Raw genomic sequence first — 288,358 nt, forward strand, 5'->3', positions numbered from 1 at the left:
AAATTTGACCCAGTAAGATTTATTTACCCTATTAGGAGTGAACTTGTTAGAGTACTTTGGATCACTCCATTAGAATGCCACCTTGATTAAAGGATTTACAAAATGAATGTTTGGTCAATATTGATTAAAGGATTTTGACTATCACAATGGTTAGAATGAAAAAATAGGTTTGATTTGTAAAACACAAATAACTTTGCAAATTTAGATCTCCATTCACTCGTCTTTTGGTTCATTGACTAGCCTCCATTATCATATCCATCATTGACCATGTTGGCATCCCTTCAAGCAATCATAATTCATTGATCTCTTCACACTTCTCTTCTACTACTCTATTTCTTATAACTTCTCCTTAAGATTTCCAATTAAGAATGAACCAACCTTTAAAAACATCTCATTGTAGATCTTAGGGTTAGGTTAGATTCATTGAATCCGTCCATCATTTTTTTGTCCTTCTCTTTTACTGATACTTCTAGAAAATTGTGATCAAATCCTTGCCTTTGACCATATAAAAAACTCCCTTCATGCATTAAGTACTCAAGCTCATCAATCCTTATCATTCACGCACTTTGACTCATCCAAAAATCAACTGTGTTGACCTCAAACTTTATTCTTTTACAATGTGTAACTTTTGTTGTCACTCAACAATCACTATGTTCTTCTGCTTGGTCATTACTGTGTAGGTTGATATACACTGTTCTATTTCTCTCGACATCTATTGGCTTACTCGACCATTACTACGCTTGGTCACTACTAACCTTCCTTCATCAACTTGCTCAAAAATAACTATCACTCAGCTTAAACTATTTACTCAACTTCCACTTAGGTTCCTAAATCTTCTATTTCGGCTCCTTCATTGACCGACCAACATAGATACACAGTCAAGCTTAGAGTTTAACTCAACTCTTCTCATTTCACTTATACACCAATTTCACTTGTCTTCTTCACTTCATGTAATGATTAAACAACACATTATCTTGCCAATGACTAACTTATCAAGTGCCCATTTTATTTTCATGATACTTAACTCCTCTCTTCTCAACAATATCACTAGCTCACCTTGCTATCTCTTCTTTTCAAATCCTCTTCATTAATCAACAAATATGACACTCTATACTATTAGTCAATGTCTCTCTAATAGGTTAGATAATGTCGTACTAGTAGGTTTGAAATCAATGACAACATAACAATTGTTCCAATTGTAGTTTCCAATAGTATTCATCTTTGGCATTGATGGAAACACCTCTAGTTACCATGCAAACCAAAATCTTCATTATGACTTCTTCTGAACTTTTACTGACAACTCCCTATGTGTTTTTTCTCTATTTCTTAGTTTCATTTTAATTCTCATTCAACGCAATCTCTGGATGCTCTCTCTTTCATTTCATCATTTCAGCACATACTCTTTCTTTTTCATGTCTTCCTCTTACTAATAACTTCAACATCTCTAGAAACATATGTCTCCCTCATTATATGAATGGTAATTGAATATATCTCCCTCTTTGACAACATTGCCAAAGACATCAACCATTCACATGCATCTCTTTTCTTTTCTCTCGCATACATAACATATTCATGTCACTGTTCTGACTAATATAGAAATGTCATTCTATTATCTTGCTTCATAACTCCTTGTAGCTTCATCTACTCATAGTTTAATGTATTTCATTTCACACCCTTAGGAAGCTCCTAAAGTGTGACCTCCTACATCAATCCATAAGATATTTTGATCATAACAATTGATGCAATGTAGCATCTCTTCTTAGTTTTCTTCAAGTAAGGGAATGACCTCTAAATGTCCTCTTAGATACTCAAAATCATCCTTAGGTAGTGCATTTGTGAATATGTCAACTTTTTTTTTTTTTGTTCACATATTTCAATCTCACTTATTTGTCTTCTACCAACTCTCCCAAAAGATGATACTTGATCTCAATATTTTTAGTCTTTGTATGCATCTTAGGGTTCTTTGATTTGTTTATAGCACTTGTAGTATCACAATATATCACATCAAGTTCGGTGATATTTTCCATCATACCTTTCAACAATGATTTGATCCACACAATGTTTGAACAATTTACTGCTACAACAACATACTAAACCTTTGTTGTGGATTGTGAAATACAGCTTTGCTTCTTCCTTATCCAAGAAATTAGACTCTTGCCTAAAATGAAGAACCTCCACTTGTACTCTTTCTATCATCAACATTTCTAGCCCAATCTGCATCAATGAAAACCTTTAATTCAAACTTATCACTTTTCTTGTACTATAATCCATAGTCTTTTGTTCCTTTCAAATATTTCAGTATCCTTTTTACTTCCATCATGTGATTTTGTCTAGGATTAACAAAGGATATAAAAACAATACCAACTGTTAATGCAATATCAATTTTACTATGTACATTATATTGTAGTTTTCTAATCATCGACATGTATAATGTTTGATTCTCCTCAGTAGAATCATCATTCTTGGACAACTTATGTCTAGTTTTCATAGGTGTTCAAACTAGTCTTGAGTCTTCCATTCCAAAAGTCTTCAACATCTGATCGGAATACTTAGATAGTGTAATGTATATTCCACCTTTCATTTGATAAACTTGCAATCCAACAAAGAATTTGATCTCTCAAAACATTGACATCTCAAATTCCTTCTTCATTTGATCAGAAAATGACTTACACAATGAATCTTTTCCTCCAAATATAATATCATCAACAAAAGTTGCAGCTAGCAATATGTTACTTTCGTATTCAATTTTTAGATACAAATTGATATTGTCATTAGTTCTTGCAAAACCATTTTTTACGAAATAATTGTGTAACCTTTCATATCATGCTCTAGGTGCTTGCTTCAAACCATATAAATCTTTGTGTAGCTTACATACCATATCTATCTTGCTTGTATCAACAAATCCTTCAGGTTGTTCAATGTAGACTTCTTCCTCTAAGATTCCATTTAGAAATGTAGATTTGACATCCATTTGATATACTTTGAATCTTTTGTAAGCATCATATGCAAGTAAAGTTCTTACTCCTTCCAACCTTACAACTGGAGAAAAAGTATCACTATAGTCAACTCCTTCTTTTTGTGCATATCCCTTGCAAACTACTCTTTCCTTGTTCCTTGTGACTTCACCTTTCTCTTCAATTGTTTCTAAAAACTCACTTAATTCCAATCACATTCTTGTCCTTTGGTCTGGGTACTAATGTCCATGTCTTTTTCTTCTCAATTTCTTCATTTATTTCTCTTTTCCAATCTTTATTTTCCAAAGTATCTTTAACATATTTAGGCTCAAACTCACATAATAAGCATGTATCATTATTTAGTCTTCTTGTCATGAATCCTAAATTTGTGTCTCTAATGATTTGATCTGGTGCATGATGTATTCCTACATACTTTTCCAAAATAGGTTTAGTTCTTATTTATCCTTTTTGTGGTTCATGGATTCAACATGCTCTTCTTCTTCAGGTATTTTTGGTTGCAACTCATATTCCTTTGTATGATGGTTGGCAGTGTTTGTCTGTGACTTGACTCCTATATCCTGGTGCCGATGCTCAACAACCATCTTTTTTGGTTTACGTAATGTGCTAGGCTCATCTTCATAAATATAAACAAAATCTTTGTAGTATTGATGTTCTTTCTTGCATTCTTCTTCATTCTTTTATGTAAATTTATCAAATCTAACATTTGCACTTTCCACAATTTTTTAGTGGTAGAATTCAAACTCTTGTAGGCCTTTCTTTTAGAGGAATAACCTAGAAATATGGCTTCATCACTTTTTGCATCAACATTACATTTTCTTGCATTTTTCAATATGTAACACTTTCTTCCAAAAAAATGAAATAATGTACATTCGGTGCATAGCCTTATCAAAGTTCAAAAGGTGTTTTGTTTGTAACTTCACTAGTACATTTAACCCCAAATTTCTACCTTAAATTTTGACCAATCAAATATAAATTGCTTGGTTGGTCACATTATAAAGGAAACTCTTCTTCTTCTTTTTATACATGCCTATGTTGGTCACAATTGCGACCAATGTTTATATTTTGTTTTGGTCTCAATAGCGACCAACACAGCAACATAAAGATTAAAAAAAAAGAAGCAAATTAGTTGAGCATTTCACTTGAGCGCCATATCAATTGAGCATTTCACTTTTCCATCATTCTGCATCCTTTGAGCATTTAACATTGGAGCATTTCAAAACCTTGTGAGCAACGTAACTCTAGAAATCCTTTAGGCACCATTTCTGGGAATCCTACCACAAAAATCAAGCAAATCAGGTAAGCATTCAAAATAGAAAAGAAAGGATTTTGTTTTGAATGAAGATACATTCTGTGAAGTACTCCAATCTTGATATTCTTTATTCGTATTTTCAGTTTTCTTATCAACTTACGACTGACGTCCTTGGAGAAAAATAAAACCCTTAATCTTAGGGTTTTATGAACCAATCTTCCTCATGTCCATCAAAACTGTGCACTGGATTAATGCTTTCTGAAGAAAAGTCGATGATTTTGACTTGAGAGCGGTGATCAAGGTAGGGATTTAGTGGAATTCAAAAATAACAGTAATGCTTGTCTTCACAACTGGAATTTTATGCAACTTTGGGGTTTGGAATTTACAAATTAAAAACATGTGAAACTCCTTTGAAAAGCTTACTATTTTCGGGACAAAGCCGGATATTTTTGCTCCAAATACTTCAATCAAACAACTCTCAAATTTTCATATTTTCTATAGGCTAACACGTGCTCTTTAATTTATGCAAATTTGCAAGCTCCAAAATGTAGTATAACAACACAATCAGCGTGGAATGAAATTTAAAACATTTTAGCCAGAAATCTTCCATGATACAAAATATATTATAGAATTAGCAGCCTAAGTCAAAAGGAAAATCTATGAAAATAGCCAATCGAACACCATCAAACCATATTTAGTTCGAATCAATTATAATTGCACTATTAATCACAATACTCTAGCTTCACAAAAAATGATGATTCTATCTCATGAAATCACACTCTCATGTACAATAAATCTGAAACCTCACAATAAAAAATGATACATGGTTAGAGTTGCCCAGACATACATCTAGTATTCGCACATCAAAAATTCTCACCTACATTTGGTGACATAGCATTAGCTTGGAGACCTGAAATTTTAGAATCCTAGAGAAATCCCAAACACATCACAGTTTCAAATTTGATTTGAAGATTTTTTGGAAGAATTTTAAGTTATTTTTCAAAAACTTGATATGTAGGCCTAATTGAATTGGGTATGTTTTTAGGTAGGATTAATAGTTCTTCTTGTGGGGTTTTGAAATGAATCTTGTAATCTTGAATTTGAGCGATTCTATGTTGGTTTAGTTTCTTAAAGCCTTTGGTATGCTTAGTGGGTGCCTTGAAGGTGTTGGTATTGAAAGGTCCTAAGGGGGTGCTAGTGAGTGATAGAAAGGTGAAGAGTCATCTTGAAGTTTGGTGAATCTTTGTGCGTGGGAGTAGAAGTAGGTGATTGTGTTGCTTGGTAGATTTGTGAGCACCATTACCCTTCTACCTACTTGCTTGGCCCATTGGAAAATTGGAAACTCACCTTGTATTAGCTTACTTTGAACAATTGTGGACTTCCCTTGCCTTCATTAGTCCTACTTGCATCAAAGAGACAAAGATAAAAAGGAGGGAAGGAAAGAGAGATAAATATAAAGATAAAGAAATGAGAGATGAGAGATATAGATGGATCAAGGGAGAGATATTTAGACATTTATACTAGGAGAAATAGAGGGGAGAGAGAGAGATGTGGTGAAAAAGATAGAGATTGGGAAGAGAGATCAAGAGGAAGCTATAGTTGAAAATGGAGAGGGAGAGATATGGGTAGATAAAATATTTTTATTATATCTAAATATAAAATTATATTGATTATCTTACAATAACTAAAATTTTAGCAAGATTTCCTTCCATGAGGTTATAGTGGATGCCATTTTTTTGGAGAGCTCCCTTATTGACACAATTAAGGAAAAAGTATGTAAAGGTTTTTGAGACTAACTTTCTACATGTTTATTGCATGTGTTTGAAAGTTTCTCAGAATATTAATAATTTTTTTTTGCATATTCTATGGTCACTAAATAAACCAAATTAATTAAATTTATCTTTATATCTCTCTCACACACCCGCTTGTGTGCGTGCGCGCATGCATGCATGCGTGTGCACGAATTCTTATATCTATCTTCAACTTTATATCTCTCCCTCTCTTGTTCTTTACTTATGTCACCTCTATAAATATTTATCACTTCCATATCTATCTTCCCCTTTCTCATTTCTCTTTATCTACCCCTTTTTTTTGCTTCACATGCTGCATATTTATATATCTTCATCTCTATCAATCTTCCATCACTTTTACCTATTACAGTCTATGATGTCTCCCATTTTTACATTGTTTTTCTTACTTGACCATTTTATTTTCCAACTCACAATCAATTCCATGGTGTACAATTTTAATTCCTTTTTCTTGATGTCACAATTTACAAAGGGAAATATGGAGGGAGGAGTTAACGCATAAGGCTCTATCATAGCCACACAAATGCCAATTTCTTGTTGTTCTGCATATCACATTACTCAAAATTCACAATTCAACATACTCCCAGCTCATTACATTAAAATAAACTACACTCTCATTGTCTAATTGCAAAAGTGGAGTTAATGAAAAGGCAAGGAACCCAAATGATGGGATGGAATTTAATTGGCATTTTCTATTGCAAGTATTCATGTGGCTTGATGATTTGAGCTTGGGTAGAGCCTCATCTTGGCATGAGCTAGGAGTCCAAGAAGATTTATGGTAATAAATCTACAAGTGAAATAGACTTCCTTAGAATCAAATGCATGATCATGTGTATTAAAGAAAGTGAGAAATGATGGAAATCCAAACAAGCGACCCACCATAGACCCAAAAAATGATCCTTGACATGAGCATTGAGCTCTAATGGCTGCAAAGTATATGATCCTTCAACTCAGTTCTCTCTTCAACCTATGCTCCAACCCCCTATACTTCACCAATTTGCACAAACACCACCTCAAACTTCCAAATTCCCTCAATTTGCAATATAAATCATCTCTGATAATTCATCCACCCATACACAAACCAAACAACACTATGGGACAATTTTAGAACATACATCATAGCTCTTCCCTCCCTCAAAATCCAAAATAACTTTACCCTTTCCCAAAACACTTGGTAAAGTAAAAGCATTTTCAAATACCCTTTTCCAAATACCTTAACATAACCAGACCTTACTATAGACTTCTTTGGACTAGGTCTGACTATCTGCATAATGTGACCCTTAAGTAGCATAAAATCCCATCAATTAATAGAGCATCCTCACTCTTCTCTCATCCTTATCACTCCAAACTCTTAGCAGAGTCATATAATGGCTAAATATGACTAAATCCAAAAGGGTTAAGACTCTAATGCAGAGTATGCAACAAAAGCACCAAAATGCTCTTCCAAACTTCAAACAACAGCTTAACTTGCTTTCAAGGATATTGACTAATCCAATGGGCTTCTAACATAGGTAGACTCTACCCTGCAAGTGGACTCCATTGTACAAGCCCAACCCTCAAACCTAAGGCATTCAAACAACTTAGATCAATCACAACTACTAGGATCTCCCTATCACCAATAGGCCTAAAATGGAAAATACTTCTTAGATTGATTAGGACTCAACTTCTCTATTATAAAATGGTTTCTATAGACTCAACTCAATAAGAAACTCCAACCTTGAACTTCTTCTCCTACCCAACAACAAATTTGCAAAGATTGTTACCACCATTCTACTAGGACAAATTCTAGTTTCCATGATCAAACTCCCAAACCATACAAAGGATCACCCAATGTTTTTACACCTTTAAACACCATTCAACCACTCCTAAGAGATTCCAAAAGATCAAGCACAAACTCTGCTCCAACATCAACTTATGCCCACTTTGTGTCATAATCCTAATTGACCAGATTAGGCTAGGTTACAAGGAAAACATAAAAAAATGGGTTCATATACTTGGTTCAACCCCTTGGATCTCTTCTACACATTCAATTTTTCCTTCTACACCCTCCACCTAGGTCAAATCAATCAACTTGGGAGCTTGATCCTTCTTTTTCCTTCAAAACTAGACTAGACATAAGACTATGGTATGTCTAGGGTTTGCTGGTAAAAATAGGTACCCTACTCCTACAACCCTTAAAATTTTCCATCTCAAATAACCCTCTCCTAACTTGCATTCCACAAAGTAGCATTGAAATCCCATGGTGGATTTGCAAGCTAGGAGGCCATCTTGCTGAAACCCTCATATTTAGTCTAAATCTAAGTGACCTTCACAAAAACTACAATAACTTTTGTTCTAAATAAGATAAAGCCTTAAAACCAATTGCAATAGAGCCTCAAGTCAATCCTCTATCCAACCATATGAAACTTGTACCACTACCAATCTGTATAGGCTGTATAAAATTGAAAAAATAGAGAAAAAGGCAAAAATTTTGATTTTTATTCACTAAATGCTATTCACCCATCCATACAATGACCTTCTCCACTTGTGGAGACCTTAAATAAATGCCTTCCAATGGTTACAACTACTATTTGAATTTTTGGAATACTGTACAACCCCTTTTTCAGTTTGACAACCAAAATTGCAAAAAATTGCTATTTAGCAACTTTTTGCATTTTGCAACTTTCTTGCACTTTTTGCAATTTTTTACAAACCCTTAATCCAATGGTGTCTTAATGATTCAAAACTCTATAAACACACTTATACCCACCTAAAACATCCTAAAAACATCAAAATACTCAAAATCACATAAATTAAGACTCTTTGGTTACATATGGTCACTTGGTTTATAACCACACCAATGTGCCAATGTACCTTACAAGTGAGTCTTTATTATAAGTATGGACCAAACCTCTTTCCTAGTGATTCTAATTTTTCAAACAACCTTGAGACCATGCCTTGGAGACTTAGGTGCCCTGCACTAGACTCAATCCATTGGAAACCCCCAAAACCCCAATTTATGACTTCCAAACCCTCAATCCAAGGGTTTCTCAAATCCACTGTATCCGATCAATTCCAAGAACAACTGATAGTTGTTTCTCCTTTAGATGATCATACTAAGATGGTTCAAACCATAAAATAGGTTCCTCCTTCAAACCAAAACTCTACTGCTGCTCTGTACCCATGAATTTCTTTTAGGAAACCTACACTGTTTCATAATAGTCAACCAATCTTGCATTCTCCTATGCAATTAAAAGGTTAGAAGACAATTCTACATGTTAGAAATGCACATCCCGTGAAGTCTGGGCCCTTAGAATTCATGGGATGGCCATAAAGTAATAGGTCTTAGGATTGGTTACAAGATAACTAACAGAATCAACACTTGTTTACTTGCACCAGGCGTACAAACTTCTCAAAACAAAGTGAAGTTCATTCAACAATGATTAAATTGGAATTAGTAAGCCTTACTAATTCATAGATATGTAAATCCAAAAAATGAAGAGTTCAAAAAATCAATGAAACAACAAAAGGAGATTTTATTGCTCACTATTTTTATCAATCCGTACAGCTAGATCTTTGTCATACAATAGATGCATTTATGCTTTAATAGACTTCCCAAACTATCACAACCAACTCTTACTGGTTGGAGGCTTAGTTTAAGCCTAAAGACACCCTAAACACTAATTCCCTCCAAATACCTTTATAGTCATTTGTTTTTTAAATATTTGAATTTTAAATAACAAAATTGGTTTTAAATTTATATTCAACCCTGATTCTAATACCTAGACCTATCCCCTGCCCATTCTAAACTTCTTGTAACCATAACTTAGGTTTGGACAACATTAGTCCAACGCAAACAAATTCTTGGTCCTTTAAGGATATTACAAGTATGACTTTTAGTCCTTTTAGGACATTACAAAATAAACTCATCTGATTACATTGTTTGCTTATGAAAACCATTATAGCTTTTAATTCTAGTCCATTTGTAATGCTTGGATATCTCCTTGTCCTACTCACTCCTCTAGTCTTCATGGTATGTTTTGGTGTCTTCATAGGATGATCTTGATGCCCCTACACCACTAACTAGGCCTCCAAATTTTCCATTTTGAAAATATTCCAAAAAAAACTCAAGAAGATACCAATTAAGTTATGGTTTTAGAGAGCTTGAATATTTTCAAGGTTTTAGTTTTTCAACCCCTCCATAAAACTCATTCCTATAAAATAGCCTACTTACAAGGGTTTTAAGACTTTACTTGTTGACAGGCCTTACAAAGATTCAAAAGGAACACAAAAAGATTCAAATCATTCTTAGTTCTTGGAAACTATACCTTTAGATATTTCCATACATACTCCAATCCTTGATTGGCACAAACCAATCAAACTACTACTCTATCCAAACCCTATAACCATCAAGTCACCTTGTCCGGTATGCCTGAATCTACCTAGGGATTGATTCCAAAAATAGAAGACCATTTCATATTTACCTCAAGTTATTTATAGTTCCCTAATAGATTCCTAAAGGTTTTTGTGTTCCAACAATTAGAAATCAAATTAGATAAATTTCTATGATAACTATTGATGCAGAGGAAGGGTGGTTGGTATTAAATACACAATAAAAGTTGCAAACTTAAGAGACTTAGATACTTGTGCCTATCGACAACTTCAAATTCTTCAAGGAATTAACTTGTTTAAGTCTATCACAATATACCTAGATGCTGACTTGGTTTCTTAAACACTCAATTAACTAGCACAGGGATCTTTAAGACTCTAATACAATACCATACTTCTATAAATTTGGCTCAAATGCACAATACCCTACCTAGCAGTCCTGATGCATGCTTGGAATGGGGACAACTTTGGTTTTCCTAAAAAAAATTGACAATCTAAAGACACTTCCTAATACCCTTTTTAAAGAGTTTTATAACATAGCAAAGGATTGTATATGGTTACCATAGACCAATAGGATCGTATAAGGTTACCATAGACCAATATGTTTTCAATTTTAACCCTTGATTAATATTGGGTTCATGTAGCAATTAATATTCTTAAAATTAACAAATTATATTTTTTGTCATAGGTTGATAGGTGAGAATTTGTTACCACCATCAAACATTCTACCTTGCTCGTACTAAGAATTATCTGCCATCATAAAAGATATTGGAATGGAGTATCAAATAATACATGCATGTTCGAATGATCATATTATATATCATAAACAACATGCCCTATTTGTCATACTAGTAGATATCAATCAGATCGATTAACAAAAAGGTGTCTCGCAAGGTTCTTCGGCATATTCCCATTATTCCACGTCTGCAATGATTATTGAGGTGCAATAGCTTAGCACAATTTATGGATCACCACACACACAATAGAAGTCAAGATGACATTATGTGAATGCCTACAGATGGTTCAGCATTTAAGGAAATAGAGGGAAAATGGTCACACTTTAAAGAAGAACCTCATAATCTCAAGCTTTCATTGGCAGTAGATAGTGTCAATCCTTTTGGAGAGATGAGATCTATTTACTCGGTGTGGCCTATTTTTGTTATCAACAATAACATACCTCCTTGGTTGTCCATAAAGAGAGCACATAATGTTGACACTAATTGTTCTAGGTATTTTTTGATTTAATTGTCATCTAAATTAATTTATTTTTACTAATCCATCAAAATGGTCATAATAATTATGTAATATTTTTGTTCATTCAACTAGGTAAGTACCAAGTTTTAAAGATAACAATGTATATATTGAATCCCTTATCAACGAGTTGATGGTGTTATGGAATGGGGTTACTATGTATGACATCTGTAGACCAATAGGACAAAGAAAATTTCAATTTTATGCAATGCTTGTATGGACAATACATGATGCCCCTAGGCTAACACATTTTTGTGGTATATTCTCTTCTTAACACATATTTTTTGGTATGTTATAGTGACAACACAAAGTTAACACATTTAATCCAACTATACACGATCTTGTAGGTCTTCAAACAAAAAAAAATTTTGCATGTCTAGTTTGTGGTCCAAAGACGAAATCTCATCATTCAAAAAGTTTAAGAAAGCAGCTATTTGATGAGAATAGACACTTTCTGCAAAAAAATCATAAGTACTGAATTACCGAAAAACATATTTTCAATCAGAAAGAAGAGACTACGTCAAAGCCATAGAGAATGACACCTAGCCTATGGAAGTTGGCATACAATAAAATAAATCGTCGAGGTAATGGCATTCCATCTAATGATTTTTGTTTCAAATTTATATTTCAATATTGTGTTTTGTTTACTGATGATGTAATTGATGCTTGTGAAGGTTGTCAAGGCATAAATGACCAACTTCCAAAAGGACTAAAAATTTATCCTACGTAATTTACTGGATTGTCATACTACGAGCAACTCCTAATTGTGCATTTGTTTGATCCTATGCATATTGGAAACAATGTAATAGAGACATTAAGGAAAATCTTGGATGGAAGGTGTGACAAAGACAAAATTGTCAAAACTTGTAGTGATATTGAAGAATCCAACCATGCAATGAAAAATGGCATTCAATTAAATAACAATGGAGACTAGATTGATACAAGTGCCCTTAGTTGGTTATTGTTAGAGCAGCAGAGCAATGCTATAAAATAAGTCATAAAAAATACGATTTCCCACTTGCTGCGAACATAAACAATCTCATATCAAAGAAAAGTGAATTTGGGCCAAGGTTGAAAACACACGATTGGCATACATTTATTAAGTTAATTCATGTTATTTTGTATTCACTATATATTTGTATGTACTGCATGTAGTTTTAATTGCATTCTTTTATAAAATATTGACAAGATCATTTTACAAATATTGCAGTACGTTCTACCTCTATCTCTCCCACACCACTTCGCCAATAATATCAAACAAGTTATATATGATCTTGGAAAATACATGAGGTGGTTGTCATATAAAGAAATCAATTAAGAAGATATAAAATATTGGAAGAGAAAAATTCCTCTTCTTATGTGTGAAATGCAAAAGTGTCTACCTCCAAGTTTTTCCAATGCACAAGAAGACTACCTCATACATCAAGTTGAGAAGATTGAATTGTTGGACCTGTACCAACCAAGTCAATGTAGATGGTTGAGAGGCACTTAAAATTTTTGAAAGGCTTGGTTTGATAGAGAGCACATCTTGAGGGTTCTATGGTGGAGGGATATATGGTATACTAGACCATGGTGTACATTAGTGAATATCTTCTTAAGTTTGCAGCAAAGATCCATGTAGATTGTATTTGGGATCCCAACTCAATTAACAAATTTGAAAGGGAGTACTTGATGGGCAAAGGTAAATGTCATGTCCCCTTTTCAAATAATTAAAAATAATAATCTTTTCTAAGGCAGGCAGGCCCAAAAAGGTGAAGTTTCGGAAAAAGGGGATAATCTTTGGAAGCTAATGGACTAATAAATGAAAATTATTATTAAAATATTTTTTATTAACCCCTCTTGGTTGTGAGTTAGGGTTATGCCCTCTTTTAATGAGTTTGGAGGCATTTTGAGCTCATTCCAGAACTTGATTTTTGCTCATTTCTTTGTTATTCTTTAGAGGTTGCCAAACCTGTGGAGAAGGAGACCCAAGAACGGGAGTTTGCAGGTTTCCAGGGAGACCCAAGAATGCAAGTTTGCAGGTTTCTAGGAAGGCTAAGGATGGGAGTTTGAAGCCATTCCACATGCATGCTCATGCAGAGTTTGCCTTTGTGCTGAACAGTGCAGAATTGTGAATTTTCAGGTGTGTTTTTTGTAAGAGTTTGGTGTTTCCGGTTGAGTATTTCATATCAGTTTGGGTTGCTTTTGTATATCAGACTTTTAAATTTTAAAATAGAGCTGAATATATGTATTTGGATATGATTATACTTCTATGATAGATTATTAAGTTTTTGTGGTGATTCCGGGCTATTTTGTGCTATTTTCGTGAGCCCGATGAGCATTGTTTTTGTCTTCCGTTTGGAAGCTATTGTGTGCATGTTATACAGATCTGAAAATATCATTTTATAGGTTGTTATTCTGCTCAAATATCTATAAAAATGTCCACTTTTAGATTTATTAATAATAGGTGAAGCTGTGAAGCTTTTGGCACTATTTCTGGCATACCCGATTTGGGGTTTATTGAGAAATTTGGTGGATCTTTGTGATATTGGTTGTTTGATTTGAAAATCTGATTAGAGGCATGTAATATCATATAAAATCAGAAAAGGGACATTTCAGTGGTATCAGAGCCATGATCTTGCCAGCCTAAGAGTTTGTAGAAGTTTGCATGTCAGTTTTGACAACTACCCAGATCTTGCATGTCAGTTTTGACAACTACCCAGATCTTGCATGTCAGTTTTGACAACTACCAAGATCTTGCATGTCAGTTTTGATAACTACCCAAATCTTGCATGTCATAATTTATGGTTGCATGTTGCTTCCAATCAGCTGGATGTCAACATTTATGGTTGCATTCTACTTCTAATCATTTGCATGTTAGTTCTTGGTGAATTTGGTGGTTGCATGTTGTTTCTAATCAGCTGCATGTCAAAATTTATGGTTGCATGCAACTAAGTGAAAGAGAAAAGAGATATTTACAGCAAAAAAAGAATAAAGAAATTTTGATCAAACCTCCAGTTGAAAGTAAGAGTATAAAATCCAAGGAAGGAAAAAGTATGGCTAATCTAGATGAGATGGCAAAGAAATTCTTCCAAGACATCCAAAATACTCGAAAGCAAACAGTGGATAGTTTGGCAGAAACTAGAGAGGCTTTGCAAATATTAACAGAAAAATTGCAAGGAGTTGCATCTATTAATGAGAAAGGGAGCACTTCAAAGGAGTCAAGAAATCTGAAACTCACACCCTCTTAATCAACAAAAACTATTTTTCTGCATGCAGATGAGCCACCAGTGCCAAATCCAGCCCTTAATCCCATGGAAGAGGTTACAGGTAACTTGATTGCATTAAGAGCTACTTACAATGGTTTAGATGATGACTTTCGCAGTTTAGTTCCTTTTAAAGAATATGTGGATATGATGAACACTTTGATGCCCAAGAAAGAGTACAGAAGGGAGCATGACATAAGTGGAAGAGAGCTCAAAAATAAAATAAGCAAGTTTATAGCACCTACTTTTGATGGAACAAATAAAATTTCAGCTAGAGCATGGCTACAAAAATTACAGACCTTCTTCACACTTAACCCCATGAAGGAGAGTGATGCTGTTCAAATTGCAAGTCTACACTTGGAAGATGCAGCCTATGATTGGTGGTATCAAGGAATGATACTCAAGGTCATGATCAGGTAACTACATTTGATGATTTTAGTCAAAGAGTGATAGATAGATTTGACCTCAAGGATGATGATTATGAAGATGTTGTTGTGCATGATGGTGAGATACCTGGTAGAGATGAGCAGACATTGAGCATTCATGACTTTTCTGAGAGAGAGTACCAAGCACAGTTAGATGCTTCGTCACATGAGGTTGAGGCTAGTAGTACTTCACATGATTTATCCCGCCAGCTAAAGGTGAGTGAAGATAGTATTGTGACTACATTATCTCATCATGACAGGTATGTGGAGTTAGTTGGTATTGGTCATATTACTAAGGTGAGGAGTTTTCTTGAGTTACTAGTTGATTTTAGTTTACAAATATGGACTCGAGATTGTTATATTGGCATTTGGGATTTAGTTGATAGGAGATCTTTAACACTTTTTGGTAGCAGTGTTTGTTTGGGTGCTATCATGGATTTGATTACTAGATTGCACGATGTTGTCTTTTCTTGTGCTAGCAGCTTGTCCGATGTTGGTATTAGTTTTTATACATCGGTGTTGGGTTTTGTTCATATATCCATTCCACCATACTTTCTGGAATGTGTTAATGATCTTTAATATTTGGCAGTGTGTATAGATGAGTCCCAGGATCATATTGGCATTGATGACATCTGGGAGGATGCAATGGGCAGTTTTGAAGACTTAGTTTCTTTGGGTACAAAGGAGTTGGATAGCAGTGCTACAGTTTTTGATACTCTGTATGTTGATATGAGCTTTAGAGTTGATTCGCAGGTAATACTCTAGAGACTAGTAACTTTGAGGATACTCCTTTAGACAGTGTATCAGAGGAGGTTTGTAGGAGACAGTCAAGCCAATGTCATCATGTGTCTAATCAGTTGAGAGTTAGTGACCAAGACATTGTTATCACTTGCCAGCATTTTGATGTTGCTCGTCAGTTGTTAGCAGTTTATGGATGGGGTTCTCCTACTAGTGATGAGCAGGAAGGCAGTTATCTTTCCTTGACAGAGTTCCACTCTTTATGGGAGGCTATCCGAATTTTGAGATAGGATTATATGCAGTTGGTAGCTGATAGAGATTATCTTATGGAGTGGGGCAGTACAGCATACGATTCATTTTTGGCCAAGGAAGATGAGGTGAGTGAGCTTACTCAGCAGCTTGAGGTGACTTCTGAGATTCTTGAGAGTACACACTTGGCTTTCACGGAGTCACAGTTTCATTTGGCTAAGGTGACCATGGAGTTAGAGCGACTACAGTCTTTACCTGATTCTATACAGTTACAAGCTGTGGTGTTTGGTGATCCGAGGATGTCCATGGCCGAGATTGTCAGAGACAGTGGAGATGGGGATGCATCCATACTTGATACTAACATTGGCATATCAGGTTCATTCCCACTAGAGTCAAGTTTAGTTGAGTTGGGTGTTGTAGTAGATTGTTGTATGCCTGACATGGTGGTGGCCTCTAGTACTGATGGCACGGAGACTAGAAATGTATCAAAGATCATGTGTGATGTTGGTGAGTTGGCAGTTGGCATGGTTCCTGCTAGTAATACTACTCCCTTGGTGATGTCTTCAGAGGTAGTAGTCAGTTCCAACTTGGTTAGTGATTGATTGCAGTTAGTTACATCTAGATTGCAGTCTGAGCCACTGACTGATATTGGTGCATTCTATTGGCATTACATTGTGAGGTATGCTCATCAATTTACCTTTGATGACCATGTTAATGAGATGATGATACAGAGATGTACTTTGGTTCCCAATGCTTATCATCAGTTATGGGATAGTTTGACGCCTCAGGATGAGAGTTGTGATGGGCATGACATGGCGATAGGTTCTGCAGTTGATAGCTTGATAATACATGACTTAGAGCAGGAGTTTTGGAGTGATGCTTCTGCAGGAGTTGTTATTGATTCTACTCCTTTGGCTATGACATCACCTGACTTAGCTGGTGATCAGTCACAGTGGGTTGTATCACTTGTTCATGGTGAGATGTTGATTGAGGTTGGTTTTCTTTATCAAAATTATATTGCAAGGTATGTACACCAGTTAGCATTTGATCCTTGTGTTGAGGAGTTGATGGCAGGCAAATTTGGTTTGGGTTCCATTTCTTGTTATTTATCTTGTGATGGCTTTTCACCATCAGGGGTGCATGGGAGTTATGGTTATGAGACAGTGACTAGTGATCTATAGAGTTGCATTGACTGTAGGAGTTGTACAGTGTGTGGATTCTCCATACCTCATACAGTTTCATTCGAAAGCATTCACCATTGTTGCAGAGTTGGATTGTACATTCCATATAGGCCAGTGGGATGCGTTGATGGTATTTACTATGTTGGTAGTTTGATTTGTCCACTTTACTTAGGTTTTGATGTTCTAAGAGTTTGTGTCTCGTTGGTTTCTGACTGTGGAAGTTGTGACTTTGGAGTTTGGTTGAGCAGTAATTGTCAGTTTGATTATGGATTCCTCTTGGTTATATTGCAAGAGCCTCTGTTAATTGACAATAGTATAGTTCATGACTACATTTGGGATCCAGGTGGATTGATTGGTTTATTGTTCAGCCATTGCTTGAGGACAAGCAATATTTGGAAGGGGAGGACTTGTCATGTCCCCTTTTCAAATAATTAAAAATAATAATCTTTTCTAAGGTAGGCAGGCCCAAAAAGGTGAAGTTTCGAAAAAAGGGGATAATCTTTGGAAGCTAATGGACTAATAAATGAAAATTATTATTAAAATATATTTTATTAACCCCTCTTGGATGTGAGTTAGGGTTATGCCCTCTTTTAAGGAGTTTGGAGGCATTTTGGGCTCATTCCAGAACTTGATTTTTGCTCATTTCTTTGTTATTCTTCAAAGGCTGCCAAACCTGTGGAGAAGAAGACCCAAGAATGGGAGTTTGCAGGTTTCTAGGGAGACCCAAGAATGGGAGTTTGCAAGTTTCCAGAAAGGCTAAGGATGAAATTTTGAAGCCATTCCATGTGCATGCTCATGCAGAGTTTGCCTTTGTGCTGAACAGTGCAGATTTGTGAGTTTTCGGGTGTGTTTTTTATAAGAGTTTGGTGTTTCTGGTTGAGTATTTCATATCAGTTTGGGTTGCTGTTGTATATCAGACTTTTAAATGTTAAAATAGAGCTGAATATATGCATTTGGATATGATTATACTTCTATGATAGATTATTAAGTTTTTGTGGTGATTTCGGGCTATTTTGTGCTATTTTCGTGAGCCCGATGAGCATTGTTTTTGTCCTCCGTTTGGAAGCTATTGTGCGCATGTTATACAGATCTGGAAATATCATTTTATAGGCTGTTATGCTGCTCAAATCTCTGTAAAAATTTTCACTTTTAGATTTATTAATAATAGGTGAAGCTGTGAAGCTTTTGGCACTATTTCTGGCATACCCGATTTGGGGTTTATTGAGAAATTTGGTGGATCTTTGTGATATTGGTTGTTTGATTTGAAAATCTGATTAGAGGCATGTAATATCATATAAAATCAGAAAAGGGACATTTTAGTAAATCGAGGAAAGTGAGGTAAATCTAAGATGTTACTATAGTTAATTAATTCTTATAAATCTTCAATATAAGTTATTTATAATTGGTGTATTTTTTTTTATACAAGTGGTCGAGAGTGGGATGCAATACATTTGTATGTTGCGAAGAATCTTGATTGGATGACTGTATGGATTGAACGATGTCAACAAAATGGTTGCTCATTAACATGGGAAAGTGTTTCTTCATTGGTTACAGTAGCTCATCATAATGGAGATTCTAGTGTTACGCCGATAGTAGTTGATCTAGTAAAGGGTTTAAGAGGTGGAGAGGTATGTAGGAATTTATTAATGATCATAACTCGACATATGTTTCGTATCATCTCATGATGCAAATAATTTACACATGCTTCAAAAATTGCAGGTCATGCACCACAAAGCTATGTACCATCATGGCCACAAATTTTGCATTAAAAAGTTGGATGACACAAAGAAAACTTGTGATTCTGGGATAACTTCAGTTTTTGAGGTCACCAATATATCATCTAGAAATGATATACATCCTTAACAATCTCAAAATCAATACTATGGCATCTTGAATAATATAATTGAGTGTGACTTTAACTCTTTCAAAGTAGTTCTATTTGTCATCAAATGGTACAAGTTATGACTAAATCAAAATGATTCAGATAGAATGGTTATTCAACATGATAATAGATTTACAATGATTAATACAAGGTCATTTGAGCCAATTGGAGATGAGCCCTATGTTCTTCCAAGCCAATGTGAGCAAGTGTTTTACTCAAAGGTTCCACATAAACAGGGTTGGTCATTTGTTGTTAGACATGATCCAAGAGGAAGGTCGATAAAGTATAATGTTATGGAAGAAGAAGATATTGAGGATGATGAAGACACAAATGATGAAGAACAAGATGATGGCGATGACGATGATGGTGATGATGATTATAATGATGGTGATGATGATGATGATGGTGATGGTGATGATGGCGATGATGATGGCGATAATGGCGATGCTGATGGCAATGATGATGGTGATGATGGCAATGATGATGAGGATGATGAAGAAGAAGATAATCAATGACTACAGACATCATCACCCCTTCTGTTGATGATCTTGCATTCTATATATAAGGTAAATTTGTTCATGTTTACAATGTTTCATATTGTTCATGTTGTCTTCTAAGTTATTTGTAGCATATGCGTATTATGAATTTTTAGCTAACTTAAGATAAATGATTAACATATGTAGGAAATATGATTAGATATTTATTGTGTTCAATTCTAATGATTACAACATATGTTATTTATAATTACCATTATTTATATTGTGTTTGATTATCACCGTTTTTGCAAATAGTCAATTGACTACAAACATCATCACCCCTTTTGTTGACAATCTTGCATTCTATATATAAGGTAAATGTGTTCATGTTTATGATGTTGCATATTGTTCATGTTGTCTTCTAAGTTATTTGTAGCATACATGTATCATGTAATTTATAGCTAACTTAAGATAAATGATTAACATATATAGGAAATATGATTACATATTTATTGTGTTCAATTTTAATGATTACAACATATGTTATTTATAATTACCATTGTTTATATTGTGTATGATTATCACCCTTTTTGCAAATAGTCAATTGACTACAAACATCATCACCCCTTCTATTGATGATCTTGCATTCCATATATAAGGTAAATTTGTTCATGTTTACGATGTTGCATATTGTTCATGTTGTCTTCTAAGTTATTTGTAGCATACGCATATCATGTAATTTTTAGCTAACTTAAGATAAATGATTAACATATGCAAGAAATTTGATTACATATTTATTGTATTCAATTCTAATGATTACAACATATGTTATTTATAATTACCATTGTTTATATTGTGTCTGATTATCACCCTTTTTGCAAATAGTCAATTGACTATAGACATCGTCACCCCTTCTATTGACGATCTTGCATTCCATATATAAGGTAAATTTGTTCATGTTTACAATGTTGCATATTGTTCATGTTGTCTTCTAAGTTATTTTTAGCATACATGTATCATGTAATTTTTAGCTAACTCAAGATAAATGATTAACATATGCTGGAAATTTGACCCCTTTGGCGTGGATCGTGCACTGTGACATGGAACAGCAAGTATAAGTCAATAAATAGATATAATTTTCTTATATTCTTCTTGTTTATCATTGACCATGTATGTTATAAATAGACATATTATATAATCATATAATGTATATATAGACAAAGAAGGTCTGTATAGAAATATAATTGTATAATCACTTTCAACTTACTACATTTTATATCTCTCACGTATAGACAAGGAAGAACTTCACGTATGAGTCATGACTTGATTATTCTATATATATTATTTAAATATTATCAAATTTTCATTTGATAGATTGCAGGACCCACCAAATAGGTACTTTTTAGATCTATCTACACCGAATGAGGGAAATGAGGAAATGGTACATGTAAGCTCTACATGTAGTATGGCTAAAATAGGGAGATCAACTAGAGGTCAAAAGATTAGAAAAAAATTTGATAAACACATGTAATTTTTCCTTGCTAATTGGGGGTCATGTTCTTATAATGATGAGACCAAAGGTGACACAAGGTGCCCTTTCGTTAAACACACATTGAGAAAGAATGGGTACCTAATGAGTTACCTCCAATTAACACAGATTTTTGTGTTAATGAGAGGATATATCGCATTGCTCCATCATCATTACATGGTTTAGGCCTATTTTCCATGGATGGGATAAAGGTGTGTTACAACAAAGTTGTCAAATTGTTCAAGTATGTCGATCTATGTTACAATTACAATGATTGGATGTGGATTGTTTGATATAAAAAAAGTATGCGTAGGGATGCACTATCAGCTAATTATATACAATGGAAAGAAAATGATCAAAGTAAAATATTTGATATGTACATTGATGGGAGACCAAAAGCAACAGGTAATATTGTAGGTTTTATAAATAGTACGTGACCTTCCTCAACTAGTAAGCAACCCAACTGCATATTTGAGGTGCGTGAGGGGAATGAAGTTTTTGTTTGTGCAATAAAATCAATAAGTGCAGGGGAAGAATTGCTAATAGATTACCATTTAAATCGCATAGATACAAACAAAGTTACTATCATGAGGGTTGTAAGTACTATATACCATTTTGTTAATAAGTTTTTTTTTGTTTCTATTGCTTTCAGTTAGCTAAAGTTTTTATCTTTAATCTTTGTGACAAGACGATATGAATCTGACAGATGATAGAGGCCATGAAGATGCTCCTACCACCCATTCTTTAGCAAGGGTAAACCTTATTGAAATTGTACAAATTAGATAGTTGAAAAATGTTATCTTATTATGTTATTTTATTTATGGTTTTTGAGTTTTTATGATAGTTTTACTGATATTCCTCTCGCAGTCCAATGTCAGGATAAGGGGAAAACACCTACAGTAACTACAGAGCCACTAGTTACCCCTTCTGATGATGATATTGCAAAAACTCCCAATGTAACAATAATGTTGAAGAAAAAAATTTAAAAATTTAATTTAGAAATAATGAGAATTTCAAATGAAGCAAATATTCCATCCAAGGAGATAATGAAGAGGCTATCTGATTTGAGAGTGCAAGTTTGTCGTTATGAAGTAAGTAGTAATGAATCTTTAGTTATAACAAAAGTTCAATAAAGATTTATATTTTATAATCTTTTATGTTGTGAAGTAAAATATGTAATATGTGTTCTTGTTACAGGATTCTTTGGCAACTGATCCAGAACCTAGTCAAGGACAACGCGATGAGGCCAGTAGTAGCAGAGCTCCAAATGCCACTGGTAAAATAATCTTTTAGTTGACAAGTTACAAGGAATTTTTTATTTCGAACATTCAAAAACTTCTTAAGTTAACTCTTAATTTTATTATTTTAGAATGTCTTTGCTAACAATGTATTGTTCAGGTCATCAAGTGCAAGAGACTCCTAGGAGGTCGACGGATGTCCATACAAGATTGCTGATTGCAATGTCGACAACAAGGGGACGTCTAGCTAGTAAATACTTGTTTTGCTATATTTGGTTTTGTGTTAATTATGAGTTGATAATTTGTACTTTTATCTTGGGTGCATCACATAATGCATTTTTTTTTTGTGGTAGGAGATGCACCGTCTGCTGCACCACATACATATCATAGTCCATGTATTGGTGATAATTCACCATCATTTCCTGGAGCTACTTGTGTTTCTAGCACAGGAGCTATGCAGACGTTGTTTTTGATTGACAATGACGAATCGATGCCTTTAAAATGTCCTAAGATTCCAGGTACTTTAAGTAATTATTTTTTATATTGTAATATGCATTTACCTATTCATAAGAAGCTTTGGATTGATTATCTCATGACATTTTTTGCAAGAAACGATACATTTTATAAAAAGCTTTATGACCTCACACTGCAAATATCCAGGGCCACCATACGTACAAGGTGGAACATCATAAGTGAACTAATTTTATCCCACTATTTTTTTTTCATATCATTAATTGGTGCAACATTTTCCCTTTCATTTGGGTCTTTTCTTTTACTAGATATATCTAACAATTTTGTGTTTTTTCTTAAAAGAGGGAACTTTCAAGATAAAAAATTAAAAGATTAGCTCATCAAAGATTTTGAGAATGAGTTTGGTATTAATATTTTTGATCATAAGAAAATGTTACAAAAATCTTGCAAACATCTTAAGGTTGTGAGGGACTCATATAGAAAGAGTCTCGTCCTAAACCCAAAGTACTAGTGTCCTCCCTTTATTACTGTGAGGGAATGGAATGAGTTCATTTTGGATGCAAAGGAGAAAGGGGATGGTCAAAGAGAAATTACACCAACAAGTGTGAGAAGGTATGCAAGAGTATTAACTACTAGTACATTAATGTAATAATGCACTAATTAGTACTAATCTTTATATCTATATCATCTAACATATTTCAAACTTTTCATAGGTTGCAAGACACATCAATGGCAACAAAGGCTAGGTTGGAAAAGGTTGGGCAGCATAGACTTGGCTCTGGGGGTATTCTAAAATCAAAGCACGAGTTGTAAGTAGCAATAAATGAATTGTAGAGAAAAATTATTTATAAAATGCAAATAATTTTGTTAATTAATAAAAAAAATGCAGGGTGCTGATTTTAATCTGGAGGCCATGGAAGAACACAAAAGAATTACCTTCAAGCAAGGCTATGCAGTCGTGGCTGAATGCCTATGGAAAGCTTCCATTTCCCTAACCAAATAGTCTCATGCATCATGTGCATAGGTAAATATGCCAAAAATATATTAGAAATTGAATACTTGAGCAACAATCTATTTGATAATAATGTGCATAACATTGCAATGCAGCCTGTTAATCATGACACAAATCATACACCGCATCATGAAGCCCCTGATGTGCATCATACTATCCATGGATGTGCTCATTTTCTATTTAAAAATAATTATGTAATTATTAATACAATTTAACATCTTTAATTGAACTTGGTGTAACCTTTTTGTGTATATTTTAGAGGATATATAATCATGTTGTGTTGAACAAGTGCCAGAGGATGTTTAGACTGATCAGCAAGTAGCTCATGTCACACATTCAGGTAAAGAAAATATATGTTTTGTTGTTTTAAATTATATTTTTGATTTATAGTTCTTCTACTTAAATAAAAACTCATAATTCACTAATATAAAATGGTATGAATTTAACTCATGAAGTACTTGTTATTGCAGCAGACCCCCCTTTGGTGCAACGGCCTCATGTTCGTCAAGAGATGAGGAGGAGACATATGTTGCAATTAGAACCAGTAGAGGAGGGGGATGACGAGGACATTGATATTCCTCTTAGAAATTTCATGGAAAAAAAATAGCAAGAAAGCCAAAAAGAAATGATTGTTGTGTGCTAATGAATTTTATGTGTTAATGACTTATTCATGGATGTTGTGTGTTAATGAATTTTGTGTTAATGAATAATTCATGAACGACTTACTCATGAATGTTGCATGTTAATGAATTATTCATGAATGTTGTGTGTTAATGAATTTTATGTGTGTGATTATAATGATTGAATGTTATATTTCAAAAATGGATGAATGAATGAATGTTATAAATGTTAATGGGGAATTTAGAGTGATGTTGGTGGGGGGGAGGGGCCAAATGAGCTTCCACCTTCATGTGGTTGGCCTTGTTTAGTAGAGAATATGAAACTATTCTCGAAACCAAGTGAAGCTCAAACTTTAAAGATAAGCTTATCGTTAATAATGACAACCAATTAACAAGTCCAATGTCATGTTTTAATATTGTGTAGTTTTTTTCTTAATTCAAAGTATTCTTTTACTATAAGAACATAATTTATGACCATTTTAGTAACTATTCTAACATCACTTTATGACAAATCCTATTTTGGAAAAGATGGCGATAAGTGGTGTTGTCTATTCTTTGGGAGATTGGATTGCACAGTTCTATATCTCAAAATCATTTGCATGTGGTAGAAATGCATACTTACAACCATTTCATTCTACATTTAAAAACATTGATGACACTCTAGACACAAAATAATGCTAAGTATGGAGATAAGTATTCATAAACAAGATGGTGAGAAAGATAAGTATTCATAAACAAGGTGGTGAGAAAAATGGTGAGAAAGTGAGTATTTTGGGTGAGTAGTACTCTCTAATCACATGTTTTCTACTTCTTCAAAGATTGGGTTTTTATACTCCTATGGTCTAATTGGTATTTTTTTGTGTTTGTATGATGGAGAAAGTAGACATTAAATTTGCTAGTAGCCAATTCAAGATTGTGGGTACAATGTTGTGTGTGTCTAGAGCGATGGCCATGAGCTTCCTGTGTGGTCCTACTATAAGCCAGCTCTGGCCTTCATCAGACCCTCCCTCAAAAAACATCAATTCCTTAAGTTACTACATGAGGGGAATCCAGACAAAATTGTCACTAGATGCACTTACCTCTTAACAGTTGTGACAATCATGTCATTTTCCATGATTGTATAGGTGGAAGCTAAGATCAATTATTATTATGTTTCATGATTAATTGAGTTGAGAGGCTCACAATTCACAGATATGTTGTAGACTCTTGCCTTGGTTCTATTTGATTTTGTCATCCTCTTTTCCTAGTTTTTAGTCCTTTCTTACTATTATAGAAACATTGGTCTCATTCATGAAGTTCTTTTCTTATATAGTAGTTTTATTCTTGAGTTGTGACTAAAAATTGAGAGCATGCAATGCAGGTAGAGACAATGAAAAGCTTTCCAGCCCGATTATCCCTGTCAGCACTCACAACACTTTTGGGATCCACTAAAATTGTTGCTTTGATAGTGCTTTTGGACAAGGGTGTTGATAAATCATCATGGTCTTTGGAATTGGGTGGGGTTGTCATTGTTGTGCTTGGGGTGAGTGAAACAGATCTTATCATTTTATTGTTGTTAATGTTTTGAATCAAATTTCATCATTCATCATTTTAATTTGGGAATATTTTGATTTTTCTTTCTTTTCTTTTCTTTCATAGTTTGATATTTTGATGATGGATCATAGAATTGATCAAAAATATGAAAAAATCATCATAAACAATAGAAGTTTCAAATTATGAAATTTCCCCACAATTTTTCAATGTCCTAGCTAGGACTTAGTGGGCAATTCAAAAGCCTCACTTTCTCACCATCTTGTTTATGAATACAATTTTGTTTATGAATACTTATCTATTTGATAAGTATGGAGAGTATGGAGATAAGTATGGAGAGTATAATAAGTATTCATAAACATACTTATCTATTTGAAAATTGCTTAGCAACTTTTGAAAGTTGCATAGCAACTTTTTGTTGCATTTTGCAATTTTGAACATAATGAAGTCCCAAGACTCTTAAACCTTCCTAAGACCTATATAAACTTATTCTAAGGTATTTTCAAAAATTTTGGACTATATTCCTTATTCTAAGCCTATTTAGCCCTTATAGGTCTCTAAGGATTCATGGTTTATTGATACCCTGCCTTTTCAATCTTTGTTTGAGTCATCCAAGTTGCATCTTCATTGGGTGTGTCCTTCCACTTGACCAGGTAGGAATAATAGGTGTCTCTCTTGGTTTATTTTGTAACCTTCTTGTCCAAAATGCATTCAATCTAAGGTTTAGTGACCTTAGGTAACTAAGAAGCATCAACACTATCCTTATCACTTGTTCCTGCATCACAAACATTAGTAGGTGGCTTATATGCATAAAGATCAGAAATGTTAAAAATTGGAAAGAGGCCTATGTCTTATGGAAGATCAATCTTATATGCATTGTTTCTGCATTTCTTGAGGACTTATCTCCATACTCTAACATCAAGGACAAAGGGTGTCCTCTAAGACATTGTATGAACTTTGTGTTACCATACATTAACATGTAATATGAAAAGTCATATCTATAACTAGACCCACATATCCTTCTTTGCAATTCATGACTTCAATATTTACATTAGCACCTATTGTTTTGTACAGGTTACAAGACTGATATATACCAATTTTGGTGTTGCTCTTTTAGCATTGGCATCAAATGCAGTCCACAAACTATGGAAATGGCCATGGAATGAGTGGAATACATCTGGAAAGGTGATGCTCTTAATTTGGAAAGAATTTATGTGTGTTGCTTAGAAAATTGTCTATTAAGTGACTAAGACAGTGATCTTCTCTATAGTCTACTACCAATCTTCAACCACAAATGTGGTAGCTAGCTAGTGGGATTGTGATGACTAATGATATCAGTGCTACGAATCCAAAAGAATTTGATGCTTTCATAGCTTTTTCTAAGAATGATTCCTATGTAATGTCTACCTCTAGTGGAAAGGTCTCCTTGTTCAATATGATGACATTCAAGGTGTAATTTTCTTTTGGTGGCCTTTAAGCTTCATTTTTACCTTTATTGTACACCAAGAATGTAAGAGTGTTTGAATGGAGAAATGTTAGATGTGTTTTGATTTCTTTTTGGGAGGTTTCTAGATTTTGTTCTTGCAATCTATTAATATAGCTTTCTTCCTTTGTGATTTATTATTTTGATGCATCACAGAGTATGTTGTCAAAATTCTATGATCTATGTATCAAAATTTTCTTATCTAGCTCAGTACCTTCAATATAGATAATAATTCAAATATTTAAGGTCTTTAATGTAGATCTATAGAGTATGACTACCGAATTTATTTCAAATTTGAATGCTCTTGAAATTGTTTGCATATATTTTATCTGTGTCAACATTTTCTATGATCCATTATCACCTTGTCCTTTCTAGATCATTGTTTCAATAATGCATTATAGAGTATGATCCATTTTCTTACAATCCATCGTTAGGATTATTATTATTATTTTAATTCATTATATTGATGGGTGTTTGAACTATTAGAAAATCTTTATTATAGACCAAGAAAGTAAGACTGCCTAATTTTTTTTTAGATTCAATTATTTTTATCATTTTTTCCTATCAATATTTTAGATCATGTTCTATGATCTACCATCACAACTTTTGTGTTCTCTAACTTCCTATCTTGATCATGATAGATAATGGAGTATGCACCATTTCCATAATGTCTTGTTAATAACTCCTAAATATTAATGCAAAAGAGATTTATGAAGTCATATCAAAATCTTTGAAATTCATTAAATTCTAAGAAAAATAGTATACACTAAGTAAACTACTTATAAACAGAATCTTTATTCGCTCTGAATTTTCATTTTTTTGAGTTGATTGTGTATTTTTGCAAACTAATAATTAGAAATCATAGCTTTATCTATCATCATAACTTTTCTCTTTTCTAGCTCATTATCTTGTCTAATCCATTATAAACCTGACCACACTCATATGAAAAAGTCTTAATTTGTATCTTAAATTGGAAAGCTTGTAGACTTGATTGTAGGTATCTTTGAAATTATATTTATAATCTAGCATGACTTTTTGTTTCTTTTCAAGCTCACTATACTAAATGATACATCATGGCAGTTCTCTTTTTCACTAATTCACTATCTAGATTATAGATTCTAAAATATGAATTGCAAAGTCAATGCAAAAATGTTATACATGGTCAAAGTGAACTATCCTCATTCTATTCATTTTGTTTTGGTGTTTATTTTATAGGAAGAGTATTTGGGATCATTCAATATGATGACATTCTAACTTGTGTCTTTTCAAAACTTGTTTAAACTAACCAAGTAAAAATGAAAAGAAAATGATAGGCTTGGCAGTTTCACACACTTTGAATGTATTGGTATCTTCTAGGGCCAATGCCTAGGTTTGTCTTCATTTTGAATATCCATTGCCATCTCATTTTGTACATTCACATGTTTATAGATTCAAATTACTAAATGTTTGGCCAATGTTCTGGAAGCTCTATTTTTGGAGCATTGATAGATGAGAGAAACGAAAGTCAAAAATTTTACAAGTGCAGATAGGAAGATCATCACCACCAATTGGGGATACAAGAGTACAGTTCCATAATGATCAAGTTCACTTGTTGGTTGTTCACAAGAGCCAACTTGTTATTTATGATGCTTCTAAGTTTGACCATTTTCATTATGTAAGTCTTCGTTAGCAATTTAGAATTCAAATTTAGTAAGTTATAATGATATAAGCTACCTTCTCTATATGAGGGTAAACTGATATCACATTTGTTTGTACTGTAGTGGACACCTCATGATTCTCTATCTACTACCGTTTCAAGTGCAGTATATTCATGCAACAACCTTCTCATAGTTGCAGGCTACTATGATGGTTTCGTTGGAGTATTTGATGCAAAGAGCTTGAGGCCATGTTGTCGAATTGCACCTTCTACATATTTAGCTTTAAGCATGAATAGGTAAGTTGGCCCAAGGAGGAAAAAATTATGTTATGTATGGATAAATGGATCCCCAAGTATTTTATGATTTAAATAAAAATGTATCCTTTGATTATTCATGCAATGTCTATCCTCTAGTAATTGCATCACATCCATCTGACTCAAATCAATTCGCTCTTGAAATGATTGACGGAGGAGTTTATGTCATTGAGCCTTCAGAATTAGCAGGAAAGTGGGGTGTGGGACCTCCTCCAGATAATGGTACCATTTTATCAAATCCAACATTAAGTAATCAAGTTTTAGAACCAGCTCCAAGGTAGTTCCTCATATTAGAACATGGCAAATGGTGCCTTGTACTACCTTTTTATGTTTATCACTTACCTATCTGCAACTCCACAATCGATATCGATGACAGTCTTTTGCCCTCACCATGCTCCTTTTGATATATCAGTCTTGTAACCTATATATATATATCTTCAAGTGCATGGTGCTTCTTTGTGCATAATTTTGAGCTTTTAGAGAAAATAATTCACTTATGAACATTCCATCAAAGATTATGTATACTGAGGATATGGCTTTTCTAGCTATTAAGTGGAAGTTTCATATTTTTTGAACATTCAAATAACTATACTTTTATTGATGCAGCTGAACTACGAGTGCCTTTTGTGTTCTTGAAAAATGGTAAGCTTTCAACTTTTTTAAAGCCATTACAGATGCAAATGAACAACAACTGGTGAGGTGTCAATTTTAATACAATTTTTGTTTCTATAGTACAATTCAATTGCTAGAAATAGGCTCAGTGATTGATTGCACTTTAATATTATGTCCTAGATGCTCTTGCCAAGGAATTGATCAACAAGTAGCCAAATAAGGGGTTATAGTTATATATGCACTCTTATGATGATGTGATTGGGACTACAAAGTTTTTTTGTCACGTTTATCTGTTTGAAAAATAGAAATTAGTTAGTGTTATTGTCTTCCATTCATGATAAATAATTCTTTGCTAATTTTATTTTTTCCTGTAGTCTTCACAAGCAGTGGTGTCTCAAGAACCAAAATTTAGAAGAATTGTGCCAATTATTGCAAAGGCTTTGCTCTCATAGGAGCCTTTTAAAGTGCACAAAATTTGATTCTAAAGTGTAATTGCTCGGTGGAGACTCAGGATATCGTGCACATTTCTTCCTCCTTCCCATTGTTTTGTATGAAATAAATCATGTGATATGAATGAAACAATGGTGTGGAGGTAGAAATGTGCACAATACTCTAAGTCTTGTGCACCAAGAAATTATGCTTTAGAATCAAATTTTGTGCAGTTTAGAAGGCTCCTATGAGAACAAAGCTTTTGCAATAATTGGCACAGCCCATGTAAATTTCTACCAAGCGTTGGTCTCAATTTTGACCAACATGTCTTCCCTTTGTTGTCGAATGTATGGTACCGCCATAAAAAATTAAGGGGTCTTGGTTGCAATTTCGACGATGGTTGAAAGGGATCTTGGTTGCAATTTCAATGATGGTTGGACTTTTCTGCTATCAAACATTTGGCTTTACCATTGAAAAAGTCAAGGGGTGTATGTCAAAATTTTGACTAGAAATGGACGCAAATGAGGAAATAAGAGTTCAGGCTAGACTAAGGAAATTGAAGTCAAAATTTTGACACATAATTACTGTGACAAAAAATTGACTAGAAAAGATTGACGATAGGTTTAGTCATCTATTTGACCAACTCTAGTTGCAATTTCGACCTTTTCTCGTCAAAATTTAGAGCTAAATTTGCTAATGTTTTCTTCACTTGTACACTGCAGTACTTCCAACTTCTCTCCAATATTTCTATGAAACATTCTTCTCCATCATCAATGTCCTTGCATAGTCCATGATTGATTCGTTCCTTCTTTTAGCTATACCATTATGTGGTGGAGTCCTTGGTGCACTCATTTGTTTGTTGATTCCTTTGTTATTTTAGAATATGGTAAACTCATTTGATATGAATTCACTTTCTCTATCTAATCTCAAGCACTTCAGAATCTTTCTTGTTTCCTTTTCAAGTCTAGCCAAATACTGGTTAAACATTTGAAATGCATTAGATTTTTCTTTAAGAAACATTATAGTCATCATTCTAGAAAATTTATCAACAAACATAATAAAATATTTTTCACCATAACAACTTTGTACTCTAATAGTACCACATAACTATGTATGAACCTATTAGTTTGTGGTGACTGATTAGGAAAGTACTGTACATACTCCATAATTCCCCGATGGGGTTTAGAGCTATTTTATTGCTTTTTTTGAACTGGCATGTTTTAACTAATTTAAACCCTAAAGTAGCAAAAATACTTGTATAAAATGGCTTAGGGTTAGGGGATTTTTATAAGGCATGATGTAAACATTTTTTCTTGCGGTGATATTGAGTTGTAAGGGATTATAGATTGAAATCAGGTTGTAATCACTAGATAATAAAAATATTGGACTCATTGTTTGGTGGACATAGCCCAGGGATTACATGAACCACATTAAATCTTTGAGTCTTGTGTTCTCTTATGTGCAATTTACTACTTTCTAATATTGGGTATATTTGCATGTAACTGTTATTTTTGTTTGTGGTTATTCCTAACAAATGGTATCATAACGAGGTTGTTTTTCAATTATCCATTGCAGGAAAGTCTCACAGTTAAGTGGGAGTCTCATGCTTCAATGAGAGCGATGGTAGACAATGGTAAGCTAAAGGTTGATAAGTTTAATGGGTAGAACTTCCAGTTATGAAAAATCTAAATGCAAGACTATTTGTATCAAAAGGATTTATGGTAGCCATTGAAAGGAAAAGCCAAGAAATAGGGAAATTTGACAGATGTGGAGTAGGTAATTTTGGATAGAAAGACACTTGGAAGTATTTGATTATGCCAGGAACAATTCGTGACATTTAACATTACAAAAGAGAAGACAACATAAGAGTTGATACAAACCCTAACAAAACTATATGAAAATCCCTTCGTTTCAAACAATGTAGTTCTCATGAAACTTTTATTTAATATGAAGATGACAGAAGGTAGATCTATTGCAGGTCATTTAAATGAGTTTAATATGGTTACTAGTTAGTTATCATCTGTGAATGTTAATTTTGATGAAGAAATTAGGGCTCTTTTGATTTTTTTTTCTTTTCCTAAAAGTTGGAATGACTTGGCAATGGTTATAAGTAATTATTTTTATGGATCTAATACCCTAAAATGTGATGATGTGATTGGTGTTATTTTGAGTGAGGAAACTTGTAGGAAAACCTCAAGTGGATCTACATTAGGAAGTGATTTGAACACACAAAGAAGAGGCATGATGATTGAGAGAGGAAGTAGTTTTGGAAATCATGAGAAATAAAGAGGAAAATCAAAAGGGAAGAGGTCTCAATCTAGAGGACCAAGAGATTTTTGGTACTGTGGAAAACCTAGGCATAAGAAGAAAGATTGTTGGACTCGAAAGAATAATGAAGGAGATAAAATATAAGAGAACACAGATACAAATATTGTAAGTAACAAATATGAAGAGGATGTTTTGCTTCTTTCTTCAGAAAGTATTGATGATTCTTGGGTTTTAGATTCCAGGGCTTCATTTTACATTACACACTGTAGAGGTTATTTTATTGATTATGTCCAAGGGGATTTTGAGCTTGTTTATTTGGGGGATAATGAACTCTATCAAATTTTTGAAAAGGAAAAAGTTAAAATTGAGTTGCAGAATGGGATTCATTAGCTACTACATGACGTAAGTCATGTTCCAAGGTTGAGTAGGAATTTAATTTCAATAGGGCAACTAGGTGTTGAGAGTTGCATAATTATTTTTAATGATAAAAATTGGAAGGTTTCAAAAGGTTCCCTTGTAGTAGAAAAAAGGTGTGAAACTAGGAACTTTATATCTTTGTACAGGTTATATTGTTCCTTCTACTTTAATTGTCTCAAAGAAAAATGAATGTTTATGAACAATTGCTAAAGTTGAGCAATAAGAACAAACAGATGTTGTAGATTCTAATACAGTGCTATGACACAATGGACTTGGGCACATGAGTGAGAAAGGTATGAAATTACTTCATTCAAAGAAAGTTTTACCGAGTTTGAAATGTGTCAATATGGATTTTTGTAAAAGTTTTGTATATGGAAAACAAATGAGAGTGGGCTTTGTTAAGAGTGGGAAGGAAAAGAAAAATGATATATTAGAGCTTGTGCATACAAATGTATGGGGATTAGCTTAGGTATCTTCCCTTGGTGGCTGTCATTATTATGTTACATTTATTGATGATGCAACTAGAAAAGTATGGATTTATTTTCTTAGATAGAAATATGATGTATTTGTAACTTTTTTAGAAATAGAAATACTTGGTTGAAAAAAAGACTAGTAAAAAGCTAAAATATCTCAAAGCTGATAATGGTGGTGAGTATTATACAAATGTATTTGTAGATTATTTCTCTACTAATGGTATTTTTAAATAGAAAATTGTTCCAGGGACTCCACAAGAAAATTGAGTGGTTGAAGATATGAACAGAATAATAATGGAGCATACATAGAGAATTAGGTTGCATGTTGGGTTGCCCTTGAAATTTGAGTGGAGGCTATCAATAATGTTGTATATTTGATTAAGAGAAGTCCCTTTACTCCTTTAGGCTATGGTATTCTAGAGGAAACATAAACTGGTAAGAAGGTGAGTTATTCTTTTCTCAAAACCTTTGGTTGTGAAACATTTGCACATATAAATTCTAAAAATAGAACCAAGTTGGAAGCTAAGTCAAAGAAATTTGTCTTTGTTGGATATGTCATTGATGAATTTGGTTATAGGCTTTGGAATTTCGAAAATCATAAAATTGTAAGAAGCATGGATGTCATATTCAATGAGAAAGTATTGTACAAATATCTGTTGCAACAACTTGAGAAGAAAGAAAATAATTATATAGTGCCCAATGATACTCAAAAGAAAGATGTTCTAGTAGTTTGTCATGCTTTCCAACAACAAATACCACACACCATAGTGAATGTTAGATGGTCAAAAAGGCTAAGTAGACCTCTAGAAAGATTTTCTCCCTCTTTATACTCTATTTTACTAACTAATGCTAGTGAACTTAAAATTTATAGTGAAGCTAGGCAAGTGGATATTAAGATTTAGTGGCATTCTATGATGACAAAAGAAATGAACTGCTTGCTGAAAAATTAGACTTGGGATTTATGGAAGTTGTTTGTAGGTAAAAGGGCTTTACAAAATAATTGAGTTTACAAGTTGAAAGAAGAGGATGTAGGTAAGAAAAAACTTAAACAAAAGTTAGTTGTAAAAATATTTGCACAAAAAAAGGGCATTGATTTTGATGAGATATTCTCTCATGTTGTTAAAATAACTTCTATTCATATTGTTTTAAGTATTATGGCTACTAAAGATTTTCATTTGGAGCAACTTGATGTTAAAACAACCTTTCTTCATGGTGATTTAGATGAAGAGATATATATGGCATAGAAACAGGGATTTGAGGTCCAAGATAAGGAACATTTATTATACAGATTGAAGAAAAGTTTATATGGCTTGAAGCAAGCACCTCGGCAATGGTATCTAAATTTTGACAATTTTATGCATGAGCATAGTTATACTCGGTGTCATTTAGACCATTATGTTTATTTTAAGAATTTGGATGATGATAGCTACAATATTTCATATTTATAGGTTGATGATATGCTTATAGCTAGGTCTAACATGGATCACATTAAGGGGTTAAAACAATAGTTATCACATTCATTTGCTATGAAGGATTTGGAGACAAAAAAACAAATCTTTGGAATAAAAATTTGTAAAGATAGGAAGAACATAAAATTGACATTATCTTAGGCTAATTATATTGTGAAGGTGTTACAACGTTTCTCTATGGAGAATGCAAAAGTTGTCAGAACACCTTTACATAGTCATTTGAAGTTGACTAAGGAGATGTGTCCAAAGACACAAGAGGAGGAGGATAATATGTCCAAGGTACCTTGTGCTTCAGCTATAGGAAGCTTGATGTATGGTATGGTATGTACGAGGCCAAATATTGGCACATGCAATGGGAGTTGTTAGCAAGTATATGAATCATCTTGGAATTGAACTTTGGAATGTGGTCAAATAGATTCTTAGATATTTGAGAAGAACATATGTTGGAAATATAATCAAATAGATGTATTGAGAGTTTTCATTTATGGCAACATGTATTCAATATTTCATTTATGCATTTAGAGATAGAAAATTGTCTAAGTGTTAGACAATTTGCAGCAGCACAGAGACAGATGTAATTGGTATGGATGACTCATTGAGAGTTAGCTTATGCGCATTTGAGGAAAGTTCAATGATAGTGTCATGATGACATATACTAGTGTATAGATGTGTATGGATAATACAACACAAATTATGATTGAAATACTGGTACAAGTATTTGACATAATAGAATAGAGCATAATAGAGAATTGAATTGTACGACTTAAGGAATTATTTTCGTAACAAAATAATTACTAAGTCATGATGAGCCGACTATGTGGATATTGTTCCGTAAGTTATTTTATATTATGTCAAGCATGTGAAGACATGAAGGTCGACTGAGTAAAGATTTACTAATTTGTGAAGTATAAGTAGAGATCTTATGTTGTGTAGATAAGTGTGCAATATGTGGAAGTTATATGATATGTGAACTATTATATGGATAGCTTGAAAGATATATGAGCCTTATGTGATATGAGATCTGATGTGTGATCAAAGAAAGTATGAATTATAGCAGACAAAAAGTATTGTATGTATATCTATTCTTGTGAAGAACTAAATTGTATAATTGCATATTAGGGCAATGGGCTCTTCTTTCATACATTGTATTTGTTCTACCAACTCCTAATAGGGTTGAGGCTTCTAATAAGGCCTAATCCTCTAACGAAGACTCAAAAGACTATATGTACTTCATAGACTCCTAATAGGGTCAATATCCTTAACATGATCATTTTTTTTTAGTGAATCATCTTGTGGGTATCATCCCCACCAGGGTTTTCCCTTGGCCAGGGTTTCCCTAGTTAACAAATAATAGTGTTATGAGTTTACTATGTGTATGGTTATATTTATTGTTCAGTGTTGTTGGTTTACTTTCATATGCAAGTTATAAAGTAATTAACAATATTTAGTTGTGGGAAAAAGTTTGTAGAATGCTAATTCACACCCCCCACCCTCCCCCCCCCCCCCCCAGTATTATCTATTTCTAACAAGATCTAGTAATTGTTTAAAATTTAGGGGCTCTACTACTGCTTTACAAGGCTATGTTGACTCAAATTTGGTAGGGAATATTGATACCAATAAGAGTACTATAGGATATGTATTTACTATTGGTGAGACAATAGTGAGTTGGGTTTCTTGGTTACAGAAAGTGAATACTTTATCCGCTATAGAGGTAGAGTATGTTGTTACTATAGAGGTAGCCAAGGAGATGATATGGCTTCAATTCTTCTTAGAAGAATTGGGGCACCCATAGAAGGATAATTGTTTGTTTATAGATAGCCAAAGTGTCATTCATCTTGTAAAGAATTATGCTTTGTATTCAAAGACAAAATACATATAGTTGTGGCACCATTTCATTCGTTCAATTTTGGATGATGGACAGTTAAAGATGGACAAGATACACACATACGATAATCCAACATATATGTTTGCAAGTTTAGGGACAAGGGAGAAGCTAAACTCCTCTTCAACTTTGGTCAGTCTTTTCAACTGAACATAATAAAGGTACACCTGAGTCCAAAGTGGTTTGATCAAGTGGGAGCCTCATGAAGTAGCATCATTGATATAGGATTAGTCTCCAAGTGGGAGATTTTTTTCTAGTGTGGAGCCTAATCAGTCCCCACATGGGAGATTGCTAGTTTGCAGTGATTCATCAAGGAAGTATTATACATACTCCATAATTCCTTGGCAAGATTCAGGGCTATTTTATCATCATTTTCTAACTAATGTGGTGAAGTAATTTTCATCCTAAAGTAGAAAAAATACTTGTATAAAATGGATTAGGGTTAGGGTTTTTCATAAGGTGTGATGAAAAATTTACTTCTTGCAATAGTATTGAGTTGTAAGGGATTACAGATTGTAATCAAGTTGTAATCACTAGAGAATAAAAATATTGGACTGGTTGTTTGGTGGACATAGCCTAGGGATTGGGTGAACCACGTTAAATCTTTATGACTTATTTTCTCCTTCGTACGATTTTTTATTTTCTAATATTGGTTATATTTTCATGTAACTATTATTTCTGTCTATGGTTATTCCTAACAAAACTAGTTCCAAAATATCATCAGAATAATAGGTCTTGATCTTCAAACTATACTTTTTAATTTTACCCATTTGACATTATTTACACATCACCTTATCTAGTTTTCTCAATCTTGGTAAACCTCTAACTCTTTTCATCTTTATAATGCTTACCAAATTATCAATGTTCACATGAAATAGCCTCTTATGCCATAACCAAACATCCTCAACTTGTGCAAATAAACATGTATCTTTAGATAGGTCTAGATAGAACAAGTTACCTCTTGTTTACTATCCACTTCCAATTAGTTCACTAGTAGCATTGTATATATTTTCGTTCTTGTTTCATAATTCAACTCTGTAGCCTAAATTGATTAACCGTGTCACACTCAACAAGTTATATTTCAAACCATCAACCCAATATGCATTGTCACATTTGATCTTATCATTCAGTATAATTGATCCTTTACCTTTCACATAACATGGTGCATCATTACGAGGAGGATGGGGATGATATGGATACCGATGGCTAGGAGGATGTGCCTTCTAAGGTGGTGATGAGGAAGAAAACTATTGGGAAAGAAGGCATTAAAGATGACTAAGGTGAGTACTCCCCCATGGATCTAATTAAGAACCAGTATGGTGGTTCTCTATCCCTTGAGGATAAAGGTAACCCCCCACCATCTATTGAAAAGATATGCAAAGAAGACCTCAATCACAAGCCAAAGGAAGAAAATTTACCTAGAAAAACATGTCCTTAGACTCTGTGAAGTTGGGGATTGCAAGAGAAATAATAAACTTAAAGGTTGGTGAAACAGATTGAGTAAGGTGAAACTTCAAACCCTAATTGATCTGTCTTTGGTCATCCTTAGTGACAATAGTAAAGAGGAAGAAATAGACCTCCTAAAAAATGTGAGGAAAAACCTGCTTGATAAATTCACATCAATAAAATGGATGTTCCATCATAGTCTGGCTCTGAAGGACAGGATGTCGATGGTTGAGCAAAAGGTTGGTGACAACAAGGTGTAGGATGGAGACAACAATGACAACCACCCCCCCCCATTGGGTCCCTGATTGACTTGGCTACATTCTATAGGCTCGAAGCCCAGGTGATGACACTGGAAAACAAAGTCAATGATATTGAGAGTACCCTCCAGAGTATAGTTGAATAGAGCTCTAATATCCTCAAAGCCTTTAATGAACACAATAGAACACAACAAGATTTTGATTAATAAGTTTGAGGGAATTTCAAGGGAGAAAGCTATTGTTATTGTGATTGAGGATGTTGAACCAACTTCTAACAACAAGGAAGGAATGGGTAGAAGGACTAGGGCTACTTCTAAGAAGATAACGATTGAGGCTTCCTTTGAGATCAAACAAATCAAAGATGTCATTGAGAAGATGGATTTTCTATAGGAACTAACAATGAAAATGATCAGAAGAATGGGTTAATGCCCTACTAGCTCCTAGCTCTTTCTATATCTTTTTGGTTTTGTTGAATTTTTGGTGCCATCTTTTGTCTGTTGGCCTTTTTTTACTGGCTTTTTTGTTTGTGGGTTGTATTTTTTTGGAATATTATGTTTAATCTCTAGATCTTTTTTGTATAGGGATACATAATCAACTTCTTCATCATGATCATCAAAATCACTATCAAAACCATCTTCTTCAGCAATGTAGCAACATTTCTTACCTCTATCTTTATAGTCTTTGTTACCTCATTTGTCTCTATTAGCTCTCCTTCCTCTATACTTGAAATCTTCCATTTCTTCCTTCTCATCTTTGTCAAGACACCTTGCATCAATATGAACAACTTTGTTACATGTAAAATAAATTATAGGAAGTTTACCTTTGTATTTTTCTTTTCCTCTTGGTAGTCTTCTAGCCAATAATGCTTCAAGTTCAGCAAGATCATCATAAGATTCACTTTCAATTTCCACATAAAACACTAATTTATTTTTTTGGAAAGATAACTTAGGAAAACATATAAGGAACTACACATAGTCAAATAGGTTATCAAATGGTTAGGAGTTTGGAATACCTAACTGTTATGCTTAGGAGGTTGCAATATACTTCCAACTCCCTAACCAAGGTGACCCTTACTAGTTTGGTTGAAGGTTCATCTCAACTCAACATCTAAAGTTAATGGAGTTGGAAGTATGATGCAACCTTGTAAGCATAACAATTAGGTATTCTGAACTCCTAACCATGTGATAACCTATTTGACTAGGTATAGTTCCTTATATGTTTTCCTAAGTTATCTTTAAAAAAAAAATTGTCATGTTTTCCCTTGTAAATTTTGGGCATGGCATAGTCTTTGTTACCTCAGTTGTCTCTATTGTCTCTCCTTCCTCTGTACTTGAAATCTTTCATTTCTTCCTTCTCATCTTTACCAAGACACCTTGCAGCAATATGACCAACTTTATTACATGTAAAACAAATTGTAGGAAGTTTACCTTTGTATTTTCCTTTTCTTCTTGGTAGTCTTCGGGCCAATAATGCTTCAAGTTCATCAAGATCATCATCAGATTCACTTTCACTTTCCACATACTTTCTTTTCTTCTTTTTCTTGGATCCATCAAGGTTCAATTTAGCCTTAAAAGCATATTCAACACTATAAGAGGAATAATTATCAAAATTTGATAGTTCAAACGCAACAATTCTACCAACTAGACTATCCAAGGTTAGATAATTACTAGGTATGATGCCTCTAGCTCCTCTAATAGCATTCACCACCTCTTTGATTTGACCACATTATTGTGCAATGGCTTCACCTTCTTTCATTCTCATATCATCAATATTGCCTCTCAAGCTTTCTACATTAGATCTCAATACATTTTTTCCTCCTCCATGGATTTGTGCTAACTTGTCCCACATTTTCTTTGTAGTAGTGCATTCCTTCTAATCATTAAATTCAACATAACTTAGGGCTACTACAAGTTCAATCATCAGTTGGTTGTGCTCCTACTTCTCTTTCATTTCTTTAACAATCATGGGTCTAGGTATCTCAATGTATTCATTATCCAGCTAGTATGATGTAGAATCTCTGATACCAAATAAGTGCAATCTCATCAAGTTTTTCCATGTTAGGGAGTTCTCCTTGTTTAACTTGGGCATCTCTCTTGTACATCTTGGTATTTAACTTGAGTCCCTTCAAACTTTCCTTACAAGCATCAATGCTTTGATACCAATTGTTAGAATGATTTAGAATAACTAAGAGGGGGGGTCAATCATTATCCTCGAGTCTAGATGTACCAATTTAAACTTTCAACAACTTCAAACAATCTCATTAAACAACTTGGTCAATATAGAAAAATATCGACAATTTAACATTCTCTTTGTTCTATCTATATGTGTCTACTCTGACTAATAATAAAAATAAACAACTATAAAAATAGAATGCATAGAGTAACATCGACACATGTAAATAAAACTTTGACATGGGGATTTAATGTGAAAATCCAATTTGGGAAAAAACACCAAGTAACATGCTACCAATTTTTCACTCTTCTGAAGTGAGCTCAGTTAAGAGACAACCCTATTAAAGGTTATACAACACACTATTGAATGTGACCATGTTAAAGGATTTAATGACCCTATTAGGAGTGGCCTTGTTAGAGGACTTTGAATCATTCCATTAGAATGTCACCTTGATTGAAGGATTCACAAAATGACTGTAAGATCAACCTTTATTAAAGCATTTTGACTGCCACAATGGTTAGAATGTAACAAGAGATTTGATCTGTAAAACACAACTCACTTTGCAAATTCAGACATCTATTCACTCATATATGGGTTCATTGATTAGCCTTCATTCAAAAAGATGCACTCAAAGAATATGTTGAAGAATTCAAAGAGGTATTTGTGAAGGCAAAAGATCCATCAAGCTCACATGTGGTATTAGAAGAATAATATTTTGATGTACCTAATGAAAGATTGAAGTCAACAATTATATGTGATTTATCCTATTTGAATTAAGCATTTATCTATTGAAGATAGAGAACCAGAAAGATGGAACAAGAGTTAGAGATTGAATTAGAAGTTACAAAGTTGGAAAAAATGAAGAATAGATCATGAGGAAGCTCTAATTAAGAGTGCAAACAATTTAGAGATCGCATGAAGGTGTGTGAATAAAAATAAGTTTACTAGTTAACAAAGACAACTTTTTGTTGACAGAGTAATTATGCAATCAATGCGAAGTTCAATTTGATAGGATTTAAGGGATGTGGACAAGATTGTATGTACCATTTGACCATGTGAGATATTAAGGAGCAATTGTAAGTGATTTGACAGCAAGTTAAAGGCAAATTGAAATATTTTCGAGTGCAAAGTAAAGAAAGCGCTAGTTATGCATGAATTGAGTATTCTTTGAATTTACAGTTGAGCTTTTGAAGCTTATTTAATCAAAAGAAATAGAGAAACCTACTATGTGTGATGTTAATGAGAGGCTGAGATAAAAATTCTAGAAACAATTATTTGTATCTTTGGAAGATGATCCTTTGGGAGCATTTTTGTAAATTATGTTGAATATGTTACATGTAGAGGATGAAGGGCATACATTCACTACAAATTTGAGACTATTGGTGACAATGATATTCATAAGGACTTGAATGTGGTATGCAATAATAATCTGTCATTGAAGCAAGGTTTTAAGCATGTAGAAGAGTTAAACATTATCAGACATATATCTCATATAGAGTTTGATAATCATGAGTGGACCAGAATCATCTTGAGCCGAATTGATGAGGGGATGTGCTAGATAGGATAGGTTCCTATAATTGTTGATAATGACATGATTCACAAGATTATTTGATTGAGAAATGAAGGGAGCAATCCAATGAATGAAAAGAATGTCAAGAAAATAGTTGAAACTAACTTGAAGATTAAGTCAGATGGGAGAAACAAGAGAATTGACTTGATAAAGGAGGAGGAGGATGTGAGAATCATCAACAAAATTTTAGGGTATAAGATGAATTATAGTTCAAGAGTAAATTTTGTATCTATTGGATTCATCCATGTAGCACATCTGATGGCAATGGAGAAAGATAAAATCGATATGCGTGAAATTGTGAAGCAATAGTTGCTTGACAATATTGAGAGCTTAAAGAGGACAAATAACTCGGTGTTCAAATTTGAATCATCAATAACTCACATATTCTTTTGAGTTATCAGAAAGTTTATGGGCATGTCATAATATGAATGGAATGGAAACATATGCGCAATGAGCTTGATTACTCACCACTACAAAAGAAAACTAGAGGAAAGAATCACTAAGGGCATAACTTGAATGATGAATGATTTTTAGTCGAAAATGAAAAAGAGATTCAAAATTCCACCTTCACTAGTAGAGAAGTACAAAGAGAACATATGTTTCATGGTTGACACTGATGTCACTTGTATGGAAGCAATAGAACTTAGAGTTAAGTTCATAGACCCTATGGGCTATGAAATGAGAGAAGAACTAATAGAAGGTTATGTGGAGATCATCCTGGAGTCTGATAGAGATGAGGAATGCCCTAGATGGGGTACTTTTGAGGAAAAGATGAAAAAGATCATAGTGAACTATACAACAAGGATATTAAGAAGAATGTAGAGAAGAAGATTGAAGCAATCCTAAAAGAGAACTTCCTTGGAGAGGAAGGTAAGTGGTCAAAATGAAATTTTGATAGCTACAAGTATTGTAGTAGAAGGACCAGTAGAGGAAGTCATAGTGGTTGGACCCTCCAAACAAATTCCAAGTGCATCTTATGTAGAGGTGTTACAAGTGCAACCTACACCAATTCAGCCAATTGAGAATTATCACCCCTCCTAGAACTAGAAAGTTTGCAAGACTAACAAAAGTGAGAAAAGAGGAAATAGGGTCACCTTCTAAGAAAAGGACTAAGTAGTTGTCTACTGGACCAAGAAAGAGAAAAAAGACTCTACAAATGATAGAATCAAATGAGTCTAAAGAAGAAGAAGAGGTAGAGAATAGACCCATATATAAGATGACAACAAAAGTCAAAACTGCCCTGGGTAAGAAACCTTAGAAGCCAAAGGTAGAAAATCTTAATGTTCAAATTATTGACAATAAGAACTTTGTTCAATTGAATAAGTATTATCATTTTTATAACAACATGGATAGAATGCAACTAGAGAATGTGGTTGTTAAACACATAATTTTGGAAAAGAAATCATTTGAGAACATTTAGAAAGAATTATACAATAGGTTACTTAATGGAAGAAGGAGGATAGAGGAATAAGGGAGAATCAAATTAAGAAGCTTTGTGAAGTTAACAATGATGAAGACATGAGAAGATTATTGAGGGGAATTAAGCTCTTATTGAATAACAAAAGAAGAATAGTTACTGATGAGCAGTAATTATGAGGAAGTGAATGAGGAGACAAAGAAAGCTATTGTCAACTTCATGACATATATCCCTATAACTACAAAGAAGAGCATAGAGTTAGGGGAGAAGTACCTATGACTGTTGAACGAAGTGCACCAACACAAGCAATAATAGGAGTAAAGGACACACAGATACCATAAGTATCTCCACATATTACAATTGGTATTGAAACCATGCAAGTGGATAGTACTCAAATAATTATTGATGAACAAGATCCTTTTAAGGATCAGGGAACTAGTATTGTTGGCAATATTACTGCCTACTCTAGTTTAGATGAAAACAAAGATGAAGATGTCATGATCCCTAATAATGATACATAATAATGACTATAAGATCTATTCTTAGTCTAATAATATAATATATTAAAAATAATGTATTAAAAATATATAAACATTTTAATAAACAACATTTGGGATATTTTTCAATCATGGCCAATCCTTTTTCTCGATGCTCTCCTTGTGGGAATTTGGAAATGCACTCCAACATTAGTACTTTGGGCAATTTGGTGGGAAAGAAGTAAGAGGATCTTCATAAAAGAGTCCTCATCCTTGGACTAGGTGATTGAAGGCATTGAAAAATTGATATTAGAAGTTACTAATGCAAGCATGAGTAAATGTAAAATCAATCCACTTATCATTTCATGGGACAGAGGTATCAGTCATGAATGGAAGTCATTAGTTATTCCAATAGGAATTGGAATCAAGAGAAATCAAACAAAAATAGATAATTCAATTCTGTAGTGGCAGCCGCCACAATCAAGGTTTGTAAAGCTCAATTTTGATGGGGCATCCAAAGGCAATCCAAGTAAATCAAGTTTAGGTGCATGTTTAAGAGACTGCAATAGAAATATGCTCACAATTACAATGGCCCCTTTACCAGTAGGAGCTAACAACATAACAAAGGCTCGAGCTTTACTTTCTAGATTAATTCATGCAAAGAAAGGGGAATATCTTTTGATGCAGATTGAAGGTGATTCCCAAGTAATAGTAAATGCATGTATGAAGAGACAATCATCTTCATGGCAGCTTTTGTATGTTCTACAACAAATTTGGATTTTAATTGACCAATTTCCTGAAGTGACTATATCGAACACACTTAGAGAAGGGAATAAAGTTGCAAACTATCTTTCTAATTTGGGTTGTGATGAAATAACTACTTTCTCATTGCAACCAACATTAATCATAGAGTAGTACAAAGATCTACTTATGTTGGTTACACATGAGTTAGTCGATTGTTAGGGCTAATCATAAATTATTACTCCTATTCGGATTCATTACCAATGCATAGGATGAGGTGAAGGAATTTCATGACAATTTACTCTTAGTCGTCAAGCTTCGAAACATATAACATCAACTGGATAAGGAAAATACTTATATTGGGTGTGTGGTGTATCTTGCATGTTGTGAGATCAGTAAGGAGATCAGATATCTTCAACTATCACATGGAGTTTAGTCCTTTGAAGTTTATGAATGTATCTATAAGCATTGGATAATTATCATGCATGCATCGACATTATGAAGCCCTCTTTTAGATGTAATTACAATAGGCAATAAAGGCTAATGTTTTCATTCACTCATATGTTTGGGGTGAGCTTGGCTTTTCTGAAAATGTCAATGCATTTGGAGGCTTGCATCAAGTGTGACTCTTGCAACCAATTTCATAGGAGCCTGCTACCTAAAAACTATCAAATTTGGATCACTCCAAATGTGACTGAAGTTGTTCTACCTCTATGAATTGATGAAGTGGTAATGGATGCGATGTTTACTATTAATTCTCCTTCTATCCACCAGAGTATTCAATAGGTAATTAGGGAAGAAGTCTTATCCCCTTCAACTCAACATTTGTTGTTCCCTTCAAATGTAGGGTCTATCTTTCTTTTGAATGCCATGGATTTATTACAGTCAGTATTTCTGCTAGAAATCTTGTCAAGAAAGTTTGTCCACCCTCATATTTGGAATGAAAATAAACTAAGAAAGGCTATGCAACAACATGATTTATGGGTTGGACATGCTTTGGTTGGGGGGTTATTTTCAAAGTCTCAATTGCTATGGAGACATGAATTTATGGTTATGAATGATGCTCTTCAAAAGTATTTTCAGAAGCAGAGTCCTCGCATCATGAAATCAACTCTTCAAACCATGGCCAGAGCTCTAGGGTATCAGCTTGAAGATAGAGTTAAGCATACTGGCTATGCTATCTTAGATATGTTGAGTCTTTCTAATGTCAACTATGCATTAATGAACTTTGAGGGGTTGTCTTCAAGGGCTCCTCCATGGGGGTAGTTTTTGAGCCAGGGCTTGGTGCTTGGCATGCAAGATGCAAATGAGGATGTTGTTAGGGTGCTCGACGTCAAAGTGGCTAATGTACTAGGAATACCAGTAGTTGTTGCAAGAGGGATCCACTTGGGTGTGCAAACCCGTCATCAAGAATAGGAGGCTTCGGCTCAACCCTCTTCTAGAATGGGCCTAGACAATAGATCAAGGTGGGAGGCACTTCATCACAATCAACCACCCATTGGTTGGGGTTGTACATTTGGAGATCTGATGGCTCCACATGGGGAGGAATGGGAAGAAATGGAGGAATAACATTCGATGTGTAAACGCTTTGAGATTTTTTGAATTTTGATTATGTATTGTCAAAACCTAATGAACCTTGTTTCTAAATTGCTCAAAGTTTTGTAAATATGGGAGGAAGGATAATCCTCAAATTGTAAGGTTGAGCAATATATCATCGATATAAATAGTTGTAAATATAGATGACCTTTTTATGAGCGACAATGTCGGATTTTCTTATTGATTCTTTCCCGGTTGAGCTTTTTTTGAATTAATTTCTTTAAAAATATATTAATATATATAGTGGTTCATCCACCTCTCTCTCTCTCTCTCTCTCTCTCTCTCTCTCTCTCTCTCTCTCTCTCTCTCTCTCTCTCTATATATATATATATATATATATATATATATATATATATATATATATAATCTAAACCACTAATAATAAATAAGTATTAAGTTAGTAACAATTATTATATAAAAATCATTAAGTTAATATGAACTCTCATAAAAATAGAATAATAAACTATTTTCATTTAATTAAATAATAAGCAATAAACATAAAAAGTGTTAAATATAAAATTAATAATAATGATAAAACCTAATTATCTATGGATGCGGCTATCCTCCCTACAAATGTACAATTGACCAATTTTCAAAAAAATGAAAACATTATAGATTTTTCTTGAAAATTTCAGCATTTGATCTGTTGATCTCATATTGGTTTTGACAAGTGAGTGTCAACACACTTAAGTTATTTACTTAGTTCATGTTGAACTAGTAATGCATGTCGAGCACAACATGTAAATATTAGACCATGTCGAGTTAGAGTGAGTGCCAAGCCACTCATGTGTCAAGTCACTCAAGTGCCAAGCAAATAGACCATGTCGAGTGATTCAAGAGCTAAATAAATAGTGGATGCCAAGCAATACAAGTGCCAAGTCACAATAGAAAGATTAGTGTGTGTCGAGCATTAGAGACTTCTGATGTCAAGTAAGACTATTTTGACATATTTGTTTGTAATGGCACAAACAATTATGTAAACCATTTTTTATCCAACTTAAGGATGAATCTCAAATTGGATTCCCTATGCAATTACATGCAGCCAATCAAAAAATGGGTAGAATTAAATGGCAAAATGGATGAATTTCAGTCGTAGATTCATACCTAACCCCAAGCCACCAAAGTCTTCTTAAGGAGGATGAAACCCTAAACTCTTCATAATGAGTGTGTAAGGTATTGAAGGAGTGAAGAGGACAGTTTGCATGCACAAACAGAGCATCATGGTGACTTAGAAGTTATGAAGTGAAAGTACATTGCAAAATTAGTTAGAGCAGAATAGAGGTTAGAGAAAAGGATTCAACGAAGAGACATCTGATTGAGAAGGATCAAGAAGACATTGTTTAGAGGTGATATGTTATTAGGAAAGCAAGTGCCAACTATAGGATCTATGCTGAGACATTCTAACAAGTAATTTCAATCAAATCTCTTAACAAAGTAGTCCTAACAAGTTGTATGAAATCCTTTAATAGGGTGCTTAGTTGTAAGTTAAAGTCCTTTAACAAGGCACACTTTTAACAAGGTGTTGAAATCCTCTAACAAGATGAGACCTAACAATCTTTGTAAGCCTTTAAAAGGGTGGACCTTTCACAGGGTAGATCATGACTCATGATCAAAACATTGTAACCTTCATTGGATACACTTTATTGCTTCAGTAGTGAAGATTTGTGGGTGTCATCCCCACCCCAGTTTTACCTTCTCACTTGGAGGGTTTCTAGGTAATCATATCTGGTGTTATGTATGTGAATGCTTACATGTTTGCATGATTTAGATGTATATGCTTTACATATTATTTCAATTTACTCATTGAATGCATCAGATAGATGTGTGGTGAAAGTTTTATGGGTCCAAGTTTAAACTACTGATTCACACACCCCCCCCCCCCCCCACCCTTTAGAAGTTTACCTTTCCTATTGTAATTCCACCAATTGGTACCCGAGCTTTCTTCTTTGAAATAGAAGCTTTGTAGCTTTGAGGAAAGATCTTGAAATGGAAGTTTATAAGTTGGAAAAGACTATTGAGAACTTGGAGATTGAAATACATCTCATTCTACATCAACTGAATCAAGCAAGAGAAGACCTAAAGAATTCCTTGAAGAAAAGGAAGGAAAATGCTATTGTGGAGAATGACACAAATTACAAAGAGATAGACACTACTAAGCTATTTACAGATGGAGACTCAAACGAATTTGATGCAGCAGTTGTAGATCTAATGGAAAAGAATAGAGTCCAAGCTGAGGAAATTAGAAATCTCAAGTTAGAGCAAGAATCACAAGCCATACTGCTATGTGAGGTAACTGAAAAAAATAAGAAAGCTACGGAAGACAAAGCCATGATTGAAGAAGACAATAATTCTAGCCAACAGATTGGAAGAGAAGTCAACAGAGCTAACCAAGATTTCCAACATGCAACTAGACACTCTAAGTCAAATGATGAATGTCAACTATGAGTTAAATATTAAGGACATTGAGATAACTACACTAAGGTTGTAGAATGAACAATTGCAGAGTGACCTAAAGAGGGAAAAGGAATTTGTTGAAAGTTTCAACAAACCAAATGAAGCCATCAAATACTTTGAGCAATTATTGAGATCCCCTAGATCCAAGAATGATACATCAAAATTGGGTTACACAAGCACTAAAGAAGGAGAGTCATCCAAAAGTGCAAAAGAAAGGAACAACAAAGGTAAGAACTCTAAACCTACTTGTCATAATTGTGGTAAGAAAGGACATATTGCTAATGTGTGCAGAAGCAAGATTGTAAATCAAAATGTCAAGCCTAAGAACATAGTTCACTACCATAAGTGCAACAAGCAAGGTCATTAGGCACATGAACACAGAACCAAGACCATGCATACACAAAGATTTGAAGGATATTGTTATAACTATCAGAAGTATGGACATAGAGCTTTTGAATGCACATCCAAATCCATGTGGTCATCCAATAGGCAAACAAAGGTAAGGAACAATGATAACTCTTATAGTTGGGATTATAATACAAGATATAGTTGTCATTATTGTCAAGAATATGGACATATTCTTGAAAATTGTATAAGGACACACTTCAAAGGTAACTACCAAAGGTGGTTAAGTCAAACCACATGTTTCAACTATTTAAAGACTGGTCACATTAGTAGGTATTGTCCAACTAGGTAAAAAGCACCAAGTTGTGAATTTGATAAAGACAAAGGCAAGACAGATGTTGAATACATCAAAGATGAGATGAACAAGGCATGGAAGAGACAGGATGATTGTAGCACATCAAATGGAGAAGGGATCACTACCCAATGGGTCAAGTGATCACACGTCATCAAACTAGGCAATCAAAAGGTATGTGGGACTGATATTTAAAGGCTATATCATACATTAGTTCCAAAAGGAGATAGTACTGAAAAGATTACATTAGCATGAATAAGGATGCAAGATGTTGATAGGAATTCAAGATAAATATTTAAGTTTTTCATGTTGTTGTCGAGCATGAAATATTTCCTATGTATGCCAAGTGGAATGCTAGAAGATGTTGAGCTGGCAGTCTGGCTAAGTTGATGCCAAACTTGTAGTGGTTTTCAAGTGGTGGAAATGTCAATGGATGTCGAGTGAGCCTAAAATTGGTTGATGCCAAGCTTATAGCTGTGTAAGCACTTAGCATTTATTGCAAGGTTTTCAAAGGGTATTTGATCAATTTTAGCTCATTTTTCATCATTTCAAATTTGAGAAAGAGAGAGCAGAGTGGAAGGCAATCTGGGAATCCATTTCAAGTAGTTACAAAATATTTTAGTAGTGATTCTACACCAATTCATTAGATTTCACAAGGTATTTATCAAGAGCTGAGCTACGCAGTTTTAATTTTTGTAAACCCTAGTTTTGCATTATGGCATCGAGTTTAAAAAAGTTGAAGGAAAGGAAGTTTTAAATGTTCAATTAGTGAGTAATGAAGTTAAGAAACCCGTTTTCAAAGCTATTCCTGCCATTTCATATAAGAAAGACACTTCTAGCGCATTATTGATGATTTCGCTAAATGCAATAATGGTGCAAGATGTGAGAAAATGCTACAGCTATGAGATAGGAAGTATTGGGGATATGGAAATTTGGGAAGCATACAACAAACTTTGTGAAAATGGTGTTTTGAAGGAAGAGTTCAAAATCATTGAAAGGGATTAACACAAGCCCTAGATTTTCCAATGTGTTCAAGACAAAGTGGATAAGGATAGTGCTTAGCCGAATTCATGATAGTTCATTATGGCTGGACAATGGACCTATTAAAATTACTAAGAGAATAATCCATAGGGTTACTGGTTACCAAACCCTAGATCGGCCTAAGACACTGAGAAGTGATTCCAAGAAAGTGATTGAAAAGAATTATGGAGTTGTCTAGAATAAGAGAGGCATGCCAATAGACACAATCAATGATCCTCTCATAAACTTTGTTGTAAGGGTTATATCACACAAGTTCTATCAATCTAGTAGATTCAATAGTGTACCCTGTATAGCTGTGGATGTTTGATACAAGATTGTCAAGAAAGATCATACATATGATCTAGCAGAGCTACAATTACAATAACTGATGGAGAACCTTTGAGAAGTTAGGAAAACTAAGAGTGCATAGTGAAAATTTGGTTCAATTTTGATTTGTATATTCTTTTATGTGCAAAACACATTCCCCTCATTTGGCACTATGGGATGGAAAACAAATAGATCAATAGTTGTACAAATTGGTGAGTAAATTGAGCAATTAGGAGAGAATTTTGAATCTTTGATGACAAGCTATTTTGAAAATTTCAAGAAGCCAATGAAGGAAAGACTAAGAATACCAATATCCTTAGTTGAGAAACATTATAATGATGTGTGTTCTCTTGTGGATGTTGACTATACATTTCTGCAAGCTACTACACCAAGGGTAAGATGGTTGAGACCCTTAGGCTATGAGATAAATGTGGATGAAGCCTCTAGAGCTATAACATCTCTACTTATAGAAGAGGTAGACAAAACTATAATTTTTTTTGGAAACTGTGAGATGGTAAAGTCCAAAATTACCATGGATTTGAAGATTGCTTCAGCTCTGAAGAAAAAGGAAAAGATAGTGAAGAAGTTGAAAGCCAAATTTGGAGAGAGTGTCAAGGAGGAAGAAGGAGAAGAAGATGATGATGAAGAAGAAGAAGGAACCCAAATACAAGAACCTCTAGCATTAACTCAAGGCATGGGAGAAGATCAAGAAGAGGAGACTGAAGGTGCCAAGGGAGAAGAAGCTGATGAAGCACCTACTTTTTTCGAGCCAAAGAAGAGGAAGGCTAAGGCACAATTTGTGACAACGACTATGAAAATTGCCAAACCAAGTTATCTAAAGCCCATTGCACCTACAAAAAGAGCCAACACATGTGCAACTACACAAAAGGCCAAGGAAAAGACAAAGCAAGCAGAAAAAGGAGGTCAAGAGTAGAAGAAACCAAGAAGGAAGTATGTTGCACAACCAAATTCTGAAGAGGAGAAAACAAGGTTAGATGATGACAACCAATTTAAGGTGGTGAGTCACAACCCTCTTTTAGATCTTGAAAATTTATGTGAAAATGTTAAGAATAATGCAGATCTATCAAGATTCAGTCATGTTCATTTTGATAAATTGGGAAAAGAGGAGAAAAACCAATTGGAAGATGCCCTATATGCCATGTTGGCAAAATTCAAGACAACTCCACTAGAATTTTCCAACTCTATACCTAAGAGTCTTTATGACATAGTTGAGCAAAAATGGCATTATTGTCTAAATCTAGAAAGATAAATTAGGGAAATCACACTGGCCCAAGTGATACCTGAACTAAAAAAGTGACAAATTGCTAAGGTTGTAAAGAAGTATGCAGTTAGGTTCACACCTAAATATAGAGCCTTTAGCATTTTACAAAATAATATTAAGGATGTTGTCAAAAAGTCAACACAGATATGGAAACTCATTTATGGGTTAACTATAGTAAAGAAAGGAGAACTTGGACCTTGTGAGGTCAAGGATGATGAAGAAGAAGAAGATGACAAAGATAATACTATTGGAGGAGGAACATAAATGAAAGTAAATGACAAGGTAACAGTTGAGCCTAAGTAGCCAAAAAAATAGAATGTGCTTGACACACAATTGCCGAGTGTTAGTCCTCCACATGACACAACGGAGTCTACTAAAGTAGTAACTATCAAGGATGTTTCTGATCTATCATCTCAAAACATCAATCCCCTTACTAAAGAAGATTTGAAGAAGATATTAGATAAGTATACATTGCAAGCCAAACTCTATGGCAATCCTATTTTGGTAAGTGTAGATGAACTACAAAAGATAGTGACTGATGTTGCAAGGGAAAAGGTGAATCCACAAGAACCACCTTCTATCATCCCTTCAGTCACTAATGTACAACCTTTGGTCCAAATGCCAAAAGCTACATCTACCAAGGTCGATACAATTGTCAAGATTGATATTTCTGAGAAGGAGACAGCAGAAGAACAAGCCACCATAGCAAGACAACAAGAAATAGGTCACATAGACTTATATGCACCTACAACACAAGGGCAAGGTGCAAGTCAAGTCATAGTGGCAAAATAGGGCAAGCCTAAAGAGACAAAACTAACACCTGAAGTGAAGGAACAAGTTGTCATTCAAGCTCTGGTAGCTTTACCAACATCTAGCACTCCTTCTGCACAAACTCTTCAAAAGTTGAGCACGGAAGCTATTCCATTGCAAATCTTAGTGCCAAGTCCAAGTTCATCAAAGGCTGAAAAGGTAATTCAATATGGAGATGTAAGCCTTGATGAAGAAATTGTTCTACCCAAATATGACTATGACACAATGACATTAGAACAAATAGGCATATTATAGCAAGCCCTAGAAAGGAAGAAGCATCAAGAAATTCTTAGGAGAGAACATAGGCAGAAGCAGGCACTCTAAGACATTAAGGACATATGTCTAGATGCATTTAGTCTACCAACTCTTGAAGAGACCAAGCCACTAATGGAACAACTAGCAGATATAGTGAAAAAGGTCAGTAATAAAGACCTTAATACTAATGCCCAATTATTAGAATGGTTAGAAAATAAGTTTCAAAACAAAGTGAATGAGAAAATATCTGGTGACATAGCACTCACACAAGTTGCATTGGAAACTAAGGTTGAGGATGTGAAGAAGGTACTTGAGAATATGTTCTCACTGTACACTAAATGTGCAACCCATCACTCTTCACCCAAGAGACCAAAAGTCACATTCTAAGTCCAGAGAGCCAAATTTATGCATTAGGTGCAAGACTACCAACAAATCTAGCTTAGAGTGAGAAGCATTTCAAGATATTGCTTCACACATAGAGTCAATTAGCTATATTGATAGCAGATGAGGCTAACATAAGAGCCAAACTAACTAGCATCCAAGCAACCCTCACCCCCCATATGGAAATAATGCACAAGGAGTTAGGGTATGTTGAAACTCTACTAAAGAAAGACCCCACTCTTTCTACTTTAGATGGTTTAGTCCACTTTGTTGCCGAGCTTGCCATCCAAATCAAGTCATTGGATGTTGCATGTGATAACTAGGATGTAACCCTCAAGATAATATTGGATGTCCATAAATCTTGCAAACACATAATAAGTGTATAGCCCATTAACATAACTGTCAAAAAGGGGGAGAATAAGATAAAGGGGGAGATATACATTTTTGAGGGATAAATTGAGAACAATAGAGAAAAAGAGGAAAACATATTTTTGAGAATGAAACAAGCAAAATCAAATGAAAGAATATCAACAAAATAGAGCATGAAGTCAAAGTGTATCAGTAGAGACACATTTACTCAAAAGGAGTACATAATTTTTGTCACAAAACAAACATATCAACTCAGGGGGAGTTATCAAATTTTGAGGTATACAAGTTATTACAAAATTTTGATGTTTTGAAGTTTTGTATATAAGCCACGTTATTGACATGTTATGCTCATAAGATTAAGGATGATAATGTATACTCAAGTGTTTTTGACACTCATGTCAAAGGGGGAGATTGTTGATCTCATATTGGTTTTGACAAGTGAGTGTCAACACACTTAAGTTATTTACTTAGTTCATGTCAAACTAGTAATGCATGCTAAGCACAATATGTAAATATTAGACCATGCCGAATCACAGTGAGTGTCAGGCCAATCATGTGTCGAGTCACTCAAGTGCTGAGCAAATAGACCATGCTGAGTGATTCATGAGTCGAGTAAATAGTGGATGCCGAGCAATATAGGTTCCAAGTCATAGCAGAAAGATTAGTGTATGCCGAACATCAGAGACTTCAGATGCCGAGTAAGACAGTTTTGACTTATTTGTTTGTAATGGCACAAATAATTATGTAAACCATTTTTGAGCCTACTTAAGGATGAATTATGATATTTTGGAGATAAGGAAAAATCTCAAATTGGATTCCTTATGAAATTACATGTAGCCAATCAAAAAATGGGAAGGATTAAGTGGAAAAATGGATGAATCTCAGTCGTAGATTCATACCTAACCCTAAGCCACCAAACTCTTCTTGAGGAAAAAACCCTAAACTCTTCATAATGAGTGTGTAAGGTATTGAAGGAGCAAAGAGGATAATTTTCATGCACAAATAGAGCATTCATGGTGACTTAGAAGTTATGAAGTGAAAGAACATTGCAGAATCAGTTAGAGCAAAATAGAGGATAGAGAAAAGGATACAACAAAGAGACATCTAATTGAGAAGGATCAAAAAGATATTGTTTAGAGGTGATCTGTTATCAAGTAAGCAAGTGCCAACCGCAGGATCTATGTTGAGACATTCTAACAAGTGATTTCGCTCAAATCTCTTAACAAAGTAGTCCTAACAGGCTGTATGAAATCATTTAACAAGGTGCTTACTTAGTTTTAAGTTAAACTCCTCTAACAAGGCAAACTTTTAATAAGGTGTTGAAATCCTCTAACAAGATGAGACCTAACAGTCTTTGTAAGCCTTTAATAGGGTAGACCTTTCATAGGGTAGATCATGACTCGTGATCAAAACATTGTAAACTCCATTGGATACACTTTATTGTTGCAGTAGTGAAGATTTGTGGGTGTCATCCCCACCCCATTTTTACCTTCTCACTTGGAGGGTTTCTAGGTAATCATAAATGGTATTATGTGTGTGTGAATTTCTGCATGTTCACATGATTTAGATGTATATGCTTTACATGTTATTTTAGTTTACTCATTGAATGCATGAGATAGATGTGTGGTGAAAGTTTTATGGGTCCAAGTTTAAACTACTGATTCACACCACCACACACCCCCCCCCCCTCAGAAATTTACCTTTCCTATTGTAATTCCAACATGATCTTCATGATCTACATAGTTTGTAGTTGAAAACAACAACAAAAATTGGAACAAAATCACTATATTTTTATGAATTTGGAAAAAAAATGTTCCCTTATCTATGTTACATGCACTAAGTCACTTCTATGTAAGGAGGATTCCTTGATTGAAGTGATATTAAACCATTAACAAGATTGACATAATCATTAGCTTACAACATGAAAAATGGAAGCAATTAATAAGAAGGGGACTTTCAAAATCATATGGCCTCAGAGAAAATCAAGGAAGTATTTTAAAATGATACTGCATATGATACAAGGGAAATTAGACTTCGAGGAGGCATTCCTGATTAACAAAAGGAACAAAAACCAACACTAATTTATATGTATAATTTCCATTCTAAGCAAGGGAGAATACATAGAAATATAGGGGAGTTTCATGTTAAAAAGAGGGCACAAAAATATATGAGATAAGAGACATAAAAAGGAGTATTAATGCATTAGAAAGACTATTATAAGAGCACCAATATCATGATAAAGGAATGGCAAGGTAAAAAATGGGGGCCATCCAAAACAAGAGTTCTTTTGAGCTTGAGTCCCTACCTTCTAAAGAAATGAGGGGAGAGATGAAGTTGGAAAATATAAATAATAATAAGATTTGAAATTTTGAAATGTGTAATGAAATTAGATAAGGAAAAGAATAATTAAAATAGTTTCTATATTTTTAAGTAGTACTTAAACATGCCTGGAAGGTAGACTATAAAAATATTTTGAAATCAATTATATAAAAATGCAAATGTAACCATCTATTATATTATTAAATTCTATTATTTTAGAATTAAATGTTGAATAATAAATCTTCAAATTGATGTTAGCAATAAATTTTTAATTTAGTTTTTTTAAAAGAATAATATCTTACTTGTCTAAATCACTATAGATGATGTGAAGTCTCAAGTTTAAATTTAATGTTCCTTTGAAAAATAAAATGCATTTTTGTCCAATTTTTTTTTTTTAAAGCTTACACTTGTTTTGCAAAATATTGATTTATTTACATGTTCGGGTGAATCAATTTAGCATGGACAATTGAACAACACAATTACATGTAATAGAATTATAATAGGCATACCCAAAAGGAAAGAACATTTTTTTAAAGAAACTTAAAATCCCCTTCGAATAGTTGGTAAAATTAATCAGATGAAACAAAAATCTTAAAATCCCTCTCCAAATAGCTGACTTGGAGAAAATGCCCTTTGTATAAGTAACAAGCATGCTCAGCAAGACTGACATAATTTGAGGGTTATTATTATTATTTATTTGGAAATTATAAATGCTTTCTACATATTTCCTTGCACATTGTTGAATATTATTTTATTATGTATTTTGTGTACACATGCAAGTAGATCTAGTATGTAGAAGATAGAAGGTTTGTGTGTAAAAAACACTTGAAAGCTTACAAAATCAACATTCGGTGTCACTCGACTCTCTTTTTGGGTTAGGAGAAATTTAGTTTGGTTTCACAATTGGGCTCAACATGCTCTAAAGAATAGTGAGATTTAGTTGTGTCACAAAAGAAGAATGAAAATCATGCAGAAGCCTACATTAATTAGACTTGTTGAAGGATTATCTGGGTGTCAAAGAGCTCAAGCGTGAAATCGAGGGACAAATATTGAGCAAAAACGGTGAAGTTTGGCAATTCAAATGAAATCGCAACTCTTTATGCTAAATAACAACTGCAGCTCCATATAATGAATAGCAGCCATAAAAGAGTCTCTTGGAAAGATGGAAAATCCAAAATAAAAATTAAGTAAGAATAAAAAGAAACCCAACTTACTAAATAGAGGCAGCAAACTTTAATCTATTCACGCCATCTGTGCATCCACATTTAATCAAGGGTTTGCAAACTTTATAGTTTCAGACATATTTGGAATAATCTTGATCTAACAATGCAAATCCATCCACCCAAAATAGTGCTACGATGATCAAGAAAATAAAGGAGACGGTCTGGAAACTTCATTGGCTAAACTTTAATTACTTTATTATTTCTAATACATGCTACGCTAGCATTGCCTTTAAATTTTCTAATTTTTTACCAATGAAAATATAGATATTCTCCAAGAAAATATCTGCGAACCAATCAAAAAATCTAAATTAATAGATCATAAATAATTCTAAAAATCATACCTTAGAAAGTTTGAAAATAACATTAATTTTTGTCTGCAAAAATTAATATCGACTCGAGGGGGGGCCTAACAGGAACATTAGTTCCCTGCCTTTTAAAAGGCAGGGACCAATAATATATACAAGGCATGAACTCAATATTGTTTCCATTATTAAAGCTTTGCTATGCACATTAAATATGTTAATAATTAGGTGAATAATTACGTGATTAAGAATACTAAATTATAAAGAAGGTATTAAGTCATTCTTTTGAATTTATGTTCCTAAATATAAGACTTTTAAGAATAATATTATTAAGAACAAGTCATATATATATATATATATATATATATATATATATATATATATATATATATATATATATATATATATATATATATATATATATATATATATATATATATATATATATATATATATATAATTTTATTTTTTATTTTAAAATATATTTTTTTGCTCATTATACTTTATGAAATATTTTAATATTAGTGAATAAAAATAGATATTATATAGTTAATATAAAATAACTTAAATATACTAGTAAATTAATAAGTAATAAATATATAAATGTAATTAGTTATGAAATAAATATGTGCTTTGTTTGTGTATGTGTGTGTGGTGTAATGAACATATAAATATTTCATAATAATTATAGATTGACAAAAATATTGGTATTAAAGAAAATAAATTATATTTATTGAAACATGCAAATTCCATCTCTTGCTCTGTATTTAGATATTTTTGGATAAGGAGTTTGTGGAAGGGAAAGGAAGAGTAAATTTGGGCACATGACAAATTATACCAATACTAAGGTTAGGTCTTGAGGGACATTACATGTAGTATGCTTCATGTGCCCTTCACACAATAAATCTACCATATGAGAATGACCTTAGTAACTAGAGGAAGTAATGGGATTTCCATATAAGAAATTAAATTGTTTTTAATTTATTATAATAAAAATATGATAATGTATTTAATAATCCCATAATTCAAATAGCCGTAATTGACAATTATTATGACCTATAAAAATGGATCATTACAAAAGAAGAAGCGAGAACAAAAAAGAAAGAAAGGGAAAGAGAAAAGAAAGAAAAAGAGAAAAAGAAGAAAAAGAAAAGAAAAGAAAAGAAGATGAAGAGAAGAAGAAAGAACAAGTAGAGAAAAAGAAGAAACAAGACAAAGAAGATGAAGAAAGGAAGAAAAGACATGAAGAAGAAGAAAAAGAAAAGAAAAGAAAAGGAAGAAGAGGAGAAACGAAAAGAGGAAGAAGAAAGGAAGAAACATGAAGAATAGGAAAAGAGAAAGGAACAAGAAGAGGTGGAGAAAGAAAGGAAGAAAAAGGAAGAGGATAAAAGAAGAAAGGAAAAGGAAACTGAGGAGAAAATTAAGCATGGCTGGAAAATTGTGATGCAAGAATCTTCATTCAAGCCACAACTTAGACATGTGACTACAAAGGAGGACAAGGTAATCTTTCAACATGAAGTGAATATATTGCTAGCTACACCTGTGAAAGGTAAATCAACCTTGATCCCAATATTATCAGTAGGATCTGATGATAATGATGAGTAGAAAGGTATCATATCTTCTTTGAGCAAGCTATTAGAAAGGAACAAGATCATGAGAAGTCTAGAAAGAAATTTGGGAGAAGTCTTGAAAAGAATGCAGAACACGGTCACTTCAAAGATGATAAAACCATATTTGTAGCAGAAGCCCAAAGAAATGGTGAAACTCTTTGATGTGGAGTTTACTACTCTATCAAACAATGAATCAATCACGACAAAAATGAAGCATGATGCACACTTGTTTGATATAGTTTGCACAAATGTGTGCAATGATTTGCAGACATTGGATGTTTGTATAAAGGAGTTGAGGAGTTGTTTGGAAGAAGGAAATAATTTATATGGACAATGCACTATGTCCTATAACTATCAAAAATATATTAATGATGAATTCTCAGTATGAATGAATGAGCGCCAAGCACTCACAACTAGATTGTAGCAACCTGATACAAACATTGAGAATCTTGAGGCTGACATATCGAGAGTTCATGATGCTATTAGAATCAGTCAACTAAACAAGGAAAGGGTAACCAAAAGGTTCTTTATATTTAGAGAACATCTCTCACTGAAAATTAGTATGCTATAGAAGCAGTTGGAAGAATGTCTTATTGCTAAGACTTCTTATGAGAAATTTGTTTATATTGATTTTAATGTAGTTGAGGTAGCATTATATGCACTGTGTGCACTTTTGAGCACCACAAAGGTCATGAGGGACACCTAGAAGAAAAATCTTGATAGGCTGAAGACTAATTTTTTAGATTGCATATCAAGAATCTCAAGTTAAGCAAGACAAGGTAACACAAATTTTGACTTGTAAATAAGTTTTGACACCTTTGTCATTGATGTCAAAGGGGAAGTATATAGGAAAATTGTATGTTTTAGAAGAGTATATAGAAACGGGGAGTTTATCTATGTAAAATCAAAGATAATGATAGATGGTTATGAATCAAAATGATCCATAGTTTTGAATTTTGAAGTTTTGAAAATTTTGTTAAGGCCACAAGTTTTGTAAAGTTTATACAACATTTTGGGACTTAGCCAATTTTCTCATATGTTGCCATCAATGCCAAAGGGGGATATTGTTGGCAATATGGCTAAGTAAGACAAGTTAGTATAGTAATGGAGTTTTCATATATGACAACATATATCTTATGGTAAGAAGGTACTATGTACAGTTGAAAACTCCAAAGTTAGACATGGAAAATTGTCTAAGTGTCTGATAGTTATCCTGCAAAATAGGAATAGTTTTGTTGTGTATGGATGACTGAGTGATAATTGGCACATATGCGGTTAAGGAAAGGTAGTATAGTATGTCAGGATGATGTGACTAAGTGCACAAGTTTGTACAGACAATACATAAGGAGTTATGCAATAAACACCAGTAAAGGCAGTGAACATAGTAGAACATAGCATAATGGTAAAAGACCAATTAAAGGTTAGGAATTGTTTTGGTTTCAAAATAATTACTTAACTAATTAGGGACGACATCTTAGATGTTAACCCTGAGAGAGAAAAATTTAATTTTATATTTTGTTAAGTGTGTAAAGCAATGAAGGCTGACTGGACAAAGTTTTGTGAAATGTAAAGATATAAATGAAAGATCATATTATGCAAAGTAGTGTGTAATTTGTATATGATATGTGAAGTGTTATGTGAAATTTATGATTCAAATTCTGATCTAAGATGAGACGTATGCAAAGAGAAGTGAAAGTAAAGATCAAATATTGAAGATATCAATAGTAAGAGGTTTTTGTATCTATCTCTTTTTGTATAAGGAGTTGTATTGTATAATTGCATGCTTGGGCAGTGGGCTCATCTTGCATACATTCTATAATTGTATATACCAACTCTTAATAAGGTTGAAGTAACTCCTAATAGGGCTGAGGCTTTTAACAGGGCCTAGTTCTCTAATAAGGACCAAGATACTATATGTACTTAATAGAATCCTAACAGGGTCAACATCCTTTATATGATACTTTTGTTTAGTGTTTCATTTTGTGGGTACCATCCCCACCAGGATTTTCCCTTGGCCAAGGTTTCCCTAGTTAACAAAATATGGTGTTATGAGTTATCTTTCTATATGGTTAATATTACTATTCAACATTGTTATTACTTTCATGTGTATATTATACTACAATTAACAATATTGAGTCATGGGAAAAAGTTTTTAGAATACTGATTCACCCCCCTCCCCTCTCAGTATTACCTATTTCTAAAATTAATATCTCACTCATAAGAGTATTGAAAGTAGCTAGAGAATTTGTTAAGCCAAACAACATGACAAAGAGCTCATATGATCCATATTACATAGTGATCATTGTCTTTCCCTCATTATCAAGAGAGATTTAGATCTAATAGTATCCTTTTCAAAATTTAAGCCTTGCAAAGTACCTTGGCTCCATAAGTCTCTCAAAAGTGTTTGCAATCAAAGGTACTAGCTACTTGTTCTTAATCGTTAGCTTGGTTAGTGCATTTTAGTTGACATACAAATAAAGGGATTAATCTTTCTTCTACTAAAATAATATTAGGAAAACATAAGGAGATCTAAATGACTACAAGTAGTCTACTTCCATGAGTTCACTCAATTGCCTCTTCAACTTTTTCATCTTGGGTCTTGATAGGCAGCATAGGAGCTCATGTAGGTGGCCTTGCACAAACCTCTAACTTAATGTAATGATCAACATGTCACCACAAAGGTAGTAGTGTTGGTGGCTTATTCAACATCACATTAACAAACTTATACTCATTTTACTCAATGTGGACATTCTTGAGTTGAATGGCTAGGTTACCTATAAATAAAATAATTGTGGTCCTAGTTTGTCTTCTTATCCTTCACAAGAATATGATCATTTACCTTCTTAGGAGCATTACCCCTATTTTTTTTGGCCTTTCCTTTTCTATCACCATTCTTCTAATGTAGAACTTTGTTACAACAATTATTCTTAGGTTAGAACTATCTGTGACAATATGCATTATCATATTTGGCTCCACCAAATCCCTTAGTTGCATCACCCTTGTAATCTAGCAAACCTTCCACCACCATCACTGTCTCAACAAGTGTTTGCACCTTCTATCACCTCAACTCTTCAATTGCCCATGGTTGTAGGTTATCCATGAACAAGTATAACATATTGAAGTAATTCAACTTAGTACATTCCAAATCCAACACCTAGAAAGTATAGACATAGAAATGGATTTTTCCAATATGCTTCAACTCATCAAATATCTCTCGAATACCCAATCAAAGTTTCTAGGAAAAAATTGATCCTAGATAGCTTCCTTAAGATTTAACTAAGAATTATTCAATCTCACCTATTACTAGCTTGCTTATTTTTCAAATGAGTTTTCCATCATAGCTCTGCACTTCTTGTTAAACACACAACTACCTTCTTTACTTGTACCATGTCAGTCAACTTAGGAAAGCTAGACAAGCACTCCTCAACATCCCAAAAGAAGTTTTCCAAAGTCTTATCATTGTGATCCCCATAAGAAGAATCATTATGCAATGAACCTTTAGATCCTTGAGTTTTTCCTTGCAAAATTGCATGATGGAGTGACTGACCCTCCTTTAAGAACTTCACCTTCTTACATAGAGTGTTAAGAACCTCAATTGAATTTTCCATCTCATTATGGACAATAGTGTAACCTACTTTGCGACTAATGAGTCAATCCTCTAAATCAAAACTCTCTAATGCCACTAATCTCTACTCATGTTCCTACAATTAGTCACACATACACACAAATTTACAACCACTTTACACACCATCAATCCTAGCTTGCCTAGTTTGTTGCTCATGAACTTGTTCTTTTTTATCTATCATTGGATCAAGACAAAGTTTCTCTATTGCTGCCAAATTATCACTTTGATACCAATTTCCATGGGCTTTAGAGTGAAACTCATACAATACCAACAATTTGCTAAGTGCAAAGATGATTTGAGGTATACACCATTGAATCTCAAACTATGCCTAACACCAAATTGTGAATTAGATTCGACTAGGAAGCAATGTGAATTAAATAAAAGAAATCACAATGAATGCATAGCATAATGCAACACATATCTGAGGGGCCCAAGCATGATTCCTTTATGCTTTACAATCTGACATTAAAAATACAAAGCAAGTGTAAGGAAACTTGCAAGAAAGAATATAACCATTTCCACATGACCCATAATAGATCTAAAATAAATATACAATTGAAATCCACATGCAAGAGAATAGACAACATACCCAAAAAAATGTGACACAAGATATACCCTGGGAAACCCTCATTGAGGAAAAAACCCAACCTCCAAAAGCATCCATCACCATGTATTATTCAACAAAAACACCATTGTAATACAACCATGGAAGCCTTCAAAGCCATAGCTACAACCAAGCAATCCATGTGAACAAGCACGAATCCGCACATCCCATGCCATGCTTCCAACCTTCATAAATGCTCCCTTGGCTAACCTATTAAGCCTTGTCCCACTTGACTTTCCCTTTTTTCCTTCTCTCTTCTCTCATCAACAACTACCCTTGTGGCTCCTTATATAGTAGCAAGTCCCACAAAACCACTAAGTGGTATTACATAAACCCTATGCTAAAACCTTGTGCTACCTAACCCATTGACCCCACATTTAATATTGGAAATTTAATTTATTTTCCCCAATATTAAATAATTACATGAAATATTATCACAATGTTACAATGCAACTCATCAAGTATATCCCATGGGAATCTTTACATGTTGCACGTCCATCTAGGTGCAACATTACATAATAAAATAAAATAATACAATATAAAAATATTATGCAATGTGTGAAACACCCATAATCTCAACAATCTCCCACTTGTTGTATACATTGCATAGGGTCAATTTGTAGCCACATAAATGAAAAAGGGAACAACCCCTCCCAACACATCCACCATCATGGATCAGAGTACACGAAGTGCTCCATCCTAGTACCCACAACAAAATCAAAGTATCCAGCATCTCAAATATGAATGATGTCACCTCTTATTATGCCATTGCTACCGAACATACATAGAAGCCATCCAAAGAGAAAGCCACCCAACCTGTCACATTAGAAGATCATAAAATCTAGTACCAACTGAAATGCCAAGCATAAAAACTTAATCCAAAGGTAATCACATGTATCTGTAGTTGTCAAAATATCCATAACTGAAATAACACCCACAAGAAGTGCCAAACCAATCCAACTATCCATACCACCAAAGGTATACCAAATGAATCTCACATCACCTACATATCCAATCTGTAACCTGCAATCACAAGCCTCAAGAGCAATACCTACCACATATATACCAAGAAGCTCCCATTGCAAAAGATAATGTCAAATCTATAACCAATCCACTCACAACATCTCAAATATGTGAATCTATGTAGTTTCAAGGACATCCACAACACATAAACCAACAACTTACAAGAACAAATCTCATAACCAATCTCCAATGGTCTCCCAAGTTCTCCACAGCCAACAGAGGAAAGAGATAAAGGAATAACCATGTCATCTCTCACATGACATACATGAGCACAAACCAGTGATCACAATCTCTAACCAATCTCAAATCCAATGTGAGAAAAATCAAATATCCAAGAAGATAATCAAGACTAAAGAGAAACCATGCAAATCATAACATGTATCATGTGCTTCTACACACACCTCTAGATGTAAACTATGCAAGTATGATCTCCTCCATAAAACCCCAACAAGAAGCCACAACAACACCCAAACCATACCATATAACTAATCATGGATCTAAGACTCTCACAAGAAGATCAAACTCATAAACCATTCCTAAACTAAGGAATAATCATTCCTAATCCAAGGAATATGCCCAATATTAAACCATCTCCCAAACTCAACTAGCATAACAACATATGCAAATGGAGAAAACCAATGCTAAACCATCTCTCAAATGAACCCTCCAGAACTAACTCATGTACCATAGCTCAATATCCATATCCATGAAAGACAAGCATAAACATAATGCAACTGAGAGAAACAATGGGATATACCTCTCAAGTAGCAAACCACCAAGTAGACCAAGAGTGGAGAATGAGAATGCTCATCAAGATATCCAAGTCTTCAACCAAGACTCATCTAAGAAAAATCTCCTCTCAAGTCCATAGTAGGTGATTGCCCCTCGGACTCCCTGCTAAAACTATCAACCGTCCCAACAAATACTTCTCTAATCCAAGAGAAATCAGCATCACCACTATCTCTAAGTATCCATGAGCACCTGTAACCAATTAATCCATGCCAACTCCAAATGCAACATAGCAATATCATGAAGTATCCAAATTATGATCAATGTACTCAATACCAATAAACTAAACCAAGATCAATGTTAAAGTTCCAACCATGGCTTCAGGAACATAAACATGACAACATGATCTAAACCATCTCAACCAAAGACATAACATGCTCCATATGAACATAGTATAACATGTCAAAACTCTAAACATGCATCAAGGGTATATCATGACATAATAATGAAATCATCTTCATACCAAGGATAACATGTCAAATGAAAGCATAAACCACACCTTTACCAAGAACTCCAAAAGTCCTCAAAATGCAACCATCTCCACACACCATGAAGAAAACCATCTCCACATACCATGAAGAATCATCTCCACACACCATGAAGATAACCAAGAACCCCATAAGTCCTTAAGATCTAACCATCTTCAGACACTATGAAGATAACAAGTGCACCATGCAAATGTCAAAGGCACTTCTGTAGCAACTGGATCTAATACAAACCTCCAACATCTACAAACACTCAATAAATATATCAATGCCAAAAAACTCCCACTCAACCATGGTACTAAGTCATTCATGATATCATATAAATCCATCTCCTACACGAAGATCTCATAGGTCTACACTCACACAACCAAAGTGTGAATACCAAGTGAAACCAAGATCTCCAAACCAAGAAGATACAAACCAAACTATGGACTAATCCTACACTGTCACCCCATCATGGTCACAAGCTCTCACTAAACCATGTATCCAAGCTATCCATGACATCATGATAAAAAACCATCCTCTAACCATGAGAATCAACCAAGGCAACAAACCATCAAAGAACTCATAGTGCACATCATGAGCTCCTCAAAAGAAACCAAATAACCATGATCCTCAAAAATAACCAAATTAGAAATCCAAATCAATGAATATCAAGGATACATGTATATCCAATCATGTCATGCCAAAATCCATAGCACCTTGATCACATCCATGAACCGAGCATCTGACTCTCAATATGTCCAATCTGTCAGGATAAAATAGTCAACCACAATCCTCCACCATGACTATACCTTGTAACAACTTCTCATCCCTTCCACATAAAAATAAATCAGCAAATCATGTGAGTTAGGGCATAGAAAATCCAAATCCAAGCCACAATCTAAATATGCATCAATAATGAAAGATCAATGGGCAAAGACAACCCATAACTAAGTTATAAATGCAACTTGTAAGTATAGACCACTTACAACACTACACAAGTTGTAGACCCAACAAGTCATCATACATATCCAAACCAAACACTAATAACTATATCATCATGAGACCAATTTGAAATATGAATTGAGTATACAATGACATCAAATCTTAAATCTCTAAACACACAATGTCATAAACTCACAATGCTACCATAGTCAATATATATCATAAACTATTTAGATTAATGTATCATCAAATAAACCATGCCAAACTTGCACCAAATCTGAACCAATGTGTAGAGCTCCCCAAAAGCTTTATGTTGACTACTTGAAGTCCAAAGTCTAACTCTGTATGCCCAAGGTATGCCCTAATCTGTGCTCAAAATAAACAACATCTGAATTTTAGACTCTTAAAACCTGACAAAATATCAAAATCATAAAACCAAAGCTACACCAAGTTGTAGAGTTCTAAATTAGCTTTCCAATGCCTATAAGAAGTTTGAAATCCGATATCCTAAGAGAAAGTTATGGTTGTTTTACTAAGATAGTCTTTTTACCATTTTCACTACAATTTTTTTGTGATGAAAAATTTCGACGAGATTAAATTTGATGGCCATCATGGGCTGAAACTAAAACTCCTTTCATTTCCTTTGAACATGGCCAAACTAGGGCGTATTATATATCAAAATTTATGAAAACATCGACCTCGATCTAATGGTGAGGTCTATTTTTGCCTAGGAGCTCATTTTTGCAAGCTCCCCCTAAAACCCTCATTTAAATGAAACATCCGAAAAATCCATTTGTCCAACAATTTCACATGCCCAAAATTTGCCAATATCCCATCATAACAACAAACCCTCAGATCTACAATAAACAACTCATATATCTTGCCCTTTCTTTTATCCTCATGCATTCCCATGAATTCAATCTAGGGTTACAATAATAAAACCATAGCTCTGATACCACTTGTAAGGAAACTTGCAAGAAATAATATAACCATTTCCACATAACCCATAATAGATCTGAAATAAACATACAATTGAAATCCACATGCAAGAGAATAGACAACATACCCACAAAAATGTGACACACGATATACCCCTGGAAACCCTCATTAAGGGAAAAACCCAACCTCCAAAAGCATCCATCACCATGTATTATTCAACAAAAACACCATTGCAATACAACCATAGAAGCCTTCAAAGCCATAGCCACAACCAAGAAATCCATGTGAACACACATGAATCCACACATCTCATGTCATGCTTCCAACATCACAAATACTCCCTTAGCTAACCTGTCAAGCCTTGTCCTACTTGACTTTCCCTTTTTGCCTTCTCTCTTCTCTCATCAACAACTACTTTTGTGGCTGCTTATATAGTAGCAAATCCCACAAAACCACTAAGTGGTATTACATAAACCATGTGCTACCTAACCCATTGACCTCACATTTAATATTAGAAATTTAATTTCTTTTCCCCAATATTAAATAATTACATAAAATATTATCACAATGTTACAACACAACTCATCAAGTATATCCCATGGGAATCTTTACATGTTGCACGTTCATCTAGGTGCAACATTACCTAATAAAATAAAATAGTACAATATAAAAATATTATGCAATATGTGCAACACTCATAATCTCAACAACAAGTTGTGTCTATGTTTATAAACACATATTGTCCCAAGGATATCCAAGCTAACCAAAGACTTAAACTTAATTTATCACAGTATAAATATATGATCTTATTACCAAGCTTTGCATAACAACAATCTACAATGTAATCTCTTGCAACTTGCCTACTCGCTTTCTTTGCTCCTCAATCACACTCTAGATTGCCGACACTCGATGATCTCTAATATGATGAAATGAGCTAAGGAATCATCTCCTTATATAGGCATTGCATCAAATAATGGAACAAGTCAACACTATTAGATCATGATCCACATGATTGCATGACTTACAAAATTAAGCAAGAGCATAATCCACCAATAACACAATCTCCAATTATAACGTGCTATGCAAGCTAGATCCAAATGCATCATTTTAATGACAACATTGTTAGCCCCAATTGATAATGTAATTGGTAATGCCATGAATGCATGTCATATCAGTCATTATATTGTCATTGATGTCAAAGTCTTCGTTGGCTAGACATTATGCTAACTTAGTAGAGTGCCATATCATTTGATTGGTGAAAAGGATTTGAAGAAAGTATGATGAAGGCATAATTGATAAGTATGGTATTTAAAGGATACTTTAATGCATTGGACAATGATAATGTATTACTACTTTGATTGTTTTACAATCATATATTGTTGCAATGTATTGAAGAACACAAGCGTAACTGAGTTGCAAGGTTAATGAAGGGAGACTAGTGAGTGACTGCAGTATTGCCTAAGCAATTGGAAAAGCAAAAGAGAAATACAGTGTTGCCCAATCAAGTCTACTAAAAATCAAGTTCTATATTACTTGAGTAAATGTTATGTTTGTTGAGTAACAACTGGAAGAACAAGTTTGGAGAATTGAAATCTAAGGCCGACTTTTGATGAAAATTTGGAAAGTTCGAGATGGTGTAAGACACGAGTCAAAGTTTGTTACAAGATCAATGACTGGGAAAATTCAATAAGAATCTAATGATGGATATTGAAGAAGGATAAGGATGTGCACAAAGTTCTATGAAAGTTATATCTTTTGAGTGTTTAGATTCATTATATGAAGTTTTGAATCTGGAAATTTGGTATGAACCTAATATCAATGACTATGATTAAGTGGAAAAAGATGGAAGGATCTAGAAGCTTGGAGATGACTATTTAAGGAGGTGATTAAGACAGTTTTAGGCTACCAATGTTGCTTGTTCGAAGCTGATCATATTGTTGGAGTGTTAAGTTGTTGTGAATGTGAAGTTGAAGAAGGTGAAAGAAGATAGTTGATCCAGGAGAATTGAGCAGAGTTGGAGAAAGATAAGGTGTTAATCAACCAAGTCAAAAGTATAGAGTAGAAGGAGATCCAAGAGAGAGATCAAATAGAGAAAGAACAAGGAACAAAGATCTGGACAAGCAAAGGTAGTTTCTATTCTTAACAGATCATTTTACTATTACTTTTTCATTGTAGCAAAAAATGTCAAAAGTACTGAGTGGACCTAACAAGTCTGTGAAATCCTATATGGTAACATCGATTAGTGGTGTTTGTAAGTCCTTTAAATTAGGCCACTCTTTAGTCAAGGACAAGGAATGATAATTAAGGTTTAGATGATCTTTTTGTGAATCCTCTAACAAGGTCACATTAATGACGTGTATGCAACCTTTAGCAAGGTTGGCTCCTAGCAAAACTCACTTCAGAAGATGAATAGTTTTGAGTTACTGGTCCCAAGTGCTTTTTCCCTTCATAGGGTTTCCATGTTAAAGTCTTGGTGTTAAATGTGTGAATGTTATTTGTGTTGCAAGTTGTCTTACATGTTTTATAGTTTATTGCAACTCGGTAATAACTAAGTTTATAATTGGTAATCACTAAGCAATTTACTAATGCCTGGTAATGCAAAGAACAATAAGTTAATAGTTTCAAATAAATTGGTTGACAAAGTTAATTAATGATATCACTAAGTGATTGATGTTAACGTTTATGAAGTTTTGATGGCACTGAAATTGTTTGAAGGGACTGTATGACAACTAGACATAATTGATTCAGCCCCCCTCTCAGTGATCTAACAAACATTTGCACAATCACCAGACACTTCATAGAAGCATCAAAATTACAAATTGTGCTAGCTTTCCCTAGCCAAATCAAATGCCTCAAAACTTGTTCTACAATGATCCCCCATGAGACCTATCTAATGCCACTCATTCTCCAATGCAATCTACGCCAAATAGCTAGTTCCTACACTTCGCTGACATTGTCACCAAACCAGATATGCTAGCCAAATGTAGTGAATCGCCTCAAGCTCACCAACAAGAGCTAATTAACTAAAGCTGTTACTTCTATTACATATTTCATTGTCAATGACTAGATAATATTGATTTAAAATTTCTATAAGTATAGTGTTTATAAAAGCTCCAAAAATTCCTCTAACACATGTTGAAAATATTTTATTTAAGAAGTTCTATGCCACAAAATCATTGCTTAAATAAATAAAAATAATTGTTAATAAAATTTATAATTTCTTTTAAAAAAAATTCAATTTTCAAAACAAATTATAATTTTTAATGTAACAAATGTTTTCACGCTTACGAAAGTGTATCCTCAATTGCTTGGACGACATAAATATCTTCAGTCCTAGCCCCTAAAACCACTTAAAAACCCTCTGGCTCCTCGGTCGACCAAAATTCAGAGGCAAGAAGGACATCTCTCATCCTTTAAAGATGAAGTGCTCGACATCTCTATGGCAATGGCGGGACCTGTATTCCAACCAATATATACTTTCCATTCCTAAATCTCATACTCTCTTTGTTAAATCTCAGAAGTCCCCGGTTCCAGCCAAGGCAGCAATTGCCTGCAGATATATCAGCCTTTCAGTGAATAACAATCTTACCACAAACCAAGTGCTTACCTCAAATCTTGAAACGAAAAACAAAATAAATTATTCCCCTGCGAAAGACAGTAAATCTCAAGTCGCCAAGATATTATTGGGAAGATCAGAGGGTGAGCTTCGAGAACTTGCTAAAGAGCTTGGCCAGGTAAGTAACTAATCCGTTCTCCACTGTTCAGTAAATAGCTTGACCTTTAATCAACTAACCATGCAAAAAGAAACTTGTCGTCTATCTTCATATGGGAGAAATTACATTTTAGTCCTACGTGGTAAAATTTATCTTTTGACTTTGCTTAATTAATGTATAAGCTTACTTTCTTGCAGCAAACTTACAGAGGAAAACAGCTTCATGATTTGCTGTACAAAGTAAAAACCAAAAATCTCGATGAATGCAGTCAATGTAAGATTAGTTTCTTCACAGTTCTAGGGTGGTACTATTTGTATTTTTGGGTGGGTTAATTTTGATGTAGTTACGTTCCGCCTTTGAAGTTTTAACAAAATTGGTGCGACTTTTAATGTTATGTCGTTTAAGTCCTTGTTGGGCTTGAATGCAATTCACGTTTGGTGCTTCCATTGCGCTCCAATGTACCTTATATAAGCTCTCTTTGAGTTAGACTGTGCCCCATATTCGTTGCTTCTGTTGTGATTGAATACATTTCACGTTCGTTAGACTGCTTTTTAGCTCAAGTTAGTCGTAGGAGAGTACACATCACATCACAACCTTGTGGATAGTATTCGAGTATCCAATATTAGAATGACAAAGACAGTTACGGGAATCTCTTATCAGCTTGGTATTAATTTGGTTGCTCAATTTGAATATTTGTGACAATTTGGAATATACAAACGTCTAGACTTACAAAATGTTTCATTTTGATTTTTATATTCTTAATACCTTATATATGTATCGTATCCACATTCCATTCTTTTGTAGTAATTCCCATACAAGCGATGGCAAAGCTGTTATTTTAAGTTTTTGACCTTGTTTTCTAATTTTGTGGTCATTTTTTTTCAAATTTACATGTTCGTCAAATGTTGCAAGGCAACAACCGTGCAGTTTCTTTCTTATGGAATGATTTTAATGGAGCTTTATTCTTGAGAAGATACAAGTATGTTTGACTTCTTGACAAGAAACTAATGTCCAATTTTGTTGCCAATGTTGTGATAAGTACCTCTCAAGTTTCGAGAGGATCTTAAAAATGCAGGGTGGAAGGTTGGAAGATCCCCAATTCACCATGCTGTGACGGCTACAGATGGAACAATAAAGGTAACATTGTTGCTTCTGTATTACTATTTAATTTTTTTCCTGTTATAGAAAGGAAACCACAGTATGCAACTAGCGTGTCATGCAGTTAGCACATCACGTCCTTGACGACAAGATCAAACCTTTTTAATCCATAATTAGATTAACCCAATATAGACCTTCTTATTATACTGAAAGACCATTTGATTACAAAATTAATACATACTTGGTAATAGGTGTTTACCCTGGCTAATACATAGCAAGAATATATTCTGTTTTGTGGAAAACTAAGTCATGAGATTGGAACTTGGGTTTCATAATAATAAATGCTCGCTGTCCGCTACTCAACCGTAAGCTTGTGAACAATTTAACCAGCATGTCTGGAGTGTTGATCCCTGCATTTTCTTCATGTATATAACCTCTCCGCCCATGCATTTTGGTGTGCAGCAAGAAACAAAAGACACTCTGAAATTTTCAAACAATAAAATTTCACTCCAAATTGTAGAATTTATTTTATTAAACGCACGTACACTCCCGTCTTACAAGCTTACAGACTTAGAATATTTATATGAAACTTTGGAACTCCCTAATCCACAAAATCTGGAACTAATTACTAACTTTATATAATTACTAGTTATCTAAAATCTTACCAAACTAAAATTAAGATAAAAACAGTTCAAAAGAATTATCTTCTAGAACTCTATTCTTGGTGATTTGTTGATTCTGCGTCAGACTCCCAGGGAACAAAAGAATTGTTCATGGGCTCCTGTCCATGAGGTCCTCAATATTAATTCCATACTCGAATAGGTTTGATCCTGTCATCCATGTGGAATCTTCATTTGGGCGCCCTTTCCATTTGACCAATTATATTCATGATGACTTTCGTGTCCAAGATTGAGTCAGATTGCTTTGGCGTGGCTTTTGGCAACTGTTGCTCGCATTCAATGACCTGTTCTTCAACTATGTCAGGATCCTGGATTGCTTGTTCCACATCTTTACAAGGTTATAGGTCTGAAACATTAAATATTGGAGAAATCCCAATGTCATTCGGAAGCTCGATCACATATGCGTTGCTTGAGAACTTTTGTAGAATCCGACAAGGACCAATTTTCTTTGCTTTCTGCTTCTTATATTCTCCTCTTGGGAATCTTTCCTTTCTAAGCTGAGCTAGGACCAAATCCCCAACATTAAAATTGACTTCTTTCCTTTTCATATTTGCTCTCCTTTTCAGCACTCGTTGTCTCCATTTTACCTAGATTTCTTAGCTCATACCCTCGGCTAGGATGTATACCATACAAGATTTGAAAAGGACTCATACCTACACTTTATTAGGAGAATGTTATATGCAAATTCAGCTTGTGCAAGCACCGAGTCCCACTGTTTTGGTGATGCAGCCCACTGTTTTGGTGATGCAGGAGCATCCTGCGGTAGTCAGCAATCCTATATGCAGGATCATTGGGCTCAAATTTGTGGACATATGGTTCGCGTGGTTAGGGATGCATTTGAGGCATATTGGGGAACCTTTTCCTAAGTGTGCATAACGATTGGAGTTATCATGTTGGAGTTAGAGCCGTTTTGGTGGTTGTTGGTAGCGTGTTTCTGATTTTTCTAGTAGGCTTTGGAGATTGTCTGCGAGCTTTGATCCGTGGGAGTTATCTTGTGCGCTCTTGGATTTGGATCATTGGATGGCACATGGACCTATGCCTAAGGGCACACACTTTTATTTTGTCATATGAGTTAGTTATGCATTGTAAACTTGGGGCCTGTCCTAAGTGTTATTTAATTTAGTCTGTCAGGCAAACTTGTGGCTTGAAGGTGTATTTAATGCAAGTGTTTATTTAATGTAACTTGCTAGGCCAACCTCTAGCTTGGTTTAGTATAAGTAGAGAGTCTTGTGATGTCTAGAGTTAGTTAGTTCAACATGGAGTAGCTGAGAGGAGCGAAGTTTAGCAGAGCTAGTAGCTAAGTGTGGGCTTGGGAAACAAGAAGGTTACTTGGTGGCTTGCGAGCACAAGTTTAGATTCTTCTTGGGGTTTCTACCAAATTTTGGGCTTGGACTAGTTGGTGTTTGGATCTTGTGAGGTCTTGCACAATTGTTATTGTAATTGCTTTGTAATTTGGCCATAACCCCGAAGGCCTTACAGTCGAGCATGTTGGATGAAAATCTTATGATTCTATTATGAGAATTGGTGTTGTTTTGGATCTAAATCTTTGTGTTATTGTTATGTTAGAAGGTAAAGTCCACCAATATAACTGAGAGTTGGGGGGTGAATCAGTTATCCAACTATTATAGCAATTATCTGTTAATGTGTGATAGCTTCAGTTGGATAAACCTATGAGATATAGTTATATATGTGTTTATTATTATATGAGATAAATTAATATAATAATAATATATATAACTATGGTTATATATTAATTATAAATTAATATAATAATAAATAAAAATGGTTATATTTATTATAATATTAATTATTAATTAACAAATAGACATGTCCCTTAAAGGGACATGTCTGTTCATGTCTTACTCTTATTTAATTGAGGAAAGCTGCCTTTGGAAAACACATACCAATTATCACGACAGTGCTTAATATGTTTGCATTAGATCCTCTTGAAAAATTTAACATGGTACCAGAGCACGTTTCAATCCTCGGAGAAATTATATATAATTTAAGTTGTGAAGATTTCACTTGTTTTGGATAATCTAAGTTTGATATCATCAATGTCAAGCTAGTGGTTTGCGGATGAGAATAAGATGTTTATCGATCAAGAACCTTTTAGGATGGGTTAGACTTTTAGGATGGGTTAGACTTGGCATGTACAGAAATGTATCACTTCACTGTTGTATTTATTGCAAAGTACTGGTAATTCTGGTTCTAAATTGGTAGACAAGATGAGCCTCCATCATTGCAATTTTGGGGGTAGTACAATGGTTCTAATTATGTGAACTTGCCATTACACAATCACAAAAGGATATGAATTATGTATCTGATCTGAAGATATGGTTATGCCTCAGATGGAATTTGTATCTGAATATGTTTCTAAATACAAATGATGGTACAGTCCATGAGTTGAAACAAGGGGGATGGCTTCGAACAAACTATTCACTATATATCATTCTCATGAGAATCTAAACTGTTGGAAATCTGTATGTTGATCTTGAATGGTAGTTACTTGATGGTGTTGTATGGTCACCCGAACTATATAACAATATATCATTATGCAATGTTGGTATGATACGTTAAAAAGATTCACTTGTGATCCTTCATACATTCACTAGTTTTATGACCGCCTGTTCACAATGATGTAGAGATGCATCGCTTAATTGTTGGGTGTGAAGATCACTGAAGCCACGTATTTAATATCACAACAGTTCCAAACTGACTTGATCACCACATGTATCATTGAATGCTCGGGCATGTATGGGTTGCAGTTATTTCAAAGATGTTGAATGCCAACATGTCCTGATCTTTAGTGAATAGTACCACAATCTCATAAAGTTGATATGAAATTGTAGTAACATAATGCCACCCCAAGAGTGTAGACACCGATATAAATAGAACATCGACGCATTTTATGTGCCATAGATAGCAATAAATATGATCACCTTCTTATTGTAGAGTTGTCCCCTTGATATGTATGCAATCAAAATGTGGTAATCTTTGCGACCACTTGCAAGAATGCAATGATGGGATTATACTAGATATCGCATTGGTATGTAAGCAATATGATCTGCAAGAATGTCAATGGTGATAAGGATCAAGATCATTATTGGATGATGTGGGATTTGTGACTGTGCAACATAAGGACATACATTTAGTAAAGTACTAAGGTAATAGAAGTACTGGGTAGCGATTCTAAGGTAGATATAATATATTATTGTTTTGTATGTAAATGGAAATAGCAGGAATACATGAAATATATCTATGTGTAACATCTTTTAATTTAATAATTTGACATTATGAAATGTAAAAGAACTAGTTGATGTACATCAAGATGGTAATATAACCTCTTATAAATAGAAGTGAGTATAGATTAAAGTATATCTTTAAATTAGATATTTATCTATATTGAATTAGAATAATCTTATATTATACAAATTATTCTTATTTATATTATAAGAGTTATGTTCCTTGTTTTCTTTTCCTCTGAGAATGTTATTGCAGGAAAAGGAAGATTGAGATTCAAAGGGAGCCTGACATGTTACTAGAGGCAACCTTGAAAGAGAGGGAGAATATTGAGGATGTTATTAATCTTCAGTGATCTCGGTGTTATTGATTAAGAGGGAGTAAACCGTGATGAGATGGATTCTCTAGTGATCAATAAATTGCCATAGTCAAGAGGACCTAGATTTATACATCTTGACCATGTGATTTTAATGGGCTTACTCCCTGTGTATATCATGAGGAAGTGACGACTTTCAAATGACCATCACTTGTATTTGGAGAAGTTGTTGTAAGGTGATGATCTTACGATAATTTGTATTATGAGATCAAACAATTGAGTATATGGTGAATGTCTAGCATCTCAACATTATGGGAGGCCATTACTCAAAGAGTACTTGGTGAATATCATTGATATTCTGGGAGGCCAATACTCTTGGTATCAAATGTGATATCAAACCTTATTGAGTATTTGGTGAATATTGTTGATATTCTGGGAGGCCAATACTCCTGATATCAAATGCGATATCAAACCTTATTGAGTATTTGGTGAATGTCGTTGATATTTTGGGAGGCCAATACTCTTGATATCAGATATGATATCAAACTTTCTTTTAGTACTTGGTGGATATCTAATGTCAATATTCTGGGAGACCAAGACACATGATATCAAAATATTGAATATGTTTTGATCAAAGATATTTTTATATTGTGGTGATATATGATCTTATGTTTATCCTCCCTAGCTAAGAGGGAGTGTTAATGTGTGATAGCTTCAGTTGGATAAACCTATGAGATATAGTTATATGTGTTTATTATTATATGAGATAAATTAATATAATAATAATATATATAACTATGGTTATATATTAATTATAAATTAATATAATAATAAATAACAATGGTTATATTTATTGTAATATTAATTATTAATTAACAAATAGACATGTCCCTTAAAGGTACATGTTTATTCATGTCTTACTCTTATTTAATTGAGGAAAGCTGCCTTTGGAAAACACATACCAATTATCACGACAGTGCTTAATATGTTTGCAGTAGATCCTTTTGAAAAATTTAACATTATCAACCTTATTAATTCTTAACCATATGAGTAATATAATCAACAATCACAACAAAATACTCATACATAATAATGCCAGATATGTTAACTAGGGAAACCCTTGATCAGAGGGAAAACCTCGATGGGGATGGTACCCACAAAATGATGTACCAATATAAATATTCCTTGTTAGAGGATGGACCCGGTTATGAGTCAATAAAAGCATTCAGTACATATCAGTCCCTGTTAGGAGACTTTGCATCCCTGTTAGGAGATTCCAACCCTGTTAGGAGTTGTGCCAACCCTGTTAGGTGTTGTAGAAGGCAGATGGACCCACTGTCCAAACAGTTTCAGGGGCAAGACCATTGAACTCACTGTCCAACTGATCTTTGTATTATTCCTTGCAAAATAATAGAAATGAACTGTACTTGTACTTCCTCTTCCTCTTCCTCTATCCTGTCAACCAGACTGCTCTTCTTCTTCTGATCTCGATACCAGATCACCAACTTCGCATCCAATAATCCCTTGAATCGCTTACTTGCATTTACCAAATACTCTACTCTTGTTTGCACAATCCACACACTTGATACATTCAGATCCACGTTTACCAAAAGGAAAATGTCCTTCCTTTATACCATGTCCTCAAAAAAATTCCTTGAGTCGGCCTTGAGGCTTCCCCACTTGATTATAATAGGACCACATTAAGATAATTAATTATGTTACAATTACACAACATTGTTGGCTCACAATCTTTACAACTTCTCACACGTGCGACTCTAGACCTTGCAGACTCATTAACTTCATCATCAGACTGTTCTCTATCACTTTCCAACGTCACATATCACGATTCTATCTTAGTAAAGAGATACAAATCAATCATCAGAAACTGCTTCTTAGATACTTTGTCTGTATACTACTCTCTAATCAAATATATCTTCTGGATATCTTCTCCTTACTTGATGCGTACTTAACCTCATCATTAGGACACAATGTAGAACACGTCCTTAACTGCGCTTGACCTGACCATCAAACCTCTGTCTATATGACCTCGTTCTCTGTCTGCTACTTTGCCAGTCTTCACAAAATTATTGCTATGTTGACATCAATGACAAACACAGTCACAAATGCAACATGTCAATCATACTAACAATCTCCTACATGCTTTGGCAATGCTTATGATATTCCCCTAAAGGAATACCATCAACATTCATGCTAACAATCTCCCCCTTTGGCATTGATGGCAGCATAGATGAAAAACATTTAAATTCCAAGAATACCAAAACAACACTGTTGTAACTGCTGCTGTTCTCATCTTTTCAAATACTCTTCATCAATGAAATCTGAACCTCACTGGAACATTGCTCTGTTCTGCATCTCTTTCTTTAGGATTGGCATCAATTGTTCACACTAAACAACTCTCAATTTTTCCCCCATTCAATGTTACTCCCCATTGATATCAACAACTCAATCTTTACCTTATTCATACATAGGAGATCTCAATCTCTCCCCCATTAGAGGATCTTCTTCCCCATACATGATACTTCCTATTTATACTCTCCTCCATAATACCAAGGAGATGTTTTTCATGCATGCTCTCCCCCATTGACATCAATGAGAAAGGCTTCATTATGTCAATCATTTGCTCCAAGTCTTTAATCAGCTCAAGTGTCCAAAGACACTGCTCTAGACCAACTACCAAGAGTCCTAGATGACTTTGCTCATCTCTGATACTCCCCCATATAGGAAGCATCAACATTCAGTCCAATCAAATAATAGTGCTCTGTATCACTGGACTGACGCAATCTCTGCATCATCTATTCACAAGTAGGCATGGGCACAACCCCAAGCATACCTCGCAGGTACTCAAATGTATCTTTAGGTAAAGCTTTCGTAAAGATATCTGCAATCTGATCTTTTGCACTTACATATTCCAATCTGATTTCTTTATTTGCTACTTTCTCTCTCAAAACATGATACTTAATAGATATATGCTTAGTCCTAGAATGCAATACAAGATTCTTAGACATAATGTACTTGTGTTATCACAATATATGATAACAGGTCCTCAAAACTCTCTCCTAATATCCTTCAGCATCTGCTTCATCCACATGATCTGATTGCAATTGTTTGCTGCTGCCACATACTCTGCTTTTGTTATATTTTGTGAAATACAATATTGTTTCTTGCTTAGCTAAGAAACTAGTCTTCCTCCAAGGAAAAATGCTCCACCATTGGTGTTTTTTTTGTCATCCATACTGCCTACCCAGTCTGCATCAGTATAAGCACATAAAGTGAAATCACTTGATCTGTCATACCATAATCCATAATCAGGTGTACCCTTCAAATATTTGAATATCCTTTTTACTGCTGCATAATGAGATTCCTTAGGATTAGCTTGAAATCTTGCTACTATCCCAATTGCATTTGCTACATCTAGTCTGGTGTGAGTTAGATATTTCAAACCTCCAATCATTGATTTGTACTTTGTCTACTCAACCGTAGGTGTCTCATCTTTGCTAGATAACTTGTGACCAATTACCATTGGTAAACCAAATCTTTTCAACAAATCTTTCAAGTACTTAGCTTGTAATATTAATATACCATCACTGTTTTGCACAATCCATAAACCTTGGAAAAACTTCATTTCACCAATCATACTCATCTCAAATTCAGTCTTCATTTCTTCATCATTACCTCCAAAGATTATGTCATCAACAAATATCATAATAATCAACAAGCCATTTTCAATTTCTTTCAAATACAAGTTACTATCTATTGTACCTTTAGCAAATCCAAGTTTTGCCAAATACTTATCCAATCTCACATACCAGGTTCTGGGTGCTTGCTTTAGACCATATAGTGCTTTCTTCAATCTGCATACCATATCCTTTTCTTCTGTCAAAGGAAATCCTTCAGTCTGCTCAATGTAGACTTCTTCAAGTTTTGCATTCAGAAAGGCTGACTTGATGTTACACTTTAAATTTTCTATTTTTTGCATAAGCCAAGAACATTCTTACTGCTTCCATTTTGGTTATAGGGGCAAATGTTTCTTCATAATCTATACATTCTTGTTGTGAATATACTTTAGACACTGATCTGGGTTTGTTCCTCACAGCTTCACCTTGTTCATTCACCTTGTTTCTGAATACCCATTTAGTTCTTATAACATTCTTGTCTTTAGGCCTACGAACCAGTTCCCATGTCTCATTCTTCACAATTTGATTTAGTTCTTTCTTCATTGCTTGAATCCAATGATCATCCTTGCATGCCTCATTGGCACTCTTAGGTTCAACTTGAGAAATCAAACATAATTCCTCATGTACTTTTTGCTTCTTGTCATTACTCCTTTGTCTTTACTTCTAATAATTTGCTCTGCGGGGTGATTCTTTGCCAAATTCTTGTTAGGTGTAGGAGTTGCTATCTCAACTCTTATTTCTTCTCTTGGTTCAATTCTCTGTTCTCCTCTTTGCTCAACAATTCATACATCATTCTGCAAGTCATTGTTAGTCTCAAAGAAAACTTCATTATTTTCTCTTACAGATCTAGGATTATCTCCTCCCTCATCAGAATTATAATCCAAGATCCTTTCTTTAACTCCAAACTTTTCATCCACTTTCACATTTGCACATTTGCATGGTCAACAATTGTCTTAGTTCTATGATTAAAACATCTGTAAGGTTTGCTTTCAATGAATAACGAAGGAACATACCTTCATCCCCTCTTGGATCAAACTTACGAATATCATCATCTCTCTTTATGTAACACTTCCAAAAATCCTGAAATACTTCACTGAGGGTGTATGACCAAACATAATTCATAAAGAGTCTTGTTTGTACCTTTTTTGAACTACACTCTGTTCATGGTGTATACAGTTGTATTAATTGCTTCCCTCCAAAATATCTTGGATACATCATTCTCAAATATCATGGCTCTTTCTGCCTTTGATACAAATTTGTTCCTCCTTTTTGCTATCCCATTTTGCTCAAGGGTCTTGGGTGATTATAACTGTCTCTTAATTCCATTTTCTTCACAAAACATGTTAAACTCTCTAGAAGTAAACTCTCCACTCCTATTTGATCTCAAACACTTAATCTTTACACCGGATTCATTCTCAACTATATTATTAAATATCTTAAACTTCGCAAATGTCTGAATTTCTCTTTAAGAAATGCTACCCACATCATTCTAGTGAAATCATCAACAAAAATCATAAAGTACCTTTCTCCATAGAATCCTCTTGTTTTGGTACAACCACTCAAGTCTGTATGAACAATCTCCAACTTCTTTGTAGTAGTGAATTTCTTGTTGGGAAATGAAACCTTCTTCTACTTAGCAATGATACATTCCTTGCAAACAACATTAACGGGCTTCATAATTCTAGGAAAATCTCTACTGCAAATGTACTACTAGCCTTCACAATATTATCAAAGTTTATATGTCAAAACCTTCTATGCCACAACCAACTATTATCCACTTTTGCAACCAAACAAGTCATTTCAGTAGGATTGAATTGAAACACATCTTGTACCTGTTCCAATCAGCTTATCATCCTTATCTTTGATAATGCAAGTCTTCTCTGTGAACTACAATTGATAACCTTTGTCAATTAACTGTCTAACACTCAACAAGTTATGTTTCAAACCATCAACAAAATAAACATCATCTGTTTAAATCTTTCCATCAAGAGTAATAGATCCTATCCCTGTGATGTGACAAGCTGCATTGTACCAACTCTAACAATTCCTCCATCACGATCTCTAAATTTAACAAACTTGTTCATATCACCAGTCATATGATGTGAACATCCATTGTCTATAATCCAATCAGATTTCTTTTCAACTTGAGAAATTAAGGCTTTTTCTTCTCTAATTTCAATTTTAAAACTCTCTTCTTTTATAGCCACAAATCATAGCTCATCATCGCTTTCACTATGAACTCTTTCCTCAGATTCATCATCTTCATTTGCATACAAGCAATCTCTAGGTCTTCTAGGCTTGAAATTTCTCTTATATTTTTCCTCTCTTTTAGGGCACTTAGAAGCAAATTGACCAAATTCATTACAAGTCCAACATTTAAAGATTTTTTTACCATCTGGTTCTCTTCTCACAAGCAAGGCTATACCTTCTTCAATCTTTCCATTTTCTTCAGATCTGGATCTGTTGCTACTAGCATAGTCTCCGTGAGTGCTTGCACTTCTGGATAAGCAAGGACAGACACTTAATGCACTAAAAGCTGTCTCCACTCTTGTTAATTCTCTAGAGTACCTCAAACTTGATTTTGTTGCTTCCAATCTTCCAAGAAAAGTCTCCCTGGTGAACTTCTTAGTGCAAGGTATGAAAAGTTCATTCATCTATGTTGCTTGAATGGTGGTGTCAAAGTTTTCAAAATCTTCCATACAATTTCATCTTCTTCTTTAGATCCTTCACATGACTTAATTCTTGCAATAATCTCAGATATTCTACCAATATAGCTTCTTACAGATTCATCTTCCATCATTTTAGCATCTTGAAACAAACATATCCAATTTTGAAATCTCATTCTTTTAGCATGCTTATCTCCTTTAAAAGTAGATTCTAAAGCTTTCCAAATTTTATGAGAAGTCTCCAAAGATCTTACCTGACTGTATTCATTTTTAGGAAGAGCTGTCAACAATGCTTCTTTGGCTTGCATATTACACACAAACCGATCTCTTTCTTCTTTGATGCATTCTTCAAGCTTCCTTCCTTCCACAATTTTCTTGCTACCCTTTGTCAAAAGCCAATATCCTGGACCTATACATAGCAAATGAGTCTTCATCTTTTCCTTCTAGCTGTCATAGTTAACTCCATCAAACTTAGGATTTTCTTTTTTGAAGCGACTCACCATTGATCTCCCAAAGTTGTTAAGCTTTTTTTTCAAGGACCTGAAGCTCGGATACCAATTGTTAGAAAGTAAAGTCCACGAATATAGCTGAGAGAGGGGCGGGGGGTGAATTAGTTATCCAACTATTATAACAATTATCAATGTAAAAATCCCCAGCTGGTTACAACTTAAATAACATTGATTTCCTCCACTAATCAGAAATTTGGCATTTAATCAAACACTTGGTAGGCAGTGTCCATACTTTTGGATTGGACTCCCTAATATTGGAAAAGTTGTAATTTTCACAAACCCAAATTTCCACACTCAAGTAAACAGAGATAAGTTAATGATTTGATTTGACAAAGATAATGACCAACCATTATAATTGAAGTTCATCTCTCAGCTGATTTCAAATGGAATGCAATTAATTAATTGCTAAGAACAATTTGATTTGCCAATTAATAGTTCTTCAATTCCACATTTACATGGCCAATTCTTCATTCCAAATTCATTGATATGTACTAACCAAAGTCATAAGTAACAACAGTAATTTAAATAACATTAAGAACCTGTAAGTGTAGCTCTATCACAAGCAGCTGCAAGTTAATCGCCTCCAGAGCATATGCACATCACTGAATAAATTTACTGCCCTTGCTCACCAAAAATGCAGATGCTAATATTAAATGCTTGGCATGATATTGAAATCGCAGACCTTCACAGTTAATCACATGACTCAAATAATGGTCACCTACTTCTAATGGATGGGCACAGGTTCCAGAGAATGGACAATTGCAGATGATGTGACCCTTCAGCTTGAAATGCAGACCCTCTATTTCAGATCACAGCTCTTCTTGAACACCATGTGGGCTGCCAGCATGCAACGCAGCCCTCAGAAAACTAACAGCAGATCTTGAATTTCCCAATGCAGGTCCCTAACAACAATATGCAGACCTGTAATGATGAACGCAGGCCCTAAACAATGCCCAAAAATATAGAAGATACTCTCCTCTGAAATGCAGATCGATCCCCTCTAATTGCAAATGGAAATGCAATCAAAACTCCAAACAATATCTCCCAGCCACAGTATGAACAGTAAGGAAGTTTCTCAACTGTTGACATGCAACAATTAGCTACAGCAGTAATGAAGCCTCACCAATCACAGTATTCACAACTATAGGTAGGCAATCACACTTCTTAGTATCAAACCCTTATACCTCAGCAAGGGCACTAAAATTCAGAACTTCAAAAAAAGCCACACAGGCAACAAAAACAAATATATAGTCAAGCCTGCTTTTCCAATGAAATGAGCTCCTATTTATAATCCTTTGTTGGCAAAAGTTTCCTAAAAAGTCCACTTTAGAAATTATGGAAGTTTCCCAAAAGAACTCAACACTTGAAACTTTCCAACACACTTTCTAGAAATATCTCTTAATGTCATTATTATAATAACATAAATATTATTATAATAATGCAACTTAATAATTAATGAATAAATAAGAGCTCATGCAATTATTCACCTTATTTACTGAAGGTGACGACCAACTGCCAAAGCCACCCATTGCATTGCCAAAAATAGATTTACTAAAATAGTAAGTCCACAACTGAGACCCCAAAACACCCTGTCAGCTTACGAGGGTCCCTATGATGAGCTAACTCCATCAACTGCACAGACTTGTCAAAAACAGGGACATTACAATCAACATTATTAATTCTTAACCATATGAGCAATATAATTAGCAACCACAATAAGATACTCATACATAATAACACCAGATATGTTAACTAGGGAAACCCTTGATAAAAGGGAAAACCCCGGTGGGGATGGTACCCACAAAATGATGTACGAATATAAATATTCTTTTTTAGAGGATGGACCTTATTATGAGTCAATAAAAGCATTCAATACATATCAGTCCCTGTTAGGAGACTTTGAATCCCTGTTATGAGTTCCAACCCTGTTAGGAGTCGTAGAAGAAAGATGGACCCATTATCTAAATAGCTTCATGGGCAAGACCACTGAACTCACTCTCCAACTGATCTCTGTATTATTCTTTGCAGAATAATAGAAATGAATTGTACTTGTACTTCCTCTTCCTCTATCTTGTTAATCGAACTGCTCTTCTTCTTTTGACCTCGATACTAGATCACCAACTTCACATCCAATAATCCCTTGGATTGCTTACTCACATGTACCAAATACTCTGCTCTTTGCACAATCCACACACTTGATACATTCACATCCACATTTACCAAAAGGAAAATATCCTTCCTTTATACCATGTCCTCAAAACAATTTCTTGAGTCGACCTTGAGGTTTTCTCACTTGATTATAATAGGACCACATTAAGATATATAATTATGTTACAATTACACAACATTACAATCTTTACAACTTCTCACACATGCGACTCCAGACCTTGTGCACTCGTTGATGTCATCATTAGACTGTCCTTTGTTACTGTCGAACTTCGCATATCACGATTCTATCTTAGTAAAGAGATACAAATCAATCATCAGAAACTGGTTCTTAGATACTTTGTGTATATATTGCTCTTTGTAAATCAAGTATATCTTCTGCATATCTTCTCCTTGATGCGCACTTAACCTCATCATCAGGATACAGTGTAGTACACGTTCTTAATCGTGTTTGACCTAATCATCAAACCTCTGTCCATACGACCTCGTTCTTTGTCTGCTACTCTGCCAATCGTTACAAAATTATTGCTATGTTGACATCAATGAAAAACATAGTCATGAATGCAACGTGTCAATCATAAGATACTCTCCCAAAGGAATACAATCAACATTCATGCTATCATGTTATACTTCTGTTGTGTGGTTAATTGTTGGGGGCTAGGACATTTCCTTTGGGGATATGCCTAGCCTTGCACTGCATCAGGTGTTACCAGAGTTGGTTGATCTTGTGGATTTGTTGCTTTAGGTTTTGAAGATCTTGGAAGATGCCTTCGAGAAGATTGGACCCTAGAGCGATTGCAAAGCTCTGTGATTCTGTGGAGACTAAGGTTTCAGAGAAGGTTAAAGTGAATTTCAAATCTAAGATAGAGTTGATGAAGAATGATATGGTCGCTAAGATCATGAGAGCTATAGTTGGTATGAAGAATGTGAGTACAGAGGATGGTTATGAAGATGCTGCTGAAGACTTTGAGGCTACTGGATCTAGTGGTGAAGACATAGCTAATTAGATTGAGAGACTTGTGGAAGACAAAGCCAGTTGGATGGATAGCTCTGAAGCTTAGTTGAAATTGAAGCACAAGATGGATGTTCCTAATTTCTTAGGTACCTTGAATCCTGAAGGCCTGATTGATTGGATTGGTGAGTTGTAAGATTACTTTGAATTAGAGGATATTGAAGATCCACTTAGAGTGAGGTTGACACAGGCTTGTTGGGTGGATATTTTGCAACCGACAGTTTTGTTAGAATCCAGTTGCAAAATAGGATGACTAGCCACAACATATGAGACAAAGTCTCTCCTACCTTAAAGGGAAGGCTCCCCCTTCTCACCATTCCTTGGATCAACTCAAGGTAAGCAAGAAGTTGAGAGATTCATAAGGGGTGTTACCAATATTTTTTTCTCTTAATTTTAAGGAAAGAATCCACTTACTCGTGAAGTGAGTAATGGGCAAAATGAAATCTCTAATTACATTTCTATGTAGTAGCTGAAAATAGTGATTCCGATAAACCAACACCAACTCAAAGGCTGATTGAAGCGTACCAGTTTGACTTTAAGTTTTGTTTGTCTAATTTATAAGAAAAATCACTACCATTGGGGTGCAAAGACTTCCAAAAGTAGGGAAACTCTAACAATTTTTTGTGAAATTGAGATGGCAACACAAGCTGTAGCCAAAGTTTCTAGTGTATGTATTACCACAATCGCTCCCAGTCAAAGCTTCACCTCCGATTGCTTTTTCACTCACTATGCTCTATTATTGAATACACAATAATAACATGACTCAAAGACAATAGGCACAAACTATAGTCAAAGCTTCTAATTTGGTCTATCACAATTGCTTCTAGTCAAAGCTTCAAATTCAATTGCTTCTTTTATTTACTTTTCTCCCAAATTCGTACTACAGAGTCAAAGTTATTGTAACATCCACTTTTCTCAGGTTTTAACTAACAACTAGTCATATCAAGGAATATAGTTAATACTTCATATTCATAGGAAGATAGTTATAACAGATATGTTCATGTGAATGAGACTAATGGTTACAATTAGTTAAACAAAAAATTCATAAATAACAATTGAAGACACCATCAATGAATTTAACACGGAATTTAAAATCTACATACCGTAGAATTCAAAGCCGAAATCTATCTAGGGATGCTTTTACAAAACCCAAGTTAGTCCATAAATACCACTTAAGAACAAATAGCTACACCACTTTATCGAAAGGACAAATACCATCAAATACCACTATATCATTTAGAGCATCAAATACCACTGTATCAATTAGGGCATCAAATACCACTATATCATTTAGGGCATCAAATGCCATTCATTGTATCATCCCTTCTTCTTCCATTGCTAACAATGACAATAACATATAGTTAGAAAATACGCTCATATTCATTATTCACATAAATGAAAGACTGAAATAACAATCCATCAGATAAACCTATCTCTTGCATATAAAAATATTTAATGTTCAATTGGAAGATCAATCGATCGAACTGGTTACCAATTATATTGACGAGAAAGATTGCTTTCATTAAAGGAAATAACCGATTCAACGATATAAATCAATCCATCATATCTTCTACTTAAAGAAAAAAATCACAAAAGTAACATACTTGTTACCAATCAAACGTTTGAATGCATGAGTTATCTTTATCTGGTGCATGTCTTGGCATCTTGTAGAGAGGGGAAATATTGTCAGGGGCTTAACCTCCCAACCACGGACCTTTGAATATCCCCACACAATCTCTATCAAGAAAGGCCATCCCTACCCAAAAATAGACATGGAACACCTTATCCATCCATTGAGCATCCTGGTACTAGAGTATCAACCCATAGCTTGATTAGACAACAAGATCTAAACAATGGATTATCATGAGCTGACTCAATTATTAAATATGATTATTTGTTACTGATTTATGTTTATTTTATCATGCACGAGTATTTTCATTCACCCTTCATCTTGACCATGCTGGTCCTCACAGAATTTCTGGGTGATTCCAAAAACGGAATTTGATTATTGTTTATAAAGTACTGATATCTCATTAATGCTCAAAATTGCTCTACAACATTATAGATGAAAGATTATAATTCTTTCCAATATTAAACATGTGAAGAGGGATCATGAAAATCATACACAACAAACATATTATATATAGAGGTAGAAATTAAATGCCACTGTTTTGAAGATGAAAACCACATTATACGTATCCGTGACAAATAGTAAGTAGCTATTGGCTACCAATATGGAAAGCATCTGCATAGGAATACAGTTGATCTAGACCACAAGGATACGTAAGTCAAGGTATCCATACCAATCTAAACACATATGAATGTTGTATGTAAAATAACCACCAACAGAAATGAAAAGCATCCAAGTCAGCCATACATGTCCACAAATGGTTGTATAGACAACAAATTTAAGCACATGACAGATGAAAAATATATGGAGAAGCGACAGAGATTGAGGCTTGATAAAATCATGAACAAACAAATAAATGATTATACCATGGAAGCCATAAAAGAAGTCATTAGGAGTTGAATCAATATTGCAGATCAAGCTTGGCTTAGAGATAGGTCCTTGGGAAATGGTCCAAACATGGTATGAGACAAATATGCCTCGCTACTCTCCAATGTGAGAGAAGAATACAACTCCATTCAAAGAGAAAATACAAAACGCTATCACAGGACTGCGATCGGGTTTCACACATAACAAAAGAGAGGATCAATTTGATCGTTTCACAGTAGAGAGCAGGTTGAGCTCTCCCCCACGATGGAAGTCTCGTCCCATATAAGCAAATCCATGCTCGGTTAGAAGAAAAGAACAAGAAGGTGGCAGTGGAGGAGTTATAAAAGAAAACAAACAACCATCGGCTATTTACTTGCAACATTCTATAAAGAAAATAAAAAAAGGCATTGGTACAATATTTAAAATGACCATCTCAAGCTTATAAGGCCTGATGAGAAATAAAATAGAATATGAAGGTGGCCATACATGAAATAATGTTAAACTATAGCCAAGGTGAAAGAAATAATAATGTTGTCTTAGTATACAACATCATGGTATCTATAGATACCTATTTATGTATGTATGCATATACGTGTACATGTGTAAACCCCAACCATATATTTCTTATGTATATGTCAAATATCAAGTATGCGTATACGTCTTTATATATATAAAATTGGTTTACGTATGTACACATATACATGTATAGATATGTAGGTATCATGATGTCAATATGCTAAGACATGATTATACATCAGGAGGCTCCAACCAACAACACAATTACAAAGGTACAAACTCGCTCAATTTTCAATTCATGCTTAGTGATCTCCTTTACTATTAAATGATATGTGATTTAATAGGTTAGCTCATGGTCGTCCAATGTACACTCTTGCTTGCCTAGTTGTTTACCCTTAGCCATGGTGGTTCAAGGCTTGTATCTATTTGCTTAGTAATGGTGGTGCCCCTCGTGCCCAATTCTTTTCTGGCATTGCTTTCCTCCTTCGACATGCTCTTGCAAGGGAATTCTCCACAATTATATCATATTCCTCACTATAATATCAAGTTACCATAACCACTCATTATTCATAAACCATCATAACTACTAACTGGCATGCCAACTTCATATGAAATTATAACAATTAACCATCGTACCCTTTCACATGATCGTAACTAATTTTACTTGTCAATTGACTTCATATGAAACCTCAATGGCTATATGAACATTTCAAATGACTCCAAAATTGGGATGTAACATACCCTCCCCCTTGTGATTCATCATCTTCAATGAATTTTTGAAATTTTAACAAACACTATAAAGGAGCATTTGAAATTGGAATGTAACATACCCTCCCCCTTGTGTTTCATCGTCCTCAATGATCTCTGCAATTTTAAATATAAAAGACTATTCCAAATACAATATGTTTATATAGCATCATGTATGCATTTCATTTCAAAATTGAATCAAAATCCAAGTCATGATAAAAAATCAAGGTTTGTTATTCCTTTACCTCAATGCTTCTAGCAAAAATGCTTGCATGATATCATAAAATCAAAAACGAAACACACACTCACCTGAGTTTACTTTACCGTACTTGTGGTCATATCAGCATCACTTGAGTTGATTGTGTTTTAGGATATTCTATTTTGTATTCCTGTCATACTCATGTAGTCACTCATAATATCTTTAAGTCAGTTCTCATATTGATATCTCGTATAAGAGAATTTTCAATGTTCAATAATTGAGAGTAAAATAAGCATTCAAAATTTGTAATTCCTCTGCTAACATGTTTTAGATCATAACTTGATCATAGAATTTAAATCACTCATACATACCATCTGGCATATGGTACTCACTAAATGAGTAGTTCATCCTTAGAAACTCACAGATCACTTGAAAAAAGGTTAGTGGATCCATGTTTTCCATTATGTAACCTCGGCCTTCATGCCCATCTTATCACACTAACATTTCCTTGGAATAATCATCTCATGATAGAATTATACTTCATCTCTAAAACAACATAAAACAACTCAGTATATCTTGATATTTCATTACCATATAAAATCAATATTGCATTTGTATTATACATGTCTAACATTGTGTCGAAAGGTAAAAACATGATATACTATAAAAGATCATCATACATCTAATCAAGATCATAGAGGTTATGTTTAACATGGTACCACACTATATGTATCTCAATCTCCTAGCACTTAATCTACATGCCCATATGCAATTCTTGAGACTAGGGTGCAGCCTCGATGCTTGTATGTTTTGTCCACCATATTCCAACTGTGACTCAGACTCAGAGTCCACAAAACTCTTACATATCCATGGAACTCTACCTTTCATGCTGAAATTTCTTAGCTCAACCCATCTTTGGGTCATGGATTGATCATAAGCATTTGAAACAAATTTACATAGGGTTCTTATCGAGTAGCTCATTTAAGTGTGCTCGCCAATTGCCTGTAAATATAAGGAAATTTATCTTTCCCATTTGTGTGACCTAGGCTTTTATGCCCATCTTGTCATTGTAATGTTTCAAAGAAAAATTTAAGCCAAACAAAAGTTATATCTATAAATAAGCATTGATAATTTTTAGTTTGTAAGTGTGCTTATGCCATACTAAGGCACAAAATGGCCTTCTTTCCATTTAATCAATATTAGAAAAGATTATCATTTTCAAGTTAAAAGAATTATCAAAATCATGGTTCACAATTTTATTTTCCCTTCAGTTCAAGTCCAAAAATGGATAACAAAATATTAACTACCATTTCATATGAACAGGAATGTAATTGCAATAGTATAATGTTAGAAACATACAACTGAAAAATAAATATTTAGTCACCATCAAAGTTTAAATAACATAGCATCAAAGTTATAGTAACTAGTTTGTATTGTGCAGGCCTCGGCATCTGGACCTAGTTTAATCTTCTCATTTTCTACTGAGAATGGCCCTCCCTCTTGGGATAATGCACATGTACCATTTTGGTCCTACCATCTGAGCATACCGGTGTTTAGAATGTCTGCTCAATAATAGGCGGGTATATGTCTGATTAACTGGCACCACCGACATCTTGTGATCAAGTTAGGCAAGCGTGCCTCTAAACGACCTTAGCCAAGGATTTAGATGGGTTTATGACTATGCTCCACGGGGACGCGTTTCCTGCCTCTGTACCCTAGTACCCGTACCGGGTACGAAACGGGGACGCGGGTACGGATTTTGGCCGTACCCTGCGACGTCCCTTTTTTGAAGAATTCAGAAACGTCCCCGAAACGGCCAATTTTTTTGGGCAGGAAACTTGGGGACGGCCAGCAGTATCGGGGACAGTTTTGCCGTCCCCTATCCGTCCCCGAAACTGCTGGCCGTCCCCTTTTTTCCAATCAATCTGGTAAAGGCAAACCATCCCCAAAAAAATATTTTTTCCTAATTTTTGTTGTTCGTGTGGCCCCTAGTCATCTTAAAGACATAATAACAATATGCAACCCATATTTGGTCCATTAAAACACTAACTCTTCTACTTATTTTTCGATTTAACATACTTGCTAAGAGGAAGGAAAAAAACATAAGAGCAGTAGCAGCAATGAGCAAAGATTGTGTTTAGTGAGGCAAGACTGCGTTCGGTATTTACTATTTACCAACTATTTTAGTTGGACTTCTCTTTATTTCATTCTGATTTCAGCATGATACTTGAAGCCTTTAGGCATTTTAATTTTTGCTATATATGTATGTGATATTGTTATAATGGAAGCACTTAGTATTTGCCATTTGATAATATTCCATGTATTTATCTTCTAAAATGTCTATGGTGAATGGTTTATCAATGTTATGATATACATATTTGAATTTTGTCTCTATAGTAAAAAAAATCCCCTATGTTTTTAATCGCCGTCCCCTGATGTCCCGTCCCCTAAATTTTGGCTTCGACCCGTACCCGTACCGGAAACACGTCCCCGTCCCCTAAAACGTCCCCGTCCCGGAAACTCCGTGGAACATAGGTTTATGATACCCGATCACCACCGCTCAATTTGCCAATCATGTTATTTTCCTTAGTTCGGATTCATCTTTATGATTTTGTAAATTTATCCATCTGTCCATTTCATATGGACCACACCATCATCTCAGCCTTTCCCCACTATTTTGGATGATTCTCTGGTGTATTCTAGCTTACATTATAAAATATTTAGTTATGCGATATAAATCTCATTAAACATGATATTATTAGTTCCTCTAAAACAGTGTTGGGCCCAAGGTTCAGTGTCGAAACCTGGCTCTGATACCATCCACTTTTCTTGGGTTTTAACTAACAACTAGTCATATCAAAAAATACAGTTAATACTTCATATTCATAGGAAGATAGTTATAATAGATATGTTCATGTGAATGAGACTAATGGTTACAATCAATTAATCAAAAATTTCATAACTAACAATTGAAGACACCATCAATGAATTTAACATGGAATTAAAAATCTACGTATCGTAGAATTCAAAACCGAAATTCGTCTAGGGATGCTTCTGCAAAACCTAAGTTAGTCCATAAATACCACTTAGGAACAAATAGCTATACTACTTTATTGAAAGGACAAATACCATCAAATACCGCTGTATCAATTAGGGCATCAAATACTACTGTATCAATTAGTGCATCAAATAGCATTGTATCATTTAGGACATCAAATACCATTGTATCATCCCTTTTCCTTCCATTGCTAACTATGGCAATAACATACAATTCGAAAATACACTCATATTCATTATTCACATAAATGAAAGACTGAAATAATAATCCATCAGATAAACCTATCTCTTGCATATAAATATATTTCATGTTCAGTTGGAAGATCAATCAATCTAACTGGTTACCAATTATATTGACGAGAAATGTTGCTTTCATTAAAAGAAATAACCGATTCAATGATATAAATCAATCTATCGTATCTTTTACTTAAAGAAAAACATCACAAAAGTAAAATACCTGTTACTGTTTACCGTACTGGTAAAGAAATCAACGCATATAGACAATGGAACAGAATAGTAGAATTATATTCGCATACATTATGCTTCATAAGATTAATGATAGAAGATGATTAATGATAGTAGAAGATGATTTACAATGATCCCAGACAGGATATAAATACTATCCGCCGAACCTTCTCGAAGGAGTCCGTCAGCCACCAAGATTATATCCGCTACAAACTATTTACCCGTCGGCTACAGAAAATAGAAACACCGACAATCATTCCGTCGGCTACAGAAACACCGCCGAGACCATCCAGTCGGCTGACACCATCCCCCCCAAAGAGAACAGTCGTCTCCTGACGACTAACAAATTAGGAGACAACTTATAGACAACAAAAGAAATACTAGAGAGAAGGGGGTGTCCCAGAAGGGTGTTGTTGGCGACACAACTCATACACCTGCTTTGTTCTGATGCGAAGATCTGTCTGAATCTGAGAATTAACCTCGACGGCCTCCTTTAGAAGAAGTGCCGCATCCATAGCCTGCCTCCTAGCTCACTGCATCTCGTGTTTAGTTGCATCCTTATCTCAGACAACCGCTTCTGTACCTTGCCTAGCCATGTCCCTCTCCTGCACCACTGCTGCCATATCTACCAATAGTGCCGCCCGCTCTGTGGCCCACGCTGCCTGTTGGTCGGCCAAGTCGGCGGCTAGCTTCTCTCTAGCCTTACTCTCGGCTGCCAATGATCTCTTTGCTGCAACCCTGTCCACCTCCGCACGCCGACGACCATAGTAAACATCCTTGTACAATCCCACAATCTCATGTGCCGGCTTCATCAGAGGGGTGTCACTGGGTCCCAACTCCAGCTCAGTAGCCCAATCTGCCAACATCTCAGCTGTCTCCACCGCCGGCCAACCCTTGTCTACAAAACAAGTCTGAAATCGTCGAGGACATATCCCATAGATATATGCTCTGATCAAATGCCACTCCCTCCGCCGAGTCAGGGCCTGAATTGCCACATCGTGTCCCTTCTTCAACGCAGACTTCATAGTCCTGAGGTAATCCCGGCACTTGTCCTCATCCGACACGTAATCCTCCTTGGCGAAGTCCTCCAATGACCATTCCGCATCACTCTTCTCCTCCTCATCAGCGGGAGCCATGCCCACATCCGGTGCTGCCTCCTCTGCTGTTGGTGCAACCACGGCATTGGCATTCCCTCCTCCTGAAGCTGAGGCTCTGGTACTGCCGGTGATGTTCCTGAACGCCTAGGAGATTGAATGGATGGACCCCGCTTGGTAGGAGTGAGTCGGAACTGCTGCCTCAGAAACACACTAGCCCTATCCATCACCTCCGGTTGGTCTGACTGTGCGAGCTCCATGTTCTCCTTCGGTACTGGCTGGGCTGACTCGGCCTCTGCTAAAAAAGATGACGAAACAGTGACAACTGCATCACAATCAATGACATCCAACTGAACTTGCGGCTTAGGCTCCGGCGGTGGCAACTGTGCTCTTTGTGAGACTGCGACGGTGACATCTGCTGGTACAACTGGAATCACCTCCGCTACAACCGTCGGCAATATCTCGGCGACTGTCCGTGCGACAACATCTGTCGCTCTCTGTGGGAGCATCTTCGTTATTGTCCGTGGGACATCGGCTTCCGTTGGAGGAGTCATGAGGACCGGGGCATGGCGCTGGCCAAACGGTGGAATGACTGTCAGAAAGGTAGTCAAATGCGCCGAAGTTGACAGCTGAGGAGGGGTAAAGAATGTGGGCCCACTACCCACTGCCTCACTGCCAACTTCCGCCAAAGTGCTCTCCTCTTCTTCCACGAACTCAGCCCCGTCACTCACCGAAGTGCCCTCCAGTTTGCTATCTGTCTCTCCGAAAGCATCCAGTCCGTGGAGTACTTTCTTGTGGCCTATTGCTGATCCTCTTGTATCCAAGTGTCGCCAATAGAATATGGGAGGCTCCTCGTCTGCCAACTTGCCCCTTGGAGGAGCCTCAAAATCATCCAGTGGAATCTGGCTAGCTGCAGCCTCCAGAAACAGCCCGATGGCATGGTGCGGCATAAAAATGTTCGCTGCTGAAGGGTCATAAACTCCTCCATCCTATCAGCCAGGATTGAGGCCCAATCATATGCCACTCCCTGCATGATACCATTCATAAACACAATCTGCGGCAATGCTATATCTGGAGCTCGAGTGGCACTTGTCAACTTGCTCTTGATGACGTCCATGATACACTGCCAGTGACCCTTCCGAATAAAGTCCCTGCGAAGCCCTCTGCACTTTGACCCCTGAACTGCTGCCTCCCGCTTCACAGGTGTAAGGTCCCGACACACTAGATCTATCCAATGCTCCTTTCGTTCCCGTGAGAGTTTATGGTTCTTGATTTCCACTTTCCTCCCTTCGGGGCTAGGGATGCCGAAAATCCTAGTGAAATCTCTAGGTTTAAAGAACATCGTCATCTGCTGCTTCTTGTACAGGAATGTACTTGTTCTGCTCCGGGTGCTATATGTGTTTATCATGGTGCGCAATACTGATTCGAACAACCGGATGGAAAAGATGGGAAGCTGGATGGCCCAATGTACCTGTGCTCGCATCAGAATTTGTTTAATTTGGTCTGCCTCCGGGGTCTCCTGCCACCACCTCCGACATTTGCTTCCACTAAGACTCTCGAATTGGACGGTGAGATACGTGAGTTCCTCCTTGGTCTTCTGCTTCTTGCTACTAGAACTCGAGGGACCTGCAACTCGAATCCCCGGCAACGGCACCAAATGTTTACCGTACTGGTAAAGAAATCAACGCATACAGACAATGGAATAGAATAGTAGAATTATATTTGCATAGATTATGCTTCATAAGATTAATGATAGAAGATGATTAATGATAGTAGAAGATGATTTACAATGATCCCAGACGGGATATAAATACTATTCGCCGAACCGAAGGAGTCCGCTGGCCACCAACATTATATCCGCTACAAACTATTTACCCGTTGGCTACAGAATATAGAAACATCGACGAAAATCATTTTGTCGGCTACAGAAACACCGCCGGGACCATCCAGTCGGCTGACAGTTACCAATCAAATGTTTTGATGAAGGGTGCTCCCCTTAATACCACAAACCATAACAAAAACAAAGAAAGAACAACAAATGCGAGAACAAAATATGGACTTCTTAATTGTGCCGCAAATGCGGAATTACAAAATTCACAAGTATAATATGCTAACCCACATGGGCGCCTTCATTACAGTAATTTGCAAGACTAAGCTGCGAACAACCACCCAGAGCTGTTCTAGACAATGTTTGGGCCTTTCTTAAATAGGCAATTTTATGCCCCCTGGGAAGGTTCTAGACATTGAAACTTAATACCTAGGGCCGACAGACCCTAACAATACATATAGAGTCGGCCAAATACATCTTTGACAATTATTTTAGAAATTTTGGGTAGCCCAACTTCGGAAAGCCAAAACTCTCGAACCGTTGCTCCGATTGGCTATTATAACCACTTTTCAGAAATGCTAGCTTTTGTTGTACAGGCTTGAAAATGTTGAAGCACCCTTCTGTTGAGTTTACAGACCTCATCCAGGCACTCTAAGGCCTGTAACGGCGAGCTTGAAGATTTTTCTCCTAAATTTTTCACCAAAAATCTGCAATAACTTCTTTGATACTTAAGTTGGAGTAATGAGATTTTTATGGTAGGCTTATAACTCTAAAATAAACTTTCATGTAGAAAATGAGAACATTTGAGCTCGTATGACAAATAACTAAAAATGGCAAGTTCCCAGAAATAGTAACCACCCTATCTACTAGTCCTTATTAAACTGGAAAAAACTAAAAAGGAAAATAGTTTTGGGTGATGCAAGATTGCTCTTACACCCAGAATGCTCCTACATGTTTGAATGCATGACTTATCTTTATTTGGTGCATGTCTTGGCATCTTGTGAAGAGGGGAAACATTGTTACGGGCTTAACCTCCCAACCACGGACCTTTGAATATCCCCACCCAATCTCTGTCGAGAAAGACCCTCCCTACCCGGAAATAAACATGGAACACCTTGTCCATCCATTGAGCATCTTGGTACTAGAGTATCAACCCACAGCTCGACTAGACAACATGATCTAAACAATGGATTATCATGAGTTGACTCAATTATTTAGATGTGATTATTTATTACTGATTTATGTTTACTTTATCATGCAGGAGTATTTTCATTCACCCTTCATCTTGACCATGCTGGTCCTCGTGGATGAATTCCTGGGCGATTCCATATGACATAAACGGAATTTGATTATTGTTTATAAAGTACTGATATCTCATTAATGCTCAATATTGCTCTATGGCATTATAGATGAAAGCATAGTTCCAAGAATCACGGCGATTCATGCGATTCACGCGATTCGGCGATTCGATTCAAGCCAAACGATTTTTTGTGAATCGGTGAATCGAATCAGCGATAAAGGGTTTATGAAATAAGTTACTCACTAAATTTCAAGGGTTTTATAAATTTTCCGATTCATGGCCGATTCGATTCCGATTCATCGCCGATTCACGATTTGATTCGGCCTTGCCGATTCCGATCCGATTCCGATTCTTGTTACTTTGGATGAAAGAGTATAATTCTTTCCAATATTTAACATCTGAAGAGGGATCATGAAAATCACACACAACAAACAGATTATATATAGAGGTAGAAATTAAATGCCATTGTTTTGAAGGTGAAAACCACATTATACGTATCAATGACAAATAGTAAGTAGCTATTGGCTACCAACATGGAAAGCATCTGCATAGGAATACAGTTGATCCAGACCACAAGGATACATAACTCAAGGTATCAATACCAATCTAAACGCATATGAATGTTGTATGTAAAATAACCACCAACACAAACCAAAAGCATCCAAGTCAGCCATACATGTCCTCAAATGGTCATATAGATAACAAATTTAAGCACATGATTGATGAAAAATATATAGAGAAGCAGTAGTTATTGAGGTCCGATAAAATCATGAACAAACAAATAAATGATTATACCATGGAAGCCATAAAAGAAGTTGTCAGGAGTTGAACCAATATTGTGGATACAGCTTGGCTTAGAGATAGGTGCTTGGGCAATGGTCCAAACATGGTATGAGACAAATATGCCTTGCTACTCTCCAATGCGAGAGAAGACTATAACTCCATTCAAAGAGAAAATACAAAATGCTATCACAAGACTGCGATCGGGTTTCACACATAACAAAAGAGAGGATCAATTTGACCGTTTCGCAATAGGGAGCAGGTTGAGGTCTCCCCTGTGGCAGAAGTCTCATCCCATATAAGCAAATCCATGCTCGGTTAGAAGAAAAGAACAAGAAAGGGGCGGTGGAGGAATTATAAAAGAAAATAAACAGCCATCGGCTATTTACTTGCAACATTCTATAAAAAAAATTTTAAAAAAAAGGCATTGGTACAATATTTAAAATGACCATCTCAAAGCTTATAAGGCCTGATGGGAAATAAAATAGAATATGAAGGTGGCCATACATGAAATAATGTTAAACTATGTTAAACTGCTTGCTGTTAAAGTTTGTTTTCTGCTTTATGAATGGTTCATTTGTTGTGCGAAATATGCCCGTGTGTTCCTCTGCTCATATTTTTTAAAACTTTATAAATTTGTTGCAGTGGCAGTTGCAATTAGCCCAAGGTTCAGTTCTGTACATAAAGGCTACTAACTCAGTAAACAGTTGTAACCTTATGATGTACAGACTATAGACTTGAAAGGTTTAAAATTTAAAAATTACTCCCCTTTGACATAATTGTGAAACATGCAAATAAGTGCAGAAATTATTTTCCATAATAATCCAATATATATACAACTTTGATCTGCTAGAAACACTGATTAGGTGATTATGGATGTTCAGAATCTCATAAGGATGATACTGCAGCGGTACAGCTTGCAATTAAATTTCATTTGCTGCTTTCTGAATGTTCCATTTGTTGTTTTCCATTGTTGGTGTCATATTCTTTTTTCAAATACACACACTGGTGAGAAATATGCAGGGGACAATTCACAGTTATGCTTTTAATTCTGATCGTGTTTGCAGATCTTGTTAAGGCTGGAAGACAGCAGGCTCATTGAAACAGTTGGAATACCTGTTAATGAGGAGGGGGGCTCTATCCGTCTCACAGCATGTGTCTCGTCACAAGTAAAATTTTATTACAAATCAATTCCAGTTATTATAAGAGAAAATATTCATTTTTGGCTAAATATTAATCCAAGCAATCACTAAAATTATTCATGGATTGTTGCCATTTTTTTCTTAGGGTTTTGAAGCTAGGCATATTAGAACTTGGATAAACCTTTTAAACAGTTTTCATTAAGTTATTATTGTTAAAAATACTACTTAAATTTTAAACTTATGCTCAAGGGCTTTTGAATTTCTCTCTTTTCATAGGTGGGCTGTCCTCTGCGTTGCACATTTTGTGCTACTGGACAGGGGGGATATTCTCGGAATCTCAAGCCACATGAGATTATTGAACAGGTAGACTGACAACTTAATATTAGTGATTGTATGGTTTTTCTGTTAATGAAATTACTAAAAGCGTCACTTTGCTGATTTTGGCAACGCATGAGTGCCATGATATATCCAGGTTTTGGTTGTAGAGGAACTTTTCAAGCATCGAGTGTCAAATGTTGTGTTTATGGGAATGGGGGAGCCGATGTTGAATTTGAAAGCTGTTTTGGAAGCACATCGTGCACTGAATAAGGTTATTTTAAACTTGATGTCTTCTATTGTTTCTAATTGAGATGTTTTTTGGTTGTTTGGGGACGCAAAGTTTACCTATAAATCTAAAAACAGTAACTATGCATAAATGTTGATGGCTGTATGACTAAAATATCGCAATATTTTTTGTATCATCAAGGGATCACGTTGAAAGTATTGACCTTTACCATATTCATTATAATATGCAGCTTTATTGGCCTTTGTTTGTTTTGTGTTTCAGATTTGTTTTTGAGTAGTTTTAATAGAGAGAATATAGGAATACACAGTGCAGATCTATAATGTGATAAACATGACAATAGAACAGAAAATATTAAAGTAATTCTTGCTTTGTTCTTGTTTCAAAAAATAGAATGTCATAATCTAAGAGTGCATTACAGAGCCAAACTAACGATATCCAGTTGGGTAAATCTGATTACAGTCGCGACTCAAACATACCCATTTTCTGGTGAGAATAATAGATTGATGCAACCAAAATTACCAGCAAACACAAGGCCCAAAATCTAGGCTCTTAGCAAGATCGTTTCCAGCTTGAAAGGAATGAAGGAAAAATGTCCACAATGCATAAAGAATCGTACAAAGCCCTAAACCAATTCATCTAACAACCAATGCTCTGCCCAAACAGCCTTCACATCTCTTCTTGAAGTGGTATGGCCTGCTCAAGGAGTACAGTCAACAAGGAAGATACAGCCCAGCTCTTGGAGTTGTACAGTCAATCTAGGTAATATATGCAGCAGCTTAAACTACCCAAAAATAGCCCAAATATGTAAAGCCCTCTCAATGTCAAAAATTTGAATTAGAATAAGTCCAGCTGTATTTCTTGCATGAAAACACCCCAAATCTTCCAGATTATGTCTTCCACTAACGTGGACAATGTCCTCTGCAAGGGTTTCCATCGTCACAGACCAAAGAAAAGCAATCTCCTCAAGAAGAAAAACATTACTCAATATCCAAAACACAACATGCCAAATGGACGCCCAAAGTGCCCTATTTTATATTTTTCCTAAAGAGGTTAGAACTAATCCTCTAGGCACACTTTATGTAATATTAGTCACTTCTTTTAATTCTCTAATATCCCATTAAATATAAGGGCCTAAAATTTCAAAATGAGGCACTTTTAATATCATAACAAGCCCCACTGTAGTCCCATTAAATAAATTAAAATAACAATAAAGTGGAATCTTTAATCTAACTTTAATAATTAATGATTATTTAATTTAATGCACCTAGACCATGTAAAATTCCGAGTCTGCCATTAAAAAAATGAACTCACAATGCTAAAAATAGAAACACTGCCATCTAGCCTAGTTGGTCCTCAGAATCGGCTTACTAAAATTGTAGATATTGGAAAACCAAAATCGCTCTAGAGAAGGACATTCCACACATAATCTTGATGGGAGCTCAACTAACCATCAAATTCTGTCAAGACTACTAGATGAATTACCTTTATTCCCTAATTCAATAGCCTATGAGAACACATTAAATAGGCTAGAGGTCCATGGTTGGCTAAGAGGGAGACATTACATTTATGCTTTTGTTGCAGGAACTCATCTCAACAAATCAACTACCCTACAGTGGGTGCTTATCAGAGAGCAAACTATGTCCCTAGCTTGTTGGAGAGTTCATGTATTTTATAATTGACATCTTTGGGACCCTGGTGACTTAGGACACAACAATATTTATATCAGAGTGGCGTAGCGAAAGTTTGATGGCAATGTGGTGCTGTAGAGGAAGTGATATCATTTCACTCGTCTCACTTGCATGTTTGATTTGGGACCTTGGAGCTGTTGGTGTTTCGTCAGATGATGGATTGCTTGAGGGCAAACAATCTTTGGGCTGCAAGGATTTGTCATGTCTATAAATTTTAATGTAATAATTAAATTAAATTAATTAATTAATTGGTCCTAGAATTTAAATAATATAATAAAAGGACCTTTAATTAGTTACTTTAATTAATTAATATGGGGCTCAAGTTAATAATGTGTATTTGTGGTTCCGATTGATTTAGTATATCTCGGATCCATTTTTATTTAATTGTTTCTGTAGGTGTGGCCATCGGCTATCTTTGTAAACTCTCGAGAAGTTCCTTTGAAGGGTATTTAAGCACAACATGTAGGTAGGAGTTGGTATGCGATTTTGATTGTTCTTCTTTGTATTGCGAATTCTAGTTGAGATTCTTTGTTGTTTGCTATTTTAGAAGTGAAAGATCTTCTCTATTTGGCTATTCCGGTTTCGGTGGGATTCAACCCTCACCCTATTCCATCTTGGTATTGTAGACACCTAAAAAATTCTTTAGAAAATAAAATATTTTTATTTTTTGAAAAAGTCCCTGATGACATCATCATTTATTAATTAATTAATTAATTTATTTTTATGCCATTAAATCCCTTTATCTTAATTAAAAATATTTAATTAAGGAATCCCTCCCAAAAATGTTTAAATCTTATTTAAACATTATTTCCTTATTTATTAATTATTTAATTAATAAATTGACCAAAAATCCCAAAATAAATAATTAATTTATTTTTTGCCCAAAACTTGGCCAATTTTCTTAAGACTACTAACCTCTTCCAAAATCTTCTAATCCTTCTTTAATTTCGATTAAAGGCTAATCCCATCACTTCCTACCCCTAATCCCAACTCAAAATATTTAATTAAGATTAAATATTAATCCTCATATTTATTAAAAATGTTTTAATAAATATCTTCTCAACCCAAACCTTTGAGATAAATAAACTTTATTTATCCTCATCCTAGAAAGTTCTAGACTCTTCTAGAAGGTCTTCATCCTCATCCTAAGCCTATCCGTAATCCTCCATTTAGCCTAATCCACCCCATCCACTCATACTAACCAAGCATAGCTACTAACTCACCCACCCTCATAAATGCCATCCACTTGCCCATCTCTAACATCCCTAATCTAATCCTAAACCCAACCCTAATCCTACCCTTAATCATTTGCACAATCCTAAACAAGCTTAAGACTTTCCTAAGCCAAGCCAAAGTCTTCTCTCAAAATATCCCAACCACCAAACCATGAATGCTCTTACAAAGCCATAAAAGACTTTTATAAACCCATTCATTGCTCTTACAAGCCATTAATAGGGTCTTGAAGGCCTTGAGCCTCCTTTGTTGACTCATCCTTGCCCTTTCTTTCACCCACTCACCCTGTGACATGTGTCACTCCCTGATTGGCTGTAAGGAAGCACAATCCATGTGCTCTCTTCTCATGCAATCTGAGCTTTCCATGAGCTTTTCCCCATCCTTGCATCTTAGCCCTCAAACCCTCATGCCCTTAGCCTATAAATTGAATCCCCTCCCAAGCCATTTCAACACAATCCATTTAGTAAAGTTATCATGCTAATTTGAGAAACAAAGCCATCAACTATACCCTCATAATGCCAAATTGAGAGCTCACAAGGCTACCAATTTGCCATTATCCATCTCCATTGAAGCAATTGAGCAAGCAAGTGAGCATACATCCTAAATCTATCAAATAGACTCATCCCTAAAACAAGAAAGGCTTCATTGAGAGAACCTTTTAATGGTTCATATTCTAAATTGAGGGTTTGTCTTTGTCTAGCATATATGTTATGCTTTTTAAGTTTGTAAATGCTTTTGATTCCTTAATTTAGTATTTCTTGCATGCTTATTTCTCATATACAGGCATTACTTGCTCAGGTCTAGCAAATCCGTGCACTATCTTTGTTTGCAATTATAAATATTGTTCAATGAAGCTCTATCTTGACAATTATCTGTATTGGTTTTGTGTGATTGGCAAATATCATCTTCATATCACTAACTTAATTTGCATCATGAAAGTTACACAATATTCCCCTTGTTATTGACAATTCGTCGGTCTAGACCTACATGTGTGATAGGAGACTACTTGAGGCACGGGAGTACCTGAAGCATTGAGAAAGACTACTTGAAGTATAAAGAAAGACTACTCGAAGCACTAAAGGAGAACTACCTGAAGCACAGGCTACCCAAGGCATTGAGGAAGACTACCGAAGCATTGAAAAGGACTGCTTGAAGCATTGAGTAAGACTACCTGAAGCATAAAGAAAGACTACCCAAAGCAGTGAGGGAGAACTACTTGAAGCATTGGCTACTCGAAGCATTGGGGAAGACTACCAAAGCATTGAGAAGGACTACCTGAAGCATTGAGGAAGACTACCTGAAGCATAAAGAAAGACTACCCGAAGCATTGAGGGAGAACTACCTGAAGCACTAGCTACCCGAAGCATTGAGGAAGACTACTGAAGCATTGAAAAGGACTACCCGAAGCATTGAGGAAGACTACCTGAAACATTGGGAAAGACTAATTGAAGCATTGAGGGAGAACTACCTGAAGCACTGAGGGATACTACTTGGAGCACATGACAAGACTACTTGAAGCACACAACAAGACTACCTAAAGCATACTACAGGATGTTGTGACAAAGAAAACAACACGCAAAGGGCTAGAGCAAAAATGTTGTACGGTATCTTCTAGCCAAAGCACAAACATATTCCTGAAGCACAGACATTCTAATAGCCTATTGTACAATTTCCAAATCCATATAGACATTGTATTCACCGTATGGATGCTATGTAGGCTTTCCATTGTATGGCAATAAGTGTAACGGGTTGAGGTTTGATTGGCAATACTAAAAATATAGGGACTTCATAAGGCAACTCTAGAACGGAACAATACATAGCAAGGGGCACAAGCAAATGCCAATTCCACCAAATATAAGAAAGTCAAAAGAGGAAATAAACTGGAGTTAAACATTAAGAGCAATAGTCTAGACTCTATAATATTAAGGGAAACAATTACTATGCTCGTATTACTGAGTTTTTTTTCTTTTTCACAAAAATCTGATAAGAAGCTTTTTAAGTCTTATATGATTAAATTGCCAATCCACCAAGAAATACAAGATAAGTAATTATTTACCTAATTTCTCTCAGCAACCTTGTTTGGAATCATTGCGAAATGTTTTCCAAAGAGGAAGATGCAGGAATACTGTTCTTCCCTCATCAAGAAAACCACCCTAAGATGGATACTCTTGAGTTCCTGTCACAGGCAGAAGGATTCAGAAATAAACTTGAGTTAAATATTAAGAGCAATAGTCTATAAGATTAAAGGAAATAATTACTATGCACGTATTACTGTGTTTATTTATTTCACAGAAATATTATAAGAAGCTTTTAAGTCTTACTTATATGATTAAATTGTCAATCCATCAAGAAATATAGGATAAGTAATTATTTACCTGATTTAACTCAACAACCATGTTTGGAATCATTGCAAAATCTTTGGCAAAGAGGAAGATGCAGGAGTACTATTCTTCCCTCATCAAGAACGCTTCCCCAAGATGGATACACTTGAGTTCCTGTCATACTTGTGGGCTATGGGCCCCAATGAGTTGGAAGTTCATTCCATGCCTTTGGGATTGATTGAGGAAGTAAGTCTTCCAGCATCCTATCAAGCTTTCCCATTGGATTCCTAATATGGTTGACTATGGGAATAGGCTATGAAAAAGACAGGAATTAATTTAAGAAGCTTTTTGAATAAAGATTATTTGTATACGATCATAGATTCTTGATATTAATGCTTTGATGTTAATGAATATTGTAATTAGGATTTTTACTATATTGGCATTATAATTGTATAATTTCATCATAGAATTGTATTTGTAAACAAGTTACATCTGCTGGAATTGTTATTTGTGGGCAAACCTAGGGATATGCCAAAAGGGAATATTAAATTGGGATCAGAGCATTGATCCTGCCATCTTGCAGGGTAAATATAAAACAATGAATGCATTCTAGTCACAGAGATTTGAAGGTCTGAGAAGGGATCATATGATATTCTAGTGCTTTTAAGCAGATTACAGAAACCAAGTAACAATGGCAAGGTATGAGGGAGCTTAATTCCCCATGGGTCAATATATGTTGCTAAATAATAGTATTAATTTTAAAGTGACAAAATGCAAAATGAAAATCAAGAGAGACAAAGGGATTCATGACACGGCAGTAATGATCACTGTTGAAGGGGACAGTTACTTCCACGTCTAATAGGAAGTGCATTAACTAGTGAAAAGAGGATAAAGTGTCTTTTACGGATCTGTTAGGACAGTGGCAATGAGTATGCATAGAAGTATTGGATGTGTTCCCTTACGAATAACCATGAAAAATATGAGATATGTGTACACCTCACAGACCCTATACATTGTCAAGGAATAGTGGATGGTATCAAGATGCAGTGGTAACCTTGTGCAGGTACAGATAAATAACTAATGATAAGCCTAAGATTTACCATAAATGACTGGCAAGACACTAGTGAAAGCACTATAGGTGGCTGTTGAACATGACAATATTAAACATCTTATAAAGTATCAAGCACCATAAAAGGTAGTGAATTGAAAATGTTTCTATACACTCACAGCTACCATTGGCAAGCACAACCCTCACAAAAGGACAGTCATGTAGCCTATAAACATTAAGCTTATGGCAATCATGATGTATCATAATACACACATATAACCACTTGTAAATCTTGGGCAATCAATATCTCTAGCCCAGTTGGCTTTAACAAACCCTATCCATCTTCTGGTTTGTTCACCTGAGGCCTTCCTTGTTTGCAGATTGCTTGACCCAAACTTTTGTGCAAATTATTAAAGACCATATTTTGAGTTCAAAGTTCCTTCCCTTGTTTATTTTACATATATCACCCATGGCATAAATTAGACATCTTAAATAGAGGAGCATGATACATGTCCTTTCATATCTTGAGACGGTCTCCTATATATTAATTTAAGCCAACAAAAACGGGAACATTAAGAAGTTTAGATTTGTGCACTTTCAAGTTTCAACCATTGCAATATCCAATCTTAACATGATTTTTGTGATTCAACTAGAGTTTTTCATAAAATTCTCTTGCAATTTCACTTCATAGGCTTAACATAAGTTTCCTTTTTCTCTGCAAGGTAAAATTGAGATTCAACACCAACATGAAATATGATGGCAATTTCAAGTAGAGGATGGAGATGGTAAAGAACACAGAGGACTATGGAAAAAGTTTCAAGCAAGCGCAACATGGAAAATTTAGGTATCCACAAGTAGTAGGTCATTCCTCAGGAAGCCAAGCAAGATGGTGTTCAAGATAGGAGGACAAAATGAAGATGTAAATCCAAGTTCAGAAACAAGATCATGATGGGATTCAAGAAGTAGAGTTGTACAAGGAAAATGAACAATCCTACAAGCAAATGGAGAAAGTTATCACAAACTTGAATTTTCTTTGGAAATCCAAGTTCAATACGAAATACCCAACTTGATAAGGCACATCATCATTTCTAAGTACCAAGGCCAAAACATCAAGATTTCAAGCAAATGCAAGTTCAAAAATTATACCAATGAGAAGATTTCAAAAGGAAATGGATGGAGAGGATTCATGAAGGTGAAGCAATTTGAGAATGTGATCCATCATAATCACCTGAGGGCTTGAAAATATTAAGTATCAAGGGACATCCCTTCATTACCAAGGAATTGGTCAAGTCTACAATATAAGAATGTTGATGTGGCACTGATTCATCTTCAACCAATTAGAAGTCCCAGTTTCATATGTCCAAGTTCATCCAATCAAACTGTTCCAAGTGCACATGTGGAGTCCACTTAGTGCATTTACCTTACCAATTTCCTCATTGGTTCTCAAAGCAATTTAATTTTTTCATTGGTTCACAAAGTGTTCCTTCATTGTACTTGGATAAGCATTTAATGCTTGTAACTGGTAGTTACATTAGAGTTGTGTTGGCTTAATCTTGACCATTGATTCCCAATGAATCAGAGCCATTCATTGTACTTGAGGCAACTATAAAAGGCAACCCTCATTTTTGCTGACTAGATGAATTAGATTAGTTTAGAGTAGAGGGAGAAACTTGCAAAGAAGAGTCTCCGATAGGGTGGCAAAATCGAACCCTTTTACCCAACCCTTTAGTGGTTCTATCAGTCCATCCACGAAAAGCACTATTCGTCTTCTTTCGGAAATGTTCGTGACCAAAATAGAGAGTTTCTAAAATTTTGTATTGTACTAGTCAACTGATCCAATTTGCTTCAGTTGTGCCAATTTTTTGAACTTAAGTTTTGGATCTTTACCATCAAATCGATCTATCAATCTCTCAGTGAATTCCACATAGGTATTTATCTGGTCATGCCCTAGTGTGATGGTGTTGTAATGCCACCATTCATGCACTACTCGCTCCGAGTGTAATGCCACAAATATAATTGCTTCTTCTTCTGGCATAGGATTAAGCTAGAAGTAAGCATCGGCCTTTATTATCCACGCTTGCGCAGATATGGATTTGGATCTGTCAAATGGAGACAGTTTTACTTTACTCAACTTCCTTCTGAGATCATCATTAAAATATCCTCGGTTTTCGCCTCTTGAATATCTCATTCTTAGATCTGCATAGTCTTTGTAGGATATATCTTCCTCAAAATTTGCATTCTTCCAGTCTTCTCTCAACTGTTCTTGAACTTCCTTGAAGGTTGTTTGCTTCCCTCTATGTTGTGCCTCCATCTGTGGTGGAAAAGACAACATGGAAGGTCGTGAGCGTGCTGGATCAGAGTTTACTTTACTTGACTCCGAGTTCGTGCTGTGACCATTTTTTTCACCGAATATTTTATTGTCTGCCAATTTCTTGAGAGGTTCTTCCATGAGTAGTTGACTATCATTGATCTATGCCTAATTCCTCCCAAGTTCTCTTAGTAGTGCCATGAGTTTGACAACTGTGGGTTCTGGTTTTGCTGCCATTCTATCAACCAAATGGGATCTTCTTCTCTTCCGACTATAAAATCTCATTTACTATCCACAGATTGGCAAGATTGAAGCTCTGATACCACTATAATGTCTTGAAATCCATTTAACTCCAAACAAGCGTGCACTAGATCACCAAAGGTGTACAGGATGAGAGGAACAATTGGCCAAGGTGGTGTACGAACTGCTTGGGTTGTGCGGTGGAACCCTGTAGGTTGTACGGTGCTCCCTTGGAGGCCGTACAATGGAATGCCGATATAGTCATATGAGTTGGTGGTGCAATGGTTGTACGGTGAGGGGGGAGGACTAGTTGTACGGTATGATAGAGCAAATGCCGTATGGTAAGATAAGGTAGTAGTACGGTTGTGGAGTTGTCCAGGCTGTACGGTAGGGTAAAGTTGCAGTACGGAAGATGCGCTTCGTAATGTGGGAGACGGATGGTGTACAGATGGAGGAGGAATGCTCAGTCATGGAAACATAAACTTATAGACCCGAATTCATTATATAAAGCCAAACAAGAACAAAGATTGAACATGAATAATCCTTCAATTAATATTTGCCAAAAGATGGTGCTTCGATTTGCCAGGTCCGAGCAAAATATTACAGGCAACGAAATAGGGTGAGGGTCGAATCCCACCGAAACCAGAAATAGCCAAATAGGGAAGGTCTTTCACTTCTGAAATGGCGAACAATAGAGAATCCCAACGGGAATTCGTAATACAAAGAAATAATCCAAATTGCATACCAACAACTACCTACAAGTCGTGCTTAAATACCCATCGGGGAAACCTTTTTGAGGGTGTACAAAGATAGCCGACGGCAACATCTACCTACGGAAATAAAAATAAAAATGGGTCCAAGATATACTAAATCAATCGGCCCATTAACAATGTTTGATTAATAATTTATTTTATGACGGGAAAATTATAGGAAACCTATATTTTATTGTTGATTGAAGTTGGACTTTAAGATTGGGTGATTAATTCTCTGGCTTCAATAATTCTTGAAATATTTCTAGCATGAGCTTGAAGAATGCTTGGAAGATCATGCAAAATAAAATATTTGGCACCATATTATCAGCTGGCTGTGAAAATATATTAACTCACAGGTTTAATAATCTCCATAGTATTGGGCTTTAAATTGGAGTTGGCTACTGAACTTGGTGGGGCGTGTGAGCAGAGGAGATAGTTACTTCATGCTTGGTGAAGCTTTTCTAGCCATATGTTCTTTGGAAATGCATGGCAAAGATGAAGAATAGCATCTTATTAGAATTCCATTGGTTGAGAATTTCTTTGATTGAAGTTGGCGTACTCTTTTCTAGCAGAGTTGCATCTCTTGATTGGCTAGGTATGTTTCTGCTGGGTGAATATATTTGGAAAACATTTCGTTGATGGCTGCGTAGTATTTCTACTAGCTGCACTCCCAGGTCTGTTCATTTCCAGTTCGTGAGGACATTTTGGGCTTTGCATTCACATTATAAATATCAATTTACTTCTGATGGAAGGATAGGGACAAAGAAAACTTCTGTTGGCTGGTTGAGCCAGAAGAGTGCAAACCAATTCATCTGGTAGAGCTTGTGTTTATCCATATATGTTGGTCAACACTCTTGGCTTAGGCTTCCTTTGTATTGACATGAACTCTACTGTAATTGACAAATATACTTCTTGCTATTATAACCTCAGGCTTTAGATTATTTGTTGACAAGGATTCAACATTGTGGTTGAAGAAACCTGAGTTTGGCATGAAAGAAACTTCAACAAATGTTTCCTGAATGTTGACAAAGTCTCCTCTCCCCCACCAACTCTTGGAAATCCATAATTGGTGGCTTATTCTTCCTATTGAGGCCTGGGCTGTTTCAGCGATAAATATTTATTTTGGTTAGGAGATGCTGCTGGAGTAATTCTGAGGGGCATCACTGAGATGTTTGTGAGGTACTTGGAAAAGTTTCAGTATAGGGAAGGTTAAGCAATTCTCAGAAATATATTGTGTCAATCGTATATTGCAAGAAAACACAAATTGTTATTTCCAGTTTAGAGTATAGGAATGCTTATGCATGATCAAATTGATTTTGGTGATATTAATTCTTGTTTTGATGATGAGAGAGTAGACATATGGCTTTTGCTATGATTCTTGGAGTTTACTACAGACAATAACTCAACAATACATACTAAACAAGCTATATGATACATCTAGAGCAACCTTTATGACAAAATAACTGAGAAAAAGAAAGTTCAATTTTGGTGCAAATCCATTGGGAATATTTCACTTGGTTGTTATTGAGTCTGAAAAGATTTTGGCATTCATGCAATTGGAATGGGGGAATTTTTTCAATGTTTTCTATCTTAGGGATGGCCTACTATAGAGATGGTAGCCATGATGGTAGTATGGCTCCCATCGAGACTCACCATGGCCAAAAAACATGGTCGAGTGCTCACTAGACTTTACAAAGTGGAGACATGCTTCAAGCTTTCAGGGACATCTAAAATAGAATGAAGAGGGTGACAAATTCTCTTGAGGAAGATAGCATGGTCAGAGAGAGTGCACTTCAATGAGTAGTGGGTGGTTGGAGTGAGTTGTTTCCCATTTTAGCAATTCATGAGTAGCTCACCCAATGGTCCCAACTCACCATTGTAGAATGTGAGTGACATATAGCTATGGAAGCCACCTTGGCCAAGCAGGAGGCCTAGTTGATTGAGCAAGAGAGTAGACTAGAGGAGCAAAAGGTAGTGTAGACAGAGAAGGATGCCCAATTCGTAGCACAGTGAAGGTAATTGGCTAATAAGTATTAGCATAAGGCTATGGCCCAAGAAGTAGATAGAGTGACCTGATGTAGGTAGTTCTCCTGGTTAAGAGTTTGAGGAAATGCATTGTTGTGGCTGAGTGCAATTTGAAAATCTGTACAGAGCAAGTGCATCACCTTTGCCAACAACTCTCCACTTCATGAGTTACATTGATCCCAGCGTCCTCCACTTGTCTAGGATGCCCTCTTACCCTCAGTAGTTTTGTTCTACATAGCCCCATTTTTGCTTTAACCATTTGGAAGACAACTTTGTTTTTGGGCGGAGGTGAGGGGTGTGTGTGTGTGTGTGTTTGTGCTGATGTTGGCCAGATATGTCAAATTAATTATATTGGTGTTCTTATTATTTTTATTATGAAATCATGTGAAAATTAGTATGATTTTTAGTTGGTTTCAACTTTCCATACTATCAATTTTAGTTACACTTCATGTGGGTAGATTTTCATGCAAGCTTTATTTTCTTGACTTGTAGGATGTGAAAATAGGTCAACGGATGATTACAATTTCTACTGTGGGTGTTCCAAACACAATAAGGAAATTAGCAACTTACAAGCTTCAATCAACATTGGCAGTCAGGTATTTTAGCTTTGAAGCCTAATTGATTGTGCTTTTGTTTTCTTCTAGGCACATTGGAATAAGTTGTATTTACTTTTTCTGCTATTTTGTTTCAGACATATCTTCAAAACATTTATTCCATCAAAGTGAAAAACCACTCTGCCACTAATAAATATAGGAGATTTTTTACCTCACAACTCTTTCATTCAACATTAGTTTGAGGCGAATCAAATAGATATAGAGAAATTGGTGTAATTGTGTTTGATAAAGTAGAGAGATCTATTGGGGTCCTCACTCAAAAATACGTTTGTCACAAATTATAAGCTATATGCATGAAGTACTGCTCGTACTGCATATCACTTCATATCTTCAAAGTTTAATATAACTGCTGGTATTTAACAACTGAATTAACAAAAATTACAACTAGATACATTATATACAAAATGGCCAATTATCAAATTAATAGTGACCCCTACAAAAAATATTCATCCCGCAAACACCAGCAGAGCCCAAAGCACTCCATCCAGCCTCAGCATTCAGGTTCACCTCCATTATTCCCTGCTGGCCCACTCTGTCTGGAAGGCCAGCTCAATCGTGTGCAGAGGACGGAATCTATCTGTTATAAATGTTCTACCTGCAGACACCAGCAGAGCCTAAACCACTTCATCCAGCCACACCATTCAGGTTCGCTTCCATTATTCCCTGCTGCCCCACTCTGTCTGGAAGGCCAGCTCAATCCTGTCAAAGCAGAGAGTCTTACACATTTGAACACTTCCTCTCACAACTTGCTTGAATGTTTTTCCTTTAATAAGCTTGGGTATGCTTATCTCACTGGATATCTCCAGAAGCCCGTTCTTATTTGTGACAAAAAGCCTGCCAATGACATTACCCAGGTTTGCATGAGGTCTAGATCTCCTACAATTCATGATATACTGTAACAATTTCTTTTTAAGGCTAGATAAACTTTTGCCATTGTTTCACCAAAAACTTATGCCTGACAACCTTGTTGACCTGCCAAGGCTACCAGGGTTATTTGAAATACTGTGTAAATTTCTTGTATAAACAAACACAAGATCCTAGCCCACGTGGTTTCATTTGGTACAACCTCTGAAAGCTTCATAATGAATCCCCTTAGAATGCATGTTTTTGAGTACCTAACAGTTGATTCCTCACATAAAAATGGCTTGCAACTGTTTATCTGTGTCATGGCTTCAGTGAAATGGGTTTGCTTTTGCTTAAGTGAATTGGTGCATCATTCTATGTGTGATAATAATAGACAGAAGGCCACCAAACCAAAGATCATCACGCCACAAAGAATCTGCAACAAGACAAAAGAAGCCACAAAATATCTTCACTTCCTGCCTTGTATGTAAAACACTTTTATCCAAGTGATGATTACCATTGCACATGGGAATTAATGAAAGAGTCTTTGCATTTTAAACTGAACTAGTTCAGCAAGAACTCGGTGCTGGGATTTTTATGATGCAAGTTTAATTCACATGGATGATGGTGTCGAGAAAATGGAGTGGCAAGGGTTAATAACATACCTTGCTTTAGGGAGGCTTGAATATTATTTTTTGTTAGTTTTACCGACTAATTTGGTTATGCAATATATTGTTGTGTAATGTCTCCTTCTTGACTAACTTGGGAAATGGGGACAATTGCCTTGCCAAATCAATTGCAAGAGAATTATTTCCTTAAAGTCTCACTTGACAGTATGAATGATGATCTATGATACATTTAATGAATGTTATGCATAAATTTGATAACTATGTCACTGCTATCTGTAATATGACAATTGGAATATGCAAGGTGATCAAGTCTTCATATATTGATAATACTTAAGATTATCTTAATAATATAGACAATCTGCTAATGATACTATATGGATTGGATGTTGAATCACTACTGTATTTGATAGGACTCTAGGAATTATGCAAAGGTTAGATATTTGGATCTGCAGATACATATATGTATAGCTCTGCTCTTTCTGATATATCGATGCAAAACTATGCAATGAACCTCCTTTCACTGATGTTAGCAATAATGCTATGATACAGTGATGTATCTATATAACTGTGTAACGGTGAATAATGTGCTATGTCTGATATGTCAATATAATACTTTCAACAATGATGATGATGCTGTTTTTGATCTGAACTCTTGATCCCTGCAACTATGGTGCCTTCTCTAATTTGTAATTAATTGCTTGCAATCATTTATGCCAACTATTCAAATGCTCTATCGAGAATATCCAATATGGATAAGTAAGAAATAAGTTTCAATCCGATGCTGAAATAAATGGTTTTGATCTCCTTACATATCTATTATCATCGAATAATTCCGTCTCTTAGATATCATGCCCATCCTTTTATTAATATCTCTCCACAAGATATCACACCCATTCATAACTGATGTGAAATTGTGTGTAATGTTCACGTCATAAAATAAATAAATTATTAAACCTTTGTATATGGGCTGATTTATTTTGTAATGTTCCAGACTAACAATGGCGAGTTTTATCAGATTTGTGACTGTAGTATGAGTGCGAATATGGCTTTGCAGGATAGCTGTACATTAAGTAGAGACCCTCTGTGATAGCCATACGGTGGTGGGAGCGAATGGTAGAGAGGGTACTAAACAGATCAGACCGTACGGATTGCACGACAAGGCTATATGTTGGCTTATGGTTACTGAGAGAGTGGGGGGGAAACTTAGGTTGACGTACGAGTTGAGAATGAAAGGCTGTACAGTCAATTATAGGCCGTACGGTGGCAACTTGAGTCCGTACGGTGACAACTAAGTCAGTACGGAGACTTGGAATGGACAGGGATTCACTAAGAATGCTGTACGGAGGTGTGGGGTGCAGGAAGTATGGAGATGAGGGAAATGAACAGAGGTAGATGCCCATACGGGAATGATTGGAGGCCGTACTGATGAGGAAGAGATCATACGGTGGTATGGTGCAGCAAAGAGGCCGTATGTAGCCCAAAGAAGCCGTACGGTGTCACACAGTGGACACACAAAGTTGCACAACAGTAAATGCTGAATATTATATCAAGGAATACTGTAGATTTGGAACACCAAATAATATCCGCACAAGTATGGAAGTTCATACACCAGATGTTAAGTATTTAGCAAAATAATGAGAGTACTCCAGTTTGCCTGATACACACCAAACTGAACACCGACGGAATAGGGTGAGGGATGAATCCCACCGAAACCGCACGTGCCAAATAGGGAAGATCTTTCACTTCCGAAATGGCGAACAATTCTAAACTCCAACAGGAATCCGCAGTACAGAGAAAATATAATCCAAAGCATACCTACTACTACCTACAAGCCGTGCTTAAATACCCGTCGTAAAACTTCTCGAGGGTGTACAAAGATAGCCGACGGTGACACAAACTACGGAAACAAAAATAAAAATGGGTCCGAGATACACTAAATCAATCGAAACCCCTAAATATAAACATTAATAACTTGGGCCCCAAATTAATTAAAATTGGGAACATTACAGATTTAGCATATCTCAAACCCATTTTTATTTAATTGTTTCGACAGGTGTTTACCGTGCCTCCTATAGGCACTTAGTTTCTCCCTCGATTGGAGTTTTTCTCTTCTCACCATTTCAGAAGTGAAAGACCTTCCCTAGTTCGCTCACACAGTTTTAGTGAGATTCAACCCCCACTGTATTCTGTTCTGGATTACTTGGCTCATATCTAGCGAATCAGAGCATCATTCTTGTTTGCAAATATCATTGTTTCTGGAATATATCTATATTTATGTAGTTTGTGTGTGCGTACGCTCTATGCTAATATTGAGACCACTGTGATTAATCAATGTTGGTTAACGGTTTGTCCCTCTTGCCAACTTGGCTATACCTTGATTCTAGATGCCCAAAATGTGAGGAAACAAAAGGATGTTACCAACAAATGGGTTAGTATATGTGTTATATCACTGCCCTTTGAATTGTAAGGTACAACTCCCTTATATGCAATGAATTTTGTTTTTAATAGATCATTGTGATGTGGGGTATGCTCTTAGCCTGAGAGCAAAAAAGGATAAACCAGGATGTTCATAACTACAAACACCCCAGGCAAAAAAAGATTTGGGCAACTTATAACACCTAGTGGAATGAATATCACAAGCTAAGTTCCTCTAACATCTACTCCTACTTCTAAGTGCAGATTTACCATCTAAATGTAAAAGAGGAATGAAGAGATAAGCACATGAGGGCAAATGGAATTGCTTTCACCATCAGCCTTGAATGAAATGGAATCCAACCAATGACTAATAGATTCATATACATTTATCTTTCATTTCCCAATGAAACTATCTAACATGATATGAAATGAACAAGAGAGGAAGCATAATTATATATGAGGAAAGTAAATGGAATCATTTTAACTGCAAACATCGAAATGAAATGGAATCCACCTGATTATCATAGGTTCACATACAATTGTCCTTCAACTCTTTATGCAGAAGTAATCTAAGAATGGGCAACAAAAGATGACCGGTAAACAGAAAGTAAGTGGAATTATAGACTCATTCACCATCAAGTTTGCCGACCTTTATATTATCAAATAAGGTTACATTTATAGCTTGTTGTTAATTTCTTCTAATTCTGGCAGAGCAACAATCATATAATAGAAAAGAATAAAATATAAAATTATCATGATATGAGCACTTGATATCTCTTCTACTGACGATCCATAATATTCCTGAAAATATCCCATGACCTTTTGGCTTCCTGTGATTTCACAAATCTTGCAGAAACCTATTAATCTTTCATATTCTGCTATTTCGCGCCAAATTGCATATTTCATATTCTAGTGGTCATTGCCAGTTTAAATTTCCATCGTTGATCTTACACGATTTGATGATCATGATGAAACCTTTATTACCTTTGTTATGATTGCGCAACAAAGACTTTCGATGTACGAGGGCCCACAGATCCACGTGTCAACAAGTTGCTTGCACGCATTGTTTAAACTTCGAGCACTTCCAAAAAGCGGACAGGCACTCACCGCCGATCTTCCAAGATCGGGCGATCATGTAAGGCTGATCCACTTTCGTCATGTCAGAGAACCTGACCAATCGTAGCATACCAATTTCGCATCCGTTCTGACAATCTTCTTTTGTGGCTCGCAAGTTGAATTTGGCCCCACAGCCACGTGTCTAACCGTTGCTTTCCCGCATTGTCTAAACTTCAAGCACTTCCAGAATGCGGGAAAGTGCCGTGCATTGATCTTTTTTTGATTTGATGGCTTGGAACATGCATGATTTTATGTGAAAAAAAGGGGGGGCCCAACTAACATGTAAGACTTTGACTTTTCAACTCACCAATGAAATGCATTATTTCGCTCGGTTGACTTGTCAATTTGGTGAGGTGGATGAACAGACGTGTTTGATTCGTTGAATTGATTCCAACTTTGGTCTTCACCATCTTTGACTACGTTCTTCATCATTTCTACATTTTAAGTATTCGTTCTTATTATTGTATATCAATCTTCACCTTCAGTCTTTAGTGTTTTCTTTTGCATTTTCTTGGTATATGCATGTGATTTCTTCATTCTACTTGCATCAATGCCTTTAATGGAACATTCGATCTTAGAATTAGGGTTTCTCAGAGATTTGTAGAAATACTTTCATGAGGGATTGCCTCTCAACATAAATCTTTGTTTTTCACCTGATTGGGAACAAGGAACATATGAATCAATAGTAAATCCAGACCTTCTCATTGGGATAAAGCATGAACAAACCCTCCCAAAACCCTAATCACTTAGCTTTGGGTTAAATCCAAAGAATGATGAGAAGAAAAATCATCCTATAGGCAATCTAGACTCAGACTCAAGACTTTGATACTTGACTTGATGCGAAATCTGAAGGCAAAAGATATGAACTTAAACTTGGGCAACAATCAACAACTCCATTATCATTGAAGGAAGTCCGTAGGTGTATACTCTGTCCAACCATCCTCTATACCCTCCAACACCCATCAATCCGTCTGGTCTTGTACAAGTTGTATGACTCCTTGCACTATTCTACCATATGACCATAGTCGATACAAACACCTAGTTTCCTCCACAAAACATACCAACATCCCAGGTTGCTCTTGACTACCTCGTAAGGTCTCATTTGCAATCCCCAACTACACTGTACATTTGTGTATCCATACACCATTACAACACCACACACAACATACGTCCACTGTATCATCGTACAACTTGTATTGTATGAACATCACCGTATGACCTGCACATCTCCATATTGTATGTACATCATTTGATTGTGTTTCGTGGATTTTGACGCTTCTTGGTTTGGGTGCTAAATAACTTTCAACCTGGAACAAAACATTATAGTGGTATCAAAGCCAATGATCTTGCCAACCTGTGGACAGTGGATAAAAGTTAATAGTTGGAAACGGAGGAGATCCCACTCACTTGATATAATGACGGATTTACCAGAACCCACTTTTATTGAAGTCATGGCACTATTGTGGGATCTTTCAAGTAATCAAGCACAAATCAATGACACTCATCAACTTATGGAAGAAACACTCCAAAAATTAGTGGAAAATAAGATATTTGGTGAACAAAGTGGTCAGATTGCCAATTCAGTTTCAAGAAAGGCAAATCCTCATCTGGCATGCTGTTGACCTTCCATGCCAACTTCCCCTTCATAGACAAAGGTACTGCACGAAGGAAGGCAACCAACCTTTGAGGAGGTTCAAGAACAGTTGAAAGAAGACTAGAAGAATGCAAACTTGGAAGAGGATATATCCTACAAAGATTATGTGGAATTGATAACACGATATTCTAGAGGCGTAAACCAAAGATATTTTAACGATGATCTCAGAAGAGAGTTGAGTAAGGTAAATTTGTCACCATTTGATGGATCTGGATCCATATTTGCTCAGGCATGGGTAATGAAGGTTGATACCTAGAAAAGGAAGCAATTAAATTTGTAGCATTCCACCTAGAGGGAGTGGCACATGAATGGTGACATCTTAGCACCATTATGCTAGGACATGACCAAGTAAATACTTATGTAGAATTCACTGAAAAATTGATAGATAGGTTTGATGGTAAAGATCTAGAACTTAATTTTAAAGAGCTGGCACAATTAAGACAATCAAGATCGGTTGACCAGCACATTATGGAATCTTAGAAGCTCTCTGTTTTGGTTACAGACATTTCTAAAAAGAGACGGATAGTACTATTCATGGAGAGACTGACAAAACCATTGAGGGGTTGGGTAAAGAGTTTCAATCTTGCTAGCCTTTTGGAGGCTATAAAAAATGTGTGAAGTATGGCATCATTATTGGCATGATCCTCTCGAGGTTACTCCCACTCCAAACTGCCATTGGTTCCAAAGGACAAAGATAACAAACCTCCACCAAAGAAGCTTTCGTTGGACGAAGCTGCCAGACAAGAACTCTGAAGGAAAAAATTATGTTCACTTGTAAGGAGCCATGGGAACCTAGGCACAGATGCCTTGGTAAAGGAGAAATACATGTAACGACTAGTTTTATCCGGGTCTTAATTAACAACTAACATACTCATAGAAATACAATTATTACTTCAATTTCATAGGAAGACAGTTATATTAGTCATGTTCATGTGAATAAGACTTACTGTTAAAATCAGTTAGACAAAATTTTTTAATTAAAAACTTAAAAAACCATCAATGAATTTACCATAGAAATTAAAATCCACATACCGCGAAATTTGAACCGATAAATCATTGTAAGAAGGCTTCTGTAATCACCCAGATTAGTCCACAAATACCACTATAACAAAATCATATAACGATTACCATTAAATACCTCTATATCAAAATTAGATGACGATTACTATTAAATACCACTATATAAAATTAGGGCATCACAAACCACCGTATCAATTAGGGCATCAATTACCATTGGATCATTTAGGGCTTCAGATACTATTATATCACTTAGGGCTTCAATTACCACTAGATCATTTAGGGCATCAGATACCATTGTATCAATTAGGGCTCCGAATACCACGGAATTCAATTAAGGCTTCAGATACCACTGTATCATTTAGGGCTCCAAATACCACTCTATCATTCTTTTCCTTCCGATTTCTTAACTGTGGCAATAACTTAAGATTAAAAGATATGCTCATATTCAATATTCATATAAATAGAAGACTGAGATAACAATCCATTTGATAAATCTATCTCTCGCAACTAAGTGTAAAGTAACTGTAATAATGATAAAACTCAATTAATCTTACCTTAGTCTTGCATATACATCATAAAAGTAAAATAGCTATTTTCGGTAACCAATTCAATGTAAAGCTTATCTTTTTCTGTTGTACGTCTGACAACTTATGGAGAGGTGAAACATTGTCAGGGGCTTAACCACTCAACCATGGACCTTAACTTATTTCCCACACAATCTCCAATGAGAAAGGCTCTCCCTACCTGCAATTGGACTTGGAACATTTGTCACCTACTGAGCATTATGGTATTTAAACACACTATTCGACTTGACAGTAGGAGGGTACAATTAATAGGATCATGCATAAGCTATTAAATGATATTATTCTAGATTTAATGTATCATAGCTGACTTTTATTCTCTAAGTCATTTCAGACTCCATCTCACCTCTTCACCCCTTTTCCATAGCTATATAGCTGGTGAATCCTAGGTGTTCAGATCTTAGAGCAATCGGCTCTGTTTGTTGATTCCTAACAAATTCATGAATAACATATATGTTCTAGCTTATCACAATTTGTGATTTGAAAAGGATATTCTTAAAGATTGTAGAATTTTATTGTTTTATTAATTAATTTAATCATATCTGATTTCTCTTCTGCATTCTTGTAGATTCATTCCACCTCTTCACCATTTCATAGCTTCTTTGCTGGTGAATCCTAGGTGCCTGTAAGATTATAAAAATTCTATTTTTATTTACACTTCTTCACCATTTCATGGCTTCATCGCTGGTGAATCCTAGGTGTTAGAGAATCTAAGAGTATTCTGTTCTTTATTTCGGGGATTGTGTAAGCATGGTTATTGATGATGATTCATATAATCATTTAAGGTTCCTACAACTACCATTCGATTTCATAAATGATGTTTCAATCACAATGATAATACTAAGAAGATCTTCAATAAAATTCTATGAAATGCAAAAGACCAACAGCAAGGTATTGTGTATTAATCTCAGTCCTAACATTGTATAGCCGGCTGCAATTGGACTTAGAAAAGAAAGAATTATGAGATATGAATGCATGTATTCATGACTTGAGATTATGCTTGAGGTTTTGTTTGGACGTGGCTCCTCCCATCCTTGGCCGGAACTCCTGTTTGGCTATTTGTTTTGCCTGCTTGATTGAGGCTTGATTTGTAGATTGCAGACGTCGGCGGTATAAGGGAAGAACAAAACAGTACTGGTTTGTGTAGATGGAAAGAACATTTTCAGTTGGGAATGAATACACTCGGCTTGAATGGAAGATGTTGCAGACTATGGAAGAGAGATGACGTCTTGGTTGATTCACGGCTTCTCTTAAAGGTTAGCCATGGCTCCTCGGCTTCTATCAGTTTAAAAAGATTATAGCTGATTCAAATTCGATTAAAACAAAAAGAGGAAAAGATAAATAAAAAGTTGGAAGAAAGAGTTGGAAAGATTATAATTTAATTATTGTCAATTCGAATTTCCAAGTATTAAATCGATTTATCATGCCAAGTGTTAATCAGTTAAAAGAAAGAATATTAAAATGGAAAGAATAGAGTTGGAAGATAATAATTCGAATTTTATAATAATTCGAATGTTATTATTATAATCTTATATTTATATATGTACATGTTAATATTAATGGGGTGACATCACTTTATTAAATTATTATAATATAATGGCGCCATCTCATTTTTATATCTATATGTATGTATATAGATATATCTATTATAATAATAAGGTGAAAGATCATATTAAATCCTTAGAGGTACGTTTTATAATTTAACTCAATTACTTTATGTTTCTCAATTTATTTATTTAAATAGCTCATGTGGGTCCCAAAGATGTATCCTATTTCAAGTCACTAGGTTCTCAACCCATCTGCCCAGTGATGGTGATGCTCCTGTGCCTAATTCTTTTCTGACAATGCTTCCACCCCTTCGACTTGTTTCCTGCAAGGAAATTCTCCGTAATTAAATTATATTATCATAATAAATTATTTAATCATAAATAATCATAATGGTTAACCATCTTCTCAATTCCATGAATTCGTGATAGATGATCAACTAGCTTGTTATCTTCACTTGAAATTATAACGACTAACCATTTTACCATTTTGCAAGATTATAACAAATTAAACTGCCAACTGACTTCATGTGAACCTCAACGGCTATATTTTAAATTAGGTAAAATTGGGATGTAACAATGCACTACATCGAGGTCATGTCTGGTTATGAGGATAATCAAGGAAATCTACCTATAGAGGCTGGTCAACCATAGGAGGACTCCAAAAAGATCAAATTAAATCGTACGGAGAAGATCGCCACATTGGTACGATGTAGAGGAACCATTGCTCTATCCAGGAGCCCGAGATGTATGGTATTCTGAGTATGGGGAACCCTTCAAGGACAGAGGGTCATTGTGATGCTAGATAGTGGAGCTATAGTAAGCTTTATAGACTCATCATTGGTGAAACAAAGAGGTATACCTACAGAGGTAGATGCAAGATTCTAAGTCAAGGTCACCGCAGAACATTCTTATCCTACACACACCTTGTTTCCCAATTAAGCATCACCATGGCTAATCACATAGTGATAAAAGATTTCTTTATAGTAGACCTGGATGATATGGAGGTCATGCTGGGCATACAATGGATGCAGTCACTTGACGAATACACAGAGCTTCAAATGGATGACTTCACTTTTGTGGTTGATGGGAAGAAGGTTGTTCTCAAAGGGATGGCCAACAAGGGACTGAAGGAAGTTTTCACACAACAGATGTAGGCCATTTTTTGGCATGATGACATTGCTTGGGCTACACATTGCTTTGTTTCGGCAGGATCAATAAAAGGGCAACGAGCGTCCTACCAAGATGATGAGCTACAGGCCATCTTGAATACACATGATAGAGTTTTTGTAGACATTTCTCTTGGCATACCCCCCCCATTGTGGTTTTGAGCACACCATTGAATTGGAAGTCGACGCCAAATCGGTTATCACTACATTGTAGTGCCATCCTAGAAAATTTAAAGATGAAGTTGTGAAGACAATCCAAGAGCTTCTCGAGAAGGGATGGGTTTGTCCCAACTCTAGCCCTTTTGCATCATCAGTGGGTGTTGGTGAAAAATGACAGAACGTTACACATGTATGTGGACTATCGTGCATTAAACAACAAAACAATAAAAAATAGATACCGTAATCCCAAGATCGATGAATTGTTGGATGGGTTGCATGGTGCAGTTTATTTCTTCAAAATAGATCTCCTTTCCAGATACCATTAGATCCGCATGTGGGAAGATGTGGAAAAGGCGACTTTCCGTTGTCACTACGGACATTATGAGTTCCTCGTCATGCCATTTGGATTGATGAACGCACCAACTACTTTTCAGTCTTGCATGAATCGCATCTTCAACAAACAACTTTATAAGTAGTTGTTGGTATTCTTTGATGATATCCTTATTTACAGTAAAATATGGGAAGAACACTTAAGACATTTGGATGAAGTCCTCGACATCATGGAGGCTCAGTCCTTGTTTGCCAAGAAATATCCAAGTGCGAATTTGGAATGATAGAAATATTATAATTAGCACACATCAATAAAATTGGAGTACAGGTCCACTAGGAGAAGATTTAGGCTATCCTTGATTGGCCTCTGCCAAAATCACTCTCCAAGTTGGGAGGTTTCTTTGGGTTGTACAGTTACTACGAAAGTTTTGTGAAAGGATTTTCTTAACTTAGTGCTCCACTAACAAATCTAATTAAGGTGGTCTCTTTGGAATGAAAAGGCACAGTACACTTTTGACAAGTTAAAATAAGCAATGAGCACTTGCTCAATTTCTTGCTATACTTGACTTACACTCAACCTTTCATTATGGAGTGTGATGCATTCGAAGAAGGCACTAGCGCTGTACTAATGCATGAAAGGCACCCTATAGCCTATGAGAGTCGGAAACTTACACAAGTTGAACGCCTATATTCTATCTATGACAAAGAGATGTTGGCCATCGTGCATGCCTTAACCAAGTCTCGACAATATCTAGTGGGTGCCAAGTTCGTCGTCCATACCAACCATAATAGCTTGAGGTGCTTTTTGAAGCAACGGGATTTGAACAAGAGGCAACAAAAATGGGTAAGTAAGATTCAGGATTTTGATTTTAATATTGAATATGTGAAGGGAAAGAATAATGTGGTAGCATATGCTTTGTCAAGAAAACTTGCCATTTGTTCATTATCTCAGATTTTAGCTGATTGGAAAACACACTTATTGGTGGAATACTCCAAGAACACATTTGCATGTAAGCTAATGGATGGCAACATTCAAGATGACCAATATAAGGTGATACAAGGACCGAATTTACTTAAGTGCCTGAGTCCAAACTAAAGCAGAGGATCCTAAAGGAAATGCATGTCTCATCGTTGGCTGGACATCCTGGATTTCTCAAGATCTATAAATAGCTCAGTGAGAGGCTCTCATGGAAAGGACTTAAGCTAAGTTACTGATGCATCAACTCAGGAGGGGGGTGCGGGTGCGGGTGCGGATGCGGATTAGTGCGTGGATGCGACAAGAAGTGCTGTTGTCTCCTGCGAATGTGTGCGAGGTGCTCTAGAGAGCATTCGGGTGCATCCAAATGTTTCCACCGCCTAGTCACTTAAGTGACTTAAAAAACATGTTCTTTAAATGGTTTTTTTTTGTTTTATTCCCCTTCTATTTGCCTCAAAACCCTAAAACGGCCCTAAAAGAGGCCATTCATTGGCCATTCTTTGTTGGTGTAATTAAATATTCATTAATTACACTTACTTAAGCTTACTTAGGATAATGCATTGCACAGTAGTTTGTAATTGAGACACTTAGGAGTTTGGACATGGTGTAGGAGAATTCCACTCTAGGTGGTCATAGTTGTTATCTCATTCCACCTTTAGTGTACTTATCACATTATCATCCTCATCATCGCACATACTTCATTGCATAATGGAGGATGATCCACCTTTCGTGGACATGTGATTCCACCTTGTGTGGGTGATAGCTTATCTTCTCCTTATCATTGTCTCTTATCGCCTCTCTTATATAAGGAGGCCTATTATGTACATTTCAAATCAATCCATTGGATGTCAATCAAGTCCATTATCAATAATAGCATTCTTGCATCTTCATGCAATTGTCTTGCCAATCTCTTAGGGAAGTTTTCTTGGTCTTTCATTTGATCCTGGGGGTGTTGTAGAGTCACCTAAAACTCTAACATTCTTCCCATTTTGTTTTCAGCTGGGCTCTCTTCTCATTTGGTCTCCATTGTGAAATTCTGAAAGCAAGGTCATTAGTTTTGAAGAGGATCGTTCATAGGGTGTCTATTGAGCTTCCACAAATGATGAATAAGCATATAAGGTAAGCATTCGATCCATTACGTGAGTTTTTTTAGTGATTTTTTTTAGTTCATGAATTTTTCAATTTTTAGGAGAAATTTTTCAATAATTGTTTTTTTTTTTTTGTAAAGAAATGAAGGAGTAAATTTCTTTAAACATTTGTAAGTTAATTTTTTCTATTGTCTTATTAGATTCATAGTTTCTATTGTTCAAGAATGGCCACTATTGATAGTCAAAGTTCAGCAGCAGGGCAAGAATGAAGTGATAACTTCAATATTGATGTGGCATCTCCACTATGGAGACACACCACAAGATTATCACAGATTTCCGGAGGTGGGTCATACATTTGGAGATGCAATATATGTCATAGTAAATCATTCAACAACTCATATTCTGGGGTCAAAGCTCATTTTATGGGCCCTACTGGTAAAGGAATAGCATTGTGCAAGGGAAGTAAAGATGGAAAAAGGTTGAGCGATGCACAGTTAGCTGGATTCATAAAAAAACAAGAGACTGCTGATCGTTTAGTGAGCAAATAAAAAACAAGTTTGTACAAATCTTCATCTACAAAGAGCAAAGTGAATATGCCCACTGATCATGTTGCATCCTTCAAACATCCATTCTTGGAAGTGGGAGAGGAGGATGATGAAGTAGAAGTTATTACTCCCAAAAGAGGTCGGTTGGATCAAGCATTCAAAATGGACGCAAGAGAGATTTCTGATGAAGCAATTGCATGTTGCTTTTATGCCAATGGTCTTCCTTTCAATTTGGTAAGATCGCCATATTGGAGGGAAATGGTTGCAGCCATCCTTAGAGCACCAGCTGATTACATAAGCCCCAGGTATGAAAAGGTGCGTACTACTCTTTTGCAAAAAGAAAAGATTTCTATAGACAAATCTCTTCAACCAATTAGGACATCTTGGAAAACTTCTGGCATAACTATTGTATCTGATGGATGGAAAGACACAAAAAACCGACCATTGATAAATGTGATTGCAATGTCCTCCAAAGGAGCAATGTTTTTGAGGGCTATTGATTGTGAAGGACAAGTTAAGGATTCACAATTCATTTCTAGAATTCTCATTGAGGCAATAGTAGTGAGAATGTGGTCTAGGTGGTCACTGATAATGCCACAAATTGTAGGGGTGCAGGGGCTTTGGTTGAGTCTCGATACAACTATATTTTTTTGACACCATGCACCGTACACTCTCTCAACTCGGTCATGCAACAAATTGGCACCCAAATAGATTGGGTGAAGCAAATATACCAAGAGGGAGAGGAGATACAAATGTTTATGACAAACCACCACATGTCACAATCTATATTCAGATCATTCTCCAAGTTGGAGTTGTTGAAGGTAGATTTAAAATTGTAATTATTTAGTTTCATTTATTTATTTATTTTGACTAAGTTCTATATTCATGTTCAATATCAAATTTCTTGTTTATAACGTTGTTTTATATTTGATGTCATATTGTCAACTTTCTTATAGGTAGCTGAGACTAGATTTGCATCTCATACTATTGTTCTGAAATGACTCCTCAAGGTGAAATCAGCATTGGGCCAAATGGTTATTTGTAACCAATGGGCTATATGGAAGGCTTCAAATTTAGAGAGAGCTTTGAAGGTCAAGGGTATGATCTTGGATGAGCATTGGTGGGCTCATGTTCAATATGTATTGGATTTCACCGAGCCTATCATGACTATGCTACATTTTGCCAATAGAGATGCACCTTGCTTGGGGGATGTGTACAATGGCATGGACACCATGGTAGAAAAGGTAAAGCTTTCCATACAAGCACATGAGATTAACCCCACAAAATGTGAAGCCTTGTGCAAAAAGGTGGAGGATATCATTCATCATCGTTGGGAGAGGATGACTACCCCATTGCACCTCCTTGCATATGCCTTATCTCCAAGGTACTATAGCTAGGAAGTACTTGCTATGCTGGATAGAATTGCACCATATGTAGATGAAGAAGTTGCTACTGGGTGCTACACTACATTTGCAAGACTCTTCGTAGATGATGAAATACACAAAAAGGTGAGGCAAGAATTTGGCTTATTTTCTTTAGGATCAAAACTTGCTCCATATGCAATAAAGGACCAAAATGACATGGGAGCTATCACATGGTGGTACATGTATGGTCAGCCATTCAAGCATCGACAACCTCTTGCAATCAAGATCTTCTCACAAGTAAGTTTTCATTTATTTATTTATTTATTTCTAGCAATTGTATTCTACACTTTAGTGTTTAACATTCTCTAATTTGCTTTTCATTTGTATGTTTAATTTTAAAATTTAAAAAATTTATGAATACTATTCAGGTTGCAAGTTCTTCTTCAGCTGAACGGAATTGGAGTACATACTCCTATATCCATTTAGTGAAGTGCAACCGGCTGGGCTCAAAGAAAGTTGAGGACTTGGTTTATATACATACCGACTTGCATCTTTTGTCACGTAAGGAGGATGGATACAAGGAAGGGTCAACCAAGCTTTGGGATGTAGCCCGTGAATTTGCAGACTTGGATGCAACACTTCAAGATCTTACTGTGATAACGGATGATGATGTTGATAACATCATAGCACGTGCATCTAGCACAATTGGAACCATGCATGGTTCAAATGAATTTGCAAGTGTTGCTGCAAGAGGAGATGATGAGAATGTGGATTTTTTTGACAATCCTTATGATTCTGAATGTCTGAATGTGATTTGTGAATCTTGAGCCTTGACTCTTGATTGATCAACATTGAACCATGAACTATGTTTTGATTTTGTAATTCAAATTGCATTGGGATCTTGATGTTTTGATTACTGTTATAACTTATTTCAATTTGATTATGATAAATTATAATGATTCAATGAATGGTTTATTTTTGTATATTTGATATTTCTTGTATTTCTTTGCATACATTGTCATAAATTATAGTTGACAACTTTACACACACACACACACACACACACACACACACACACACACAGATGCACCCAAATGCATCCAAAATCCACGCATCCACGCATCAACACTCCGCACCCCCATCAGTATCAGAACTAGAATCGGTAACTTAGGACTTAAGGATGATGTATTGCAGCATGTGCAGGAATGTACAGTATGCTAGCAAAACAAATCCGAGCACACCTTACCTACTAGAGTATTACAACCCTTTCCAATATCAGAAGAAGTGGGACAACATCTCTAAGGATTTCATCACTGAACTTCTAAGGGTAAATGAAAGGGATTGTTGTTAATGTTTGGTTGCTTCAGTTGGATAAACTTATGAGAGTAAACTGAAAGCTATATATGTGTGAATATATATATATATATATATATATATATATATATATATATATATATATATATATATATATATTTGTGTGTGTAGTTAAATTATTTGTGTGTGTAGTTAAATAATAAACTATTATATTAATTAAATATTAATGAAGACATGTCCCATGAAGGGACATGCCTATCCATATCTCATCCACAATATAAAGAGAGATTGTTGTACTTGGAACACACATACCAAGAAGGCAGTGCTACTACATCTGCAAGCGATCCTCATAAAATAACATGGTACCAGAGCAGGTTCCCAACCTGTCTGTGATTGTCTAACTATTATTAAGAGTTTATAATAGATTAACACCAGTGATGATGGATCTATGGTCGCAGAGTCAAAGGGTTGCCTTTACTTTACTGGAACTGCAGGTTGAGACTGCATAGAAGGGATGCACTCTGTATAAGAACCTCAAAGTGATTTGAATGTAAAAAAAAGAGGAATGACAGATAGAGACTAGTCCCAATAAGGAATAATACGTCACCATTACAAAGATTCGCCAGTCTTACCCCATACTTGAGGGGTGTGTTTTAACAAAGGTTCAATACAAAAAGTTTTACCTCTCTATCTGCTCTTGCTACTGTAAGTTGGTAATACCAGATAATAGTATCAGGGATACGAGAGATAAAATCCACCAGTCAATGAGTATTATCTATAGAAAGAGCAGGAGTAAATATTCAGGAATTTCATTATATTGGTATGTGAACATGCAAGTATTGCAATTGGTTATTGAGCAAATATATATATAGCTGCAACTTTGTCTTAGGATGGAATCAAAATTATATTACGATTAAAGATTTTAATCATCCTAGTGACAAACAATCGTCACGGCATTGACTTATTATGATTAATGGTCAATGCATATCAGCAAACATTTAACCAACAAATAATTAAGGCTTACGATGCATTTGGGCATGAATGACTCAGCAGAGTATATTCTTAATTGGTTACGATGGCTGTAATAATTTATACACAGCATACTAGACACTCCAACATCAACCCTCATCATTCACGACATGGCTATCCAGAGGCTGCTACGATGGTTGATATCGCAAATTCTAAAAGAGAAGTTATCACAGAGTTTGTGGCTGCAATGTTGTGATAAAGACAACACTTGTTTGGTTACAAAGATTACTGCTGAGAGACTCTCGCATTGGAGATGAAGCAAAGAACTTGTGGTGCGAATGCCGAAAGAGGTGATCACTTCAGATTGCAGGTCTCTGCTGAAACTGCTTACAGCTATATACTCGATTGGGTGTGTGCAATAAGGGATATTCTTCTGGTACATGTGCTTGGTCTGTGTGTGGTCTGCTGCTAGGAGAGCTGGGACTCACCAATATATTATGTGCATGCGTTGAGACCACCATAAGGAAATATAATGTTTGCAGTGCTGAATCATATTTAACAATGATTTTAATTAATAATATCGACTACGGGAAATTACTCTAGAACATAAACAAAATTATTAAGTTTAGGTGGTGAAAGGATGTGTGGGCCAGCCTTTGTGACTACACGCGGGTCAAACTAAGAAGGGTCAAGAATATCTAACAATAATGGTTATGTCTAAATCATGAACAATTAATGACAAGGTTTATGAAGGCACAAATTAGTATTGATAATAAAGTGGCATAATTTGTAAAGAAAGTATTTATGAATCGGCATAATGCATGTTCTTTGGCTAGTGACTTATGAGTCTAAATACAAAATACAAGAAGGTGGTCACACTCATTAGGAAGACGAGAGAGTGGGAAGACTTATCCACACTCGGATATTATAATATGGAGAAGTGCTCTTTGATCGGATAGAATAATAATAGAGGGATTCAGAGCAATTTGTATTAAGGATGCATATGAGATAAGCATTTATTATTATTGTGTATTACATTTACCTCCCTGTTATTTTTCTGTGTACTATAAGAGCTATTTGCCTTGATCTTTTTCAAGAGAGTTCTTGTAGGAAAAGGAGGATTAATATCAGCTTCAGAGGGAGTCTGACACTTCTTCAAAGGTAAAGGAGCTCAAAAGATTGATGTTCAGAGGGAGTCAGACACATTCGTTTGAAGGAGCGGATAGAAGATATGTTTCAATTGATCTTTGAAGATCTTTGATCATATTAGATTTAGAGAGAGTCTAATGCTCCATCAAAAGCATCATTGGATGACAAACTCAAATGATTGATTTTCAGAGGGAGTTTGAAAGTCCATGTGCGTGACTATGATTTTAATGGGCCTACCCCTTGTGTATATCATGAGGAAGTAACAACTTCCAAATGATTATCAATTGTATTTGCAAAAGTTATTGAAAGGTGTCAATCTTACAATAACTTAATTTTATATTATGATTAATATCTTCAATATCTTATGATGTCTATGTAGATCATGGTAGATTATACTTTGCATGGTGGATGTTTATATGGTATGCATTATGAGAATGCATGTGCACATACTTTATAAACATTTTGAGTACATGGTGAATGGTATGCATTACATAGAGTACTTGGTGAATATCATGTGACTTAATGTTCAAGAGGCCATTACTCATAGTACTTGGTGAATATCTTGCATCTCGACATTCTGGAGGCCATTACTTAAAGAGTATTTGGTGAATATCATATGTCGATATTCTGGAGGCCAATACTAATGTGATTTCAAAATGATGAATATCATTTGTTGATATTCTGCAAGCCATTATTCAGAATATTTGGTGAATATTATATAATTTGGAGGCCAATACTCATGATCAAATGTGATATCAAAAGGGTGGGTATTTTCTAATCAAAGATACCTTAAAATTTTCCATTTGTAATAGTACCAATGGTGTAATTATTAGCATGAATGCTGATGATTCTACATTGGGGGAGTATCCTAAGCATTGGAGAGTATTGACATGTTGCATTCATGACTATGTTTGTCATTGATGTTAACATAGCAATAAGTCTGTGAAGATTGGCAGAGTAGCAGAGAGAGATCTTAGTTGTATAGACAAGGTTTTGCATGTCTGGTGATGCGCGGTCATGGACATGTTTAGTACAATGTCCTGACAACGTGGTTCAATGCGCAACATGTAAGTCAAAGATGTACAGAAGTTGTACTTGATTTACAAAGAGTAGTTTAGAGACAGAGTGTTTGGAAAGCAGTTTTTGATGTTTGTATTATATCTTTCATCTGAGATGTAATAAGAAGATGTGCGGTCAGACAGAGGACAATCGGATGATGATGTCAGCGGATGTGCAAGCCTTAGTATCGCATGTGTGAAGTTTTGTATAGACTGTGAGCCGACAGTGTTATTGTAATTGTAATTAATTAATTATCTTATTATAATTAACTGGGAAAGCCTCAAGGTCGACTCAAGGAATTATTTTGAAGATATGGTATAAAGGAAAGATGTTTTCCTTGTTTGTAATGTGTTGTGATCATTGTATGAAGTGCGAAGTGCGAACTGCGAAAAGGAGCAGGGTGTTTACTAAATGCGAGTAAGCGATTCAAGGGATTATTGGATGTGAGTTTTGTGATCTAGTTAGACGATCAGAAGGAGCAGAGGTCCAGTTGATAGGACAAAGGAAGGAAGTACTATTTATTTTTAGTATTCTGCAAGGAATAATACAAAGATCATTTGGACAATGGGTTGATTGGTCTTAACTTTGAAGCTGTTTGGGTAGTGGGTCCAGCTATCTTCCACAACTCCTAACAGGGTTGGCACAACTTCTAATAGGGATGGAATCCCCTAACATGGATTCAAAGTCTCCTAACAGGAACTGATATGTACTGAATGTTGTTACTAGATTCCTAATAGGGTCTATCCTCTAACAAGAAATATTTATATTAGTAAATCATCTTGTGGGTACCATCCCCACTGGGGTTTTTCCTCCGATCAAGAGTTTCCCTAGTTAACATACTAAACGAAAGTTATATATGTGTGATATATCTATGTGATATTGAATTAAATATTAATGAATAGACATGTCCCTTCCCATGAAGGGACATGTCTATCCATATCTCATCCACAATATAGACAGAGATTGCTGCACTTGGAACACACATAACAAGAAGGCAGTGCTACTACATCTGCAAGTGATCCCCATAAAATAACAATTGCATCTTCATGGTGGTTGTTTGATTGACAAAGTATGCACACTTCTTTGCCATCCCTACAAGGTTCCAGGCTGCATAGGTTGCTGACTTATTCTTTAGAGAGGTTTTTCGCATGCACAAGCTTCCCTGAAACATTGTGAGTGACAGGGATGGTCGTTTTCTCAGTACCTTCTGGACATAATTATTTTGGTTAGAGGGAACAAAATTATCACCAAGTACCAACTGCCACCCCTAGACTGATGGACAAATAGAGATTGTCAAGAAATGGTTGGAAGGCTTCCTACGGAATTGTGTTTTTGCACAACAAGCATGGGTCAAATGGTTGCACCTTGGAGAATACTAGTATAATACAACGTATCAAATGTCGATCGGGATGGCTCCCTTAAAAACACTCTACGAGTATGAGACTCTTTCATTTGTGGACATGATTTTGGGTGATAACCCTACACCTAGGGAAAAAGACTGGCTATAGGAAGGACAGGACATTCTGAGATTCTTGAATGAAAATTTGTAGAGGGCACAAAATCAGCGAAAGATCTATGCCGATAGACATTAGATCAAGAGAAGTTTGAGGTGGGTGACCTGGTTTATCTCAGACTCCAGCTGTACAAACAATCATCATTGAAGGTAAGAGGATTGGAAAAACTAAGGCCACGCTTTAGGTAAGAGGATTGGAAAAACTAAGGCCACGCTTTTATGGTCCTTATCGTGTAATTTGCCACATTAGTGAAGTTGTCTATGAGCTTGAGCTACCAAAGGGAAGCTGCATCCATAATGTCTTTCATGTATCCTGCATGAAGAAAGCTGTGGGAGAAAACATCATTGTAACCACAAATCTTCCATCTCTGAATAAAGAAGGGAAACTTGTGTTGGAACTAGTCAAAATCATTGATGTACGAGAGAAGACATTGCAGAATCGCACCATCAAGGAATAGTTGGTACACTGGACGCACTTGCTGCTCGATGACACCACTTGGGAGGGTGAAGACATTCTTGAGCACCTGGTATTGCCTTTTCTTGAGGACAAGCAAACTTTGGGATGAGAGGGCTGTAATGTTCCCATCATAAAATAAATAAATTATTAAACCTTTGTTTATGGGCTGATTGATTTAGCATGTCTTGGACCTGTTTTTATTTAATTGTTTTGATAGGTGTTTATGGTACCTCCTTTAACACTTACTTTCTTCCTCGACGGGGTATTTATGTCTACGAGGTTGAGTTGTTTAGGTATGTGATTTGGATTATTTTTATTTTGCTGCAAATTCTGATTGTAGTTTTGCTCTTCTCTCCATTTTGGAAGTGAAAGACCTTCCCTAGCTGGCTCGTGCGGTTTCGATGGGATTCAACTCTCATCCTATTTTGTTTTGATTACTTGGCTTGAATCTAGAAAATCGGAGCATCATTCTTGTTTGCAAATATTATTGTGGAAAATATCTATATTTATGTAGTTCGCATGTGTGTACGCTTTGTGCTAATATTGAGACCACTGCGATTGAACAATAACTCCATTATCATTGAAAGAAATCCGTCGATGTGCGCTCCCTCTAGCCATCCTCTGTTACCTCCAACACCCATCAATCCATCTGGCCTTACACAAGTCAAACAACTCCTTGCATTGTTCTACCATATAACCATAGTCCATATGGACACCTGGTTTCCTCTGGACGACGTACCAACATCCCAGGTTGCTCCTGGCTACTCTATACAATCTCATTTGCTATTCCCAACTACACTGTACGTTTGTGTATCCGTACGCCATTGCAACACTACACAGACTGTATGTCCACTGTAACATAGTACGACCATTGCATCTCTGCACATACCGTACGATTCCTACATCACCATACGATTTGCATTGTACGAACATCACTGTACACCCTGCACTTCTCCATATTGTACAAACATCATTTGATTGTGTTTCATCGATTTTGACGCTTCCTTCCTGGTTTGGGTGCTAAGTAATGTTCAGCCTAGAATGGAACACTACACTGTGCTCAATTGACTCAATTTCATAATTGTTGGCCATCTTGCCACTTCCTTACTAATCATATTAATTGCTTGAATAGTCATATTAATTGATTGCAATTAGTAATATTGCACCACTTCATTAGTGGTCAATTTGTTTGCATTGATCCTCTTGCATGTTTATTGATTAGTTACTTCATTCATGATTTTCTACGTAGTCCGATCGCAGCTTTTAATTAGACTTCCAATTGCTTTCTCTATGATTATTAATAGATTCATGTTGATTCCTCATCATTCTACTTCTCTAAGTCAATTGGTATTATTGACTTGATTGGCTTGCCTATTTTCTATTTGTCCTTCTTTACTTGATTGATCCTAGGTATGGATTGACTTGAATGTCGTCGAGCTAGTTTTGATTATTAAGATTAATGATTATCAATGGTTGAGACTAATCATCGGTTAGTCAAATTCATTAAATCAATATTGTAATTTATCCAGTCTTGATCGGTGTTTTAGTCAATGCTTGTCAGATAGATGTTTGCATATGCCATATGTAATCTGCTAGTTTATGTTGCCATTGACTCATTGATTAATGTCTTCGTCTAATATTGATGATACTGGATCAGATGCTAGTCCTACTTTGTTCAGATATTTGATACCCAATCGCTGGAATCATGTTCTTGTCTTAGTCAATATTGCTAATTGGGGTTCTTACCTGATCACTGCAAATGGATATATTGAGTATCATATCAAAGTATTGATTGATGATCTTTGATTGGCTTTTGTTGATGTTACTCTTATAAGGTGTTTGGTATGTTGTTCTTATATATCAGTGTTATACTTGGTGCTCTTTGTCAACTTCTTGATATTGGCCCATGCTTCAGATGATGTATTTGAAGACTTCATTTATATCTTGACAATGAGTACTTGCCGGTATGCCTTCATCTTTGTAATTGTTGACTAACTAATCCAGGCAGATATTCTTAATTCTTGTTATGCACTTGGTCTCTTCATCAAGTGTATTACGATGTCAAAGATATGTCAGTGGCATAATGTCATCATCCTTTTGAAGGTGATCATCAACTGGAACCAACCCTTATTCCTTTTGCAATGATTAGGAAATAGTCTTATTTATAAGACTTCACGGTTCCTCAATCCTTATTTCCTTAACAACATCTTGTATACTAAACATCTAGCTAAACCTACTAACCTCAATCTGCTATCAGTGTCCACGGACTGCAGCTCCTTTTCCACAAAAGTGTCTTAATGTTCTCGTGGGATTGGTTAAAAAAAATAGAGACATTACAGTCTCTTCTCCTTGTAAATGCTTTCCCACAAATATTTTTATTTTTCTTCCTTCATGATCACTCTTGTAGTTGAAGCGCCATCTAGTACTTCCATCCTTCTTGAAGACCACTACCTATCCCTTGGATGCCTGTATTGAACCTTTTGAGGCGCTTAAGTGTTGCAGTGAATTTGGAGACTTATGTGAACTGTGATGACCTTGGTACTTAGTGTGATGGAGAGGCATTCTTGTGTTGAAATGATCCTTCCTTTATGTGCTTAAAGGAATTTGAACTCTTTTTAAGACAAACTATTTTAGATTCTTCACTCGGTAATCTATGTAGAGTGTATTTGTGGCCATGTATCTTGAATTAAAAGGTTAGGTTTTAAATTTTTTGTTCAAAATTACCATTTTCCTTCATCCATTGGATTCCAAGAATCATGTCAATCCTCCCTAGCATCATCATGTGATAATTGTCCGAGTTTGTGGTCTTACACCCCAAGATTTTTCGATGAACCAATTTGACATCAAATACTCACTGCCAGTAGCAGAGGAGAAATTGCCTTTTGTTGTGGTTTGAAATGAATGGAATTGCATTTCTCTATATAGGTGATTAAGTTGAAATAGCACAACTCCCAACCTAAGCCGACTTGCTCTTTTAATCAACCAATGAAATGCTTCATCTGCTATACTTTAGCCTCACTGGATGACTTGTCATAGGGGAATGAGATTTTGTTTTATTGAATTTTGAACAATTATTAAGGTCGACTTTGCTACGTGAATTCTGAGGGAGAAAATGTGGGTCCATGGGAGTAAAATTCCTAGGAGAGGGCGGAGTCTGCCATCTCTTGGAAAATGCCTCTTAACACAAACTCAAATTTGGACCCCCCTCCCCCTTGGAGACTTTGATCAGATCTGAACTTTTCCTTGCTTCGAATTTTGCAATGAGAACATGTTTTCTGATGAAATTTAATTCCCAAGGGGGTTGGATTCTGACACTCTATGGGAATTTTTCTACAACTTGATCATGCTCCAAGTAAAATTCGAGCCCCTTTTAGTCATTTTTCTCCATATCTCGCTAAATTTTTTCACGAATTTGATTGACACCAAAGATTTCTTTTGAAAAACAAGGTTGTGTTGATGTGAGTTTTGTATCACTACATAACATATTAGTAATTGAATATCCGATACGAAGTATCAAACATACAATTGCTCTCTTGAAAATTTATTGCTCATGGGATATGAGAACAACTCCAATGTTCCTTACACTTGTGGATACTCATTCAGTTTTATCAATGTAATTTGCTGGTAATCACGTAGGCGGCCTTAATGCAAATTGTTGAGGATGACTTAGGCTTTGGTGGGATGATGGAGATGATGATTCGGTGTGAATGCTAGATGATGTTGGTGGGAAAGTGATGGTGGTTGAGGGTGAATGGTTCTTACGACTGGTATCTTTCTAATTCTCTTCTCCTTAATTCTAAGTCCTAAATTACTCGCTATCCTACTCCTACTCCTATGGATGGAAGACTATCAAATGGATTGGGATCGAACCTAATGAAAGTTAACCAGCGGCCTCACTTTCACAGATGCAATGATTCAAAGGAAAAGTAAACTAGTTTGCCACACAAGGCTTCCCAACAAGCTGCTAGGATGCTAGTGGTCTAGTATTAATCCCTATCAAACACCTACTAATGCTACCATACAACTATCCATCTACTTTATTCTTACTTAGCAACTTGAAATGAAATTTGCTTCAACAACTTGAAAAGAAATTTTGATCTAACTATTTGGAAGTAGAAACCATGCAATAATACCAAAGGCTCTTAATCACCATGCAAGTCACAACAATGAGAAAGAAATAGCGAATTTTGGCATTATTGTAACAACCCTCCTCAAAGCTGCCCTAAAAAATGCTGATGAAAGCTCAAGGAATTTCATCAAACAATTCACATGCAAGGGACGTATGACTGATATAGTATTTCAGCTAGCTTCAAATGACTTTTTAACAATTTGCATCAATGAAAATCTTGTGCTAAAAGACTACAATGGACTACACAAATGACCTAACATGAGTGTGCTACTAAATTTGACAATATTCAGTGCATATATATGATCTAAGCATGAGAAATGAACACCTACAGCCAACTGACATTTTTACAAACAGTTGGTATGCAAACTAACTAGCTGATAAATAATGATATTAAATTGCTTAAATGACACCAGCAACTATTATCTTCTTAATTGCAATGAAAATTACAATGCTCATGAAATATGGCCAAGACTTTGGCATTTACATGGATTACAAAATGATAATGTTGGTATAATGCACACTTACAGCTAAAAGCTTATAACACTCTAAAAACAATACTAACAAAAGAACTTGGTTGTAGATGGCTGAAATAATTTCCTTCTATGCTGCCCCTTCTGCTTTGCTTTTTTCAAACTGCTTTTTCGTCTTGCTTTTTCGTACCTGCTTTTTCAGCCTGCTTTTTCGATTCCGCTTTTTCGTATCTATTTTTTTCAGACTGCTACCATGTTGAATCTCAAGACCATATCTTTCAATGGCGTCAAGATTTCCAGCTTGAAGGGATTTCATCCTTCAAACTATTGAGATATAATCTCTAGAAAATTCTCCAATTTCTTTGATATTTCCAAGCTTGAATAAATGAGAGCTATCCTCTTCCTTTTAATCCCTTCCTCACTTGCTCCACGCTTCCGTCTTGCCAATGTGGGATAATAGTATAATACATGACTTTTAATATTACTTCTTTTTTTTCTTTTTACAAAGTCCATGTAAGTACTCAAAAGGGGGACTCTTGATTTTTATAAAGTGACTTTATGAAACATTATAATATTTAATTTAAATAGTTACTTTACCGTTGTAACTTCAAACATTAAAATAATATACCAAATAAACTCGAAATCCCACATATAATAGCTCATTAGAAAGAGCCCAACAAAACGCATCTCCTCCTGTCACTGAAAATTGAAGGCACCGCATCCCCCTATTGGCTTACTAAAAATAGTAAGTCTTCCTGACAACTCAACAAACGAACTCCGTTTGGCCTGTAATTAAATTTGAGTAGGCCAAATAACCTCAGGATCCCTTTTGAAGTCCTGGTTAGCCCTCAGGACCATACAAGAATGGGCTAACGACAACATACCTCCAAACTGGCTAAGTGGGGGACATTACAGTCCGCCCCTCTTGAAATTGCTTGTCCCCAAGCAATCTCAACTCAGGATGCTGAATAATCTCCTCTGCCTCCCATGTCGCATCCTCAACTGGTAGGTTCCTCCACTTTACTAGGTACTCCCTGATAGTCCTCCTGCGAAGCACCCTCTCCCTGGAGTCAAGTATAGCCTCAGGAATCAAGATAAGTTTTCCCTCATCATCGAGAGGTGGCAATACTACTGAAGGCACCACATTATGCCCCAATGCCTTCTTAAGGCGTGACACATGGAACACGTTATGTACTTTACTGTCTGCAGGCAGCTCCAACTCATAAGCTACCTCACCCACTCTCCTGATTACTTTGAATGGTCCATAGTAGCGTGGTTTCAATTTCTCTGCTCCACTCCTCTTGAGAGAGGACTGTCTATACGGCTGTAACATGAGGTACACCATGTCTCCTACCTCGAAAGATCTCTCAACCCTGTGCTGATCAGCATATTGCTTTTGCTGATTTTGTGCCCTTTGCAAATTTTCCTTCAAGGATCGCATAATGTCCTGACACTCCTGCAATATATCCTTGGCCTTAGGCACCCTACTGTCCCCAAATAATAAATCCAAAAAATTAGGAGCATCATACCCGTACAGTGCCATGAAAGGGGACATTTGAATAGACATATGGAAAGAGGTATTATAGCAGTACTCCCCTAGATGCAACCACTTCACCCAAGCCTTCTGCTCTCCTGCAATGTAGTTTTGAAGGTACCCCTCAACCCATTTATTCACTATCTCTGTCTGCCCATCAGTTTGGGGGTGGTAACTGGTACTCGAAGTTAGCTCTGTTCCACACAACCTGAACAACTCCTGCCAAAAGTGGCTCATAAACCTACTATGCTTGTTGCTGACTATGTTCTGTGGCATCCCATGTAATCTAAATACCTCTCGAAAGAATAGCTCTGCTGTCTGTACTGCTGAATATGTGGACGAAATCGCAAAGAAATGTGCAAATTTCGTCAATCTGTCTACCACAACAAAAATACAATTCCGACCCTGTACCTTGGGGAGGCCTGTAATGAAATCCATGGAAATGCTATCCCACTTCTTCTCTAGTATGGGTAGGGGTTGTAGTAAACCACCTGGAAAGGAATGTTCCTGTTTGTTCTGCTGACATACTGGGTACTCCCTAACAAACTGAAACACCTCTGTTTTGAGTCCTTTCCAAGTGAAGCGCTCTCTCATCTGCCGATATGTCTTAAAGAATCCGGGATGTCCTGCCAATGGTGAATCATGAAATGCCCTCAGAATCTTCTACTTCATAGCAGACCCGGGTACTAAATAAATCCTTTCCTTGTAGATGATCAAATCATTTACAACAGTGTGTCGACTATCCTGAATAGTTCCTTCAATAACACTAGATGCCCAACTATCCTTGGCATACTCTGCCAAGATCAACTCTCTCCAATCGTCCATGACTATCCCAACAACAAGCAAATGAGGCCTTCTGGATAAAGCATCTGCGACGATATTTTTCTTCCCTTTGACATAGACTATGTCAAAATCATAAGTCTGTAACTTACTCACCCATTTCTGTTGTCTGTCATTGAGATCCTTCTGTCCAAGGAAATGTTTCAAGCTGTTATGATCTGTTTTTATTGTGAATCGGCTCCCTACTAAGTATTGCCTGAACTTAGCTAGCGCGTGCATGATTGCTAGCATTTCTTTGTCATAGATGCTGTAAGTTCTCTCAACACCTCGTAATTTCCTACTCTCAGATGCGATGGGATGTTTGTCCTTCATGAGGACAGCTCCTACGCCCTCTCCTGAGGCATCACACTGCAGCTCAAAAGGCCTGGTGAAATATGGAATGGCTAAAACAGGGCATGTATTCATCAGCTCCTTGAACCTGTCAAAACAATCCAGAGCCTTCTCTGACCACTTGAAACTGCCTCTCCGTGTCAAATCTGTAAGTGGTGCTGCTATCTGTGAAAATCCCTTCACAAATCTGCGGTAGAACCCGCAAAGCCCAAGAAATCCCTTGAGTTGCGAAATGTTCCTCGGCGGTGGCCAATCCAAAATGGCCCTGATCTTGTCTGGGTCAACCCGAACACTTCCTGCACTAATAATATGCCCTAGATAGAGCAACTCTGTCGTCCCGAACTCGCATTTACTCATCTTGGCATATAATGACTCCCTCTCTAGAATGTTGAGCATTGCATCAATATGCTTTAAATGTTCCTTCCAAGTATGGCTGTATATCAATATATCGTCAAAAAAATTCAACACAAACTTCCTCAACTGATCTCTGAATACTCTATTCATACAGGACTGGAAAGTGGCGGGGGCATTAGTCAACCCAAAGGGCATGACTAAGAACTCAAAATGTCCATAGTGGCATCTAAAAGCTGTCTTCTCCACATCCACCTCTCTAACCCGTATTTGGTGGTAGCTGGATCTCAAATCAATCTTAGAGAAGTAGCAAGCACCGTGCAATTCATCAATAAGCTCATCAATGCGTGGAATAGGGTATCAGTTCTTGATTGTCTTCTTGTTTAGTTCCCTATAATCAATGCACATCCTCATTGTACCATCCTTCTTCTTCACCAATACTACTGAAGAAGCAAAAGGACGCTTGCTTGGTCGTATGTGCCCCATGTCAATCAACTCCTTGATTGCCTTTTCTATTTCATCGTTATATCTCTTTAGATGGCGGTAGGGTGTGATGATGACTGGCTTAGCCCCTTCCTCTAACTCAATAACATGCTCAATTCCCCTATCCGGGGGTCTCCCTGGAGCTATCTCACCAAACACCTTAGTATGTTTGGTTATTATTTTTTGTACATCAGGGGGATACTCCTGTTTATGTTGCTCTGTCACCTCAGGCATTACTCTGAACTCTACTGTCCACTGCACCTGGTCGTGTCTGAAGAAACTTTGCATCCGCTTGAGTGACACCACTCGTAGTCTCCCATCTGACAAACCTCTGAGTACTATCTTCTTACCATTTGCCTCAAACCTCATTTCCATTTTCTGGAGGTTAAATGTAAACTCTTCTAGAGATTTCATCCAATTCATCCCAAGCACCATATCCTGATCACCAATGTTGACAACAAAGAAATCTCCCACCATGTCATAATCTCCCAAACGAAGCTGCAAGTTGGAGATTTTTTTGGTACAGTCGATTTTGAAGCCATCGGCAACCATCACCTTAAATCCCCTATGCTCTTCTGTATGTAGCCCTCTACGTGTCACAAACTTTTCATCAATGAAGTTATGTGTTGCCCCTGTATCAATGAGTGCCACAAATCTTTGTCCATCCAAAGTTCCCCTAACTCTGAAAGTGACGGCCTCCTGTATACTGGACAACTGAGCTATCGTGCTATCACTGTGTGCTTCCTCATGTGAAGAATTATCATCTCCATCTGATTTTGATGACTGCTCTGAATCTCCATCCACTGACTCTTCGGCTGAAAAGTACTCCATCTGCTTGGCTTTTGCTTTCAATGGACACTTATGTGACAAATCCCAAGGCTCCCTGCAATGAAAACAAAGCTTCTTCTTCTTGAGATCATTAAGTGTCTCATTGTCCAACCTCTTACTTTCCTCCTTAGGTGGCTGACCCTCTCTACGAAAAGGTTTACTGTCCTTATCTTTCCTTGAAGGGAAACTCTTTGCCTGGAATTTATTTTTAGAAGCTGAAGATGAATCCATGTCACGAGCTTTCTTAATGGCTTCCTGCAAAGTGGGAGGGTTGAGAGCTTTAATCCACCCTCTCAACGGATCAGCTAACCCATCCATAAATAGAACAAGTATCCTTCGTTCAGATACATCTGTTACTAACACTGCAAGTTTCTGAAATTCTGAAATGTATGTTTCCAATGATCCCCATTGTTTAAGCTGAGCTAACTCTTTGAAATGTAGTTCTGGATCCTTCCTATCAAAACGTTCAATCAGTCTCTCCGTAAACTCCACATATGAGGTAATGTGTGCATGACCCATAGTGACCATACCATGATGCCACCACTCGTGTGCTAACCCATCCAGATGAATTGCTGCATACTTAATAGCTTCTTCCTCAGGCATAGGGTTCAATTGAAAGTATGTATCAAGCTTTTGAACCCAAGCTCTTGCTGTAGACTTCCCCAAGCCATCGTAATATAGTAACTGAAGTTTCCCTACTTTCTTCCGTAGCTCATAGCTCTGGTTCCTGTCATGTCCACATGGCATATGTTTCATCCGCACATCCATATACTCCCTAAAGGTAATTGCAGCAGTAAAATCTGGACCTCCGGCTTCCCAATCTCTCCTCAACTGGTCCTATATATTAGTGATCTGGGGCTTTGGTATGGGCTGCTCTGGAGCTCTAGGAGGAAATGTGGGAATCATGGGCCTCGAACTCACTGTCCTAGCTTGTTGGGGTGCATGACCGAAATTGTTCCCGACTTGTTCACCTCCATTATGTGTCCCATCCTGATTAGTCCCATTCTAATTGTTACCATTCTGATTATTACCATTCTGATTATTTCCTCCACCTATGTTAGTGTTCAACCCCATTTGACGAGCCATCATCTGCATCATAACCTCCATTCTCTGATTTTGTTCCTGTGCTCTCTGTTCTGCTAATCGCTATCCTTGTGCCAAGGTCTCTAATAACTGTAAGAATCTTTCCTCTCCAGGATCCTGAGCATTCCTGTTATCTTGGTCACCCATATTGATGTCTTGATGAAAGAATACCTCTTCTGTGTCTGTATGACTGGATTCTATGTCCACCTGCATGAATGAACTAGACTGTTTTCTCTGCAGGTCTGAAGTCCTATTTTGTCTTGCTCTGGTAGTGCGGAAATTATAAGGCCCCTGTCGCATGCTCAAACAAAAAATGCTCTGATTTTAGTGTTTTGACATTTCGTCAAACACTTTCCCCTCTATCTGGTTGTTCAAAATTCCCTATAAGACCTCCACAGGATGGCAGGACTTATAGCTCTGATACCACTGTAATAAACCTCCTCAAATCTGCCCTCAAAAATGCTGATGAAAGCTTAAGGAATTTCATCAAACAATTCACATGCAAGAGACGTATGACTGATATAGTATTTCAGCTAGCTTCAAATGACCTTTTTACAATTTGCATCAATGAAAATCTTGTGCTAGAAGACTACAATGGACTACACAAATGACCTAACATGAGTGTGCTACTAAATTTGACAATATTTAGTGCATATATATGATCTAAGCATGAGAAATGAACACCTACAGCCAACTGACATTTTTACAAACAGTTGGTATGCAAACTAACTAGCTGATAAATAATGATATTAAATTGCTTAAATGACACCAGCAACTATTATCTTCTTAATTGCAATGAAAATTACAATGCTCATGAAATATGGCCAAGACTTTGGCATTTACATGGATTACAAAATGATAATGTTGGTATAATGCACACTTACAGCTGAAACCTTATAACACCCTAAAAACAATACTAACAAAAGAACTTGGTTGTAGATGGCTGAAATAATTTCCTTCTATGCTGCCCCTTCTGCTTTGCTTTTTTCAAACTGCTTTTTCGGCTTGCTTTTTCATACCCGCTTTTTCAGCCTGCTTTTTCGGTTCCGCTTTTTGAACTGCTTTTACGGATTGCTTTTTCCGTCTGCTTTTTCGGTTCCGCTTTTTTTCGGGCTGCTTTTTCGTATCTGCTTTTTTCAGACTGCTACCATGTTGAATCTCAAGACCATATCTTTCAATGGCGTCAAGATTTCCATCTTGAAGGGATTTCGTCCTTCAAACTATTGAGATATAATCTCCAGAAAATTCTCCAATTTCTTTGATATTTCCAAGCCTGAATAAATGAGAGCTATCCTCTTCGTTTTAATCCCTTCCTCACTTGCTCCACGCTTCCGTCTTGCCAATGTGGGATAATACATGACTTAATATTACTTCTTTTTTTTCTTTTTACAAAGTCCATGCATGTACTCAAAAGGGGGACTCTTGATTTTTATAAAGTGACTTTATGAATCATTATAATATTTAATTTAAATAGTTACTTTACCGTTTTAACTTCAAACATTAAAATAATATACCAAATAAACTTGAAATCCCACATATAATAGCTCATTAGAAAGAGCCCAACAAAACGCATCTCATCCTGTCACTGAAAATTGAAGGCATTGCATCTCCCTATTGGCTTACTAAAACTAGTAAGTCTTCCTGACAACCCAACAAACAAACTCCGTTTGGCCTGTAATAAATTTGACTAGGCCAAATAACCTCAAGATCCCTTTTGAAGTCCTGGTTAGCCCTCGGGACCATACAAGAATGGGCTAACGACAACATACCTCCAAACTGGCTAAGTGGGGGACATTATAATTATCTTATGCAACAATTTTTTCTGACCCTTACAAATGAGAGCAAATGGCCTTATATAGAGGCCAAAATTACAACCGACAGTAGAGATCAAAAGCAAAATCGACAATCCGGATTGAATCCTAGAAACCTTAATTAGGGTTGCCTCCCCCATCGACCAATGAGAAGACGCCACTTTATCAATGGACCAATGAAAAAAGTGTAGAAGTGGCAACCAATGAGAAGGCACCAAAATGGCGGCCAATCAGAATTAGACACTTGCCCTATCTTAGAAGAAAGAGAAATTGCCAATTGGGCTTACATTAAATGATCTTCTAATACAACTCTCCCTTTTTCTTTCATTCTTTTAGCTAAGGCAATGAACCTAGCTAGCCTTTTGTTGATCTCTTCCATGGGAGAACAAGGTGTGTGCTTCATCCTAAGCTCCATCAATTTCATCATGCTGTTTGCTGCTTGTAGTGTATTTTCATGATCCTTCTCGTACTCTTTTGCGAATCCAATGAAAGCATTTAGGGAGGAAAGGATGTTTTAGATGTCTCTTTTTGATAGCAACCTTTCCTAGCTCATCCAATCTCAATCCAAGTCTTGTCTCATTGATATCCTCTTCTCTGATGTCTTCAAAATCAAGGATCATGGTTGAAATGGAAGTGTCGACGCTTGGGCTATGTTGTACAACTGCCTTTTGTATCTCTTCAAGTGTTCTAAATCTGGTAGTCAAGGCGACAAACAAAGATTCAATTGTACTCAATCCTCTCTCATAAACCAACTTGGCCTTCTCCAAATATGCCTTTGGTAGCCCAGTGAATGCTTGTATCCTAGGAATAGTTAAATCTTTGATGGGAAGGAAATCTTTCCACTCTTCTTCAAATAATTTGAACTTCTCTTTAACAGCCACCAATGACCGGAATGTCGAGATGAAGGAGGGCAAGAAATTTCACCCATCTTGGGTTGTATCGTGGATCCAATCCTTGACTTCATGTAGCTGAGCTGATATCTCTTATAGGTTGCTCCCGCTATCTTGAGGAAGGGTTGCTCGGTGCAACTGTTGGATAGGCTGGCAGTCTCTTGAATACTTGTTCTCGGCCTCCAACTTTATGATCCTTTCATTTGCCTTCCTCAACCTTTCTCTGATTGACGCTATACCCTCTTGGATCTCTTCACATTCCATATCATCCGTGTTTCTTCCCAAGTTGTGTTCTACTATCTCATATTCCTGGGCCACAATCTCATCCACTGCCTTATTGACTGTTGGTATAGCAATCTAAACCTCTCGATGACCATCATTGTCGCTCCTGATTACCTTTGCCACTATCTTTGCCATTTTCTTTTGGTTCTCGCTATCACCCTTTTCTATTAATCCTTGGATGTCCTCCACTGTTCGGGCAGTTACCACCTCGCCTCTTGGCATGAGCATTTGCCTTAACCATAGTGGTGCGGTGCATCTCCCAAAATCTGGATTTGGTTCGACTAACAAAGCATCACCAACGGCCTCGGGTGCCCGACTTATTGCCTCAATGTCAATCGGCCCATCTTCTTCTCCACTAGTTACTACCATGTCATCTCCTTGTTGATTTTCTGAGAGAGGGGAGTATTTGGTGCTTTCACTGTAACCACTTGATTTTGAATCAGAGCTCACTTCTACCGCGGCCCCTGTATCACTTGAATTGACCTCTTGGCTTCTAGCCTCAATTATGCTTTCTCTTGATGGAACTATATGTTGTCTCTTGGTTGGAGGTTCCAGATGTTCTTTTCTTTTTCCAACCTCCAAAGCTCTCCTTTTGCCTCTACTTGTTTCTTGTTGCCGGCTACTTCTTTCAGCCTTCTGTCCGACTGATTCTGTTGGACCTTCTTTTGGCTTCATCTTCTCATAGGTAAGGGGAATTCTTTGTCTTTGTAGCTTCCTTAATCTTCCATTATACCACGACTTGGTATGCAAATCTATTTCTCTTGTAACTACCTCCAAGGAAGGATCCTGATGATCATCCTAGTCTACTGGATTCAACTCTATTCCTTCTACCATATCATAATCTTTTCTCAACTCATTTCCATCATCTCCTAATTGATCGGGAATATCAAGGCCTCTCCATTTGATATCTCTCATCATATTCACCGGCAATCTTGAGAAAGCTAGCTTTCTCACATGAAAGTCATCCTTGACATTGGCCCAAAAGTCCTCTATAGTGGGAACATGCTTAAATTCATTTCCATGAGATACCTTGATAAGACCATTAGGATCGAATCCTTGCTTTACTCTATACCATCCTAGATGATACCATTCCAATTCCTTCTCCGCAACTGCAAAGGCAGCCTGACTGGGGCAACTATCATTGCGAATTCCGATTGAGCTCTCATTATTCTATCATAGTGCTCAAGTTGCCTAGCCAATTCCATTAAAACTACCTTGTTGGGTGGGTACCTTGGAAGCCTCTTGGGACAAACTGTACTACCTGCTACTCTAATGCAGGTGAATTGCAGAAATTGGATGAATCAACTCCCAAACTTCTTTATCTTTGCTTCTGCTTCCAGTGAAAGTCTCTTAGTAGGTGTCCTTTGTAATACCCTTACTGTCTTCATGGAAAAAGTGTCACAAAACATCTTGTAATCCTTGTTGTTGTGCAAATGAAGTTGTGGATAGCATTCATGCACCAAATATTGCCCCGGCCCCTTGCCAGTTTCTCCTAAAGCTTTGAGTCCCGGACTCTTGTACAATTTAGCAATTAGATAAAACAGATAGGATCCCATGTAGAATTGCTTTTGGTTTTGTACGGTTTTGAGTTGCAACTCTAGATTCTCACTTATGATCCTAGCCCAATCAAATCTTCTTTTTCCCTTTTCAATTTCATCAATGAAGAAGTACATCTTGTTTTCAAATTGCATACCTTGAGCTAGGCCCATGATCCGACTGAGAAGCCCAATGAGATCTCCGTACTCTAATTTGAAGTCCGCCACTGTAAGCTTTGATGACTTAGTTACGCCTTTCTTTCCCTCGTGTAGCCAATTCTACTTTAGATGTATGAAATAGACCTCTTGGTTATCTTGAAATGATTTAGCCGCCTGATCCATCATTACTACTGTCATGTTCTTGTACTGGGGAATGTTAAATGTTTCTTCGGTTGCTTGTCCGCCAATATTGACCAACACCCTCTTCCCTTCACCAAAGATGATGGATTTATTGATTAGATCAAACCAGGATGCGCATTCCATAACCAATTTCGGACAGAGCAAAGTAGGAGGAAAAGTTGCTGCGTGTACAATTCCACTTCTGTATATCTTCTTTGCTAAGGGAGATTGACCTTCACTTAGTCTATCCTTTACTTGTACCATGTTTACTGTACTGACATTGGTATCGGTTATTCACTTCATTTTCAAGAAGAAAGTTGTTTTGGGCATCATATCCTCTTTGTCTTTCTTAGTATTTGTTCCCTTAGGATTCTTGCTTGCACTACCATCCTCCATCTCGTTGCCCTATTACGCGATGGTAAAGTGGTGGACAATGAATGCAAGAAGAACCAAGGGAGACAATATCTAGACAAGAACAAAAGAAGGAAGTCAGCTTAAGGATCCCTTTCAACTGTAAATGATTAGAAGTCACCTCTACCAATAGTCGGATCTTTCTTTTGGAAACTAGGATCAAACCTTGAGAATTTCAAATCCCTTGAAAATTAGAATTTTACTTTTTTGGAATTATTCCCCTTTGGCCTCAAACATCAGACTCTCATCATCTATTTCTTCTCCAAATTAAAATCGCCCAAGTCTGATGTAAAAAAGGGTGCAGCTCTAATGGAGAAAATCAGACCCCAATCAAGAATTATTTAGGGCAAGAAATTCGAAACTAGCATAAAGTGCAGATCTGCCCCTGAAAATCACCAAGAATGAACAAAATTCTGCCCTTGCAATAGTTCGCCAAGCATGAGAAAGTTCAGATCTGCAAGTAAAATAGCCAAGAAAGAAAACTGCTCCTTCTAGAAGAAATCGCCAAACATGGAAATCTGCCCTTTGCCCCAAAAAGAATCACCAAGCAGACCAAATCTGCTTTTGCAAGAAAAATCGCCCAACAATGGAGAAAGCTGCCTTCAAACCAATTTACCAAACACACCAAATCTGCTCTCAAATAAAAACTTGCCCAAGCATTGAAGAGAAGGAATGAAGAATGAGGGAGAAAGGGGAAAGAGTTTCTTCTTATACCCAATTTGTTTGGCCTCCCCAGCTGGCCGATTGGGACCCTGGAAGCAAGAAAAACAATAATTAATGCACAATTATGGCCCCCAATTAAATGCTTAGCTAAATATTAACTTTGCCAAGATGAAATTTAACTTTTTTAAATTGCCAATTAGACCAAAATTGCAAAAAGAAAATAAATAATGCCTTGGAGATGCTAAATGTTTCCATTTAATGATGATTTCATAATTAATATGTCATTAAAATCGGATTTTTGCTAGCCAAAAGCCATTTCTCAATATTAAATTACCAATTTCATTAAAGACTTAAAATTTTCCATTAAAACCAATTTTTTGCAATTCAATTCAAATCGATTTTGCCATGCAAATTGAATTTTTGACAAAAATAAAATCATTTCTAGAGCCTAAAATTGATTTTGCAATTTGACTTCATCTCCAAAAAAATAATTTTTTCACCAAAGAAATTCAAGATTTTCCCAAAAAACTCAAATCTAACAAAATTTCACCTTTGAAAATAATCCAAATTTATACAATTATATCTAAATTTTCCAAAGAAATCGTCTAAGTACAAATTTTACAATTTTATCCTGCCAAATGTTGCTTTGAAATTTTGTCCAGCCTAAGGATGAAATTGATTGTTTTGGAAAATCAAGTTGAAACCGGGTGAAAATAAATTTAGCCTTCTCCCCTATGGCCTGAAGGCATCCAAGACTTAAAACTCTCAAAATTTAAATCAAAATTGTTGGACAATCCAAAAATTTGCCAAGAAGTTTTACACGGATTCAAAACTGGAAGGATTTGAAAGTAGACAACGGTGTATGTTGCTCTGCTAGGGTTTTCTTGCTTCATGCGAACTTGCAATTTTTTTTGCGTACGGCCTTTCGCTTGCACTCCCCTTCTGTCGGCACTTGTCATACCGCATTTACTGCGAGAGCTTTAGGTTAGGATATAATGGCTCCGGCCAGCGGTGAACTAGTTGTTTCTGGTGTTCACGCTGCTGCTTCGGACTGCCATGGCGCCGCCACCAAACAAATGCCCGCGCAAGTTTGTCCCGAAGGTTTTCCACGAGATAAGCCTGATATTGTCCTTCCTTTGCAAGAATTTGATGCCACATGTGACTGGTTAGAACAACATACCTTGATAGGCTATTTTGTTGGTAGGACCCCCCCTGAAGCTATGCTCAGAGAATGGGTTAACAAAAGCTGGACCCCTCATGGCGTCCGCCTTGACGCTGTGCAAAACCTTACCAAAGGTTTTTTTTTAATTTTGCTTCGCTAACCCGTCGCAAGCTGATGCGGTTTTTACCAACGGCGCTTGGTCTGTGCGTTCCTCTCTGCTTGTTTTCCAGAAATGGTCCCGAGACTTCTCTGTCTTGGACGATAAAAAGCTTAGGGTTCCTGTTTGGGTTGAATTCCCAGGTCTACCCTTGCCCTGCTGGCCTTTTATTGAAGTCTATTGCCCAAGCCCTTGGCAAAGTTGTTACCAAGGAGCCAGAAATTTTTTTTAATGCTCGCCCTCAGCGACATGTTTGCATTGAAGTTGATCTTTCTAAAGATCTCAAAGATTCGGTGGAAATCCAGATTGGCGCTCAAACCTTCGCACAGAAGGTGCTTTACTTGAACCTATCTAACACCTGTTATAGGTGCCAGTCTGCGGAACACAAGATCAGGGACTGCCCTTTGGCCACGCCTAAGGTCAAAGCCTAGCCTAAAGCAACGCCTGTCAAGCAGGTCGAAGGAAAAAAAGAAGAATGGGTTACTGTTGGGCGCAAAGGCAAGCCTGCCTTAAATCCTTTGGCCCCCAAGCCATCCTATGCGGCCGTAACCACGATTCCTCTTGCTTCCATCGAAGTATCAGCGCCTGCTAGCATGGAGACGCCAGCGGCTTCTGTTGCATCGGTTTCGGTTCCGCAGGTTTCAAACCCTGCTGGCTCGTAGGGGATTAAGGCAGCCGCCAGGACCTCGTCCTTGGCTGGGGCTCGTTCTCCTCTTGCAGTCTCTTACATAGTACCACCAGCAACAAGGCGTTCTCGCAGTCCTCCTGGACGTGCGGAGATATCAGGGGTCAAACGGCAGGCTGTAAGTCTATAGGATTTCCCGTCTGACTTTCACTCGATTTCTACCTTTTTGCAGAATAGTTACTCCTCTCTCGAGGACGAGGATGATATGGAAGAGTTTTCATGAACTTCCTCTCTTGGAATGTTCGAGGTCTTACAGACCTCCCCAAAAAATTCTATGTTCGGGATACCCGTCATAGAGTTGGGAATTTAGATTTTCTTTGCCTGCAAGAAGTTAAGATTTCTGGTTTCATGCTTTCTGCTGCATGCCGCGTCATTTGGCTGGATAGTGTCATGTTTTCTTCTCAGCATGAAGCTGGCCGAGGTGGTGTAGTTACTCTCCTGTCACCTCGCCTTCATTCTGCTATTATTTCGCGTGGTTATGACCCCACACACCGTATTATTTGGCTTTTTCTTTCCATCAACAATCATTCTTTTGGAGTTATTAATGTTTATGCCTTCAATGATGCTGTGGAAAGGGCGCAAATGTGGGTTTGGCTTGCTGACAACCTGCCACCAGCTACTTGGGTTCTGTGTGGGGACTTCAATATGGTTGAAGTGGCCTCTGACAAAGATGGCATTCTGCCTTTCCGTTGGACAGCTGGGGAAAGACAAGCCTGGTTTCACATGCGTCATAAATTGGGCCTCTTTGATCCCAATACTAGCCGTCGTCATGATAATGGGGCTTGGCACACTTGGTCCAATTTTCGAGCCGGTCCTGACTGCATATTGAAACGTCTTGATCGTGCTATGATCTCGCCAATCTTTTTTTTATTTTTCTGAAGATCGTGATCTACCTGTCATTCCCCTGACAGATGTGACGTTGTCAGACCACTATCCCATTTATTTTAGCATATCTTGGCAAACAGCTGTCCCCAAAGTGGTTAAGTCTCAATTCTTCCTCAACACGTCTGTGCTATTGCATGCCTCCACTATCTCCCACATACAACGTGTCTGGAATTTGGAACCACGTCCACATTCCCATCGAGGTTGGATTCAATGGTGGAAAGATGCCATTACCAGAACGGCTCATTTTTTGCGCATCTACGGGCGTCAGTTGGCAATTTTCAAAAAACAATCTTATGAAGCCAACACCCTTGCCCTCAAAAAAGCCTCTGAAGTGCTCACCTTCAACCCTTTTGATGTGGATCTGCAACTTCAGCTTGCCAAGCTTCGCCATAAAAAGCAAATTGCTGATAACTATGCTGCCCGAGGAGCTCAAATCAAAGCCCGTCTCCACTAGTTGGAGGTTGGCGACAAAGCCTCGAAGGAGTTCTTCCAGGCTCTCCGAGCCCGTCATACCAATATTGGGATTAAAAAGATAAAACAGGGAACTGATGTTCTTTCCAATCTGCCAGACATCCTGCAAGCTTTTGTTCTTCACTATGAGAACGTTTTTGCTTCGCAGGGCCATTCGGTTGCTCAGGAGGAGGCTCTCAGAAAGTGTATTTCTGTTACTCCAAACCGCCTCGCGGTTGAGCAACGCGCTTTCTGTGAGCAACTTCTTTCCCTCCGAGACCTTAAAGAGGCAACTTACTCCATGGTGGATGACAAATCCCTTGGGTGTGATGGATTTCCCTGTGAATTTTACAAATCTCTTTGGGAGCAGATTGGTCCTGATCTGCACAAAGTCTATCTTGAAGCATACCATTCTAAAAGCTTAGGAGCGATCATAAATAAAGGCAATATTAAATTCATACCTAAAGCTGGGGATCCTGAGGACATCTGCAACTGGAGGCCCATCACCCTCCTCAATGTGTCTTATAAGATCATTGCTAAGGCGCTCTCTCTCAAAATCCGCCATATGCTTCCTCTAATTGTGCGGCCTGAACAAATTGGCTTCATCAAATCCAGGTATATTCTTGACAGCATCATTGCTGTCTGGGAAGGTATGGAATGGGCCCGTAAGTCCAAGCAGCAGGCTATCTTTTTAAAGATAGATTTTGCTAAAGCCTATGATCGCATTGAATGGCCTTTCATTTTGGCTATGCTTCAGGCTCTGGGTTTTGGTCCCAATTTCCTTCAGTCCGTGGAGATGCTCTTTGGTGACGCTAATGCTTGCATCACCATCAATAATTCGCAATCTGAAGCTTTTGGACTTTTTCGTTCCATCAGACAAGGTTGTCTGTTAGCTCCTGCGCTTTATGTCCTTTCTGCCAAAGGCTTTGGTTATTTACTTGCTCACTTTGTGTCTTTTGGGCTGGTCCGTGGCATTTCCTTGCCTGATTCTTCCTCCCAGTTAGTCAATGGTCATTTTGCTGATGATTCTTTTCTCAATCTTCTTGAAGATGAAGAAAACATCAAGCCTCTGGCTCTGCCATTCAATGGCATAGAACGCTCTGTTACCGATAGTCTTTTTTGCCAGCTCCACCTTGGCTCAGCCAATTCCAATGGAAATGGGTTACTCATGGAGAAATTTTCCGCTTTCTTGGCATTCCCTTTGCTTTCCAGGCTTCCCCTGTGCAACTTTGGAATGCTGTGCTTACAAAGATTACCAAAAAGCTTGATTATTGGATCACTAAGCCGCTTTCTCTTGTTGGTAAATTCCAGATTTGTTCTAAGATTTTGGCTGCCACCCATGTGTTTTATTCTTCTTGTTGGGCTCCCTCCAAAGCTTCATACCTCAAATTAGAATGTTTGCTCAGAGATTTTCTTTGGGCCTCTGGTTCTGACCATCATGGTTTTCACAGAGTTGCTTGGGATTTCTGTTGTCTCCTGAGGGAATCTGGGGGTCTCGGCCTGCTTTCCACTCGGAAGCAGGGCCTTGCCCTCTGTGCTAAATGGATTATTAGAGCTATTTCTAGAGATGAAGCCTGAAAAATTCTTGTCAGACATTGCATCTCTTCAGGCTACCTTGCTAACAGACCGGCCTGGAAGGGAATTGGTTTTCAGACCCTTCTTACTATGCGAGAACCAGTGGTCATACAGGGCTCCTTCGTTATAAAGAGCATCTGGAAAGCCTGGGAAGCTGTTAAACCTTGGCTTCGTTGGGCTGGTAATGAGTTCCGCAATGGGCTGTCCTTAAATCAGCAGAACATTTGGTGGTCTCCCCTGTTTTCCTTCCAGGGTATTCCTCTTGCCAAGACTCAAGGTGCTAGTGCTCTGCGTTTCTATAAACGTGGCATTCGCACTACTAAGGATATTTTTTCAAGAGTCACCATGAATTTCAGGTCTTGGGAAGATATGCAAGTTCAATACCGCCTTGTTCGTGCCAATCGTCAGACTTATGAGCTTCTGTTGTCTTCCATCCCTGTGCACTTACTTCATAAAGTGGGGATTCAGTCTGTTCGACCTTGGTGGTATGATTGGAAGTGGTTTCCTGCCACTCCATTTACCAATTATAAGCCCAATATGGGATACAGATGGCTTTCGCCCCACCTTCCGATGGTGGACACGCTTAATCAACGGTGGCATTTGCATTCTTCGCTTTCTCAATGGAGAAAATGGTTCGACACCATTTGGAGTGCCATTACAGAACCTAAGATTGCTCACTTTGCTTGGTGCCTTGCTTTCCAAGGTCTTCCCTTGGGGTCTCGGCTCAAGCACATTGGGGTTCCTAACCCTAAATGCCCCTTCTGTGGCCAACCTGAGTCCTTTTTGCATATTTTTTGGTTTTGCAAACGTGCTCAGAATTATTGGCACTAGATCCATGATTTTTTCAAGCCTTTCAGGCCTGAACCTTTTTCATGGCACATGATCCTTCTGGGTGATTCCCCCAGATTTGGCATACCTTCAGGACGGAAATTTTGTTTTCTCTATGGAAAGATAGGAATGTAGTTTTATTCACTCACAGTTTTTTGGATGTTAACATTGCAATATACACTAAGGCATGCATTTGTAACAATGTCATTATGCAGATACAGGTGCAAGCTAATAAAGTTGCACTGGAGGTTGCCCACTTACAAGAATTGTTAAACCACTGGGGCAATGCTCCTTGTACCGTTGCCAGAGTGCCTCCGGATGCCTCAGCTGATGCTTCCTCATCCCGTGGTTGCCGTTCCAGACGCCAGTCCTCTGGCCACCATTCACACACGCCGCGCTCCCAAGGTCCCCACCATTGCTCTCCTAGCGGTGGTCATGGCGGTTGGAGGCGCTGCTCCACTTCCCCACCATGTGGTGGTTCTGGCTGATCCCCGGCTCCCCCCCCTGGGCAGGCTTCTGGCTGGTCTCCGGCTCCTCCCCCTGGACAGGCGCACTCTGGCAAGTTTCCCCGGCTGGCCTTGGCAATTTCTCCTCCGCGGCCAGATAAAAAGGATGCGGAGACTGCAACTACCCAAGATCCTGCGAATGCTGCTGACGGCTGGACTGTTCCTAGTCCGCCTCACGATCCCACTGATGCGTGGGGATTTCCAGATAAAGATGATCCTCCTCCCTTTGCTGGTACTGCCTTGGCAGCATGAGGTTGTTCTTAATATTTTTTTTTGATGAATAGTTTATAGTTGTTGGCTGCGGCCATGTTATTTGCTCCAGCTTCGGCCGATTGAACTCATTCACAGGGTGATCCTGTATCCTCGGGCCTTTTTATGTGAATTGTAATCTTAGTAAATTTTATTAATTGAAAAGGACTATTCATCAAAAAAATTTGCCAAGGCGATTAAAAAAAAGGGTTCCCCAAAATTTTGGGGCGATGGTGTGAAAACCTCACAACAAGTTGGAAATTTGCTTGTTTTGGGAAATAATTCCCAAGAAGTGTCAGAATCTGACCTTCTTTGGGTGTTTTCTTTCAAAACTTGTTTACTTCTTAGTAGACTCTAGCGTGTTATCCATTTCATTTTCAGATTTTGCTAAGTTCTCAACGAATTTAAGTTGACACCTAAGATTTAGCTAAGAAGGTAGGAATGTAAATCTGCTTGGGATGGGAATTATTTCCCAAGAAGGGTTTGAGTTTGACACTTAAATGGAATTCCTTCAAAAACTTGGTCATTTCTACTCAAATTCCAGCTTGGTAAGGCATATCACTTCTCAAATTTTAATAAGTTTCAACAAATCTTGATGGGACTCAAAAGATTATATCAACTAGGTGGGGGGTGGAATTTTGCTTATGATGGAAATTATTTCCCAAAGAGGGTCGGGATTCGACCTTCGTTGGGTATTTCGTGTCACTTGCACAAAAATTCTAGTGTTAAAACTTGTGAACTCGCCCATTCTACCTATCTTCGTTGAAATCTTCATCTTCTTCATCATTGTAAGCCTTAAAAGATTGATTAGAGGGGGCAGAGATTAGGTGATGTTGGTAATTATTTCCTAAAGAGAGGCTGAATTTGATGTAGTTTGGGAAATTTTCTTGCAAGTTAACTCTGTTATTGAACACTTAAGTATAAGTTACATCAGCTTTGGAGGCGGGAGGATTTATACAAATATAACATTTACGTTGCATTTATTTCCTTTCTTATACTTTACGTTATATTTGTGTAAATACTGTTAGAATGTTTGAGACAGATTTCAACGTCATAGGAGTTATAATAATGATTCTAGATTTTGGGGGGTTGTTAAAAAATTCCAAACTCAAGCCGAATTTCAGGATTCAACATGCCTTTGACTTCATAGGAGTTATAATAAAGATTCTAAATTTTGGGGGTTTTCAAAAAATTGTACTTAGCCAAATTTTAGGATTCAACATGCCTTTGACTTCATAGGGGTTATAATAAAGATTCTAGATTTTGGGGGTTTTTCAAAAATTCTAGTCTCAACCAAATTTTAGGATTCAACATGCCTTTGACTTCATAGGAGTTATAATAAAGATTCTAGATTTTGGGGGTTTTCAAAAAATTCCAGACCTAGCCATATTTCAGGATTCAACATGCCTTCAACAATGTTACCTCCTTCAACCTTTCTTGACTTTCTAAGGTTGAATGTGTACACCTAAAGTAAGAAAGAGAGATAGGAATATGTGCACCTAAAATTAAGAACGAAAAAAGACACTTGAAGACTAATTTTATGTTGGACAAAGTCCTAGAAGATTCTGATTTCCAAATAAGGCAATTGACCTGCAAATCTGAAATGGGCAACTCTCTATTCTGCTCCAGGAATAGGTCGACTTGGTGTGACATTTATTGATGTAGGTCGACTTTGGGCGACCTATACCTAAGAGCGCTGAATTCGGAGGTCTTGAGACTGTGACCAATATTGCATCTTCAAATTTATACTTTTAGACCCAAAACTCTGTGAATCTACACCTGCACGCAAGACAATACCTCATGTAGTAGATGCTTGTAACTCACCTCAATGTTGATAAGAAGAGGAAGAGGAAGACTTGAATAGATGAATGTGGATCTCCTCCCTTAATGGCGGAACTCCTTTGTCTCCTATGAAGAAAGAAGCTAGATCTATGGAAGGAAATGCATGAATGCTTGATGGTGATGAATGAATAAATGCTTGCTTGTACTTGAACTCTTTGGATGCAAAATGTCTTGCTTGTAGATGGAATACTTGCATATATATCTTGTGTTGTGAAAATGAGAGGAAGAGGCCTTCTTTTATAGTGCTTTCAAAGTTGCTTTTACTGAAGGCGGACTCCACAAAGTGGGAAAATAAAAATACTTTGCATTGAACTCTTTGGCTGCACAATGTCTTGCTTGTAGATGGAATACTTGCATATATATCTTGTGTTGTGAAAATGAGAGGAAGAGGCCTTCTTTTATAGTGCTTTCAAAGTTGCTTTTAGTGAAGGCAGACTCCACAAAGTGGGAAAATAAAAATACTTTTCATTGAGCCTTGAAACCCTTCGAAATAAGAGCCTTGGGGTATAGGCCACCCCAAGATGACCTATACAGGTATAGCTCGCCCCAGGTCAACTTATACTTGGAGGTGTTGATTTCACCCAAACTCACTTTTAGACTTGAGACTTGAAAATGTTGCCAAGTAAAACCACCTAAGACCTACTATTGCCTTATAGAGAAAAATGGGTCCCCATTTGCAATAGGACGATGGTGTGAAAACCTTACAATGGGGTCCTAACAAAGTTTGTAGAACTAATGTCGGAGTCTGATGCTTAAATTTGAACTTGGACTTAGACTCTGGACAAAGGCTTTTGGAGCAAAGATCAAGATTCAACTTACTATATTGGAACCCGACAAAGGAAATATGATTGAGTTTCAACACAAGTAGGATGTTGGAGACCAACTTGAATGGTGGTACTTCAAAGTAGACTTAATGGACATGGAAAACATAAGGTAATGAAGGCTTAGACCTGTTCCATAAGATTTGTTGGATTTTGACAAGAGTTCTTGAACCCGACTCAAAAACTAGCACTTAGAAGAATGACTTGAATAACCTTTACTAACCTTGCAAAATGATTAGAGAAGACTGAATTCAAAGGGGGTGTGAAATTCGGGCAACACAAGTGAAGCATAACTTTTCCCTAACTATTGTTTTGTTTCATCATCCAACTTGAATGTTCTAGGGGCTTCTTTACTGCTTGATATATTAGTTTGTTCCTTAGGTTTTCTTGTTTCCTTTGGTGGCACCTTGCCCATGGTAGTGCTTGTATCCATGTCCCTTGATTTCTTTATTTCTTGTTGTAACGTGCTTGGATTTAGTGCCTTGACCTAACCTTAAAAGGGTCCATTAAACCATGCATGGACAAAACTATTAAGTGCCTTTCAGATATGTCGGTGACTAAAACATACACTATTAGAACTCCATGATATAGCCTTCAATTGATCCATTTTGCTTGACTTGGGCCAGCTTCTTGAAATGTAGTTCTAGATCCTTGTTATTGAACCTCTTTATTAGTTATTTTTGTGAATTCTACATAAGCTGTAATTCTGGGATGCCCCATGGTAGTCATCCAGTGAAAACACCATTGGTGTGCTACTCTATCCAAATGTAGTGGAGCATATTTATGGCTTCCTCTTTTGTCATTGGTTCAATTTGAATTTGGTGTCTAGTTTTTGCACTCATGATATTGCTGTAGTCTTTCTTGACCCATTGCAATGCAGGATGCTTAGTTTGCCCACTTTTCTCTTAAGCTCTAAATGCCCATCCTTATATCCTTTGTGGGGTAGATGCTTCATCCTCAGGTCCATGTATTCCTTTAGAGACATCTCTTCTTGAAATCCACCATCTATCCAATCTTTGCCAAAATTGATCTTTCAATTACACCAATGTGAGTTGGAATTGCAAGTCTTGATCTTTTTGTAGGTGTTTTTCTTTGTGGACTTCCATTATGGGATTGCCTATCCTACCCATTCTTGGTCTGATTGTTGCCAAAGATAGTTATCAATTTATGGGTTAATGTATCCAACAATTGTGCCAACTTATTTTGTTATCCCTTTGTTTTGGAAAGAATTGGTCCATCTATCTGTTAAGATCCCTTTCACCATTTCTTGTTTGTCTCTCAAGTTTTGTCTTGACGTTTTGAGGAAGTAAGTTTTGAGTTCCTTCTCGCTCATCAACTACATTGAGTGACATGACTATAAGCTCTAATACCAATTGTAATGTCCCCTTTTTGGATAACTTGGGAAATGAAATGCTAATTCTTTGATTCAATAATGGAAACGAAGTTTACATATATAGGCAATTACATTACAATGTTTCTAAACAAAACAAAAGTAAACTACAGACTAAAATATAAGCTAACTAAATAAATTTTAGGACTCAAAAAAGGAAAAGGGTGAAAAGGCCTGCCTTTCTTGACTGAAAATGAGACGATTAGTGTCCACATCTATCAACTAATAAGTCTTATGGTTGTCACTGTAGCCAGTGAACATTAGCTTCTACCTTTTGGAATCCAGTTATGTTCACTTGGCACTTGGAATGCAAAAATAAGCTATAAAGCCAAACAAAATTAAGTGGCTGATTTTGGGCTTCCTCCTAGACCAAGCTTCTTCTTAGTAGAATATTATCATATTACTTTTAATAAAGTAGGTAGATAAGATCGTTTCTATGATCTTCTTCAGTTTCTTATAATAAACTTTCTATTTTCTACATTTGTAAATAATTTATAATGATATATTCGATCATTTGTAAATACAATCAAATATTTTACCAATTACTTCTCAATAATATGGTATAAGAGCTTTGCAAAAAAAAAATATTTTTTCCTTAAAAAATCAATTTTCAATTTTTCTAAGAGTATTTGCAGGGTTGTGGCACATTTCTTCAAAACCAAGTAGGGTTTCTTAGTGTCCGTTTTATTTCTTTGCAAATCACGAGGTCGTTCTGGACAACCCATCTAGGGTTTTCGCTTCCTTGTTGATGCCATTTCTGCAAAACTCTAGTTCATGCATCTTTATTTGGCATCAGTTTTGTTTAAAAGACTTGTAACTAGTTTTTTGACCATTTTCTGATTCTTTTATCACTTTCAACCCATGCCATGCCATTTTCAGCTTGCACAACACCATTATAAGCCCCAATGTTTGTAGGAACAAAGCTTCCTTGCTCACGCGTCTTTTCTTGCATCCTATTCACCATTAACGATGAGCTCTCTCTTTGCAAATGACACTCTTTCTTTTCTCTCTATCTTCTGCTCATCTTCTCCCCTCACGTTAGGAGTTGAATGAGCATGTCAGACAGGATATTTATAGATAGTGCATTACCACTACCTGGATGAATCCCTCGGGAGGTCTGCGACCTAGGATGACCTTCTATGTTGAGCATTTTCTTGAGATTTAGGATGGTATTATTGTTCGCCCTACTTATCTCTATCGGCGCTGGAATCATGCCTTATGATTGTCTTTAGGCTCATTTAGAGTCGGTTCTCACCACCTCAGGGCCCGGACCGCTCACCATATGGATCGGGCTGATCGGATATGTCAACTATGTACTTTGGCAGAGGTTGAGACTGAGATCCACTTCATTTTTTGATGCCCTCTTTACTACGAGATCAGAGGGAGATTTTACTGCCTTTTCAGAGATTGTTCTATTTTGATGTTCTTCAGCTATATTGATCAGCAGTGTCTTGCACTTTATTTTCAAGAGGCCACTCACCTTCGTGAGATTACCTTGCAGTCTTTTATACCTCAGGGGCATACTTCAGATCAGCTCATTACTACTTTTTTCTCTCCCTTGTCTCCTCCATGGGGTTTGGAAAGGCCTTCCAATACTTCTCATTCCAGATTGGTTAGACACTGCACTAGTCTCTCCAGGCAAAGACAGTCCTACAACAATTCTATACAACATTCTAAGACTATGGACCGTTCATGGGTTTACCCCTCTATTACTGATTTCTTTGTGACAAGGAGGAACCCTTAGTTCCTTACCTTGTCTTCTCTCTTGTTTTGTTTCTTGATTTTGTTTCTTCTTAGTCATCGTTTGGTGCTTCTGCTTGGCTGGCTCTTTTGTTTGTATGCTCAATCCCATAAACCTTGTTGGTTTCTTGTGGACATTAATATTGTTATCTTATCTATCTTATCTTATCTCATCTGCAGCCAAGATTTAATTTTTAACAATGAGTCTGCCATTTTATTCAAAAAAAAATTTCAAATGGAGAACAACTACCACGATTTTTGAGGAAAAATTAGCAAACCCTCCAAACTTTGCAAATGAGTAGGATGCCCCAAAACAGATTACAAGATACCATGAATTGAAGTTTACAAAGCATCATTTTGAAGAAGGAAAATCAAGGAAAACCCAACAGAATTTTGAGGTGAAAAATTGATTGAAACCCAACAAGATTTTTGATGTGAAAAAGCCAATCAAAACCAACCAAAATCCGAGATACAGATAATAGAATACAAAACTTCGTTTTGAGGTAAACGGTAAAACCAAATAGATATTTTTTGACTAAAATGTTATTAAAACCCATCAGATAATTTTTTGAGGAAAAATTTATAAAACCCAATCATAATTTTTTAAGGGGAAAAATATGAATTCCCAGCGGAAATTTATGGGAAACATTAATGAAAATCCATCAAAGAAACCTTCACGTGGAAAAATACGAGACTTTATGTGGTAAAAAGAAGGAATACAACAATAGTTAACACTACAAGGACCATGCTGATTTAGGGAGATGTGCTAAAGACCTATTGGAGAGAAGCAATAAGCATTGCAGTTTACACTCTGGACTGGGTACTGGTAAAGAAGGGAACAAACAAGACATTCTATGAACTATGTTATGGTCACTCTTCTAGTGTCATGTATATCGAAATGTTTGGTAATAAGTGCTACATAAAGAGAGATGATTCTCTAGGAAAGTTTGAACCCAAAAATGATAAGGGAATTTTCTTGGGTTAACCAACCAAACGTAGAGCCTATAGATGTCTTAATAAAAGGACTAACAAAATGGTTGAGAGTGTAAATGTAAAAGTTGATGAGTGTCCTGAGAGATCAAATGAAACAAGCAAAGAAGAGGTAGAAGACAACTAGGCGATGAAATTTGTTGAACAAAGAACCTATATCGGTAGAATAGAACAATGTAGAAAAAGCAACTCAACCGGTAGAAGAAGCAATAGAAAGATTTGAGCCATTTATTCCTAGGTATGTCAAAAGGAATCACCCTATAGATCAAAAGGTGACAAGAATGTTGGTGTGCTAACCTGAAGCCAAATCAGAGAAGGTACTTGTTCTTTGTCACAGTTTGAGCCTAAGTCTACCAAGGAAACCATAAAAGATGATTGGGTTAGGGCCATGGAAGAAGAGTTGCATCAGATAGAGAACAGTTTTTACATCATTTGTTGTACAATGGAGGATGATCCTAATAGGTTCTCTTGCATCACTCCTAGCTATCGTGCATTGCCTATAAATTTAGGTGTTAGCCAATTGGATGGTTCCGACGGTATTTTGTATTCTGTAGCCGACGGTCCGGCGGTGTTTTTGTATTCTGTAGCCGACGGTCCGGCGGTGTTTCTGTATTCTGTAGCCGACGGTCCGGCGGTGTTTCTGTATTCTGTAGCCGACGGTCCGGCGGTGTTTCTGTATTCTGTAGCCGATGTCGTTGGTAGATAGTTTGTAGCGGATAGAATATTTGTGGCCGACGGACTCCTTCGAGAAGGTTCGACGGTAGTATTTATAGCCCGTCTGGGATCATTGTAAATCATTATTCTACTATTGCGAATATAATTCTGCTGTTAGAGTTCATTGTCTGTATGTGTTCATTTTCTTTACCTGTACGGTAAACATTTGGCGCCGTTACCTTATGAATTTGGAAGGTGGGAGGAATGAAGATTAATGCCAAATCGGCTTAACAAGGATCGGAATAAGGCGAAGGGAAAAGATGGAATCCGTACTGCGCAAGAGAATTTAATTCTGGCACAGCAAGCCGAACGTCGACGGAGATTTCAGAAGATTGCCGACGGACACCGGAGCGCGGAAGAATTGTTGGAGGAGACTTGGCAGCGGGTGGAATTGGTGGAAGAAGCACGGGAGGAGTTCTTGAACTTGTGTTCGCCAAGGGAGGAAAACTCTAATGGAAGAGCATCAACTTGCACGGCTCGCAGTGCCGACGGAGCACGAGCGTGGAGTGATCTCTTCGTCCAGGATAGACTTCCGCGGGAAACAATTTCAGAGGATCCTTCTTTTTCACCAAGGTTCGCAGCTGTCGACACCTCCAGTGCGGGAGTGTAGACTGCCGGTGTGGGAGTTCAGAGTGTCGGTGTGGGAGTTCAGACTGCCGGTGTGGGAGTGCCGACCGCCGGTGTGGGAGTTCAGGTTGTCGGTGTAGGAGTGCAGACCTCCGGTGTGACAGTGCAAACCTCCGGTGCAATAGTACAGACCTCCAGTGTGGTGATGGCGGGACCCAAAGAGAAGTTGCCGAAATTTGAAGGCGATGGTACAGCCGACCTCGTCCGACATTGTAAGACATGTGAGACGATCTAGCGGGCAAATGGAATCACAGATGCTGACGAATGGGCCAGGCAATTTTCGGCAACCCTACGGGGTGTCGCGATTGATTGGCTTTCGAATACGGATCCGCAGAAGTTGGATACCTGGGATAACATTAAAAAGGAGTTCCTGGCAGAATTTAAACTCTTGCGGGATGATAATGAAATCGTAGTAGAGATTTTCAATACCAAACAGGGGAAGCACGAAACTGTCTGCGTCTACGCCAGGAGATTAAAAGACTTAATAAACAAAATGGAAAGCAAGCCAGCGGACGGATTGCAGAAAAGATGGTTTGTGGACGGCCTACGCTCGAAGTTGCGGAGGAAAATGAAAATTGTACCACCCTCGTCATATGTGGATGCTTATAACAGAGCACTGGACCTTAAAAGTGAACAGAAGACAAAGAAGAAGAAAACTAGCTCCTCTGATTCTGATGACGATTAGCCTGCCGGAGATGATAGCAACGACGACGGAGGTAGTAGCAAAAAGGTTCGTGCCTTATAGAAGGATATGGGTCGAATGATAAAGGAGTTTAAAAACATGCAGAAGGAGCCAAAAGGTAGTGAACTGTGGTGCACGGAATGTAAGACTGACGGTCATACTAAGGGATCGTGTCCGAAGAACCAATTCTGTGACATCTGTCAGATCATGGCCCATTCGACAAAGGACTGTCCCTTTAACATGAAAACAAGAGGATCTCCGTAGGTGTTTCTCACATAGGAGGCTTCCCCGTCAGGTAGTAGCAGAAACACGAATACCACTGGTGCTACATCCGGAGGATACAGGAATAATAACAGAGGGCAAAATAATAACAATAATAACAATAATAATGGGAGCCGAAGTCGAACTCAGTAACGGACGACTGATCGCTCAATGCCGAGCGTGTAATTTGTGGGGTCATTTTGTGCGAGATTGTACAGCGGCAAACACACCGAAATTATTATGCAGATGGTGTGGACCTGGCGATCACGAAGATTCCAAGTGTCCAAAGGCTGGAGTAAACTTGATCACTGTTGGCACGGATGTAGAGGAGGTTTTGGCAGTTACACGGAGGCAAGCGGAGGAAAAGAGAAAAGTGGGGGAAGCGCAGGCGGACATTGCAAAGGCATCGTCGGCGGGGACATCTCACTTGAAGGACATCACCGGCACCTCGGCAAAGACCTTTGCAGAACAAAACATTGTACGACAGATCTTACAAACAGAGATACCAGTAAAGATAAGTGACCTCCTCACAATGCCCCAGTTACGGACGGCCATTCTGAATCATACACCGTTTTCGAAAGCACCAGAGGACACAGGAAGGGATAGTAGGGAAGTGATGACAACAGGCCCAATGCTGCTGGCACTCACATCCGGATGGCATCCGGCAGTCGTCGAGATGGGGATTTTGGGAAATGTTTTGACAGAGACAATTGTTGACGGAGGGTCCGGCGTGAATGTCTTACTGGAGGATACTTGGAAGAAGTTGGGAAAGCCGACGCTGTGGCCACCTGCATTTCAATTGCTCACTGCTAACCAACATGGAATCAAACCGTTGGGAATTTTGAAAGCGCAACCGGTAACAATTGGTACGCAACCATTTTTATTGGATTTTGTAGTCATTCCATTAAAAAGAAAAGGCTATGATGCTATTCTGGGACGGGATTGGTTGGTGCAAGCGAAAGTAAAACATGATTGGAAACGCAATACCCTATCAATGGAGCGCGGAGGCAAAAGATTCATAATTGACCTACACACGCAAATGGTTGGCGAGGAGGCAGCATTGTCAGATTCTGACAGTGAAGGCGAGAGTGATGACGAAAGAAAAAGGAGAATGGAACCGGATGAAGGAGTATTGAGACTTGACGGAGGATCGAATGATGACGACTTGGACTCGGTGAATGGCCTTTACCACTGGCAGATAGAAGACTACGAACTCTTTCCGAGTTGCAATATGTTAACGGTCGACGAAGATGAGAAAAAGGAGGAAAACGAATGTCCGGAGGAATGCAGGGAAGCGGAAGAAGGAAAAGCTACCATGGTTGAAGCTAAGGGGAAGAACATACAGTTTGAACATAGAAAAACGAAAGATCCCACTGTCCGGTACATGGTGAATAGACTGCGCGGAAAGAAAAGGTTACACCGCAACATAAAATTAGTGGAAGGGCACCGACAGCAAGGAAATAATCTAGTTGTGCGACGACCGCAGGCACAGTGGGCGACGGGGGTGGCACATAACAAACGTAAGGCATACGACGGTCAGAATGAAATCAAAGTGGAAAAGTTTAAGGGCAGATGGGTTGGACCATATCAGATTCGGAAGGTCGGCGACAATGGAGCGATCAAATTATCAACTTTGGATGGGCAGAAGGTACCTCCGGCAGTCAACAGATCCAAATTCAAAATATATGGTGCGAGGAAGACTCCGTCGCTGTCACAAGATGGCCAGCTGACTCTGTTGTCGTTGCAGAATGGCGACGCTTGGAGGCAAAATGGAGGTACCTCTGTTATTTGATTTCTTTTTAAAGGAAAAAAAAAAAAAAAAAAGAAAAAAAAAATTATAAAAAAAAGAAAAGAAAACGACGACAGAATCAAGTTGTTCAGAATGAGTGACAAATGATGCCAAAGGGAAGGGGACGCATCCGTGGTTGCCAAAAAGAGTGCAGAATCGACAGATAATGACAGAAATGGTGTGTTCCGTGCATTTTTGTGTGGGTTTCGAAATGCTAATTTAGTCTTGGTGGTGAGGGGCACTGCCCCTCGACCCCGCCCTGTACTGCGAGCACTCGGGGCGTTGCCCCAGGACCCCGCGGGAGCATTGCCCCCTGGACCCCCAGTCGTTGCGGATATCAGTCGTGGGAGTCTGACCAGTTCAAAAGAGTTGAAGTTGTTGCAGGCATGGATTGTTTGTGTACCAGAGGTAGTGGGAGCAGGTGTTGGCTATGAGGCTGTCTTGGTGGATGCGTAGAGAGCTCGGGAGGAGTTGATCATCCAGTTGGAGGCAGTGCAGCGACACTTGGCTCAGGGTACCGAGGAATTGAAAACAGAGAAAGCAGCACAGGTGGCTATCAAGGTTAGCTTCATCAAGGAGGCAGTGTTGTGTTAGCAGAGGCTACAGGCACGGGACGAAGGTGACAGTGATGTGTCAGAAGCAGATTTCTCTTGTTGTAGTCACTCTGTTAATGTATTTTGTTTGTTAATTTGTCTCAGATATTTTGTCAGTCGTCAGGAGACGACTTTTCTTTTTGGGGGGATGGTGTTAGCCGACTGGATGGTTCCGACGGTATTTTGTATTCTGTAGCCGACGGTCCGGCGGTGTTTCTGTATTCTGTAGCCAACGGTCCGGCGGTGTTTCTGTATTCTGTAGCCGACGGTCCGACGGTGTTTCTGTATTCTGTAGCCAACGTTCCGGCAGTATTTTGTATTCTGTAGCCGACGGTCCGGCGGTGTTTCTATATTCTGTAGCGGGCGGTCCGGTGATGTTTCTGTATTCTGTAGCCGATGGTCCGACGGTGTTTCTGTATTCTGGAGCCGACATCGTCGGTAGATAGTTTGTAGCGGATAGAATATTTGTGGCCGACGGACTCTTTCGAGAAGGTTCGGCGGTAGTATTTATAGCCCGTCTGGGATCATTGTAAATCATTATTCTACTATTGCGAATATAATTCTGCTGTTAGAGTTCATTGTCTGTATGTGTTCATTTTCTTTACCTGTACGGTAAACATTAGGCACATCTACTTTGTATTCATTGATTTTGTACTCATTATTATTTGATCAATATTGAATTGATCATTTGATCATATCATTTTGTCTCTCTTATTTGTGCTATCAATTGACCTTCTGCCTCTTGGCGTTTTCATTCTTTGCCTTTGGCAAATTCTTACAGCTATGAATGATGAAATATGATACCTCTTTTTGAATGTTTATGCATAAAATTGATAACTATATAATTGCTATATCTAATATGACAATCAAAAAATGCAAGTCTAAGTTATTGGCTTGGGTTTGGGGATGGGTTTGGATATGAGAACCCGGTACGCGGGTATCTGATTTTTTTATTTATTTTTGCATTTTGGGACATATAGGTATGTGTTTTATATAAATTCATATATATATATATATATATATAAAGAGAAATATACAAAATTGTAAAACTAAATCATTTCATAGTATGATTATTGATCAATGCCTAATGCCAAAGATGTATCTTAAAAATTTAAATACTTGATCATTGATCTATGTTCACGATTCTAATGAAAATCATTACATTGAATTACTTAATAACAAAATTAAACTTTAGTTCATGAAACATGATTCAATGTTCTTCAATCATCATAGAGATTATAAAAAAATAGTCATCTATGAAATTTTCAACGGCTATATTACAACATTTTAGGGTTGGAATAAAATATAAGTTAAAAAATGTAAAAATGTTTTTAACTCAAGTTTGGGCCGACTTTTTAACTTTGGGCCGTGGGTTCTCATGGGTTCAATCGAGAATTTTGTGGGTTTGCCCAAGTACTTAGTGGGCACACCTAGGTTTTTGCTTGGCATGCACAGGGTGTGCACCCAGCATTGTGGGTACTCATGGGTTCTCACGCCTGTGAACCCTTGAGTACCCAGAGTGCTGGGCATGCACCCTGTGCTTACCTAGCATGACTCCCATAGACGAACTGGTACTTGGTTCGCACTCGAACCCAGTTTGAAGGTTCAAGGTGCAAACCCAATAACTTGGATACAATTTGATTAATTCTATATATATTAATAATACTTAAGATTATCATAATAATATGTACAATCTGCTAATGATACTATATGGATTGGATATTGAATCACTGCTGTATCTGATAGGACTTTTAGAATTATGCAAAGGCTAACCATTAGATATTCTACTCGGTATGTATATATATATATATATAGACACACACACACACGATAACTCTCCTCTCTGATATATTGATGTAAACTATATAATGAACCTCCTTCCACTAGTGTTAGCAATAATGCTATATGATGCTGTCTCTGATGTGTGTGTGTGTGTGTGTGTGTGTGTGTGTGTGTGTGTAGACACACACACACACATATGTGTGTATATATATATATATGTATGTGTGTGTGTGTGTGTGTGTATATATATATACATATATATAGATACACAAACACACACATATATATGTGTACACACACACACACACACACACACACACACACGAGAACTCTCCTCTTTCTGATATATTGATGTAAAGTTTAAACTATGCAATGAACCTTCTTTCACTAGTGTTAGCAATAATGCTATATGATGCTGTGTCTGATGTATTTATACAATTGTGCAACAATGAATACTGTGCTGTCTCTGATATGTAAATATGGTTATGCAGTTAGGAATAGGCTGCTGTATTTGATACGTAAAAATGTATATGCAATGATGAATTGATAATATCACTTATAGCGATATGGTTTCTGCTTCACGTGTAGATATATTCTTGCAACAATGATGATGATGCTGTGTACATGATCCCTACAAACTATGGCGCTTTATTTCATTTGTATTTAATTGCTTGCAACCAGTTTATGCCAAGTAGCCAAATGCTCTATCAAGCAGATAAAAAAATGGATAAATAAGAAATAAATTTCAATCTGATGCTTAAATGATTGAATTTCGTCTCCTTACGTATCTATTATTATCAAATGATTGCATCTCTTAGATCTCAAAAGACATGCCTATCCCTTTACTCATATCTCTCTACAAGAGATCACACCCATTTAGCCGATGTGTAATTGTGCATAATTGACTCCTTTCGTAAATGCTGATCATCATGCCTCTTCCTTACTAATCATATTTATTGCTTGAATAGTCATATTAATCAATGACAATTAGTAATATCGTACCATGCAATTGATGTTATAATGTTCTTTCCTTAGTCAATATTGGTAATTGAGGTTCTTGCCTGATAGCTGCACAATGATACTCTGTGTATCAAATATAAGTATTGATCGATGATCTTGATTGACTTTTATTGATTTTATTCTTTATAAGTTGGTGTGTTGTCCTTACACATCAGTTATATACATCCACTCTTTGTTGACTTCCTTGATATCGGTCCATGCTTCAGATGATGTATTTGAAGACCTCATTCATATCTTGATGATGCATACATGCTGGTATGCCTTCAATTCTGTAATTATTGACTAACTGATCTATGGAGATATTCTTAATACTTGTTATCCATTTGATCTCTTCATCAAGTATATTACAATGTCGAAAATATGTAACTGGCATAATGTGATTATCCTTTTTGAAGGTGATCATCGACTGGAACCAACCTTTATTCTTCGTACAAGGGTTAGGAAACCGTCCAATTCATAAGACTTCATGGTTTCCTTAATCCTTATTACCCTTACCAACATCTAGTATAATTTACTCTAGCTAAATGTACTAACCTATATCTGCTTTAGTGTCCAAGGACTGCCACTCCATGTCCACAGAAGTGTCTTAATGTTCTAAAGGGATTGGTTAAAAGATGGGTACATTATGTGTTGTATAATGGGAATTGATTGTTTACCGTACAGGTAAAGAAGTCAACACATACAGACAGTAATAGCAGAACAGTAGCATAATATTCGCAATAGTAAGTGAATGATGATTTACAATGATCCCGGACGGGATATAAATACTACTGCCGAACCTTCCCGAAGGAGTCTGTCGGCCACAATTATTCTATCCGTTACAAACTATTTACCGCCGGACCGTCGGCTACGGAATACCGAAACACCGCCGGACTGTCGGCTACGGAATACCGAAACACCGCCGGACCGTCGGCTACAGAATACAGAAACACCGCCGGACCGTCGGCTACAGAATGCAAAATACCGCCGGAACCATCCAGTCGGCTAACACCATCCCCCCCAAAAAGAAAAGTCGTCTCCTGACGACTGACAAAATATCTTGATAACCATCTGTGCTGCTTTCTTTGTTTTCAATTCCTCGGTACCCTAAGCCAAGTGTCGCTGCACTGCCTCCAACCGGATGATCAGCTCCTCCCGAGCTCTCTACGCATCCACCCAGATAGCCTCACAGCCAACACCTGCTCCCACTGCCTCTGGTACACAGAAAGTCCATGCCTGCAGCAACTTCAACTTTTCTCAACTAGTCAGACTCCCACGACTGATATCCGCCACGACTGGGGGTCCAAGGGGCAGCGCCCTCGCGGGGTCCTGTGGCAGCGCCCCGGCACTTCGAAACCTACACAAAAATGCACGAAACACACCATTTCTGTTATTATCTGCCAATTCTGCACTCTTTCTGGCAACCACGAATGTGTCCCCTTCCCTTTGGCATCATCTATCACTCATTCTGAACAACTTGATTTTGTCGTCGTTTTTTTTTTTTTTTTTAATTTATTTATTTATTTATTTTTTATAAGTACTGAACCTCTGACTCTGCATCACCCGCGGCCTTCCTGTTCTCCCTGCGGCCTTTCTGTTCTCCTCGCGGCCTTTCTTTTCTCCCCGCGGGCTTTCTTTTTCTTCCTGCGACCCATTCTTCTCCTACCCGCGGCCTTCCTGTCGTCCCCTGCAGTCTTCTCTCTTACCGTCGGAGGCTGCTAAAAATTCTGGCGGAAATGATTGTAAGCCCGCGGCTTCACACTCTGCGGGGGTCTCTTGCCCGTGGACCCGCGGAACTTTCAACTTCTCTGGCCGCGGACAGCTGTTGCCCGCGGGGCCTCCAACTTCGACGCCCGCGGGGTCCTCCAACCACTGTTGCCCGCGGGACCTCCGGCAGGTGTTGCCCGCAGGGTCTAACTTGCCCGCGGGGCCTCTGGCAGGTGCTGCCCGCGGAGCCTCCGGCGGATGTTGCCCGCGAGGCCTCCGGTAGGTGCTGCCCGCGGGGCTTTTTCACGGTTTTTTTTTTTTTTTTTTTCTTCTTTTTTTTTTCTTTTTTTTTTTTTTTACAAAATTTTATTTTATTTTATTTTACACATCAAATGACAGAGGTACCTCCATTTTGCCTCCAGGCGTCATCATTCTGCAACGACAACGGAGTCAGCTGGCCATCTTGTGACAGCGATGGAGTCTTTCTAGCACCATATATTTTGAATTTGGATCTGTTGACTGTCGGAGGTACCTTCTGCCTATCCAGGGTTGATAATCTGATCGCTCCATTGTCGCCGACCTTCCGAATCTGATATGGTCCAACCCAACTGCCCTTAAACTTTTCCACTTTGATTTCATTTTGACTGTCGTACGCCTTACATTTGTTCTGTGCCACCTCTGTCGCCCACTTTGCCTGCGGTCGTCGCACAACTGGATTATTTCCTTGCTGTCGGTGCCCTTCCACTAATTTTATGCTGCAGTGTGACCTTTTCTTTCCGCGCGGTCTATTCACCATGTACCGGACAGTGGAATCTTTCGTTTTTTTGTGTTCAAACTGTGTGTTCTTCCCCTCAGCTTCAGCCATAGCAGCTTTTCCTTCTTCCGCTTCCTTGCATTCCTGCGGACATTCATTTTCCTCCTTTTTCTCATCTTCGTCAACCCTTAGCATATTGCAACTCGGAAAGAGTTCGTAGTCTTCTATCTGCCAGTGGTAAAGGCCATTCACTGAGTCCAGGTCGTTGTCATTCGATCCTCCGTCAAGTCTCAATACTCCTCCTTTATCCGGTTCCATTCTCCTCTTTCCTTCATCATCACTCTCGCCTTTACTGTCAGAATCTGACAATGCTGCCTCCTCGCCAACCATTTGCGTGTGCAGGTCAATTATGAATCTTTTGCCTCCGTGCTCCATTGATAGGGTATTGCGTTTCCAATCATGTTTTACTTTTGCTTGCACCAACCAATCCCGTCCCAGAATAGCATCATAGCCTTTTCTTTTTAATGGAATGACTACAAAATCCAATAAAAATGGTTGCGTACCAATTGTTACTGGTTGCGCTTTCAGAATTCCCAACGGTTTGATTCCATGTTGGTCTGCCGTGAGCAACTGAAATGCAGGTGGCCACAACGTCGGTTTTCCCAACTTCTTCCAAGTATCCTCCGGTAAGACATTCACGCCGGACCCTCCGTCAACAATTGTCTCTGTCAAAACATTTCCCAAAATCCCCATCTCAACGACCGCCGGATGCCGTCCGGAGGTGAGTGCCAGCAGCATTGGGTTTGTTGCCATTACTTCCCTACTATTCCTTCCTGTGTCCTCCGGTGCGTTTGAAAACGGTGTATGATTCAGAATAGCCGTCCGTAACTGGGGCATTGTGAGAAGGAGGTCACTTATCTTGACCGGTATCTCCGTTTGTAAGATCTGTCGTACAATACTTTGTTCTGCGAAGTTCTTTGCCAAGGTGATGTCCTTCAACTGAGATGTTTCCGCCGACAATGCCTTTGCAATGTTCGCCTGCACTTCCCCCACTTTTCTCTTTTCCTCCGCTTGCCTCCGTGTAATTGCCAGAACCTCCTCTACATCCGTGCCGACAGTGATCAAATTTACTCTAGCCTTTGGACACTTGGAATCTTCGTGATCGCCGGGTCCGCACCATCTGCATAATAATTTCGGTGTGTTTGCCACTGTACAATCTCGCGCAAAATGACCCCACAAATTACACGCTCGACATTGAACGATCGGCCGTCCGTTTTCATCATATTGGGTTCGACTTCGGCCTCCATTATTATTGTTATTATTTGCATTGTTGTTATTTTGCCCTCTGCTATTATTCCTATACCCTCTGGGTGTGGCACCATCAATGTTTGCATTTCCGTTATTGCCCGACGGGGAAGCCTACTGTGTAAGAAGCACCTGCGGAGATCCTCGTCTTCATGTTAAAAGGACAGTCCTTTGTCGAATGGCCCATGATCTGACAGATGTCGCAGAATTGGTTCTTCGGGCACGATCCCTTAGTATGACCGTCGGTCTTACATTCCGTGCACCACAGTTCACTGCCTTTTGGCTCCTTCTGCATGTTTTTAAATTCCTTCATCATGCGAACCATATCCTTCTGTAGGGCACGAACCTTCTTGCTGCTGCCTTCGTTGTCGCTACTATCATCCCGAGTGGATTCATCATCATCAGTCAGAGGAGCTGGTTTTCTTCTTCTTTGTCTTCTGTGCACTCTCAAGGTCCAGTGCTCTGTTATACGCGTCCACATATGATGACGGTGGCACAATTTTCATTTTCCTCCGCAACTTCGAGCGTAGGCCGTCCACAAACCACCTTTTCTGCAATCCGTCCGTTGGCTTGCTTTCCATTTAAGTCTTTTAATCTCCTGGCATAGACGCGGACAGTTTCGTGCTTCCCTTGCTTGGTATTGAAAATTTCCGCTACAATTTCATTATCATGCCGCAAGAGTTTAAATTCCACCAAAAACTCCTTTTTAATGTTATCCCATGTATCCAGCTTCTGTGGATCCATATCCGAAAACCAATCAATCGCGACACCCCGTAGGGTTGCCGGAAATTGCCTGGCCCATTCGTCGGCATCTGTGATTCCATTTGCCTGCCAAATCGTCTCACATGTCTTACAATGTCGGAGGGGGTCGGCTGTACCATCGCCTTCAAATTTTGGTAATTTTTCTTTGGGTCCCGCCATAATTCTGGAGGTCGGCACTCCCACACCGGCAGTTGGCACTCCCACAGCAGCAATCGGCACTCCCACACCGGCAGTCGGCACTCCCAAACCGTCAGTCTGAACTCCCACAGCGACAGACTGGTCTCCCACACTGGAGGTGTCGACAGCTGCAACCCTTGGTGAAGACGAAGGATCCTTCGAAATTGTTTCCCGCGGAAGTCTATTCTGGACGAAGAGGTTACTCCACGCTCGTGCTGCTCCGTCGGCACTGCGAGCCGTGCGAGTTGATGCTCTCCCGTCTGAATTTTCTTCCCTCGGCGAACACAAATTCAAGAACTCCTCCCGTGCTTCTTCCACCAATTCCACCCGCTGACGAGTCTCCTCCAACAATTCTTCCGCACTTCGGTTTTCGTCGGCGATCCTCTGAAATCTTCGTCAGCGTTCGGCTTGCTGTGCTAAAATTAAATTCTCTTGCGCAATACGGATTCCATCTTTTCCCTTCGCCTTATTTCGATCCTTGTTAAGCTGATTTGGCATTAATCTTCATTCCTCCCACCTTCCAGATTCATAAGGCAACGGCGCCAAATGTTTACCGTACAGGTAAAGAAGTCAACACATACAGACAGTAATAGCAGAACAGTAGCATAATATTCGCAATAGTAAGTGAATGATGATTTACAATGATCCCGGACGGGATATAAATACTACTGCCGAACCTTCCCGAAGGAGTCTGTCGGCCACAATTATTCTATCCGTTACAAACTATTTACCGCCGGACCGTCGGCTACGGAATACCGAAACACCGCCGGACCGTCGGCTACAGAATACAAAAACACCGCCGGACCGTCGGCTACAGAATGCAAAATACCGCCGGAACCATCCAGTCGGCTAACATTGATTAATTCCATGGCTTGCAATGTGAGGTCATCCACTCAAAAGTTTTACTGATCTGCAAGTCTTCGTTGAAGAGGCTAATCTCCAATTCAGTCATGGTCTATTGTGAATATCATTTGTTGCCATCAATGAATCACCTTCTTTGAAACTATGACCTTAGGCCACATCCATGTTAGCTGTTCACATTCTCAAGTTTAGTGATCGTACAAGCTTAAAAGAACAATAATCATCTTTGATGATAATTAGATCGTTATTGAGTCTGGAAAAAACAATAGTCAAGTCTGGAAAAACCAAACAGTGGCAGTTTCCTCAATATTTTTCTAGCATCCCTCCTATCTCTAATCCTATAATGAGGGGATGTAGGAAGCGATTATTGATATGATAGAAATGAATTTGATTGTATATTTTGTTGTGCAATTTGCTTGTAGCTGATTCCATTATGTGTTCATAGCTTGCGGCTTGTGCTAGATTTGAACATATGTTCATGTCTTGTAGTTTGTGCTAACAATTCTTGAGTATTTATGTAACCTCTCCCAGGGGTGGCATTTAGCTCCCCACCCAAACCCACATATGAGGGAAAAGAGGATAAAGAAAGAAATCAAGAAACAATGGCCAAAAGGGGGTTACATCACCTAGTGTGGCTCCTCAACTCGATCTTGTAATTTTAGGCCCGGCTCATGATCACTTCCTGTACCTTCCCTTGTGCCAGTTGGGTCAGGACCAATCACTAATGGAGCAGGGGAACTTGATGTGCCCACTGATGTTGATGGCCCCTTCATTCTCACCCACCTCAATCTATAGCCTCCCACCTACCATATCAAAAGAATCATTGATGGAAAAAGAACCAAAAGAAACAAATAATATTGCTTCTAGAGAAGATTTGATGAACGAGACTTCTTGTATGCTACATAAATATTCACATCCTCTTCAAAACATATGTTGAACTGGATACTTCTAGACATATGGCAAGAGAAAATGAGGAGTTTCCCTCCTCTCTACATCAAATTTATAGGTGCAAGTTTCACTTGGGATGATACAACCTATGATGTTCATGGCACTGGTGAGATGTTGTTGCCACTCAAAACCCAATGGTGATGGCTTAGTAAGGTTCATGTTCCAAGGATCACTAAAAATGTAATGTTCCGTCCTAGGCAGGCGATAGCCGTACAATCCGACTGGAGCAATCTTCCTTGTCTGTAAGTCACTATGAGGGGTCCGTACGATGGCCGAGAGTGTATTATGTGGCCGTACAGGAGTTGTGAGAGCTGTACGGTGGACAAATGGAGTTCGTACATCGTACAACTACAATTTGAGGGGTGATCCGTATGGAGGTGAGCAGAAGTGAGGGAAGGCTGTATGGTGAAGACACCTGGAGGGTCGTACGGTGGGTCTGGCGGACACCAAAGCAACTGCGGGAAGTGCAAAAGGCCGTATAGTCAAATTGGAAGGCCGTACGGTGGTCTTAGGAGGAAATGGAGGGTAAAAATGGAAGGCCGTACAGTGTATGGTGGTGACTGGAGATGAACGATCAGAATTTGCAGACTAACAGATAGTGTGAATAAGTAACCAGATTTAGTGCTGATAAACAACAAATGGAAGTACATAGAACAAAGAGTAAATCGAACCAACACAATAGATATTCACAATATGATGATGCTCCGACTTGCTAGATCCAAGCGAAGTATTACAGGCGATGGAATAGGGTGAGGGTTGAATCCCACTGAAACCAAAAATGACCAAATAGGGAAGCACTTCCGAAATGGCGAACAACAGAGGATTCGTAGTACAGAGAAAATAATACCTAAAGACCACCTACTAACCGTGCTTAAATACCTGTCAGGAAACTTTTTGAGGGTGTACAAAGATAGCCAACGGCGACACAAACTACGGAAACAAAAATAAAAATAGGTCTGAGATACATTAAATCAATCGGCCCATTACAATAGTTTGATAATTTATTTATTTTATAACAGGAACACAAAAAACCTCTTGCCTATTAGTCAATTATCAGAGCCCAAATTGAAATTTGAATTTCATAGACATGGGAATGTCTTATTTTGTAAAGTATAAATTAATTTATAATATTTTTTCTAACTTTTTAAGCATTCACAATGAAGAAGTGTGAAACCTTGACACCTTTTGATTATGTACATTTTGATGTGGGCAAGATGAGAGCAAATGGTGAATGAGTTAGAATAATATCATGTAATATCTATTGAAATGCTTGTTGGTGGCAAGTTGTACAGCTCAATATCGCTAACTATTGCAAACTCTAGAAATAAAGATATGCATATTTTGGTGGTAAGGCTTCTGAATTAGTTACAAACTTAAATTGAAAGTGATTGAAACTTGTTCTTGTGACTGGCCTTCAAGAACAATTACAAAGTTCTAAATCTGGCAGGAAACTGCACAAATCAAAACAATCTGAATTTGAAGCTATTGCAATATTGGTTCTAGTGGTGAAAGTTCAAGAGTGAGATGCATATTCTATAACGAGCCTGGCAATGAATGGCATAGGTGGTAGGACAATAAAAAATAATAAGTATATTACTATTGTTGGACAACATAAGCAATACTAGAAATAATCGTGATCATAAAATGAAAATGGATCAATTGCGGCAATATTATCGGCCACCCTTTTAATAAACAATTATAAACATATGTCCAAAGACTAGAGGCCCCTACACATTATGAAATATCTCTCCAAAAAGAAGTGCTTGATTTCATATTGCACAACACTGCTTTAAAGATGCATAGCAGTTTGAAAACTCCCTGAAAGGAGCAAAAGTGAAAAAGATTGCAACCCTTGTATTGTTCAGAAGTTGTGATCAGAATTGAAGGTATGACAATAAAGCTAAGTTGCTGATTGGGGTTTGGGTATGAGAATCTGGTTTGTGGATACATGATTTTTTTCCCATTATGATTAATATGGGTGTGTGTGTGTGTGTGTGCATTATATATACAAAAGAAGAGAAATATACATAGTTGTAAAAATAAATAATTTCATAGTATGAGTCAATGATGCTTGATCATTGATCAATGGCAAGTGTCAAAGATAAACATTAATGATTGCGATTAAAAATTCAAATACTTGATGATTGGTCTATGTTTATGATTCAAAAGAAAATCATCACATTGAATTACTGAATTAGACAATGAAAATTCAAAATGAGAGAGCAAATGAGAGATGAAAATGTGTTTGAAGACTCATATAAGGGTCATTGTTTGAGACAACAGATAATTAAAAAACAATTTTAATCAAGTTTGACCCACCTATTTTACTTTTGGCATGCGGGTCCCTGGGTATCCGCACATATTCGCACGGGACTCCCCCAGGTCCACGTAGATTCCAACCCGATTTGCGGCAGATTTGGGTAGGGTCCATATTTGACCCTGTGGTTCCATTTGGATCCACAGACCCGAATCCCCCGTGAATCGGTTCACGAGTTTGTGGATCCAGACAGACCCACAAGGTCAAATACGGACTTTGCCTGAATCTGCTGTGAATTGGTTCATGAATCTGAACCGGGTTCAGACCCGGACCTGGTTCAAAGGTCTGGGGTATGAATCCGGTAACGTAGCAATGAAGAAGTATGTTCAATAAGTTTTATTGTCTCAAGGAAATGTGAGAGTCAATGGTAAATACAACAAAGTCTTAAGAATGCTTCTGTTAGTCTTATTTGATTTGTACAGCACCCGCAAGAAATATAGAGTTTTAAATTTGTATAACAACTAGTTACTAAACACATGAGACGTTTGTGCTTTGTGCATTTCCTCGATAAAATGTGCAATGGCTTTCATAGGCATGACTGCAAAAATTATGATTTGCATCTAAGCCAAAAAATATATAATGATTTTTTAGAAACCACCACAAAGTGAAATTAATTCAAAACCTCAAATTCACAAGAGTCTGCAAACACCAGATGGAACTGGAAAAGGACTGCAAAACTATCAAACCATTAGTCCCTAGATGGAAATGCTCATATGGATAAGATGGTTTTCATCTTTGAATCTATTTGCCAAAAAGGTTTTCATTTTTAGGCAGAGAACATACATTCAATCTTTAAAAGAAATGAGGGTTTTGATTTCATAATTTCATAATTTTTTTATTATGCTCAACTCCTTATGTAGGCACTTGAGAGTTTCAAAAATCCAGCATGGTTTTGACTGATAAAAGCTTGATGTTGAGATTGTGGGGTTGGGGGTGGCTCCTGATCTTTGTACATCCTGTGCTTGGCATTTGACAATTTGTCCATAGTCTAATCTGTATCTGCAAAAAAATCATTTTCATAGCAATGATCTTCCTTATTTAATTTCTGCAGTTTGCATGCACCAAATCAGAAACTTAGGGAGACGATTGTTCCAAGTGCAAAGTCTTATCCGCTGGAAGCATTAATGAAAGACTGTAGGGACTACTTTGAAGAAACCGGTCGAAGGGTTTCTTTTGAATATACACTTTTGGGTATTATCTTACAAACCAAACTCTTTAACAAAGATAAAAGTTGCAGTTAGACTAGTCATCATTTAGTGCTTCTTTCCAAGGCAAGAGGATCATTGGCTGTGTATTTCATTTAAAAAAAATGCCCTTTACATATCTGTTATTAACATTAATTTCTCCTACAGCTGGTGTGAATGACAGCCCAGAACATGCATCAGAGCTTGCAGATATGCTTCATGGTTGGGGTCGTGGTCATCATGTTAACTTGATTCCCTTCAATCCCATTGCAGGTTCTGACTTTCAGCGTCCATATAAGAAAGTGGTAAGCTTTCTCTAGCATGGAAAAAATCAAGTTGAAGCCTAAGATGCTTCAAAAAATAGACGTAGAAACTACATGACATATTGGACTTTGTTGATGGTTTGAGTTGATGCCTTATTTCATTTCAAGCAACGGGGCCTTAAATTTGTCCTTATTAGTCAGTATAGCATGCTGTAGAGGTCACAAGGTGAAGGGGAATGTTCATGCATATGATCAACTTTAAAGTAGGAGTCCACGTATATATGCTATTGATTTTGTCACCATTGCTTTTAATGATGTTCTACATGCAAATTTGTTTCCTACAGCATTTTTGAAGCTAAAGTAAGAGATTTGACATTTTATTTATTTTCATTCTCTATCAATATTTGCAGTTGGTGGCATTTGCTGAAACATTAGAGAGGCATAAAGTAACTACAAGCATCCGTCTTACTCGTGGTTTGGATGCAAATGCTGCTTGTGGTCAGCTGCGCAATTAGTTCCAAAAAGTTCCTCTGGCCACTTGAGTTTATGGAGTTATTTCTGGTATGAAGCATATCTATGAAAGCCTTTCAAATGGTTGTTCTAATCATCAATTTCATCCAAAGGTAGCTGATGAAACAAGTAACACATGGAATAGATGAGTAAGACTGAATAGCCACTTCACCGGAACTTCATCAATGTGTACTCAACATTGTTTTGAATTGGAAAAGGAAAACAGAACTAAAGGGACATGATTGAGGAGCAATTTGGTTAGGATCATAATTCAGGAACCAGAAATTTCTTGAGAAAAAAGCTCATAGAAGGCTACCTCACTTGTTTCAAGAATCCATCTTGAAGTTGATTAAACTCAAGAGAAAACATAGCTGGAACTGTTCTAAAGGAGAAACGATTCGCTTAATTATTGTACAAAATGAAACTTGTTTATTTTTTCTAACTGTCCAATTCAGTAGAAACTTTTCCATCTCCAATTTCTTTTAAAGCAGCAATGTAATGTTAAATTTGCTTACAATAATAATGCATTTCATGACTACGATGCTATTGCATCTAATAACACATAAAAGTGACCAAGGGTGATTGATTTTATAAGAAAAATAGGTACACATTTATTACAAAGATAAGGACAGTCGTGGACTTGAACATTAGACCTGTGTCATCAGTAGAGCTAAGATTCCTTGGAGCTGTTAATGAATAAGTTATTCTGTTTGTTGGATGCTTTGGTGTTGGTGTCAATCTTTTTATCAATTTATTGCTGTTGCCTTTTTAGACAGTGAGACATCAATTAATTGGGACCAAAACGAGTTAAAAAGTCAACATTTGGATAGAATCTGAAACCAGTCAAAGTTTTTCTTTTTTTGTGTTACATGGACAAAACAATCTTAGCAACAGTCGTTAGATTTATATGTGACCGCATATTATTATTTTTTAGAAACATTTTCTTTTAAATTGAGAGCATATTAGTGAGTTTAACAATGCAAAATTGTTAAACACTTTGAGATGGTCAACGGTGTAGGCCAATTATGAAATGCAAGCTTTTTAGTTGAAAAACAAGGTGATATCATATTCCAAGTATTTTACGAGCACAACAGTGATACAACTTTTTTTATTAAACGTTGGTAAACTGAAATATATTTTTGTAGATTGGTGTAATATAAAACGACATTAATTACATTTAGAAAATTGTAAGTTGTGAAATTAATTTGCTGACCACCAAATGAACTAAATAGAAACACTAGTAGCCCAAAAGACTCTTGCCACAACACCTATACCAACCGACTGTAAAGATTGTCATAACAGAAACAGTTAGTGATTTGTAATCGAAGGATAAATGGGACAGACAAACTGTAATTCGTTTCCCAAAAAGGAATTTGACAGCTGAGATACCTTTTTTATATTAGATAGTTCAAAATCGCTTCTATAGTGATGGGAATCGTCATAAGAATCTTTGCAAGAAATGATGAATAGTATTTTCTACGTTACCTACATATCAGGTTTGTGCCATATGCACATATGACATAATGTGGTGCAAAGTTGGGGCTATGTATGTATGTACAAATCTTGTAGGAGTCACAATTGGTGTAGTTTTAAAAGATTTTACTGATCTTGGTATGAATTAGGTGTGAAAAATCAAACTATTGCAGTCACTGATTATTAATCTCCTATCATAAATGATTATTAAACTGCTGAAAACAAATTCCCAGCTAATATCGAAAAATAACACAACTGCAACTTCACATATAAAATACGGAAAAAAATGCGCAACACAATAAACACAATATTTCCAGACAAATTGTCCCTGGAAAAACCTCTAAAGGAAAACCAGTTCTACAGATGAGGAATTATATTAAACTTCAGCAAATCAAGAGATACAAAATTCTTTGCCTCTCACTGGCAGAACTCCGACAACCTCCTAATTTCTTCCGCTGATATTCCCCACTGCTATGCCCTTGCTAACACTGCAAGATTGTTTGCTAACACTGCAAACTGCTTCTCCAAAGCTTCTTCATCCAAATGACCCAATGACCCTTTTTTATACTACTCCTGTTGGTAAACCAACGATCGAGATTAAATCAAACCAACGGCTGAGATTAAGACAACTCGACAGCCAATAATAGAATTGGTTGCAAGGTGTCCAAAAGGGAATCTCTAAAATTAGTAAATAATAACCGTTTACTAATTCTTGACAAGTGGACAAAAAACTGTCCAAACCACCCATAAATACTAGTGCTATTCATAGATAATGACGAATAACAGTCCAAGCTACCCATAAATACTACTGCTATTTCTGGGTTACAAATAACAGCTGTCCAACTAACAATAATTAACACTCCCTCTTAGCGAGGAAGTTGTTCTGCATGACACCCATCTTATCTCTGAAAAAGATAAATTTGGCCTTTCCAAAAGCCTGCGTCAGAATGTCTGCTACCTGCTCCTCTGTAGGTATGTACTGTAGCTGAACAACTTTCCTTTGTACAAAATCTCTGATGAAGTGATATCTGATATCTATATGTTTAGACCTATCATGAAACACTGGATTCTCAGACAACTTGATGCAACTCTGATTGTCACAATATATCACAGTAGTCTCAACCTTCTGACCAAACAAGGCTACTAACAACTTCCGAAGCCATATAGCTTCACATATCGCCATGCTAGCTGCTATGTATTCTGCTTCTGCTGAACTTAGAGCCACAAACATCTGCTTCCTGCTGAACCAAGATACAACTCTTGATCCCAAGCTGAAACAACACCCTGAAGTGCTCCTTTTGTCCATTGTACTTCTTGCCCAATCTGCATCAGTATAGCCTATCAACTTGATACCTTCACCTCGAACATATCTGATCCCATACTCGACTGTACCATGCAAGTAACGTAGCACATGCTTAGCCGCTATCCAATGCATTCTCTTTGGTTCAACCATGAACTGACTAAGAGAGTTTACTGCAAATGCTATATCTGGCCTAGTGTTAACCAAATACATAAGCGAACCAATCAACTGTCTATATAAAGTGGGATCTACATCTTTCTCCTTAGATGTATCTACCTTCCTCCAATTCGTGATCATGGGTGTAGACATGGCTTTGCAATCCTCCATCCCAAATTTTTTCAAGATTTTAATGCAATATTTCCCTTGACCAAAGAAAATCTCCCCATCTGTCTGCCACACTTCCATGCCTAGAAAGCAGTGCATAAGTCCTAAATCCTTCATCTCGAACTCTTCTGCAAGGTTCCTCTTGCAATCCACTATGAGCCCTAGTGAACCTGTAAGAAATAGGTCGTCCACATAAAGAACAAGAATGAGAATCTCACCCCTAACCATCAAGTAGTAGAGGTTAGCATCTGCTTCACTCTTCACAAAGCCCTTTTTTTGCAAGTATGTATCAATGCGCTCATACCACGCTTTAGGAGCTTGCTTGAGTCCGTACAATGCTTTCTTCAATTTACACACATGGGTCTCTTTACTGTGTGCTACAAAGCCTTCTGGTTGTTCTATGTATACCTTCTCTTTCAACTCACCATTAAGGAATGCTGTCTTGACATCCATTTGATGGATTTGTCATCCCATCTGTGCTGCAAGTGAGATTACAACTCGTATAGAAGTATACCTGGCAACTGGAGCAAATGTCTCCTCATAGTCTATTCCCTCCTTCTGAGAGAACCCCTTTGTCACGAACCTAGCCTTGTATTTTTCGATGCTACCATCTGCACCGTGCTTTATCTTATAGATCCAGCGTGATCCAACTACATCCCTATCTGTTGGTCTAGGTACTATCTCTCACACATCATTCTGCATTATTGAAGAATATTCCTCAACCATAGCATCTCGCCATACCTGATGTTCTTCAGCTTCCTGATAGCTAGAAGGCTCACTATCTACCAACTGACTAACTAATGCCACATAGTCATTGAACTTGGTTGGTTGTCTTCGCTGTCTAGTACTCTTCCTAGGAGCTCCCACAAACTCCTGAGTATCCCTTTGTGTATTTGGAACCAGATGGTTCCTGCTGCCAACTGTAGAGGATGAAATGTCAACCTCTAAGTCTTCTAGATGCATTTCCTGTTGCACCTGTTGCTCCATACTCTGTGAATCTTCACTAATTGAGTCTACACTTGTACTGGTAACTGTACTTGAGCTTTGCTGCCCCTTGACTTTGTCTTGGAGCTTCTGTTGGCTGCTCACTCTGATCATCTGCTGGCAAATCTCTGGATCTCTTGAATGCCTTGTCCTCCATGAACTTGACATCTCGTCTGACAATAATTCTTTTAGTCCCTGGAATGAAAATCCTGTATGCCTTTGAGGTCTCACTGTACCCAACAAAGTACCCCCTCTCTGCAGTCTGATCTAACTTTGTACGTGTATCTCTAGGAATATGGCAATATGCCAAACTCTCGAATATCTTGAAGTGACTAACATCTGGCTTCTTCCCTGTGAAAGCCTCCTCTGGTGTCATCTTCCCTAGCACCTTGTGTGGAACTCTATTCTGAATGTAGACTGCTGTATTACACGCCTCTGCCCATAAGTAACGGGGCATGTCCTGGTCATGTAGCATAGCTTTTGCTGCCTCCGATATAGAATGGTTCTTCCTCTCAGCAACTCCATTCTGCTGTGGATTGTAAGGAACAATCCATTCTCTCTTGATTCCTTCTCTGGTGCAGAACTCCTGGAAGACATTTCCTTTGTACTCGCCTCCATTGTCTGACTGAAGAACCTTTATCTTCTTTCCTGTCGAGTTCTCCACAAGAGCCTTGAACTCTTGGAATCGACTGAAAACCTCATCATTAGTCTTCAAGAAGTATATCCAGGTCTTTCTAGAGAAATCATCAATAAAAGTAACATAGTACTCATATCCTCTGAGAGATTTCGTCAACATTGGTCCACAAACATCTGAATGTACTAGATCAAGAACACCCTTAGATCTGGTGTCACTCCTTGGAAAAGATGCTTTCGTAAACTTCCCCAACACACATCCCTTACATACATCGTCATGCTCCGTGCTCACCTTTGGAACACCTGTCACGGTCTCACGAAGCAATCTAAGTGCTCCATGATGAATATGGCCCATCCTCCTATGCCATAGCTCTCCAAGATCTCTAGGATTACTGTTGCTCATAAGTGCCTTAGGAGTATCAAACTGCAAACTATAAAGACAACCACTCCTAACTCCAATAGTTATGGGTGATTTCCAATCCTTGTGCTTAATCAACACATGTGTCCCTCTAAAGAGTACATTATACCCCCTATCCTGAAGAACAGATACAGAAATCAAATTCATACCTAAGCCTGACACATATAACACATCATGAAGTGGAATTATCTTTCCATTCTCCCTCTGAAACTGAATAGTCCCTTTCCCAACAGGGTTGAGTTTGGACAAGTTTTCCATAGAAATCTGGATGTTGGTGTTCTCCTCCTTATAACTGGAGAAGTACTCTCTAACTCCTGTCATATGAAATGACGCCCCACTATCTATATACCAAACACACTGTGAGGTTGAGCTAACCATACAAGCTATGAGTGCAAACTCATCTTCCATTCTACTAGAGAGTTCTTCTGCACTTGCTGAAGCTGCCACTTGCTTCTTACCCTTCTTCTTCTTTGGGCAATCACTGACATAGTGGCCAAACTCGTGACATCCAAAGCACCTGACCTTAGAAAGGTCCTTCTTCTTTTCACTTTGTGAATTTGATCCTTTGCTAGATCCCTTCTTTGCTTTCCCTTTACCCGCTAGGGCAACGTTCTCTTGTTCCACCTCATTTTTTTGACTCTTGTTGGCCCCATTGACAAGACTTAGTCTAAACTCCTCCTGAGTGAAATCGGTCCATAGTCGATCCCAACTCGGTAAAGTATCTCGTCCACTGACAACTTGAACAAAGATACTCCATTGTTTAGTAAACCCATTTAGGGTTATTCTCACTAGCTCATCATCACTAGGGCTATCTCCAACAACTGCTAACTCATCCTTGACAAGTCTGAGCTTGGTGAGGTAACTTGTGACGTCTTCTTCCTGATTCATCCGTGTATTCTTTAGCTTCTCTCTGAGAATCAACTTCCTGTTGGTGGTAGCATTCTGGTACAGATTTATAATGGCATCCCACATCTTCTTTGCTGTATCTAGCTCCAAGATATGTGGAACAATATGATCCTTGACACCATCAAGGATAATCCTCCTCGCTTTGGCATCGTCCTTCCTATATGCTGCAAGCTGTGTTGCATTCGTTGGTACAGGTACACCACTAGTAGCATAATCCTTGATACCATTCTCTTCCAACAATAAAGAAATTCTAGCCTTCCAGACACCAAAATTTGAGGCACCATCCAATCTATCATGATCTCTCAAACCAGCTGAAGCCATCTCAAGGGTTTAAAGCAATAATAAATCTAAAGAGATCAAAATTTCTTTCCTAGGGCAAAACTCTTCTACCCTTAACAATGCTTTGATACCATGTGAAAAATCAAACTATTGCAGTCACTGATTATTAATCTCCTATCATAAATGATTATTAAACTGCTGAAAACAAATTCTCAGCTAATATCGAAAAATAACACAACTGCAACTTCACTTATAAAATACGGAAAGAAATGCGCAACACAATAAACACAATATTTCCGGACAAATTGTCCTTGGAAAAACCTCTAAAGGAAAACCAATTCTATAGATGAGAAATTATATTAAATTTCAGCAAATCAAGAGATACAAAATTCCTTGCCTCTCACTGGCAGAACTCCGACAACCTCCTAATTTCTCCCGTTGATATTCCTCATTGCTATGCCCTTGCTAACACTGCAAACTGCTTCTCCAAAGCTTCTTCATCCAAATGATTCAATGACCCCTTTTTATACTACTCCTGTTGGTAAACCAACGACCGAGATTAAATCAAACCAACGGTTGAGATTAAGACAACTCGACAGCCAATTATAGAATTGGTTGCAAGGTGTCCAAAAGGGAATTTCTAAAATTAGTAAATAATAACCATTAACTAATTTTTGGCAAGTGGACAAACAGCTGTCCAAACGACCCATAAATACTAGTGCTATTCATAGATAAGGACGAACAGCTGTCCAAGCTACCCATAAATACTATTGCTATTTCTGAATCAGAAATAACAGCTGTCCAACTAACAATAATTAACATTAGGGATGTAAGACTATTATCACATCCCATTTCTGATATCAAAACACGTTGACATATAAGAGTGTTTGTTTTGTAGTAGATTGTTCAAAATCACTGTTATATGCTACATGAGTATCATCATGAACCTTTGCAAGACATGATTAATAGTTTTGTTTATGTTACCCACATATCACATGATTAATAGTTTTGTTTATGTTACCCACATATCAAGTTTGTGCCATATGTACACGTGGCATAATGTGGTGCAAAGTTGGGGCCATGTCTAAGTTATGATTATTGTAGACCTGCAAGATTTTTCCCATCTTGATATGCATTAGGAAGGGGATTCAGAGGTCGTGCGTGTTGATTATGAGGGCTGCGATAGAGATCAATTCACCTATGATGGTTGTCCTTAAATTTCAGTCAAGTTACCTCTTCAGTTTTGTTGTACACCTGTGAGAATTCTCTGCTGTATAATTTCCTGGTTATGCTCGTCGTCTCTAGTGATAACCATTTTCATTCCTTATGTTATCGAGATTACATCTGGTGATTATTATTGTATATTAAACCGCCAGTTTTAATCTTTCGAATCCTTTGTGGTATCGAGTACTCAGCTAGATCAATATGGAGAATTTCTGTTATCATATTAATACGTCGCATCTATGTGGTCCATCTCAACATCTTCGACAATCCTCCTCATGATTTGCCGGCGTCCATTTGTTTTCTAAAAGTGCCGATTAATATGAGCATGTAATGACAGATGTTTTGGTTTTCATATTCACCGCTGAAGAGGTAATTATTGCAATGTCTATTCTATTGTATCTATATAGGCGAAGATTAGAAAGGAGACATTTTGGTCATTCTTATCGCATGGTATGCAAAGATAATTCTACTGAAGTTGCTGTTGAGCAGTATTTTTATATCATTTCAGTTCTGATTATTATGTCTTCTCGAGACTGATAGCAGTGTATCGTGCTTGTATTCTGAGCACTGAGAACAATGTTATGCGGTCTATGCTTTATATAAGAGCAACAATAGTGTGTTTATTTTTGGTTGATCTATCGTAAGTTGATATTGCATTACTGTAGTTTATGAATTCTGATCTGGTTGACTAGATCATGAAGATTTTGAAAGAAGTGGAGTTTGTGTAGTTTTATCGACTGTATAAGCTTATTTTAGCATCAATGTTTTGGATCACACTCTATGATCCATCATCAAGAAGAGAGAATATAAGAATAAATTTTTTGCGAAACTTAATAAAGTATTTATTTCTGGTAGGTTGGGTTGTTTCCTACATTGAGGAGGGCTTTTTTAAGGATATGTTCTTTTGTGTTTTGTGTTGCAAATTTAGTTCTATGTATTCAATATTTTCTATATTTCTAGTTCAAATTAAACAGTGCACACTAACTTTAGGGGTATATCGAGCCATGTTGATATTGAAAAATGTTTGAAGTTATGAATTGAAAGATGTTTTCAAAGGATCTAAAAGTATATACACAAAAATCCACTACATGAAACAAGGACCAATTGAAAAAAAGAAACTTATATGATTATGGGTTGGATTTATGAATTGAAAGATGTTTTCAAAGGATCTAAGAGTTTGCATAGGAAGTAAAGCCACATCTACATGCAACAAAGACCAAGAAATAGTTTCTCAAAAGAAACACCCCTAAGAGCTAATCACAAAAAACAATGGAAAGAACTAAAACAATAGTCATGATGGTTTAAATTGAAACACATGCAAAGAGCTTTAGAGTAAGGTTTTCTTACATTTTTTACAAGGACAAATCTCAATCTTCAAAATATTATATCACATCATTTAGTTTAATTTTCTCCTTAGCATGGGGCTCCAAAAATTACTAATAAGACCTAATACTATATTTTCCAACACCCTTTTATTCAAAGTGGATGTTCAATATCCACCAACTTTTCTTCAACATAAAGTCTTGAGTATTTTTTATGGGGCTTATAACTATTAAGCCTAAAACACTCTTTCATTTTGCATCATGGATTGTACTTTCCCAAGAAGAGGTCACTAATGGAGAAAGAAATAACTTTGTAGCAATGAAAGAAAACCTGCAAAGAGGACTCGAAATAAATTTTTAGCTTGTAGATAACAACTCAGAGCATAATTATATAATGTTTGGTAGCACCTTATTAGACTCAATAAAAACACAAAATTAGGTAATTATACTTTTGTATAAGTCCTAACATTGTCAATGACTAATCACATAATAAAGACCAGTTTGAGAAATTTGAAATGTCGTAGGGCGGGAAAACCAAGCGTGGAGATTCTCCTAGTATTTTTGTAGAACAAAATGTTGAACCAATGTATGATTCTTCATTGTGGAATGGGCAACTAGGGGACAAGTCAATCCGTAATTTGGAGGAAGGATAGGAGTTTGATGAAGGGGACCCATAGGGAGGTGACAATCCAATCAACCTGAGATGTTAGTTGATGATGTCAATGTATGCATTGAAAAGGAAGGCGGGAATGGTGGGGTGGTAGGTGGGAAGTTATCTAAGAATAGGAATGGAGCGACAAGGGATTTACTAGTTGTTCATTTGTGGTCGTTGCTATTTGGAATCAAATCAAGTGGGAAATCATCTTTCCCATTGGTGAATAATATTTCAGATTTGTCTACGGCCAAGGATAACTTTAAGGAACCCCCCCTCCTAAAATTTATAAAATTGTGGTGAATCACATGTCATTTGGGTGAAAAAAAAATTAATAGTGTTGGTGAATTATGTGTCAATCGATGGATATTTGGTGGCAAATTTTTTAATAGTTTAGACAATTTTTATAAAATAATGGCGATTATAATTTTTGTTTTTAATAAAATTATTAATATTGATGGTGAATTATGTTTTGAAATATGGATACTGGTTGGTGAATATTTTAATAACCGATACCTTTTTTATAAAAAAATGGTGAAATTATTTTCCAAATAATTGAATTAATTTATTTGTTATGGCGAATGGTTTTCAAAAAGTTATAGTTGGTATGGCTATTTTCAAAAGATGGGAAATAAGTAGCCTAACCTAATAGACCAACTTACATAAATTATTGGTAACTGACAACTGGCAACTGGCAAGTGATGGTTTAAAGATGTGGTTGTTTGACCGTACATTATGGAAGCATAATCTTTGCCACTACCACTGTAATTATGTTAAATGTATTATTTGAGAACTCAGACCATCTGATGATCCAAGATAAATGGCTGAGGTTTAATTTCAGCCAACATTTCTTGAAGTAAGAAGAATTGTCGAGGTAGTCACGAGAATGTTGACACGTATCAAGGTAAGTTGTCTGTAGAGTACAGTGTACCTGGAAAGAATTAAATGCCATGTCAGTGATAGCAACATTCTCTCGCTAGTACGCTACCACTAACCACACACCACTTCCCAAATTGTATAGCCGATTTCTGACAGTTTTTTATTGATAGTTACCAATACCATTGCAGTTTAGTTTATCTATAACTATATATAATAAGCCGAAAGATATCTTAATTGAACAGTTTTTCCACGTTCTTCTACTTCACTTGCTTTCGTAAAAATAGCATTAATAGAACCTTGAACTTCACCAGCCTTCGTCTGAAATTTCTAAAACATATAATATTCTTCAGCATTCCTTTTATGTTGACATTGCTCCTTTGTTTTATATCTTACCACTTTTATTTCCTTACCATCTACAGTTGAGGTTTCGTAAATCTTACCAACATGTTTCTCTATGGTGTCTAGTTTAAGCTACAACTACTTTTCCTTTTTATACTTCCAACTACAAATTGTACATCTGCATTCTACTATTGGCTCACCTACAATTGGATTGTCCACGGGCTCAATGAATGGATATTTTGCTGCCCAATCAAATTTAAATCTCCTGGCCATCTCCGAAGTTTATTGATTCATCCTAGTACTGGTTATTTATTGGATATTCTTCTTCAAGGTCATCTTCATTAGAGATATCAGGTTTTGCAACTCCATCACCAGATTTATTAGGCTCCCCAATTTGTTGAATGGACTCCTGTGTAGGTTGAGATTGTATAGGCTCCTCTGATGATGTACCTTCCTTACTTTGACCAACACTGTTGCGTCTACCCCCGCCAAAGTATGAAGATATATTTCTGCATTTTGTTGGCCTTTCTTGGACATCTCCACCTTCATTAGTCCTACTCCTCTTCCTATTTAAATTTGACTGTGCCATCTCCATCAAATTAAGGTTGCAATAAAATACTATGGACTCGTAGTCGTAGTCGTTCCGATTCTATACTGATCGCAATACTATGAAGAAGGCTCCTTCTTTCGGCATGTTTCAATAATGAAACTCATATATCTTAAATAGAAAACTACAAATAAACCGTTTTCATTTTGGCGAATGGGCCGACCGTTACATATGATAAGAACTAATATTTGGTGAACCCCACGTAATTTCAAGTAATCGAGTGGGCGAATAGGGTGAGAATTTGGGACCCCATTATGTGTGATGCATGGCGAATTGGGTCCTAGGACAAATAAAAATTTCACATAGGAAAATGGGAATTTGGTGAATGATGATCATCAAAAGAGACACTCAATTAATTTCGTGGCGAATAAGAGTAAACATTAAAGAGAAATATGGGCAAAGAACCTGACTACCAAACTGAAATTACGTAATAATAGTGGCGAACCTTTTGACCACTATATGAGTATTTTATAAAATCTGGGCAAACTGGTCAACTAGTATACAGTGTTTCTTTTTGCCAATTTTTATAGCCCGATCGGAACATATTTGCTAATTGGAAAATAATCGCCACTAAAAAAATCCCTATCTACAGGTAAGCTTGCCATTTATATTCCTGACCCTATTATTGAACACTCCATTTCGATTGTGGCACTTACTTTAGTTGGGAAATTCATGGCTCCAAGACATAATATAGATCTTGTGAGCTTTGGCATGTTTTTCATTGATGTTAGAAAGGTTAATGTTGGAATGATATTTATATGTTTGATGATGATATTTCAATCGTATTTGGTTTACACCTTATTATTCTAGTATTCACAAATTGTTTTTCATAATGTATTTCATGACATCCTTGCATAAACAAATTCCTCACTTTAGTGACATGGACACTAGTTTTGGTTATGAACAACTAGAAAAGTTAATACATATGTTATAACATTAGTAATGTTTTTCCTACAGTATCTGGTATTTATAATACTCATGTTTACTATCTTTTGATATGAAGTGAAAAGATTTGGCGATTCTAATATACTTAGTTGATATCTATTTACGTTAATCGCTGGAATGTTAGACACAAAATTTAGAACAAGAGTATACATAATTTATAGACTTTAATTGTAGTCATTTGGATGAAAGCAAAAAAAGGAAAAAAAAACTAGCAAATGAATTAAAAGGAAACTAATTAATTATATATAATAATTGACATATTAGATTAAAGTCAATTTGAAAGAGGAAGATTAAATTATTGGTCTCATTCAATTATTTCAAAAACAAGTTTGGTTTGAATCAATAGTTTTTAGAAGAGTCACTTTTTGGTTAAGAAAACAAAACTATAAATCTACTATGAAAAGGTATGGGTCAACATTTTGAGAAAAATGAAATATCTTCAAAAGCCAAATGATATTTGTGTTTAAGGGAAACTATATTAGATTTTGTTCATAACGAATTTAAATTGCTAGTAAAGGAAACTAATTTACTATTTTTGAAAAGTATTGATCTTCACTTTGTGATGAAGAGAAAATGATATTAAATGAAATTTGAATCATAAACATTTTTGTAGAAATGATGAAAGCGCAAAAATTAATTTTAAGTTTGATTTTTTTTGTCAAAAAAAATTGATCAGTTTAATAAAGTTAAGAATACATTTGCATAATTTAATTAGTTTACATACAAAGTTGGTTAGTATATATAAAAAATTGATTTGCATATTTTTTTTAATATGAAATTAGTTTGTTAAAAGGAATCAACAAAAAAACAATGTTATTAGATTGTTGTGGAGGCATTGTTAAAGATGTTTTTTCAGTTTCCTCACTATATTAACATTCCACTATATTTTTAGTTTTTAGGTTATGCTGGTATTTCTACTAGTTTCCCTTCTGTGACTATTGGAATTCAATGTTTGGACAAATCTTTTGATTTTCATGCTGCTCCCATGGGTTCAATTGTGCTGGTGAAGGTTGTTTTGGTTGAGTTTTCTATCGGTGTTGGATCTACTATTGTAGCTCCCTTTTCTTCTACCACTGCTACAAATAGTTTTATCCAAGCGTTTGATGAATCTTCTGCGGCATAAATTCCTAATCTTGATTTGCAAAGGGAAGTTGCATTAGTGGAGGAGGGTTGGATCCAAGTTATTGGAAAACATCAAAAGAAGTACTCTCCTCATTTTGACATGATGCTTTACTCCCAGAAGAAGGGATGTAAAGGAAAATCCTTGTGTTTTCCTTGTTTTGTTTGGTTGAGGGTTTCTTTCCCTTGGGGCAGATTGGGTCTTCTTTCCTTTATTTTTTTTGATTTGCCAATATCTTTTGGTCTAGTTTTGTGTGGCTCCTTTTTTGCCCTTGTTTTGGGTTGTTGCAATACTCTTGGGACCCAATCTTGTTGGTAATATTTAGCTAAATATCTTCTTGTTGAGAAGTTGCAAAGGGTTTCAGGGTCCCTTCAAAACCCATTTTAAAAATTAATTGAAAACATTCCCATATAAAAGAATTAATACCAATAGAGATTTGCAAGAGAATGGAATAAGATTGGAATATAACCTATTTAAATGAAAACAATGACAACCAAAGTTGAATGTATGTGGTGATTGTTGATCCTACAAGTTTCACCAACATTATGAAGGGCAGATGATGTTGTAAATAGTTTACACACCCAAGTGTTGTCATTGATTGACAATCGGTCAGGAGGAGTATACCATCTCATAAGTAGCCATAGACATCTACACCGGTGAGCATAGGAGATAAAGACAATTACAGTCAACATGATGAAAAGGCAGAAGTGAACATGTCAAGCATGGCTATGATATTAGCATTATGATGAAACAATGAAAAGAAGAAAAGACAAAGGAGTTGAGACTAGACCTAAAATAGATTGGCATTGCTACTAGTATAAATCCTATGATGTATCCATCAAAAAAAAAAATCCTATGATGTAGGTGTCATAGATTGTTCGTAAAACACTTAGTAGTGCAATTCAAATATTGAATTCACTAGTTTGAGCAGGATGATTTTTTAGGGTTTTGACACCCAAAAATACAAGGTTAAGCATTTTTCAAGTGTCAATGTGAGTATGTAAAGATAGATGAGTGACGTAGACAAATGAGTTGAATAAAATAAAAGAAGAAAGAATGATGAACAAGTGTTATTGAATAGAGGAAAGGATTGGAAGGCGGTTTCCACTATTGCCACCCAAAGAAGCTTGTGGACTGTAGATAGGGGAAAACAAATAGAAAAAGAGAATAATGATACATATGTTATTGTAGTGATCATCCAAGTGGCAAGAGAAGATTGAGCTATCTTCTAGGTATACACTAGTGATCTAATAGGCAAGGTGTGCCATATTATCTAGACCATATTTGGTTTCTTTCTAACCATTGTAATCATGATGTAAGCTCTTTATTGAGCATGCTTCATTAGCAAGCATATGTTAAATCCTCTAACAAGGTGCCTCTCAGAAGGACTACTAAAAACTTGTAAATAGGCTGATTGCAATCCGAATAGGTTGAAAATATTCTTAACTAGATGTGTTCTTAGAAGGAATAGTTGTATCTCTTAACCATACAACCTTTTATCTACAGTAAAAAGCTAGTGGGCATATTATTCCCACTATGGTTTTCATCCTCTCATCGAGGGTTTCCACGTACAAATCTGTGTCTATTGATGAATGCTTCTGTGTGTGAATTTGCATACTTCTACTTTACAAAATTTATAGTTGTATTGGTGTTTGAGTTGTTACTATTCAATGTGTTTAAAATGGTTAAGAGAATAACTGGTTTCCCTCTCTCAGTACCGGTTGGGACTAACAATCACTTAATTTTTTTTTTCTAGAAATGTTGATCATATAGATGGGGAAATGGTCAAGAACATTGACAGATATTTATGATTGTGCAAAGAGGAAATAAAAATCTGATGGCCATGACAATAAGGTATATTGGTTAGTACTTTGTTTTCAAATAATGATAATAGATATGATTTGATTCTTCTTCAGATTTCAATAGAGATTATTCAATACTTATTTTGTGTGAACACATTGCACTATGAAATGGGTGTCTTCTTCATATTTTGATCAATTTGACAATGATTTATATTTTTTGAAAATCAATAGTTGAAGTAATACACACAAGTTCCAAATACTGATTTGAAGTTGTCACTGTAAGAAAAGTTATTTGCAGATTTGTTTATGCCAAGAAATGGATAATGATAGGAAGTTGATAGACTAACTTGTGTATAAAATGTAGATTTGTTTTCTTTATGATTGACAATTTTTCTACTGGAACTTTGGTTGCTACAAGAAATTTGAAGATAACAAATGAAAGAGGTTTTTATTATTATGATTGAATTCAATGTTATGTATGGAAACAATGTAACCCTCTAAATTTTAATCATCTATTGCTCATGTATTTTGCTTAAATTGGGTGCATTTATGGAATGCTATATGAGGTTGTATTTGTGCTATGCAAGACATACTATTTGAGATTGTATATGTACTATGTGAGGTCATTGTATGATATATCCTATGTGAGGTACAAGTTTTTCTAAGTGAAGAAAAATAAAGGATTTGAGAAAGTGGTTTTTAACCTCGAGGGATTTCCACTATAAACAAGGTCTCTATGAACTAAAATGTTTATTCAGCTTATTCTTCTTCTTATCTTACTTTAAAACACATTTACACTTATTGATGATAAAAGTAATTATAGCATTTACATTATTGGTTTAGTCCTAAAAGTTTAAAAGTTTTATAGATCACTAATTCACTTCCCCTCTTAGTCATCTTGATATTCCAACAAGTGGTATCAGAGCAAGGTTCCGTATGAGTGGTTTAACATCCTTTGTGATGAAGGGTACTCCCCTTAATACCATAAACACATAAAAGAAATATAGAAATAACAACAATTTGCGAGAGAAAAATATGGGCTTATCTCCACAAATGTGAAATTATAGAATTTTGAAATACAATATGCAAACCCATATGGGTGCCTTCCTTACAATTGTTTGCAAGATAGAGTTGCAAAATATCACCCATAATTTCCCTATACAACCTATGGGCCTTCCTTATGTAGGCAATTATCCATTGCCCAAGAAGGTTCTAGACTTCAAACCCTAACCCTTTAGGCTGACCAACCCTAAAATTACATATAGAGTTGGCTCAAAACAAATTGCAAATTTTATTTTGGGATTTTCGGGTAGCCCAACTTCTAAAGACTGTAACTCGCAAACTACTAAGTCAATTGGCTATTATGACCCCATTCCAAAATCACTAGCTTTTGTTCTACAACATTTATCTTGCATAAGCTCTAGTGAATTGAGTTTTGAACCCCATCAGGGGTCATTTTGGCCTTCAAAACTAAGCCTAAAGTTTTTTTAATAAAAAATCCACAATAACTTCATGAATATTCATGATAAGGCACTGAACCTCAACCAATAGGCTAATATATCCAAGATGAACCCCCACCTCTAAAATTATAACATTTTGAGCTTATACAACCAACTTACTAAATAGAAAGCTTCCACAAATAGAAACTCTTCATTGAGACAACCCTTATTCAAGAGATAGAAATGGAATATTTTTGGGTGATGCAAGATTGCTCTTACATCTAGGATGCTCTTGCATCACTTAGGTAGATCTTGGTGATGGAATACATTTAAGGTATGTCTCAAGAATTTATTTATTTTTGACTCAAAAGGTCCTCTATTTGAAGGTTATGATTATGAGTTTTGAGTAGTCAAGATGCAAACCTATTTGTTGTCTTTAAATGCTGATATGTGGAATTCTATCAATAATGAGCATTTTAGCTATTAATCTTATTGTAGGAATTATATTTGTTGTCTTTAATTAGCATGATGGTAAAGTATTTATCTTTCAATCTAATTCACTTTTTGTTCGATATTGCTTCTATTTGTTATGATGTGGAGCCTAATCAGACTTAGAGGTTTCTTCAACGCAGATTCTCCCTATATTCTCTCTATGGGATCAAGGGGCAGTAACCCTTGTGAGGTCCTAAGGTAGCACCCCAGGTGCACTCCCTATCGCAATACAAGGTGGGGTGAGGGGCATTACCCTCATGGGGGTTTTCGAGGGCAGAACCCCCAAAGCAAAAAATGACCCTACTATTGTAAAAGATGTCAGCTGCTACTTTTCTATTGGACAACTTCTTCTAGCCCTAATTTTGTAAGTGAAAAAAGATTGTATAAAAAGGCTTAGGGTTAGGGATTCCATAATGTATGATGATATTGTAGCTTCTTGCGAGAGTATTGAGCTATAAGGGATTGCTAATTGTAATAACTAGATAATAATAGTAGTGGACTTGTTGTTTGTGGACGTAGCCTAGGGATTGGGTGAACCATGTTAAATCTTTGTGTCTTCTATTCTCTTTTGTGTGATTTATTATTTTCTAATTTTGGGTATATTTGCATGTAAGTATTATTTTTGTTTGAGGTTAATCCTAAAAAGTAGTATTAGAGCTAGGCTATCATCATTTTTTTAGCCTAGGCTATCACTTTTTTTAGCTTAGACTGTCACCATTTTTTTTAACTATCCTTTGCATGAAGGTCTCATGGTTGAGTGGGAGTGATGGCATACAAGGCTAACCTGAAGATTGAGAATTTTAATGGGTAGAACTTTTAGTTATGGAAAATGAAAATGGAGGACTATCATTATTAGAAAGATTTATAAAAGCCATTGGAAGGAAAAGCCAAGAATCATGGAACTATGACAGATGAGGAATAAGCGATTTTAGAAGGAAAGGCACTTGGAAGTATTCGATAATACTTCACACCATTAGTGATATTTAACATTACAAAAATGAAGACGATGGAAGAGTTGATGCAATCCCTAGCAAAGTTGTATAAAAAACCCTCCACTTTTAATAAGGCATTTCTCATGAAATGTTTATTTAATATGAAGATGGCAGAAGGTGGATCTATTGCAGATCATTTAAATGAATTTAATATAGTTACTAGTCATTAATCTTTTATGAATGTCAATTTTGATGAAGAAATTAGGGCTCTCTTGATTTTTTATTCATTTCTTGAAAGTTGGAATGACTTGGTAATGACTGTGATTAATTATGTTTCTGGATCTAATACCCTAAAATTTGATAATGTGATTGGTGTTATTTCGAGTGAGGAAACTTGTAGGAAAATCTCAAGTGGATCTACATTAGGAAGTGATTTGAATGCACAATGTAGAGGCAAAATGACTAAGAAAGGAAGTAATTCTAGAAATCATTAGAAATCAAGAGGAAAATAAAAGGGGAAGAGGTCTCAATCTAGAGGATCGAGAGATTGCTAGTAATATAAGAAACTAGAGCATAAGAAGAAAGATTGTTGGACTAGAAAGAACAATGAAGGAGATAAACCATAAGAAAACAAGGAGGAAACTGTGGTAAGTAACAAATTTGAAGAGCATGCTTTGCTTCTTTCTTTAGAACATGTTGGTGATTCTTGGGTTTTAGATTTCGGGGCTTCATTTCATGTTATACCCCATAGAGATTATTTTATTGATTGTGTACAAGGGGATTTTGGGCTTATTTATTTGGGGAATAATGAACCTTGTTAGATTGTTGGAAAGGGAAAAGTTAAGATTAAGTTGTAGAATGGGGATCATTGGCTACTACATAAGGTAAGACGTGTGTTCCAAGACTGAGTAGGAATTTAATTTTAGTAGGGCAACTCGGTGATGAGGGTTGTGTAGTTGCTTTTAATGACAAAAATTGGAAAGTTTGAAAAGATTCCCTTGTAGTAGAAAATGATGTAAACGTAGGCACCTTATATCTTTGTACATATTATACTATTCCTTCTACTTTAATTTTTTCAAAGCAAAATTAATGTTCAGGAACATTTGCTAGTTGAGTAGAGTGAAAAAACAATTGCTGTAGATTATGATACAACGCTATGACACAACAGACTTGGGCACATGAGTGAGAAAGGTATGAAATTACTTCATTCAAATAAACTTATACTAGGTCTGAAATGTGTCAATATGGATTTCTATGGAAGTTGTGTATATGGAAAACAAAAGAGAGTGAGTTTTGTGAAGAGTGGAAAAGAAAAGAAAAATGTTAAATTAGGGAGCTTGTGCATATAGATGTATGGGGACTAGCTCAGTTATCTTACCTTAGTGGCTCTCATTATTATGTTACATTTACTAATGATGTGGCTCTCATTACATTAATATGGGTTTATTTCCTTAGACACAAATCTTATGTATTTCAAACTTTTAAGAAATGGAAATGCTTAGTTGAAAATGAAAGTGGTAAAAGATTAAAATATCTCAGATCTAATAATGGTAGTGAATATTGTAGTTATGAATGTAGACACCCAAAAATTGGCAAAGACCTAAATCACACAATTTTGACCAATCAATGCAAATTAAAGAGAAAATCAAAAGAAACACAATAAACTTTCAAATAAAAAATCACATCAGGTCATTAATCACCTATCAAATTGACAAGACCTAAATCGACTTTAAAAGAGGAAGAAAACAATTCAAATTCATAAAATAAAATTCAAAAAGGGAGAAAGAAAAAGACAAAGTGTTGAAAATAAATAAGACATTTATTAAATCAATAAAATAATTTATCCTCACAAGATTGAAAATCTCCCTTTTTCATTTTAAAAGAATTAGAAATATCCTCAATTATCCTCAAAATCAAGTCTATTGGACTCTTCCTCCTGGTCTCTTATGATATATTTTCAATTTCACTTTCACCCCTCATCAAAGGTGAAAATCCTAATTCTTACCCCAACCCCTTCTAAAATCCTATAAATAGGAGGGAAATCTAAGAGGCAAGGGACCCAAGTTTTTATGCATCTGCACTATAGGCACATTTCAACTCATCATTTTAGCATTTTCATTATAGAAAGTTCATAGCATTTTAGCATCATTTTGTGGCATTTAGTATCATTTATTGCACATTAGTTCATGGCATGATCATTTCAAGAGCATTTTTAGGAGTTGTATTTCACATATAATTTTCATTTTAGTCATAGACTTTGTTTTTATTGTAGATCTTCATTTTTAGCATAATCCCATTCTAGAACTATCACTAAGATGCTAGTCTAAGAGCTATTTTAGCAGTTGTAGTTAGGGAAACATGAGACGCTTGTAGAGATTACATTCTGACGATGATATCTTGGGTCTAGTATAGTTCGTCGTTAGTCCATTTGCATTCTACGCTAAAGTATCATGAATACGCATTCACACCATGTACAAAATGGTGCCCACCATGGGGCTCAACTAAAAGCCTCTCTATTTTCAAGTTTTTCAGTGTAATCTTTCATTTCTAGTATAGATCTATGTTTCTTGGTATTCTCTTGTGTAGATCTAATCAAATACAGGTTCTATAGCATTCAGGAGACCTCATATGAACAAGAACAACATTCCAAAGCCCCCTCCAAGCATACAAGGGCTAGATCTGAATCTTCTGACGCTTTTACTCTTTGTTTCAACATTTTTGAGAGATATTTTGATGCTTATGAACTCTATTTTAATGCATTTAATCTTTTTGTAGCGCATATACATAGTCCTGTAACACATATACATTGTTCTATAACACATATGCATAGTTTTGTAACACATCTGTATCTTCTTATAACACTTTTGAAGAGTTCTGTAACATATTTAATCATTTCTGCAGCACATATGAAGCATTTTATAGCACATTTGATTTTCTTATAGCACATTTGCATGATAAAATAGTGCATATAAGGTGTACTGTAATGCATATGAGTATTTCTATAGCGCATCTAGTACAAATTATAGTTTCCTAAATCTAACTTCTAGATCCGAATATCATTTGCTTATAGGTCCCTTCCACATTAATGAAAAAGCATTCGAATTGTAGACAATGCAAAACAAGAATGAAGAACCTCATAAATGCGCCTAGCTTTTGCTAGCTCCGAATTAGGTAGGTGGACCTCGGCTCTTGTTGATTAAAAGTGTGGCATTTCTATGTTTTCAAACATAGCTTAATAGAAGTGTTCAATCTCACTAATCTGATAAAGAAGTAGCCCTATCCTCTCAACTCCTTCAAGTTGATCAGAATGCCCGACAATCTGTAAAGATCGGTCACAATTGAACGAGGAAAGAACCCACATGTAGTCTAATTAGGAGCCCCTCTATCTTTAGTAGTATAAGGGCTAGTAATTAAACCTTTGTGTCTATCATGTTTGGGGAGCCATAATAGTAGGGATATGCTCTCACTCTTCTTGAGTGATCAGATTCCTAGACCCGTTTGTGACTTCCATTTCTCGCTTTTCACTAGGTAGGATTATCTAGCCATAGAAGGGCTACCTCCCGAGTTGCCTTAGTGGGGCCAGTGAAAGGGATTTCTCCCCCAATCTTGTATTCCTAATTGAATGCAAGCCACTTGTGTTCAGAAGATAGCCTTCCTCTAGTAGTCCTGCAAGGGATTGCGCCAAACCTCCCTGGTGTTGGTGGGAAGCTCTTTGTCATAGGAGAGGTAAATCCAAACATAGTTGGAACACTAAGACCCACTAGTCACTGGCTTTAGATAACCTTGATAGGAAGAAAATTTTCTTCCATTTTCTAGGTGCGTGCAATTTTTTATTTTGTTTTGGTCTTACTACTATTGTGCTTGGAAGTGTTTTAAAACTTAATAATGAACACCGGTGCGGATCACAAACCTTCTAGAAAGACAAACCTCAAACCAGTATCGAGAAACCAAGTCTAAGACGAAGACATTGCTGAACAAACCTTAAAGTAGCACATATATTGCATAAAACAACACTTTTGAATATTCTTGTAATGCTTCTGATCTCTGTTATGATGCATATACCTATAAAACAACACATCTGAGCCTTGAAACAATGCATTTGATTCATAAAACAATGCATATGATAGTTAAAATAACACATCTGAGTATTTGAATAGTGCATATGAACAATGAAACAATGCATTTGATTATTGAAACAACACATCTGACAATTCCTGTAATGCATCTGAGAAAAAACATAAAACAGAGGCCATCTACAAGCATAATAATCGCGAACAAATGATCAATTTGGATACCCTTTTCCTTGCTGGTATTTTACAAAGTCTGAGAAATTTTGTATCTGGCCGAAAACATCCCTCCAAAACAAGTAGGGCTACAAACATCACCATCAACTCAACAGTTACCATTACCTCACTTCACACATCAAGCCAGAGATGTTCGGAGACACACGTCCATCCCTTTACTAAAACAACACATATGATAGTTAAAATAGTGCATCTGAGTATTTAAATAATGCATATGAACAATGAAACAATGCATTTGATTATTGAAACAATGCATCTAACCATTCTTGTGATGCATCTGAGAAAAAACATAAAATAGAGGCCATTTGCGAGCATAATAATCATGAACAAACAATCAATTTGGATACCCTTTTCCTTGTTGGTATTTTACAAAGTCTGAGAAATTTTGTATCTGACTGAAAACATCCTTCCAAAACAAGTAGGGCTAGAAACATCACCATCAACTCAACAGTTACCATTATCTCACTTCACACATCAAGCCAGAGATGTTCGAAAACACACATCCATCCCTTTACTTGACTTCGTGAAAGTGAACCTTATCCTATCAACATTGGCAAACACCTTGTCCAATCTAGCTTATTGCTACAAACAAATCACGGTCAACGAAAACCTTAACTTTTTGAAAAATGCCTAAAAACTAAAAGAATCCAACTCATCTTTCATGCCACATGAAAAAAAGGTGTACCAAGAAAACCGAAATGGTCACCCATACAAGTGAGTGCTAGGATAGCAAGTAGAACCATCAAATGCACAGAACCTCAAACTCCTCAAATCTACTATAGCAATGGATTGCACACAAAACACAGTTACTCCCAATTCACCCTTATTCAATTAAAATTCATAATCCTTAGCCACAATGGGTTCATCTCATGCATGGGATGAAAAAAGTATCAAAACTAAAATCAAAGATTTTTAGCAAAATCCTGAACTTGTCAATATCATACACAAGATACTAGAAAAATACAAAGAACACTACATACTCACATTAGCACAACAAGGTGCAAAATGTCCATTTGACTTTGATGTGACCAATATGAAATGAGATGAAGAAGAGTCACCTTTAGACATTTTCACACAAAAATTGCAAGACTTACAAATAGAAATGGAGAAGATGAAAAGAGGGAAAATACAACCCGCAGAGTTTAGCCTCAAAAAGGTGTGTCCCCTACCATTTGATAAAAGCATTACCTTCACACCTTTCCCTCCAAATGTCTAGATACCAAAATATGATAAATATTTTGGTACATCGGATCCACAAGATCACCTTAGGAAATTCTATATTCTAAGTATGGAGTTTGTCTACGATGAAATGTACCTAATGCATCTATTTCGTAGGAGCCTCGAGGGGCAAGCCATGGAGTGGTTCTCCAAATTACCCTCCAATATTAAAACATTCAATCAATTGGCCTCCATTTTTATCACCCAATATTCTTATAACATTGAAAGAGAAGTTACAATGATTGATCTATGCAACACAAAACAACTCCCAGGTGAATCATTCAAGGCCTAATTCCTACAATGGTGGAGGCACATGTTTGCTAAATATCATAGAAACATATTGGATAAAGAGAAGACAAATATCTTCATCAACAATCTCTCAAAACCAATGAATTATTGGCTCCAACTCTAAGAGCCTAAAGATTTTAAAACCACCTTAGAAAACATCACTAAGGTGGAATAAACCTTGGTAAACAATGACATAATTAAATTATCTAAAGATGGTAAAGGTTTCTCCAACAATTCCACACATATGCATAATTCCTCTGATCGGTCCACTGATAAACAAAAATCATGGTGGAGAAACAATAAAAAAAAACCACAAATGATGGGTAATTGAAGCTAACCATGTCAAAACTCAAACTCAACCCACTTCAGATCAACTAGGAACCATTATTGCACCTCAACAAAATAATGCCTGCCCGTTTTACTGACATAACACAAAGACTCCCTGTATGTTTGATCAACAAGTTGCTTACAATCAATCTCCTCCTCCACGAAGATATTAGTCTTCTGATATACCTAAGGAGTATACACCCATAGGGGTGTCTTATGAGAGTACTCCAAGTTCTCCATGCCCAAGTACAACCTGGTTAACCAATTATTTAAGAGTCTAGCCCACATCTCGATTTTCAAACTATTAGAAATCTCCCTGAAGCATAAAGAAATACTCACCAAAGCCTTAGTACCAAATAACCTAGATGTGATTAGATTTTAGAACATGGTCAACAATCTAGTTGCCCCTCATTGCATGTCATTTTCAGCTCAAGATGACATCTTTGTCATCCAGCCACAAAATTTTCCTTTGCATATTGAAGTATTCATCCATAGGAACCGAGTTAAGAGAGCATTGGTTGATGGTGGGGCTGGTCACAATATTCGCACACTCAATTTAGTAAAATCCCTCAGGTACATAGAGGATGCTGTTGACCCAAGAAAAAAAATTACCATCAAGGCTTATGAAGATGAAGAAAGACCCTCCAAAGGCATGGTTATAATACCAATTAGAATAGGACCGGTTGTGAAAGAGACTATTTGTCAGGTCTTAGACCTACAATTAACTTATAACATCCTATTGGAAAGACCATAGATCCATGACATGCAAGCCGTTCCCTCCACCTACCACTAGTGCCTTAAATTTCCTTACATGGGTTAAGAGGCGACTATACTTGGAGATCAACACTTTGCCCAGTATTGTAACTCACTTGTCCCTCATAACAGGGAAGAAACTGGCACACCAATAGATGACATCAGCCAGTCCACAGCTATAGACACTTCACACTCTACTAACCAAACAAGCAAACACTCATGAACATCAACTAAGGGTAAAGAGAAAGTGGTTTGTTTAGGTCCTTCCACTCCTTCACCACCACCATCATGAAAAGATCCTAAACAATCAGACCACAAAGAAATGGATAAACTAATGAAAGAATTTGATAGAAAGTGTAAGTTGCACCGTAAAGGGGTAGGCAAGTATAGTCTCCCTATTTGATCCCTCACTTTCTTTGAGGTCTCATAGAAAACTGTCATCCACCAAGCCATATTATGCACATTTGATCAAAGCAAGTGGCACACTTCCAAACTCAGTGGAAGACACCAGTCAATAGAACATTGACATCTCGTCCCACCTACACGAGAAAGGCTTTAACCTAATGAAAAAGATGGGATACATGGGAGATGGTCCCTTAGGGAGAGGGATAGGCATCATCGAACCTCTAATGGCACATTTCAGGTCCAACAAGTCTAAAATAGGGGCAGGGTATGGTGGACAAGAAAAGGCACAAACCTCTTTTGAAGCTCACCCAAAGCATAATGATCCTTCCTCTTCTACCTTGGTGTGGGTACCCAAAAAAAGGACAATTATACCTTAGCAACAATTGACATTATAAATGTGAATTTGTCCCTCTCAAGTTCACATTCTGTAGAAGAACCACCCATAAATACCTCCAATAATGAAGACGATGATGATTCTGCTAAATGGGAATTTGAGTCACTATCTGAGGAGTCTCTCCACAATAAAGAATGTGATGTTGTCTGTATACCCACCCTTGACATTTTGGCTACACAAAGAATAACTCATAGCTCAAGATTCACTTTACCAAGAAACAAAGTACATTAGGGTGGTTTAGAAGATGATGAACACGTTGAACGGTTTCAATTTGAAACCTTATTCCCAAACTTCTTTCTAGTAGAAGTCAAAGATGATTACTACGAGCCTCTCACAAGCTCTATTTTCCCTGACACTCTAGAAGATGTCCATGTCATAGATCTGACGAATACAACATATGAGCCATCCAATGAAATTATGTCTTTAAACCTCACTAAACCCTTCCCATGCTATGAATCACTTTTCCTAGTCCATCCCGTACTCATTAATTGGGATACTGTTGAGCCTCATCACCTCCCTCATTTTGACATTGACCGTGAAGTTTTCATCTACATTAACACGGTTGAACCATCTCATCAATGAAGAAAAAAAGAAGAGCATATAGTCAGGTCGGGTATCAATAACCTTAGTCACACTAGAGTAGGGAAAGCATCTCGCAACCTTAGTGACCACCACCAAGTTGTGGTTAATCTTGACAAAAAAGTAGAAACAAACAAAAGTGATCCATCCTAAGGTGAAAACCCAACTGTGGCACCCGCAAATGGGGTAATTGATGCCTTAACTAAATATTTTGAGGAATGATCTTCTATTTTTATTAAGCTAATGGAACTAGTCAACATTGGCATAGAATAAGAAGAAAAGGTCATTTATTTGGCACAGTCCTTGAGTATAGAAGAAAGGAAGGAATTCATTGAAATCTTCAAAGAAAGAAAAATAAAATTTGCATTGTCTTATGTAGACATGCTCGACTTAGACCCAACCTTAATCCTCCACCATCTTAACATTTCTCCGGAGGTCAAGCCAGTAAAACAAAAGCTTAGAAAGATGCATCCCCATATAGCTCTATTGGTTAAGGCAGAGTTAGAAAAGTTAATCAACACCAATTTCATCTGACCCTTGACGTATGCATCATGGATATCCAACATTGTCGCCATATCAAAGAAGAATGGTAGCATACACATCTACATCAATTTCTAAGATCTAAATAAAGCATGTCCCAAAGATGATTTCCCCCTCCCCAACATCGACACTATTGTCAATCTAATAGTAGGTCATTCCATGTTTTCACTCATGGACAGATTTTCAGGGTGTAATCAGATTAGGATAGCACTAGAAGATCAGGAGAAAACCGCTTTTACTTGTGTATGGGGCACATTTTTTTGGAATTTGATGCCCTTTGGTTTAAAAAATGATGGGGCCACCTATCAATGGTCCATGACCACCATCTTTTATGATATGATGCATATCTTTATGGAAAATTATGTGGACGATATTCTTGCCAAATCCCATAGCTGCAAAGAACATCTCCCTATACTAGCCAAGATAGTCACCCATTTAGAAGCATTCAAAGTCAGGCTCAATCCCAAGAAATGCACTTTTCGTGTCAAATTAGGCAAGCTTCTAGGATACATTGTCTCAGCCAAAGGGATGGAAGTTGATCCCAAAAAGGTACAAGTCATAATTAGTATGCAACCCCCAAAGCACCTAAGTTAGTTATGCTCACTTCAAGGCAGGTTTCAATCAGTTTATCAATTCATTTCTCAGTTGGTGAAAAAGTCTATACCTTTCACACACTTGCTACATAAAGACAAATTTTAAATGGGATAATTAGTGTTTGAAGGCTTTTGAAACACTTAAAACCTATTTGATGAATCTTCCCATGTTGGTACCTCTGGTATCACACAAACCATTACTATTGTACATTTCTTTGACAAATAAATCAATCAAAGCTCTCCTAGTGCACAAAAATGACCAAGGAAAAGAATGGGCCATTTACTACATCAGCATACCTTGGTCAACTATGAGCTCAATTACTCTTTCATTGAAAAGGCTTGCTTAGCTATAGTTTTTGCTTCCCAAAAACTATGTCATTATCTTCTAACACACAAAGTCAAGCTCATCTCCAAAATTGATCCTCTCAAATACCTTCTCAACAAGACATCATTAACAGGTAGGTTGGCCAAATGGGTGATGATCCTAAGCAAATTTGACATTAAGTATGTTGATAGGAAGGTGATAAAAGGACAGGCCATTGTCAATCAATTGGAAGATGTGCCTATAGAGAGTTCCAATCCTATCTTAGTTGACTTCCCTAATATGCACATTCTTGAAATAGAGCCAGTAACATGGAAATTTTATTTTGATGGTTCCTACACACACCATGGATCAGGTACCACTATTTTTTTCATCACGCCACTTGGTGTTACCATCCCTAAATCTTACAAACTACTCTTCCCTTGCACCAACAACATGGAAAAATATGAAGCTTTGATCTTAAGTCTCAAGCTCGCTTTAGAATGGAAATTAACAACACTAGAGGTTTATGGAGACTCCCAGTTGGTTATCAATCAAGTCACTGGCACTTACCAAACCAAGGATGAAAAATTATTTCCTTATAAACATATGGTTGACACACTTAAGGCATGTTTTGTTCACATTACTTTTGAACAAATTTCCAGAGAGAAGAACAAAGCAGCATATGCTATGGCCACTTTGGCCTCTTTACTCCAACCCCCATAGTAGCATGAGCAGTACGAGTTCTTCATAGAAGAGGTGGTTCAACCTGCGTTTACTCAACTTGACTCCCTTATCATTTTCTACTTAGACTCTCCTGATTCCCTTTGGTATAACCCCATCATTACCTATCTTCATGATAACACCATCCCATATGACCTTTCATGTAACCAAAAGAAAATTTTCATTTGACAAACCTCACGCTACTCCTTGGTGGCTGATACATTGTATAGGAAGGGTCTTGATGATACTTTATTTAGATGTCTTGAAAAGGACAAGTCTAGAGTCGCTCTATAGGAAGTCCATGTAGGGATTTGTGGGTCACACTCCAACGGGTTCACATTAGCAAAGAAGATTCTTAGAATGGTCTATTTTTGGCCAACCATGGAAAAGGATTCTATCGACTATGTTAAAACCTGCAAAAAAATGTCAAATCCATGGTAACCTTGTTCATGCACTAGCCCAAGAGCTCAACCCTTTGGCCACACCATGGCCTTTTTATCAGTGGGGCTTTGATTTGATTGGAGCCATCCATCCACCCTCCTCCAGTGGGGATAAATGGATTATCACCGCCACCAAATACTTCACCAAGTGGGTCGAAGTGGCACCACTTGCCGACTCTATAGGACAATAGATCTCCTTTTTTATTCTCAACCATATCATTTTTTGGTTTGGCATACCTCATGTGATTCTCAGAGATAATTCCCTGTACTTTAAAAATCAAATAATTGATGAATTATGTGAAAATTTTCATATTATACATCACTCCTCATCAATTTATTATCCCCAAGGCAATGACCACCAACAAAACCATTATCAACATACTCAAAAGAACCGCCAATAATATTGGTAGGGATTTGCATTTATAGTTAAACCCTGCCCTTTGGGCCTATAGGATGAGTGTTAGGATGCCTACAAGCACGACACCCTTCTCCTTGGTTTAAGGCTGTGAAGCTATATATTCTCCCTTTAGAGGTTGAGATCCCATCCTTGAGAGTTACTCTTCGAGATGTCCTATCAAATGATGATTACAGAGTGGCCCATCTAGAACAACTAGAGTTGTAAGAAGAACATCAACATACAACACATGAACATCTCAAAGTATATCAGAATAGATTATCAAGACATTACAACAAAAAGGTTAAACCCTATTTTTTTAAGATTGGTGACCTAGTGCTCAGAGAAAACCCTAAGAACCAAGTAGCGAGGAAAAAGAAAGGAAAATGGGAGGCCAATTGGATTGGTCCTTACCTTATCATAGAATCCTTTGGGATTGGTGCTTATAGACTTTCAGATTGTGATGGTACAGAATTAGCAGAACCCATCAATAGCATCCATCTCAAATGGTTTTATGTCTAAAAGCTTTGAGAAACACATCCAAAATACCAAAAAAAATTAAAAATACATCAAAAATAGAAAAAAAAAAAAATTTGGTACAAAAAAAGTGAGAACGTCACGTCTAGTTTGAAAAGGGGCAAGAGACAACACTTTTGGACTTCCCTAAACAACACAAGTCCTTCTATGCTGAAAAACAACCAAGACAGCCCTTAAGCAGCTGTCTCTAGACAAATCTTGCTTGTTTCAAGCACCATCAAGTTAATTTCACACATATCCAATTGAGAAACACTTGTGGGTTGTCATTCCGGGGTCTTTTGGCATCAAATGTGGTTCACATCAGCAGAAACAACAAGTATAAAAACAATAGTAGAGCAAGGCAAAAAAAGCCCATAATAGCAATCACAATAACAATAACAAGAGCAAATCAAAGCCCCTTTCCTTGATTGAATGTACACCCACAACTCTTTATGTTCATGCAACAAACCCTATCCATACCACAAAGCAAAGACTAAACTAGAACTAGAAGTGGGAGTCGTAGGAATTGTGAAACACTTTTGGGTTACAATTCCAGGGTCTTTTGGCATCAAATATGGTTCACAACAGCACAAACAGATAGTATGACAACAACAAAGGGGAGCACAACAAATTTAGCAAAATAGGGAGTCCAGTTATGTATTGAGATACCATAGACATGAATTGCAAGAAAATCAGTGCACATCTCCACTATCCACCTTGGCCAATCATCTCCAATGTTTATTTTAACCCTCAATCGACCCTTTTGATGTCATAAACTCTTTTTATTGCCTCTTTAGGAACCTCACATAGTCCTGGTTGCTCTCGTATTCCAAAAAATCTCACTCACATCCTCTGTTTCACCCCCATAGACCCAAAAATAATCCAAAATTCCCACAAAAATTCAAAAATTGCCTAAAATTACCAAAAAAAATCAAAAATTGCCAAAAATTATCAAAAAAATTCAAAAATTGTCTAAAAATATCAAAAAAAATTTAAAAATCATATAAAATTATTTTTAAAAAATTCGCAAATTTCCCAAAGCATTGAAAAGGGGGTCATAATTGACAAACATGGCCGTAAAAGCTTGAAACATTAACAACACCCCAAAATTCTTGTCAATTCCTGCCTCACTTTAGCTCAATTAGGCTATACAACAGGACACAAAATATTTGCAACCAACATGCCTTTTTAATATTAAGAAGTAGCGTAGTAATGTCCTAAAACATTTCGTGGGACTTTGGAAAATCTAGCACAATGTGGATAGCGCAAGAGGTGCCCCCGTTTCCTTCCTCTTGTCAAGAGCAAAAATTCCTCATGGATCATTAGTCTTATTTAAGTTGCAGTGACCACGATTAGTCTAGCCCCCTTCAACAAGTATATCAATTCTACCCCGAAAGCCTAGATATCTGTTAGAATTTTTCATCCTCACTCAACTAGGGGCACAAAATAAGTAAGCGTAAGTGTGAGAGCTTGGCTCCCCCCCCAAGCACCTTTTTGTTAGAATCTGAAAAAATTAATAACCCAGAAAACTAGTGCAAAGAGTAAATATCTAAACTATGAATGCAAATGATACAAAATCAAAATAACATCATAGAGTTAGTCTCCAAGAGAGTAATGCAAATTCTGGAAGCAAAATAGCATTAAGAGGATGCAAAAACAAGAGATGCAAATACAAGCCAGGTAGCATGCTTATATAGGCTAGGAAGAGGGAGGAGGTGGCAACACCAACCAATGAGGAGCAACCATTTATCGGACTAAAGATAGCAAAGTATCTTCCCAAGATAGCTAATGGATGCTCACATGTAGGAAGGTGACACCTCACAACCATTCACCTAATAAGACATGCTTTATTAACCTAAGCGAGATTATTAAAAGTGTAGGAAAAACCTAGCAAAATAGGAAAAATAAAAAACTACACTAACACCCCCCCATAAGCGAAGCTTAGGTGGATGTAGAAATGGGTCCCAGCAAGTCAAGCCTGATGAGGTACCCATGTACATAAAATTCCCCCAAAAGAGAGAGAAAAGAGACTCCCCAAAGAAAATTAGGACTCCAAGTGAGAGGAAGAGGCCCCCCCAAAAGATGAAGCATCCCGCACCCCTAGCAAAGCTTGCAAATTTTGTCTGGTAGATCCACTTACATTGAACAAGTTTTCTTCCCTTAGGAAAAGGGACAAGATCCCAAGTGTGGTTCCTCATCAAGGAACTATACTCTTCCTGCATAGCTGTATCACACTTAGAAATACTAGAAGCCTCATGAAAGGACTATGGATTTGAGGTAGTAGCAATGAAGATATGTAGGGCATCCTAGAATCGTGAACGAGTCTGCTTGGTGTTTGATGGATCCCCAACCCAATCACTTGCAAACTGCAAGGTCTGTCTAGCCCAAAGTGGACCAAAAGATGGAGAATCTAGAGGAGAATCATCAACCTGTAAATGATGACTAGGAGAGGAAGGAGGTGAGTCCTCTGAATCACTCTCTGCATCAAAAGTGGAGGTAGAAGACTGCTCAAGTGAATCTGACCCATTAGAAGATCTATCATGTATTCCAAGTGACTCCAATGTCAAAGTAGAAGGCAACCCTGTGACCATGCTCTGCTGGTTAAGCTGATGCAAGTAGTGGAAGTTAAGATGGTCAAACCGCTCATGCCATAATCTCCTCACATCATTAGAGTGAGTGAGCGAAACAGTCAAAGGAGGATCAGGAACAAAGTGAGAAAACATATAGAGTCGTGACTGATGATTTTCTCTCCCAACTGCAACTGTAGAATCATTTTGCAACTCACGTATCTCCACTGAATCAGGAGTGAACTCAACCCGCTTGCCTAAACCTGTGTGAGTGATCTGGTGTACCGATAGGAGATTAGTTGACAATGAGGGTACATAAGGAACATCATGGAATGTGCCATCCCCCACATCAACAGACCCTCTCCCACACACCTCAACAAGAGTGTTATCACCCATCAAAATAGAAGGCATAGTACACGGCTCCAAGGATGCAAGTTCTTACTTAGATGAAGCCATGTGGTGTGAAGCACCCGAATCAAGAACCCAAGTGGATGGTGAGGAAGCAATTGCAAAAAGGGCCTTGCCCTTTCCTTTCCCCTTGCTATTTTCTTTTTCTTTGTTAGACCCTTCATTAGAACTTTGTTTGATAGACTCAGGAACACTGATATTATTCTTCTCAAGAATGTATGTTAAGTGATCAAGTTGTTTTTGCAAACATTTATGTTCATCATGACCAGGTTTTTTACAATAGGCACATTTGACCTTTTCTTTCTTAGGCTTATCACCCTTGGAAGATGGTGTATCAATAGTTTTTTTTGAAGAAACCAGCATCTGATCCTTCTTCTCCTCGCTATTCTTTTGTTTCTTGTCCTTACTATTGTTGTTACTACTTTGTCCTTGTTGTTCTTTTGTGCCTTGGTTGGCAGCCAAGGCATGTGACTTAGAGGACTTAAGAATGCCCATCTAGATTAGCTTGTCCTATTCTCAAGTGAGATTGACAGCAAAATCATCTAAAGATGGCATGGTGAATTGAGTACCAAGTGCACCCTTAGTAGCATAGAAGGTAGAGACAAACACATAATATTTTGAACTTAGCTTAGAGAGAATACTAAGAATCAGTTGTTCATCTTTCTTTTCAATTCCACATTGTTTTAACTGCAGCCTTAGTGATTTCAATTTGGTGAAGAAATCTTGGATTGTGTTGAAATTGCTTGGACTCAAACTAATTAATTCATTTTCCAACATATGACCCCTCATTGAATCTTGTGTTGCAAATAGTGTTTCTAGCTTTGTCCATACTTCATTTGGTGTATCCAAAGACTCAATGTGAAATAGCAAGTCAGGAGAAACAGACAAACACAATGTTTCAAATGCCTCATCACATTTGTTAAAACACTTAGGCTTATCTTCATCTTTAGCAAGTTCAGTTTCAAGTCCCATAGTTATCCTATTTAATCCAGCTTTCCTTAAGTGAATTTTCATGCGTGATTTCCACTCAAAGTAATTGTATGGAGTTAGGATGGGCATATTTGTTTGATCCATGATGAAGAAATGCTAGAAAGAAGAGAACCCAACCACGACAATATCCCCCCCTCTTTACTCAATCAAAGAACCCCCCCCCCCCCCCCCCCCCAAAGAAATATGATTTGGCACTTTATTTTAGTGCGTTTACAACTACCACTAGAAAGAAATACTTAGTGGTCTTGATTTCAATGCATTACAAACTCTCATGAAGAGCATATGCTAAAAGTGAAACTTGGGCACAATAATCAAGGAAACAAATAGCACCACTGCGATCTACTCAAAAAATCATGCACTTTCAAAAAAAGAATCACCTCGATACGAGGTCATATGAGAAAGTTATGATCCTCCGAAGTTTCCAAAATGAGAACTGTGCACAGTCACGACTGAGAATCTGCAATTTCTAAAGAATTCATGCATGAAAATAAAAAAACAACTCCACTAGTGGATAGAGCACAAAAAAATAGCCAAGTTCATATCAAGAATCATCAAAATCAGAGTTTGTATGAGCAAGAATGAGACATTTGAAAATTGCGTTCAAATTTGCGACTGCCAACAGAGAGGGGTATGGCTGTAGCTTTGCATGCTCAATTCTGCAAAATATATAGCTTGCATGCAAAATCTAAAAGATACTCAAATGGTTTTTCGGGGCTGCGAACAAAACCCAGAAAGCATTTTTCTTTTTGATGTACAGAAGATGCTGCTGTAGTGTAAATTGGACGCCTTTAACAATAAAAAATGGCTCCAAAAATTAAAAAATGACCCCAGCAACCAAAATATGACATGCAAATGCTGGATCAGCTTCCTAAGTCCATCAATGGTATGCTGGAACCTGCAATACTGATTGAAAACTTTAAATATGCAAGTTGGTTGTCAGATTTGAGATTGAAACCCCAGAGAAAAATCATTTTTGTCAAAACTTTTTTGATTCTCAGGATCATCCAAAGATGCAAGAGATAGCAAAGTATCTTCCCAAGATAGCTAATGGATGCTCACATGTAGGAAGGTGACACCTCACAACCATTCACCTAATAAGACATGCTTTATTAACCTAAGCAAGATTATTAAAAGTGTAGGAAAAACCTAGCAAAATAGGAAAAATAAAAACCTATACTAACACTTTTTAGGCCCCTCTAGTGCCTTTTTCAAGGCCCAAGTGTCCTTTTTGGACCCCTCTAGCGCCCTTTTAGGCCCAAAGCACCTTTTTAGGCCCTTCTAGCACCTTTTTCAAGGCCCAAGCATCCTTTTTAGACCCCTCCAATGCCTTTTTAGGCCCCTTTAGTGCCTTTTTCAAGGCCCAAGCACCCTTTTTAGACCCCTTCAATGCCTTTTTAGGCCCAAAGCACCTTTTTCAAGCCCCTCAAATGCCTTTTTCAAGGCCCAAGTGTCATTTTAGGCCCAAAGCGCCTTTTTAGGCCCAAAGCGCCTTTTTAGGCCCCTCAAATGCCTTTTTTAGGCCCCTCAAATGACTTTTTTGGCCCAAATGCCTTTTTATAGGCCCCATTTTGCCATTTTTCAAGACCCCTGATGTCTTTTGGGCCCCCAACATGCCTTTTTTAGGTTAAAGCACCTTTTCAACGCCCTATTTTGCCTACTTGAGACCCAAGTGTCCTCTTTTGGGCCCCAGATGCCTTTTCATAAGCCTCAAGAATGTTCGTCTTGTCACACACCTAGAGAAATGTCCCCACATTGGCTTTATTATTGTCTGTAATGGTTCTTAATATACACACAGACATTCTCACCTACTAGTCATAGTTATCCTCACTCTACGAATTGTATTGTTCCCATTTTTACAAGAGTCAAACCATTCCAACATTTATCACAAAAACACAAAAACATTCAAATATCTACCAAACATCCCAAAAACATTTAAATATTTGACAAAACCACAAAAATATCCAAATATATTTCAAAAATACCGAAAATACACATGACAATGCATTACAATCAACATTAGTTGTCCCTTTGATTGCCATAACAAAAAGCACAAACTTTTTATTCCCCTATGACAGCAATGGTAGCATTACATTCCAACAGTTTCTAGTAGATTATTTATTCTGGCCTCCCACGGGAGGTGGCACAATAGGGTGTCCAATCAATGGTGTCTCTTCTGGCCTAGCTCCAGATGAAGAAGCCTCTAGTGTCAGCATCCTACGTGTCCACACTGCATCCATAAGAATTGGAAACCTTCTGCCACGTAATTGCATCTTCAATAGATGTATAAATTCCCTATCTATAAACTGTGACTCTCGCCGATCCTCATTTGGGAATGCCCGATAATAATGTTCCATCCAATAAGTAGCTTCCTGGTGTACCTTTTCCGTCTGGTGCATTTCCACGAACACATTCTCCACCAACTTGCTTACCCCCTATATAGTGATCGCTCATTGGGCCACATCCTACTCCTATTGCATTTGATCAATCATCATTCACCAATGCTCCATGTCCACTTTTGCCTCACCCAAATACTGTTGCAATTGCCTCACCTTCCCCTCAATTAACGCTAACCACTCCTGCAACTTCAACACTAAGGCGTTCACCTTCGCAATCACCTCCCTAAATGACTTAGACTGTGATTGCAATAACACTACCTCATTCTGAGCGCTCTCTAAACCCAGTTGTGCCATTTTTAGTGATTCTTGCAACTGCTAAGCTCGTGATCATTCAACCATCATTCCTGCATCACTTCCCTCCGCTCGTGCATGTTCCACACACAACTCTATCTCTAGCAATTACACTCACGCCTGCTCTACATCTACCACCACCTGCAGTTGTCTTGCCTTTGTTTGTGTCCCATCCTCCCATGCCTTCTCCATCAATCCCAAAAAAAATGTGACCTCCTGTTCTACGTTCTCCACTTGAACTCTCTCTATAGCTAATAGTCTCTGTAATCCCTCCACGTCTTGTGATGATTGATCTCTATCTCCCACCTCTACTTGTGGCTCCCCTACATTTACAATGCTTGTTCCCCCTTTTGTTGACCCTCATCTTGGCATCCCAAGGCTAATCTACTGACGCATCCCACTCATTACTTCACCACCACTAACACCTCCCACATCCTTTGAAGTTTCTCCCATAGACTTTTTCGGATATTTTATTTCCCCCACCTTCTCCCCCACTCCCATTATACTCTTCATCTTCTCAGGTGGACTATCCTCCACCTGTGTCATTGGCTCATCATCTACTACCACTTGAAATTCATGTTGCACTATAGTCCTTGATAACATCATTAAAGCCAAAAAGGGCATTTCTTCCACCTCCATTCCCACCTCTTCAGGTTGTGCTGGCCCTTCTCTCGGTTGACTTGCCTCACTTGGACCCAGTATTAACACTTGGAGTTTCGATTGATCCACCCACTCCTCAAAGGTTCATTGAACATGCTTCACTCTCCACCCTTGCCTCATCCACCTTCCCTAGCTAGCATCACCCTCCAACTGCGACTGATATGGTGAGCTTGACATACTTTCACTTGCACGATTCCTGTTACTTCTCAATACATCTAATAATCACATTCTACTCCTCACTTCACCTTTATTCATTCCCATACCATTCACCTCCTTATAGCCATCACTCACTCGAGACTCATTCTGTACTAGTCTTCCATGTATCCACTCTCTGTATCCCGCCGCACTAGTACCCGATACACTTGACCCTTGGCTTTGACATTTAGCTACCCAAAATTTTGCTAATGCACACTAACCATCAAATTTTGCTACTAAATCACCGCTGACACATCCCATGCCTTCCCATCCACTTGGTACAACAATTTACTCCTTGGCAGGCCTAAACAAACTCGACACTATTACACACAACTGGAAGCATGCCTAGTTTGCAAATAATGGTTTTTTATGCTATCATGTGCTTTTAGTACCTTGATTATGTGTTTGACTAGAGGTACCAGGATGAAGTCATGATATTTTTATTGATTTTTCACTATTTAACTCCTGTGATCCTTTGGTTTTGCAAATTATTGGTATCCACTTATAAGTACTTCCTCTTGGATGGAACACCATGTGTACCTCGACCAATTTTGTGTGCTACCTTAGGTGAGGTCTTTTCTCTGACATGTGACTGGTTGGCGTGCCTATTTTTATTATCTTGTGGCTATAGCTTCTATTTCTTAGCGGTTGTCATGTTTTCTTGTACATTGTTCCTTTTTGCTGGTACTTCTTAGCATGACATAGTATTCATATCACTATAGCTGAGCTAGTGGTGGTTGTACTTAGTCACTTTTTATCACATGCTCTATGATGACAATTAGTTTGCATCTATTTAAATAAGTGACAATTAGTTGCATTCATCTAGTTTGCATTTTTCATCTTGGGTTCCTTGAAAACAAATGGTTGGCACATAAATTAGGATACAATTCACCAACATTAATCAACAACTTCACGACTGGTTATCAAAAAAATGGATAACAACATCAACATCAAGCTCAAGACACACTTTTGAGCACTCAACTATCATGGACTTTGACTCTTCATCCCATTCGCACCAGCATTCCACTTCATGAATTCACCTTTTCACTTCGCTCATTGCGTTATGTGGCCTTTGAATCTCTGAAATTTCTAGTCACTACCAAATTTCACCACCTCATTGGCTGCCTTGAATCGCCTTTGAATCTCAAAAAATCTCATTTCACCACCTTCCATTTCATTTGATTCATCACATCATCTTTTCTCATCCTCCCTCTCCTTCATTTCGCCATTTCATCCATTCATTTTGTGGCTTTTGAATCTCAAAAGTTGACACTCCACCTCAGAGCCTTTGAATCTCAAACAATTTGATTTCCTTGCATTTTTCACCTTCACTCACACCTCATTTTTCACATCCCCTTTTATCACATTTTCATTTATCTTTTCATCTCCTTTCATCCCACCCCTGCACTTAGATGTTTCTTTCCGCTTCATTATTGCATATCATCCTACCATCTCACACTTTGTTCATTAAATATTTCATCCTACTTCATTCCTTATTTCATTTCATTACCTATCATCCTATCATATATCATTAAATATTTCATTCCACTTCATTTCTTATTCCATTTCATTATTCCATGTCATCCTATCATATGTCATTTTGTTCCTTCGACATTTCATTACTTTTGTTCATTTCATCATAGATCATTTTGTTCCTTAGAGATTCCATTCCCTTTCACTATCCATCTCATTGCATTATTTCACATGTCATGTCATTTCATTTTCATCCCATTACCTATTCCAATCCATTACCTATCACAATTCATTTCATTTTAATACCCCGTTCATTTCATTTCATTACCTACCATGGCCTCACATATCATTTCATTTCATTTTCATTTCGTTCCCTATTTCAACCCATCATCTCTCACTTATCATTTCATTTTATTATATTTCATATCCTATCATTTCACTTCATTACAATTTCATTTCATTAACTATCATGTCCTAACTTATCATTTCATTTCATTTCATTACTCATCTCATTTCATTTCATTACATATTCCATTTCATTTTCATTTCATTACTTATCTCATTTCATTTCGTTACATATTCATTTCATTTCATTTCATTTCATTTCATTTCATTTCATTACATATTCCATTTCATTTTCATTTCATTACATTTCACTTTCATTTCATTACTCATTTCATTTCATTTCATTACATATTACATTTCATTTTCACCTGATTACAATTCATTTTCCATTACATTACATTACAAATCATTTTCATTACCTCATGTTACATTTCATTAAATCACATCTTATTATTTTATTTCATCCAATTTCATTATATCACATTCTATTTCACCACATTTCATTTCCTATCATTACATTCATAATACCACATCACATTTTCATCACATCATCAATGACATCCCACCTATTCTAACTCATGATCTATTTACATTCATCATTTACATATATATATATACATCTGCATCCACTACCACCATAATCATCAAATCAGATCATCACATGCATACATAAGTCTATGATATAACAAGTACACACATCTACAACATTAATCAGCTCAAATATCTCATAAAGCAACATGACAATCAGATGATACATCAAGAGGCTAAAATCACATCAATATTAGATAAAATAAATCAACATGAACATCACATGATCTTATAACATGAAAGCACATAAATCAAGGCTCAACATCGGCATAAATGTCCAGTGAACATCACACAAATAATCATACATCATGAAGAATGAGGCCACAATACATAATATACACTCATCCACGTGGAGGTGCTTGATCTGATGGTCCCTACTCATTGGGGGCACCTATATCCTCTCACCTTGCCTGCTCTATCACATCTATCGATGGTGCAACTGGTCCAATCATAGCAGTCCGACTCGACAATGTCCTATCTTTCCTCGATGGCGATGGTGGTGGCGGCCCTAGTGTCATCGCCACTATGAATGTCTATAAGGTACTCAACACCTCACCCATCTAAGCCTCTATGGCACTTGTCCAAGTCTCCAAATTAGTCGATCCTCTAGGCCTCTCTAGTGGTGGTTGTGCCTCTGGCAGTACCTACTGCTGTCCCTATGGCTGTGCACCTGGTGAATCTCTAATAGGACCATGCACTCATGGCCTCTATCGACAAACAAATTGTACATCCTTTGGAAATCTCACCCTCACCTGCTCTACTCCATCATGCTGACCAACCATCCCTCCTCTCACCCATGCACCACCCCACCCGCGAATACCTCTGACTCTCCCTACACCCACTAGTCCCTGCACTGGTTTATGCCACTCCCCTTTGTGGTAACACCATGCTTACCTAGCCTCATCTCCCCCATGCTCTACCCACTCTGACCCTAGCTCATTGTCTCCCTCTACCTCTCCTTGAACCACCCTCATCATCATCATCCTCTCCCCCACTCAATGGCTCATCAATCCCTAGAATTAGCTTGGTCGAATCTATGTATCTAGGGAAGGGATGATCCCAAAACCACTGCGCATAATCCCCCTCCATCCCTACATATGCTACCCCATCTCATAACGCCCAAGGCTATGGTGTGTCTATCATCTATAAAAAGGCCTCTAGATAGGCCTCATACTCCAAAGTCGGCCCCCACAGTGCTCTCTCTGACTGAACCTGGGCATAATGTGTAGTCCTTTGTGGCATGCCCTACCACCAACCAAATTGCCTCACCACTCACCTAAAGCAAAACCACTCTATCACAAAAGGACTATGACCAATTAAATACCTTTGGCTGAATAAATACACTATCTCATCATCATCCTTTGCCCATGGCTCTGTAAACCTGCAAGGTCTCCATACGACCTCATCAATATCATCCAAAATCCAACGTACTCTGTCTTGCCCAAATAGGGCTGCATGATTGGGCCATAATAAGTATACATATATGGCATGCCCTATGGCCTGTTGTACACACATTGGACAAGTAATGAGTAGATGCTCCCATGTCCATACTTGTAACAAAATGATCCTTTTTAATAATGACAAGGCCCGAAAATATACAACCTGGTGTAAATCATGATACAAATGAGCCAAAATATAGCTACCCCATGTAAATCTCTGTGGCTCATCGATCATCTCTTGAATCAACCAGCCCCATCCAAATTGACACCCTCTCCCTCAACGATCTGGCAATAGAAACCCTCCTATCAATCCTGCAACACTGGTGGCAATGCATCATACTACAACATCTGAAACCAGGACACACTCTCATCACCAATATTGTCATCTCTGAATAAATCTAATAATGTAGCCCCATCAGTAGTCTGATCATAATAAACCAAATCTCCTACAATTGAGATTCAAAAAATCTTGTATACCTCCTCAGGAGTCACTATCATCTCCCCCATTGAAAAATGAAATGTGTTGTGGTCAGAGTGTCACCACTCAGTCACAGCTGTTAGTAATCCCCTGTTCACTCAGAACTAGGGCATCTGTAATAAATATGTGAAACCACATCTATCTATCACTTGTCTATCTACATCAGACAATCAGCCCGCTACCTCTAGCAGCCACAAATAGAGTCCTCGTATCATGAGCTTTCACCCAAACACCTATTATTCATCAAAAAAATACAACACATCAGTTTTTTCACACAATGATCATCAGACATCAATCTCATAACTACATCTAGCTATCTAGCTACTGGTTCTATCTTGGACCTATTGCTCATCCTTCTCTATCCTGAGTCGGACTGGTTTGTCTTCCTTACTTTGTATCCTAAGTTGGGGCATCACTATGTATTATCATATCACTCCTACAACGTTACTTCGCAAATAACTGACTCCTATTGTTTACTCATTATGACCATCGTCGGATGACAGACTGAGAATCTAGTCTTTCCACCCTTAAATATGCACTCAAGAAATAATCATATGCACTATTTAATTATTTGAAAGCATTATTACTCTTAAAAGCTCTAAAATATTAGCCAAAGGTGCTACAAGATATCTCGTACGCACTATACTACATATATGTGCTAATACAATTTTCAAATGCACCATTCTAGTCATTGGAAGTGCTATATTAATTGAATGCGCTGAAATATAATGCATGTGTGCTATCAAACAATGTGTATGCACTAAAACATTCATATGCACCACTAAACATCATATATGTGCTACAAAAACTACTCTATGCGCTAATTGACCTAATTCCTAGGGTTTCCTATGCACTAAACAACCCCACGTATGCGCTATAAGCCTACTCGAATGTGCTAAAACATTTCATATGCACTAAAAGAACATTCATATGTGCTAAATTCCTAAAATCACTACATTTACCCTAGAAATCCATGAAAAGCTTACAAAAAACTAGTAAAAATGCTAAATCTCAAACATAGAGGAGCTCGACAACTTATTGGGGCACCGTAGTCTACTGGATACTCATACCGATGACCCCTCTCAAATCTATGCTCTTGTACCAAAACCACCATCCTTTCTGAATCAGAGCTCCAAATCACCAAATGCAAAAGGAAAGAGTGAAAATGACAAGGGTAAAAGGTCTTTTTGACCTATTTAACCCCCCCAAGTGGCATTTATGTCCCCTTTTCAAATTATTTACCCCTTATTGGCATTTACTTGCTCACCAAAATGAATTGGGTAGTGTATCAACCCAACCTAATTTCTTTTTTTCCACCAAACTTCCAACATTTCAAAAATCAAATTGGAACATACTCACTTCCATATTTTATTCCAATTTCATTTCTAAGGGGGCAACATATCTGTATTAAACTGGGGCATCTAAGCCGGGGCATCAAAATTTTTAGAAACATCAAAAATGTTCTACCCTAGCTAAAAAATTCCAAACATCAAGCCTACCAAAACTGGGATATCCAAGCAAAAATTTTGCAACACCAAATCAACATCGCAATCAAATCATCAAATCAACAACAATCAAAACATCAAATTGTCAATGATTAAACATCAAATGATCAATGAACATACATCCAAATCATCAAAATTTGGCCTAAAATCAGAAAATCAAGATAGTATTTGAACTAATATGCTTCACATATTAGCTCAAAGAGGGGCATTTGTAGACACCCAAAAATTGGCAAAGACCTAAATCATGCAATTTTGACCAATCAGTGCAAATTAAAGAGAAAATCAGAAGAAACACAACAAACCTTCAAATTAAAAATTACATTAGGTCATTAATCACCTATCAAATTGAGAAGACCTAAATCAACTTTAAAAGAGGAAGAAAACAATTCAAATTCATAAAATGAAATTCAAAAAGGGGTGAAGAAAAAGACAAAATGTTGAAAATAAATAAGACATTTATTGAATAAATAAAATCATTTATCCTTAGAAGATTGAAAATCTTCCATTTTCATTTTAAAAGAATTAGAAATATCCTCAATTATCCTCAAAATCAAGTCTGTTGGACTCTTCCTCCTAGTCTCTTATGAGATATTTTCAATTTCACTTTCACCCCCAGTCAAAGGTGAAAATCTTGATTCTTACCCCAACTTCTTCTGAAATCCTATAAATAGGAGGGAAATCTAAGATGTAAGGGACTCGAGTTTTTATGCATCTACACTATAGGAACATTTGAACTCATCATTTTAACATTTTCATTGTAGCAAGTTCATAGCATTTTAGCATGATTTTGTGGCATTTAGCATCATTTATTGCACATTACTTCATTGCATGATCATTTCAAGAGCATTTCTCGGAGTTGTGTTTCACATATAATCTGCATTTTAGTCATAGACATTGCATGTTTTCATTGTAGATCTACATTTTTAGCATAATCCCATTCTAGAACTGTTATGAAGATGCTGGTCTGAGAACTATTTTAGTAGTTATAGTTAGGGAAACATGAGATGCTTGTAGAGATTACATTCTGACGATGATATCTTGGGTCTAGTATAATTTGTCATCAGTCCATTTACATTCTACGCTAAAGTTTCATGAAAATTCATTCACATAGTGTACAATGAATTTGAAGATTATTGCTCCATGAATGGTATTTATAGATAGAAAATTGTTCCAAGGACTCCATATGAAAATGGAGTGGTTGAACACATGAACATTACAATAATAGAGCATGCAAGAATCATGAGATTGCATGCTAGGCTACCCTTAAACATGTCGATGGAAGCTACAAATATTGTTGTATATTTGATTAATAGAGGTCCCTCTACTCCTTTGGGCTGTGGTATTCCAAAGGAAGCATGGATTGGTAAGAAGGTGAGTTATTCATTTCTCAAAACCTTTGGTTGTGAAGCATTTACACATATAGATTATGAAAATAGAATCAAGATGGAAGATAAGTCAAAGAAATGTGTATTTTTTGGATATGACATTGATGAATCTCATTCTAGGCTTTGGGATTTTGAAAGTCATAAAATTGTAAGAAGCACAGATGTCATATTCAATGAAAAAGTATTGTACAAAGATCTATTGTAGCAACATGAGAGGAAATAAAATGATTATGTAGTGTTGGATGATAATAAAAAATGGGGATGTTCTAGTAGTCCCTCATGCTCTTTAACAACCACAACAAAAAATACCACACCATAGTGACTATTAGATGGTCAACAAGGCTACGTAGACCTCCAAAAATAATTTCTCCCTCTTTGTAACTCTATTTTACTAATAGATGTTGGTAAACCTGAATGTTGTGATGAAGCTGTGTAGATGGATACAAAGATTCAGTGGGAGTCTGCAATGAAAGAAGAAATGGACTCTTTGCTAAAAAATTAGACATGGGACTTATGCAAGCTTCCTTTAGGTAAACATGTTTTATAGAATAAATGGGTTTACAGGGTTAAAGAAGAGGACAAAGGTAAGAAAATATTTAAAGCTAGGTTAGTTGTAAAAGGATTTGCACATAAAAAGGGCATTGATTTTGATGAGATTTTATCTCCTCTTTTTAATATGACTTCTATTTGTATTATTTTAAGTATTGTGGCTATTGAAAATTTGCATTTGGAACAGCTTGATGTTAAAAAAGCCTTGCTTCATGGTGATTTGGATGAAGACATCTATATGATGCATCCATAGGGATTTGAGGTCAAAGGTAAGGAGAACTTAGTGTGCAGATTGCAAAATTTTATTTGGCTTGAAGCAAGCACCTTAGCAATGGTATCTAAAACTTGACAATTTTATGCATGGGCATGGATACAATGGTGTCATTCAGACCATTGTGTTTATTTTAAGAGGTTGGATGATGACAACTACATTATTTTATGTTTATATGTTGATGATATTCTTGTAGCTGGGCCTAACATGGATCACATTAAGGGGCTAAAACAATAATTAGCAAAATCATTTTCTATAAAGGATTTGGGGGTAGCAAAACAAATTCTTTGTATGAAAATTTGTAGAGATGAGAAGAATATAAAATTGGCATTATCTCAGGCTGATTATATCGAGAAGGTGTTGCAACATTTATCTATCGAGAATGATAAAGCTATTAGCATACTTTTACCTGGTCATTTGAAGTTAACTAAGGAGATGTGTCCAAAGACACTAGAAGAGGAGGACAAGATGTCCAAGGTATCTTATGCTTCAGTTTTAGGAAGCTTAATGTATACTATTGTATGTCCTAGGCCAAATATTACACATGTAGTGGGAGTTTTTAGTAGATATATAAGTCATCTAGGAATTGAGCATTGGAATGTAGTCAAATGGATTATCACATATTTGAGAGGAGCATCCAGTAAGTGTTTACATTTTGGGGGCTCTATAACTAATTTACATGGTTATGTTGACTTAGATTTGGTAGAGGATATTGATATTGGGTGGAGTACTACATATTATGTATTTACTATTGGTGGGACAATAATGAGTTGGATTTCTTGGTTGTAGAAGGTAAATGCTTTATCCATGCTGCTATAAAGGCAGAGTATGTTGTTGCTATAGAGGTAACCAAGGAGATAATAAGTGTTAGTTCTTCATGGAAGAATTGGGACACCCACAAAGGGATAAATATTTGTTTACAAATATCCAAAGTGCCATTCATCTTGCGAAGAATTTTATTCTCCATTCAAAGAAAAAAAACATATAGTTGCAATACCATTTCATTCGGTTAGTTGTGGATGATGGACAATTAAAGATGGAGAAGATACATATAGATGCTAATCCAACATATATGTTTACAAAGGAAGTAACAAGGGAGAAGTTGAACTCCTCTTCAACTTCAATTGATCTTCTAGATTGAACAAAATAAAAAAATAGTAGAGTCTAGGGTGGTTTGATATTCTAGTGGGAGCTATAGGTTTAATGATGCTATGATTCATCTCCAAGTGGGAGGTTATTGTTGTGGAGTTTGATCGGTCTCCAAGTGGAAGATTTTTGTGATGTGGAGCCTAATTAGACTCAAAGGTTTATTTAGCACAATTTTTCTCCAGATTATTTCTACATGGGTTTGGAGGCAGTGTCCCTAAGATGGGATCAAGAGGAAATGCCCTAGGTGTGCTCCCTATCATAGTACATGGTGGGTCAATGGGCAATGCCCTCGAAGTCAAAAAGACTCTACTACTATAAAAGGTGTTGGTTGTTATTTTTCTATTAGACAACTTATTCTAGCCCTAATTTTTTAAGCGATAAAAATTTGTATAAAAAGGTTTAGGGTTAGGGATTTCATAATGTATGATGATATTGTAGCTTCTTATGGTGGTATTGAGCTATAAGGGATTGCAAATTGTAATCACTAGATAATAATAATATTGGACTTCTTGTTTGTGGACATAGCCTATGGATTGGGTGAACTATATTAAATCCTTGTATCTTCTATTCTCTTCTATGCAATTATTATTTTATGATATTAGTTATATTTGAATGTAATTTTTATTTCTATCTAAGGTTAATCGTAACACTATTGTAATCAATTTGGTCATAACATTGATAATTGCACAATAACTTTAGCAGGAGTTTCAAGATTTGGTTATAAGGACTTTCTTGGTAGAATGCAAAAACTTAAGTCCTTCAATTGTAAAAACTTTCGTCTATTTAAAGAGATTACAGACAAGTTATGTATACCATTGTTTGTGAAAAGGACACAAATATCATAATGTGGAAGGTATGCCACTTTTACACAAACTAGAGAAGAGAATTAGTAAATGGTGTCAACATGGAAAGAAGAAAAAAAAATGTTTTTCTACTAAAGAACACTCATCTACTCAACCATTGCCACGTGTTCATATAATCTTGTGTGGTTCTACAAAAATAAAATGTTTTGATGGTAATAGATATTTTGTGCTTTTCATAGATGATCATACAATGATGACATGTGGAATGTTTTGTTAGAATGATTAAGAATAACAGAAGGGGGAGGGGAGTGAATAAGTTTTCCTTAGGTCCAGATATACCAATTAAACTTTTCAACTCATCAAATAGCTTAGATCTAATATCTAATCCACTCGATTTCTATATCTTTTTGTTTGGCCTTTTCGAAGGTCTTCTTCTCAAAATTTCAAGTTGAAACTGTAATCGGTCCCTAAAATTGGGCAGCCAAAGGCTCGCTATTTTAGGGACTAAACTAGATTTTTAGTTATTCTTTCCAATGACATAAGTAGTTTCAAATTTTGAGCTATAGGTCAAAAGTTATGACCCTGAAAAGTTGGGGTAATTAGACACCTAGTTTTGAATAGTTTAGTTTAATTTGTTGTTTTTTAATTTTAGCCACATAAACATTTTGAATTCATGGTTATGGTGGCTATTGATATTCCATAATTGTATATATTCGTTCAATCTCAATGAATAAGATGGATTTTGGTTTGCATACAACTCTTTTGAGTTTTTGCAAGAATATCCAGAATTTGAACATTGATATCGCAGGTAACAAGTCACTAGATATCGTGTTTGCAACCCACTTCATCAATTCAGATCAGTGTCACTAATAAAAAACTTGACTATAATGTCAATAATTAGAATGGGTATAGTCAACACAACCACAAACCCTATTCAATTACATATTGTGGTTGGTGGCGAGTTAGCTTCTATGGTTGAGGATGAGGGACATGATGATGCAGTGAACACATTCATCTAGGATATGAGTATAGTATCTATAGAGGGGGTGAGAGCATCAATGGAGATGGGCTCTCATGGTGATTTTCTTCCTTCTACTAGAGGTGAACCTATTTCTTCTTTTCATACACCTGGTATAATTGGATAGTTGGCATTGTTAGATTTTTAGAGAGATCAGATGTGGATTATTGCAAGGGAGTAGATTGATGCTTCCACATATAATTTCTACCATACCGAGTCATTCATGGAGTATTTTCTTGAGAGCTCAAATTTGTGGGAGGTTTCATATAGTATATCTAAGGGTGCTCTCATTCGAGGCCCTTGTGCTATTCAAAGATTGGCGAGGAAGATTGAAGAGACCTTGGCTACAATGCTTCCCAATAGGGATTTTGTGGTTGGGCTTGAAGAGAGGATTGCCCTGGATCTTGCCCAACCAATAGTTCAAAGTCAAAGATTGGAGTCATCTTTTGATTTCTAGTTTGATGACAATGAGCTCTTGATAGAGATTGGGGGTTTTATCAACATTACACTGTGAGGAGTTCTCATCACTTTTCTTTTGACCCACAAGTAGAGGACTTGGTTTTTAATGTTATGGATGGTGATAGAAGGCTTGGTATTCATTACACCTACAAAGGGCGTACTTCTCTGCTAATAGAGGGAGATTCTGAGATAGAGGGTATTGTGAAATAGTTGGAAATGCTAGTGAATGAGATGAATCAAAATCACAAACGAATGACCCGCCTGATTTTAAAGCTAAGATTTGAGCAAAGAATTATATCACTTTTTCAAAGAATGAAAGGTGATGATACATTTGCCACTTTAGATTTGTGGGATACTTCTTATGAGACACTACAAGAGTTGGGAACAATTAAGGTGGAATGTAATGAGGATTTATGTTAGGTTAAGTTAGATGATGCAGTTGTTGGCATGAGTTCCCTAGATCATGTATTTGATGGCAATACATCGATAGTGGGAGTAGGAGCATGTGAGGATACTTTCATATCAGCAACCACTTTTGTGTTGGTAGAGGCATCCAATGAGGAGTTTAGCAGTATGCAAGTAGTTGCATATGTGTGCTTTGATGGTAGTACATTTGTTATTGTTGATGAGGTGAGCAATGTAGTAATAGAGTCATGTTATTATATCGATCAACAAAGTATTGATGTTAACTTCATGAATAATCCTACGTTTGACATGGATGCAACATTGTCTTATGTCAATATATTGTTTGAGATTGATGTTGATCACTCACTTGAGTGGAGTTAGGCTCAGTTTTCATCATCTGTAAAGATTCAATTTTGTATTACAACAGTTATTAACATTCCTATGTCCACATATTTGGACGTGGCTACACCTATGGTTGATACAACTAGCATGAGTGCATATGGTTCTGGTGTAGCTACGTCTCTTCAAGGGATTGTTGATATGAATTTTAGTCCAGTTTATATTATATGGTTGAGAATCAGGATGAAGATATTTCTTGTGGGGGATTCTTTTGGTGATATTCTAACTCCTACATCATTAGCACATGTTTTGAGTTCTATATTGGAGGTTATGTTTTTGGTCCTAATGATGATAGTGGTATACAATTGGTTCAATGTTAATAGGGGTGTCATGTACTACTTCATTTGGGATCTAGGTGGAGGTTCAAGTTCACTATTATTGTTGGATCGCTTGAGGGCAAGCAATCTTGGGGAAGGGAGGATTGTAATGTCCCCATTGGTTGCCAACATTAGAATTTTAGGGATTAGCCTAATATTGGATCCTCCTAGGCTAATGAGGATTGTTAGAGGGTCTTCTAAGGATTGATTCATCTCTAACATTCAACAATTTATGGATTTAACCTTCGTTTGATGTCATTTGGACTCCATTTTCCATACTTACTATGTATAGGAAGTTAGGGGTAATAGAGATGGACCCTTTCTATTTTTAGAAAGTGTATTTAGTCACATTGGGAAATATGAGGAGAGATTCCTATTTCAGACGACATGGCAAGTATACAAGTATTTCAAGAGAAATTAAAGTTCAAGTGACTTAAGTGATTTATTTAAATATTTTAATGTTATAAAGTTATAAAGTTACTTAAGTGACTAAAAGACAAAATTGGCTTTTAATGGAGTCATGTTATACTATTGATCAACAAAATGTTGATGTCCACTTCATGAATAATCCTACATTTGACATGGATGCGACATTGTCTTATGTCAATATGTTGTTTGAGATTGATGTTGATCATTCACTTGAGTGAAGGTGGGCTCAATTTTCACCATTTGTAATGATTCAATTTTGTGTTATGATAGTTAGTAACATTCCTGTGTCCATAGATTTGGATGTGGCTACACCTATGGTTGATACAACTAGCATGATTTCATATGGTTCTCCTATAGCTACGTCTCTTGAAGGGATTGTTGATTTGAATTCTAGTCCAATTTATATTATATGGGTGAGAACCAAGATGAAAATATTTCTTGGGGGGGATTCTTTTGGTGATATTCTAACTCCTACATCATTAGCACAAGTTTTGAGTGCTATATTGCAGGCTATGTTGTTGGTCCTAATGATGTTAGTGGTATACAATTGGTTTGATGTTAATAGGGGTGTCACATACTACTTCATTTGGTATCTAGGTGGAGGTTGGAGTTCACTATTATTGCTGGATTGCGTGAGGGCAAGCAATATTGGGAAGAGAGGTGTAATGTCCCCATTGGTTGTCAACATCAGAATTTTAGGGATTAGCCTAATATTGGATCCTCGTAGGCTAATGAGGATTGTTAGAGGGTCTTCTAAGGATTGATTCATCTCCAACATTCAACAATTTATGGATTTAGCCTTCATTTGATGTCATTTGGACTCCATTTTCCATACTTACTATGTATAGTAAGTTAGGGGTAATAGAGATGGACCCTTTCTATATTTAGAAAGTTTATTTAGTCACATGGGGAATTATGAGGAGAGATTCCTATTTTAGATGACATGGAAAGCATACAAATATTTCAAGAGACATATATGCAAGATTTGCATCATAGAAGATGCTCGATAGGAGATGATCTCTTTAAGGATATGCATGGAGTTTATAACTACAATAAAGACATGCTAACTATTTTATAAATTGCCTCAATGTGAAAATTGTGCCATTAAAACTCCTCATACATGTGTAGATTACAAATGGAATTTTCTAGCATTCAAATTTCATGGACGATATCACTAAAGCATACATGCTCACTCTTTAACATTGTGGTTATGAATCATCCAATGGATATAGTTGTAGATCATGAATGTGCAAGGGATGCAAAGAAAAATTTCTTGATGAAAATCATGGTACAAAACATTTAGTATGGGATCCTATATAATGCATCAATTTGTTTGATTGAATGCCTCAAAGCATTGGCCATCTCATGGGCATCAAGTATGGAGAAAAAAAGGACAATTATTTAACCAAAATTAAGCTAGGAAGTGTTGGTAAAGAAGAATGTTGCAGATATAATCCTTGATCCATGAAGAGTATGAATAGTTTGCAAGAAAAATATGTGATGAGACATTTTAGAAGCCGTGGTATATAGATGATAGACAAGGTAGTGATATGTTACCCAAATCAAAGATTTGAAAACGTGCTTGGTGAGAGTATGTATAAATTCAAAAAAAGAAAAGCTTTCTAACTTCTCCCAACCATGTGGAACTCAAATTTCACTAAAAGGAATCACAATATACAAATCAATTTCTTGGCATGTAGTCAAAGACTTCAAAGCTCATCAACTCTAAAGCATAAGATCAAAACTTTGGAAATTCTAATAGCAACCCAAGGAAGATAGATGACATTAAAAAATTTCTTTATTTAGTCATTGATGTGGTGAAGGAAAAATAGACAATCTACTTTGAATGTGTTAGCATTGATTATCTTGGCATTCCTTGCGAGGAAAGAACAACACTAAAGTGTGTTACACTATCTCTTGTTTATATCTTATATTCTTTGCTCAACTATGAAACACATCATTTGAGCTTCATATCATCATACACCTAAAGACATAATCCATAAATTATAATGGGTGTTACGGTTTATGATCTAAATTTTAGCTGTGGATGAAAATTTTAGAACATTCAAGGATGTTGAGCTATGAATATGTCATTATGCTATTCCACTTGTGAAGATGCTTCAATATTACTAGTGGAAAAAGACAATTACAAAGGAAGAAGATGAAGATGGAAGGCTACCTCACCAAAATCAACATTGTGGTCTTTTCTTTATAGTAGATTTTTAATTACCCTATGATGAAAAGTGATTTATGTTACTTATTGTAACTAGAGTTCAAATTTAGAATCTAGATTCATATGGGTTAGAGTTAGTCTTGTATTCCAAACTTCAAAACTCTAAATTTTGAGGTAGTTATGAACCCAAAGGAGGAGCTTTTGGGTGGTTACCATCTAAAGGCTATAAATACAGTGCTTATGTAATGTAAAGGGAACTTTCTGGATTTGGAAATAAGTGGACATTTATGTTGAAGTTTGATAGGAAAGCAATTTTTGGAAAGTGTGTACAATTCCATCTAGATTGTAATCAACATATTTTCTTATGTTCTTGTTGCAAAGAAATAAAAGGAAGTGCATTATGTGTTCTCTTATGTACAAAGTTTGAACTATTTGGCTGTTGATTCTTGTTTTGTTTAATATTTTCATTGTATGGTGTAGATGTTTTTGAACTATCAAATCATCATTGAGCTAATGCTAGCCTTCAAGCGTAGTTCTTGATCATTCTTATTAGTGGTTTAAATTTTTTTTAGGGAAGTTTTGAAGTTTTTTGGTGCATTCATCATCAATAGCTTTCTTTCAATCTTTTAAGTTTGAGTACATCTTTATTTGAAAAATCTAAATTACATCTTATGAGGGAGCTGCCCCTCTAAACACAAAGGAAGGCTAGATATCAAGGGCCTATCCAACTATTGAAGAAATTGATTTGCCACATTTTCCATTGGGCTAAATCATATGTTTTCTAAGTGACAAATCTGTTAGATTTCAACTTCAATGTAAAAAATTCTAGTCAGTGCCATTCAACTACCCATTGTTTCTCACAACTTGATTAACTATTGAAAATTTTAAAAATACTTTTACTACCACTCAATTGACCATTAATTCTTACAACCGAATTAATGATTATTTCTCACAACTTATTAACTATTGAGCATCTTTAAAAAATTAGAAGCTCTACCACTCAATTGGCCAGTATTTCTCACAACCTTATTAACTATTTACCATTTCAAATATGAAAGAATCCCACCCATTAAAGAAACCTTGGTTATACATTTGTATGTACTAAGCACCGTAGAGACAAAAGCCAAGATAGTTGTGAATGTGAAAGAGAAGTTTACTATAATCCACATATTTCAACATACATATAAATTGGACAAAAACTAAAGCTCGTGACCATGAAAGGTACATGGGCTGGTCTAAAGAAGCTTCCCCCACACAATTACCCAAAATTGGTTGAATGAGCTTCTTGACATGCCACAATCTGCTTTCTCCACTATAAGATGAAAAATATATTTCTACCATGAAATATTGAAGAAGTACTAGAGTACAAACTCACATTCTTCTCATAAAACATGCATATGTTTTACTTTAATCTATAGGACTTAATTTTTATTTTCCTTTGATTCAAGAAAATAATATTCTAACAATGGTCAACTATCTATAAACTATAAAAATACATGCCAAAAATTAATGAGGAAAGGAATGTAGTAAAAAAAGAAACTATGGATATTCATTTAAATCTTGTGGAATATATTTTAGTTCAATATTTCAATATTGTTAGTTTTAGAAGTACCATGGGCTTGGATAGTTCATGCACTTTGGTGCTTTCATATATACTTGATCTTTTGCAATAAAGTGAAACCTTATTGCGAGAATTTTCATTACTCAAGTCTCATTTTCTTGTAATCTTGTGTTTTAATTTTGTGGCTTAGTTTTCTTTTCTTATACTATGGCTTAGCGAAGCCTTAGAGTGCAGGTAGTTTTCTCTTCTTATACTATGGTTTAGCTAATTAAGGGCCTACTCTCAGACAACCTGAGAGGAACAACCCAAGTGGGGACAAGAAAATTACCCTGCTCTTCCAACCCACTATAAACTCAAGGCTATAAAGGACAAAAAAAATTGGTATATGTAGTGTTTGTCCTTGCTTAGTGTGATCGCTTATGGGATTTCAACCATAAGGAGATCACTAGGCAAGAATGCTTAAGCTGCTCTTGTGATGTGAGGTCTATTATCCACTGCAAGGTGGAGTGTCCCTTAATTGGGTGCAAGAGGAACATCATGAATGAAAGCCCTTTCTAAACACCCTAGATTAGTAGCTACCCTATTTTGCCACTCAACTTTTTGGTATAAGGATCGATCCTAGTAGACTACTTGAATCACCCAAGGATTTTACACTCACCATATGTGTTCCTTTGGTTGTGCTTATGGCACATCCATGACAAAGAAAATATCTCTTGTTGGAAACCTCTTGGTGTGAGGCAAAGGAGAATCAAGCATGGGCCAAGTTATTGAGTAATGAATCATGACTTTTAGGTAGATATTGCTTGATGTGTTCTTGAATGTGCTAGTCATGTGGAAATATTTTAACACACATGACGATAGTTCTAGGGCTTTCTTTTAAGACCTCACATATGCTTGTATCATAAAAGGTTTCTTTGCCTTTTGCTTTATTGTTTGAAGACTACTCCATGTGTCACTATCTTTCTTGGAAAGAAATTGCTTTTGAACCTCAAACCTTCTATGCTATCAACTATTGTCAAACTTTGTCAACCAAGTCAAAGCATCAAGTCTTAACATTTTTCTTTTGATTCTTGCTAAGGTGAGTCTCATCATTTGATTTTTATTTTCTATGTCTCTAGTACTTGAACATGCTTAAAGTGACTCTTTGCTCTTAGTGCTCTTGGTCTTTCTATCTTCATGGTCTATGTCCACTAGCTAGTTATCTTTTTGATGAAATGGTTACCTTGATTTCTTGACTACACTCTTATGTTGGGAAATTTGTTTACTTGTCACCCTACTTGCTCTATCTACTTGGTTATTTGGCTTCTTGCCTAGATCTTGACTTGAGTCACTAGTGTTGTAAGTTTCTTGGACACTTTCTTGACAAGTCACTTTACTCTATCTTTACTATTTTGGCAAGTGAACACTCTACCTCTTTAGTTTGGACATCCAGTTTTCTTGTGTCACCTTCTTAGCTTCCTCTAGTCTCCTTTAGGCTTGATTATCTATCTACCACTATGGCATTCAAACCTTGTGCTACCAAACCTCAACCAAATCTAGATTATCATGATACCCTCTATGCCACTAAATAGTTTCAAGATCTATAAGCTCAATACAAAGAACTTGAAGAGACAAATGATCTTTCTTACCTTCATATCTATAAGTGTATGATATAAATGAAGTCTAAACTTGAGAAAAAATTAAAGGAGAAGATTTCATTCTTAAATGAATCTTCCTTAAGACCTTTACATACACATAGTTCATCTTCTTCAAGGTCTACATATTCTACTCCAAGACATCAAATGTCTTCATCTTCTAGATCTAAAGACCTCCTTAGAGAGAAAGAAAGTGATACCACCTCTAAGCCTATTCCAAGCTATCATGATGGACCTATCTTTGACCAAGACAATGATGAAGACATGGATGCATACCATTCACTTGAGAAACAACAAAAGGACTCTAGACATACTTTTGATGTAAATTTTGCTCCCTTGGAAGATTTTAATAATGACACTTTGAAAACACTTCTTGGTACTAAGCTCATCATGTTACCTAAGTCTAGCTCATATGGAAACCCATTCTTGGATATCTATTGTGCTTATCATCGACATAATAAGCATAGTACTTCAGATTACATTGAGCTGAAACATAAAATCCAAGATCTTATTGATAATGGGATCATTGATACCTCTAATGACTCATGTGATGAGGATAATTTTTTTAAGAAAGATCATATTAATGAACCTATATCTAGCAATGGTTTCCTTGATACCTCCACTTCTTCCAACACTCATGCACCTCCCAGTACTTCAAATCTTTCCAACATGCCTCTATCAAATAAAGAACCTAATTCTTTTCATGTACATAATTCCTATACTCAAGGGCTACCTCTAAAAGAAACTCAAGCTAACATTCACTTGGTTGCAAACCTTTTCCATGCTACTAAGCCTACAGATCCAAGAATCACTCCACTACATCTTCGTTCTTCATTGTCCTTAGAAGTGGCTCCATGTCAAGAGGACTCTCAAAAAGAAAAGGCTATAAATTTCAAGAAAGATCAAGATCAAGAACCCTTTCATCTCTTTCAAAATTTTTCCCCTCCATATCCTATGTCTTTTCTATCCCCCAAGTACGATGAAGATACCACTTCCATTATCTCCCTCAAGCTTACTAAAAATTATGAGAAAAGTTCTCTTCCTATACTATTCAAAGCTACTTGTCAAGATCAAAGTGTCCCCTCATGTTCTACTTCTCCATATCCACTTCAAAATTGTGCTCAAGCTTCAAATGCTCCTACTAAAAATATTGTTCCTTTCAAAGCTACTCATGATTCTATTGATGGCTTTAACCATGTGTCTCACTCAAAAGATGTTGATATCCCTATCCACTATCCATTTGCATCTCCTAAGTCTATCCTTGGTCCTTATCCATCTAAGCTAAAGCCTTCCAACCTTCCATCATATTGGGACCATATGTTCCTCTGTCTCCTAGTTTCACTCTTAGCTTATCCCCTTGCTCTCCTATCATAACTCAAGATCAACAAAGACACTCATCTTTGATCAATTCTCATTCATCTATCCATCTAAACCAGTCATATTAGCCTTATTCATCCAAAAATCCCAAGCCTTTTGGAAGCAAGAATAAACATAAGAATCCATTGAAAAATGAAGATCACTATGTCCCATCTAATCGACATGTGAATGCAAAGAAGGAAAATGTGCAAAAGAGACTGCAAAGGTCCATTATTAAGAGAGCTAAATCAAAGAAAATATGGGTTCCTAAGCCCATTATTGAAAAAACATGCTCTAAAGCTATATGGATTCCCAAGTCTCTTTTGAAAGATTTGAATATTGAAAATATTTCAAAGTTGACATTCAAGCTTCCAAAGACTTCCATTCCATCTTCTTCCAAAAATCTTCCTAAAAATGTTCTAAAGCCTTCCACTCCACTTTTTTCCAAATCTCTTCTACCACCTCATACGTCTAAGCCTCAAGCTATTTCATCCATGATTCCTGCATCATTCCAATACCCTTCAAGGTGTGTGTCAACGTTGATCTTGCCCAATATTTTAGATAGCCTCATGAAATCCTCTAAAACTTACACTTACTTTCTATCCATGCTCATTCATTTCTTTCAAGACATGAACCCTTATCCTTCATATACTCCTTCTATCATCTCCCTTCCATCACCCTATCAACATCTTTGAGCATGCTTATCTATGGTCTTAGCTTATCATGACCTATGGTCTTAGCTTATCATGACTTCCTTCCTATAAGAGCATTATCTAAATTGAAAAAAGGCTTGAACTATTTCTAAAAATTTCAAAAAAAAAAGAAAAAAAAAAGTGCCTTGGTGAAAACCACTTCTTCTAGCACCTTGGCAGCAAAAGTAAAGATAAATAGATTTGTCCTATGGTGAAAACTACTTCTTGTGGCACCTTGGATAAGTACTATGATGAAAACCTGGCAAATAGGCATCATGCATAATTCTTTCATAATCCATCCATTCCCTCTTTTTCTTTGATCTTGACATTGTTCAACTATCCAAGTGCATTGGCTATCTTATCTATTGCTCACCCCATCCTTATCATCCACTAATAGCCTTCATATCTAGCTTCATTCTTATTATTCTATCCCATCACTATCATATGCAATTGATCTCTTGGTCGTGATCACACAAAGAAAACAAAATGGATCTTAAGTCTCTTGACATGTCTACTCTTTTGGACTACATGCTTCATGCTATCTCATTTTTTGGCTTCACTACTTATCCTTGTAAGAATTTGCCTAAGGGTAAAATTCACCCAGGAACTAAGAACTCAAACACAAGCACACAGTAGACCAAAGAGAGAGAGAGAGTATGATCAAAATAATGATGTATTCAATAATTGGTTCCTCATAGTACACTAGGAGTGCTTGAATATAAAGGCTTGAGGAGAGCTTCTAGAATGCATAGAAGTTAGCATCATGATGTGTCATACAACCAAGCACATATCCACTAGATATGGGTTATCCTCCATTAAGCACATAAGTAAGTGCAGTGATGAGAGGATAAGCCTACAAGGGTGTGACACGTAAAACATTGTTGTAGACACCATGTGCTTAAATAGAGTTGTGTACTCCTGTGTTGTCTACATGAAAACTCAAAATGGTGTGCAAACTCCTAAGTGTCTCACAAATAAAAATAATAAAATAATGCAAAATAATTAAATAATGCATTAACCTAAGTAAACTTAAGTAAGTGTAATAAGTAAATACTTATTTACACCAACAATCCTACTTGCTATCTCACTCATTGCTTCCATTGCTATCCAAAAACTTATTCATTTGGCTATCTTTCCCTAACTTGGGTACTATTTAGGAGTCAATCCTTGAGGACTTTCACTTGCTTCATATTCCTTGCCTATCCATCTCTGTCTATCCACCATCTTCCTACTCCATATTATACAATTTGCTAGACATTGGGAGAAAATGATGCGATATTGCTTGAGAACTAGTGATCTCTAAATCATTCTAAAAAATCCAAAAACAAATCAACAAATCATACATGATGCTGAAAAAATCCTAAAAATAAAAAAATGTCATGAAAAAATGATCATCGTAGTGAAAACCTAGCAATAGGCACTTTGATGTATCACCAAAAAAATTGAAAATTCAAAAATACAAAAAAATTGAAAAATTTCCTAAAAAAATTTACCAAGTGGTGAAAACCTAGAAACAGGCGCTACTTGAGACCCTTGCACCTATGTCTATCAGTCTCAAGCATTCATTGTACAACACATTTCCTAGCTTGGGATTGTTCCTTGTCCTCATCTCAAGGGCATAGTTGCTTAGCCTATTGAGGTGTCCTTGTGCATTGGGTTTCTTCGAAAACTCACACAAAAATGTTTCTCAACACTACCCCCTTTGACATCAAGTGTTTCTCAACACTTTTCAGATAGTTTTATGACAGTCTCTGATGTCACGATATTTCTCACTATCAAAATCAAGTCTTGAAGATATGGCCAAGTGACTTACACACACGCACTTAAACATTTAAATTAATGAGCTATGATGAACTTTATCTTCTTTGTGTGTTTTATATGATGATTACTTTGCTATGTGTTCTCTTCCTAATAAATCTTTCGAGGATGTCATGGACTAGAAGACTGGGGGCATGGGGCATGTTTTACTTGCTTTCTGCTTGTGGGTATACTTTGTTAGTCTAAGGTGTTTAAAAGATTCATGCTTATCCTACTTGACACTTTAGACCTGTAATGTATCATCCTTGTCTATTTTTGCAAGACCACACTCAGGGGTTATCTTGGTGCTTATACCTTGATACATGGGTAATCTTGCTAAATTAAAGTTAGGAAGTCTAATTGCATTACCCATCTTGACCTATATGTCTTTGATGCTTAAGTTGGATTTCCACATTTCTATCTAACATAGATCATATTCATATCCTCATAGTTTTACTAGTGATTATTGTATGATCTTATGATGTCCCTAATAAGGCTCGATGATAAAAACTATGACCTACTTATGTAACCCTTACAATTGCACCTTTTCATACTAGCTTGCATTCTAGGGTTCATTCTAACTTAGCTTTGCATTTTGTATGTTGAGAGAGCTCTCTTCTTTATCTTTCATGGACTTGTGAGCTAACTACATTCATCCTTCTCTTGCATCTTCTGGATCTTATCGTATCTCTTCTTTCCCATTTCTCTCTTCTTTTCCATCTTACCTTCTCATCTATGCTTTTGACCTATCTTTTCTAATCTTGACATCTTGGATCCATTTTCGGGATTGAAATCCAAATTCAAGTTCATCTTGCTAGATAAAATTTCTTCCTTCTTCTATGTAGTTGGCTAACCTGTTGAGGCTTAATGTTTGAATCTTTTTGGGGCAATCATCATTTCTTCATCATTTCTACTCTCTTCCACTCTTCGCTTTCATTTCTATTTTCATCTCATTTCATCTTTCTTCTTTCTTTGACCTAATTCTTATGCTTTATCTTTCTTGGTCAAACTTAGTCAAACTGGGGCATATCTTCATTGCTTGGTGGTCACTCATTGGTCTTAATCTCTTATCTATCATCATGAACTTTTCTTTGTTATGATTTGATTAAATCTAGCTTATTTCTGCATCTCCTCTATCTCATTTCAATTTCAATCTCGAGGGGGTGGGAATATTCTCACTTTTGCAAATTGCTTTTCTTCTACAACTATATATTTTCTCTTGATCTATCTTCTTTGCTTGGTGTTAGTATTCTTCTTGAGTTTTGATATTGTCTCTATCCTAATGTTCAGTACTATTGTTATCAAATTGTACATTCAAGACTTGCTATCTCTTTCTGCATTTCATTCTTAATAATCAAATCTCTCTATCTATTGCTGCATACTTGGATTATACATTCTTTGACATCATGTGTTCCCAGATTGATCACACATTAGTCAAAGAGGGAAAAATATAATCAACTAAAAATAGTCATCTAGACTATGAGCCTCCTTTCTAACATTTTTTCATAATTTATCTAATGGTTATATTTTGTCAAATTCTCAAAAATCTATTTATTTGATTATAACCTATGGTATGACCACTTTATCCCAAGTTTATATTTAATTAAAAGAACATGTCCCCCTTTTAATTAAATAAAATTTCCCACTCATCTCTTATCCTAAGTGTGCACACATAAAACATTGTTCCTATTTTAGAAATAAAAGAAAAGTCATTTTTGTCTACACATGAATGCATAATTTCTTATGTCAGAGGAATCTTCTATTTTTAAAATAACTTTAATTCTCATCCACACATTTCAAACCCTCTCAAAATTCAACCATTAATTGTGATTGGTTGAAATGCTTGTGCACATGGATCACTCCCATTTTCAAACTGCACACTTGATTACATTCATCTTGCCTCTTAATCTCTACCGTCTATTTTTCTTTTAAAGGGAGGGCTCTCTCTTCATTCAAAAAATCTTAGTCTCTCATGCTATTGTTATGCTATAGGTTTTCTTGGCGATTTTGAAAACTTGGAGCATTCTTGCATTTTTTCATTTTAGCTTAGCTCTCATTCTACTTACATTATGGCATACTTTTTATCTTAGTTTCATTTATTCTTTAGCTTAGTTTTCTTTACTAGCTTGCATTTGCATTGCATTTTATTCTAGATTCTTGGATATTGGCACTCTTGCCTCTACTCTTTGAATCTCTTGTTCCATGGTGCAGCTTGCAAGGGTTGCATAGTTTGGTTCATTTGAGAGCCACCATCTCATAGCCTTTGAACGTCATAGATAGAGAGCTATAAGACGGCTCTTGAGACTCCCTCTTCCATGGGTTCTCTCAAGAATAATGGTTTATAGAAGTGTGACACTTTTATGCACGCATTGGGTAGTTACCATCTAAAGCTTATAAATATAGTGCTTATGTAATGTAAAGGGAACTTTTTGGATTTGGAAATAAGGGGACATTTATCTTGAAGTTTGATAGCAAAGAAATTTTTGGAAAGTGCATACAGTTTTGTCTAGATTGTAATCAACAAATTTTCTTATGTTCTTGGCACAAAGAAATAAAAGGTAGTGCATTATGTGTTCTCTTATCTACAAAGTCTGAACTATTTAAGTGTTGATTCTTGTTTTAATTAATATTTTCATTGTATGGTGTAGATGTTTTTGAACTATTAAATCATCATTGAGCTAATGCTAGCCTTCAAGCATAGTTCTTGATCATTCTTATTAATGGTTTAAGTTGTTTTAGGGAAGTTTTGAAGTTGTCTGGTGATTTCATCATCAATAGCTTTCTTTCAATCTTTTAAGTCTGAGTACATCTTTATTTGAAAAATCTAAATTGCATCTTACGAGGGAGTTTTCCCTCTAAATGCAAAGGAAGGCTAGATATCAAGGGCCTATCCAATTACTGGAGAAATCAATATGCCACATATTCCATTGGGCTAAATCATATTTTTCTAAGTGACAAATCTGTTAGGTTTCAACTTCAAAGTAAAAAATTATAGTCAGTGCCACTCAACTACCCATTATTTCTCACCACTTGATGAACTATTGAAAATTTTAAAAATACTTTTACTACTGCTCAATTTCCCATTAATTTTTACAACCTAATTAATGATTATTTCTCACAACTTATTAACGATTGAGCATCTTAAAAAAATTAGAGCCTCTACCACTCAATTGGCCAGTATTTCTCACAACCTTATTAACTATTTACCATTTCAAATATGAAAGAGTTCCACCCATTAAAGAAACCCTGGTTATATATTTATATTTACTAAGCACCATAGAGACAAAAGCCAAGTCAGTTGTGAATGTGAAAGAGAAGTTTACTATAATCCACATATTTCAACATACATATAAATTGGACAAAAACTAAAGCTCGTGACTATGAAAGGTACATGGGCCGGTCTAAAGAAGCTTCACCCACACAATTACACAAAATTGGTTGAATGAGCTGCTTGACATGCCACAATCTACTTTCTCCACTATAAGACGAAAAATATATTTCTTCCATGTAATATTGAAGAAGTTTCTGAGTACAAACTCACATTCTTCTCATAAAATGCGTTATCTTTTACTTTAAGCAATAAGAATTAATTTTTATTTTCTTCTGATTTGAGAAAATAATATTCTAACAACGTTCAACTATCTATAAACTATAAAACTACACACCAAAAATTAATGAAGAAAGGAATGTAGTTAAAAAAGAAATCGTGGATATTCATTTAAATCTTGTGAAATATATTGTCATTCAATAATTACGCCAAGACAACTTCAAAAATTCCCTAAAACAACTTAAACCATTAATAAGAATGATCAAGAACTATGCTTGAAGGCTAGCATTAGCTCAATGATGATTTAATAGTTCAAAAACATCTACACCATACAATGAAAATATTAATTAAAACAAGAATCAACACTTAAATAGTTTAGACTTTGTAGATAAGAGAACACATAATGCACTACCTTTTATTTCTTTGTGCCAAGAACATAAGAAAATTTGTTGATTACAATCTAGACAAAACTGTATGCACTTTCCAAAAATTGCTTTGCTATCAAACTTCAACATAAATGTCCCCTTATTTCCAAATCCAAAAAGTTCCCTTTACATTACATTAGCACTATATTTAGAAGCTTTAGATGGTAACTACCCAATGCGTGCATAAAAGTGTCACACTTCTATAAACCATTATTCTTGAGAGAACCCATGGAAGAGGGAGTCTCAAGAGCTGTCTTATAGCTCTCTATCTATGACGTGCAAAGGCTATGAGATGGTGGCTCTCAAATGAACCAAACTATGCAACCCTTGCAAGGTGCACCATAGAACAAGAGATTCAAAGAGTAGAGGCAAGAGTGCCAATATCCAAGAATCTAGAATAAAATGCAATGCAAATGCAAGCTAGTTATGCCGAGAGGCGTTCTATACAATGGCAGCACAAATGCCCAGCACGGGAATATGCCAAGATTCCTTGTCAATAAAAAAGATTTGGGAGCAGTTACAAACTTCCAAATTAAATATTAAAAAAGAATTCTTGAAATAATAGCTGGCCGAAATAATAGGAAGCCAAATGGAGGCCGAAATAATAGGCCCGAAAAAGTAGGGCCCGAAAAAGTAGGACCCAAAAAAATAGGGCCCGAAAAAATAGGGGCGTAATAATTTCAATATGATTTTATTTTTTTGTTAAATATAATTTTGCATGCACATTCATGCTTTTTTTTTGCGGGGAGTGGGGGAATTTGAAACAAATTCGTGGAATGTGAAGAGACGTCTATTGGGGGATATGAGGAGCCTCTCAAAAGTTATAAAACCAAGGCTCCTCATTTCATTTTCATTTTATGTTTATGCAGGAAGGAAGAGGTGGAGGTTATTGGAGGATTAGATTGGAGTTTTTGAATAGGATTAAATTGAAGTTTTGGAGTAACATTTTTGCAGGTGAGATTTCTATTTTTTATTTACATTTTCATTTAGATTTAGATGTAGATGTAAATTGAAATTCAAAATTAGTTATAATATTCTACTTTGATTTAGATTTCAATTTTAATTAATTTCATTTAGATTTAGAATTCTGTTCATAACTATTTAGGCTTGCATTTAATAGTTTAGTCTTGCATGTTTGATTTAGATTTAGATTTGGATTCAAAATCTATTTGATAGATATATTTTATAATACTTTTCATTGTTAATGGTGCTTGATGGGAGTGTTTTAGGGGTGTCTTCTTTTCTATTTCTGAAATATTTTGGTCCAATATGTACTTTCCTAACCAGATCTATCCATTTTCTTCTGATTCATGCATGGAGCTTCCTGACGCTATTAGCACGTTGCTGGGACTGAATGGGAATGGATTAAAGATAAATGACTGACTCTGGATCTGGATATGCATTTGGAATTGGCTCTGTTGCGGCTCCAATTTATAGGTTCCTTCCAGTCTATGAGCACACTAAAATCTTTGCAGAATTTAGAAGATCCATGACAAATTGAAACATTGAATTTTTGGAGCCTTTTGATTTCAATTTCTATTTGACTTTGATTTGGGTCATTGTATTTGGACAAAATTCCAGAGTTGCTCGGTCTTCTCAGATTTTATTTATTTTATTACTTTGTAAATGTTGTTAATAAGAATGAGTCTTGTTCATTTGAGTGTTGATAGCATCAATCTCTCTATTTTGAAAATATAGTATTTGTAATGTTTTTATTAAAAAAACCTAAATGAATATTCGATTGTTCTGTGAGGTTCCAGCTTGGGGCTAATAAGATGCTCACTTCTAAAAACTCTTCGTAGTATACTTGTGTGTCTTCTTTAAGTTCTTTACTAATCTTTATCACCTCCCTGCAATGGATTGTTTTTCAGTGTATTTTAGCCGGTGTGATTCATGAGTACGAAATCAGTTTAAACTATTGATGCAAGAATACAAATCCACGGCAAACCCATTTTGGATTCCGTCATACTCTTCTATCAATGTGAAAAAAATTTATTTCCCACTTACGTTAATATTAATTGGTATGAATTTACTTTCATTATATAATGTATGATATGAACAAAATAATTTATATTAGAGAAGATACAAATAGTTGGAAGTCAAGAATAAATTGTTGTTACATAGTTTTAAAATCTGTATTATGCAGAACAACAAATCTTTTACATAGTTTTAAAATCTGCATTATGCAGAACAGATCTATGTTGTGTAGATTTTCTATTTTTAATTTAATCACGTTTGAAACAGAGAAATTAAGTTTTACAATGGGGTGGGTAGATTTGGTAATTTAGTAATTCAATATAAAAGTCATCATTTAATCAATAAAATACACTTCAACACAGTTTATTTTTGCCTTGCATCCTGAGCATTTGATATTTTAGTCATTCATTTTAATATTTTCAACTTTGATATTTTATATCTTGATATTGCTTACTCATCTTTGGAAGATGCAATGCCAAGACGAGACAAAGTTCATTCAAAACCATTAGATAAATGAAAAAAATTAATGCATTTAGTGCACAAAATAAAGAATGCATATGCAATCAATTTTTTTATCAATCTTTATGATAGCTTTTTTTTTGAATAGAAAATAAAAAATAGAAAATAGAAATTATTCTTTTATGTATGTAGAAAAAAATTAGAAAGATTTTATGTATGTAAAAAATTAAAAGAATTCTATATACATCTAATTTTTTTGAAAAGAATTCTATTTACATCTACATATTTTGATTGAAATAACCATAATGTAAAAACAAAATATAAAATAGAAATTTTAATATATGTATGTAGAAAAAATTAGAAAGATTGCATACATCTAAAAAAATTCTATTTACATCTAGATTTTTTTAGAATGGAAAAAAATGGATAATAGAAATATCAGTTGCATGTATGTAGAAATAAATTAGAAAAACATGTATCTAGAAATTAAAAAGATTCTATATGTGTCTAATTTTTAGATTTTACTTTATTCTAAACTAATTATTGATGGATATATATTTTAAAAATATTTATGTAGTTTAAAGTTTAGATTTTAATTAATTTGTATGCAAATAGGAAAAGGAATAAATATTTTATATATATGTAGATTAATTTCTATTTTTAAAACTTACAAGTAAATGAGTACTTTATTCATTTAAAGTAAACAAGTTTTTAACTAATATATTTTTATTTTAGAAATATATTAATCATAATGTTCATTTATTATTACTTATTTAATATGCTTACTCTCAAATCTAAGACAATAGAAATGATATTTTATTAACTTTGAAATAGGGAAGTGTTAAGCAAGTTCGTTTACAAAAATACCAAAAATATATTTGGTCTTTGATCAAATTGGAGTTAATATTAGAAATATAAATATGATCATTAACAATTAAGCTAAATTCAGTTCAAAACAATAATATTATTTAAATTTAAATAAAATAAGCCATGTTTACTTTGAAACATCAAACAACTAATTAACTAATACAATAATTAAAATAAATGAATCTATTATGACATAGAAAAATATTTTTGAAGTATAATTTCTTTGTTTTTCAATCAATATGAGTTTTTTTTTCTACTTGAAAAGATAAACCATCCTAATTTTCATCCTTAGTTAACCCTAACAGCAACCCCTACCTTAGCCCTAGCCCCAACAATGATGTACAATCTAACTATAATCCAACATTAAACTATAATTATAGCACTAAAACATATCCCTATTGATATTCTAAACTCTAATCATAACGAAAATCTCAGCCCAAACCATAATCTAAACCAAAAACCTACACACTAATATTGGTTATAGTCCTAACCCTAAAATCTAACCCTTAACCATAATGTAAAAACAAACTCCAGAATATTGATCAAAATCCTAAACCTAACTATAGGGATAACCATGATATTAAACTCTAAATCCAATCCCAAGGTCCTAACCATGGTATAAACCTATAACCGAACTCTTAAAAAATTTAGTAATCCCTAATCCTAATCACATTCCCAACTTTAAACTTGAACCATAAACCATAGTTGTAACCATAACCATAAACTTAAACAAAACCCTAACCCTAAAGGTACAATCATAAAATTAATCATAGCTTAGACCCTAATCCTAGCACAAACCACAATCATGACCAAATATAAATCTTCACCTTACCCCTAATCATAATTTCAATGTTACCCTAACATTAGTTTCAATCCTACCATGATATGAACCCTAATATAGACTTCACCTTGATCCTCACCCTAATCTTAAGTCTAATTAAACCCTGACTAAAACCTAATCTAAATGATATATCTAACTATAATCCTAACTGTAACTATCATACAACCCAATGCTAAGCCTCATGTATATTTAATCCCTAATCTTAACTCTAAATATTCTATAAACTCTAGAATTGACCTTGATTCTAACCATAACCCTAAAATCTAAATTGTAACCATAGCACGAAAGGTGGGGACCCCCGCTACGTGGCACAATTCTGGGTCTTGGAGCCTCACGAAAGCACTACAGAGTGAGGAAATGTCAGAAAGGTGACATGTGGTAGCATGACGCAATTTTGGGCTTTAGAGCATTGAAGAAACAATGCAGCATAAGGAGGCGCTAGAATGGAGACTCATGGAAAGAAGAGGAAAGACTTTCATCTCGCTGGCAGAAAACTACGAAAAAGAGATAACATGATGTGTTAACCTCCCACAAAAAATGCAATATTGACCACAAGGGGGAATTTGGTTTCCCCAAAAATGAATGATGGTCATCGATGAAGGTCTTCCTCTCGAAATAGACGGCATAGATGCATCGTGAATCCTCACCAATGAAGGATTAAGTTGCAACTGTCGATGTAGATTCTCCCCTCAAAAAGGATGACTGAGATGCAACGAGGAAACTCCTCCCAATGAAGGATTAAGTCACATTCGTCAATCAAGATTGGCTTTATTTCCAATGGATGACTAAGATGTAGTGAACAGATTCCTCCCAACGAACGAAGCAGATAGCACAAAAGGTGTGAACCCCCTCCATGTGGCACAATTTTGGGTCTCAAAAACTCATTAAAGCATTGTGGAGTGAGGAAATGTTGGAAAGGAAATGCGTGGTAGCATGATGCAATTTTGGGCTTCAAAGAATTGAAGAAACAATGTAGCATGACGATGCATTAGAATGGAGATGCATGCAGCATCTTGTGCAATTCTAGGCTTTAGAGTGTTTCGAAGACACTAGCATATAAAGAAATGTTAGAATGGGAATGCATGGCAACATCTTGCACTTTTGGGAAGATGGGAAGATAGCTCGCGAAGAAATAAGAGTTATCAAATCTCGTAGCATGAATCAACCTGACCAAGAAAAAATGATCCAGCGTGGTCAATGAAGAAATTGAGCCAACACAAAATGTTAGCCGCCAACTTTAGCAATGTTAACCCTCTGCAAAGAACCTATCCCATTTAAGGTCTCTCAGATCAGACATCAGTGATGGGTTGAATAGGGGGAAAAAATAGCACACAATGCCCTCCTAAATGAAATTCTAAATGTAACACTAATAACCATGGTCCTACTTCTTTCCCTAACCTTATCCATAAGCATGGGAATATACATATTATTATATAGGGCACCTTATATAATAATAAATATTATCTAAAATCCCAACCCTTACTCCCCTCCTAACTATAACTGTGACCATAAGAAAACTTCTAAATATAACCCTTCCTCTAACTCTAACCCTAACCCTAACCCTAACTATAACTGTAACCCTATCCCTACCACTAACTGTAACCCTGAATCTAACTCTACCATAATTGGACTTTAACCCTAACTATAACTGTAACCCTAAACCTAACTCTAACCTTAACCGTAAACCATAACCATAACCCAAAACCTAACCTTAATCGTAGCTAGAATTCTAATACTCTGTCTACCCCTAACTCAAACTATAGCCCTAACTATTACTCAAACTCTAACCCTAACTCATATTCTAACCCTAAACCTAACCCTAACCTTGACCCTAACCCTAACTCTAAGCCTAAGCCTAACCCTTTGTCTACCCCTATCTCTAACCCTAACCCTAACCCTAACCCTACCCCTAACTCTAACCCTAAATCTAACTCTTGTTGTAAATCTAACTCTACCATAATTAGACTCTAACCCTAACCCTAACTTTAATCCTGACTAAAACCCTAACCCTAACCTTAACTCTAACCTTAACCCTGACTCAATCCCCTTACCCTAACCTTAACATTGATATAACTCTCTCTATATATAACCCTAACTCTAAATATAAACCTAACCCTAACCCTAGCTAAAACCTTTACCCTAACTTTGTCCCTAACCATATATCTACGTATGACTATAACATTTTACATTGCAGTATGCCAAAAATAAAAAATATATTTTCATCTAAATTAAACTCCTTATATTAAATTTAAAATAATATTTGACTCAAACCTTAACCGTAACCCTAACCTTAACCATGAGCATTACTCTAACCCTAACCTTAACCATAAACATAACTCTACGCCTAACTCTAACCCTAATTCTAACTCTACCATAATTGGACTCTAATCCTATCCCTAACCCTAACTATAAGCATAACTCTAACCCTAGCCTTAACCATGAGCATAACTCTAACTCTAGATCTGACTCTACCATAATTGGACACTAACCCTAACCCTAACCTTAATTTTGATCCTAACTCAAACCCTAACCCTAACTCTAACCTTAACCTTGATTCAAACCTTAACCCTAACCCTAACCCTAACCTTACTATAACCCTAACCCTAGTCATAACCATAACCATAACTCTAACCCTAACCTTAACCATGACCATAACTCTAACCCTAACCTTAACCATAAACATAACTCTAACCGGAACCTTAACCATAACTCTAATGATAACCATAACCATAATTCTATCCTTGACCTTAACCATAGCTCAAACCCTAACCCTAACTCCAACCCTAACCCTAATGCTAACCCTAACCCTAATTCTATGCCTAAGGTTAACATTAACTGTAATGTTAACTTTGTCCCTAGCCATATATCTACGTATGACTATAACATTTTACATTACAATATCCCAATTTTTTTTTATCTAAATTAAATTCCTTATATTAAATTAAAAGATATATTTGACTCAAACCCTAACCGTAACCCTATCCCCACTATAACCCTAACCATAACCATAATGATGACTCTAACCCTAACCTTAACCATGAGCATTACTCTAAATCTAACATTAACCATAAACATAACTCTACCCCTAACTCTAACCCTAATTCTAACTCTACCATAATTAGATTCTAACCCTATCCCTAACCCTAACTATAAGCATAAGTCTAACCCTAGCCTTAACCATGAGCATAACTCTAACTTTGGATTTGACTCTACCATAATTGGACTCTAACCTTAACCCTAACCTTAATTTTGATCCTAACTCAAACCCTAACCCTTTAAACTCTAACCTTAACCTTGACTCAAACCTTAACCCTAACCCTAACATTAACCTTACTGTAACCCTAACACTAACCCTAATCATAACCATAACCATAACTCTAACCCCAACCTTAACCATGACCATAACATTAACCCTAACCTTAACCATAAACATAACTCTAATCCAAACCTTAACCATAACTCTAACAATAACCATAACCATAACTCTATCCCTAACCTTAACCATAGCTCAAACCCTAACCCTAACTCCAACCCTAACTCTAATGCTAACCCTAACCCTAATTCTATCCCTAAGGTTAACATTAACTATAATGGTAACTTTGTCCCTAACCATATATCTATGTATGACTATAACATTTTACATTACAATATCCCAAAAATAAAAAATACTTTTTAAATCTATATTAAACTCCTTATATTAAATTTTTAAAAATATTTTGAAGCATAATTTTATAGTAACTTCATACAACTCTAATTAAAAATTAATTAACAATTTTATAGTAACCTTATCAAAATAAAAAATAAAAAGTAAATATTTTTCCTATTGCACCACGACTGCCACTAGCTTATATATACCTCTATATATATTATGCCGAGAGTAATCGTTCTTGAGGCACCAATTTTTATTTTCATTAATCCCAACTTCGATTAAAATAACTTTGGGATTAAATAAAAATAGGCGCCTTGAGAACGATTACTCTCAGTGTAGTATATATAGAGGTATATATAAGCTAGTTCAATATTGTTAATTGTAGCAGTACCGTGGGCTTGGATAGTTCATGCAGTTTGGTGCTTTCATATATACTCGATCTTTTGCACCTTATTGCGAGAGTTTTCATTACTCAAATCTCATTTTCCTGTAATCTTGTGTTTTGATTTTGTGGCTTAGTTTTCTCTTCTTATACTATGGTTTAGCTAATTGAGGATGATCATTGAAACAAATTTAACATTGTTTTGTTCAAACTTGTGGACCTCTAATAGTTGAGGATGATCATTGAAAAAAATTGAACGTGTTTCCTTCAAAGTTTGGTACATCACCAGATGCGTAGAGTTTGAAAAAATAAAAAATACAATGCATATTTGTAAATCAGACCCAACTAACATCCTACTGTAAATCAAAACTACCAAATTAAACAAATCCCTACCGCCCTGTGGATAGGAATATTGAGTAGATATCCAATGCCTTCAAACTTTGGATTACGGATTGCATAAAAGGCTATTAGAATTTGAAATCTTTATAAAACTATAAGCATTGATTAATCTATAATCTATTGAGAATTAATATTGTTATAGATGTTTTGACATAGAGATTTGAATTTTGTTGATATGATATATTAAATATAATTTTAATTCTTATTCTAATTCTAACTCTAATTTTAATCATAATCCTAACTCTAATCATAACTTTACTCTTGACTGTAACATTTTAGTAACAATATCCATAAATTGAAGACCATATATACAATTGAAAAAAATTGATACTAACGTTATCAAAACAGACCTAAACCTAATCCTAACCCAATCTCTAACCTAAATCTTAACTCTAACCCTAATCATAACTCTAATATATAATTTATTTGAGCCTTCATTGAGATTGGCGTTATAGATGTATTAAAATGAAGATATTAAAAGTATATAAAACTATTGACATAACCCTTCCATCTAAAGCACCAGTTTAACATGTGCCACATAGTGGCTTGTAAGTTAATCAATAGAAATAGAATAGAAGTAATAAAAGTTTGATTTCAAGAATTCATTTAAATAAAATGATTATACAATATTAAAATAAAAAATTGAAACAATTAAATTGAAAAAGAAGTAATATATAATAGTATTCAAAATGATATAAATAAAATAAAGTAAAACTAGCGTGTGGAATATAGTTTGTAGAAAAAATATATATAGAGTGTAAATAGGTAAGACACTTAATATAAAAATATTAATTAAGATGAAACTTAAACTAAAACTTAAATAATTTTAATAATATATAATTTAGAAAAATGAAAAGTGACAATAAGAAATAAAAATATTTTACTTTCATTTAATTGATTGAAATTAAAAATATTTATCAACTGAATGCAATAATGTAGCCTACCACAAATATAGTAAATGTTTGTGTTATATTTGTGAACACATTTAAATTCATTATGAATTTAAGTATGACCCACATTTATACATTAAAATTTTGAAGATTTTAATACATTTAGTTCACCACATTAAGCCTAAGAAATATAGCTTGCAATTTCTTTTTGTTCTTTATAACTTTCACAACATAAGTGTAATAGAATAAAATAACTGAAATTTTAGATCCTTATAAACTTCAATAATCATCTCCAATTAAAAGTATATACTTATTTATTTAAATTATTTATTATAAATTAATATCTTTCAAAATCCTTTTTAAGCATTAATTATTAATTAATATCTTTTAATTTTTTAATATTACTAAGCTAAAAGTATACGACTTTGTTTCCTATTAAAAATTTAGAATTTTATTTTTGACATCAATTTGAAGTATATATAAAATGAGTGAAATTTTATAAAATGTTGAATATTAAAGAAAACGATAAACAAAATAATTAAAATGAATTATTTTAAAAGGAAGCATGATTATATTAAGATAATATTGAAGATAATGGTAAGTAAAATGTCAACTTTAAAATGTTTATCTTATGAAAAAATTAAATGTGCTAAAATCATTTAAGCATGTATAAAATGTCTTATGTAAAAAAAAAAATCACATGTAACATGTTTCTCTTGTGAATTTTTTTTTACATGTTTATCTTATGAAAAAAAACAAAACATGTTTGTCCTTTCAAAGAAAAACATGTATTAAATTGTTTTTGTAAGTGTGAATTAATTTTTTAAATTCTTTTCCATATATAAAATACTATTTTTAAGTTTTATTAATTTGATAAAAGCGCAAAATGTTTTATCTTTGACAATATAAAATAGTCATTTATGAAACCGATCACACCGAGGGGACTTCCTAAAAAAGTTCAGCCGATGTTCTAGAGATTTTTTAGAATTATTTTAAAGTGAAAGGTTATGGAAGTATTGATGTCGTGAATAATTTTTATTTAACAAATTATTTTTTATGTCGAGAGGCATATACAATGGGAGCAACAATTCCCAGCACAAAGAATATTCCAAGGAATAATCCATGTAAGGAAAAAAGATTTGGTGAGAGTTACAAACGAAATTCACTTTTAAAAATAAATTTAAATAAAAAATGTCATTTGGCATTCACAAAAAGAAAATCAAATTAAAATATGGAATGCCATTTGGCAATCATAATTATTAAAAAATAGAAATAGAAAATATATTTGATAGGAGTTACAAATGAAATTTAGTTTTAAAAGCCAATTTAAAATAGAAAATGCCATTTGACATTCACAAAAATCTAAAAAACCAAATTAAATTTTGTAATGCCCTTTGGCAATCATAATTATTAGCAAATAAAAATAAAATATAAATTTGATGAGAGTTACAAATGAAATTTATATTTAGAAATCAATTTAAGAAAGAAAATGGAGCCGTTACAAAGCATTCCCGAAATAATAGCAGGCCAAAATAATAGGAAGCCAAATGGAGGCTAAAATATTAGGCCCTAAAAAATTGGGCTTGAATAATTTTATTTAAAATTTAAGTATTAAATTTTTAAAATTTTTTTTTTAACATGCACATTCATGTTTTTTTTTTTTGGAGAGTGGTGGAATTTTAAACAAATTCATGAAATGCGAAGAGACATCCATTGGGGGATATGAGGAGCCTCTCACAAGTTATAAAAAAGGCTCATCTCTTCTCTTTCATTTTGTGTTTGGAGGAAGGAAAAGGTGGAGATTATTGGAGGAGTAGATTGAAGTTTTTGGAGAGGAGTTGATTGAATTTTTTGAAGAACTTTTTTTGCAGGTGAGATTTCTACTTTTATTTTTTAATTTTTTAATTTAGTTTTGCATTTAGTTTTAGATTTAGTTATGTATTTAGATTTAGATGTAGGCTTATTTTTAGAATTAGTTGTAGTATTCTACTTTGATTTAGATTTAGAATTGCATTCAATATTATTTAGATTTGCATATAATAGCTGGCCGAAATAATAGGAAGTCAAATGGAGGCTGAAATAATAGGCCCAAATTAATAGGGCCCGAAAAAGTAGGGCCCAAAAAAGTAGAGATCGAAAAATAGGGCCCGAAAAAATAGGGGCTAAATAATTTCAATATGATTTTTTTTTTATTGTTACATATAATTTTGCATGCACATTCATGCTTTTTTTTTGTGGGAAGTGGGGGAATTTGAAAAAAATTCATGGAATGCGAAGAGACATCTGTTGAGGGATATGAGGAGCCTCTCAGAAGTTATAAAACCAAGGCTCCTCATTTCATTTTCATTTTATGTTTTTACAGGAAGGAAGAGGTGGAGGTTATTGGATGATTAGATTGGAGTTTTTGAATAGGAGTAGATTGAAGTTTTGGAGTAACATTTTTACATGTGAGATTTCTATTTTTTATTTACATTTTCATTTAGAGTTAGATATAGATGTAAATTGAAATTCAAAATTAGTTATAATATTCTACTTTGATTTAGATTTCAATTTTAATTAATTTCATTTAGATTTAGAATTCTGTTCATAACTATTTAGGCTTGCATTTAATAGTTTAGTCTTGCATGTTTGATTTACATTTAGATTTTTATTCAAAATCTATTTGATTTATATATTTTATAATACTTTTCATTTACATATTTTAAAAGTGCATGTTTCAAATTAGTTTTATATTTGCATGTTTCACATTAGTTTTAGATTTGCATATTTCAAAATAGTTTTGGTTTGCATGTTTTAGATTTGAATGTTTCACAATAGTTTTACATTTGCATGTTTCTAAGTATTTATATTTTCATATTTCAAAGCATAATTTTATCATTAATCTGGATGAGAATCCCACCATATCAATACAATTTATATTTTATTAAAGTTAATGATTTATTTAAAGTAGATAAATCATATATCTAGTATATATTTTATCATTATTGAATTATAAAATAAAATAAAATTCTTGAAATAATAGCTAGCCAAAATAATATTAAGCCAAATGGATGCCAAAATAATAGCACCTGAAAAAATAAGGTCAAAAAAATGGAACCAAAAAAAATAAGGCTGAAATAACTTAATTAAAATTTTAAATATAAAACATTTTCTTTTTGTTAAATATATTTTTGCATGCACATTCATGCTTATTTTTTGTGAGTTGTGGGGGAAGTTGAAATAAATTCGTGGAATGTCAAAAGACATCTATTGAGGGATATGAGGGTTCTCTCATAAATTATAAAACAAATGCTCCTCATTTCATTTTCATTTTGTGTTTTTATATGGAGGAAGAGATGGAGATTATTGGAGCAAATTAGAGTTTTTGAATAGGAGTAGATTATAGTTCCATATAGTTTAGCCTTGTATGTTTGATTTAGATTTAGGATTCAAAAACTATTTGATTTAGGTATTTGATAATACATTTCTTTTGCAGATTTTTAATGTGCATGTTTCAATTTAGTTTTACATTTCTATGTTTTACATTAGTTTTAGATTTTCATATTTCAAAATACTTTTGGTTTCCATGTTTTAGCTTTGTATGTTTCATAATAGTTTTATATTTGCATGTTTCAAAATATTTATATTTTTAATGTTTCATAATTAAATTTAATTGTTGATGTGGACAAGAAGGTCACCTTATCAATAAAATTTGTATTCTATTAAAGTTAGTGATTAATTTAAAATAAATGAATCATATATTTAATTTATATTTTGTCATTATTTAATTAGATTATATATGTGTTTTATTTAAATATTTTTCATACTATATATAAATTTTTATTAATATTTATGTTTTTAATGTTTGAAAAGTGGAAGACAATGCCACCATATTTCAAACATTACAATCTAACTATTTCATTTGAAATAGTTTTGATTTTTATTTAGGTTATTTTGAACATTATTCATTTGAAATAATTTATGTTAACTATTAAAACTTTTTCATTATGATTATTTCCATATGTTGATTTTTGTTTTTAAGTTTGCAGGTTACTATTTGAGTTATGGATACCTCGAATAAAGAATCAAACATTATTGGATACTAGAGCCTAACTACTTCAATGATCTCAAATGATTTCTTCAAGATTGAGTTTGAAAAATGCCTACAAATAATTAAAGAGGCACACACAACTATAATTAAAGTTGTAGAGAAGTAATATTTCCAATTGACTATGGTGAGGAAATGGAAGAAATGCATATGGAAGATGCATAAAATTTTCTATGTGACACATCTACAAAAGTGGATGGGTTTCCCTCAATGATGAAAGAAGTATTTCACAATCATTGTTCAAATAAAGGTCACAAAAGAATCCTAATCATTGAAGAATGTGACATGTATTTACACCATCACAGACATATTTTTTGTATATAGTTCATTCTTGTCTCTGGTTTCAAATGTTTACTTCTAATTAGTTTTATTGGCAATTTAATTTCCCCATTGTTCAATGCAACTTTCATGTAGAAGAGAACAAGACAATAAATTTATTGTTGTACAAAAAATTTCTTCAATGGATGTGGCTACTAAATATATTAATTAAGAAAGAAAATCATAAGTCTAAATAGATTCCTTAATGATAGGGAGATTTATTGATTACAATTCTTAATCATTGCAATAAAAATTGCATTAGCATTATTAAAAATTCAACAATATATAATGTTCTCACATCATCATGGAGAAATAGTTTTCATAAAATTGACTCTTATATATTCTTTCACACTTTTAACATAATCTAAATTGTTGTGTTGGGACTTATAACTTCCCTTTCATGAATTATTTTTTCCACTATTCGAGTCATTTGTATAACATATATCCCAAATTTGACCATAGTTGTACTCCAAATACTCCAACACTACACCTAAATCTCATACTTCCCTTAACCATGTCCCTTATTTTAGTGTAACATTTAACCACTTATTAACCCTAGCCATAACACCAAGTGTCATATAAATGAAATTGTAAACCTTGGATCCTAACTTTAACTCTTACTCTATATATGATTGTACTAATCATTTAGTAAATTATATACCTTAGCCTAACCCTATATGTACAAGTAACTAGAAATAATATTATATTTTTTTATAAGTGATAATATACACACACACCGAGAGAGAGAGAGAGAGAGAGAGAGAGAGAGAGAGAGAGAGAGAGAGAGAGAGAGAGAGAGAGAGCATATCTATAGACAAGAAGGAGCTCATATTATGTTTCTTATAGAGGCATGTTTTATGTAGAGAGAGAGAAAAAGAGATTATGAGGTGTATCTAGAGAGCAGGCATAGAGAGAGAGAGAGAGAGAGAGAGAGAGAGAGAGAGAGAGAGAGAGAGAGAGAGAGAGAGAGAGATTAGGGGTGTATCTAGAGAACATAAAGGGAGAGAGAGATTAGGAGAAGTATCTAGAAAGTAGGGTGGGAGAGATAAGTGGGTGTATCTAGAGATTAGAGAGACAGATTAGGGGGGCATTACTAGAGACTATAGAGAGAGAGGGTATATTTAGATAGTGGGGGGAGATATTAATGGGTGTAGTTAGAGAGAGGGGGGAGAGAGAGAGGGGGGAGGAATTAAATTCCTAAAAAGGTTAATAACTTGTATCACAATAGCACTAATCATGGGCACTATAATAGAACCAACCCACATTAAAATTTAACCTGTCAGTTATCCTAACACCAAGGTAAAGTGCAATAATGACACTAATATTAGCTATAATATGATTAGTGACCCAAAAATTATCTTAACCGCAATAATAACACAAACCCTAACTCTAACTCTAACTAGATAATTCTAATTTTAACCCTAACCCTAGCCCTAACTCTAACTCTAACTCTAAGTAGATAATTCTAATTTTAACCCTGACCCTAACCCTAACCCTAACCCTAACTCTAACTCTAACTCTATCTCTAACATTAATTCTCCCCCTAACCCTAACCTTAACCCTTTATAATCCTAAATCTAATGTTAATTCTAACCCTAACCCTAATTATAGCCCTAACCCTAAGCCTTACTATAACTCTAATCCTAAGTCTAATTCTAACTCTAATGCTAATTCTAAGGCTAAATCTAACCCTAATTTTAACCCATATTCTAACTCTAACCTTAACTCTAACTCCAACTCTATCTCTAACCCTACGCCTACCCCTACACTGAATTCTAACCCTAACTCTAACTCTAACTCTAATTGTAACCCTAACACTAACCCTAACTCTAACCCTAATCCTACCCATAATCCTAATCCTAACACTATATATAATGCTAATCCTAACCCTAACACTATATGTAAGTCTAACTCTAATCCTAACCCTAATTATAATCATAAACCCAATCCTAATTCTAACGCTAACTCTAACTCCAAACCTAAATCTAACCCTAACTCCAACCTTAACCCTAAATGTGACCCTAACCCCAACTCTATCTCCAACTTTAACTCTAACTCTAATTCTAACCCTAACCCTAACCCTAGCCCTAGCCTCAATTCTAGCCCCAATTCTAACCCTAACACTAACACTAAAACTAACACTAATTATAACCCTAACCCTAATGCTAACCCTAACTCTAACCATAACCCTTATGCTAACCATAATCCTAGCCCTAATTCTAACCCTACCTCTAACTCCAACTCTTGTTCTAATTCTAATTCTAACTCTAACTCTAGCTCAAATCCTACCTCTAAATCTAACCCTAACCCTAACCCTAATTCTAAACCTAACTTTATTTGTAACCCTAATTCTAGCCCTAACCCTAATTGTTACCCTTACCCTAACTCTAGCTCTAACTCAATTTGTAACCCTAATTATATTTGTAACCCTAATTCTAACCCTAACCTTAATTCTAACTCTAACTCTAATTGTAACTCTAATTCTACCCCTAATCCTAACCCGAACCTATATAACCCTAACTCTAACCCTAATTCTAACCCTAACCCCAATTCTAGCTCTAACCCTAACCTAATTCTAACCCAAACTATAACTCTATTCCTAACTCTAACCCTCACTATAACTCTAACTCTAATTCTTACCCTAACCCTAACCTTAACCCTAATTCTAACCCTAACTCTAACTCTAATGCTAATTCTAATCCTAACCCTAATTCTAACCTTGATTCTTACCCTAAATCTAACTCTAACTCTAACTCTAACTCTAACTCTAACCCTAACTCCAACTCTAACTTTATCTCTAATTCTAACCCTACCTCTAATTCTAACCCTAACTCTAACTCTAACTCTTTTTGTAACCCTAACCCCAATATTAACCCTAACCCTAACTTTGACTATAAACCTACGCCTAATCCTAACCCTAACACTATATATAACTCTAACTCTAACACTAGCCCTAATTCTAATCCTAATCCTAGCCCTATCTCTTACCCTAACCCTAAATCTAATCAGGTAACTTTAACCTTAACCCTAACCTAACCCTGATCACAACTCTATCTCTAACTTTAACTCTAACTTGAACCCTAACTCTAACTCTAATTCTAACTCCAACTCTTATATGAACACTAACACTAACACTACCTCTAATTTTAACTCTAACTCTAATTGTAACCCTAACCCTAATGCTAATCCTAACCATAACCCTAACACTAACCCTAACCCTAACCCTAATGCTAACCTTAACCATAACCCTAACACTAACCATAACCCTAACTCTAACACTAATTCTAATCCTAACCTTAATTCTAACCCTAAATATAACCCTAACTCTAACTCTAACTCTAACTCCAACCCTTATGCGAACTTTAATTCTAACTCTATCTCTAACCCTAACCTTAACTCTTATTCTAACCCTAACACTAACCCTAACTATATTTGTAACCCTAATTCTAACCCTCACCCTAATTCTTACCCTTACCCTAACCCTAACTCTATCTCTAATCCTAACTATATTTCTAACCCTAATTCTAACCCTATTCTACTCCCAACTCTAACTCTAATTTTAAACCTAACCCTAACCCTAACTCTAACTCTAACCCTAACTGTAACTCTAACCCTGACCCTAACTCTAGCTCTAATTGTAAACCTAACCCTAACAAGAACCCTAATTCTAATTCAAACCCCATCCCTTACCCTAATTTTCATCCTAATGCTAACCCTAACTCTAACTCTAACCCTAACCCTAACCTTAACACTAACCCTAATCTTAATTCTAACCTTAACCCTAACCTTAACTCTAACACTAACCCTAACCCTAACTTTAACACTAACCTTAACCATAAACATTAATTTGTCCCTAACTCTAACCCTAAATCTAACTCTACCATAATTGGACTCTAACCATAACCCTAACCCTAACTTTAATCTTGGCTCAAAACTTTTTCCTAACCATAACTCTAGAACCTTAACCCTTACTCAAGCCCTAACCCTAACCCTAACCCTAACCCTGGCCCTACTATAACCCTAACCCTAACCATAACCATAAGTCTGACCCTAACTTTAACCATGAGCATAACTCTAACTCTAAACTTAACCATAAACATAACTCTATCCCTAACTCTAACCCTAAATCTAACTCTACCATAACTAGACTCTAACCCTAACCCTAACCCTAACTTTAATCCTAACTAAAACCCTAACCCTAATCCTAAACCTAACCTTAACCCTGACTCAAACCCTAAACCTATCCCTACAATAACCCTAACTCGAGCCCTATAATAATCCTAACCCTAACCCTAACCTTAACCATAATTGGACTCTAACCCTAAATCTAACACTACCATAATTGGACTCTAACCCTAACCCTAACCCTTACTTTAATCTTGACTCAAACCCTAACCTTCACTCTAACTTTAACCTTGACTCAAACCCTAACCCTAGCCTTACTATAACACTAACCCTAACCATAACCATAACTCTAACCCTAACCTTAACTATGACCATAACTCTAACCCTAACCTTAACCATAAACATAACTCTAATGCAAACCTTAACCATAACCATAACTCTAACCCTAACGTTAACCATAAACATAACTCTAACCCAAACTTTAACCATAACTCTAACAATAGCCATAACCGTAACTCTAACCCTAACCTTAACCATAACTGTAACTCTAACCCTAACCTTAACCATAACTCAAACCCTAACCCTAACTCCAACCTTAACCCTAATGCTAACCCTAACCCTTATTCTATCCCTAAGGTTAACATTAACTGTAATGGTAACTTTGTCCCTAACCATATATCTATGTTTGACTATAACATTTTACATTACAATATGCCAAAAAGAAAATTACTTTTTTTAAACCATAATCCTACCCCTAACTCTAACCCTAAATATAACCCTAATTGTAAATCTAACTCTACCATAATTAGACTCTAATCCTAACCCTAATCCTTAGTTTAACCTTCACTAAAATCGTAACCTAACCCTAACTCTAACCCTGACCCTGACTCAAAACTCTAACTTGAACCTTAACCCTTACTTTAATCTAGATGAAAACCATAGCCCTAACCCTAACCCTAACCTTAACCCCAACTCAAACCCTTACCCTAACCGTAACCCTGATGTAACTCTATAAACAACCCTAACTCTAAATATAAACCTAACCTTAACCATCACCCTAAAACTAATCCATGTAGTGAATTCAGATCTTCCAATTTTGTCATTTTAGGTTATCTAAATAATTGTACTATGAGATATAATTCTCATTTTATTTAATCTATTTAATTTTACTATGAAATATAATTTTGTCATTTTACTTTATCTAAATATTTGTACTATGAGAATAATGTCTCTAACCCTAACCTTGATTGTAATTCTAACTCTGACCCTAACTCTAATTCTAACTCTAACCCTAACTCTAATTCTAACCCTAACTCTAGCACTAATTATAACTCTAACTCTAACTCTAACCCCAGCTCTAACCATATTAATAACCCTAACCCTGATTGTAACCCTAATGCTAACCCCAAATCTAACCCTATTTGAAACTCTAATGCTAATCATAATCCTGACCCTAATCCTAACTCTATCTCTAATTCTAACCCTAACCCTAACATTCACGCTAACTCCAACTCTACTCTAAACCTAATCCTAATCCTACCCATAACCCTAACCCTAACCCTAACTCTTACTCTAACCCTAACCATAAAATAAACAAATAAATCGATACTACCTTAAAATATATATATATAAAATTAAAAACACACACACACACACACACACACACACACACACACACACACACACACACACACACACACACACACACACACACACACACACACACACACACACACACACACACACACACACACACACACACACACACACACACACACACACACACACACACACACACACACACACACACACACACGTATATGTAAATTAATTTTTTAAATTAATAAATAAATATTTTAACTGTAATTCTAATCATAATCGTGACCCTAATCTTAACCCTAACCATAAAAATAAACAAATAAATCGATAATATATATATATATATATATATAATCATATCTTCCAGCGCGGCGACTGCTACTAGCTTATATATACTTATATATATAAGTCATCCTTCTCGAAGCACTTATTTTAATTCAAATCGTATCCAACACAAAAAAAACTATTACGATTTAAATTAAAATAGGTGTCCTGATAAAGATGACTCTCGACATTTTATATATATATATAAGTATATATAAACTAGTTTTAAGATTTCCTAAGATCACCCTCCATTACTCTTGTTATTGTCCATCCCTATCTCCGACAATTCCTCCCGCACAAGAACAATAATTGAATCTCCACAACTGACACTTCACTTGTCTCCTCACAATCTTAAAACGAGTAAATATCAATTTTGTCATTCAATAAAGTTCCGCTTAATATCGTCCATGCAATTTGTTCGTCCCGAATTCTGCGGGTGGTGGTCAATTTGTCTGACTATAGCAGAGGCCATTCATGCACGTTTTAAAAGAGCATTTCATAATATGGGAATGGTACCCGTACCTTTCTTGTATTTCTCTATATTAACAATGACTTCATTCGCAGTATCACCCACCCAAAAGACGATGGAATGTCTGGGATTAGCAAAGGGAATCATATGGCGGCGCTCCTCGATAGTGAGAGGCGGCGGAGATCTCTCAGTGCGGCTGCGCAGAGGAAGCTTCTGCCCCGCCGCTTCCCTAGCAGCACCGCTTCTCAAACCAAAGGCGGCGCGGGAGGCAGTGTTGCCTGCTAAGCGGCCCGATGGACTGGGGAGATACGGCAGATATGGCGGCAAGTACGTGCCCGAGACGGTTATGCATGCGCTCTTCGAGCTGGAATCCGCCTTCCGTGCAATTAAATCCGAGGAGGGATTCCAGCAGGAGCTCGCCGCCCTTCTGAAGGACTACGTGGGCCGCCCCTCGCCGCTCTACTTCGCACAACGGCTGACGCAGCACTACGGTGGATCAGGACCCCACATTTACCTGAAAAGAGAGGACCTCAATCACACGGGATGGTACAAAGTGAGCAACGCCGTGGCGCAAGCACTGCTGGCGAAACGCATGGGAAAGCGGCGGGTGGTGGCGGAGACAGGCGCCGGGCAGCACGGTCTGGCAGTTGCCGCCGCCTCTGCCCGTCTCGGGCTGCAGTGCGTGGTGTACATGGGCGGCCAGGACATGGAGCGCCAAGTCACTAATGTTTTCCAGATGCGGCTCTTGGGGGCTGATGTCAGGCCCGTCTTGAGCGGCTCCGCCGCACTGAAGGACGCCACTTCGGAGGCGTTTCGTGACTGCGTGACGAACGTCGAGTCAACTTTCTATGTCATGGGATCCGCTCTGGGGCCGCATCCGTACCCAATGATTGTACGGGAGTTTAATGCTGTTGTCGGGAAGGAGATACGGAGACAGGCGATGGAGAAGTGGGGAGGAAAGCCCGATGTGCTCGTTGCATGTGTTGGGCGCGGGTCGAATGCAATGGGGCTGTTTCACGAGTTTGTGGATGATGAAGATGTGAGGTTGATTGGCGTGGAAGGAGCAGGCGCCGCCACACTGAGCAGAGGGGAGGTGGGTGTGATGCACGGAGGGATGAGCCTCTTGCTGCAGGACGATGATGGTCAGATAATAGAGCCATGTTCGATTGCATCTGGGCTCAATTACCCAGGCATTGGGCCGGAGCACAGTTATCTGAAGGAGATTGGGCGTGCAGAGTACTACAGCGTGACCGATGAGGAGGCATTGGAGGCCTTTTGTCTGTTGTCGAGGTTGGAGGGCATCATACCGGCGCTAGAGACGGCACATGCGGTGGCTTATCTGGGGAAGTTGTGGCCCGAGCTGAAGGAGGGGTGCAAGGTAGTTCTCAACTGCAGCGGTAGCGGAATCAAGGATGTTCAAATTGCACTCGACCATCCTGACCATCTCACTAAACAATCTCTAGTAGCAGACCATTAGTACTGATCATTTGTTGAAACATAAGTTTTTTATGTTAGTAAGATTATAATTCTGTGTAATCGTATAACAAAAAAATATATTTACCCAACAATTGATTGTTGAACCCAACAAGTCCTCTCGGCGAAGTCCATTAAAATGTTAGAATTGGGGGAATCTAGTTTTAATTATCTTACTAATCAAATCTAAATATAGATATATTTGAAAATTTTACCTTTGCACAAAAGACAACTTCAAATATGGACGGTTTCATATAGTTTCGTGGTTTATTTTCAGTAATATATTCCAAAGATCTTTTTTAGTTTCCCATTTCATTTCTTTTTTGTAATTAAATAACATTAGAAAGAATTTTGTAGCATTTAAGTTGTAATACACAAAGACTGAAGGAGAAGATGTTGTATTGACATTTAAGTAGACCAATGTTTCTTATGACACTAGCAATTACTTCAAATAAATTAGCCTTGAAGCACATTTAAGATAGAATGGGGCACATATAAAATTTGATAACAAATTAGCAAAAAACTTAAAATAAAATATCATACTACTTATATTTCTATTAAAATAAAATTGAACTAAGAATATCAAGAGCAAACAACCACAAACTTGGGCTTCCATCCTCCTATCCATGGTAAATATGCAATATATTGAATATAGTAACACGATTATCCAATTGTACAATAGATTTTCACTCTTGTAGTCCTATACAAAGTAACTATTTCATATATTTCATATAGCTTAGGAGCTTGGGCTTATAGAGTTCATCTATTTGGGTGGAATAACAAAACTGTATGTACTAATATTTAGGTTGAAATTGCCATAGTCTTTGAGACAATGAAAGAACATATATTACACATGATATTGCAAAAGCTATAAAGATATTGATAGACATGCACTTTTCATTGTGTAGAAGCACACATTTGCAATGTAAAGGAGTGACTTAGATTTTTCAAGAAACACTTGTAAATTAAAATAATGGGTATTGATTGATGCTATTATTCTATCTTTTATATGATAAAACAAATAGTGGAGAAATATCTTACAATAATAATAATGTCAATATGTATGAAAAGAACATTCTCAATGCCAATTCACTTAACATCATAGTGTGTACATTTCAAATGTTTTTTATTTAAAAAAAAAAAAAACATCCAAACCCAAGTTATTTATTAGGGAGGATGTCCATGAGTTGTCTTCAAAAGCTTCTTCATTGTCATCTGAGACACTGTATGAGAAGATTTGTATGAGTCACTTCCTTTGTCAACATGTCCTCTTTAAAATACTAATATACTATAAAATTCAAAGAGGCAACCAAGACATAAAAAATAATTATGTTTTTCAAATGTTGGAGCAAACGTTAGGATCATCTCATGGGAAGAAATCAATTGTATCAATTAATTCTTTGATAAAGTTTTTGGTATTGGTGATAGGCGATGATCTTGAATTGTTTTATTATGATCTTGGTGTTTCTATTGTTGTTTGGTGTTTCCATTAACGACAAAGTGGGAGATTATCGATATACCTCTGTAGATGTCTTGGAACACATGTTTGATGGTGATTTAATCAAATATGGTATTTTTATTGATGTTAACTTGAATATATTAACATTTAAAAATGTCATGGTATGCATTAGATTAGATATTACATGTTGCAAGGCTAGGAAGCCCAAATAAGGGAATCCTAAGCTACTCTCATTGAGAGTTACATGTAGAAGACAATATGTGGGAGAAACCACAAGAAATTATAGAGTTCATTCCAATGAAGAAATGCGATACAACCTTTCCATTAACATGCCAGGCATAAGGCCTGCCCTACAAGCTTATGAGCTTGGGTCTACATAACTAAATCTTAATTTTTTCCCTTCTATCTACTTCATTCTACCTTTTTTGGTTCTACATCTCAAATTTATATAGTGAACAAGACCACAAATCAACTTGTCAAGTAAATTATTACAAAGTATAGGTCCTTCCCCAAAGGAGAAATCAAGGACCTTACAATCAAGCAAATTAACTTGTGCAGGGATAAAGATAAGTCCACACCCAATCTAAGAAGCAAACACCAAGGCCACAAAAAGCCTTGATACCATATGGAACCTCTAGTAACATGTCTTACCTAGTTAACAAAGGACCAACTAGTAACACGTCTGAGGGATATCCATTGGCTTTTATTATGTGCTAAGACTTTAATTATTTACCACAAACCTTTAATGATGGATCATTTTAAGATTTTGAGAGAAGATGGTTGAGCAATAACTTCATCTTAGAATTTCAACATGTGTTATCACATTTAGTTAAATAAAATGAGAAAGTGAATGATTTTTTTATCATTGATTTGTATCAAGAAGCTATAGTATTTGGTTGCCCATTTTTTACTATTGCAGACAAGATATTAGACTGGTAAGTTACAAGTATATCTTTCTTTAAATCATGTATATCAAAAACACTTTATAATCATATATTTTGTTGAATAAAATAGATATGATAAATGAATAAATGGAAATTTCTGAATTTGTTAAGGAATTTGTTCTTTCTTAAATATTTGATTCATCAATTTTACTTTCTTCATTATAAAATAATAATTAATCAAAGATTGATGTTTTCACAAAATATAATGTATCATATATAGAATGTTTTAAAAATAACATGTTTCGATTAATATAAATAAAATATTTTAAATTAAATTATTAAATAGCATTTTAAAATAGAATAAATAACGAATGATTTAAAAATCACGCATCCTAGGTAGAAAGTGTTAAATGGTCAAAATTGACTTATTTTTCCAAACTTAATTTCTTTATTAGTGTGTGATGTTTAAGAAATTTAATGTTTTCAATTAGTAAAAATAAAAAGTACTTTTTTTTATCATTAGAAGTCAAATAATATTTAATTTTATTTTTAAAAAATTTTGAACTATTTTATTATTATATTATCTATGTATTATTAATTATATTCTCATTTCCATTTGATTAGAAAGAATATCTCTTGTTCTTTAATGCCTAGGTTGACCTCTACCAAAGCCGCACAAAAGTTTTCACTCATACAATGAATTATTAGTGTTAAAATGATGGAATGCATATTTATTTAAAATGAATCTACAAATTTCATATTCCATAACTGATTTTTTAATTAAAAAATAAAGAGAATTCTTTTGGATGAAAACACAGATTATAGGACAAGTGAGACAGCCTCAAAAGATAACGGTGAGTGAAGGAGATGATGTTTTAAATTTTCTTAAGAATACGAGGAAGGAGATCGAATATATATATAATATTTTCTCCTTTTCAATTGAGATGTTTCTACATTCTTTTCTATCTTAATATTAGAAATGTATCTTATTTTCACAAAGCCTACAAAAATATTCAAACAATTAATATAAAAATATTTAAAAATGTAAGATGTTTCTAATATTTTTAATTGGTCACATTTGTCAAATTAAAAAATACTTAAATAAAGTAAGGCTATGAGAATAGTTTTTTCATATTTATAATAATAATACATTATTATTTTTAAATATTCATTTTTAATTAACAAAATATCATTTTTGATAATTTTAAAATATTTATTACTTTATAAATTATTAACAAGGCTATAAGTTATTGGCATCCAAATTCAATATAATTTGAAACAAAATTAATTTATCATTTCATTATGATTTATATATTTTTATTTTAAAAAAAAAAATATTATTAAAATTATATAGAGTGCAAGTTATTTCATTAAATTTTTTATTTTAATGAAAATTGATAATTAAATTTTATTTAAAAGTATTATAAATTGATTTGTTAAAAAAATTGGTAGTACATAGTTAAATAAAATATATAAATATTATATATTGATTCGATTTCATATATATTGAATAAATATTATTTAAAAAATCAGTTAGTACTATTTACCTAATTAAAAAAATAACAAAAATATAATAAAATCAATTATTAGCTAAAACAAATTGAAATGTGCAATAGATTAATTAATTATTTAATTTGACCAATGAAAAATTTGGACAATAGATTAATTTTAATTTTAAATAATAAAGGCTCCACATATGATGAAAGATGGTGAAAATTGAGATCTCTTTATATATTATCCTAAACTAAATTGAGACTTAACTCCAATTATAAACTAAATTGAATCCTAACTTTCAAAAAAAATGAATTGTAACCCTAGCTCTAATCCTAACACTAGTACATTTGAGGTGATTTTGCAACCAAAATTTGCAACCATTTATTAAAATGTTTTAGATTGGTTGCAATATGGAAGGAAAAATCTATTTCTTTTAAATCCATGCCTGTGTTGGTCGAAATTTCGACCAACACTTAGTTGAACATGACAAAATGAAAAAGGGCATTGCACCCGCACATTTCATTGTTTTGTTAAATAAGGGTTTAACGCTCGTCCATTTCATTGTTCTGTTAAGTTAGGAGGCGGTAGATTAGCATAGAGGGTGGGAGGTATATCGCTCGTAGGGCATGTGCATGTTGATTTGGATGTGAATACGCTTGGGCAACGAGGTCAATAGAATCTTTCTCGTCTCCACTAGTTTCAAAGATTCTACGGAGGGCATGCAGGGGAGCTGCACAAGCAATTTAGGAGAAGAGGTAGAAATCGAGGAAGAGATAAGGAATCAAGGTGCTTATCATGTTTTTCTGCCATTTTTTGCTCAATCTTAGCCATGGCACCCATTAGGTCATTTTGAACAAAGTTTTTCTCTGTAATCTCTTTAGCAATTTCTACCACATGTATATCACGCTTCATTGCCAATTGATGCTTTCCTATGTATGAGCACCCAATTCGCTTAATCAACCTGCTGCATAAACTTTGCTAACTCTTCTAGGCTCATGATTGGTTGAGAAGAACAAAAATATCTCCTATATCATTTTGGACATTTATGGAGTCTTGGAGTCGTGACTATAGTATCTACAAAATTCTTCATAAAACACATAAATCCTTTTGTTTCCTAGATATTTCTATGAATTGGCACTGATTCTAGCTAAAAAGGAAAGGTTTGAAACCCATCAAGTCACTTTTTCAATCATCTAGGTTTCTGGCCTGAACAATTGAGACGCCCACTGGGCATTAATGTTTTGATAGTTGATATTTGGAACAAATGATAGTAGTTATATTTGAAGGTTATGTTTTTAGTATTTAATTGTTAGATGGGTTAAACTATTCAAGTGAAGGGATGAGTTTCCCTATACAACTAAATCCAAAAAATCTTGTATCAAATCTTTTAGGTATGTTTTGCTTTAGCACCACATAGGCCACATAACATCAACTCAATGAATATGAAATATTATGAGTTAAATTTTTAAAATAAAAAATTTGGTACATGAAAAATGAAATGGCATTTCAAACACCTAAACAATTGATGGCAAGGAGTCTATTCCATCCAACAACGAGCCTCCTTGGCATCAATGCTTTGATTGTTGATGCATTGCGTGAATGGAAATAGCTAGATTTGATGATTATGTTTGCAGTGTCATAAAAGCAAGTGCAGGTGGAGCAGCACCCTTGCCTGGTGAGTGAAACTCTAATGAATGAAATAATAATGTATAAAGTCATTTGTGGTTCACATCTCTAAAAAGAAACAAAATGTTTGATAGGTTCTTGAATCTTTATTAATGAAACAATTAAGTTATAACACAGGTATGATAGCTTCGATGGCTACACTTACTGTTCTTGGTGTCCCAGTTAAAGGTTCATCACTAGATGAAATGAACTCCCTACTATCAATACTTCAGGTGTTTGAAATGCTAATGCATCTTTCATATACCCAATTTTTTAAATTTCATTATTTCTTTAAAAAATTCATATTCATTGGGTTGATGCTATGGAGCCTAAGCAGTGCTAAAGCAAAACATAGCAAAGAGATTTAACTTTTGAAATTTGAGTTTTTGGATTTAATAGTATACGGAAATTAATCTTTACAGTTGAATAGTGTACCCACCTAAGAATTGAATTTTGATTCCTTTTCCATGGGCCTCTTTAGCATATTCAGCCATTCCATTAGGTGTTCAATGAGAAGATTCAATGGTTATCTGCAACACAACCAGAATTCAAATATCTTATCAAAATGTGTGGTACCAAATATTGTTACATTCCATTCACTTAAGAATTTCTTAAAATTATTCTTCAGGAAATTGTGTGCAATTCAAATAGGCTTCACAAACCAACCTCATATGAGACAGTAAATGATTTGAGAATTTTTGCAGTAGCTGTCATTACTGGCAGATTAGAATCTGAGCCCATTATAATACCCACTTCTGGGCTACCTATAAGAAATAGACAAAAGGAAGAAATCTTAAGACAATAGTCTATTATGTATTGAAACAAATCATAGAATGAAAAATAAGAAATAAAATAGTAATGCAGAAGAATAGAGATATTGAAACTACAAAATCAATTGGGACAGACACCTAAAAATATTGAATAAATAATAAATAGTCAATTCGCAAAAATACAAGCATATGTCATGATCAATGAGTTGATATTGTTGTACATCAAGGGTCCAATACACCAAGATGATGGAAATGAACTTAAACATATTCATCTGTCAATTGGAATTGCTCCATTTTGCTGATCTACGTGTTGCTAATCCTATGTATTCAAGGTATGATACATTGAGATGTTAGAAGGGAACTCAAGCTTGATGGATTGTGAAGTCTAATTTGCAGTTTGTGTGAGCTATTATCATCCAAAAAATATACCCCCTTTCATTCATCTATCCATGAGCTATTTCTTGTGATTGTGATTGTGATTGAACTTGTAACTCAATCACCTACTTTGGTTGCTAGTGTAGTTTTACTCTTTTTCTTACTTAGATTCACTCCTCTATGACAATATAATGTCCCCGAATCTTATTTGATATACTAACAGATTAGATCTAATAGAGTAAATATTATTCTAAATAGAATAGGAAAAGGTGGATTATAATTACCGAGGACTGCCATCAACATTTATTTTCCAAATATAATTTTCAATCCTCTTAGAGCATGCAGGGGAAGAAGCTGACATAGCTTATGAAATTATGCTATGCTCTTATTCTACGGAACCAATTTTTGTTGAGGTTGGACACCAAACATATTACCTCACAACCATGTTCATGGTTGATAAGGCACTGTTAGAAAATATTTCTCAACATAATCATTTTGTTAGAAAAGAGTCAATGCACAAAAAAATTCATCAATGCACATAAAAATCCAAAAATCATTCCTAATGGATATAGAAAATTAATGAAATAAGGGGGATATGATCATATTGTGTGACTTATGAAGATAGATATTGGAATCCTTAACATGAACTAATATAATACTATAACCTTGTTAACATGTTTTTTTTTATAGCAGATGATCTGTGATGCAGCCACATTGTACTTCGGCATTGAGATCCCAGTCATGTTTGGAGGCTTCATAGATCAAAATTTACAATTATTTTTTACTGATCTTTGAAGGATTTATAGATTAATTTACAATATTTTCAGTAATCTTCAAGGGCTTCAAAAAAAAATTCACTTTTTGTGGTCCGTGAAGGCATCAAAGATAAAGTCATGATATTTTCAGTTATCTTTGAAGACTTCATAGATAGATATGTCAAATTTTCCTAAGTTCAAAGATTTCAGAATTTATGTATTTCATAGAAGTATAAATCTCACAGCGTAATTATATTTTTAGTATCTATTTTCTCAGAAACTAATTAGAGAGGAGTATATCATTGAATATATAGATTTTAATGGCTTAAAATGAAATTCCATGTGGATGCATGGCCAGGATTGATATAATACCTAGATATCCAAAACATCTCAGGGACAGGGTATTGCGAAATGTAATGACACACAAAATGATGAGCTAGAGATTCAATATTAATAAAGGAGTGAAAGTCTCAATTAACAAGAGTAACAAACCATGTCTAATAAGGATAAGATTGAAAACTAGGAAAAGATGACAACTAAAAGACTAAAATAATTTTCCAATCAACTAGAATGTTGAAAACTTTCAGCAAATCCAATCTAATTGGACTCACCTCTGGATTTTTTAAGCAATGCTGGAATAGAGCAATGCCGCCACCACCCATGACATCCATTCAAAATGCAATTCAAACCTGCCAAAACTGTAAACCTTACAAAAAATCCAATGCAAATGGATATTGGGTCCACCCCTGAACCTCATTTGAAGCTCAATTTTATGAGGAATGAAAGAAATTATACATACCCCAATTATCTCCCATTATACCTACATAATCAAAATACAAATTAAAACAAAACATTAAGATCAAGATTCAAGGATATGGAAGTCAAATCACAAAAAAAGCATTTATAATAAAACCTAGCACTATAATCTTCTCTAATTCAGATATGTATCTACCAAAGGATTCAGTACACAACATAGCTTTTTTGCTTGATAAACTATTATCCAAACCAAAACTACTCTCATAAGGAAGATAGGGCTCAACCTTTTAGACCAATAATTACATGGAAATGTATGTGAAATGTTTGATCCTATAACCCACTTCAATTTCCTAATCATTTTTTTTGGTTCTCTCTCATAAGATTTGGCAGACATTTGTTGGTTTTGTGTCTGAATGAACTAATTTTAGAAGTTTACATTACAATATTTATGAAATTATCCTTCCAAAATTGAGAAAGAATTCCATAGGAGAGATTCTTGGGTGAATCTATCCACTTATTTACAATAGCTATCTTTATCTAAAGGAATTTGGCAACAAAGAAAACTTGAGGAAATATCACCCTTGTACAAATGGCTTTATGTCTTTAATATGTTGATTTGATTGTACAAAAAACTAAGTTATCAGTTTGGCACTCATAGTCCCTAGATCTGGGTCTGATATAAAGGTTATTTGAGATCTAGTTTGGTGTACTAAAGCCTATGGGTTAAACCCAACAAATTCAAAATTAACCGAGTTGGCCCCTCTCTGGAAGAATGCCTTTATATATCATCTTAAAAAGAAAGGATGTTGTTTTGTTTGCCTAGAAAATCTTCTTTAACTCTCTGCTCATGCTTTTGTAAAGATTGTTTGTAAATTCTTCCTTGGCCAGGCAGGAGCTAATAAAGCCCTACTGTATTCAGTTGTCTACTGTCAGAGAGTCTTCCCCAAATTAGGCCTTTTTCTGCTGTGTGTCATCCAATTATTTTCATTGTCATTGTTTTTGTTTTTATATTTCAATATGTGCAGATAGAATATATATAGACATGATGCAACATAAAGTACTACAAGCAAGATCTTTGTGGGCATCAGTATAGTAGGGTGTCAAATAGTGCCTGACAGGTTGTGATGTGTGCTGGAGAGTTAGAAAGTGCTTAAAACACTTTATGACCTCTTGAACTTCTCAATCGAACCAAGAGCAGCTTTTTCAAAATTGGACCATTGAAAATAGGTAAATACAATGGAAGTTTGTATGAAAAATTTTTAATTATATTTAGGATTATGAAACAAACAACAAATGGTTGCGGGCACAATTTCTTAACCTTTTTATTAGAGTAGCAATAGTAGAGTTTTGTATCTTCCACTCACCATCAGGCTTTTAACTATCCAAGGGAAAATAGGCAAGAGAAGCCATTGATAAGGCATTGAAAGAGATCATTCAAAAGCCTTGTAGCATGGAAGGAGTAGATTGTGAAGACTTCTAGCAATTCTATTGGCTTACAAAATGACATACGTTGTTACTATCAGACATACTTTTCTTCAGTGGATGAGAAGTAGAAATCCTTAGGACATATCCTAAAGTTGGATCTCATCTGCTATATCCAATATGGATAAGAAAAAAGAGTCGACTTCCCTTAGTAATGGCAATCCTCTCATCACTTTCCCATATGCTTCTTGAGTTTTGTTCTCAAAGTGTTGCTTCTTAATAATTAGTAGGTAATTTTTCATGTTTTTATGGGAATTGTGCCATTTAACTAACATTTTCGACATGGAGTAGTGCTTGCCAAACTGCATGCAGGATTTTTATTTTCATCTTTTGAAGTTTTACCTATATGGGTGCATGTGTAGTTTTTAATGTGCATGAGAGTCCCTCATAGAAGACCTCAAGGGGATCATTTTTAAGTTTTTTGAGTTAGTAACTCTGAACTTTTGATCCTCTTTCTTCTCCTTATTATGTGACCATCTTATTCCATCAGCTTGTGTGTTGGTGTAGGTCAAAAAAGCCTCGGGCTTATCATCAAAGTAGTATTCTAAATCTCAGATGAGGATTTTTTGTATTATAATCTAGTATTATAAACTAGTATAGGAGTAGTTATGCATATAATTTCATACATCTGCACTGTAATTTTATTTTTATGCATGGTTAGAACACTAGCTATAGTTTCTTAGTTTAGGAATTGAAGCATTATATAAACAAGTATGTACAATGTAAATAATATTGACAATTTTTTTGCAATAAAGCTTTATGCAATTGTTGCTTCACTCATGGTGTGAGAATGCTTATATCTATGTCATTTGATTTTTTTCCACATCTTGTTCAAACCATATAATGCAATCTCATCTATGAAGCATATTAAAAGCTAAGGGTTTGGAGTGACTCGTATACAATTCATTTTTTTTCATTTCATTATATAGTTTGAACAAGTGTGGAAAAAAATTAGATTATTATTACGAATTTTTTGTTCACCAATCTATGTTAAACTAATTAGCTAGGTCACTTTCCTAATACTTTATGAATAGGATGCTATTCGCAAGGTCAATTTCCTAATACTCACTATATTACTTGCTATTTAATTGAGATAGACACGGCTCATTAGTTTGTTTGTATTCTCTTTGGATTTTGTTAAAGAAGAAAACTGAATGCTATATGAACTAAAAGTTCTGTGGTGTCAATAGGCTTGTGCATCTCTTGAGCCAAATTACTAGCCCTAGTGACATTTGTTGTTGTTCAAAAGCGACACCATACTAGACTATTTGCAAACAACCATGTAGATAGGCATTATATAGATAGACTTGGGAACATCTTGCCAAGTCTTCAGTACATAATAAAGCAACTAAATTTGATAAATTGTTTTTTTGATAGTTGATTTGTTTAAATATTGCCGATCAAAAATTACTTAGTACATCTCATCTTTTTTCTGCATAGGAGCTTGTAGTTCTGAAGAATCTGATAGCGAAGAATTTGAAGAAGATATTGTAGCAAAGGTACATTTGGTGTTCTTTTTAAAGTGAAAATGTGATTGGAAATTTTGTATGTTGTCATATTTCACTAGCAGAAAGGTCAAATTTTAAATAGAGGTGAAGTTGTATGGATTTAAGTTTCTTCTTCATTATTTATAATGCTCTCGATTCCTCCTTTGTAGCTATAAAAATACTTGTTTATTTTCACCTTTCCAGATACTCTTTACCAAGTTCTTCAAGATTCCAAAATATCTTGGCCTGACCCCACTCCAGCATGTCCTAACTCCTACTTGGTTCAGAGACCTAACTCCTTTTCATATGTGTCTTCCTCTTACTACTCCATCTGCAGGTTACAAACAAATCATCCTTCTTCCACCAACGAGTCATTCCATTCAAGATAGACCATGTCTGACGATATCAACGTACACAGAAATAGGGGGACAATTGCTCGACTGTGTTCTAAATTAAAAAGAAACGATGATGGAAAATGTTATTCTTCTTGCAAAATGTGTAAGGGCTTAAAGACTCGAATATATCTAATCACAACAGCTGAGCAACATTGTAGGCAAAATGGTCACATTGAAGGGGGAAATGAGTATCACCCATTGGTATGTATTTTAATAGTTTATAAATTACATAAGACATGATTTGATGATGAAATTGTGGTCATGGTTAATATAAGGCCATCATTTTTATATAGGTTAACATCCCTGAGTTTCATGTTATGGACCATGACAATTCGAAGAATGCAGATTTCCAAACGAGGGAACATGGAGGTGTGAATATTGAAGTAGAAGGTAATGATACCATGGAAGAAGACCAGGATGATGAAGATCACGATGATCAAGATGATGATGATGATGACATAGAGCTTGATGTACCTTTACTTGAGAAGGCACAACAATCCCTATATGAAGGCTCCAAAACAACTCTTCTTGCCATTGTATTGCTATTGGTGAACTTGAAGGTTATGAATGGTTTACCCAACGTAGCAATGACACGTATGTTAAGGTATGCCATCATTTTTCATTATTTTACTTGTAGTTCCCTTACAATTAACATTAGGTTCATGTAGCAATTAATATTCTTTAAATTAAGTAATTATATTTTTGGTCGTAGGTTGATAGGTGAGTGTTTGTTACCACCATCAAACATTCTATCTCGCTCATACCGAGAATTATCTGCCATTATGAAAGATATTGGAATGGAGTATTAAACAATACATGCATGTCTGAATGATCATATTATATATCATAAACAGCATGAATTTGCAACACAATGCCGTACTTGTCATATCAGTAGATATCAATAAGATCAATTAACAAAAAAGGTGCCTCACAAGGTTCTTCAGCATATTTCCATTATTCCACGTCTGCAACGATTATTCAAGTGCAATAGCTTGACACAATTTATAGATTACCATGCACACAATAGAAGTCAAGATGACATTATGCGAGTGCCTGCAGATGGTTTGACATTTAAGGAAATAGAGGAAAAATGGCCACACTTTAAAGAAGAACCTCATAATCTCAAGCTTTCATTGGCAGCAGATGGTGTCAATCCTTATGGAGAGATGAGATCTACTTACTTGGTGTGGCCTGTTTTTGTTAACAACAATAACATACCTCCTTGGTTGTCCATAAAGAGAGAGCACATAATGCTAAAACTGATTGTTCTAGGTATTTTTTAATTTAGTGGTCATCTAAATTAATTTATTATTACTAATCCATCAAATGGTCAAAATAATTATGTAATGTTTTTGCTCATTCAACTAGGTAAGTACCAAGTTAAAGATATCAACGTATATATTGAACCCTTTATCGACGAGTTGGTGGTGTTATGGAATGGGGTTTCTATGTATGACATTTGTAGACCAATAGGACAAAGACAATTTCAATTTCATGCAATTCTTGTATGGACAATACATGATGCCCCTGGGCTAACACATTTTTGTGGTATGTCAAAGTTAACACATTTAATCCAATTATACACGATCTTGTAGGTCTTCAGACAAAGGGTAAATTTGCATGTCCAGTTTGTGGTCCAAAGACGAAATCTCGTCATTAAAAATTTTTAAGAAAGAAGATGTTTGATGAGAATAGGCACTTTCTGCACAAAAATCATAAGTACCGAATTACCGAAAAACATCTTTTCAATGGTCTAGAAGAGACCATGTCAAAGCCACAGAGAATGACACCTTGCCTATTGAAGTTGGCATACAATAAAATAAATCGTCAAGGTAATGTCATTCCATTCGATGGTTTTTGTTTCAAATTTATATTTTGATATTGTGTTTTGTTTATTGATGATGTGATTGATGCTTGTGAAGGTCATCAAGACATCAATGACCAACTTCCAAAAGGACTAAAAATTTATCCTATGCAATTTACTAGGTTGTCGTACTATGAGAAACTCCCAATTATGCATTTGTTTGATCCTATGCATATTGGAAAGAATGTAGCAGAGACATTATGGAAAATCTTGGATGGAAGGCGTGACAAAGATCAAATTGTCAAAACTTGTAGTGACATTGAAGAATCCAACCATGCAATGAAAAATGGCATTCGATCAAATAATAATGGAGACTAGATTGATACAAGTGCCCTTAGTTGGTTATTGTCAAAGCAACAAAGCAATGCTATAAAAGAAGTCATAAAAAAAATATGATTTCCCACAGGATTTGCTGCGAATATAAACAATGTCATATCAAATAAAAGTGAATTTAGGCTAGGGTTGAAAACACATGATTGGCATACATTTATTAAGGTAATTCATGTTATTTTGTATTCACTATATATTTATATACTGCATGTAGTTTCAATTGCATTCTTTTATAAAATATTGACAAGATCATTTTACAAATATTGTAGTACGTTCTACCTCTATCTCTCCCACGCCACTTCGCCAACAATGTCGAACAGGTTATATATGATCTTGAAAATTACATGAGGTGGTTGTCATCTAAAGAAATCAATAAAGAAGATATGAAATATTGGAAGAGAAAATTTCCTCTTTGGATGTGTGAAATGCAAAAGTGTCTACCTCCAAGTTTTTTCAATGCACAAGAACACTACCTCATACATCAAGTTGAGGAGATTGAATTGTGTGGACCTGTAGCAACCAAGTCAATGTGGATGGTTGAGAGGCACTTGAAATTTTTGAAAGGCTTGGTTCGACATAGAGCACATCTTGAGGGTTCTATGGTGGAGGGATATATGATATACTAGACCATGGTGTACATTAGTGAATATCTTCCTAAGTTTGCAGCAAAGATCCATGTAGATCGTATTTGGGATCCCAACTCAATTAACAAATTTGAAGGGGAGTACTTGATGGGAAAAGGTAGATCGAGGAAAGTGAGAGGTAAATCTAAGATATTATTGTAATTAATTAATTCTTATAAATCTTCAATATAAGTTATTTTTAATTGGTGTATATTTTTGAAACAGGTGGTCGAGAGTGGGATGCAATACATTTGTATATTGCGAACAATCTTGATTGGATGACCAAACTGCCTCACCACTCGCCTGAAACAAAACTACTCTATCATAGAAGGAATATGACCAAGTAAATACCTCTGGCTGAAGAAATACACCATCTCATCATCATCCTCTGCCCATGGCTTTGTAAACCTACAAGGTCTCCATACGACCTCATCAATATCATCCAAAATCCAACACCAATACTCTGTCTTGCCCAAATGGGGCTGCATGATTGGGCCATAATAAGTATAAATATATGGCATGCCCTATGGCTTGTCGTACACACACTGGACAAGTAATGAGTAGATGCTCCCATGTCCATACTTATAAAAAAATTATCCTTGCTAATAATGACAAGGCCCGAAAATATACAACCTCGTGTAAATCATGATACAAATGAGCCAAAATACAGCTACCCCATGTAAATCTCCATGGCTCATCGATCATATCTTGAATCAACCAGCCTTATCCAAATGGACACCCTCTCTGTCAGCAATCTGGCAATAGAAACCCTCCTATCAATCCTGCAACACTGCTGGAAATGCATCACACTACAACATCTGGAACCAGGACACACTCTCATCATCAATATTGTCATCTCTAAATAAATCTCGAAATGTAGCCCCATTAGTAGTCTAATCATAATAAACCAAATCTCCTATGATTGAGATTCAGAAAATCGTGTATACCTCCTTAGGAGTCACTATGATCTCCCCCATTGAAAAATGAAATGTGTTGTGGTCATAGTGTCACTGCTCAGTCACAGTTGTTAGTAATCCCCTGTTCACTCAGAACTAAGGCATCTATAATAAATATGTGAAACCACATCTGTCTATCACTTGTCTATCTACATCAAACAATCATCCCACTGCCTTTAGCAGCAAAAAATAGAGTCCTTGTATCATGAGCTTTCACCCACACACCTATTATTCATCAAACAAATACAACACGTCAGTTTTGTCACACAGTGATCATCAAACATCAATCTCATAACTACATCTAGCTATCTAGCTACTGGTTCTATCTTGGACCTATTGCTCAACCTTCTCTATCCTGAGTCAGACTAGTTTGTCTTCCTTACTCTGTATCTTGAGTTGGGGCATCACCTATCTATTATCAGATCACTCCTACAACATTACTTTACAAATAACTGACTCCTATTGTTTACTCATTATGACCATTGTTGGATGACAGACTAAGAATCTAGTCTTTCCACCCTTAAATATGTGCTCAAGAAATAATCATATGCACTATTTAATTATTCAGAAGCATTATTACTCTGAAAAGCTCTAAAATATTAGCCAAAGGTGCTACAAGATATCTCGTATGCACTATACTACATGTATGTGCTAATACAATTTTCAAATGCACCATTCTAGTCATTGGAAGTGCTATATTATTTGAATGCGCTGAAATATAATGCATGTGTGCTATCAAACAACATGTATGCACTAAAACATTCATATGCACCATTAAACATCATATATGTGCTATAGAAACTACTCTATGTGCTAATCGACCTAATTCCTAGGGTTTCCTATGCACTAAACAACCCCACGTATGCGCTATAAGCCTACTCGAATGTGCTAAAACATTTCATATGCACTAAAAGAACATTCATATGTGCTAAGTTCCTAAAATCACTACATTTACCCTAGAAATCCATGCAAAACTTACAAAACACTAGTAAAAATGCTAAATCTCAAACATAGAGGATCTCGACAACTTATTGGGGCACCATAGTCTACTGGATACTCATACCGATGACCCCTCTCAAATCTATGCTCTCGTACCAGAACCACCATCCTTGCTGAATCAGAGCTCCAAATCACCAAATGCAAAAGGAAAGAGTGAAAATGACAAGGGTAAAAGGTGTTTTTGACCTATTTAACCCCCCCAAGTGGCATTTATATCCCCTTTTCAAATTATTTACCCCATATTGGCATTTTTTGCTCACCAAAACGAATTGGGTAGTGTATCAACCCAACCTAATTTTTTTTTCCACCGAACTCCCAACATTTCAAAAATCAAATTGGAACCTACTCACTTCCATATTTTCTTCCAATTTCATTTCTAAGGGAGCAACATATCTGTATTAAACCGGGGCATCTAAGCTGGGGCATCAAAATTTTTAGAAACATAAAAAATGGTCTACCCTAGCTAAAAAATTCCAAACATCAAGCCTACTAAAACTAGGATATCCAAGCAAAAATTTTGCAACACCAAATCAACATCGCAATCAAATCATCGAATCAACGACAATCAAAACATCAAATTTTCAACGATCAAACATCAAATGATCAATGAACAGACATCCAAATCATCAAAATTTGGCCTAAAATCAAAAAATCAAGATAGTCTTTGAACTAATATGCTTCGCATATTAGCTCAAAGAGGGGCATTTGTAGACACTCAAAAATTGGCAAAGACCTAAATAGTGCAATTATGATCAATCAGTGCAAATTAAAGAGAAAATCAGAAGAAACACAAAAAACCTTCAAATTAAAAATCACATTAGGTCATTAATCACCTATGAAATTGACAAGACCTAAATCAACTTTAAAAGAGGAAGAAAATAATTCAAATTCATCAAATGAAATTCAAAAAGGGGGGAAGAAAAAGACAAAATGTTGAAAATAAATAAGACATTTATTGAATCAATGAAATCATTTATCCTCAGAAGAATGAAAATCTTCCATTTTCATTTTAAAAGAATTAGAAATATCCTCAATTATCCTCAAAATCAAGTCTCTTGGACTCTTCCTCCTAGTCTCTTATGAGATATTTTCAATTTCACTTTCACCCCCAGTCAAAGGTGAAAATCTTGATTCTTACCCCAACCTCTTCTGAAATCCTATAAATAAGAGGGAAATCTAAGAGGTAAGGGACCTGAGTTTTTATGCATCTACACTATAGGCACATTTGAACTCATCATTTTAACATTTTCATTGTAGCAAGTTCATAGCATTTTAGCATCATTTATTGCAGATTAGTTCATGGCATGATCATTTCAAGAGCATTTCTAGGAGTTGTGTTTCACATATAATCAACATTTTAGTCATAGACATTGCGTGTTTTCATTGTAGATCTGCATTTTTAGCATAATCCCATTCTAGAACTATTACTAAGATGCTAGTCTGAGAACTATTTTAGTAGTTGTAGTTAGGGAAACATGAGATGCTTGTAGAGATTACATTCTGACGATGATATCTTGGGTCTAGTATAATTCTTCATCAGTCCATTTACATTCTACGCTAAAGTTTAATGAATATGCATTCACATCATGTACAATGAATTTGAAGATTATATCTCCACAAATGGTATTTGTAGATAGAAAATTGTTCCAAGGACTCCATAGGAAAATGGAGTGGCTGAACACATGAACATTACAATAATAGAGCATGCAAGAATCATGAGATTGCATGCTGGGATACCCTAATACATGTCAATGGAAGCTACCAATATTGTTGTATATTTGATTGATAGAGGTCCCTCTACTCCTTTGGGTTGTGGTATTCCAAAGGAAGCATGGATTGGTAAGAAGGTGAGTTATTCTTTTCTTAGAACCTTTGGTTGTGAAGCATTTACACATATAGATTATGAAAATAGAATCAATATGGAAGATAAGTCAAAGAAATGTGTATTTTTTGGATATGACATTGATGAATCTCATTCTAGGCTTTGGGATTTTGAAAGTCATAAAATTGTAAGAAGCACAGATGTCATATTCAATAAAAAAGTATTGTACAAAGATCTATTGCAGCAACATGAGAGGAAATAAAATGATTATGTAGTGTTGGATGATAATTAAAAATGGGGATGTTTTAGTAGTCACTCATGCTCTTTAACAACCACAACAAAAAATACCACACCACAATGACTATTAGATGGTCAACAAGGCTACGTAGACTTCCAAAAATAATTTCTTCCACTTTTTACTCTATTTTACTAATAGATGTTGGTAAACCTGAATTTTGTGATGAAGCTATGTAGATGGATACAAAGATTCAGTGGGAGTCTACAATGAAAGAAGAAATGGACTCTTTGCTGAAAAATTAGACATGGGACTTATGCAAGCTGCCTTTAGGTAAACATGTTTTATAGAATAAATGGGTTTACAGGTTGAAAGAAGAGGACAGAGGTAAGAAAATATTTAAAGCTAGGTTAGTTGTAAAAGGATTTGCACATAAAAAAGGGCATTGATTTTGATGAGATATTATCTCCTATTTTTAATATGACTTCTATTTGTATTATTTTAAGTATTCTGGCTATTGAAAATTTGCATTTGGCGCAACTTGATGTTAAAAAAGCCTTTCTTTGTGGTGATTTGGATGAAAATATCTATATGATGCATCAATAGGGATTTGAGGTCAAAGGTAAGGAGCAAAATTTTATTTGGCTTGAAGCAAGCACCTTAGCAATGGTATCTAAAATTTGACAATTTTATGGATGAGCATGGATACAATGGTGTCATTCAGACCATTGTGTTTATTTTGAGAGGTTGGATGATGACAACTACATTATTTTATGTTTATATGTTGATGATGTTCTTGTAGCTGGGCCTAACATGGATCACATTAAGGGGCTAAAACAATAATTAGCAAAATCATTTTCTATAAAGGATTTGGGGGTAGCAAAACAAATCCTTTGTATGAAAATTTGTAGAGATGGGAAGAATATAAAATTGGCATTATCTCAGGCTGATTATATCGAGAAGGTGTTGCAACATTTATCTATCGAGAATGATAAAGCTATTAGCACACTTTTACCTGGTCATTTGAAGTTAACTAAGGAGATGTGTCCAAAGACACTAAAAGAGGAGGATAAGATGTCCAAGGTACCTTATGCTTCAGTTTTAGGAAGCTTAATGTATACTATGGTATGTACTAGGCCAAATATTACACATGTAGTGTGAGTTGTTAGTAGGTATATAAGTCATCTAGGGATTGAGCATTGGAATGTAGTCAAATGGATTATCACATATTTGAGAGAAACATCTAGTAAGTGTTTACATTTTTGGGGCTCTATAACTAATTTATATGGCTATGTTTACTTAGATTTGGTAGAGGATATTGATACCGAGTGGAGTACTACATATTATG

At 36.0% G+C, this 288,358-nt stretch overlaps 1 protein-coding gene and 1 pseudogene across 1 annotated transcript; both read left to right on the forward strand.

Moving 5' to 3' along the window:
- Positions 1–71,642: 71,642 nt before the first annotated feature.
- LOC149576063 (Radical SAM superfamily protein) lies at positions 71,643–183,969 on the forward strand. Its single transcript, XM_089816226.1, has 10 exons — positions 71,643–72,080; positions 72,257–72,332; positions 73,099–73,196; positions 100,995–101,096; positions 101,346–101,432; positions 101,542–101,658; positions 113,742–113,845; positions 182,346–182,485; positions 182,647–182,783; positions 183,152–183,969. The coding sequence occupies exons 1-10, from the start codon at positions 71,766–71,768 to the stop codon at positions 183,254–183,256; spliced, it is 1,281 nt and encodes a 426-aa protein (XP_089672352.1). The 5' UTR covers positions 71,643–71,765; the 3' UTR covers positions 183,257–183,969.
- Positions 183,970–267,301: 83,332 nt separating this feature from the next.
- Positions 267,302–268,969, forward strand: LOC149576064 (tryptophan synthase beta chain 1 pseudogene; annotated as a pseudogene).
- Positions 268,970–288,358: the final 19,389 nt, after the last annotated feature.

Source organism: Cupressus sempervirens, chromosome 1 (genome assembly GCF_028749045.1).
Source record: "Cupressus sempervirens isolate cs-2001-9-10 chromosome 1, ASM2874904v1, whole genome shotgun sequence".
NCBI classification, from domain to species: Eukaryota; Viridiplantae; Streptophyta; class Pinopsida; order Cupressales; family Cupressaceae; genus Cupressus; species Cupressus sempervirens.

Excerpts from the sequence above, each read along its gene's own strand:
- LOC149576063 (XM_089816226.1), top strand. The coding sequence starts at position 71,766 with ATGAAGTGCTCGACATCTCTATGGCAATGGCGGGACCTGTATTCCAAC. Across the intron at positions 101,433-101,541 it reads CACATGAGATTATTGAACAG|GTTTTGGTTGTAGAGGAACT; the intron begins GTAGACTGACAA and ends TGATATATCCAG. Across the intron at positions 182,784-183,151 it reads AGCGTCCATATAAGAAAGTG|TTGGTGGCATTTGCTGAAAC; the intron begins GTAAGCTTTCTC and ends CAATATTTGCAG.